Raw genomic sequence first — 254,214 nt, 5'->3', positions numbered from 1 at the left:
TCCCCTGCCCCACCCTGGAATTGCATCGTTATCCTTAAATAAGAATAACAAAACCGGAGGGGGGGGGAGCTTCCTGTGTGCTTTGAAGTCAGGTTGGCTGAAATGCTTTGTTGGCTTTTATTGCCTCTCCTGGTTAGAACTTTGGCCAGGCAATTCATATGCTTTTCTTTATGTGGAATATGTATTTGCCCACTTGTCTCAGGAAGAGTCTGAATGCCTTATTGAGATCATCGCTCTTGTTCAGAGTATACTGCCTCTGAAGAGGGAGGCCCTGCATAGCCATCATGACTTTGGCTTGCATTTGGGTGGAGACGACATGCCAGTGCGGCAAGATATCCCCCTGAGGGGCTGGAGCATCTGCCCGCTTGCATGCAGGAGGTTCCAGGTCCACTCCCTGCCTGGTAGCATCTCCAGGGAGGAGAGGAACAACTTCGGTCTGAAAAACCCTGGAGAGCTGCTGCCAGTCAGAGCAGACCCTACTGAGCTCAAGGGACCAAGGGCCGGACTCTGGCCCAGGCCGCTTCCTGTGTTCCTAAGGTCAGTATGTGGGGAATAACCACATGAGGTCCAGGTTTTGTAGGATTATGAAACTACCCTTCTTGTAATAGGACCCCCAGAATTACTGCATCCATTTAAGTGGACTAAGGGAGGAGAGCCAGTCTTGAGGTAGCAAGAATGACTTGTCCCCTTTGCTAAGCAGGGTCCACCCTGGTTGCATTTGAATGGGAGACTAGAAGTGTGAGCACTGTAAGAGATTCCCTTCAGGGGATGGAGCCGCTCTGGGAAGAGCATCAGAAGGTCCCAAGTCCCCTCCCTGGCGGCAGCATCTCCAAGAGAGGGCTGAGAGAGACTCCTGCCTGCCACCTTGGAGAAGCCGCTGCCAGTCTGTGAAGACAATACTGAGCTAGATGGACCAGTGGTCTGACTCAGTATACGGCAGCTTCCTCTGTTCCTGTGTAAATGCACCTGCTACTCAGGCTTCTGGTTACCCCTGGGACGATCCTGCCCCCAAGACACCTTCACACACACACTTGTGTCCCTTATCCAGGTAATGGAGTGCTGGCAACCCTCGTGCCGAGCAGCCTCGTCACCAGCAATGTGGTGGGAGGGAGGGGCCGGAGGGTCAGGAGCAAGGGTGGAAATGACCCTGCAACAGCCTGAACCTAAATGCGGGGGGGGGCGGAAAATATGCTCAAGCGTCATTTCCTTGTATTCAATACGCAGACACACTAAGATCTCCTTTGGGCTCAGGGGCAGCAGGCCCCATTCCCAGCAGCCAGCCCCTCTGCCCGTCACAACAGGGGGTCAAGGTGGAGCCCTGCTCTGGCCACCTCCAGGGCTCTGGAGCCAGGATGCTTCTTACTGACCCACTGGGGAGAATCCTGCCTGCCTGGTTTCCCTTCCCTGTCTCTCCCCACACTAGCCGGATCCAGTACAAAATGAGCCTCCCCTCGTTTGGCAGAGGACCCGGCTGCAAAAGGGCTGGAGACCTTTTAAAAGCGCAGGCGGATAATTCAGGAAAGGAGCACAGCCTCATCCGCACTAAGCAGGGGGGTGGACTGGATGGCCTCCCAGGTCCCTTCCGACATGCATCCATGTTCTATGACGATCCTGACTATGAGGGCGAAACCAAAGCCACATCATGCGCCCTCCACCCGCTCTTGCACCACTTTCTCTCCGCCGGACACTGATCCTGGACTGGGCACACTGCCAGCCAGCCTGGATCAAGACCGGCTTTGGAGAGGGCAGCTCCGCCTTCTAGACAGATGGCTGGGGCCAAGGGGCACGTTCATCACGGCCCAGAACGAAGCCTCTCCTTCTGGCCACTGGCAAAGGTGTGTGCATCTGGAGGACGGCCGGTGGCTGGCTCCCCATCTCCCCGTCAAGACCCCCACAACGGGGCCACAGAAGGACCCGCAGCGCTTCTGGGCTCTGCTTGCAGGAACATGAAGGCCAAGAAGACGGCCAGAGGGAACCAGCTTAGGAGCCAACAACGCTCAGAGGCATCTCGAGGGGATCCCTCTGCGAGGAGGGAGGGAGACAAGCCCCCCGCTGAGCGCGCCTGCAGATTTCTATGGGTTTTGAAGGCAAGATCCACGGCCGGCCGGCCGGCAGAACACGGCGCGGGGGGCGCGGGGGGGGGGCCTCCCTTCCTCTTATTAAAAGAATGAAAAGCCCCAACATTGATTTTGTCCTTCATTGCCACACAAAGCAACCAAGTAAAGCAGCCGATGGCTCCGAGGATTACCACCGCAGCATAAATCAAAGCAAATGTATTTATCGGAGTGACTTTGTTTGCTGTACGCGTGGGCTGTTTGTTGGGCCATACTGTTATTCTTTTAATTTATGGGTTGCTGCCCGCCCCCCACTCTCCCCCCTTCTTGCTGGGCCTTGTCCACAACTTTTACTCATGCCAGTAAAAATCAGCCTAATGAAATGTCAAGGGCAGCCCCCACCGCCCCTCAAGGGCACCCACTGCTGCACAAAGGCACTCTCGGGCCACGATTCTCAGGCGCACCCTTTGCTGGGGGGGGGGAGGCCTCCTTGTGGCATCAATGGCACCCCGCAGGCCCAAGGGGCAAGCAGGAGGCTCTGTCTGGTCGCCAGGGAGGGGGCATGCGGGGGCCAGAAGCGGCTGGCTTTGGAAGCTGGTGGGGATGGCTAGGAAAGGTCCAGCCACTTTTTTCTCTCGTCTGCCAGTCCCAGCCGATGCTGCCCAGATAAAACACAAAAACAAACCAACCAACAAGCAAGCAAAGCAAGCAACCAACAGACACAGCAGGGACAGGAGTGGCATGATTCCCAAGCCCAAGGGGATCATGAGGCCACTCCCCCGGGGCCCAGCAGTGGGTCAAGGGATGCCCAGGGATGCTGCGCGCCTGCTGCGCGAGCCCCCACCCCGCCCCCGCTCCATTGAGACGGTCCAGGAGGCCGGCCTGGCCCCACGTCCCCCTGAAGTGCTGCAGGGTCCGGCTTCGGAGCTCCCTCCCCAGGCAGGACCCTTGCCTGGCCCCACCCACCTTGCAATGGTCTGCAAAGACGGTGCTGTTCCTTTGGGCTCTTCAACTTGGCTTGGAAGAGCTCCCACCCCCCAGACGGTTGCCTTGCGGCTGCCATTTTCAGGTCTTGATTTCTGCCTTTGCTCTTGTCCTTGAGCTTGGATGTTGATTCCTCCAGGTTTGGGTCCTGCTGCCTGCCTTGTCTTGGCAATGCGTGCCAAGACCGCTTTGGAGAAGGCTTCTGATGGGCAGTGGCCTGAACATATGGACATGAAGCCCACAAAGCCAAGCATGGGGAGCATCTGGCCAGGAGAAGATGCTGGTTGCGGGCTGGGCCCCAAACCACTGGAAGGCCATTGGCACCTTTGAGGGATCCGGGCGCGAGGGGGCACCAGCAAGGCTGCCTTGGGCTGCAGCAGCTCCCCAGGACTTTGAGCTGGTGTCTGCACAGGCATGTGTGCAATTTTCGGCAGAGCTCCCCTGCTCAGTCCGGACATGGATCTACAGAGAGAGGTTTCTCCAGCAGGATCCCACACGAGCCCATCCACAGGAGGTCAACTGCACTGGGGATTCAATCATGTTGGCGGCGGGAGGAGAAGGGCACAAGCAGAAACTTCCCAAGGATTACTGTCGGCTGACTTGGGGATTCCCCCCCTACAGCCTGGTTCTAATCACTGGGAGGCCAGGAGGGGCTTGTCCTAAGCAGCCAGGGGCGTGACGTAGGGAGCTGCCTTCTACTGAGTCAGGCCCTTGGTCCGTCTAGCTCCGTTCTGTCTACACAGACTGGCAGCGGCTCCTCCAAGGTTGCAGGCAGGAGTCATCCCAGCCCCTTAAATGGAGATGCTGCCGCCAGGGAGGGGTTCTTCCCAAGGAGGTGCAGCTGCCTCTGCTTCCCGGCAGCAGCCGGGGTTTCTCCTCTCTCTCCCGCCCCACCTAGGAGCCACACTGCTTGCAGGCTGGCCACTCATCAGGTAGAGCTGTCTGGTTAACCACGCAGCTCTACCTGATGGACGGGCAGCCTGCAGGCAGTGCGGGAGAGAGAGGAGGCTCCTGCGCTGCTGCCGGGATGGAAGCAGAAGCAGCTGCTCCTCCTTGGGTGCCCTCCTGGCCACTACTGTGTGAGGCAGAAGCCACTCAAAGACCCCTGCGGTGGCGGCGGCGGCAGCAGTGGAGCAGCCCCCCTCCTGGCCCCAGCGGAGCGCCCCGGCGTTCAGCCGCGCGGCGCAGTCTGCAGGCGGAGGGACCTTTCCCGGCACAGGATTCCACCAGCTTCACAGGCAGCGGCGGCTCTCGACCAAGCCCACTTCATCGTTTAAATTATTAACAGCGGGATTGCATTGACTGAGAAGCCCCAGGACAGGCAGCTCTGGAAAGAGCTAAACCAACACTCGGACACGCGGCAAGGTATTGATTTGAATGGGCAAACAGAAGGAGCCCAACGTTGTGCTTAGTGATGAGGGGAGCGTTTGCACTGGGTCTCAGAGCAGACCTCCGCCGGTTTGCCTCGCAGGGCACAGCAGCACCGGCGCCGGGCCTGGCTTCCCCCTGGCCCCCAGAGCCCCCCAGCAGGCACCAGGCAGGAACGCCTCTTTGCCCCCACCCCACCCCACCCCGAGACGGAGCCAGGATGCAAGCAGGGAGGTGATCCCCCCCCACCCGGCCATGGTCTCCCCAAGCAGCCTCACCTCCTCCGCCTTGTTACCAAAGTGGCTTCCTCCTTTTGCAATATGGCCTCGGGGGTTCTTTTGGGCACTCCCACTCCGGAGGCTGATGCTCCCCCCCCCCCCGCCCGGCCCCACACATCCACTGTCCTTCCATACAGAGGTGAGCAGGCCCCCACACAGCTAGGCTAGAGGGAAGAAACTATTCAGCAGATTTCCACCAATGCTGACAGAAATGTATTCCTCGCTCTACTGGGAAAAAGATGAAGCCAGGCACCGCTGGCGGAGGGTCCAAAACGAGCCGTTCTTTCCCTCGGCCCCTTTGAGCGCTGCCTGGACCACAGAAGAGGACATTGCCCACAGGGCTGGCCCGAGTGGCTTTGTTGCCCTGCCGAGGAGGCCAAGGCCGTCTCCTGCTCCCCACCCTGGCCTCCTCTCTCACCACAATGCCGAGCAGGATCGTGGCCCTTGGAATGCTGCTGGGGATATTGTGCTGCCAGCAAACTGCTCTGTTTTTTTACTGACGCTTAGCCACGGAGGAGGCCGGATCGGCCTCACGGAGACGCCTGCTTTGCCCGCCTTTCAGAAATGCCTTTCTTGCCCCCTCGCCTTTTCCACAGCGAGCCACGTCAGACCCTTGTTTCATGTCTCCCTCACAGCCACCCTGCAGGGTAGTGGTCAGGACAAAAGAGGGAGAGGCTTTGGCCCCCCAACCAAGCCTTTTGCCTCGTGCTGTTGAAGCTTTGCGATCAGGGCTGCTGCGCTTTTGCAGAGTGGATCCTCGGACAGGCAAGCAGAGCCCTCAGCAATCTGCGGAGGAGGAGCTGAGGCAGTGACCCTGGGAAGAAAACTGGGAGGCTCCAGAGCATGCCCCTCTTTTGTGCCCGCGAAAGCCGACCGCTCCAGCCAGGCACTCGGCAATGCCTCGGCTCCCCACCACCTCAGCAGAGCCGGCCTGTCCCTGGGCGTTCTTTGGCCATGTGTCTTTGGCACACCCCACGGGCCAGGAGCCGGGCTGGCGTTGGTCCCGCTGCTCCACGCAGGAAAGGCCTGGGGATTTACGAGGGGATAATGTGGGGCACAGCACCTATTTACGAGTTGATCATTTGTACAAGCCCCCCTCCGAGTCCCAGAGGTCACCGTGTGAGTAGGAGCTGCCCCTACGCCACTCAAAGGGCCACAAAGCCAAGTATATGAAAGTTAAAAGCATTAATAAAAGTGTGACTTATAAATTACTTCATCTTTGTCACCCTTTTTGAAAGGGGGTGAGTGAGGCCAGGGTAAATTTATTTTTAAGTGCTTCTGGAGACCTTCAGGGGTCAGGCCTGAAAGGCTGCACACGATAAATCATTCCCGGGGTATCTGATAAATGCAAGTGAATCATAACATTAGCCAATATTGATCTATTTATCATTTGCAACTGCTTAAAGCCCAAAAAGGGTTAAGGGGGAAGAAAACTTCAGGGTGGGGGATCAGGACGAAAAATGCTGCCCTTGACAGGGAGAGAGGCGGGTGGCATAGGGCCTCCCCCCCCCACACACACACAGAGCCAAAGAAGCATCTCTGAGCACCAAGAAGCACCAAAGCAAACGAGGAATCAGCCAGAGGTGGCCTCCAGACAGCACTCCCCTCCCCTGGTTCTGGGTCACCCCCAATGGCAGAACAAGCTCCATTTGTGGATCGTGGCCCAGGGTTGCCCACGTGTCAGACGCTGGGCAATGATGACACCAGCGATGAGTCCAAGGGACGGAGACGGCCCGTCACAGGCACTGTCCCACTGGGAGGACCGATTAGCAGCGGGGCTGAGACAGGTACGGGAGCAACCCCTGCCGAGCCTCTGACCTGGCACCGGGGGGGGGGTGCTGTTTGCCCCTTCTACACACACACCGGGGGGGGGGTGGATCTTCTCCCTTCAGCGGAGAGATGAGCACTTCCTCAGCTGGAGCAGCTGCTACCAATTAAAGGCCGTCAATATTGACTATCTGAGGGATTTCTACGCTCAGGAAGCAAATTAGAAACTCAATACCTGAACTATTCCTAAATGCAGTTATCAACTTCGGAGTTTTATCTCTTAAAACCAATGCAGCCTAGAGTTTAATTCTATTAAATTAGGGTTTAGGAATAAGATTTGTGCCAAGAATGTATGCATCACTCGCTTTAAATTGCCAACTCCCAGAACCCCAAATGTGGCCTGGAGGTGCAAGGGGCAGGGCAGGGGCATCTTCCACCACCTGGGGCACCCCCTCCATTTCCAGGTGTGCTAATGCTCTTGTGCCCTTTGTTCTTCAAGCCTCCTTATTTCAGCCCCTGGCGGAGAAGGAAGAGGCCAGCTCCCCTTTCTTTGTCTGGCGGGCACAGTGGAGGGTCCCCTCACGCCTGGCATGTCCAAGGAGCAGAGACGGAAGCAGAAGGTCTCCGGAACTGCCCGCTTTATGCAAGCTGCACAGTGCCAGGGCATCGTGGCGGGCCAGTTTTTCCAACCGGACTGGCAGTCCATGAAAAGCACTTTCCACGGGGCCCAAGCAAGGGCTGAATCGGGCCCGCCGTGTCCTGTGGCCACAGCCTGATCCTGCAAAGCCGGCTCATCAGAGCAGCGCTGGGGAGCCAGCCAGGAGCGTCCCGGCGACTTGCCTCCCACATTCCCTCGCTCAGCAAGCCACCGAGTTGCGCTCAGGCTGGCTTCTCATATGGTCCTCATCTAACATGGCTGGGAAATGAGAAAGAAAACCGCCGAGAACGCAGGTCCCCGGCAAAGGCCGCCCCAAACAGTCTGTTTCAACAAGCAGTTTTGCACCGCAGTTTGGTGCCGTCGATCTGAGATGGTCTGATGGAAACCGGAGGGTTCCAGCCGCATTCTTTTGCATTCGCGCAATGCTGCTGTTCTGGAAAGGAGCCATTCTGACGATCCTCGGAGCTGCATTTCACGGCACTTCAGCAACTTGTGCAGCTTCATTCGGCTGCCATAAAACCCTTTGCAGCACACTGCGTTCTCCCTGTGAAAGGGCGGGGGGGCCTGCTTTCTGAGCGGCATTAGGGGAGCCAGTTCAATATTTTCACTCATGAGGGATCCAAAGCGTTCCAGACTTCTTAATACAGGCGGACCCCGGTATCCGTGGGGCTTCTGTTCTCCCCTACAGCTGCGGATACCGAGGCATTGAGTCAATGGGCCTGAAAGGGGGAAGGTGCCTGGAGGCTCCAGAAACGGAGAAAAGCAGACCTCTGCCCACATCACCCCTTCATGGCCCATCTTTAGAAGGGCTGGGACAGGAGACACTTTGCAGGGAAGGTTCTGGCGGTGCCGTAGCTCAGGGGCTGCAAAGCTCGAGTCCCCATATGCTGCTGGACTACAACTCCCATCACCCCCAGCCACCACAGCCAAAGGCCATGATGGGAGTTGTAGTCCCACAAGGAAACACCAGCCTGCCTTCACTTCCAGCTGCTTTGGAACTGACACTTTGGGTGGCTTTGTTTGTTTGTTTGTTTTTCCTCTCCACGCATTGTTTTTTGGTTTAAACGAAACTTGTTTAAACGAAATATCATTGAGGGCAAAATCAGTGCGGTAAAGTGGAACATAAAGAATATAAAACAAACCCGCATTTCGGGAGGAAAACAAAAGAATGGGAGCCAGTTCAAAGAAGAGGGCAGGCGGGAGCAAGAGCATGACGCCCCAAACAGCCCCAGTGACCTTGCGAGCGATTCGAGCACTGAAAGGTGCCGCCTGGACTTCAGGGACCTTCCAGAGAACAGGCCCGCATGGACGGGGCTTCTGCGTCAGCCCACAGTCCAAGTGCAGGTGATGCTAACAAGCCACTCATTTAAAAAACCAAGAGCCCCATGTGACACTGCTGCCAGAATGGGAATTGCCGACACGGAGCATTTCCCTTGTCTTTACGGACCGGGCCCGGATCTCTGCACACGCGCGGGGGGGGGGGGGCAGCTGGGGCGATCCGTCTGCAGGACTGTCTCCCGGATGGCCCCCGCTTCCTTCACATTTCCAGCGGCTGGGAAATCACCACGTTCCTGAAGACTGGCTCAAGCAAGACAGAATCCCCCCTGCCCTGCCCCGCAGTTGGGCTTCGGTGGTAACTAAACGATGCCAACAGACATCACTGCTCACTGGGCATTTTAAGGAGGTGTTCACTGCAGCCAACTCTGGAATATGTTCGCCATCTCTGCCTTCTTGCTTCCTTTCAGCCCGGATCAGCATGTTGTTGACGCTCGTCCTGAGATTCCTGGTCGGGGAAGAAAACGACTCCGGCCGCGTGCCCTGTGTTTCTAATACTCCACAGTCATCACACAGAGGCCTCTTGTCTATGCTAACAATTCTCACAGCCCCATTACAGTCTTTGGGGCGGGGCGGGGGTGGAGGTGGAGTCTCACTTATACTTTAGCACTAAAACAGAATATTTTGGGGGGGGGGGATGGAGATCCTGACCAGAACTCTGGCCTGGTTTACGTTTCTCTCATATCCTCGTCTCCAAGACAGAAGCCACAGCCGGGGCCTGCACCGTGCTGGGCCAGCTCACTTGGGCTAGAAAGGCATCTCAGCTGCCCGTCCCCAAATCCCACCAGGGCTTGATTTCAGCCACAGCAGCTGCTCCCAGCTGGAGCACAGGTGGAGGAGAAAGAGGATGGGGTCTCTGCATGCTAGCCCCCTGCTTGGCAAAGCACCCTCTGTGCACCGGAGGCTGGCAAGGGGGGGTGGGGGCGTCCAGTTCAGGCAGCCCCCCACCCACCACTTGGCCAACTTTGGAATGAAGTGAGTACTGGTTGCTTGTGGGCAGGCAGCCCGGGAGTGTGTGGTCTCCTGCTCTGTGACGGAAGCATCTCGGCGGGGCACCCCACTGACACTGGCCTGCTGGACTAGATGGGCCCGTGCTGTGACCCAGGAGGATGCTTCTTAGGCCTTTGCTCTGACTACCACAATCACTACTAAGTGGAGCCTCCAAGTCCAGGAGCAATCTACCTCTGAGAATAAGATGCGGGGACTAAGCAGGAGGAGGAGGGCTTTCCTACAAAACTGGGAAGAGGTGTCTGCCTTCAGGGCTGTGAGCTTCCTCGTTCGGCTGCCACTATGGGAAATTGTGGACTTCAGGAGGAATTGCCTGGCTGAAATTGCTGCTGGACAGTGGAACAGCCCGCCTCATGCAGCAGTGGGCTCTCCTTCGCTGGAGGCTTTCACATGGAGACTGGGCAGCTGCTTGTCAGAACTGCTGAAGGAGGTTTCTGCACGAGCAGAGGGCTGGACAGGAAGGCCTCCAGCTCCAAGACGCTCAAGAGCAGACACATCAGGAGCCACAAAGACTGGACGGTGATTAATACGGCCCAGGGTCCTGCTGCGAGTAAATGCCGCAGGAGGAGAGCAAAGGTCAGAGCTCAAGGTCAGGGCTGCGCAAACCCAAGCCGGCAACAGCAGCAGCCTGTCCTGCTCTGTGCCCCTTGGTCCTCTGGCCTTGCCTTCCGCAGCCAGAAATGTAAACTATGGGAAGAGCTCTCTGGCTGGGGTCGGCGCTTTTCCATATTATCAGCTCGTCTACCGTGCAGGGTTGAGGGAAATGCTCTGGTGACGTCCCTGCGTGGTCACCTGGGCCAGAGGGCCACACTGTTATCCGATATGAACCAACACCGCACATCCTGAATTCCCACCAGTGCTGCAGTTGAAGCGGAGGGTGTGGGGAAACGAGTTCACCGCTACTGCTCCTCTGAGGAATCTCTAGGTTTAGAAGACACCGCGTGCTTAAGCCCGTCCGTGTTTCTTCCCACAGGCTCTTCCCCTCCGCGCAGGAAATGCATCGTCCTGGAAGTGGCCCTTGGATTCCAGAGTGAAAGGAGAAAGGCCAGAGCGCGACCTGGACAGACTGCTCCTCTGCCCTGATTGGGCTTGCAAACAGCTGCACCACCCGCACCAAAACAAGGAGGGGCTGTGAAAGAGCTTCTCCAAGAGGCCCGTGGAGAACCCAGACCCTGGAGATCACGAGGAAGGGCTTGGGCACTCCTGCCACGAAAGAATGGTGCCTTGTCTCAGGAAGAGAAGCGACGGTCTTCTCGGCCCCCCAGCCAGCCCTCTGCAGGAGGCTGCGCCCCACACGCCAAGCTAGCTGTGGCCTGTGCTTCGTCCCGCTGGACATCTTCTCCCTCTCAAGCTGGGCCCCTGTCTCAACTTCCCAAAGTCAAGGCAATCTTGGAGATATCAAAACAGCAGCAGAGAAGGGAGACTCTTCCTTCATCTGCCGCCTTCTGCGGGCTTTGAGCGTATGGCAAAATGCAATGTATTCTAGTGTATTTGTTATGTACTAAAACTATTCATTAGCTGCCTTTCCAAGGTCCAAAGCGACCGACACACGTAAATAAAAATGGATTAAACCTATACATTCACAGACGGGAAAACAGTGGAGAAGCTAAGAAGGAACCGGGCATACGAAACGCGAAGCATTCTGGACCCTTCCAAAAAACGGACCAGCTTGGCACCTGGAGAGAGGCAGGACTCTGGCCGCAGCGCAGGCTGCAAGGAAGGGCCCCGATGCCAGTGACAGCCACCCAGCCTTCCTTTAGGTGGGGCGTTAGTTCACCTCGACGGAGCCTTTGGAGATGAGCCACTTGAACCTGGAGGTGCTCTCTGGCCTTGCGGTGCCCCTCCTCAGCACTCCAGAAGCTCCCAGTACCCAAGGAGCCGCAGCAGCAAGGCCTTGAGGTCAAACGGAGAGGAAAAGAGGCTGGCTCTCCAGGAACTCTCTGCAGACTTCTAGTTCTTTGCTTTGGGGCGCCCATTTGCATGCTGCCACTTAAGAGCAGGGGCATGGGGGGGGTGCTTTCTCCCCCAGTCAGAGCTTCTTCACGCCAGGTTTCGGCCATCAAGTCATGGCTTGGCTCCAAAAGGAGGAATGCGGGAAAGTCGCAGGCCAGGAATGAACAGCCTATTAAGAGCTGAAAAGCTGTCATCCCCCCTGAAAAGGCTTGCGTCAGCCACTGAGGCCGTATTTTAAAGCGCCTGTCCGCCAGAAAACTTTAATAACACAGCCTGGCTCTAATGTCTTGCGAGAGGAGAGGCAATTTTGCTTCTTCTATTAACCCAACGTGATTACAATGGCTTATTTCATGGAATATTAAGTTCGAATCCTGCTCCCTGGGAGGACAATAAAAAAGTGGGGAGGGGGGAGCGTGTCTGTGCACACGCGCCTGCCATTGCCCGAAATGGCCGGAAGGACCAGCAGCCCCGCCCGGGCATCCCTCCAGCCCCCGTCCACCTGGAGAGGCTCCTGGTTACAGCAGCTCACAAGGACAAAAGGAAGGAGCCAAGCCCTCCGGATTTCTCTCGGCTCAAGGTGAGCCTCACCAGCAGCGCTTCTGCCTTCCTTCCATCCAGGCCACCTTTCCAATGGGGGGGGGGAGGACAAGAGCAACTCCTGGCGCTGCGGCGCTGCCTTTGGCCACGGGGCAATAAGAAGCCCAAGATGTTGCGCTCAGACTGCAGCTGGGAGGCCGGCCGCTCCCTGCAAACAGAAGCACTGCGGACTGCCCGGAGGCGACAGACCCACTTCCCTCCGACTTGGGGTTGCTCCCAGCGACCAGCCCTGGCTCCCTCCAAGAAGGCCAGAGGTGCACAAGGCCGCTGGCTGGCCTCGGACACCCTCGGGCTGGCCACCAGCCCCGCTCTCTCCCCACTCTGAGCCCGGGAGGGAAACAGTCCCAAAGCGCTGCCGACTCCAACGCTGCCCAGGAACCAACAGGCCTCCTGCAAGAGGCCCTTTGCTTGGGCCGGCGGCAATCCAGCCTACGGGGAGCTGATCCGGACACGGAGCGAAAGCAACGCCAGCTGTGACTCCTGGGCGGCTGGGCTCCCCCTTTTGCCAGCCTGCAGGGGTAGAGGGCTGGGCTCCCCTTCCACCTCCCGGAGTGGCCGCCTAAAAAGCCGCCCGCCCCCCCGCCGGGCTCCAGGCCCACCTGAACAGCACTCAAGAAGCCCACACCCCAAGGACAGCCAAGTCAGCCATCATCCACGCAGCCATGGCTCTGCTCCGCAGGCATCTGCAAAGGCTGCAGTCTGCCCCCTTCCGAAGTCCAAGCAGCAAGTAGGAGCGGGAGCCGGTGGGCTTGTTGTCACTGAGACATTTCCACCCAGCCTCTCTGCGAGGAGGACAATTAAAGTGGTACGGAGGTGGACTAATTGGTAGCAAAAGGCCAAAGTGGGGCTTGAAAACAACCACGTGGTGCAACCACAGAGAAAGGGAAGGAGCAAAAACCCAGCCCTGCTTCCTCCTCCTCCCCCCGCCCCCCCCCCACATGCCACCACCACCGTCGTCGTCTTCTTCTGAGAGCTCCCCTCCTTTAGTAGCTCCCTCTGGGTTACAAAGAGGGTCTGATAAGATGCAGGGAGGCGACATGGCAAAGAAGGGCAACCACCCCGCCCCAGAGAGCAGCCTGCGGCCTCCTCCCAGCCCTGACCTCTTGATAAGAAATGACACCACAGTCGCCTGCCCACTCCCCTCCCCACACATGCAGCGCCACAGGCCCGGTGGGGGGGGGGGAGCAAGCTAAAGCCATGAAGGGGGGGGGCGCTGCTGCCAGAATTGGAGAGTGCCACACATGGGCCAGATGCAGCCCACGAAGGCGCAGGCACGCGCAGGGCCCCTTACGGCAGATCAGTCGGCAAGGACGCGGGTGCAAGTGTGCGTGCGCGGACCAGAGACGGGGTACATATTGCGTCTATTCTCAGGAAATACTTCAAAGGCTAAAAAATGTATTGCACTGTGAAATTAGCTAAAATTATGACAACTGGGAGAAAAAACGATAGGGACAAAATTTGGGTCTGCTGGAAGAATTCTTTGATGTCTGGATTCCAATTTAACCCCCAACTGAGTTCTGAGAATCAAATGAACCGTGTGTCACACCCCAAGTCAGCCTGTCAAGGCGAGGCGGTGCGCCTGCCTCGCTCGGGAGGCACCAGGCCCTCTCCCGCCAGGGCCTCCCTTCCCCGCCACCTCGCAGCCCTGATGGCCCTTTGTTCCTGAAACACAGACGGGCGCCAGAGCCAATAAATATGTATCGCCCTCTTTCCTAGCCAGAGCCCAGATTACATATGCATCGCTCTGTCCCGGATACTCTACGAGATGCAGATTGTGCAAAAAAAGAAAAGACATGCCGGGGTGGGGGGGTGGGGGTGTCCAATCCCAACCACTCCACGAACCAATGCTTTTTATGAGGAAAAATTCTTTTTTACTGAGGCAGACCTGCAGTACAAATTGCAGAGCGTCACCAACCACTCCCGTTTGCCTGTCTGCACGGAAAGACAGAGACACGGTCCCTCCGCTCGGAGTACACAGCCACTCTTCAACCAAAACAGGCATGTGGGTGGCTGACACAAGCGGGACACACACACACACACACACACACGTATTTGCCATCAGGACCTGTGTGCAACTTCCTGTCTAATTGTGCATTTGTGGTGTCAACGTCTCCGAAAGAGGCAACTGCCTGATATCCACATCTTTTTTTCTTTTCTTTTTTTAAACGCACACACACACCCTTGGAAAATGGGATTGCCTTTGAAGTCTGTATATATTTTGTGTGGAAAAATAACTTTATCTTGGTATATGACTATAACGCAAACCGCCCTCCTTATTTTTAGGGCTGTTATAAATGTTTAAACCATTAATAATAAATCTCGGTTGTTTAAAGAATATTTCCAAATATCATAAAATATTTAGTCTCAAGCCCCCTCCCACGCTATAAAGAGAGGTGAGATTTATTGCAAAATGTTTGAGGGATAATCAGCCATTTTGGGGCTAATATATTTTAATATTTATACACCTGACAGAAGCGGAATATAAATGACATGTCCTGATTTCCCAAAGTGTGTGGAATTTTCGCCATTAACGGGAGGAGCTTTGGCTCAGGAGCTGCAAGCCACCTTACAGCCTGGCTGAGGCTGGTAAATCTGACAACCTAGAAGGACAGAGAGAGAGAGAGAATTCTGTGTCTGCTGTTCATTTGAGGGCTGCAGCAGATTGCACCGTAGCGGCTGCTTCTGAGAAGAGGGACAAGGTTCTGGGTTCCATGACAGAAACGTAGCGTCAGTTTTACCAAAACCGAAAGAGGCCGTGGACAATCAATAATCATGCATCCTGTCACAGGCAAAGCCACGAAGTGCACAAGCACTATTGACTTTCTTTCCAAAATGTTTATAATTCTAAGCAAACTAAATAATTATTGTGGCAAGGAACCCAGCTAATTTTTCATGCCTGCAGGCCACACACACACACATTTCCAGAGACCCACAAATGCAGGCAGATGCTTTAGGCACGCACTCAGCCCTGTACAGATAATAAACCCCAAAGAGGACAAAATAAAATCCAAACATGTGACCCAATTGGGATACAACCTTCACTTTGCCAAAATACCAATTTGGATTTCATTTTGTAATGTGTGTATATTCAGGTAATAATCTTCAGGCCTATTTTTACTTAGCACCCAGGAAAAGAAAATATGCTTGTGGATGTCTCTGTGTGTAAATATATGAAGTTATTTTAACCCTCTGCAGCTGTTATAATATCCTTCATTTCTCCAAGTGTCTCCCACTCTTGGTTTTATTTGCTTGCCTGTTTTTAAACGGCTGAAGCCGACGCAGCAGCAGCAGCAGCAGCAGCATCTGAAATGCGCAAAAACCGTTTGATAGCATTCAGCATTTACAACCCCAAGACTGTTCAAGGAGCTGAGCAGAGTGACAGCTGCTTATCAAGCCAATTTTACGTTTCTGAAATGAGTTCCTGCTGCTGAGCCGGAATTTGTAGACAGTTGAGGGGGGACAGGACCCACAGAGACCATGATAAGGCGGCTGCGTCCGCCCCAAACAAGTTACTGAAGACAGGGACGTATTTCCGAGTAGGAGCAATTGTGTAGTGAAGATGCCGAAGGGAGTCAGCCACAGATGTATGCAGTTGGCCACACATGTAAAATGGACACACGTGAACTTCCTCATCCCCTCGGCACCAAATGGATCATGCAGAGGCGTTCTGATGAAGGAGCGGTCTCAATTCTTTTATCGGTTCAACACACAAGCACACCACCATTTGCTTTGCTCTTTAATTACGATCCAAAGCCCTCTATTTTCACAGACTTCTAAAAATGAGTTTGAATTGGATATTGTAGTGATCATCCGCTACAGATATATTTTTAATAAGGATATAAAAGAAAATATACTGAAAGGGAGGAGGTGCGAGGGAAAATCATCACCATGTCGTGTCCTTTTTGAGAAAGGCTCCAATCCTCTCCGGCTAGGTCAGTCCTGCAGAAAGCATTTCCCTCCACACAGGGCTTTCTGTTCTCTCTCAAATTAATACAAAATGTACCATATCCCCAAACAGAGCGAAAATCAACAGAATTGTCCGTTTGTAATCAAACATTTTAAGTGACTGAAGCAAACTGAGTGGTGATGAAAGAGGAAGGGAAACACGGATACAAAGCAAACCAAGCTAACTCTAATGTCTAACGGTGACTTTTAAAACCTGGGGAGGGGATTAGAGGGGTGAATGTAAAAGCGGTTAATCTTAAATTTCTAACCGCCCCCCCCGCCCCTGTGTCAGGGCAAGCATCTGTGGCGTATGAAGCAAAACAACATGAAAATGAGGAGGTGTTGCTGGGGGGGTGGAAGAGGGGGAGGGATCCAAGCGCCTTGCTTTTCTTGAATCCTTCTGAATACATTTCACAATTCATCAGTTTTTGTCTTTCCTGCCACAAGTGAGGACAATCAGACCAGACACCCATTAGATTTTCCATGCAATTTTTTTTTCTTGTTCATGACATGTTGGCAGTGAGGATGGCAATTCTGAAATCTTACCAAATGAGAAAAATGTCAGAAACTGAACTGACAGCTAGTGGTTGCTATGGTGATAGGTGATATTGGAGGGGGGGGGATAAAATAAGGCTCAGTTAATTCAAAAGGAATTGAGTTCACTATTTTTAAGCCATTTGATACAGAGGAAAAAGTTAATCCTGATATGGGGATGCTATCTTGTTCCTGCTAAAAGCTGGAGAAGCCAATTTATGCTGTCCTCAATTAAGAGCAGCTAAATACATGATCTAGAGAGGCTGCAAAACTAACATTTCACACACACACACAAAGCAGCAGCAGCAGCAGCAACAGCAGCTCCCACAGCACTGATGAAGCCGGTGAAAGCGCCAAAGCACCACCGAAGGGCAGATCAAGGGAAGCGCTTGGCCTATCTGCCAGGACACACAGTCTCTCCCCTTCGGAAGATGTGCTTCCTGCCCCAGCCCAGCCCTCCACGCGAACCTCCCTTTTTGGAAGAGGATCAAGGGCAGGAGGGGGGGACCCAGCAGCCCGGAGGGCAACCCAGCCGCAGAGCGAGCGAGAGCAGACAGGGATGCACACAGGCGCTGCCGCTGGAGCCCGCCTCTTCCCTCGCTGGTGTCTGCAAATTTTAGGATGGTGGGTTCTCTTTGGGTTTGTTTTTTTCATTCCCAGAGGAGCGGCTGAGGGAACACAATCACACGAGATCTGGCATCCTCAGGATACTCCCAGCAGCAGCTGAAATGCCATGAGAACACCAGATCTCCTGTTACTTCATCGTTATTAACGGTTCCCTCAGGTATTCGCAAGCCCAGGAAAAAACAAAAACTGCTGAAACACACACACACACACAGAGGTGTAAAGATTCAGCCACTACCAGGCCCCACAACAGACTTTCCAGGCAACCGTCCTCCAAGGAAGCAAATGGATAATGGGAGGGAGGAAACCCCGCGACACATTTCAGAATCTGTCCGTAGCAGCCTCACCTTCAACTAAGTGCCCATTTCGCTCTTTGGGAAAAACCCTGCGTCTCAAAAAGTGCTCCTCCAGATGAATACAAGGGCATCCACTTATTCCTTCAATATTTCCATTCCATTTGAAGCACATATATTGAAAGTAGCTGGCATGCATTTCCTTTTATTCAAAGAAAGGAGGAGTATATTTGCAGTTACAGGTCACCAGAAAAAGTAAGGTTTTTTAAATTTTTATTTTATTTTATTTTATTTATTCATTCATTCTGTATTAACATCACCCGGCTGGCATTTAATTGAAAAAGGGAAAAGAAAAGGAAGGAAGAAGCTGCAAAGCATAAAAAATAAAGTCAGATTTGCCCTCGGAGTTTCCCCGCATCTGTGACTGAACAGACTACGATGCCATCTACTGGGAAAGGGGAGCGAAGGTCTCCCCGGCCAGAGGCACATGCTTCAAAAAGGCTGGGAAATTAAGGGGACGCCTGCCCAGGCGAAGAAGCTTCACCGAAGGTGAATCCCCTGGAGGGCATATCTTGGTTCCTTGGGGAGAGGCTCCGGCTCTGCCCCCCCCCGTCCCCCAGATTTCCCTCTTTAATTCTCCACTACAGACTCGAGTCCCTGCTCCAGACCCTTCCCAGCAGCACATGAAGTACCAAGAGAACAGCTGAGAGGGAAACCACCCCGTGAGGCAGCAGCCGCTGCCACCACCTTCCGCTTCCCGCTTGGGGCTGCTCCTAAAGCACGGTCATCTTCTTCCGGTCATCTTCTTCCCTCCCGAGGAGGAAGCCGTGGAAGCGACGGCACCAGCGCCCAGAGCACATGCGCAGAGGCCTCGTGGCAAAGAAGAGGCGCGGGGGAGCAGCTCTGAGCCCGGGGAAGGGAAGCACGGGCGCCTCCTGCTTCACAGCATCCTATTTATTTGGTTTTAATTTTTACCTCACTTGCACTCCAACCAACGCTAAGCAGCTAAACCGCCATCTCTCTATAAAACACAACCAGCCCAGATGATAACATTCCAAGAAAACCACAGAAACCTCCTCCAATGCTTAGCCACAAGGGTCCTGCAGGCCTCTCCAAGGGGCCTGGGTCCTCCGCAGCGCCCAACCCCCTGCCCGCACCAGCTGATCCTACCAGCAAAAGGGCCAAGCAAGCATGGGCCCGGCTGGGGCCGAGAGGAGACCCCAGAGAACCCCCCCCCCGGGCACCTCTGCCCTCCTTTGGGGGCATGGCATGTGGGTTCTCGAGGACATCCCCTTAGGCACTGGCCTTCACCACAAAGACAGAGAAGGGGGGAAGAGAGATTTCCAAGAGGAAATTTCAGAGACTGTTTTCTATTTGTACTAAGCTTCCCAAGAGCTGGCCTGGCTAGCAAGTGGGTGGAAGAATCCTAGAAGGAAAGGATGCCCAGGATGGAAAGCAGAGCTGGCCTTTGAGGGAGCAGGGGCTGGTGGCCTGTCAAAGATGCGGGAAGGACCCATTCCTTCTCTGGGCTCCTGCTCGTCTTGCTGCTGCGACTGGCCACAATCCACCAGGAATGTTCCTGCAGGTGCCTCAGCGGATCTGAGTGAGGCAGAAGCAACCCAGGATCGGGCTCTCCCAAGCACCCCTCTCCCTGCCCCCCCCTCACTTTATTTTGATGTGGCTAGGGTGGGAATTTTGGGTGGGTGACATCCAGGCATGGTTGCCTTCAGCTCTTCGTTTATTTGCAAGGCGCTTACAAGGGACTAAGCGCTGCACCCGCAATTAAATGGCACAGCTGCCGGCACAAGAAGCAGGCTCACCCTCTAAGGCCTGACATGGCGTCCTGGGCAGGAAGCGTCAGGAGGACGCAAAGGAAGGGTTGGCCCTGTCGCTTATAAAGCACCTCCACAAGCCACCACAGCAAGTCACTCGATGCTTCCTTTCCCACACGGCCTTTGTTGCCGGTAGCCGTAAAAACAAAGTGGAGAAATTGGGGTGGGGGGGAGGAACAACACGAGCAGAGAGAGAGAGAGAGAGAGAGCTGGCAGTTAGCTGAGGGGGAAATGCCAAGTGCGGGGAGAAGCAAAAGGGTGGCAAAAGAAAAGGCAGGCCAGCAGAAGAACAAGAGGAGGCCACCAGCACTGGAGGGGGAGGAGGGGAGCCCGGCCTCTTGGAAGTGCCTTGCCCTCATCCTCCTAGGAAGAGAGAGCATCCTGGAAGCTGCCAGGTCCCGGGGAAGGTGGAGGCCAAGAAATGCAGGGTGGGGAAGGAGGCCACCTCCAAGTATTCGATTACACAGATGAGCTGCGAACCAGCAGGATAAATCACACATTGCCATGAACGCTTCCAGGACAGGGTACGCCATCCCTCCTCTGCGGTCTGAGAGCAATCATAATGACCTACCCTGCAGGAGTGTTGTAAAGAGTACAAAAAGGATTTTACCTTTTGTGCTTTACAAATGCTTATGGAGCCTGAAGGGGAGAATAGAGATGGCCGGGCCTTCCAACAAGGACTGGCTGTGTTTGTTTATCCAGGATCAGTCCCATTGATGGGTTAACCAAAAAGGCTTTCGCTATTTACACCAAACATTAAAAACAAGAGGGCAAAACGCAGCGTGAAACCAGAGTAAATCTGAACACAGATCACCAGGTGAACTGTCAACCACCTAAACCTCTCATGGATTCCTCCTTAGGCTTTTGTTTATTCAGTTATACAGGATCAAAAAGCCACAGGTGCTGAGGTTTCGGTCATCTTTAAAGTTTAATGGATCCCCCGCCAAGCAAGGTGCCCACTTCAGGACTGTCTGTGGGCAGCTCTGGCCTTCTGCACCCGCGCACTTCTGCTGCTCTGGACCGGGCTCTGCCCCCCCGCCCCCCACTCTCAAGGTGCGACACCGACTGCCGCTCTGGCGCCTTGTCAAGTGTCCCTTGCTTTGGAAGGCGCCAGGCCACACAGCCTCCCCCTGCAGGGTCTCCGGCTAGGCGGGCAGGCAGGTGGCTGCCAGGTCCTGAAGTCCTGCTACTTGGACGGCCGCCTGACAGTGCAGCGTGAGAGGGAATCCGTCCCCCTCTTCCTGCACAAAATGGATGAGCTGCACAAGAACCGAGCAGGCTGGAAGCCGTCCGCCTCGGAGACAGGAAGCGGCGATCCTCCAGTGCTCCCTCTGGGAAGTGGGAAACACGGCAGAAGCCTTTTCCCAGGCTGCCCCCCGGATGCTGCAGGGCTGGCGGCAGAAAAATCCCTGGCATGGCTTCTTGCACTGGCTCTGAGCAGACCGGTTCCCTCTCAAAGGAAGCCTTCTGCTGCGCCTGGAGCCAGACGGCCGCAAGACCCGTCCCTGTCTCGGCAGCAGCAAGGCCTGATTTCATTCCCTGAAAGCGCCCCTAGAGATGCCCTCTGGGGAAAGCACCACCAGACAAGAATTTCGGGGACCAGCTTCAACAGTTCACACCTCGGCTTGGGATGAGGGGATAAATGTGCCCCTCTTATTTACCATTGGTATGCTGAGCATAATGAGCACTGAAGGGGCAGGGTAACAATAAAATAATAAAATAAAATAAATAATAATAATTTTTTAAAAAACAGACAAACATCTGCCACACAATACACCAGATATAACTGTAGTCGAGAAGAAAGAAAAACAAGTCAAAATAATCGACATAGCAATACCAGGGGATAGCAGAATAGAAGAAAAAGAAATTTAAAAAATACAAAATACAAAGATCTACAAACTGAAATTGAAAGGCTGTGGCAGAAGAAGACCAAAATAATCCCAGTGGTAATTGGCGCCCTGGGTGCAGTTCCAAAAGACCTTGAAGAGCACCTCAACACCATCGGGGCCACAGAAACCACCATTAGCCAATTACAAAAAGCAACTTTACTGGGAACAGCCTATATTCTGCGACGATATCTATAATAACAGCAACAACATTGATAATAAAATTCAGCCATCCCACGTCTTTGGGAAGGACTCGATGTCTGGATAAAACAAACCAGTCAATAACACCTGTCTGACTGTGTAAACAAGAAATAATAATAATAATAATAATAAAATCAATGAATGAATGAATGAATCGGGGGTTGCAGGAATAGAGAAGTTCCCAGGGAGAGGAAACAAACCGGCACATGTGAACAGAAGGAACACAGGCAGAATCCACACAGATGGAGCCCTGTTGGGTTATGCACATTTTTATTTTTTTTAATTTATTACATTTTATATCCCATGCATGTGCCCCATTCTCTGGCCAGCACAAGACAAAGCGTCCTCAGCCCCATCTCACGAGACCAAGCAACTTCACATCCCCTGAAGTCCTCTAAAGAGCCCCGTATTTGATCTAGACTAAACAGTTTGCCTGAACCACATCTTTGCCGTTTCTATACCACAAATACAGCAGCAAACAATAGTCAATATTTAAGAACGGGCATAGGGGAATATTAACCCAAAATATTTAGACATGTTCAATGTCCTAAACTGAAAATAGAAACAAAACTGTCATGTGAAGGATCGGTGATATTGACCGAGTTTGCTTTGAGCTTCATTTGGCTGCAACACATATACCCCGGATGCCTCCGCTGCATTTCTTTGCAAAGTCACACACAGCAAGCAAAGCGCTCAGCAGAAAGCCCTGAGCTGGCGTCACGTCACTCTTTCCAAAGCAGCAACAATCTCGTCATTTCCAACCAAAAAATTAACCCCCCTTGCAAACTGGGGTGTGTTTCCCTGCCATTCTTTTGGCCGGGCCTCCAAGGAGTTTGCCGAGGAGTCTTTGCACAAGCCTCAGAAAACGCATTTCGGATGGAGGGGTGGGGGGCGGGGGATCCGGGATGAGGCAGGCAGATTCCTCCAGAGACGGTCAGAAAGCACAGCCACTCTTGGGGGCAACGCTGTGGAAGAGGGGGGCTTGTTTGGGGGGACGGGGAGCGGCTACATTATAAATCTGAACGGTTATGCGGTGCCTTCCATAAATCAAGCTTGCTTTTGAATTCCTCCCCCACCCCCCACCCCAACTGGACAAGTGTTAAATGGTACCAGGCTGTCACAGCTGTTACAATACATGAACCACACTTCGGCTGAGATTTCGTTCCACATTTTTGTGGAGCAGTTTCCATAGTGCTGTGATCGGCTCTGCATTCTTTTGCAGCATTTGCTTTCTCCACTTTCCCGCCGGGGCTTCAGTTTTTCAGACAAGCAGAAGGCCAGGCCCAACCACCACCAAGCCAGTTCTGGGCTCCATGCTTTCAGACTTGACCAGGAGGTTTTTCACACCCGGCTTCTAGCCCGCCTCTCCTCCAGAACTGAGGGTGCACATTCACATACTGGCAGCCACATTTACCCCAAAGTCCCTGCAAGCTGTCGGGAGCACTTCACACACAATCCGGGGTTTTCATTGTGTGTTAAGCGTGTAGCCCAATTTATATCCGGGGTAAAAAAAAATCCACTCTTTGTGTCGATTTGGGGGGGCTACTTCAAACTCGCAGTAAGGCCCCACAGAAAACCCTCGGTAAAGCCTGCTGTCTGGCAGAGCTCCAGGAGACGAGTGGATGGCAATGTGGCCACCCCTCCAAAGTTCAACAAGGAGGCCACTTTTGGGCCAGGTTCTCCCAGTGTGGGAGGGTGGCTCATCTCAGGAACAATTTCTCAAGGAGAGGGTGGCCTGTAGGCGTGTGGCCAAAGCAGCCCTCTTGCCGAAGCCCCTTCAAGCACCGGCTAAGCCAAGGGCAAGCCACATCATGCCAGGACCAGGGGAGGAGGTTTCCAGCCCTCAGTAAACCGCTTTGAGGACTTCTGTTGAAGTAGCAGCAGCCGCTGCATGCACAGGAACATCTCCTCCTCCTCTCTGGGGCACGGAGGCTTCGGAGAAGCCGGAAGGACTCCAGTCCAAGGAAGAAGAGGCAGACGCTCCAGAAGCTTCCCTCTGGCCCACCCATAAGCCGGTGGCACCCCTGCTTTGATAAGTCAAGCTTATCTGTTGCTCAGGGTCTCCGGGAGAGCATTAAAAAGGGGCTGCCAAGCTCAGCTCTGGCCAAAGAGTCTGAGGAGGACACAGGTTTGCCTCCAAGCCAAAGCAGAGGCTCCCAAACGCAGCCCCCGCCACCCCCTCCTCTGCTGTGGCACGGGGGGGGGCACACTGGCCGTGTGGGTGCATTTGGTGTAGGGTTCAAGGCCCTCAGAATCAGCCAATTCAAAGCCAGGAGCTTCTATCAGTGCCTTGGCCTTACAATCTTAATCAGAACCAGAGCCATCTTCTCCCTCGCCCCCCCTCCCTCTCCGAGAACAGAAGGCTGCTAGTGAAAGGAATGGAAATCTGGAAAGAATTTGGGGCGGACGGGCCACCCCCCTTTCATCTCCATCAGATGTTGATAATCTAGCACCTTTCAGAAGACAAAAAGGATTGGGGGGTGTGCAGGGCGCGGGGTGGGTGTCTGAAGGGTGATACGGGAGGGGCTATTAAAAACTGATCGATGTATATATTTTTTCCTCTGAAGTATCTGCACATCTGTGAAATAATGTCATTTAGGGGTGGAGGTGGGGAAAGAGCTCTTTTTATATGGCATTCATGATTATAGCCCAATCTGGAGAATTATTCAAATTTCAAATTAAATGCTCCAGAGCCAGCTGTGGCTTCTGCCAGCTGTGCCTCCAACTTCCCTAATTCTGTGAAAAATGGGTGGGGGCCCTTTCCAGGTATCTTGGAAGCACTTTCAGGAAGGATCGTTGCATTGCTAAGGAGCTTTGGATCAGCTGCGTTTTGGGTTTGTCTTGATTACCATCCCAGGGGTTGGGTATGTTTTATCTTACTGTAGAAAAGAGAGAGAGAGTTAGGAATGTATACCCATGGAAAACGCGCCATAAATTATATTGCATTTTATTATCTCAGGGCTTTGAGGGGGGAAAATTGGCTCTTAAGGAAGGTTAAAAAACCTTTAAAGTGAATTCTCCTGTTTGGCTAAAATTACTTTTGATTTAATATGATCCATCTGTAATCAGTACCTGACATCCCTCCTTCTCTTCCCTGCGAACTTTTCTCCCCCCGCCCCCCCGCCAGCTCCGTCTGTCTTCCTGCCCCCAGAAACAGCCAAGGATTGCACTACCAAGCCAAAAACAAACCAACCTGCAAAGGGCAGAAGAAAATGGCCCAGAGAAACTGCCCCCAGGGAGGAGGCTCTCCCCCTCCAAACAGAGGGGCACTTGGAGACCTGGCACCTCCTGTGTTCTCCACGGGAGGAAGAGCAAACCACCCTCAAGCACCAGTGTGGTGGGGCTGCAGCCAAGTGGGGTGCTTTGGCTTTGGCTTCGGCGTCCACAATGCCCCGGCCTCCTGCGGCTGCACACAGCCCGCCTTCCTCAAACCACCACCCTGAACGGGCTGTGTGGCTGCCAGGGACACGGCAGGTTCACACGGATGCAGCCGCTCGCTCGCTCGCCTGGCTCCCTCCTCGGAGGCATTGTTCTCAGGCGCTGGCTTCGCAGGGCCCGATGCGGCAAGGTTAGGAATCATGTTGTCCCTAATGCATGCCGATTTGCACGGAGCCTGCACATATCTTGAAAAGAAGCCGGGGAGAAAAGCAACCCGGGGAACACACCGTGCTATGAAATAAATAACCCCCTGGAAATGGATTTACAGAACGGCAGCGCCTGAAGGGAGAGGATGGATTTTTCAAAAAAGCAGTCAAAATTAGGAGAAAGAGATGGTTCCCCCACCTCAGAGAGACGGACTTTAATAACACTTAAAAGAATGATGCGCATTAATGATCTCAGAAAAGCACTCCTGATGCCTCATCCATCATGCGGAAGAGAAAATGAACCCTTCGACAGCATTAGGAATTATTCCAGATCTTGTCAGTAATTCACACCTTCTCTGCAGCATCCTAACACAAATGTGTGTGTATGAGACACTGACCATTAATCTAAGGGGTCCCCCCCCTTCCTTCCCTCTCTCTCTCCCCCCAGCATGCTGAGAATGTATCAATTGTTTCATGGAGAAATTTCACATATGAAACCCACCCGAAACTCAACCGATAGATGGGCAGAGATATAAACAGAAGAGGTGATTTGTCATATTTAAAACAGCACCGCAGCCGGGGAGTCTCCAGCCAGAAAAAGGAAGCCGCCCTAAACTTGAAGCCTTCCGTCTGGGGGGCTCCTGTCCTTGCTGATGACCCTTCTCTCAGCAGGCCAATTTGTAAAGACAAATCCTGGATTTCTCATCAGAGAACTATTTTTATGAATTACATTTCAGGGTCTGTATTCAAAATGAAATCATAGCTTTTTAAAAATGTTATGTAGAAATGAAGACTGAGAGTAAAAATACTAACCACTGTGCATGGACACTCTAGAATTAAAACGGTCTGTAAACAGATATAAATCAACAAAATCTTTTTGAAATCCACTCCAGCTGATTTCTGGCCATACAACATAAAATCCAAAGCTTGTTGGGTGTGTGTTAGCCTATAAGAAATTAAAACCTGTTTCTCTCCTGCTAGTCAAAGGCACCGAACAAACAGCAAAATGACTGGGGTAAAATGATCAGTTGCTGAGCAAAAGGGACAGCGGTCAGACCAAATGAGGAGAATTTCTCTTGAGAAATAGAAAATCAAGCAGTCACAAAGGACAGGGTAATAACAGATAATGATCCAACCAGGCTCCGAATTCCTGGGTCCCCACCCCCGCTTCAAATATGGTTCATAACCAAAACGGAGGAAGAAACTGCCGTTTCCGCCACAACGCTGCCTTGCCTGCATCCATGGCATGGAGGCACCCTGGACAAGGCTAGCTCTGAAATGGGCTGGAGAGCCTCATCCGGCTTGGTACCAAATTACAGGGACTGTGCAAATGGCTGAAAGATCCGCTTAGTAGCCACAGGCAAGAGACACAAACTGTGGAAGCGAAAACTCTTCCAGGACTGGAACCTGGCTGAGCCCATTAAAGCTCGTGACAAACTCTTTCAGATTAAAAGCTCAATAAAAACAGTAGCGCTGGGGACAGCCTGAGGCCTGTGGGGAGAGGAAAGGGGGCCAGGATGACCCCAGAAGCCCACCCCCACCCCACCCCGCCAAATAACAAGGAGCTGACCCTGCCTTCCCTGCCTTTCTGCAGGCTCATAAAATGAAACCAAATCTCTCTCTCTCTCTCTTTTTTATCCCTACGCAAATAGAGACAATTACAGAATCACACTGATATGCAGATTGAGACCAGGCCTCATTCAATCCCAGTCAGAGGACAAGACAAGACCACAGTAAGAATTCTGAACTGGAAGCATGTGGTTTGCTAGGATGGTTCCACCTGCCCCCCAATTCAGGCAGTGACAGAGAGACTCTAAATCTGGGTTTTCAAACACACACACACACACACACAAAACACCAGATGATCTGGAGGTGTTACTCCAAGTCTAATGAACCCATAAAGAGTATCAAGAAGCATTTGGAGTGGTCCTCCAGTTGAATGAAACGATTTGCTAAGCATGAGAGCCAGATTGCTCAGGACGCAAGGGGTCTCATGAATGCCCTGCAAATGCCAGGACCATGTGCCTGTCTACTGTGCCTTGCTGGGAAATATACACAAGACAGAACCACAGAGCGGACCCTGGAACGGGTTCTCCTTAATCCCCAGCATCTTCAGTGGGATGAGGAGGAGTCTTCCAGAGACTGGGACCTGGGCCGAGAGACTCCCTTCCCAGCCTCAGTCAGGGGCAACCAGGTTTCAGCAACAACACCACAAACTGCGCGCACACACCCCGAATCTATCATGGCTGGGCGGCCTCTGCAAGCAGCACTGCGATAAAGACCCCCGCCTGCTCATCAGACCCCTCCAGGCTTGGCCATCTAATAGGAACAAATTGGCACTGACTGCCCACGCAGCCATGCAGGCCTCCTGATTGGTAGATTGAGACTGATGCCTAAGGATCCCCTTGGGCAGATCAATAGCAACAACCCTCATCCTGCCTTCCTGCTTTATTGGCACACAAGAGCCAGACCCGGGGAAAGCAGGATGCGGCCCATGCACAGCCCCCCAGGTGCACCAAAAGCAGGGGCGGGGAGCCTTGTGCATGCAGAGCGCCAGAAGCAGCAGCAGCATGGGGGGGGGCACAGACCCAGCCGGCCCAGGTAGGCCTCGGTGTGCACCTGTGTGCAAACCAACGGGACGTGTGCAAGAGCCTAGAAACCCACACCAGCCCGCATTCTGCACTGGCTACCTGGCCCAGGAAACAAAACCACCCTTCTCTACCAGAGACGCACCAGAACTGGACCAAGGTCTTAGCCAGCCGCACAAATGTCCCTGTCAGCCTGGGTGCCCGCACATGTTGGGTGGGACGGCCAGCTCCACAAAAGCTTGCTCCCTTGATGTGCAGCCCATCCTTTCAACAACTGCTCCTTCTTCCTTCCCCCTTTTAAAAATAAAAAAATTCCCCAATGCCATAATTTCCCATCTCCAATGAAAAGAAAGAAGTAATGTGAGGGAGGCTCTCTGGGTTTTAAATAAATTAGCATTGGGGTTGGGGCGGGGGGGGGGGTGCTCGATGCATTGCACAAGTTAACATTAGGAAGACAGCCGGGGGGAGAAACAGGAATTGAAATTCTGCGGGAAACATGGGAGTTCGCGCGCGTCACTCGTCGCTCTTCTGGCTGCATTTCCCACTTTGCTTTGATTCCAGTCTGCCCGGAAAAGCTGCTGCCTGCGCCGGGCCTTGCTCACGTTTCAGGGGCTACAAGCAAAACCGCCTGGAGGCGCAGGAGGGCAAACAAGCCGCGTCTGTCTCCCCCTCCGACGGCGGGCGACCCGACCCTGCAACACGCGGCGGCGGCGCCTGGGCCGAGACCCTTTGCAAGGGGCCTCCCCTCGAAACGTGGGCCAGGCCAGCAGCAGCCGTGCGAACGGGCGCCCTGATGAAGAGCATCTTGACGCGCCCGGCGAGGAGAGCCGCGCTGGGTTCGGGTTGCGCTGCAATTCGCCACCCCCGCCCTATTCCGGGACGGGGCGCGCAGGACCGCGGGGGTGTCACATCTCCCGCCCCATCGGGGGATCGCTCTCCTCCACACACAGCCCCCAACTCTGTCTCCAGGAGTGACCACGCTTCTCCGAAGGCAAACTTCCCCTCCACGACAGCTGCAATCGGCGCCACCCCCATTGAAAAAGAAGAGATGCCAAGCCCCGGACGCATCCATCAACGGCCTGGGGGAGACCAGCCTCCCCCCCCCCCCCCGCCCCGCGCGCGCTCACCCACCCAGGAGTGATCATCACATTTAATTTGTTGCATGATTATGACGTCACTGCCTCGCTTCTCTCGCGGGGCCTTCACGCCTCCCTCCCCCCCCCCCCGCAGCCACCTTGACATGCAAACGAGCCAGGCCCGGAGCGGCCCCCACCCCGCTCCGGCCGCCCCAGCCCCGTCCCTGCCGCGGCTTCGCCAGCCAGGCAGCGAAGAGCTCCTCCTGCCCGCCCGCCGTGCGCAGAGAGAGAACCCAGAAGCCGGCTCGGCTCCGCGCGCGGGGAGCAGCAGACACGTGTCAGGCAGCAGGCCGCTCATTTGCATATTCACAGCAGGCCCAGCAGCGCGGCGGGACAGACCCCACGAGGCGGCGGCGGCGGCAGCAGGACACCCCCCCCCCAGCCCGCCCCCCGCCCGCGCAAGACCGGCTCCCGTCGCTTCTTACCTCGGCTGCTGCTTCTGCTGCCGCTGCTCTGAAGAGGAACTCCCGGTGGCTGCTCCTGGGGAAATTTGGAGAGCCATCCTTCGGGGTCTGAGTGGGCTCCGGCTCGCCGCCGCCTCCTGCTGCTGCTCCTCCTGTGTGGTGGCTCCGGGTGTGTGGAATAAATAAACAAATAAGCCCGGGAGAGGCAACTCCATGTCACGGCAGCCGCCCCGGCGGCATCCTGAAGTCGAGGGGTGGGGAGGAGGAGGAGGAGGGCGGGCCGGGGGCTCCCTGCCTTGCCGGAGGAGAGAGCCCCACCGCGCCTTGGCCGCCCTGGGCTCCCCCCCGCTCCGTGTCAGGCCCCCCACGAGGAAGGCGCTGGCTGGCTGGCTGGCCCCACCCAAGCGCGGCTTTCCGCGGGCCCGTCCCTGCTGCCTCCGCGCTCCCACTGCGCCGCCGACGAGGCAGAGGAGCAGGCCCCCTTCCCTGCAGCAGCCTGGAGAGGACCCCGTCCCCGGGGGCACGTGGGGGATGCCTCCTGGCACGTGGGGCGGCCCTTCCTGGCCCCCTGGGAGGCGGGCTGCGTTTCCGCTGCCCTTCGCCCCGGGGCGGTGGAGGCGCCCTGCCCCTGCGTGCCTGCTGCTGGGTCACACCGGCACCTGCCCTCGCCGCCGCCCCCCCATCATCCTGCAAGGCAGGAAGTGCATCTGGGGGGGGGTCCACCAGCACCACCGAGGAAAGCCCACCGCCAGCCCCAGGAGGGTCGCCTCGCTGCAGACCAGCCCGAGGAGGCCTGTGCTGGTGGCTGGCTCCCGCCCCGAGGGCAGCCCGCGGCCCAGCAGCCTCCTTGGCATCAGGCAGCCAACCGGGCGGCAGTGGCACGGAAGGCCGCCGTCGGTTCTGCCAAGGGGGAAGCGCCCGTCTCTCGCGGGACCCAAAGGGCAGGCAGGTCGCTCGTGTGTTTTTGCTTCCCTGGCTGGGCAGGCCAGGCGGCGCCCCCCCCCCCCCGCCCGCCCGCCCCAAGACGACGCTGCTGCTGCTGCTGCTGCTGCTGCTGGGGAGCCGGGAGGACCCCGCGCAACAGGGCGGCCCCGCCGTGGGGTGGGCTGCTGGGCCGGGGCTGGAGCTCAGAGGGGTCGTGGGGCGGAGGGGAGGTAGGTGGGGGAGTTGCAACCAGGTGGCCGCCGCCAGACGGGACAGGACAGGACAGCCCTCCTCGCCGGCAGCGGCGTCGCCTTCCAGGCAGCACAACGGCCTTCGGCTGGAAGGAAACTCTCCGCACACGGAGGAGGACGAGGCCACCGCAGTCACTCTAAGCACCAAGGCACGCAGGGCCATTTCCACTTTCCCGGCTCTGACTGCAATGTGCTCCTGAGCGCGGCGGCTCGTCCCAGGGGTCGCGTATCGGGCCTCCCCGCTCCCGCCGCCTGCCTTCGCGCCCCCCCCCCCCACTTCCTCCTGTAATAGAGGTCACCCAGGCTGAAAAGCAGGACCCCAATGAAAAGCCTCCCCAGCCGCGGTTCGAAGGCGAGCCGCTCAGGGTCAGGCAGTGCCTTGGACGGGCTCATCAAAAATACATAAGCCGGCAGCAGCCGAACGCGCCTCTCTCTCTCTCTCTCTGCATTCATGTGGGGGGGGGCGCGGAAGGCCCCCCACTGCCAGCCGAGGAGGGGGCGCTGCGGTGCTTGCTGGCCGCCTTCTCCTGCGGGGGAGCCCAGACAAGCAGAAGCCGCCTCCCTTGTAGCTCGGGGGGGGGGGCCCCAAACCTTGTGGCTTCGCGCGAGCTGGGCGCGCGCACGAGTGCTGCCCAGGGGCTGTGCTGGTGTGTGGATGTGCTGGGGGGAGGGGGGCAGGGGAGTCCGCCTGGCAGCCCCCCAAGCAGGCAGCCGGGCCGAGTGGGCAGCCCAGCAAAATGGGTGGGGGGTGTTTGTGGAAGGCACGCGCACACGACATTGATTTAAATTATTTCGAGGTGGAAAGAAATCCTGATGAAAAGGCCTCGTCGGCGAGATGACTCCCGCTTTAATTCACCCGGGCCGGGCGGGGAGGGCTTCTGCGCTTTGCGTTCCCCGCGATTTATGCAGGCTGGGGCGGGAGGGAGCCGAGTCGCGCAAATAAAAATAAACTGCTCTGGAAGCACCAGAGAGAGAGACGCTGGGAGATGCGCTGCCCGCCCCCCCGCCCAAATATAGCCTGGAGAGGAGTGACCCTGCTGGGGAGAGAAGCAGCCGCAGAGGTGACCCAATGCTAAGCAGCCTGTTAGAACTAATAAGGTGTGTTCCTCAGCCACTCCACTGACATTAGGGGCACGGTGGAAATCGCTCTCCCGGTTGCAGCCCATCCGCGGCTTGAAATTTACTACTCCTTTGCATTATTAAAGAGACAGCTTGCGTGCGCTCTGGGGGAGAAGGCTGGCCGAGCAGGAATCGCCGGGCAGGGATTCTGTTTGTTCGCGGGCTCGAGCAGTGCTCGCTCGCTGCACTCCTCAGAGGAAGAGGCCACGCAGTAAAGCGCACTGGCTTACGGGCGTGTTGACTATCGGGGCTGGTTTCCGAAACAGAAACCTAATTCCGGAGAATAAGATGCTTTTCTGCTGCAGACGGGAGAGACGGGGGGGGGGGGTGGCGGCAAGTTGGAGAAGGCACCCTGTCCCCTAAAGCAGGAAGACCCTCCGAACGTATCCCGCAGTGGCACCTCTGAGTAAATTTGTTGCCCGCATAGAAGCAGAGCGAGGATCTTCCCGTTGGTTTCCCCTGCCTGCGGGCCGCTGCCTAAGCGTGACCATGGCTCCTTGGCAGAAGAGCAGCATAGACATGTTAAAATAAAATAATAATAATAATAATAATAATAACAATAACAACAATAATCCCAGGGGATAGACGAGTCGACAAGAAACAAGTGGAGAAAAGAACTAAATACAAGGACCCTCAGATTGAAATTGACTGAAAAAGAGAACAATAGGGGTGCCCATAGTTGTGGGTGCCCTTGGTGCAGGACCAAAAGAACCTGGACGCCATCTCGACACCTGGGGCCTCAATAAAATTACCAACACATCAACTACAGAAGGCCACACTACTCAGGACAGCACGAATACTATGTGACAATATCTTTAATTTTTCTTTAGTTATCGTAGACCCTTGGAAAGATCCCAATAATTAAAGTACTAAATCCAGTCAATAACATCTGGCAGACTGTGTGTAAATATAATAATAATAATAATAATTAATAATTAATAAGCAGCTCTTTAAAAGCATGAGAACACCCGGTTCTGTGGCCATAGGGGCCACAGAAATCACCATCAGCCAATTACAAAAAGCAATTTTACTAGGAACAGCCTATATTCTGCGACAATATCTATAACAACAGCAACAACATTGACAATAAAATTCAGCCATCCCAGGTCCTTGGGAAGGACTTGATGTCTGGATAAAACAAACCAGTCAATAACACCTGTCTGACTGTGTAAACAATAATAATAATAATAATAATAGTTGTTAAAATCTGCATAGTGCTTCTCAACTAAAATGTCCTCAAACCCATTTACAAAGCAATAGAAAATAGCCCCCTGTCAATTCCCAAGAGGTAGACCCATATACCCCCTTGTCACCTGTATGACTGTGTAAACAAAAATAATAATAACAAATATACAATCAGCTCTTAAAAAGCATGAGAGCACTCGGTTTCTAATTAAGCAGGGTGAGACTGTAATGTGGGAAGGGGGTCTAGCACATTACAACTTGCCCTCCATGTACCCACAAGGACAATCTGGGGCATCTCTGCTGGTGCCAAGCACTCCATCCTCCCCAGCTTGAGTTGGACCTCAAAGACCCCAAAACAAGCCCGGTTGGTGACAATGTGCAACATCACGTCTGGCAGCTCTGTTGAGGCGTCAGCTCAGGTTCCAGTTTCCCTGCTTTGTGGAGCCTGAACCACAATGAGATAGCCTTAATCTGCTCGGATGGCAGGTTTCTGTGGTTTGTGAAAAGGAAATTCATCATCACAGTGTTGGCAATCCAATACCCTCCCCCAAAGTAACCTTTAGTGCTGATTCTAAAGAGACCATTAATTGAATTGCACTATATTTTGTATATTTCTTAGACAGGTATAGTATATTTTGCACTCTAGTAGAGTCTTACAGTCATCATTGTGATATTCTCCAGGAGTTTTCCCAGAGAACAGGCTTTACCATGGATTTTCTATGAGGCTTGACTGTGAGTTCAAAGTTGCCCCCATCAACGCAAAAAGTGGATTTTTTTACCCCGGATATAAATTGGGCTACAATCTTAACGCACAATGAAAAACCCAAATTGTGTGTGAAGTGCTCCCCGACATCTTGCTGGGACTTTGAGGGAAAATTGGCTGATATGTGAACGCACCCCTCCATTCTGGAGGAGATGTGAACGAAAAGCCAGGCGTGAAAAACTTCCAGTAGGTACAGCAGTGTCTGGGAAGGAACACACAGAATCCGGGAAGTGTCACAGATCTCTGTGGGGGAGAAGGGGCTGGGAAGGATTATTCCGTTCTTCCCAGGAGTCTGTGTGCGCCTTCAAAGACGGTACTGGGGCTTGACAGGGCTCTGTTACTCTTAAAGTCACACACACATGCACCGGTAAAAGCACAGCACTCTGTAGAGGTAGGGAATGGCTCTCACACTGGGAAGGCGTTTGCCCAACTGGCCCCTACTTGAAAAATAGTGAAGATCACTAACCGATCAGGTTTTCCAAAAAGTCTCGGCATATTCCAGACCATTCCAAAAGGGACCATTCCTCTCTCCCCAAGCGGCCCACTGGCAATGATGTGGTCAGCCATGCCCAGCCCAGCGCACTTTCAGGGGCCAAGCCAGACCCCTTGGGCCAAACTGAAGCTCCGCTTGTTGCTGCAGTGATTTCTGGCCTGTTGCTCAGACATGTCTCAATGGCAGCCGTGTGATGTTTCTTTCTGGGTTTGGGTTTGATGTTATGGCTGCTTTTGTTTCAGTTTGTTTTATTGTGTTTGTTTACGTGGCTGTTGTGTGTTAGCCATACTGAGTTTGTCTTTTGACACAGATAGGGTGGGAGGCCTGTAGCTGTAAAGCAGGGTTGCACGGCTTCAGCCCCCACAGCTGGTGCTAGACTACATCTCCCATCATCCCCAGCCACAGCAGCCAATAGTCAGGGATTATGGGAATTGTAGTCCAACATCAGCAGGAGTGCCAAAGTTGAGCAGCCCTGCTTTAAAGCAAGGAAGCAATCTAAATACTGGATTGCAGCAGCATCCACAATGCTGTTGCAATGAATCATGGGATGTACCACTTGGGCCAGATGGCAAAGCGAAAAGGTCTTCTAGGCTCGTGGCGGACAGACCTGCACATCCCTCGTAAATACGCACCTTTCTTTTCCTGCACCCCACAGAAATGCAAGTGACTGTTTAATGTCCATTTACGAGCCATGAAACACAATGTTTAAACAGGCACTCTTGAGACACAATTATGGCTGCGCTAATGAGCTCTCCACACCCTAATAAGGCATCATAACTTCGACACGGAAATAATACTGTGGCTTCCAGGCATCAGCTTGCAAAGAGGGCTGGACACCCTGCTGCCCGAGACTCCTTCACTCACCCCATTGAAGGGAAATCTCCCCTCCCCACCTTTGCGTAACAGGCAGCAGGATTGACCCCTAAAAGTCACAGCAGCCAGGCCAGTCTGCAGCCCCAGCTTTCACCCCTTGCCTCAGGATGATGGGGGCTGTGATACAACACCAGCTGGGGATCCCTAAAACGGTCAGGAGCAGGGCATGGAGGACTGAGCCCTCTCCCAACAACCTGGAGGCTTTCTGGAAGCAGGAATGCAGGAGAACAAATAACTGTGAAAGGGCATCCCCCGCCCAACATTTCGCAGAGGAAAACAGGGACATGCCCATGAATAGCTAGGGGTGTGGCCAGTCAGCCTTGGAGGCGTGACCTACAGTTCACCACAACTAGGAAGCAAGGAATAAAAGTGCCCACAGACCCCATTCTCCCAGGGGACCAAAGAAGATGTGGAAAAAAGATGTGGAGGTGTGGAAAACTTCCCGTAGGTACAACAGTGTCTGGGAAGGAACACACAGAATCCGGGAAGTGTCACAGATCTCTGTGGGGGAGAAGGGGCTGGGAAGGATTATTCCTCTCTTCCCAGGAGTCTGTGTGCGCCTTCAAAGACGGTACTGGGGCTTGACAGGGCTCTGTTACTCTTAAAGTCACACACACATGCACCGGTAAAAGCACAGCACTCTGTAGAGGTAGGGAATGGCTCTCACAGTGCAGACCCCAACGTTTTACGGCTGGAAACAGGGATACACTTGCAGCAGCAGCCAATTCTCCTCCCAGGATGACCGTCCAAAGGCCTCCGCCCACTAGGGGTTCTGTTGCACCAAGGTTTCACATTTTGAGCAAAATGGGGACAAAGCAGGGAGAGTCCGTCATCTACATGGGGCAGCAGATCCCAGGAAACAGGGGGCATGATGTCCCTGAGGAACAGGGGCCTTCACAGCCAGGAGGCAGGCAGACACTCAAGGGCTTCCCAGGGCGTTGGGCCAGAAGGGCCCCTAGAGGGACCAGAGTTTGGTCTGCCAGCCGCCCACCTGCACTGAGCTGGTGTCATGACTGCATTGCCAGAGCAGAGGTGTAAACGTCTCCATTTTGGGGGGGGGGCCCACAGGGCACATGGGAGGAGGGGCCTTGTGGTAGGAAGCATGACTTGCCCCTTGGCTAAGCAGGGCCCACCCTGGTTTGCATTTGAATGGGAGACTGCAGGTGAGAACTGTAAGATCTTCCCCTTAGGGGATGGGGCCCCTTCCTTACCCACAATCACACCCAACTAGTTTTTCTGCAGGCTGGGCTGCAGCATGAGATTGTGGTCCCTTCCCCCCCATATTTTCCTAGCCTGTGAGTCTTTTCATTCTGGATTTTGTTTAAGAAAATGGCCGACAGATTTGTTTTCTGTAAAACAGACATATGTTTTCATTCAAAATACCTCTTGCAAGCAAAGGGGGGGAAAAAACCTTACAAAATAACACAAAGTAGGGAAAACCAGAAACAGGAAATAATACATTCTACTGGGCTGGCTTTGTTGTATAATTCAATTTCTTTAATGAACTTGCAGGTCCCTGAACTCTGGGCCTTTTTTCAAGCACATGGGCTTTGACGACACACATACACACACACACACACACCCCATTCAATTGCAGGGTGTCCAGTTGAACTCCTTCTGTGGCATTTTGAGAAGTATGTGAACATGAGGAGCCTGCTTGGAAACAGCAGTCTCTCTCTCTTTTGCTGACGGCAGAATATTTGATGAGCATTGCCATCCAAAGGGTACGGCTGGCCATTTCAGACTTTTCTTTCACCACCAGTATCCCTGCTGCAGAAGCAAGAAACCCACCGTGGAGGTAGAGAGGGATGCATTGCCCAACGGCATACACCCCTCCTGGGCTGGGAAACTGGCAGCCAGGGCAGACTGGCACGTCAGGAGTCCCATTCACACAACACTGACAACCCAGGAGCAAAGAATTCTGCCTGACAGCCATATCTGGACAATCAGATCCAACTTCAATTTCGCTGATATTTAATTGTGGGGTGGTGGTGTTTAAATTCAATCAGAACAGAATGCAAACAGCACATACATTTAAGACCCGCAGCCCAGTTTTAGCCAATAAAACATTTGCCATCCAACAGCCACTGCAGCTAATAAGAACAACCCAGCCCGGCTTCCCTGCCGGATCTCTCTGCAGATGCTGCTTTCTTCAAGCAGCTGAGCAAATGCTTTGAAGTGAGCCAGAGAGAGTGGGTCTCCCCACAGCACTGGCTGGATTGCAGCCATCTGCAGGCTGTGGCGGCTTGTTTTGGGGTGAGGTGACGGGTTTCATTTCCATTGTGTTCTGGGCTGTGCATTCCACGTTCTCCCCCGCCCCCCTTCCTTCCTTCCTTCCTTCCTTCCTTCCTTCCTAACCAGTCCCACAACACAGCTAGGGCATTTCCCATGTGCAGCCACAAGCATGGGACTCAATCACTGTCAAGGTCCCCACACACTGAAATGGCGCCGTGTGAGCAGGAGCTCCCCCCATGGCATCAGTGGTGGGGACGGTCCACCCAGCATGTCCGAGGAGCCCCCAGGCAGCATCGGGAGGAGGGCTGGAATCGGTGTGTCGGTGATGGCGCCCGGAAGTAGGTCCAGGCAGGGCTTGATGGGGGAAAAGCAAGATGCTTCCTTGGACCGAGTCGGACCCTCGCTTCCTCTAGCTCAGTATTTATTTATTTATTTTTGCATTTTTATACCGCCTTTCGTTAAAATATAGCCCCAAGGCGGTTTACAAAAGTTAAAAACATACAATAAAAACACAATAAAAACAACATGCTAAGAGTATAAAAACAGGCATAAAACAATACAACAAATAAAAACACCCAGAAGCAGCAGTAAAAATGATTATGTAAAAGCCTGGGTAAAAAGCCAAGTCTTTACAAGCTTTCTAAAAGCCATGATGGAGTCCGAGGAACGAATGGCCACTGGGAGAGCATTCCAGAGTATTGTCTACACAGGGGATCTCCAAGGTCTCACGCAGGGCTCTTTCCCAGTCCAGCCTGGAAAAGCTGCCAGGGATTGATCCCGGGACCTTCTGCATGCAAGTCGAGGCTCCACATCTGAGCTACGACCCCACCGTCCCCTCAGGGGAATATCTGGCATGGAGCCACCCATCCAAGCATGAACCAATGCAGGCCCTACTTAGCAAAGGGGAGATCCATGCTCGCTACCACCAGATCCACTTCCCACCCCTCTGAGCTGCCTCCAGGCAGCACTTCAATGAGCAGAGCAGCCAGCCAGGGGTGGGAAGTCTACAAGGCTGGGCAGGCGGTGCCTCGGGTCAATAAGGAGGGCTTGGAAATCCTCCTGGGCTTGAGAGCTGCAGTACTGTCTTTGGCCATCTGCAATGGTAGCGCTGCAGAGCAACAGAGATCAGGCCGCCATTGGCTTCTGTCAGCCTCCTACCTGCCCTGGTGGAGTCAGGGGCCTTCTTGACCTGCCCGAAACCCCAGGCACCTTGCCCACTCAAGAGAGACGCACCACATCCATCTATTGATACAGGGTCATCTCATCAAGGTCTTGTCTCCCTCACGGGACAGGCTGAAGACGCTTTGCAAAGAGCTTCCTTGCAGAAGCCAGACTGAGACGTTTCCTTCCCTCCCCCGCTCTCCCTCCCCCCCTCCCTCCCCCCTTCCACGGTTTGATTAGTGGGACGTGCAAACAGGCCGAAGGACCCCAATGTCGCACAAGCACCAGTATCTGACAGATTCCTATTTATTAATGTAGAAAAGCCCAAATTCATTTCTTGAGCCCGGAGAGTGGAAATTAGTGATGATCAAAAGGCAAGGTGATTAAGCTGGTCTCCCCATGTCACACGCAAAACTCATTTCTGAGTTGTTTTCTCTCCATTCTTTGTTTTTCCCCTACTGTGGCTGCTAGGAAAGGGAAAAGGGTCTTAGTCACACGTCCGTTGCTAACAGTAATAATATATACCGTAGGTGTCTTCTCAGCATGAAGTAACAAGTTATGGTCTCAGCTTCTTTTATTCCACTAGATTGAAGTCCACAGCTAGGAATTGCTAGGAACAGAAGGCGATTCCTACCGGACTCAACTTTTCTGGCTGTGGATGGCGGTTTTTGCTGAGGACTCCACACTGCCCTCAGCTGCCCAGTTCAGTCCGGCCAGCCACAGCAAGCCCCTTTTTGTCTCCCAGCCAGCAGGCGGGGCACATCCTTGCCCTCCTCCTTCTGGGTTACTAGAGGACCCCTCGCTCCCTGTCTGGCTCTTTGGAACAGCCAAGGGTGAGTTGGGCCAGGGGGCTAGAATTTATGGTGGCAGGGGATGATGGGAGTTGTAGTTCAACAGCAGCTGGAGACCCTGGGCTGGGCAGAAGAAGGGAAGGAGGAAGAATGTCCGGGCTGGACAGGCGGGCTCGGTTGGCTGTACCCGTGCGCTGTGCTCCGAAGCAGCTGCACATCTCCTCATTGGGAGACTCCGTCAAGACCCCCCAGGGCAACCACCGTCCTTGCAGTCCCATGCTGCCCCATCTCTGGCCAGCACCTTTTTCATGGTCTCCATCCATTTCCTAAGGCGACCCCAACTGTACACTGCCAGCCAGTGGGGAGTCTTTCCCCCTTTTGCCCCCAATGGCTTTCCAGTCCTTCTGCTAGAGTTTGGCTCATTCCTTGGGGCTGGGGCGGGGAATGGAGGCTCTCTCGGAACCAACTTCCCACCACTACCAAAGCACAAAGGTGAACCTTCTCCCGCCTGGGATGGCAGGCTCACTGCCGCGGGACTCCTTTTTATCGCCTCTTTTTCCTAGCAAATGAAATATCTTCTTGGTGCATTTTGTTTCCCCTTATCAAGTATGTAAAGCAAAGGCAAAAGGACACAGAGCACAAAGAGCCTCTTCTTCCTCTTGGCCATTCTGCTGATTTAGTACGGATAGCACCTGGATAATTTATCTTGAAATATTTCCTTTGCGGGAGGGGGGGCATAATAGAAGAAAAATAATTGGGGGGAGGGCCTTTGGAAACAGAGTTTACTGTCCCAGGGAGCGCAGGCCCAGCAATAATTTACCATTTCCTGCCATCCAAGTCTCCCAGCCTTTCTCCCTCCCTCCCTCCATTAGTGTGTGTGTGTGTCCCTGCCTCTCCCCACATCCACCCTCCATTTCCTGATAACTTCTCATCATGCCTAATATAAAATGGTGGCGCATGGAAAGGAAGGAAGGAAGGAAGAAGGAAGGATGGATGCTTGGGAGGACCGGCAAAGAAGAAAGATGGAGGGAGACAGAGAGAATGTCAGCGCTCCAGCCTGGCATTTGCCTATTTAAATGCAGTCACGCCGCCCTCCCTGGGCTGAGAAATAGATGGCCGCGTATTATGAATTTCTGATCAGACGACTGATAGGTTATGAGAAGGGACATAATCCCGTTGAGGACGCCTCTTCCTTCGCACAAGGGCGAGCATAACTGCCCTTCAGAGACGGCTCTGTGCCTCGCCCTTGGTAACCCCCCCTCCCCTTTTGGTGTGTTTAAGTCCCAGTAAGTCCCTCTTTGGGAGGGCAAATGCGTCCTAGGGACTCCCAGGGCCGGACTCTGTGCCTGGGCCAATCAAATGCTGCGACCAGCAGGGAGAGAGCTGTTGGGTCTCTGGTTTTCAGCCCTCACTGGGCTCTTCTCCTTCTCCCGGCTCAGTTTGCAGCCCCAACACGGTGGCGATCCCAGGAGCAAGTGAAAGCAAGGAAGCCCTCCTCCGCGGAGGCGAGGGCAGCGTCTGCCTTGCCTGAACCCTGCCTGTTTCCAGACCCGCAAAGAGAGAGCGAGAGCCCCCCGCCCGCCCGCCTTCTCTCCCCCAGACCCGCCAGAAGCAACACACCTAATATTTGCATGCCCGCCCAGCAGCAGCAGCAGCTCAGGGGTGACGGCCCACTGGCGCGCCGCCCGCCTCTGCCTGCTGCCCCTGCCTGGACGACGAGCCTTCCCGGCACGAAGGACCGGCCACCGGGTCCGTGCTCGCTCTTCGGGCGGCCCCGGCAGGGCTGTGTGCTGCTCAGCGCCCCTTGCAACTGCCTCCTCAGCTCCCAGCTCGGCGCAGCTTTGGTTCCTGCAAGTCTAGCCCAACGTGCGTGGCTTTCGAGGGAGCGACTTGGAAGCCGCCGCCGCCCCGCGGTGTGCAGTCAAGGATGCGATCAGCGCGGCAGCAAGTCGGAAGTGATGCCTCCTGGCCGCGGAGGAGCCCAGCCCGGCGTCACCAGGAGCAGCGGGCTCGCAGGCCGGGAGGGCGCCCGGCGGAGCACCAGGCCAACCTGTGGAGGCGGCGGCGGCGGCGGCTTCCTCTGGGAACAAAGGCGCAGGCAGAAGCCAGGCGGGCAGGCCGGCTGGAGCGCGCCGCGCCCTTGTGCCGCCGAGCCGGAGTCGAAGAGCGGCCTCCCGCTTGGCAGGAGGCTGGCGGGCTGGTGGGTGGGTGGCCCCTGCCCGCCTGTGACCAGCAGCCCGGAGCAGCCAACAGGGACGAGGAGGGGGTTCCTGCCCGGGCTGCCAGGCGGCTGCTGGGCAACTCTGGGGGAAGCCACTTTGCAAAGGCCCCCCGACTCCGACGCCCCCCCAGCCCAGCCTGCTTGGCGCTGGCAAGTGGGATGGCTCATGGGGGTGGGCTTGTCTGTGGGGCCAAGCCGGCCTCTGTCTCCACGTGTCTTCCGCCCTTGTTGCCAAGCCTAGGAATTCCAGGAGTCGCCTGGATTGCAGAGCAACAGTCTCCTTGATGACTGGCCTCTCCCGCTCCGAACAAGAGGCTTGAGGACAGCTTCACTTAAATTTGATAATTCACATCATTTGTCTAATATGGAAAGACAAAGGTGCATTTCTTTTGGCAGCTTTTTTTTTTTATGTGAAAGGAAACAAACCTTTCCCAAACGATCTTGTACAGCTGCCTTTTTGGCTAGTTCCTCCGGTAGGTTCGTAATCCTGTGTTTGTCAGTTCTAAAATGGTAATGTTTAATCTTATTCACTGACAACATTTTATTTCCCAAATGCCAGCCCAATTCAGGGGGGAAAAAGAAAAAAAAAACCATCCAGATAACGAATAAAGGCCCAGAGCTTCTCCTGCTCAAAACAGTGTACGTTAAAAGGTGCACAGAAAGCTTTTTTTTTTTTTTTTTTTTTTGTAATTGATCATTTAATTTTCAGGATGAAAGCCCCAGTGTGAGAAACACTCAAGCACATTTTTCTGTGTGTCTCTGTGGAAATGCTGCCACCGCACTGCCCAGGGTGGAAACTGCACAGCTTGCCCAAAGGCTTGTAAAGAAGCCACCACACCACACCATATTGGCCAGCGGTTCTGCACAGCCGTGAGCTGCACCTGAAGGGGAGGCAGAGATGACAGCAGCCACAGAACACATCCAGAGGAGCAGGAGCAGGAGGAAGGGGTGTCTGGGGAAAACAGTGGTCACATTCTGCTACATCTGTACCAAAGAGGGAGACCACATTTAGGCTTGCCAAATCTGGCAAAAGCTGTTCTTGGGATTTTCTCTCTCTCTCTCAGTATTTTTTCTTCCTAGTATCAACCCATGAAAATCTCCAGGATGCCTTTCAATTGTCTTCTGGAGAAAGGCGCCAGTTTCCCCAGACTCTAAGCCACTCCCAGAGGGCTACTAGCAACCCTAATCACCTTGCAGAGATGAGCCATTCGCATGAAACTATTTCTAGGGGTTCACAAGAGTGGCACCAGGGGCATAGCTGGGGAAAGGGGGCCTGTGTTCACCCCTCTCTCCAGCGGCCCCTTGGAGTGAGGTTGACAATGAAGAAACTAGGAAAATAGGGAGGTGTGGAGCTGGGGGGGGGGCTGGGTTCTTGGAACCCCTCCGCTGAATTATAGCTACTGAGTGACACAAACACACCCTGCATAATTTTGCTGGCCCTGTATGGGAGGATAAGATGATGAACATGCAGCATGTGCAGAGAGGTGGAGTCGACGTCTGAAAGCCAGCTAGCTGCCTTTGCTGCACTTGGAGTGGAAAAGCAGATGGCATTCTAGGTGTGAGGTACAGGTGGAACAAGGAGCCGTTCCTGGCTACCCACAACACAGGAGCCCCCTTGAATAGCAACATAAGCTTTTGTGATTTTGCTTTGTGGCATGGAGAGCTCAGAAAGACAGAGGAAGAGACAAGCACTGCTCTTTTGCTTCCCAGATCTGGCAGCCAACCTAGATTTTCTGTCCACAGAAGCATCACCTCTAAGAGGTTATATTTCCAGGAAAGCCACATATGAAACCTTCTGCTCACAATTCAGAATATAGACTCCATTGCAATCCTCTCCCCTGAGTGGCCTTATGATTTTTCTCCCCTTTGAATAGTGTGTGGAAATAGAGAGCTTTGCCTTGTCTCACTGTCGCCAACGTAGGAAACTCCCTCGTTTCTAGTTTTGTTTTTGTTTTTGGAAGCTAATGCTTTCTAGATAAAAGGATGCACAAGGGAAAGCAAAAAGGATCCTGCTGCACCAGGTGGCATCTTCTCAGGTGGGTGGGCTACCCCACTCTGCCCAAGAGCTGAACAGCAGCTGCCTTCCAGAATAGTCAGAACGGGACTAAATGGACCATCGTCCTATGGCATGGGCGTAGAGTCCTCTCTTGGGCTGTGTCAAGTACTCCCCTTTAAACCTGAGCAGATCCATTTGGATCAGTGAGCCTTCCCGGGTTCTCTCTCTAGGGAAACAGCTCACATTCCTGCTCGCTGGCTCTCCCTCCGTCGAATAGAATCAGACCTAATGGTCTCCCAGATTCCACTACCAATACAATCTTTGTAGACCTATGCTGAAGCCCATGTGCTGTTAGCACAAGCTCCTTCCCTTTGCAGATGACAGAGAGTGCAGAGTTTATTTTTATTATGTCTAAGTGGGAAGAGGCTGAATTATAACCAACTGACCAGATTTTCTTTCCTTCTGAAAATTCACCATACATGGAACGAGGACCACCCCATTCCATATCACAGGGTGTTTGCTTGACTCCTCCATCTTCAGCACCGCCATGTGAAACTCATTAACAAATATGAATATCAAGCAGTGCAAGCACCTGTATTATTTTAACCACAACACCATCAACTGGACGACCATAAACATAGGACAAGATCTTCAAAAATGTGACTGGAAGACCGTTGAAGAGATGGGGCCATTCCCAGAAGCCCAAACCACTGGAGGGGAAGATTGCCGCAAGGGTTTTCATCTTGGCAGCCTTTGCTTCTCATTACTCTAAATTGTACTTGTCACCGTTCTTTGCCTATTTGCCAGGTTCTGAAGTTCTAACCACCCTGAGCCATTTTGGAAGGGTGGTATACAAATCAAATGAATAATAATAATAAGAAGAAGAAGAAGAAGAAGAAGAAGAAGAAGAAGAAGAAGAAGAAGAAGAACCACTGATTATCCTTAAACTAGCAGGGGAGGAGGGGGGCAGGATCCACAGCTCCATTTTAATATAATTGTCACTATGTACGGATTTTTAATAGCATCTATGAAAAGCTAGAAGTCGCCTTGCAAACTGGAAAATAATGCTCAGTAGAGGAGCCCTTCTCTGACCAACAGACACTGGTCTCTTCCTGACAAAGCGTGGGCAGGTGCAAACAGCAGTTCAGCAGCCCAGCCAACCCTTGCTGGTTCTGCTGGGACTGTACCAGCTTTCATACTTGAGATGTTCAGTGGGATGCACTAAGAATGGGAAGGCCTTTCTTCAGGTGTTTGTGGCAGAGAGCACGGTCAGGCCCCATCCAGATTCTCTTTCCCATCAAATGAAATGCTTCCTGTTCTTGAGGCCTAACGAGCCGAGCCTCCCTCACTGACAGGCCTCTCCAAGGGCCTTCCAAAGAGAGCTGGGGGCTCCCCCCCCCCGCTTTAATATGCATGAGCAGTACATGTGAGTCCTCTTAAATCCGAGTCCCAAACCCTGCCTGTTTAATAAATCTCACCAGCCCTCCACTATTAGACAGGGGATTAAAACTAATCTATCAATCCCAAAACCAAGCATAGAGTGGATTAACATGCAAAACGTACGAGAATATGAAGATGCCTCTAATGCTAAATAACAAACATTTCAATCACAGAAATCATTTTTATCTTCTTGTTTATGCTAAGTAGATACTATTAGACTTAATGTCTGTATTAACACAAGTGGGGGGAAGAAACCGTTTTAAGAAGATCTGGATTCTTGACGAGTGGGGTATCGCCCTCCGGCAGCACAAGCAGCTCCCGCTCTGGATGGAAATGCTCTTCCGTGGTGTTTAGAATAATTGTTTACTCCTTAAGGTCAGCTCCGTGGCGCCTGACCTTTCCCCAGCTTTCTTTAACTCGACGGCGTGCGCCACACACAGCCTTAACGAAGAAAGACAGACCCCATTCAGGAGACCCCGTCTCCAAATTCAGAACAAAGATTTGGATTAAAATATCTGAGCATCAGACAGTCTTAATTGTCAGGTTAGCCACATGACAATTGTGTCCATTTCCTTGTCGAGAGAGAGAGAGAGAGAGAGAGAGAGAAGAGGGTCTTGTGATGAGGGAGAGCAAAATGGCCAAAGAAAGAGGTTCTCCTAACTCACTGACAGAGAATCGGCAGCCTCTGGCTCCAGGATGCTGTGGCGGCAGCTAAAATGCTCCCGAGGGTGGCAGCCTGCCCCACATGGCAGGTCCAACGTGTGCATTTGCATTTGGCCTCCTCCTGTGGAGTTCTGCCCAGTGGCCCCATGTCAGTCATGCTTCGCCCTCAGGGGCTGGCGTGGAGACTGACCCGGTGGCCCAGAAGGATTTTGGGTGCTGCTGCTGTGGAAGAAGGTCTCTTTGCAAAGGAAAGGGAGTCCATTTTGCTGCCTCTGCATTTGGTGGGGGCAGGTGTCTTCATCGGGTTTGGATGCTGCAGTCTGCTCCCTGAGCGCAGGGCTGCTTCAGGACATGGCCGCTGCCTGTCGAGAGGGCAAGTCCCGGGTCCCTTTGCAGTGTCACAGAGGGGGCTGGAGGGAAGGCGCCATTGCAGGCATCCAGAAGAGTCCACCGCCGTCCCTGGAGGAGACCCAGTTTAGCCACTCTGGCTGAGCCACCCAAGTCAGGCATCAGCTCAGAGACTTCGCTTTGGTCCACACAGGTGGTACCGTCCAAGACTTTTCTCTGGGGCTGCGGTCCCCAGGATTCTTTCCCCTGTGCCCACCAGTTATGCTAGGCTCTGAACTAACATGCAAAATATTATTCAGAAAACCCTGGCCTTGTAAAAACCACAGCTTTGCTTTTGTGGATAAATGTCCTAAATATGCACTGGCGCTTTTTGGTGAGGAAGGAAGATCTGCCACCTTCCCCAGGGGTCACCAGAAGTTCCATTTCATGCAGGCTCAAGCACCATCCTTTACCCCCTCTGGCCGGGGTCTCCCTCTCCAGGACTCCCTTCTCCTTGCAGAGCCAAATGAGTCTCTGGAGTGCGAATTGTGTGGAGATCCTCCACCTTGCAGGGGTGCTTTGCAGGCCTGGTGGAAGCCAAGCCTGCACTCTGTGCCTCTGGTCTCCCTGTTTTCCTGGAGCTGAGCTGAGGACAAAGGGTAGTAATGCAAAGGCACCATGTTGCTCAGAGAAAGGAGAAGTGTGTGGAGGTTTATAAGATTAATTTGATCTCCCTGGGCACTGGGTCAAGGCAAGGCAGAATTGTCACTCAACCAACTCTGTGGATAATCTGCCTTTATTACTTGCAATCCCACTAAGTGTCTGCGCTCCCTACCATGGAGTCTAAATCGAACTTATTGGGGGAACCTTACGAGCGGCGCTTGATTGCAGGAGAGAGCGCAAGGTGGCCCTGAAATGTGTCCGTCTCTCACTGCAGAAAAGCCTTCTGTGGACACCGGCAGCTGAGCAAACACCCCAAAAGAAGCCAGGGGAGCGGGCATCAGGCTGCTCTTCACTGCAAGGGGGAAGACGGGCAGGCTGTGGAGAGCGGCGCGATGCAGCCTCCCAGAGCAAGCGGGTTCTTGCTGGCCACGAGCCCCCGCCAGGAGATGGCTCCATTTGGCGAGCCGAGAACGAAGCCCTGCTTGCTCGCAGGCGGAGGCGGAGGCGGAGGCAGCCGCGCAAATCTGCCTCGCGGACCCAGGCAGCCCCACTCTCCCCTCCGCTCCTCCTTTCCTCCCGTGATGGATAATATGGCAGGAGATTTTGCTTGCTTTGATTAATTTCAGAGTATCCTGGAGAAGCTGCTGCATAATCCTTAAAATAGCGTGGAAAGGGATGGGGGGGAGAGAGATGGGTGATGATAAAAGCAGCACGCCGTCATGGAGAAGCAGCTTCTCTGCCGATTGCAGCGCAGCAGCCCCCCAATAAACAGGAATGCCCCCCCCCGCCCCATGCATCAGTTTGAGGAGCACGGAAGAAGATCTCCCTGCTGGGCAGAGGAGGGGGGAGGGAGGAGGAGGAGGAGGGGGAAACCCCCCCCCGCCCCGTTACAGCAGTTTTTAATTTATGCCAACTCCGAATACGGAGGAGGAGGAGGAGGAGGCTGTAATTGACGAGGGCGCCTGTACGGAGGCGAAAGGCGCGTGATGGGCGAGGGAGGCCGGGGAGGATTCCCTTCCTGGCGCGTCGGAATCCTCCCCTGGAGACAGCCAAAGGCACGAGCCTCAACTGCCCTCTCCGGGACACAAGGTCCTCGCCACGAGCCCAGAGCGCGGAAGGGAGGCGGCCCCCTGCAGGCGCCGGCCCCCCGCCTCCTCCTCCTCCTCCCCCCCCCCGGGGAAGAGCGCGGCTCCTCGCCTCCGCACGTGCTCAGAGGGGCCCGGATTCACGGGGCGCCCGCAGGAGCAGAGAACAGAAGCCCGCCTGCGACGAGCGCCGAGGCCAGACCGCGACTCCTCCGTTGCCCGCCGTCGGGCCCTCCAGCCTTTCCCAGGCTGCGGCACGTGCGCGCGGGGCGCGGGGCGGCTGACCTCGGGCGGGGCGGGGCGAGAGGCGGGGCGAGGCGGCGGCGCTTTGTTTTCTGCCCCGCCCGCTGCGCGCGGGCCAGGAAGGGCGGCAGCGCCCACTAGTGGCCTGGCCTTCGCAGCTGCTGCAGCGCCCAGCCTGGAGGAGGAGGAGGGGATGGGCGGGCGGGCGAGCGGAGGGGCCCCCGCCCTTCATTCGGAGCCTCTCAAGGCCGGCCAGGCAAGAGCCAGAGCCCAGCAGTCCCGCGTGGGGTGCCCGGCCCGCGGGTAACTCTGGCCCCTGAAGTGTCTGCACCAGGAAAAGGGCAGCATTCAAAGACGAGGCTGAAGCATACGGAGACAAACCCGACGGAAAGAGCTCAAAAGCAAGCGCGATATATCGCCACAGAAGGTCCAAAGCAGCAGCAACAGAAACACCCATAGAAAAGCCGGGGTCAAAGGTCAAAAGTTCACTCTCGGCCTTTCTACACAGACTGAGGGGCGGGGGGGCGTTCTGGAGTCTGGGGGCAGCCGCGGAGAAGGCCCCGTCAAGACAGCCCAGCCTCCCTTTACAGCGGGTTGGCTGCATATCGGATACTCTGAAGCAGGGGCCTAGCAAGGCTGGAGTGGGCCCAGAGACCGGATTTCAAAATGGGGCCCCAGCCCCTCACAGTCCAGGGCCTCCGCACCCCCCAGGCCCCCAAGGATTGAAGTCTGGTATTTCAAAATGAGTCTGCTGCCTGGCAATACATTTCCCTGAATACACACACTTCACAATATAGAGTGATATACATTGAGTACTATACAGCTGTGCTCCTTTTAATGCCTAGAACAACGCTAATTATTAAAATGGGCCCCTCGCTGCAGATCAGCAAAGGAGACTTTCAGCCACGCAGGGTGAGCCTGTGTCTGTTTTCTCAGAATTCAGTCAAGTTCATTCAGAACAAATTCAGTCAAGTTTGATTCCAGGAGGTTTTCCACACCAGGCTTTTAAAGCCCTTTAACACACTTCTTCTCCTCCTCGGGAATGGAGGTGCTGCATTCACAGGTGGGCCAGATTTACCCTCAAGTCCCTGCGAGTGATTGGAGAGCAGTTCACACACAAGAAAAATGAAATAAAAGCACCACACCTGCTTCACAGTTCTCACTCAGACCTTCTGGGTTGCAAAACAACTTGAACACAAGTGCATTTATAAACAAATGAATAAATAAAATAAATATAATATTGTTTGTTCCAGAAGTTTTTGTAACTTTCTGCCATGAAACAAGCCACTGACAGGCCTTTTTAGATAGCTTTTTAAGCCAGCAAGTTTTCCAAGCTGTTTTAAATTAAATATTCAGAGACTTCTCAGTCTCTCCCCCCCCCCCCACACATATCAAAGGCCTATGGCAAGCAGGTCCCTATATATGGGGGGTGGGGGGTGGGGTGACCACAAAAAGGAGTCCACATTCTACCTGGCAAATGCTGGGCTGGGCGGAGGGTCTGCTGCAGAGAGCTGTGGGGGCCGCCCTGCCTGCCTGCCTCCTTCCTTCCTTCCTTCCATGGGGCCTCCCTGCCAGCCTACTCCAGTTCAGGCTTCACTGAGGCCTACTCGGAGGCCTCCCTGGAAGCCCCGCCCACCTGTCAATCAGCTGAGAGGCCCCAGGGAGAAAAGCAGCTCTTGGCAGCTGGGCTGCTGCCTCCATTGCCGGCCAGGAGGACAAGCCGGAGAGAGGAGGGCGAACAGGGTAAGGGGCTGAGGGGCCCTGGGGCTGGGCAGGGGGCAATGGGGAGCCACGTGAGGTGTCTCGGGGGGTGGGTCCAGGCAGTGGGGCCCCCAGGCAACTGCCTCCCCTTGCCTAATGGTAGTTCCGCCCATGCTCTGAAGCAAAAAGTTGATTTTCCAACCCCGGACATAAACCGGGCTAGGCACCAATATGCGGGGGGGGGGGACACCCAAATTGTGTACGGAGAGCACGCTGATCTGTGTCGCAAGCACTTTGAGGTGAATCTGGCTGGTATGTGTTGCAGAAGTGGCTGGCTGGATCTCCTGGGGCAGACCGTTCTGGAGTCTGGGTGCTGGATCAGGTGCCCCACCTTTTATCCCTCCTGGGGTTGGGGTTAGGGTTAGAGACACCATCAAGAGCCTCACCACTGTTTTTGTGCACCAAAATGTGTGGGAAACTGAGGCAAACAGGAGCAGGGTGGGGTGGGGTGGGGTGGAGAGAGCAAAGCAAAATGCAAAAGGCCCCTCCTGGCTTCCAAGGGGACCCTGCTTTATTTTATCTCTGGGCTTTTCACTCCGCCTTATCACGCAGAGCCACAAGGCAACTTGCTAGACACACAATTAAAAGCAAAAATAAATAACTAAAACAATATCATCATCAATCATCCTCTTTATTACAGTCATAGACCAGGGTGGTATATATACACATCTACTAAACAATAAAGTCACATTCATATCATTATACTACTTATAAAAGAAAAATCATGTAAAGTCAATCAGAACTTGGCTGGTTCTGCTTGCTTGCTAAACAAAAACGCAGCTATATTTAAAGAAATCTAATATTTCTGGTCAGGCAAAAGATAATGAGTGTAAAAGGAATCCAAATGCCCACCGAAAATTAGTTTTAAAAAGTAATGTGTAATGCTAAAACAATAAGAAACCACCATTATTATTTTTAAAAAAACAATAAGAAACCACCATTATTATTTTTTTAAGGGAGAAAACCCAGTAAGAAGCAGCAGCAGCAACTGGTACACGCACGCACGCACAGAGTGTGGAAGGCTAAGAGAGTATACCAAAGGAGCCAGACACACCCGTCTGGGGAGGGAGCTCTATTGCTTGGTCTCCCCCCCCCAACCCAAAAGCCTTTCTCTTTGGTCACCCTCTGCAACTGAACAGATACTAAATTTCTAGAGACAAATTCCATCCAGATTTTTGTTATTGTCCAAATAAAAAAACCTCTCCCTTTCACAGCAAAAGCTCAAAATCTCAGCAATCAAACACGCTTGCTCATCATAGTGTCATGCTGATGACAACATGAAATCTAATAAGCGCCATCCCCAAATAACTTGTTTGGTGTTCCGCTCTCCTGAGAGATCCATAACTTACCTTGGATCTCCAAAACAGAGATAAATGTATGATTCAACTTGTTCTCTGTGGCCCTCTGCCTCTTGATACCTGTCCCAGCATTTTATATGGCCCTGTGTATGCCTCCAGTCTGTCTACGAAGATAAAGTACGTGTGATTAATATCCAGAGGGAGCAAAACAACAGAGCTCACAATTCTGGAGCACCTGAAAGACCGGTCATTGTTGAGATCTCGGCAATGGCAAAGCGTTGCCTGGCTGAGCCAGAAAGGCTGACCTCCGAGTCGGGCCAGCCCTGCTTTGCCCCAGACAGTGGAGGCTGAGAGGCCTTGGGTGTGGGCCAGTCAAATCAGCAACAGGCACTTGATTGCGCAAAGGTGACTGTTTAATGAGGCCCAAACTCTACCACTACAAAGTCGGATGACCAAGTTGAGCGCCAGCTGGGATACCCTACTGGAGAAGAGGAAAGCGCTCAAGTCGCCCACGGGCTGTTCAAAGGTCTCTTTAAGGTGGGGGCTTCTCCTCGGCTACCCCAGCTCTAGCGGGAAGAGAAGACCTGGCAAGGACAGGCCCATCCAAGGCTGGGAAGAGGAGCACAGAGGCGCACCGGCGTTCCTGCCTTCCCCATCCAGTGAGCCCAGCCATGCGCAAGGGCCTCAGGAAGTGCAGAGGAGGCAGCGTTATTCTCCCCACTAGGGCTGCTTCCCCAAAGCGGCATCAAGGGCACAAACGGTTCTCTAAGTGTAGGAAAACAAGTCTATAATTACATAATTATGCAGATCTGCTGCCATTTTTCTTTTATGTTAGCCTTTATATCTTTAAAAAGCAACAGGACAGAGCTGTGCAAGAAAGCAATAACGCACGGGTAATTTAATACCAAATTACAGCCATATTGAAAAGTTTACATGAAGTTGAGAGCAGACAGAGGTCAGGTTTTCAACAGGACTGTCTTTAATTGTGGCCATCAGTTTCTGCAGTCCCAATCTCGGGATCAAAGACAGATGTAATGTGTTTCCTCAACACTGGAGAGTGGAAGCAGGCAGCAGGGCTGGCACCATCTCACACCACAAAGCCATAAACTGGATTCTTTCAAAGGAGCCCAGCTTTGCACCCGGCAGCACACACTCCAATTACAGCGGGGGGGGGGGCGGAGGGTGCAGAAGGCAGCGGCCCCTCCTTGGCCACGGATTCAGAGGCCGCTCTGCCCGGTGCACACTTGCTGCTGTTGCTCTGGGGGGCTGCGTGGCTGCCTTTCAGGACAAGAGGAAGCACCCAGACCCCCAGCGGCTGCCTCCCACTTCTCTAGCCAAGCAGATGTCAGGGATCATCTGCAAGTCGGCCAGAGCTGCTGCAGCGCAGTGTGGCAAATGAAGCCATTTCATCTTGGCCAGCTCTGGGGGTGGCAGAGGTGGAGGAGGAGGAGAGGTGGTCAGTGGAGAGAAGCAGCGGGTGGGGGGGCTCCATCCCGGCCTCTTTTTTGCACAGGCGCAGTGCAGGCAACTGAGCCCGGCATCAGGAGACTGCTAGGGAGGATCCGTCTTTATCACGCTAAATAAAAAACACATTGTGCCTCTTATTAAACCCCGGCTGTAAGTGGTTCCAGGTCCACCCTCTTAAAAGAAGGGAGCACAGGAGAGCCTTTGGGAATTTCGCAGGAGTGACTGGAGATGAGGCACAGGCTGGGAGTCTGCCTGCCTTTCATTTCGCTTCTGAAGCACAGAAGGAATCCCATTTGGAGCCATTAGCTTTCTCTTTAAGTGGCCCTTTCTGCAGCCAAGGCTCTCCTCTCCCTTCACCCCCCCCCCGCCCCCCATTAGCCCTTTTCCTTCTTAGGAAGATTTGTCTTATGGAATTCCATCCCAGTGCCTGGACCCAGAAAGCACATTTTTAAAAAAGGAAAGAGGAAATTCTGGCCTCCAAGTGCCAAAGCTGGCTGTCAGGGAAGTCACAACCCAGCTTGCCTTAACAGTATGTTGCGAAGAGAGGCTTATATTCATTTATTTAATTTATGACATTTATATCCCACTCTTCCTCTAGGCAGCCCAGAGCGGTGTATACGGTTATAGTTGCCCTCACAACAACCCTGTAAGGTAGGTTGGGCTGAGAGAGAAGTGACTGGCCCAGAGTCACCCAGTGAGTTTCATGGCTGGATGGGGATTTGAACTCGGGTGTCCCCGGCCCTAGTCCAACACTCTAACCACTACACCACGCTGGCTCCTTTTGCCATCCTTTGGGCCTGCTGGCAACTCAGCCTGAGGCCCAAGCTGGACATGATATGATGGCAACTCCCCCGGTGTTTTTCTCCCACAAAACGTAGCTGCAGAGCGAGATGAACTGGATCAGGGCCAGGGGAGAAGGGGGATCTGTCTCAGCCCTGATCCAAATCATACACACACCCCTGCAGAGGTGACCCTGTGTTTCCTTCTAGGGGGAGGCCACTTAAATCGGCTCCCGGCTTCCTTCCCCCACTGCACCAAAGCTGGAATCCGAAGTGGGGATGCCCCATCTCTGCTTTTTGAAACAGAAAAGAAGTGGAGGGTTCCAGTCCTGGGATGCGTTGCATTATAGCCCGTGGACATTTTGGTGGCTTCCTTCCCTCCGTGGTCGACTCCATTCCTTCACTGCCCACGATCACACACACACACACACACAGCAGGAATCCCATCCCTTCGACACTTCTGAACAAAACAGATGCAAATCTCTAGAGCGTCTTCTTTGAAAGGGGAATAAAAGCACCCTGATAAAGCTCCAGCTCAAAGGAGGACATTAAGCAGCGAGGAGGCTGGGAAAACCCTCCGCCGATTGTCAAGGGACAAGGAGCCCAGCGGCACACCACACTCCACCGCTGCCCAAAGGGGAGCAGGCCAGATGGCCCCACCACGCCCCCGCAGCCAGCAGAGAGGGAGAGGCGGCTTGCAGGGCCAGGCAGAAGCCGGCCACGTCTCGCTGCCCGCCGCCTGCCACGCGTGTCAGCAGTGGCGCCATGGCTGTGACCACTCCACTCCTGGCAGGAGTCTAGCCTGAATTTTAGCACTGGCCTTTGAAAAAGACCCTTCTCGGCAGGCATTGCCTACAGGGGAGCTCATTTGCTAACTACCCACAGTCAGCAGCAGTCAGCAGCTGAGCCCGCACAGCTCGACCTGACCCATGGCCAGCTTGCAGGCAGCAGGGTTCTCTTTAGCACCAGGGCAGGGCGGGATGGGCGAAGGAGGCACAACTGCCAGGAAGCAGCAGAGGCAGCTGTGCCTCGTTTGCCGCCCCGGCTCCTTAGGACGGGCCGCTGCTGCCCACAGTTGGGAGTGGCGAGTTAGGTGCCGTGGAGGGTTTGGGGGCCGGGGGCCAGTTAACAGGACAGGAACCCAGATCCTGCGTCTTCCAAACCTGGCCCTCTCCTCCTCCCCGCACGCCAGCCAGGCCCTGGGGCCTCTCCTTTTGCCTATAATCTGTGTTTGCAGCAATGTGCTTGAAAGCAGAGTTTTTAAGAAATGTCTCTGCTTAGCACAACTGCTCTGGTTGGGGGTCCCTCCTCTTGCAGCCAAGCAGTTGTGCACAACAGCAGCACGTTCTTGCCATGCGGGTGTGAGCATCTTCCAGCGAGAGGAGGGTTCTAGCAGCCACGCCCAGCCCGGCACTAGCCACCAAGGCGTGTCCTCCGTGCCCAGCAGGATTCCGGGCGGCCTTTCTGCCTGCAGGCCGGCCTCTGGCCCCTCTGGGCAAGCCCCCACTTGTTATGGCTTCAGTCTCCCGGGCTGGACGTGGGCCAACCGGAAAGGGGTCGCTCTTGCACCGGAGGGCGCTGCAGGCGGCTTTTCTCTTCGAAAACGGACTTTGCCTCCCCAATTCAATTCTGGGGCAATATTCATTACTCCTTCTGGAGAACATGAAGCCCCAGCAGCACTGTGTCCACAGTTATTTATTACCTGCCTTGTGGTTTGAACAAATATGATTTTGTTATTCCACACTGTCAAAAGAAAAGGCACATCTGGTTCTGGTTGACAAAATTATGACAAAATTCCCTGTATCCTAAAAAGCTGATTGAAAAGTTTGCAGACAATTCCCGGGCCTGGTTGAGGAGGTGGGGATTGGATTTCAACAAAGGACGTGCCAAATATTTTCTCCTCCACCTCCTGACTGCTTGCTCGGCTTCCAGATCCAACTCCTTTCTGATTAGATACTGCGGCAGCAGCAGCAGCAGCAGCAGCAGGGCAGGTATTCCATTCAGGAGGCATCTGTTTCTCTTTAGCAGTTGGCTCTGCACCCCGTTTTGTTATGTGGCTACAGCCTGTTGAGGCGAGGTTCACTTCACCGGCAAAGAGGAGGTGAGACTGGAGGAGACCATTCAAGCCCCATCCCAGTCCCGGCACATGAGCCAGGCAGGCTCCACCGGCAGGCCTTCCTCCTCCTCCTCCTCCTCTGCCAACCAGGCTTCCTGGTGCCCTCTCCCACCTTCCTTCTTCTCACCTGGTAGTTGCCCAGAATCCTACCCGCCCTTCTTCCTGAGGAGGAGTTGAAGGGGGTGCCCCCACCGGAGGCCTGCCTTTCTCTACCTTCTCAGGCTCGCCTTAACGAAAGGCAATTTGGGGGGTGGCACCGACAGTTGCTGGCTGTGCAAGCTCTTTGTTTGCCTGTTTATTCAAAGACCTGACACCGGGCACCGGGCAACTCATGCAACTATCTACCATCTTAGCAACAGAAGAAGCTGCCTTCTACCGAGTCAGACCCTGGGTCCCTCTAGCTCAGAACTGTCGACACTGACTGGCAGCAGCTTCTCCAAGGTTGCAGGCAGGAGCCTCTCTCAGCCCCGTCTTGGAGATGCTGCTGCCAGGGAGGGGACTTGGAACCTTCCGCATGCAAGCATGGAAAGGCTCTTCCCAGAGCAACCCCATCCCCTAAGGGGAGTATCTTGCAGTGCTCACACATGTAGCCTCCCATTCAAGGGCCATCCAGGGTGGACCCTGCTTAGCAAAGAGCACCACAGCCTCCCAGACCCCTTGGGAGCCCCGTTGGCAGCTCCCAGCATGGCGGCACACCCATGAGGAACTCAACCCACCCTGCAGGAGTGCTTGCCTCACAAACAGAGCACAACATCAAACGTGAGGGGTCTCCTCGGGAGGAGTAAGGACTGTTGGCTCTCAGGCTCCAGGAACAGGGCCCTTTCGGTCCTGGCCCAGCCGCTGGCAACCACCGTGCCGAGCGTTCGGAGCCTGGCGAGTCCTCCTGCAGCCAGCTGGCGCCCATCGCCGCTTCTGCCTGGCCTGGATGATCTTGCCCTGCTCTGCCCCAGTGAGCACCGAACGGGGGCTCTTGCCTTGCTGGAAGGTCCGCTGTCGGGGGGGGGGCTCGGCCCCTCTGCCAGCCCTGCAGACCCACCACCGACAGCTGGGCGTGTGAGCACTTCTGTGTCGGGTGCTCAGGAGTCCTTCCCTCCCTCCCAGGAATGCCTCTCCCCACATGGCTGAAGTGGGCCCTCTCAGCCCTCCTCTGCCCTCACCGGGAAGGTAAGCAGGACGCAGAGAGGAGCGGCCAGGAGTGCGGCTCTGGTGGGGCACAAGAGCCCGACCCGTCCCTCAATATGGAATCCATTCGCCTGTAAGAGGCAGCACTTGGGAGCTCTGCTTCAGACGTGGGCAGGCAGGGTTTCTTTTTATCTCCCAGAAGATTTGTGACCCTCCACCTGGGCGACTGCGGCATGATTTATTCGTGCCTGCTGTGAGGAGCCCTGGCGGTGGCGGCGGCGGCAGCCCCCCTCCCAGCCTGCCCCACTCTCCTGCCCCACCTGCCCGCTAATGAGAGCCAGGCCTGGCCACCTCCTGGGCGGCTACTTCCTCCCAAGCACAGCTGGGCTGCTGCTGCTTTGACCAGAGGGGCTGCCGCCTGTGCCCTGCTGGGCGGGGTGGGTGGGTGGGGGGCAAAAGGGCCCTTGGGGCGGTGGAAGGGCTCAGCTCTCCCCAGCCCGTTCTCTCGCCTCCTGGCTGGATGCACCTGAGCAGGGCGAGAGGGAGCAGGCCCTTGCTGCCCGCCTGGGCTTTGTGGGCGCGGCAGTAGGCCCTTGTTGAGCCTCCGAAGGGGAGCCCTGGGGAAGAGGGCAAGCCGGGAGGAGCCCCCCACTGGCCTCCAGCCAAGGCCTGCTGTAGCTTCTGTGCCAGCTGATGTGGATTGAAGGAGGTTTTCTACCCAAAGTGCCTGCAAATGGCTTTGGCAGGTTCTAGCTCTAGTCATCCTGAACAATTATCAGGGTTTGATGAAGCCAGAGAGAGACAGAATTCTGGAGAGCGGCGGGGTGGAGGGAGATTTCAATTCCACATCACTTGCCGGCCATGTATTTTTATCTATCTTTTTATTTCTCCTAGGCATACCCGTCACTAATCCCATTGCTGGCAGCTCTTGCAAGGGACGGGGAGAAAACGGCCACCGGGATGAGGCACCAGCCCGGCCACTGGGAGGAGGGGATGGGCCGGCCAGAAACTGCAGCCGGGGCGGGGTGGGGGGAGAAGCAGGCCAGGCGGGCCGGCAGAGGCACAGGTGCTCTGCACCCGGCCCAACTAATTTCAAATATTTATCCTCCACTTTCAGGTCGGAACCTAAAGTCTTCATTATTCCCAGAAATTGTTTGAATGAAGACTATAAACACTCACCAGCTCCCAACAATTCTCCCTCTTGATTCCTCAGGAAGTTAGGCATGAAATCTTCAGCCTGCAAGGACATCTCCAGTCATTCGAAAGCTGTGCCGTCCCCTGTCCCCCCAACCATTTCCATGAGCGTTTTGATGGCAGAGTCCACCAGGCAAGAGAAAGCCCCGGCCATATGTGATGCTTTTTCTCTAGCCCACGGTCACCTGGGCGCTTTCCAGATTAGCCACTCAACAGCGGCAAAATGCTTTGGTTTGGGCAAATCGCATTCAAAGCATAAACAACAAAGCGTCCAGCAGGGGGAGCAGTCTTGTGAAAACTAACAACCGGGAATTTAAATACAGCAATCTTTTTACGCCAGACATGCAGTGTTATAGCAATAAATCACAGCGATTAAATCCGAAACAAGGCATCGGAAATGTGAGCGGCACCCTGCTGTCCGTGTAGGGACTGTGGTGACACAATTCAGGGAGCGCGGAAACACACTTTGCAAATACTTCGTGACCCCATTGCAGGGTCTAATCTGGAAAGCACCCTGGAGCCTCCAAGCTGGTTCTGAAGAGCAGGCTACCTGCAAGACAGCAACGCTGTGGGGGCAGGATCCGTCACCCCCTTCCCCACGGGCCAACCATCTGCTCTTAGGCTGACGAGCATCTTCTAGAGAAAGGCACCCCTTTTCAGGCCACAGGTGGGGAGAGACCCCGCCAGCAAACCCCATCAGTGTGTGCTGTGTGATCTGGAGATGCGCTTATGCAGCTCAGCTGCTGGTGTGCTGAGTCACCCCAGCAGGCAAGGCGGGGAATCCCACAGAGGGGCAGCAGGCGCTGGAGGGCCTCTGCTTGGCATCACCCAGCATTACGCGGCAAGCACCAGCAAATCTCAAAAGCCTCCTGCAAAGTTCTTAGGTCTGTGAATGAAAGGAGCTCCTGTAAGTACTAAAGTGGTTAACGATAAAAAGAATTGATTTCCTGCCTGCGGTGAGCTCCCTCGGCTCGGAGGGCTGAACGAAACCAGCGACGGACCCCAGAAACACAGCCCAGCCAGGAGAGAGCAGCAGCAGCAGCAGCAGCAGCATCTGGGGTGTTTCCACTCCCTGGCCATGCAGAGCAATGTCCACTACGTACACACACACACACACACACACCTGTAGGTCTTCCTGGTACGTGCAGCAGTTGTTAAAGGCTTTCCCAGTTCTCCAGAGCCAGGGAAATGGGCATTTCTGGGCATCACAGCCACCAAGGAGAAAAGAGAGATTCTAAAACCTGGCCTGTGCATAAGAAAACCAGAAATCTGCTGGATCAGACACCAGGTGGGTTCCATCTAGTCCAGCATCCCATTTCCAGCTGTGGTCAGCTACCTAGGAAGCAGGAAGTGAAGGCGACAGCACTCCCCGCAGCATAAGGCATTCTGAGGTAGACTGCTTCAGAACATGGAGGCTCCACATAGCCATCATGACAGCCCTTGAGAGGCCCATCTTGGGTAACTGCCTGGGACCCCCAGTTCAGTTGCCTTGAGTTCTATGATGAAAGAAAGACAGGATAGAACGTCAATAAATTCTGGTTCTGAGCAGGTGGTGGGTTTGCAGCAGAACAAGAGAGCTCTGGAACTCATAACCTGAAAAAGTCTTCTGCTCCAGTGGAACTCCCTTCTCTCTTCCTCAGACCGCTCAGACTTCCCCCTTCTGTTTCTGACCGGGGAATGGGTCTGAGACCTCCCAGAAGGCCCAGGGCAGGGTGATGTGGGGACTCGCCTCCCTCAAACAGGACATGCATTCCCCTGCAGGACAGAGCACCAAGGAAACTCACGACAGCTGCAGCCGTGCTGAACTTCCTGGCAGCCGAGTAAGAATGGTGCAGGTTGCACTTTAAGCATGTAAAAGCCGAAAGTGCTTCGGCCAAGACGCTTTTCTACCAGCCTCCGACCTGGAAGGAATTCCAATTGGCAGCTTATTAAAAAAAAAACCCTCTGAAAACAGGTTTCCAGTGGGGAAAAACAGCACATGGCAACGTGAACACTCGCTTGCTGAGACATTCCACAAAAAGCCAGTGAAACGTGCCTGGCAAACTCAAGAAGGAGCAGCCCCTTTTCAGCCAGAGATCCGCCTTCATGGCCTCTGCTTGAGATCACAATTCCACTTGGTCTGCAAGGAGAGAAAAACCACAGAGGCATCTTCCAAGAGCGTGGACGAGGCCTTGTTGGTCAACCCTTTGGAAAAAGCTGCTGAGTCGTCTAGAACAAACACTGAACCTGTGGGATGGCGGCGGGGGGGGGGTGGATTAGGAAGCCATATTGGCCCAACAGAAAAGGATCTAAAAGCCACAGTAATGACACTTTCACTGGGACCCATCAAAATGCCACAAAGCTTTCCAGAGTCTCCCAGAACTAATTTCAAGGCCGCTGCAATTGTCTCTTTGTTCAGTCACCCTCAGAGGGACCTGGAATCTGTTCCACACCTGGAAAGAGTCTAATTGCCTCCAGCCCACCTTGCTGCTTCTGGGCTCCATCTTAAGCCTGCTACAAACTGCAGACCTTGGAGCATCAACATCACACACACACACACACACTTTCCCTCTCGCCCCCTTCCCAACCCATCCTTCCTGCAGAAGAGTCCTTGTGAACTGCGAAGCGTTCTGACGATCCTGTGACATTCCAAGAGATCCAGATGAAAGGATGACCCTCCTCCTCGGGCGGCTTTTGGATCTGGGGAAACCAGGCCCTGTTCTCCCAGGCTGGGCTCTTGTGCTGCTCTTGAACTGGGGGCTATTCAGAGGCCAGGCAACTACAACCAGTGGCCACTTTCCCCTAAACAGCCTAAGCCTTTGGCCCATCTCCAGACTGGGGCTCGGGACTCCCACCCCTCAGCATGAAGACATGGCACCCACATCCCCCCCCCGCACCGCCCTGGGCCATGGCAGGAGGCCAAAGGCACTTCCTGCCGATGCCCCCCCAGCCCCCCAGGGGCTCAGGGCCTGAGCTGGAGAGGGGAGAGGCTTGTGCCAAGGAACCTTTGGTGCCCCTGCAGCGGAGCTTCCCGCGCTGCTCCCAGAGTAGAGCAGCTGGCCGTTCTGGTTGCCCCCGCCTTGCTGTCGTGGGGGGAGGCCGCCTCTGGCCTTCCCAGCCATGTGGCTCTCGCTCACTTTCCCACACTCCTCCCCACACCAGCCAGACATGCCCCGGTTCCAAGTCCACTGCCGAGGTCAAGGAGGGCGCCTGATTCGTTCCAGGTATGCTGCGTTCCTTTCTTTACAGCCTCACTTGCCGCCTGGCTGGGAGAAACCCAAGAAGACAGTGGGCAGCTGCTGAGGGCTGGCGAAGGGGGGGAGCATTGCGGTGGGGGGGGGAGACGGCAGAACCAGGAACAGGCTTCCCCCCCCCATGCCACACGTTGCCCCTCTTCCTGCGAGAGTTATCTTCCCACAAGAAGCCGGCCGTTGGTCATTTGCATTTCGAGTGGTGTACATGGGGCCTCCTTGAACCTAGACTATAAAGTTTGGGGAAATCCTTCGTTTGAGCACAGCCCCCCCCCCGCCCCGTGCGCTTCATTGGGGCTTCTGTGGGGCTGCCTCACATGGGATCCAATGCAAACGTCATCACAGGCTCAGGGGCGCCCCCCTGCCTTCCCAGAGCCATCTCTTTGGCTGCCGCTGGGCCCACCGTGGCCTGCCCCTTCTCTGGCTAGGAGTCCTCCTGCCGAGGCCACTGACTCCACCCATGCACAACTGCAAGCCCTGACCCTGGCCAAGGAGTGAGGCAGCTGGCTTGCCCCCCCGCCCCGCCCCGCCCCCCAGGGAGCAGCAGCTCCTGCAGGCCTCCGCCCCATGGCTGTGTGCAGCAGCACCCAGAGGGAGGCTCTGGGAAGGGGCAGGCAAGAGGGCGGTGAAGGCGGAGCTGCTCCTCGCCGTCCCAGGGGCCTCCCTCTGAAGCCCAGGCATCTGGGCATCAGCGGCGCTCCGTCCCACGCTCTGCAGGCTGCTCCTCTCCTCCTCGGGTGGCAAGCAATGTTGCTGGGTGTTCATGGCATTAATATCTCTCCCATTTCATTTATTTTATTAAGCCCTTTCAAGATTCCCATTACCAGCCTTGCAGCGTAAACAGCAGTCAGGATGCCATCAAGGTTCATATCGGCCGTGTGGGTGGGAATGATGTGACACACACAGCCAAGGAGAGGCAGGGGTGTCGGTGTGCTGCCGGGTGTGTGTGTGTGTGTGTGTGTGTGGTTTAAACAAAGGTCTTGCGCAGATTTACAAAGTGACATTATCTCGAGGAAGAGGTGGAGATTTAATCCCAAGAGCCTCCTCTAAATTCCCTCTAATGCTCTCCTTCCCCGTGTGCTGGTGATAAAAGTACAATACTTTTATCCTAGCGACTTCGGAGCACAACTTTGATTTCTGGAGAGGTCCAAGCCAAGCAAGGGCATTTCCAACAGAGCCACTCAAATTGGGGGGCTTGGAAAAGGTCCCTACACAAAGCGGATCTCTTGGAAATTGTCCTGAGCACAGGAGAGTCTGTGGCAAGGTTACTGAGGGAGCTGACATGTTCAGAGAGCGCTTCGGACCATTCCAAAGAGGGTCCCAGGAAAAGAGCCAGCAGGGCCCATAGTGAGGGCACCAAAAGGCTCAGTGGGGCTGGATGCTTTTCCTCAAGGTTTCAGAACAAGCCGGCATGCGGGGGGGGGGGGGTGGCGTGGCCAAGACTGGCCGCTTGGCTCAGGCATGTTCAGAATCCAAGCACACGGCTTCATGTATTGGCCTCTGGACTCCACTTTCAAGACCCCTAGAGACTCTCACTGCCTCACGACCAGGCACAGAATTGACACACAAACGGCCAGCAGCTCATCCTGGCCATCCCATCCCGTGCCTCCTGGTCCCACAGGGTGCCGCCTCGGATCCCAGCTGTGTGTCTCCAAGAAGCAAAGGGGCCCAGGCCATTCATGCACCCCACTCCAAATGGGATGGGGAGAGGGCTCTTGCCAGACCACCAAGCCTTGGCATTTAGCGACAAGGAGTAAGGTGTGCATCCTTTTTCAGCCTCTCTTAACGGAGGTCGGCATACGGGCCTTTGATGAAGGCTTTGCTGAGATACTTTGGACCATCAATAGAATCTAATTTGCAGACACGCAGGTTCTCCACTCTTGTTTGCCTACATGGGATGTATAAAATCTCTTTTGGAGGTTCCAGGCTGACAGTCACTACAGTGTGCATATTCTGTTTCATGATGGCTAGCCACCCCACCCCCACCCCCCGCAATCAAACCGCAAAAGTGTTGGGAGCCCACTTGTAAACACACCCTGGTCCTTCTTCATGTCCAGGTGGGGACCCCAATCGATGGGCTGTTCGTGGGCAACATCCCGCTGCCAAGTGGTTAAACATCCTCAGGCTAAGAAGCCATGACTGAAGGCGGCTCAGTGCTGCAGACCAGCGGATCCTGATGCCAGGGGCCCACCGGCATCTTCACATGGGCACCTGACGCCCATTGGACATGTCCAGTGCCCCCCAGTTCTGTTTGTGCATAATTTGCCAAGGAGATGAGGGAGAAGAAGCAACCTTTTGGCTCTGAAGACGTCTGCCCGGGCACAGAATGTCTAGGAGAGGTGCCTCGCTGGGCAATGGCGAGGAGGAGTCTCCTTCCTTCCTTTGTTATATCTCCCCTCGCCTTCCTCCAAGAATTGAATTAGAGATAGAAAAGCGGGCGGGGGGGGGGGGCGCCTCTGGTAGGAATATATTTCCTGCGCCTGGATAAGGGAAAAGGACTGGAGGTAATTGCTGGTTCCCCCTCATTGTTCTCAGCTGCCACCCAGAGATTCATGGAGCGGTGGCAAAGATCTCTCTCTCTCCCTCTTCCCCGCTTTCCCTCTAATTCTTTACTCCCCCTTCCAAATCAGCCCACACCTTCCAGTCCCCATCTCTCCCCTTCCTGGTGCTTATTCCACCCTAGTAGGAAAAAACGTAATTTGTCTGTTTTATTTATGATGCAATGAAGGTATGCTGAACACATCAGCCTGGCCTGACACTGGTCAACCTATCTGTCAGCCAAGAAGCGCGGCCCTTCATCATACTCCGAGGAGTGCATAATTTAACCATTTCTCTGCCACTGGGCAACACAAAGCCATTCATCCCCAGAGAGGTTTTTGTTAGTGCACTTCTGATAACATCCCCCCACATCCCCTTTTACTACATCCTGCTATAAAGTGAGGATGTGACACCTTTTCCATCATCCCTTTACATTATTGCAGGCTGCGATATGCAGAATGGATGCCTGTACCAATTCCAATCTGCTAAAATATACGGTGGTTTGTGAAATCCAGATGAAAGCCCCAGCCTAATCGAGCAATAAGGGGCCCCCCACATGAATCAACTCTACCCCCTTCCCAGAAACCAGTCCCCCCCCAAAAAATGAATTCCAGGTGAACTGAGGACCCCGTTCGAGCTGCAGAATTGTCTGCTTACAACTGTACTGCTTCGAGCCTTGCCTCAGGACAGAGAGCAAGGAGTTCCCCCTCCAGCTCTCAAGAAACTGCATTTCATTGCCATCCTAGAGAGGGAGAAAAGCTACAGGAGAAGAAGATGGAGCGGTCCAAGGGACAGCTTTAGCATGAAAGAGAAGAGCCCTTTGCTGAGCACACAAACAGGGCAGCCCCCATAGTAAACTCAGCCATGAATTTCCTCCTCACTCCTCATGCCAATCCAAGCCCATGCAAATCAAGGCATGGCCTTCACTGAAGCCAAGGGCTCTTCCTCCAGCACTGACCCTGCTCAGTTCACATGACATCACCCTCCCATGGCAAGAAGCCCACCTCTCTGCCAGTCTGCCTGGAGACTTGGGGGGCTGGGGGGGGAGCGGCAGAGCCTCTGGGTTCTCAGCATCTTCGGGCACCAGCAGAGTGGTGGTCTCTGTCCTCAGCTTGTGCTTTCTATCGCCAGGGATTCTCATTCCAGGTTCCGGACATAAAGACGTATTTGGGGCTGATGACCATTACATTTTTAAATAAATCTTAAAAATAGCAATCAAAACAATGTTCAGGATTAGGCCCAGAAAAACCTGCCGTCATCCTGTAACACCCTGCAGGGCAACATTTCTCCCAGAACTATGATTTCAAGCCCTAGAAAACATTCAGATTTTTAACCAACTGCCGAAGAAAATTCTTGTACAAGAGGGAGAGAGAAGGAGAGAAAGCGAGCCAGCCGGTGAAATGCAACGTAAAGCACACAGCATGAAAGAGAAACAAAGGAATCAGCACCCCAGGGCAGGTGATGAATGAGCCCGCTTTGCTGCCCCTTATTTATTTTTGATACATTTCAGCATTTGCCTTTAATCTCCCCATGAAAGGAAAGGGGCAAAACAAGGTTAAGAAATGGCACTCTCCATGCAAGGGCCATGAAGGCAGAATTAAACTGGGGGAGCCAAATGGTAGCCGCCGGCCGGCCGAGGGATTTGGAATTTAAGCATGGGGGGGGGCGCATTAGCAGGGAGAGAGAGAGAGACCAAGGGTGGGAACCGGGGCTCAAAGACTCCAAGACCGTCTGTGAGCCAGAAGCAGGCAGCTGAGGAGGCCAGGAGAAACAGACCTCCTCCAGGCCGCCTGTTTGGAAAATGGCTTCCGTGAGAGCCAAAATATCCACAACTGAAAGATGCTTATTATTTCCAAAGCTGGAAATGTAATACACTATAGGGGTTTTTTTCCCCTAGTGGGCCATCATGAATAAAAATGGAATAATAAGAATAATACTGATAGTGTCGAAACAAAAAATACCTCTCCCCTCCAGAATGTAAACGTGTCCATAAATTCAGCTGTACAATTTTTCATACTACAATTTATAAACTCTTCAAAGATTAAAGCTCTTTCCCCCAAAAAATTAAAAATGGCTTTTGTTTTACAAAAAGGAAAATCAGTTGATATGTAATCTGCAATGTGATTTCACAGCTTAATTGCCACATGGAGCAGATTATCCATATGTGAAAACTTCCCACTTCCAGAAAGGTGTTTTGTTTTGTGTGTATATGTGTATATAAATAAAAATATATATAAAACTATATGTGTGTATATATATACAATTAAAAGGCAACTATTGGATTATTGTAGCAACTCACAGGTGTTGAAGAGAATTTAAACAACAGCTAAGTTGTACATTTAGTTTTAACCAGAGTGATGACTGAGATGTTGCATTACTAATCTAGTAATGTACACCACCTATCAGGCACTATAGAAATATGACAAATAAAGAAATAACCTGCCAATGCAGCATTAATTAAGGAAAGAAAGTTCCACTTATGACATTTCAAGTTAAAATAAGCTACTGGTCCTCTCCAAGTCAAAGCTCAAACACAACATAAGCTCTATTGGTGTTTGGGTTTTTTTGTTTTGGGTTGGTGTTTTTTGTGTTTGTTTGTTTGTAATTAGCTCTTTCTAAATAATTATTAGAGCCAAGCATTTGTTTGTACGTTTGGGTATGACTGATCAGTCGGCATTTTCAAAACAAAATGATGCTTAGATGGAATATCCTCTTGCACAGAGGAGGACTGAGCTTTACTGTTTGGAAACTGACAAGAATTCTCGGTGGCTTTCTCCGACGGCGAGTCACTGCCCGGCCTCTGCTGGGGCGCTGCCCTTGGAAAGACTCTGGAAAGACCCTCCTGGTAAAGCGAGGCCTCCATTAGACACGAACATGGGCATGATGGGACTGAACACCGCGCATTTTAGCCCAGTGGTCCGTTCCTTTCTCCCCGCAGAAACATGCACGGAATTCTGCTCTCGAGCGGCAAAGGAGACGATTCGCGGGCTTCGAGTATTGAAAAAGAGCCGAGCCGGTAGTGAATGGAGGAAATGGACGGCAACGCGCTGCTGCTCAAGACGGGCAAAGCACGACTCGCTCAGCAGCACGCGGGAAATCCTCGAAGGGCCCCAGCCCCGAAATGCCCGACGACCTGGAGACCCGGGCGGGGGACCCGGGCTGAGGCGGGCACGTGCGTCGGGGGGTCTCGCTCTAGTCGCGGCCGCTGCGGGCCTTCGACCCCTTGCGACCCCGCCCGCCTGCTGCTCCCGGGGAGGGCCTCGGCCAGGGGGAGCCTCCACCCCGCTCCAGCCACTCTCCTTGGCTCGCCGGCGGCGGCGGCAGCAGCCCGGGAGGCAGAAGCTGCCGCGGCGGCTCTGTTGGCCGGGCTGGCGAGTCGCGCCGTCCGCCTCGCCGGCCAACCAAGGGGGCCTTTCTGGCTTGCCCGGAGCACCCGCCGCCGCCGCCCCAGCAGGGATGCCGGGCCGGCCCGCAGGCTCCTCCAAGCGCCCTCCACAGCCAAAGCCTCCTGCGCGGAGGCGCGACGCAGATGCCGCAGGGCAGCGCTCGGTCTCTCGCTCCCCGACAGGCTTTCAAATCTCCCGCCAGGCTTGTCCCCCCCCCCACCCCCCGCCGCCGACTCCTCTGTAGAAGACTGTCTCGGGGTGTTCCGAATGCTCTGGAGAGCCTGTGCTGCTTATTCAGGGCTGCGCTCAATTTCCGATCGCGCCCCACAACGGTGACCGGGTGGGGGGTGGGGGGAGGAGGGGACAAGCCCTCCCCCTCTCCTGGTACACACACACACCCCGCCCCCCGCCGCCGCCTCTTCCTTCTTAATCACCTGTTCTTCCCTCAGACAGCCGGGCGCACTATAGGGGGATTACGCGGCGCTTTCCTAATTTAATGATTCCTTACACATGCATCTACATGTTCTGCTAACTCCAATTACGCCGGCGGGGCGGGGCGGGGGGGGTGCGCTTTCCCAAGGAGCAGCGCCCTCCCCGGCTCTCTTTGGTGGAGAAAGGCTGCCCCCTGCCGGCCAGCCTCTGCCTCGACTCGGCCGCAGCAGCAGCAGCAGCAGCAGCAGCATCACACCTTTGCAGGCAGAAGCGCGGGGAGGAAATCCCACCCCCACCCCCCACCCCCGAGAAGGCTCGGCTCTGGCGGCTGCGCGCAAGGGCGGGTGAGCCTTTCAGCCTCAGCAGGCGCAGGCAGGCAGGCGCAGAGCTGCTGGGCGGCGCGGGTCGGGAGTCCAGGGAGGCTGCTTGGGAGCCGCCCCCAGCTGGCCTCGAGCTCAGGCCAGGGCAGGCAGGCAGCAGCCTCCCCTCCCCAGAACTGAGGCCCAGCCAGGCAGACCCAGACGGGCCACTCTCGTCTCCTCCTTGGCCCGCCGCCGCCCCCCCCCCCGGGGAGTCCCATCGCAGGGAGGGACCAGGTTGCAGCTGCCGTTGGGGCAATGGCTGCCCTGCCCGAGGGGGGCTTCTGCCCATAAGGCGCCTCCGAGGTCAGCTCTGAAAGGACACGCGGCCAGGTCGCACCCCGGCGAAGCCGGTCTGGATCTGGCCATGGGAAGCCGCCCAGGAGCCCTCCTGCATGGCCACCACCATGGAGGAAAGGCCGGCGAGAGGAGGAGAAAGGCAGGCCTGCCCGCCAGTCACCTCTGGGCGGTGGTGGTGTTTATGCGCACAGGAGGGCGCCACTGTCTGCTAGCCCCGGGTTCTTCACATGATCTCACACGATACTGCCTTGCGGGGAGGGGCGGGGCTACTGCAAGTGCCTGCAAAAGTGCCCTTGGTGGGGACACAGGCCAGGGCCTTCTCAGCTGTGGCCCCCGGACTCGGGAATCACATCCCCCGGAGGCTGCTCTGGCCATTTATTCACTTTTGGTCAGCTGGCAAACACACACACGTGGTGTGGTTTTTGCACGGCGGCTTGCTCTTTTCTTGCAGATGCTCATCATGCTTTCTCTACTGCTCACATATTTCGTTGCACTGGGCTTTATTTTGTTTTTGGCTGTTTCCGTCTGGTTGAACTCCTCCCCCCCCCCCAATGCCATGTGGAGGCACCTTTTTTTGGTGGGGGGGGACATGTAAATGTTTAAATATATCAATAGATAGATTTTTTTCAAAGATGATGATGATGATAAATAATAAACAACTTTATTGGTTAGCCGCCCCATAACAAATTGTCCGCTGGGCGGCTTCGACACAACATTAAAACATCAGATCAAAACACAACACACATTCTAAAGAAAGTGGCGTTTCCATCGGACTTTTGTCTGAACAGGTGGAAGGCAGCAATATCCACTTTCCGCCTCTGACCACTACTCCAGGCAGGGCTATCGGCTGATGTGAATAACGAGGCCTTAATTTTCCCTGCCGCTGCCTGAGAGCAGCACCGCGTCTGCATTCACATCTGGCAAGAGAGAGCCGGAAGGAAGAGACCTTCCCTTTCCACCCGGGCTTCAGGTCCCGCCCAGGTCCAGAGCGGACCCTCTGGCTGGCTCCAGCCGCGGTTCTGGGGCTGCCCGGGGGGGGGGGGGAAGGCCTGCCGAGAGGAGCACCTGCTCTGTGGCTTTCCCCAGCCAGAGGTGTGGAGCATCCGGGTTCCGGGAAGGAGCAGACTTGGGCACGGCTTTCTTCTCTGGGAGAACAGAGGATTTGCTTCCTCCTTCACAACAGACCCCCCCCCCCCTTGGAGACAGTATCAAAGCAGCAGGGGATCTGATGAAGTGCTCCTTTCTTTCTCTCTTTTTTAACATCACTCTTATAAATTGCTCTCCCCATTAATTGTTTCCATGGAAACCACGCATTTGGCTTCTGTGGGTCTCCTGAATTTTTAAAACGGGCTTCTTTAAAATGTGCAGAGAGGGTGGGGGAGGGGCTGCGCTCTAACCTCTTTCTGAAAAGGGCCTGATGCAAGTTTCAGCTAAATGTGCCATCCAGTCCTCCTTCCTCCAGGACTGCCGGACGCCCCACACCTGAAAGAAAGAGCACAGGAAGCCGCGTTCCACAGGACAGGTGCCCGGCCAGCCCCCAGGAGCAATTCCCTGTGCACACACACACACACACACACCCAGCAAAGCCTAGCCGGGAACCCACCATCAATCCCAGCACGGAGCGCGGCAGCCTTGACTAATAACGGGAGCCCGAGTGGGCCCCGAGAAGCCCCCACCCCCCCGCGCTCCCAGCACACCAACTGTGGCTTCCAGAAGCCTCACGTCTCCTCCTCAGCCACATGGGGGTTGGGGTGGGGCGGGGGGCACACAAACATACACTTTCTCCCACTAGTCTTTATTGCCCGGAGAAATATTTGGTTTTTTTGGTTGTTGGAGCTTATTCCCCAACAAGGAAGAAGGGGGGGGGTAGTCCATATGGCAGAACCCAACATGCCAGCCGGTGGTGTGGCTGGGAAGCTGTGAGACTAAAGACCACTTTAGCAGGAGGCAGTGCTCCCCCCACTGCCTGCCCCCCCCCCGCACACACACACTCCTCCAAACCGTGACTCTCTTTGCTGGGGGCATGCTCAGAAATTACAGAGCAAGACTCCCTCCAACCGCCGTTGCTCCCCAGCAACTGATATTCTAAGGTATACTGTTTCTGAACATGGAGGTTCTCTAGAATCACTGTTACGATTTTGCATGCAATAAACCTCTCCCCATCCACCAATCTGTCTAATCCCTTTTAAAGCCATCTGAGTTAGTGGCTATCTCCGTGCCTATCACCGTGTCCCCTGCTAAGTGAGCAAAGAGACACCTTTTTAAAGTGGTGGTTCTCTTTATTGAGCAGGGGGAGAGCAACTGGCCCTCTCCATCCCCAGCACAACATCCCTCCAGTGGCTGTTGCTGGGGTCTATCTTGTGTTTCTTTTAGAGATTGTGAGGCCTTTGGGGACAGGGAGCCATCGTATCTATCTATCTGTCTATGAACAGTATATAAATATTCGTGGTATGCATTTTGAGAAGCATTGCTGAATCTCCTGCTCATAAATTTCACTAAATGACCCTGTGATCTGCTATTCACAGAGAAGGGGAACATCACCCCCTTGGTCCACTTGCTTCCTGCTATGCCAGAGTTTAGAAATATCTCCACCGTGATTCCTGCCCTCCTTTTTAGCCGCCTTTCCCCTCATTTGGGCTCTGCTGCTCCAAGTTTACAAAATCCCAGCAGCCTCTGAGAAGACATGTTGTTTGCTGGCAAGCTCAAGCTTCGAAGAAATAAAGCCAAGTGAGGAACACGATAAAGCAAAGTCCAAATCTTAGACTATCCTTCAAGGTAAAATTAATAATTGATTGGCAAAGCCTAGGCATGAAATGGTCGCTATCAATATTTTAATACTTCGGCTGTTAATTTCGTTCTCCATATCACCGTTCGCGAGCTCCATGCGCACTTTTGAATGCACGACCTGTGCAGCACGCTCAAGACCCAGTTTTCAATTTTTAAAAAGAGATCACCCTTTCTCAGGACCTGGCCAAGACCGGGATTGGTTTACAAAAATAAAAAAATCCAAAGTCTGAAGCTGTGAGGAGGGCTGAGCAAATTCCCTAAGCAGGCCTGGAAGGGAAGATTCAACCTCTGGGGGCAACACACTTCAAGAACAGCCCCTTTCAGACTTGGTGTGGACGGGTGGGGGTCACACACACCCAACCTCCACAAGTTCACAACAAGGTGTGGACAGCACCCCCACCCGCCATGCATACAACCCAAAGTGGAGCAGGCTCTCTCCGTGAGACTGGGGGGGGGGGGAGAGAAGAATTCCTCTTCTCCACACAGAAGAATTCCTCTTCTCCATGCAGGTCCACAGGATGCCTGTCAAGGGCCGCAGCAAAGGAGCTCTGAAGCGGCAAAGCCGGCCCGGGGTCTCTGCCCCCAGCACACCCCCCCCCGGGGTACGACACCGGAGGGGCCCCCTCACTCCCCAAAGGAGTCACAACGTAAGCACAGGCCATCAAGCGACAAAGGCACCATCCACTCCTGGGAAATGCCTGGCACGCCCTCCATGGCTGCAGGAGGAGTCCAAAAGTGTCCCTTCTCTCCCCCAAGGAGGCTCTCCTTCCAAACGCTTCCAAGCAACCCGGAACAGTGACAGGGGATGTGTCGGCTTCTTTGGGTGGTGTTTGTGTACAGGGCCAAGGACACAAGCAGCAAGCAGAGGGGAGGTTGCATTTCCCTGATTAGCGGAAAGAAAAGTGTGTCCTTGACGGTTTTATGTCCTCTTTATTAGTCTAATGAGGCGGCTTCCTGGGCGCCTAATTACCGCAGGAGAGGCCATCATGCCTTCGGCTTTGTCCCGCTGCAGCTTGTGGGGGGAAAGGCTGACTCCAAGGGCCAAGGGGGGGAGCCACCGAGAGGGGCTCGGCTGAGCTGCTCTGGAACTTGGGGGCCGAGTGGGAGGCGGCCATCAGGCCCTCGACTCCAGGGGCAGTGGGGGTGGGAGAGGGGGGGCCCCCTGCCCCCCCGCCCTTCGGCCCCCCGGCCATTCCCAGAGGGGGCTCCCCGGAGCTGGAGATTAACTCGGCCAGGCCAGGCAAGCACTTCGGCCTTCATAGGTTCGCCCAGCGCCTCAGAACCGTGAAAGGGGGACAGAAGAACACAATAAAAACGAGAAGCACATGATGGATGTCCCAGAAAACGCCCGGGCCCTCAGCCCTTTGAAACGGCATCTCTTCATCAGTTGGCCATTTACAGCTTACTAATGAAATTAGATATGGCACAGAGCTGGCTCTTTTTCGGCGGGGGGAGGGGGGCAGGGGGGCGGATCGACTGGACATTTTTCTAGAGTTAAATCAACATATTTTCCATTCTTCATTAGGCAGGGCTGGAAACGGTTCCTCTGCTTCTGATGCAGCGGAGAGACATTGCCACAGCCTTTCCAGACTGTGAATCATCATTGGACAGGTGGGCTGGATCCTCCGTCGGGGGGCAGATGCACACCGAGTGAGCGGGGATTAGCAACTTGCGTGCCGCTGCTCCACTGCTGTCTGGGAGCAGCCTCACCAAGTGTCTCCTTCCAGGCTAAAGCTAGGCCGGGAGGCCATGTGGGAGCAGAAGCAAGAACACAGGAGACATTTATTTCTCTATGTAAAGTGCTTTGAGGAGGACTTTGGTTGAAGAGCAGTATATAAATATCCGGAGTAGGAGCAGGAGACTGACCACCAAGGAGGACGGGAAATTCAGACCTGCCTGGACTGAACCTTCTTAGCAACATAAGAAGCTGCCATATACTGAGTCAGACCATGGATCCATCTTGCTCAGTATTGTCTTCACAGACTGGCAGCGGCTTCTCCGAGGTTGGAGGCAGGAATCTCTCTCAGCCCTGTCTTGGAGGTGCTGGCAGGGAGGGAGCTGGGAACCTTTTCATGCCTTTGTTTGTAGTCAGTCAGTATTATTATTATTTATTTACACAGTCAGACGGGTGTTATTGACTGGTTTGTTTTATCCGGACAGCGAGTCCTTCCCAAGGACCTGGGATGGCTGAATGTGTGCTCCCCATTTTCGGTGCTGTGGGAGAGCAAACCACTAGGTAGGAGGAGGGAGAGGTGGCTGTGTGGAATCCAGGTTGGAGGGAAAGCTGGGCCAGGCAGCGCTCTCTACCCGAGCCAGGCTTTTCCCTGCCCAGCTTTCCCTCCTCCCTTTGCTTCCGTAGCTTCCGGCCTGCAGAACTTTGGCCCTCCAGGGGGCTTTCCAGATTACACGCCACAACCGGGGTCAAACGCTTCGGCTTGGCAGGATTGTATTGAAAACGACAACCTGGATCTCCAACTCACGCAACAGGGAAAGAGAGCTACTTCTCTGCAACGGACTTGCAACAGGTCCGCAAAGAAAAAACCCGGAAGAAGGCATCAGAAACGTGGACGGCACCCTGCTGTCAGCGCAGGGGCTGCGGTGTGACCACGCAGGCAGTGCGGAAGCCCACTGAGCAGCTCCGTAGTGACACTGTGGGAGGGTTCCCTCTGGAAAGCGCCCAGCTGGGGTTTGGGGGGCAGGTCCCATCATGGCCAGCTGCAAGAGCCAGGAGTGAGGGGTGAGGGGCCGAGATTATGAGGCCAACGGCTGCAGGAGGCTGGAGTTGTGCAGCCCTGGTCCACTCAGACTGGCAGCGGCTTTCCAGGGCTGCCCCGGGCAGAGAGGGTCCTCTCTCCTAACCTCCGGCACCCTGGGAGCCACATCAGGCATGGAGAATCCAGCCTCCACTGCCGGCGCTTAGAGGGCTGGTGCTTGACAGATGCCATTCCTCTCAGGTTCTGGGGAAAGGACACGCATGCAGCATGTGCTGAAGCCGGAAGTCTAGCATCACCCAGGGTCATGGCTGATCTCAGCACACCCTACAGCTACTGCTGCTACTACTACTACTACGGATTTTTATATCCTGCTCTTCAACCCAAGTTCTCAAAGCAGTTTACATAGAAAAACAAACAATACCTTCATAAGATGGTCCCCTGTCCCCAAAGGGCTCACAGTCTAAAAAGAAACATAAGGTTGACACCAGAAACAGCCACTGGAGGGATGCTGTGCTGTGGTCGGACAGGGCCAGTTGCTCTCCCCCTGCTAAATATAAGAGAATCGCCACTTTAAAAGGTGCCTCTTTGCTCAGTTAGCAGGGGTTAAGGCTCCTCCGGGTGTAAGGCTCCGGCTGCTGGATCCCCACCATTCTTGCCCAAGAATCCCTGCACAAGCTCCGCTGAAACGAACGGAGGCTGCGCGACAGTGGATCGAGCCCCTGTTAGGAAAAGGAATCCATATATTGAGTGAACCCGTAACGATCCCTATCTCTAATGCAGTCAGGGGCTAATTAATAGCAGGGAATTTGGATAAAAGGGTCTGCTTAATAGGATTCTACTTAGCATCCTGTGTGTACCACAGACACATTTTATAGCACTCTTCCTTCAATCAATAGGCGCGCAGAAGTATGTTTTCCAATAAATATGGTCTTTCTAGAAAACAAAAAGGAATTGCTCAGTATTCTCATTGCTTATTTGTTTTTGAAACAATTCTACCACACTGCAGCATCCTCGGACTATTTATGGCTAAATAATCCTTCACTGCTTTGAAACAATTTGGTTCCAGTGGGCTAACATGTGTGAGGTGATGATGGTTCACAAAACGTATTTTGTATCCAGTTTTATTTTTAATGGAACCAAAACAGCAGAGGGCAACCTAACTGAAGGAAACCAGCTCCAGGGCGCTTCCCAGATTAGACCCTGCAACAGAGTCACTATGGCATATCTGCGTAGTGTGCTTCCGCACTTCCTATGTTGTGACACTGCTGTCCCTACGCTGGAAGCAGGGTGCCGTTCGCATTTCGGATGCCTTGTTTCGGATTTAATCGCTGTGATTTATTGCTATAACATTGTATGTCCGGTGTAAGAAGGTTACTGTATTTTCCAGCTGTTAGTTTTTGCAAGACTGCTCCCCCTGCAGGGTGCTTTCCAGTTACCCCCTCAACAGCAGCAAAATGCTTCGGTTCGGGCAAATCACATTCAAAAAGTAAATAGCAAATGCCCAGCAGGGGAGCAGTCTGGTGAAAACTAACAACTGGAAAATACGCTGGACAAGCAACTTCTTTGCCCCGGACATAAAACATTATAGCAATAAATGGCAGCAATTAAATCTGAAACAAGGCATTTGAAAGGTGAACAGCACCCTGCTGTCAGTGTAGATACTGCAGTGTCACAACACAGGAAGTGTGGAAGCACACTTCGCAGATACGTCGTGACCCCGTTGCTGGGTCTAATCTGGAAGCACCCTGGGCACTTTGCTATTTATGATTTGAGTGTTGATTTGCCTGAACCGAAGCATTTTGCTGCTGTTGAGCAGGTAATCTGGAAAGCGCCCTATGCACCCAGCCAGGGCTAAAGCAGGGAGGTGGTCTCCTTTGGCCCTTGGGAGAAATCTCCACTTAAATGTGGTGTGTGTGTGTTGCAGGTCGGGGTCGGGGGGAGAAGCACTGGAGATAACAAGTTCAGAACAGCAAAATACAGAGGTGGAGAGTCCACTCTGGGATCAAATAAGATGAAACAAAATGATTTTTTAAAAATCTCTCTCTTCATGTCTGTATGGAGACTAACCAGAATCCTTTTGTTCTAGCTTTGCCTGAAGGCACCTTCTGAGCCCAAATAACTGGAGATCTGGGAATAACAGGTGTTTATTGATTGGGGGAATTCCCCCTCCCTCTCCCTCTCCAACAAGAGAAAATGTAGCCATAGTACTGCAAGCAAAAGCCATATGGAACACACATGTATACATTTAGACAGTGCAAAACAGTACAGTGCTAATTGTGTAGGCAGAATGGATGCGGTTAAGAGCTCTGGACAGAATCCTTGGAGGGGTTTTTCTTGGGGCAAGCTCAGTAAAATGGATGTGGTCTGTCCAACTACACTTAAAATACTTTAAAAGCAGGAAAGGCTCAAATGTGGCTGGGTAGTAGTTCAGAGGCAAAAGGTTAGCCTTGTACTAATTTTAGTACACTATTCCTGACCATATTTTTTAAGAATTAAAACTTTTTCAAACAACAGCAAAACTGTTTCTGGAATGGGCATGGAAATTGTGTTGATGTTACAGGTACTGACTAATAGATACCTCTGAGAAGTACACAACACAAGTAGACAATTCTTTTCATTCGTACTGGTTCCTTCCATTTCAGGGAATAAGATGTGGGCCATAAAAATGGTGCCGCTTGGGACTCTACAAAAACCCAGAAGACAGGCTTAGTGTTATGTCGATAAACTGCAACAGAGACACAATAACCAACTGTGCCCCTGGTTAGCAAAAATGGGGGTGCTTCCCAAAGCCTGGGAAATCATCTTCCCTACAAGCCCCTAGAAGACCGAGGGAGGCAGGGAAAGTTGGGACAAAACAAAAAGGTACATCTAAGTCTAGGGCTTAAGAAAAATATGCGGCAAAAAATATGCAACGGGAAAGGAAAAGATAATATATTTTTTATATTAAGGAAAATATGCATCAGGAAGTGATGTGAATGTCAAGGATGGTGAGAACTCTGGAGGAGGACCCCCACCCCAAATGTGAATCGAGCAGCATGTGAACTGGAGGGCATGGTGTGAGGGCATGTGATGCTGCTGCCTTGCTGAAGCTAAGCCCGTCTCGGTCTAGACAGTGTCCGGATGGGAGGCCACCTGGGAACCCTGTGGATGCCACCCGGAGCTCCACCATGGTGGAAAGGCAGGGCAGGCATGCAACAAAATCCATCCATTACGGAATTAGGTGGGGGTGACAGAAAGAAGCATCCGGCACTCTTTTGTTAGAAAACAACACTCTTCTGAAGACCAGAGTTTTTTCAAGGACGGTTGTGGGTCCAAGCCAGCAACAACCTGCAGCTGGAGCAGCCCGTCTCCTTCTGACGCAGGGGTGTGAACTTGGTGGGGGCGGTGGGGCTCAAGCACCCTCTGGGATTTCCCGGAGGGGGCAATGCCAGGCTTCCAGGTGGGGCCGGTGGGGCTCAAGCCTTCCTCTGGATTCCCTGGGGGAGGCAATGCTGCCCCCCCCCCGCACCGGCTGCCAGGTAGCATCAGCAAGCTCTCCTGCTCAAGTTCAGCAGTCAGTGGAACAACCCCGTCAGCCCTGTGTTGTCTTTGTAGCAGCTCAGCAAGTTCTTCGGAGGCACGGCTGCCTTGCAGGGCCCTTTCACTCTAGGATTCTCTGGTTAGAAGTAGAAGAACAAGGAGAAAGGCTGGTGGTGCTGAATGCATGCAGATGCTCTGCCCAGAGCGACCCCATCCCCTAAGGGGAAGATCTTACAGTGCTCACCTGCAGTCTCCCGTTCAAATGCAAACCAGGGTGGGCCCTGCTTAGCCAAGGGGCAAGTCATGCTTCCTACCACAAGGCCCCTCCTCCCATGTGCCCCGGGCCCCTCCCCTGGGACATTTCAAAGATGTGGGGGGCTGTGATGTCACTGCCAAGAAGGAAGCATGAAGAGCAAGGAACAGGTCAGCCCTGAGGAGGGTCGGACCCTGCACCCAGCAGCTTCCAGCAGCCCCTTGACCCTGAACTCTCCACAGAGCTGGCTCTCCGGGGCTCCTCTAAGCACGGCGGGGGGGACTGGAGACTCACCGATCACCTCTAGAAGTTGCAGGCAGTGTTCGCTCCAGCGTGACAGGCAAAAGGCACCCCACCCCACACCGCGTCCTCCTGAAAGCTGCGCTCACCTTCCGTGCAAACCTGAATATTCATATATGGCATTCTCTGCTGCCCCAAGTTACCCATGCTACCTAATGCACACTCCGCATGTGGCCTTTTTAAATGCATTCCCCTTTATTGAGTTATGATTTCCTGCAGTCACTAATAACAAAATTGCGACGGCAGACAGGGGGTTTCCAGGATGCTGTGAACTAGCCGCGTTCTTATGCGAAGACAGAAGAGGCACCCACTGCGTGTGTATAGCAAGCAGGAACCTCTTGACAGAATCCTTCCAAGAGCTAATTAGATTTGTGTTAAAATAAATCTGTCATTAAGACTCAACACTCTGGGAAATGCTGGATCAAAGATGGCTTCTGGCTTGCCTGTGGCTTATTCAGAGCCAAGCTGCACATAGTACGCACGCCTTGCACACACACACCCTCTGCAGGTCTCCACTGCTCGGGCCCCTGCCATGGGTACCGTGCAATCACCACATCGGAAGCGGGCTGCAGAGGGGCTGCTGCAGCAGGAGAGAGACCCCTGGATCCACCCCACCAAAAACTCCATCCTTGGAGAGGGCTAAAGAAGCCCCAGCAAGGAGGGCTTGGAACTTCATCTCTGCTGGTTGTTCAGAAAGAAGTCAGATCTTCTCTCCCTGCTCCTGACTCACTCGGCACTCAGGCTGTTTAACCTAGTCAAGCTATTACAGTGGAATGGATGAAAGGAGCCACAGGGAGCATGACTCATTTCAGGGGCAGTTAGCACCAGCCACTGGCCTTCTTCTTCCTCCTCCTCCTCGCCTCAGCCGCCTGCACTGGAGACTTGAAAGGGGACCTGCTCCTCTCAGCCTGCCAAGTATCTGGGGAAACAGTCTGGTGCTTAGTGTGTCGGCTCATGAAGTCGGGAAGGGGAAGGTCAGCCCTAACCTCAGAACCAAGGGGTCATGGCAAGCACCTGGGGTTGCCATGACCCCTTGGTTCTGTGTGCCCGATCCAGACTTCTCCATGAGGCTTCCTTGCTAGACCAGGTACAGATGCAGGTCTGGATGGGCACCCACATCCAGAGTTGATGGCAGCTGCTGCCTTGGGCCTGGGGGCCTTCCAGCCTAGCTGCTCAACAGCAGCAAAATGCCTCTTTTCAGGCAAGTCGCCTTCGAAATGCAAACAGCAGGGGGAGCAGCAGTCTTGCAGAAACCAACAACCCGAAAAACCCAGCGACTTTTTAACGCCAGATATATGATGTCCTCACTCTATATCACAGCGACTGGATTTGCAACAAGGCATTGAGAATGTGAACGGCCCCCTGCTGTCCACGTAGGGACTGCAGTGTCACGACGCAGGCAGTGTGAAAGCACACTTCCGAGATCCGGCGTGACCCCGTTGCAGGGTCTACTCTGGAAAGCGCCCTGGACTCTTTCCTGGCTTTGGAAGACATGCCTGCTTCTGGCTGGCTTGAAGTGACTGGTGGCACAGACCCCCAGCAGCCCACTCCCCCTTCGGCCCCAGAGGCCGGTCGCCTGGAGCCTGGCCCTTGCTGAGACCAGACGGAGGTGCTTTCCCACCCCGCCCCATGGCTTGGCCGAGGGTCACACACAGCCCCTTGCCTTGCCCCGCTGCTCTTCCCAGCTTGGATCAAGGGATCCTCCCTCGGCTTGCAAATGCCGCTCTCTCCTGAAAGCTGCTCTGAGAAGAGGCATCTGCAGCAAGCCGCAGTCCCTGAGTGGGGTGCCTGGCTGAAGGCCTCTCCTCCTGGCGGGGTGGGGGTGTTGTTGTGCTTCCCTCACAGGACAGGAAGGGGAGGAGAGCTGCTGCACCTGCAGCTGAGGCCTGCATCCATTCTAAGCAGGGATTTGAGCATCCACATCAGTCCATGCCGTGTGTGGATGAAGATGGCCATGAATGGGCATGGACAGAGGAGAGGTTCCAAGCAAACTCAAAGTCCGCATGATTGATTCATTTTTTGGCGGGGTGTGTGTGTGTGTGCGTGTGCCTTTCCACATGTATGACTAATAAGCCATTGTCACCCTGTTTCTGTTTCCATCCGGCAGGCTGCAGATGCAGCGGTCTCAGCAGCATGCTGGCACTTCCACCCATCTCGCGTCTGGTCCTGGGAGCCGGCCAGCCAGCCTCCCTCCTGGTCACGCTATTTCCATTTCAAATACTCCTCAGATGCGAGTCACGGCAAATCCCTGGAGGTCAATGATAAGCAGCAAACATTTGTGGATCAGGAAATGAATGTCTCCATTCCAAAGAGATACCATCTCCCCTTCCCTCTCCCCATTGCCAAGAGAACTTGGATTTCTGGAGGAACAAGCGCTTTTCTGATGACCCAGCAGGCCGAGGGGAACATTAAGCCGCCCGATCAATAGCACCACAAATGGGTCAAAAAGTGAGGGAAGGAGGGAGTGTGCTCATCTTTCAAAGCCCAGGGGGCAGGAGAGGACCACCAGGGGGGCCAGGCACAAGAGCGGGGGGGGGGCACCGCCAAGGGGCTTCTGCTTGGGGTGGATTTGGCCAAAGGGTGGAGCCTTCAGGGCCAAAGTGGGGTGGTGGCCCCTCTCCGTCTCAAGCAAGGAGTCGCGGGTCTTCCCTGCGAGTAACGCGTCCATTCAGGGTGCTGTGCAGATGGCAGCTGTGGATAATAAGAAAGGCGGAAGGACATGCACCAGCAGGAGCAGCTTGTCCGAAGGAGCTGGGGGTGTGGGGGCTCCTCTCTCTCTCTCTCTCCCCCGCCCCACACGCTGCCTGCAGGCTGGTCATTCATCAGAGAGGTTGCCCAGTGACCGGACAAATGGCCAGCCTGCAGCCAGCGTGGCTCTCTCAGACGGCTGTGCACTGCAGGAGGGTTGTCTGAGGGAGGGGCCACCACAGGGCATTTGCGGGCTGTTTGCTCCAAGGTCCCAGGAGTGAGTTGGCAAGCTGGGCCAGAGAGGAGAGCAAGCAGGCCGGTGAGGAGTCTGGGCCCAACTAGCCCCATGGAGGGTGGGGCTGCTCTGGGAAGAAAGAGCCCCCGCCTGCTGGCACGCCGAAAGGGTCCCAAGCCCCCTCCTCGGCAGCATCTCTGAGAGAGGGCTGCTGAGAGAGATGCCTGCCTGCCACCTTGGAGAAGCCGCTGCCAGCCTGGGTCGGCCACCCTGAGCTGGGTGGGCCAAGGGTCTGGCGCTGCAGAAAAGAGCGTCCCGTGTGCCTGCGCTCCTAGCGGTTGGCGGAGCTGGGTGTGCTTAGCTGAGTGCAGAGAAGACCAAGGGAGGGGGTGGGGGGGTCCCATGAGTCACCTTCAAACCTCTGGGCTTGTTCTCAGGGGCTCTGGGGGCTGATCCCAGCCTGCCTCACACCGCTGCTGCCGTGGGTGGGACGTGAGTTCTCCTGCCCCAGAGGGAGGGTGGATAGCGTTCCTCTGTCAGGTGCTGTAGCAAATCCCGGCACCAGCAGAGGGCTGGGCTGGAAGAGCCCCCCCCCACCGCAGTTCCTTCTTCCCAATGCCCACCTTCGGCGAGGATAAGCCTCTGCCAGGACAGCCCAGAGGATCCGGGCAGGCACAGAATGCCTTCCTTTCACACCCGCCGTGGATCCCTCCTGCCACAAACATCTCAAGGCGGTTAACTAACAAAAGCAGCCCCCGACTCAAAACAAGCAGATGCAGAATTCCGTCGAAAATGGCCACTGGCCCTTCTGCTGTCCCGGCAGGCTGCTTCCCCCTCCTTGATGCTCCGAAAAGCAAGGATCCCGGGGGATGAGGATGGGTGGGTCAGTGGGCAACAAAACGGCCCTCTATGGGACCCGGCTTCACACTCACTCCTCACCGCTGTAAGCCCCCCCAGAGAGCAGCGCTGGGCTCTGCCTCCTTCTCCCCTGCCCGGCCTGCCATCCCTTGGGCACAGGCTCACAATGCTCACGGCTAGCAGACCGCACTGATCTCGGCCCATTTTCTGCCATCATCATTCTTTCAGTCTTTTTGGCTTTCTTTCTTTCTTTTTTTTTTTGCCTGCACAGCGATTTATAAATTTTTAAAGCTAATGGTGTAACAAACACAAACAACGATATCAGTGATTTATAGGTGCATTCTGGGATAAATAAATGATGAGAGTGACAGTAAAATCTACACGAAGGGCAGCCCGGGCACCGCAGAAGAGCCTCAACCACAGAGGCCAGCACCCTGCAGAGACCTCCGCGCATTGGCTGCTGCAAGTGAAGGCAACCTGGACATCTGGGCAAGTGACCCCCCCCTGAGAATGCCACGTCTGGGAGGCTTCTTGCTTCCCTGAGCTGGCCAGCAACACCCAGGAGAGCAGCACCTGTTGGTTTGCCCTCCGCCGAAACACAGCGCAGTCTTCTAACCAGCACACCTAGCAGCATCCTCAGCAGACCTACAAGCAAGTCTCCCCTCCTGTTTCTAGCTGGGGCAGCCCGTCGGGTTTCACAGAAAGGGTCCAGCTGGTTGACTGAGTCCATATTCACCCCCCAAGTTGATTCCTTTTCCTTTCATTGGCACCTGAAGAACGTACATGACTGAATGCTGGACTGAGGTGCCATCCTGTCATGGGAACAATCCCTTCATTAAAGGGATGACAGAAATAGTGGTTGGTTCATGAAAGGAGCTTGCACTGGTTAAGTCTACATGCCGCCTTTGGATTCAAAAGAATCGTTCAGGAAGGAAAAGGCACACTGATGCCGTAAGAGAGCCTCCTTCTGCAAAAGGCAGGGCAGCTCCTGGGATGCCCCCACCTTTGCTCCCGGAGGTCTGGGTGGCAGCGGCCAGGACCAAGAGTGCCTCTCCACAGCTTTGGCTACTGCACCAGCTGCAGCACCTTCCTCAACAACCATGATGATGGATATTTATATCCCACTCTTCAACCAAAGTTCTCCAAGCGGTTTACATAGAAAAATAAACCATACATAAATAAGATGGTCCGCTGTCCCCAAAGGGCTCACAATCTAAAAAGAAACATAAGGTTGACACCAGAAACAGCCACTGGAGGGATGCTGTGCTGGGGCTGGATAGAGCCAATTGCTCTCCTCCTGCTAAATAAAGGTAAAGTTGTGCACTGAGAGGAGATTCGGCTGTGGCAGATTCCTCATTTGGATGGTCTGGAATAGAGTCTCTCCTGCTTGGCCTAATTGACAACAGTAACTAACAAGACTAATCGCCCTAATCCCGGACTGAGACCTGCTTTCGGCAACCAGGATTAACTCCTTGCTTGCCGCTTGCTCTCTCCCCTCTGTTGGAAATTAATTCCGCATTGATTATTACTTCTTGTTAAGGATTTAACATATCTGTCGAATGAACGCAATGCCTAACCTCACACCTACTGATATCCTTTAACAACTGGGAACTTAACTCCAAGCAGATTCATTTCTTGATGGACTAAATATAGTGGAAGATCTTATTGTCTACCTGGCTGAATTAATTATTATTTAAACATTATTTAATATGGGATGACTCAATCCTGATTAAGGTCAAAGTATTTATTTGAGGGCTTAATGGATTCCTTTAGGTACTTTAACTCTATGAGTGTTTCGTGGAAAGGAATGTGTTGCTGGAACAAACCCAGACTCACTGGATGCATTAACAGATTAATTAACTTAGTGATGATAGGATTGAGTATTGATTTGTTTCACTTAGAAAACATCCAGAGAATTTTTTCCTGGTTTTATTATGATTTATTCAGGAAAATTAACTGATTAACTACTATACTGGCTGTAGAATTGATTATTTATGTAATCTTATCAGTTATCAGGCTGTTTGTTTTTTACTAGTGATTAACTACAAAGCATTCACATAAGAGGATGTTTTGGCTGGGTAACAAGGCGTGTTCAGACAAGGAGCATTGTAACGAAGGAGTATCTTTGAAGGTGAGAGTCTCAGCTGGGACATCCTGGGAGTATCTCCAAGGTGGGGGCTCAACCAAGGGAAAGGCGGCTGGGAGCAGGTGGGAGGGAGGCCAATCGCCTGCCCTGGTGCTCCTCCTGCAAATGGCCGCCTCTGGCCCCTGCCTGTCCCGTAGGGGGTGCCTGCCTGCCGAGTGGCTGCTGGGCTGACGGGCAGTGGGGACACTTCCTTGCCGAAAAGGCTGGCCCAGCCTCCAGGGTCCCGGCTCTGCTGGGAGGACTTCTCCTTTCCTGGGGTCTCTCTGGCTTCTGCTGGTTGAAGTGAAGCTGGAGGAGGGCAGTATCCTGACTCCTCCGTGGGCTGGGGGCTGCTTCTGCACAGCAGCACAGCTCAGCTGCTTCTCTTGCCTGGGTGCCTGGAAGCCTCCGGATGGCCCAAGTAGCCGCTTGCGGGGAGACTGAGTGAGCCTCCCTCTAGTGGCTGGTAGCCCGGAGCTCCATTTCTCTGGGGTCCCCCGTGGACATCCAGATCAGACTCAGTGCTGTTGCAGAGACATTACTTCTCCTCTATCCGCAATTGAAGCCAACTTTAACAGAGAAACAAGAGTTTGATATTCATTACGAACTAAACATAGGCTACGAAAACAATAAACAGACTAACAGTGGGCTAGGAAGCCCAGCCTGGTTTTGTTTGCCCCTGTGCACCGCCAGGTTCGTGCCCGATTCTGGCGGCACCTCTGGAGCCCCCCTCTTAAACGAGGTTGGGAGAGCAAGCCCTAGTCTCCTAGCCCCGTTTTACTGGTCATCAGCCAGCCTGGCTGCAGCTGGCCAACTGCTGGCCTCCCAGCTGATTTCGGGGAGCAGGGTGGGGGGTATCCCCATAATGCACCACACACTCACATGATGCATTACAGAAGCTCCAGGGGGGCAGGTGACGCGTCCCAGAACCCTGACCCTCCAAGCTACTGGCAGAAGCCGGCAATTGTTGGGGGGGGGGGGCAATCCAGCTGCCCAGCAACAAGCAGAGGATCGTCTGGGGGGGCCGGGGGAGTCAGCTTTTCGAGGTTTCCTCCCCTTGCCCCTTCGAGCCCTTCTCATGGACCTTGAGAAAGGGCTCCGTCTCTTATGCAGAGAGAGGGAGAACCTCTCAGTTTGAATTCAAGTCAGCAAGTGAGGAGCAGGGAGATAAACTGTGACTCCATCCCGAAACCAGTACATAGATTCATCCTAATTGGAGCCGCATGCCCCACAGGGATGTAGCAAGGTTGGTGTGGGCCCAGAGACAAGATATAAAAATGCACACACCCCCGCTCACTAAAGCTCAGCTCATGAAGTAAAGAAATCTTAAATGAGGCTGAATAGTGGTCACAAAAAGTATAGGAGTGTGTGTGTGTGTGTGTGTGTGTGTGTCTATCACACCTATGTGCCACAATAGAACATCATCCTAAATTATTTTTTAAAAGGTTTTGTAAATTGTGGATGATGCAAGTCATTTGATGGTACTAGAGAAAGACATGCTGTTCTGGTAGCTCCAGGTCTTAACACTCGGAGGATGAATACAACTGAAAGAAGCCTGGGCGGGTGCGTGGCTGGGGGAGTCAGTCATGTGACTTGCCTCTGAGGGCCCCCCCAAGGCAGTGGGCCCCCAGACAACTGTCTCCCCTTACCCTATTATAGTTATGCCCCTGGTGCCCCATACAACTAACTGAGACAATCTCTATGAAAAAGTCCCAACAAATGGGGATACAGATTGTTGAGGTGGCCTGGGCCACCTCTTGATTCTAGATTTTAATACTCAGGATCATCAGGAAGATGGAGGAAAATGCCAACTCACGTCCCGGCATTATACTCTGATAGATGGTTACATGCAGGAGAAAACTGTGGCAGAGGCTAAAGGATTTCATGGCAACCGAAAGGACTTTGGCTTTGACATGGGGGTTTTTGACAACAGGTCTAAAACAGAAGACAGGTATAGCTTTGCACTAACCAGAGAGGGCCAGAAAAGGAATGAACTACCTCTTTCTTGGGAAGAAGGGAATCTACAAGCTTTTTTGGAAGGGGTTAGATCTAGAGGACGAAACTGAGAAAGCAAACAATGGCCCGAATTACATACCCTTTAGAAAGGCCTGTCTGGAACATCTAGTGATGAAGGGCACTCCGTTTATTTTTTACTATCTGAGAAAAGAGTATCTCAGAAGCTTTTCAGAAGTGAGAGTCAGCTTGTAAAGGAGACTGGTAACATGCGACTCTTATGACCTTGCACCAGAAGCTACCTACTCACATCTAACAATATCTGAGTATTGTTTTGATCCATCTAATGACAGACGTTGCTGCAGAAGGCAAGAGGTTTGCAAGTTCTCCTTGATGATGAGTCACTACATATCTTTAAGTTGTTTCAATATTGTGCCGTACTACTTGCATTGAAGAGAATACTTGTGTCTATAAGAATTAGCATGGGTCTAATCTTTGGCATAATTGGTTACTTGATAAAGACTCCAAAACAGTTAATACACCGGGTTCCTGCTGTGTGTTGGGTACTGATTGGTGCATGTTTTATGAATTGTACTGTGTAGTGTGTGCCGAATGTCATTAGGAGGAAAACCATTTCCTGTTTCAGGTTCTATGTTGTTGTTTTGATTAGTACTTTTATATGTGACTATTCACGATTATTATTTATAATAATGTTGGGGGTATTGCTGGACCTGGCTCTGCTTTTGGAAGCTTAGATGTAGGTGGGGGATCATGTCTATCAATTGACAGATACATTGGTACAGCATATATAACATTTTTGATTGATTGAGTGATTAAGTGTCATCAAGTCGGTGTCGACTCTTAGTGACCACAGAGATAGATTCTCTCCAGGATGATTGGTCTTCAACTTGGCCTTGAAGGTCTCTCAGTGGTGCCTTCATAATCGAGTCCATCCACCTTGCTGCTGGTCATCCTCTTCTTCTATTTCCTTCAACTTTCCCCAGCATTATGGCCTCTCAAGGGAGCTGGGTCTTCTTCACATAATGTGTCCAAAGTAGGATAGTTTGTGCCTTGAGTGAAAATTCTGGATTGATTTGTTCCATGATCCATTGGTTTGTTTTCCTGGCTGTCCATGGTATCCTCAAAAGTCTTCTCTAGCACCAAAGTTCAAAAGCGTCAGTGCTTTTTCTGTAAAGTGTTGTAAATAAAACTGTTGTAAATAAGTGTTGTAAGTAAATAACTGTTGTAAGTAAGTGTTGTAAATAAAACTTCCACCCATAAAGACTCTCAGTGCAGTGTGGAGGCAGGCATGGCCTCAATGGCCTGGTTTTTGTCCATTTCTCCGTCGATGGTGTTGCTGCAGCATCACAACTGCATGGACTGGGTTGGCTGTCTTTCCCAGAGATGTGCACACCCGGTTTGTGCAGAAGAGTTGCCGAGCAGGAGGCCAAGTGGCTGCCTTGCTTATCCAGGAAGTTGCCTCTTTGCCTCTGTTTGCTTTTGAGACCCTTTCCGGGAGATCAGAGAGCCGGCCCAGCTACCTGAGGGTGATTCTCATCATGTGTATTTAAACCAAAGAGCGCTTTGTTCTTCAGGCCACGTCAAGTCTCTGTGTGGATCAAAACCGTTGCTTTCAGCCGGTGCACTTGCTGGGCTTAGGTTTTAATTTTGTTTTATTTTTAAGCTTGCTGCCTGGAAAGGTTTCTCAGAGACAAACTTTTCCGATAAAAGGCTCTGCCTTTGATCAGGGGTTTGAACAGGGCCATACAGAGGAAGCCTCATTTTCCATACTCAGGATTTGGGCTTGTTTTCCCAGGTCAGTGCTCCCCTTAGCACAGACTGCCCTGTTTGCCCAGCGCCTGCTCCTCTGGATCTGGCAGCCAGAACCCACAGGCATGCCTCCTGCGCGGCTAGCATCCAAACACTTGACGGCAACTCCTCAATTTACAGCAGAGCCCCTTATTATGCTCGCATCTCGGAATCAGAAATATTTTTCCCATCATCGTGTGATTTAAACATCCCTGTTCTGCATTTTCCATTCTGGAGAACTTTATGGAAACAAACAATATTATAAAAACAAATTCAATCTGCAAGGAACACAGTCCAATGAAACCATCCAAGACTTCAAAACAGCACCAAGCCGCGCAAAGGAACATAAACCTTCTCCTAGCAGGGAGTGGAAACCTTGAATTATCCGAAGCAAATTATCCAGCGGGATAGACTTGTTTCGAACAGCTGGTGGAACAGTAGCAAAGACATGACCCTCCAGCCTCTGAGCAGAAGGAATGTCAGAATGGCGGGCAGTGGGGAAGGGGGACAACAAATAAACCTCTGTCCTGAATGCCGACCCACCATCCTCTTGACAGGGATGGGATATCGAGCAGCAGCTTAGCACACACACACCCTGCAAAGCTCTGAGTGGATGGGCAGCATTGTATGAGGAGAGGTAGCCCTGGCACTCTTGGAGCTTTCCCCAGACCGGCAGCTTTACTGCAGCAGGAAGTGCCTAAAGTTACGCTGTTCTGAGCACTGCACCAAAGTGCTACTTTTGGGGGATGCATCTAATGCACAGTAAGTGCAAAACCATCAGGACAAACACTGAATCATGACACATTCTTCGCCTTCACGCCAAATCTGCCTTCCGCTTTTCTCCCTCACCACCACCACCACCACCACCACCACCACCACCACCTCCGACAACTTCTTCAAGCTGAAGACCATGATTCAGAAGCCACTCGGAAGCAGAGGTGCCCTGTCAACAGAGCCGTGAGGTTTAATGCTATTTCTCTCTCTATAAAGTCTTTGGTAATTTGTTTACGACTACCAGATCCTGCCATAGATTTAGCAAATGCAACCCCATTTATGTTAATGCCCTCAGATCATGTTCTGAATAAAAATTAGGCAAATACTCTGTTTTGAAAATATATAGAAGATGAGAACTTGCTGGAAAAATCCCTGCAAATGTGCTATCCTATCAAGCACATTATTTTTTTCCACTTAATAACTTAAGTATACTGTTAGTGAAATTACAACCTGCTTGTGACACAATAAATTTACAACAAAATTCATTCCATAAATTATTCAATTCACTGACTGCAACCAGGGAGAGAAATATCACCATGAGCGAGTGATTAGCATGTGAAAGGAAAGCCATCTCCAGACTGTCACCTCCATTTGAAGCTGCCTGGTGGAGTTTTGTAAAATTACCATTAAGAATACACATTTAAGGCTTTGTAGCCTCCATAAAAGCTCTAACTATTTGATTTACATTAGATTCATTTGTTCTTTCTTCAACTGTCTCCTTCTACACACCATAAACCACTTCAATAAATGCTCCCTCAATCATGGGGTGCATTAAAACAAAAGAATTTGAGTTCCACAGAAGTGATGAATCAGAAACCAGAACTTTAACTTTTCCCTTCACCTTCCTGGCCTCTTTGCTGCCACGCCTGCAAAAAAACTGGAATGGGCTGAAAGGGAGATGGTTTGTGTTGTGCATCTGTGGACAAAAGACAGCTGAGTCACAACAGGGAGATCCTCAAGGAAGGCAGACCCCAGCCCTGCAAGCTCTGAGCCATGGGGACCGTTTGCAGGTGGGAGGAAGGGCTGGCCTGAGTTGTAGGAGCTCAGGTGGGAGGAGAGGGCCAGGGTGTGAGCCAGAGCTTTTGCTGAGGGAGCAGAGGAGGGCTGAGCCTCGGGCACAGGAGCAACTGGAGGAACCCCACCTCCACAGGGCCTTGTGGCAGCAGAGCAGACTAGCCACGCACAGCTAGGGAAGGGCAGCGGGCCCAACACAGGGCAGAGTTCACTCTTCTCCTGCAGCCAGAAGATGCCAGCTCTTTGCCTTGGATGCCCACAGGGGTCGGAGACCTCCCTCTCCCAACTCCAGCGGTCTTCCTAGCAAACAACCCAGAGGAGAAATCCTGACTGCAGGGACCACAGAGCCCCTTGCATGCACTGGACGTGGCCAGCAGGCACATTGGTGTTGGGGACGTGACAGGAAGCCTGGCCCCATTTCTGCCCCCCCATCTCTTGGGGCAAGCAAGTGGACAGCCCTTTGTGCACAAGAGGAGCCCCCAGCCCATAAGCCAAGGAGAAACCAAGGCAAGCGGCAACTACTCTTTCACCACTCCTGGTTGGAAGGACAGACCAACTCCAGGGCTTTGCTTCCCATTACCCCATTTGTGTGTGTGTGTGGGGGGGTAACCTGGGAAGAAATAAAGCAGCCCTTCAGGTTTCCAGCAGCCGCTGGGAGGGAGCCACATCAACAACGGGGGGGGCAGATAAAGAGCCCTTGTTCCATCCTTCCTGGCCCCACCATGGCCAGCAGCTGCATCACCCAAAGAGGGAGGCTGGGGGGGGCCCGGGGGGCGCCACCAGCGAGAGGCTGCCACCCCCTCTCCACAGGGCTGCTGCTGCTTCCAGTTGACGGACAAAATCTTTCGCCTCCTTAAATCTGGAGTTTTGTCAACATTCAGTTATGCTGCCTAATTCCTTCTCAATATCTGTTTTCGTTTGAACGCAACAGCTTACATAATTCATCAGGATAATCAGAAGTATGCAGAAAGCGGGAGCGCTGTAATGGAGAGGCCGCGGCTTCCCCAGCCAAACACCACCCACTTCCAGGGGCTTAGGACTTTCCCAGGCATCGGGTTCCCTGGGCAGCCCCCCCCAGCACTTCCAGAGGGAGGGGCTCGGGAGGGGAGAAGGAGCAGAAGGGCTGGGCGGGCAGCTCTGGCGGTTTGGGGGTATGAAGCCCAGGCAGGCAGCAGGCAGTTGCCCCGGCCAGGCTGAGCACAGGAGGCAGTCCTTCCTCTGGAGTTTCCCCACGAAACCCAGCGCTGGATGCACTTCTTATGATCACTCAGCATCCCTCTTCGTGCAGGCGCTGCACTTAAAATAATGGATTGGGTCCCCTGCCCTCCAACCGCTCCAGCAGCGATGCAAAGAGGGACACCCTCAGGAACACAGGAAGCTGCCTCGTACGGAGTCAGGCCCTTGGTCCATCTAGCTCGGTGCTGCCTGCACTATTTGGCAGCAGCTCTCCTTGGTTACAGGAGGAGCAGGAGAGTTGCTTCCTGCTCTACCTGGAGATGCTGCCAGGGGGTGAACCTGGGACCTTCTGCAGGCAAAGGGGGGGGGGTCTCCCACTGGGCAGTGGCCTCATCGCTACAGGCTGACAGCATTCACATGTAGTCTCCGACCCACCCAAATGCAAACCAAGGTCAATCCTGCTTAGCAAAGAGGGCCATTCATGCTCAGGACCACAGCTCTCCCCCTCACCCCAAGGAGGACTCCTTCAGAGCTTCCCCTTCCAAGCTGCAGGTCGATCATCCTGAGGGGGCTGCCATCACCCCCCCCCGCCCCCGCATTTCAAAGCTAAGATGGTGATGCTTGCTGGGGTGTGTGTGGTAGTAGTGGTGGTGGTGGTGGTGGTGGTGGTGCAAGGGATCTCAGCCACGGATCCCCAGGTGCTTGCTGCTGGACTACAATTCCTATCCCCTCCTGCTAAGATGGCCACAGGGTCCAGGGGTCAGTGAAGGGGGTCCAAGCACCCCTGGGAGGACTCAGGCCTGGGAGGAGCCCCCCACGTCCATCGCAGCCGCCCTACGAGAAGGGCGTCGAGTAGGGCCCTCCTCCAAGAGGCGCCCCAAGGAGAAGCGCACACCTGGCCAGCGGCGGGCCTCCTCCTGCGGAGCTCCAGGCGGGCCAGCCCTCCGGGGCCAGGGCCGAGGAGGAGCAGGAGGAGGAGCCGCCCGCTCGGTGTCCGCTCCGCAGCGCGCACCCAGCAGCCTGTCCGCGGGGCCTGCCGGCGCCTGAATCCCCGCCACCCCGAGGCGGAGCGCGCGCCAGCCAGAGCGCCCTTCGCTTCCCCGCGCCGCGGCGGCGGCGGCAGAGAGAGAGCGAGAGAGCGCGCCGCTCCCAGCCCGGTTCCGCGGGCGGCGGCGCTGGAGAAGTTCCCTTTATTCGGCCGCCCAAATTGAGAGGAGCCGAGCCGGGCTTGGTTTTATCCGGCGCCTCCTTCCTCTGATCATTTATCATGCAAATGAAAAGCTGTAATGGAAAATGTAAAGAAAACAAATTTCGCAATATACTGAAACCTCTCTCCAGCCAGAGATAAGATTGAATATTAGAAGGAAGGGTGCAGAAAATTAGCTGTCTGTACAATAACTGGGAGGGGAAGCTGTTTTATTTAGCCTGGAGGGATTTGGGTCGCAAACCGACTAAATTAAAATCCAGTCTATTAAATCCAGGATCATACTAGAAAATGCCTTCTCCTTGCACTTTTAGATAAATTTTCATTGATCTCATTTTACGCATGATTACATTTTTAATGAGTTGTGCAATATTTCCCAGCTAATTTTAAATCCTCTCTCTCTGTCTCACACCCCCGCCTCGCTCCATACTTACTGCCTGCTGGATTAACATTTCTGATAAATTGTTGGACCAGAAAGAAGGCGCATTACCCAGATGAAATAAATTACTTCCCGTTTTTGCAGTTACGGAGTGATAATGCGAGAATACAAATGTCCAGTGTCTAATTATGCCATCTTCCAATTCGTTTCACAAAACAATCATTTTGTTTTGCTGCACTTTCTGGCCATTATAAATAACCCTGAACCACCCAGAGGATTTTGGCTGGGGAGGGGGAATCCCCAGTCCCACTACTGGCCCCACCTCCCCCTTTCCAAAGTCAGAATCCCTTGGAAGGAGTGAAACACCAATATGCAATCTAATAAAACAAAGTGATAACATCTGCTGAAATAACAGATAAATCAAATAATTATTTTCCAAATGTGCACTTTTGGGCCATAAGCCCATGAGAGTAATTATTTCTCAACATCAAATATGAGCGCAGACATCAAAGTTCAGCAACAGATGCATGGAATTCGGATGCTTGCCCTGCCTGAAGCAGGATTAGACCCAAGCGACACATCCTGCAAATTCATGAGAGAGCGAGCTCTTGTCTTGCACTAGACTTCAGGTGAGGAATGGCCTTTTGTTTTGCTTTGTTTGTTAAACTAGCTCCAGGAAGGACAGCAGCTCATCCCAAGGGGGAGTCCTCAAAACACGGTTCTCCCCCTGAAGGCGGAAGCAGGAGGATCCCGAAGGGCACTGAAAACCTTTGGCAATCGAGGATCTTTCTATCTATTCACCTACTACGTGGCCTTCTCCCTGCGTCAAGTTGCAGATGGGATATGATGAGAGTTCTCATGGGGGCCTGTCTTGTGGTGTCTCTGGCTCTGGCTCTGGCCCTTTAGGGTCTCTGGTCAAGCAGGTTTTGCGGATCTGTAGAGGGCCTCTGACACTAGAGTTGCACTTCAAATACCTACAAGCCCCGTTTGCCCCAGGCAATAGTGGGACAAAATGAAGGCCGGAGGAGGGGCTCACGGCCCAGCTCTTTGAACTGGAGACTTCTGGCCCACACCTCAGCGTGACCTGCTGAATCGGGGTGGGGTGGGCAGCCGCAGGGGCTGGTGGGGTTTTCTGGCTGGGCACATCAGCCAAGCAGACTCCGCTGCCAGCTTCATTATGAAAGAATCATAAGGATTGATTCCTCCTCCTCCGAGTGGATTTCGGCCGTCATGTCCTCATTCCAGAGGAATGTTTGCAATCTCCTCGCAAAGCCATCTGTGTCATCAGCGGATCAGACCCCTTCAGGGCCTGTTCTGTTGTGTTGGTTTAATAAATCCTTTGCACGCTTTAAGCTTCGTGTGGTTCACAAGACAAGGAGAGTTCAAAAGCAAACAAGCGCAGAAGAACAAGCCGGGCTTTAACTCCCGTTTCTCCAGATGCTAAAGCAATATTATCTTTTTGCTCACCCAAAAGGGCTCCCCCTCCTCTCCCGCAGTGGCCCTGCCTGATGCAAGGCAAGAGCCTCAGGGTGCCACTTTCAGGCCTGGACACTCAGCTCAGCCAGCCAAAGTCCGAGGAGAGCAACCAAATGAATGGCTTGCTTTTTTTAGCTTATTTGTATCCTGCCCAAACCCATCTCTGGGCGGTTTGCAATAAAACGACACAGATGAAAACCAAAGTTAAAAGCATTTTTAAACAATGGTAAATTCTATAAGTCTAATTAAAAATTTTAAAATATATATATATATAAAATATGATATATAAAATAAAATCCCTAATTGTTATTAGCTTCCAAAGCGGAAATAAGGCTACACACTCCTGGTTTAGCAGCGGTTAGAGCATCCTATGTTTTCTAGGTGCTGCCCAAAGATTAAAACACAGTCCAGGCCAGGGAGCAATTGCCTCAGCTCTGCACCTCGCTCATAGGAGTCAGACTTGCTTGAAAATCACCCCCCCCCCAGAACTGCACAGGTAAGGATTAATTTCCTTGAGTAGGGGGAAAAAACCCTACTTTTTTAAAAAAGCATGTCACTCTATGTTACGCTGCACACATTTTCTTCTGTTGCATTCAAGCTGATTCAACAGCTAATGATAATAAAACATTATGCAAAAAAGTGGAAATCCAGATGGCACCTGTATTTGTTTTGAAAGCAAAGCACTAAAACGCTGCATCACATGCTCAAAGCATGTGGCCAGGTCGGCAGCTGAGAACGATACTAGCCAGGCAGCTCTGCATGTTGAACTCCTGTTTGCAAACACAGAGGGGCAGAGGCCCAAAGCACCCTCTCCCCAGCACCTTTGGCTTGCAAGTCCCCTCACAGAGGAGATCTGGGGCGGGGAGCTGAATGAAACCATCCCCTCATAGGTTTCTCTTTCCACCCAGCTCCAGCCCCCCCTGCAAGTTTCTCTGTCTCTCTAGCTGCAATGCTTCAACTAGAGCCCTGAACTGAAGGTCTGTGTAAATTTGCAACTTGCTTAAGGTTTCTACTACTAGAAGTAAACTACTTATTTTACAAATATCTTCCTGTCTGTCCCCTATTGTTTACTGTGGCTGAGTAATGGTATTGAAATGTTTTGCATTTCTTTCCTCTCTGTGAGACAAAGCACAAGAGGCGTTCTCTCTGTCTGAAATTTACCTCCAAAGAGCTTTGTGTTGAGATTGCAGGAGGGCATGCAGAGTGCTTAACTGACTTCCCTGGGTTATTGCTGCAAATCTGTTGGCCCAGCTGACCCGACAGGATTTACAATCCCTTCAACTCTACTTCTGTGGGTTAAATACAAAGTCTGGACATAAGAGTAGCAGCTTAGCTGCACAACAAAAGCAGAAAAATGACTCATAAGAAAAGTATAAACAAAATTAAAGTCCCTTGAACTAAACTAGGTACCCCCCTCTACGATAACTGAGTAATAACTGAAAATACCAGAGCAAGGATGAACAGAACAAGGACAGGCTGAAACACAAAAGGTTGGATCACTCTTAAGTACAAACACTGTCTGCAACAGGCAACCTTGCTGACAGTAATCTGTCCCAGGAACAGAGTCTGCTTCATATAGGGCTCAAGATAACCAGCAAGCAATCGGGCTTTCCTGACTCAGCACTTCTATTGCCTCTCCTGTGAGATCTTCCACCTGTGTGTCTCCCACTGAGCCTTTCTCTTGAGACGTCTTCTTAACACAGGTGATATTCCAGCTCCCTCCTGATCAATCTCCTCATCTCTGCCAGCTGTCCAGATTCCCCTGTCTGCTGCTGTTCCAGCTCAGCCTCAGAGTCTGTTCTCACAGCCAAATCCTCCTGCTGTGCTTCTGAGCCGGCTCTCCCAACCAAGTCCTCCTGCTCTTTCTCTGACTCAGAGGTCTGGGCCATGACAATTATCTGGCTGGTCACTTACTTGTGGTGGGACACAGAGCCTCAGCCTGCCCTGATCCCAGCAAGCAGCCATGCCTTTAGACAGGCTTAAAAGCTTATCCAAGTTTGGAAACCTATCCTTTCTGCAACTAAGGTTTTTGATTTGCTCTTCTCTGCATTGACATGTGTAAGTAATTTTTGTGCTTTTGTAAATTTGATGTTGATGTCTCTGCTGCTTAAACTGCTTTGGGAATGTGTTGCTGAAAAGCATGATCTAGACAAGAAATGATTAATTAATGTTCTCTCTGCCATGAATTCCTTCTGACTGCCTTGCTGTGTGAGAGATTCAGATCCATGGCTTACTTTTGCTCTGACTTGCTCTGACTGTCCTTTGCCTTGGCCTCTGTAATTCTGATAGGTGAAATGGGCACATTTGTTCAAGAATGTTTTCATGCTGACTTCAGAGGCAGTCACTGCATGCAAGTTGCAAGGGAGCAAGGCAGGAGAGGGGAGTCCACCCCGCTCTCTATCCCAGTTCTTCTCTGGCAGCTCCCTGTGGAACACACAACAGTATGTTGGACAAGACCTTGGCCTGCCCTGGTCACAGCAAGCAGCCATGCTTTTAGACTGGGCTAAGAGCTTCTAAAAGTTTGAAAACCCAACTTTCTCTGCAAAGGCAAGACAACGTTTGTTCTTTGTTATAAATGATGAGCATACCCCTGTCGTAACTGCTTAAGCAATATCCACTTACTGTTTTAAACATGTGAATTTTTATTGAATTTATTAAAGTCATTGATTGAGAAAACTGACACTTCTGTTGACTTTTGCACTACTTCAGTATAAATGCTCTAGGCTGCAAATTGTGGTTTAAAGGCCATATAACCTGGACTACCCTCACTTTTGTGACCCCCACCCGAGACCTTTAGACTGCCTATGGGCTTGCCAGGAAACAATCTGCTGCTCAGGAGCTCCACTGTCACGTGTGAAGAACACAACTGTGGTGCAGGCAGTAGCGATGTGCATGTTCTGAGCTGAGCTTTTCCCAGCGTTCTCCTCCCAGAATTTTATCACTGTTGGGTTGGTCTTTTCCATCTCTCTTAGTGCCACCAAGTTTGTTTGTTTGTTTGTTATCTATTTATTTAACCTGTGTTTATTTTGCCCAAAACTCATGTCTCTGGGTGGTTTACAACAAGCAAACAAAAAGTTAAAACACATAACAAAAACTTAAAACAGTCATTAAAACAAAATAAATGATATAGTAAATGTTAAAACATTACAACAACTCACATTCTAAAACAACATTTTTAAAACAATGCTAAAACTGTTAAAACAATATTTAATTAAAAGCCTGGGTGAATCGGTGTGTCTTTAAAGACTTTTTACAGGTTGTCAGAGATGGGGAGGTTCTTATTTCAGCAGTGCGCACCTTCCAAAGCTTTGGAACAGCAAGAGTTGCTGCAAGAGTTTTGTCTTGACAGAAGGGCTTCTGCTCCCCATCTCCCCACATACCTCGACTACTCCTAACCACGGAATACTTTCCATTTCACATACCCCCCACCCACCCAATGGAGGGATTCCCCCAGCATCTTGACGCCCAGGCAGCATTAATCCATCCCCTGCTGAGCTTCTGGAGAGCAAGGAATTCATTTGACACCAGCAGGGAGGAAACCGAAGGAAAATTCAAGAAGAAATGAATAAATAGTTGAGCCCAAAACAGAGAATGATGGACGAAGCACCATCTGTGTGCCTGCATACGAGGGAGTCCCTGAAACAGAAAGAAGAGTAATCAGGCAGTAGCCCCCAAATGTCCTTCCAGGTCAGAAAGAAACACTCCCCAATGTCTCCATTTGAAGGCAAGCTGGTGTTTGAAAGGAGGGGGAGGAATGCGGCTAGTTCCAACCAAGTCCACAAGCCCCCACCTCTGCTCCCCCCTCCCATTTTAGGAGGCAAATCATGGCTGTCCCTGTAGCCCTCTGAAGACAGGAGCGAAGGGGACCCGCACAGAAAACTAAGAGGGCATGGCCACCCTTTGCTTGCAGAAGGGTTGGAACCGCTTGCTTAAGGTTTTTGCTGGTTAAAACACCACACACGTGTTGGGGACAAGGGACGAAATCTGTTAGTGTCTACAAATGCTCCCAGTCTAGGACAAGAGGTTTGGAAGGCAGCATTGTGTTCCTACCCAAGGAGCTCTCTCTCTCTCTCTCTCTCTCTCTCTCTCCCTCCCTTGGCTAGAAGGAAAAGACAGAGGCATGCAGTGTGAACCTGCACCTAAAGGAAACCCAAGAGCGGCGGGGAGGGGCTGCTTCCCTCATGGCACGAGTGTAATTCGAAGTGGCTTTGCTGAACATTGACCCTGAGAGCTGGGAGCCCTGTGTGGGAAAGCTCCCGGTATCAGGATCCGGGAGCTGCAGGGACTGGGAAAGGCCCTGGAGGGAGATGGTGCCGGGCCAGGCAGACCTCTGGCCTGGTTCAACCCCTGCCCTGAACCAGGGAAGCTGAACTTCGGAACCAGCTAAAGAGAGACGGTGTCCACCCACCGCAAGGCATGCCAAAGGCAGCCAGGGAGGTGTGAGATATACCCCGGTGGAGACAGAAAGGCTTCATCTGGTAGCACCTGACCAGCTCTTGGCCTGAACGTAATCGGCCCAAGAGCCATCGTGGAAGGAAACATTCGCATCCAAACGTTCAAGGAAGCCAACGTCTGCCCGTTTATTGACAGTCGCCATGGTCTGTTGCACTATTACAACATGGTGGAGGGGGCAGAACTCCCCACCACGTCCCCAGTACACAACCCACTATAATGAACTGAAATGCAGAAGGCAGACGCTTGTGTATGTGTGAAAGGAAGTAGTTTAGGAACATAGGAACACAGGAAGCTGCCATATACTGAGTCAGATCATTGGTCTATCTAGCTTAGTATTGTCTTCGCAGACTGGCAGCGGCTTCTCCAAGGTTGCAGGCAGGAATCTCTCTCAGCCCTATCTTGGAGATGCTGCCAGGGAGGGAACCTGGAACCCAGAGGCTCTTTCCAGAGCGGCTTCATCATCCCCTGCAGGGAATCTCTTCCAGTGCTCACACTTCTAGACTCCCATTCATATGCAACCAGGGCAGACCCTGCTTAGCTAAGAGGCCAAGTCATGCTTGTGACCAGGCCTGCAAGGGGATTCTCACACTCAGGACCCAGTGCCAGGAAGACCTGCACTAACATCAGGGCCAGAAGCTCCCCAAAGGTGTCTCCACTGGATGAGCCCATCGGAGGGGTTTTGTCCCCCTTGCCCTGAGTGGGTGGAAGTTGCCAAAGCTCCCACTCTGGGCTCTTTTCTTAGGAGGAGGAAGCACCAGAGCCCGGAGGTGCCTTTTGGTGCATCTTCTTGCCAATTTGCCAGCGGAGCTGATGGGAACCTAAACGGATGGACAGCATCCCTCTGGACCCCAAAGGCGACTGAGATGCCCCCCTTGACATCAGCCACACTCTCATGTGGAGGCAGGGGCAGGACTCTGCCCCGCTTCTGGACTACAGAGGAGGAGCCATGGAGCTGGGGGGCTGCCCCTCTTTCCACAGGTGGGACGGGGCACACGCCATGCGCTCTGAGGCAGGCATTGCAAAGCAGGCCGCCTGGCTGATCCCTGGCTCCAATTAGGCCCGGCTGCTACCGGGGATCTTCTTCGGTTTGTGTTGCAGCCCTTGCAGCAACAAGCCTAATGGGCTGCAGATGCTGGCAGAGGCTCTGGGGCGCGTGGGAGTCTCCTCCCCCCAGATGCTCCAGCAACACGTGCTTGGGAGCCACAAGGCAGCCCTGGCGGAGGCAGAGTTGCGGGAGGGAGCCCCTCGAGACCTGGAGGCTGCAGGAAAGAGCGCCGGGCTGGCCGGGGCCCAAGGCCATCAAAGGGATCATGGGAAGCGTCCTCTCGTATCCGAGAGCGAGCACCACCGCCGCCAGGGCAGCCCGGAGGAGGGCAAAGGCAGGCCCGGCTCCCGGCTCCCTCGGAGGAGGAGGACCCAGGCAACCCTGCGCATCCCTCATGCAGGCGGCCAGATGTGGCGATTTCCTTCCTTGTTTATGGCAGCTCAAGCCAAACAGAAACGTGACGGGGGGCGGGGTGGGGGGAGCCTCTGTTTTCCCAGCTGCCCAGAGAGCAGACAGTGCCCTGCGAAGAGCTGGACGAGCGCATTCGCCACGTGGTTGGGGCTGCTCAGCATCTGTGCTGCCTGGGACCCCCGCAAGCCAGCAAACCCTCGCGTGGGGGTGGGAGGGAGGGAGGGAGGGAGGGAAGGGTCGAGTCCTCCCTCCGTGCCGCAGAGGAAGCTGTTCGCTCTGCTCTTCCAGACGCGGGTTCTGCCAAGAGGGCGGAGGAGGAGCCCCCGCTCTGCAAGGAAGGAGAGAGTCACAGAGGTGGGGAGAGCTGCCGGGGAGACGGGCCAAGGTGAGCATTCAGGAGCAGGACTCAGGAGGAGGAGGAGGAGGAGGAGGCAGCTTCTTCCCAGCCGCTGGGATGCAAACTCCTCTTCCTTCCACTTAGCCTCCCCGCCGCCACACGGATCAGGCTTCTCTCCTGCAGGAGGTTCCTCCTGTTCTGGGCCGACAGAGGCGTTCCCAGCCTGCTCCTGAGGCCAGAGCGTGTGGCGCCCAGGAGGGGTCCTGCCGCCTCCGGGGACCTCACCTGCTCCCCCCCCCAGCAAAGCCTCTATTCCCCACACCCCCATTAAAGCCTTTGCTGCTCCAGGAATTGATCCTACCCCACACCACGCCTGCCTCATGTGCCAGCCTCTTGCATGGGCATGTGTGTGTACACCATCCCTGGTCACAACGTTGGCATGGAGGAATAAAAATTAAAAAAGCAAACTTTAGGGCAGAGGAAGCTGCCATACACGGAGTCAGACCCTTGGTCTGCCTAGCTCAGTATTGTCTACTACCCAGACTGGCAGCGGCTTCTCCAAGGTTGCAGGCAGGAGTCTCTCTCCCAGCCCTATCTCGTTGGAGATGCTGCCAGGGAGGGAACTAGCAACCTCGATGCTCTTCTCAGAGCGGCAGCTCCATCCCCTGTGGAGGGGAATCTCTTCCAGTGCTCACACAGGCAGTCTCCCATTCAGATGCAAGCCAGGGCAGACCCTGCTTAGCAAAGGGGACAAGGCATGCTCTTGCCAGTTAAAGGCGTCACACACTCCTCTCGTCTCAAGAGCTCCAGCACATCTCATGTCATCAAGGAACTAGTTGTCAACCCACAAAGGTAGAGCATCCAAGGCCAAGCCGAGCGGAGTCCAACGCGGACAGAAGAACAAACAGGCAGGGAGTTCTGTGAGTCTGGCAGGCAGCTGGCCGTGACCTCTGGTGGGCCAAACGGGGTGGGGTGGGGGTGGGGCACATTGCCCTCTCCAAAGACCGCCGGGCAACGCCTCTCATCCAGGGGGCAGGTGGGACGGGAGCCCTGGAGCCTGTCGTGGTCGCTCTCGACCATGCGCTCCATGACAACTTGTGGCTTGGCTTCCTTCCCTGGCCAGCCCAGCTCGGGAGCCCTCCTCAAACAGGGGGCCTAGGACTCTCCCCTGGCCCCCATGCTGGGCCATCATGCCAGGTCACATCCATTCCGTGGGGGTTGCCCCCAATCAACCCCCTCTCCATGTTGCTTCACTCCCAGAGAGATTAACATGGGCGGGGGGGGGGGAGAAGATCTGTGAGTCCACGAGGGCCACTTTAATAAAGCAGCAGCAAGAAAGCCCAAGACCCCCCTTCTGTTTTTTAAATCGGACCCTTTCAGGAGATGGAACTAATTATCGCCATCTGCTGCTCCCTCCTTCCATTTCCTCTCTAGCAGCTCCTTCTTCAAAAACTCGGTAGCTTCCTCCCTTTACATTTGTAAATGCTGTTGACTATGGATAAAATCCATGTTTACTTTGTATTCGGGGCCTGTTTTAATCACCAACAGATGTTCTGCTCCACTCTGCTTTGCTTGGCACTCAACCTCAGAGGGGAATAAAAGAAAAATCTTTATTTTAAATTTAAATTGTAGATTGTTGCAGACTAAATAAAATGCCAAATTGTTATTGGAAACAATGCAGCTGCGGCAATAACTGGAACTGACATTTGCTTTTCATACAATTATAATTTTGTTTTCTGGCAGTGCTTAACGCAAGATGGTTTCCACATTGGGGGAAGGTGGACTCCCCCCTCCCTCCCTCCCTCCTCCGAAATGATTTGCAATGAGGCTGCAGACATTTGAAATTTATTTTTATTTAATACTTTCCTATGAATCTATGAAATACTGGGATTATTATGCTATATATACAGTAGATAGATTTCTGAAGGCATAGCATCCCCCTGCACTTGTATTTCAAGCCACATTATCCTCTTGAACCCATTTGTAAATGCCCCGTATTCCAACAGACCTCTCTATAAATATGCAATGTCTCCATGGGCTGGTTTGGCTGTACAGTCCTTTTTATCTCTGGTTTATTTCATATTTATAGTCATCTTTGATGTCCAACATGCACACCCCTTTCCTCTCGCCTCTGTTTATCCATCACTTGCATCCACTGCCGCTGCCACTGGAGAAGGAGCAACCTTCCCCTCCAAAGTTTTGCCAGCTTGGAGAAGACAGAAGGAAGGCGGCATGCACAGAGCGCAGAGAGGCACCGCCCTGCTGCCGCCACCGCCCTGGTTGCTACCCAACTGCTGCTATTACCTGCTCAAGCGACACCCGGCCATTTCCAGCAGAGGCGACTGGCAATTTTGCTGTCAGCGGCCGGTGACAGGGATCCAGCTGTGCAGGCCCCACTTGCTCCACCATCTCTCCCCTCCCCACACGCTCCAAAGTTTGCTGCAGAAGGCTATTTTCTTTTCAATCCCATTCTTGAACCAAGAGAAAGCTCTTGGTTATCCTTCTCTGACTCCCAGGCAGATAATTGCACAGTGGCTTCTTTCCAGTAATTTTGCAAAGCTCTTACAGCCAATAATTGAGCTCCAAGTGGCAGAACTCGGTCCCATCTGACCAAAGAAAAGTTTGCAATGCAATGCAAATGAAGCACATTCGATGTTTGACATGTGCCAAGAGTGCATGGTTCAAAACCCTGGTGGTTCTTTCTCCACTCCCCCCGCATTAATGGTACTTCCATGCGTCCTCTTTTCTTTCATTCCAAAGAGTAAAGCAACCACCCCAAATTGCAGCGTGACTCTTGAGGGACAAATTTTAAGGGCCTCAAGCCAAGAGTCTCCACTCCAGATTGAGGATTCATGAGGCCTACAGTGGGCAAAATGGCTCCTCATCCCCCCCGCCCCCGCCACTGGCCCCCATCAGTGCCTCATTCCAAACACTGGAGAAAGTCCTTTGGGTGTGTCCCCTCCCACGGGTGTCAAAGCAGGGCTGCAGCCCTGGAAACCCAGACCCCACTGGGGTTGAGAAAGGTCTCCCCAGCAGCTCCCTCACTGCCACCTTGCCAAATCACCTTCCAGTGCAAATGTCAAATCTGCACCGGCCACCTGTCTTTGCGATTAGCATGGGGAAGCACCTCATGTTCACATCAATAGTGTGGCTCAGACCTTGCGCATGGAAGTACTTTGAATGTTTGGTGTGATGAAGAAGCGACGCGCAGAAGTTACTAGGGCAGTGGTGGCTCATCTGGACAAGCCAGAAGGGGGCCAGAGGAGGCAGCCCAGTTTGCTCCTCTCTCTCCCACCACCCCGCCTGAGGAATGGCCAGCCAGCCTGCAGGCAATGCAGCTCCCGGGCAGGGTGGGAGGGAGAGGAGCAACCCAAGCAGCTTCCAGGAAGCAGAGGCTGCTGTGCCTCCTTGGGCATCCGGCTGGCTCGTTAGGACAAAAGCGCTACTGGACTAGAGGAAGTTGCACTGAAACAGAGGACATTGCACACCCGAAGCGGAGAGATTTTGCTGTTTTGACTTACTGCTTGGTGAAGCTTTCCGTGTACCTGAAACATCAGTGTCACACCTCTTTTATGGTCGCTGCACTGGTTGCCTGTTCACTTCCGGGTCCAATTCAAAGTGCTGGGTCTCACCTACAAAAACCCCTTATGGGCTTAGCACCTGTATATCTCCAGGATCACTTCTCTCGGTTGGTTGTATCCCGGCCTGTGAGGTCCTCTCAGCTGGCCCTCCTTAATGTCCCGCGCCCTGGTGTAGTGCGTGGTGCCTGGGCCCGTAGGAGGGCCTTTTCTGTGGCTGCCCCTCTTCTTTGGAACTTTTAAGGCCCTTCTTAAGACCCACCTGTTTCGCCAGACGTTTGCCTTTTAATATTATTTCCTGTTTACACAGTCAGGTGTTATTGACTGGTTTGTTTTATCCAGACATCAAGTCCTTCCCAAGGACCTGGGATGGCTGGATTTTATTATCAGTATTGTTGCTGTTATTATTATCGATATCGTCGCAGAATATAGGCTGTTCCCAGTAAAGTTGCTTTTTGTAATTGGCTGATGGCGATTTCTGTGGCCCCTCTGGTGTTGAGGTGCTCTTCAAGGTCTTTTGGAGCTACACCCAGGGCACCAATTACCACGGGGATTATTTTGGTCTTCTTTTGCCACAGCCTTTCAATTTCAGTTTATAGATCTTTGTGTTTTGTTATCTTTTCTATTTCTTTTTCTTCTGTTCTGCTATCCCCTGGTATTGCTATGTCGATGATGATGATGATGATGATGATGATGATGATGATTACTTTAAATTATTTGTTATTGGTATTGTTGTTGCTCACCACCTAGAGTCTTTGGAGGAGGCGGTATATAAGAAAATTTTAATAAATAAATGAATACCCAGAGAAGCAGTGCTAAGATATCCCTTTGCAGAGAGAGAGAGAGAGAGAGAGATCAAGTATGATAGAATGCAAACCAGCACAGAGAGAACCATAATGACATTTTAGATCACAGGTGAATACTGGTCTGAATTAACGGCTCATTAAGCAGAAATCTTTGCAAGCCTGGCTCTAAAAAGAAAATTGCAAATATTGTCATATATAATTTCCAGTCTGTGGATAAATCTAAAGCGAAGTCAACAATCTGAGCTCTTACGGAGCACCAAGCAAACAGGTGTCTGTTGGCCCCTGACCTGTGACATCAGCCACACAATAAAACCTCCTCTGTTTACAGATCTGGCCATTTGGTCTTGGTCTATGGCATAATACCTGCTTCATAAAATATGGAAACATTTATAACAAATGCCTTATTAAATCCCAGGAGGAACGGAGTCCTACAATGTTAAGTATTCCCTCCAGAAGTCTTGTAAATCACAGGGAAGTTTAACTTGTCCTGGGACAGGTTTGAAAATCTGTTTGTGGTTTCCAGTTCGTTTTAGAACATTCTATCTGGTCAAGCCACAAATAGCAAAAGGATCTCTCGGCATGTCTATGCCAAAAGTTTATTTCAATGTCACTGGTGGGGTGGATTTATACTCCAGGCAAATCTGGTTTCTAAAAGTCAATTAACATTCTAGTTTTTAAATTCCATTTATTCTGTTCTTATCCCACAACCTCTCGAAAGCTAGGAAAGAAGCAGCCAAACTTCCTCTGCTGCCTTTGCAAGGGTTTGTGTGCCCTTTTTCATGCAAAGGCATCACAACAAATGCTTTCCCCTTATATTCTCCTTTTTCAACACTCTGGAATTTTTCAATATCATCAAGAATGTATATGGCTTTGGAGTCTGCCGGGGGTGGGTGGGAGACAGATTAAGTAACCCTCATCCCACTTCTAAATATGCATGCTGATGCATCAGACTCAGCTTGCAACACCAGTGTCACGCTGAACAAGCCCAAAACAGGCAGGCAAGGAGGCAGGGCTGTACTTTAGCCTCAGGACTTGTCTGCTGAGGAAGGGAGGAAGGGAAATGATCTTTCTGCACAGAGGCGTTGCTAGATATTTCAAGGATCTGGGGCTCTACTCCCCCCACCCCAAATAATTACATATGTGTGTTTTTAAAAGTCTCTAATATTGTCTAATAAAGCTAAGAATAAATTGTCTAATATAGTCTGCGTTGTACCATTCCTTCTTTGTTTTTCGTTTCCTGAGTAGTAAACGGTATGATTTTCTGACTGAAAGGGTCCTATTCCAGTCTACTTTAATTCACTGATGCCCAAGATGCCAATAGGTACAGAAATACGGCAGGCAACAGAAGAGGAATCAGTCAAGGCTCTAACCAAACTATGCCAGCAAATCTGGAGAATGACACAGTGGCCAACAGATTGGAAGAGGTCAGTCTACATACCCATACCAAAGAAAGGAGACTTAACAGATTGCGCAAACCATCATACAATATCCTTAATTTCACATGCTAGCAAAATAATGCTCAAGCTCATCCAACGCAGATTAGAGCCCTATGTGGGAAGGGAAATGCCAGATGTTCAAGCTGGTTTCAGAAAAGACTGAGGAACAAGAGACATCATTGCTGATGCACGTTGGATGATTGAGAAAGCCAAAAAATACCGAAAAGACGTCACCATGTGCTTTATTGACTACAGAAAAGCCTTCGATTGCATCAACCATGTCAAGTTGTGGAATATCCTTAGGAAAATGGGTGTCCCAGAGCATCTCATTGTTCTCATTAGAAACCTATACACGGGACAGGAAGCCATAGTCCAGATGGAACATGGAGAAACAGACTGGTTCCAGATTGGCAAAGGAGTAAGACAAGGCTGTCTACTTTCTCCTTATTTATTCAACTTATATGCTGAACATATACTGAGAGAAGCTGGATTGGAAGAAGATGAGTGAGGTTTTAGTCATTCTGTTTTTAATACACCTATTTTACAAAGAATTCCAGGCAGGATGGATGAATATTCCTCCCCACCCCCTTCTTTCTGTCTAGAATGCACCCATTACAGAGAAGGTGGCTTGACCACTGAGGCACAGCCCCTCCTTCGAAGCCACTCAAGTCATCCCTGGTCAGTCTATGCCAGGACTGGCTACTCGGCTTGGCAGAGGAGGGTCTTTCCCATCATCAGCAACCTCACCCTTTTCAACTGGAGAGGCCAGAGATGGAATCTGGGATCTTCTGCACGCAGAACATGGCCCCCATTTCTTCCTGTTAAGAGCCAAGAGGAGACCCTTTTCTCCAACTCCCAGCAGTCAGAAGCCTGGGCTCATCCTAGAAGCCGGGGGCAGCCCAAGACCCACACCCCAAATTCCTTGTGCAGAACAATTGCAACTCATGGGGGGAATTCCCAGTGCCCTGAAGCAGCAGAGCCGAGAAGATGCTGGGTCTCCCAGCATCAGGACCACAGGATGAGGAGTGTGTGGGAGCCCTTCGTGAAAGGTTTCAAGGGACAGAACGCAAAAGTATTTACAGTTATTTAAGCGGTGGGGAGAACAACCACCTTGGATTCGTCATTTCAAAGGCCTCCATTCTGTCACAAAAGGAATACCCTGGCCAATTCATTTCATGGTGTTCCCCCACCCCCACCCCACTCATTTCAATTTTTATAAATCAGTTACTTCAGCATTTATGCCTTCTAACAAGCACTGCATGCCTAATAAAAGACCGGGTCCCTTCAAGCCTTCATTATTGCCTAGAGGTTCATTTCACTTCCAGGACAACTTATGAGAAGCCTGCTATTAATATAATTTAATTGGAGGGAGCAGCATTTATTTTATTTTTTATTTTTTTTGAAAAATAGGTAGTTCTGATGTTCTAGCCTGGCAGCGTTGCTCCCTATTCTGTGTCTCAGCGCCATAAATTAAATCGGCATTCTAATTGTGCCCCTGCGTTGTGGTTCCTGGCAGTACAAGAAGATCTTCTGTGAACACACAAGCCCTGTGAGACCTACAGAGTGATTAATTACTGGTCTGGAAGACATAAATATGCCTCTCAGGAAGGACAATCTGGACTGCTGGAGTTTGGGCCTTTTGCATCTCCATAGGGCTGCTTTCCTTAGCAGATATCATTTTAATTCAAACAAGATCCCAGCTCTTCTCATCTCCAACAGGCCAACTGGTCTCCTCTTCTGGTCATCCCTCGGGTGCATGAAACTCAGACAAACCCGAGCCACACTCAGCACCTGTTTCCTCCACCACCCCAACTCTCAACCATTCACTCCTGTGAAGAGACATCAATGGACGATTCAGCACTATTAATCTAAGAACAAGAAAACAAAAGGCCTGCCAGAAAGAGTGTCACCCCATCCTCACTTTCTGGTCCTCCACACACAATGGCTGAAACCCAGAGCTCTCTTCAGGTGTGCCTCAGGGACGACACATGGCCAACTGTTGTGTTTCTGTTTCCTTTCTTCACCCTGACTCCACACATGCTGCTCACCACATCAGAAACCGCTTTGGAAATGCCCCTCAGTTTCAAAAGTGGTTGACCATGGATGGAGCAGGGAGGGCTGATGTCTAAGGAACACCTCCCCGAAAAAGCCCTGCCTCACTGCTTAGGTACATGAAAGTAAAAAAGGTAAAGTGTGCTGTCAAGCTGATTTCAACTCCTGGCACCCACAGAGCCCTGTGGTTGTATTTGGTAGAATAAAGGAGGGGTTGACCACTGCCTCCTCCCGCACAGTATGAGATGATGCCTTTCAGCATCTTCCTAGATTGCTGCTGCCCGATATAGTACCAGCAGGGATTCAAACCAGCAACTTTCTGCTTGTTAGTCAAGCATTTCCTCGCTGTGCCACTTAAGATACTTTCCCATTTTTTGTGGAGTGGAGTTGCTGCTTGCACTGGAGGTATTTCTCTCTCCCTCTCCCTCTCTCTCAGTATGATGGTTATTTATATACCGCTTTTCAACAAAGGTTCGGGTGGCAGGGGGGTCTTAAAAGGAAAGCATCCTGCTGCTGGGCAAATGAAAGCTCTACTTTCTGGAAAATGTTATGCAGAGTCCCTCATAACTTTCCTGCTTTAAAGGATCATGGCAAAGACAGCATGTCTCCAGCCAGGATGGTAATGAACTTATGGGTGAATTATCCTGCTATCCTAATAATAATGTGCCCCTCTTTGCACCTGCATTCAGAACCAGGAGCATTCAGAACTCAGATGCTTCAATCCCAAGGAGTGCAGTGCCATGAGAAACCAACCTACCAGTTCAGAAGTTTGGGGAAAGGACACAGAGTCAACGTTCCCAATAAGAAAGTTCAGTGAAAATCTGCTGAAGAACAAGCATGCTCTCAAGACGGGGGCAGCATTCTCTCCTCCGCCCCCCAACACAGAAAGTTTCTTCCTCGCTGGCTTGGATAGTGGATGGGATGGAGGCCTGTCATAACAACCCTGATTATAAACTTGGAAGTAGCAGCGATGACCGCAGAAAATGTTGGCTGCACCTAGAGATCCCTGAATGTTTCTCATTCGCCCTCTTCAGACCAGGTCTTCACAGCTCCGGCCCTCCTGCAGATGTTGGGCACTACAACTCCCATCATCCCTGGGCAACTGGCCACTGTGGCTGAGGATGATGGCAGTTGTAATTCAAAAACAGCCCTGCTGCGTTAGACAGATGTCCAGTCTCTGTACAGCGTGCACAGGATTCCTGATCTGCCTGAGCAGTTCTCCACACATTGCATTCAACATGCGTAAAGCAGTGTATGTGATAACATTTTCACACACACAAATCATTTGAAACACAGTTTCTAAAAGACCAACCCCAACCAACCCACTTATCTTCCAGAGTGGAATTCAGCAGAAAGCTAGCCCCGAAATGCAACTGCGGTAGTTGGTTTATACCAGCGCTGAATAACGGTTCATATAAATAGAAGGAGGGGGGAAGATCAAAGGTAATCTTTATTCCTGATGGCCTGTGAGCGAAAGGACATTCCCAGACGTTAGAACTTATTCGATATCTCCCTCCTCAGAAGTGGTTTCCCTCATGTTCCCTTGGGGGGAAATCTGTTTAGCAAATTCCTCAGCAGGCCAGGGGCGGGCGGGCGGGCTGGGCCCGGTCCGTCTGTCTTCCGTCTGCAAAGGGCTGGCTGCCGGGAAGCCGCCAGGTTCACTGGGATGCCCTTCACTGAAGCACAGCTAAGCATGTCAAGAGCCAGGCAGGAAGAGGAGTCACCACAAAGGACAGCAAGTGGATGGCCATTGTGCCGAAAAGCGCCCCCCTGGATTTGCCACGCAAAGGGCAACATTTAATCTGCAAACAGGCAGCCCCTTGATCAATTACGAGCTCCTTATTATTCACATGGGGGGGGAGCCGGGGGGGAGGGGGGAGAGCCTCCCAAATATCAGGGCTGAGTTAAAACCCAGTCGCTGCTGCAGCCGCCTGTATCTGCCGTGATGAGTAAAACAATGGGGATTTGCCATAAATCTGGCCTAAAGCTGCCGATTGTTCTGGTGCTTACAAGCCCGGCTGGTGAATGGCTTGTTTGTTCCTGGGCAGAGAATGCCTCCAGAGGCAGCGCTGCGGGTGGCCCCACAGGCTTGAAAGCCGGGACGGCAAGGGGACTTCCGCGGGAGAGAGGTGCCTTCGCCCCCGCCCGGCTCAGTGGCGCGCCCGGCACATTCTGGGGCGACAGACAGCGCATGCCTGCCGGAGGGAGTGTGGCGCTCTCCTGCTCACGCCCCTTTGCGAGGCCTTTTTCACCAGGGCTATGCCAGCAGGTGAGGTTTGTGGCATCCACGTCTGGGCTGGGAGTTGGGTGCTGCTGCTCCATGGCTGCATCCCAGCTCCCTTAGCATGACTAGCGACATCCGTCCCCCAGAGAACCCCCCAGCCTGGAATATGGCCTGGCGCGATTATTTGGTTCTGTGAATGCATTTGAATTCCATGCCCTTGGGGGGGATGGGGGGGGATTCTCCGCCAGGCTTAAACAGAAACTGGGTCTTTGATGCGCTGCTGTGCTTTGCACACCTTCCCGCCTGGGTGGAACTTGCTTCTTGAACGGTGGCGCTGCACATGAGCGCAGCCACGCTACCTCCTCCCGCCCGGCTCTGGGTGGGAGAATCGCACCTGCACAACACATTCCTCCACAGCGCTCAGGACCTTCTGCTGCTTGTATCTCTCCAAGAACAGCAAGCGGGAAGAGAGCAAGATGCACCGGAGGAGGAATGTGCCACTTAGCTCAGCATCAGCCCTCCTGCAGATGTTGGCCTACAGTTCCCATAACCCCTGACTATTGGCCACTGTGGCTGGGGATTATGGGAGTTGTAGTCCAAAAACAGCTGGTGGGGACTAAGTTGAGCAGGCCTGCTCTAAGGGAACCCAGATCGGGACCCCCAGACAGGTCATTTCCCACTTAGCTCCAAAGCTCACTGGGTGACCTGTGGCCAACCACCAACCTACATCACAGGGTTGTTGTGAGGATAAAATGGCGCACGGGGGGGGCGATGTACCTCACCCTGAACTCCTTATCTGCAGCTAATCTCCAGCTAAAAAACCAATAAATGGGAAAGAAATGTCAGGAGGAAACATGGAAGATATTTTGACTGCGTGTCTTGGTCAATAACCATTTTTACAAGGGCACCTGTGTGAAAAGGCCGTTCTGATGAGACCGCAGAAACCAGCCGCTTCAGCATCCCTCTCTCCATCCAGCTCCTGGCAGGCAGACCAGGGCAGAATCACTGCGGCCTGCCATGCCCTGTTAGCCCTCACGCCCACACACTGCAAAGGGCTCTCCTCTTTTCCACTGTGCTCCTCATCACTCCCCTGCAGGGCCGAACTAGTTCAGACCTTGTCCAAACTGCTTTGGCCCTGAACCAGTGCACGCATCTCAGTTCGTGCACATTCCTGTTCTGCATGTGAAACTCCTCACGGTTGCTCAGTGACAACAGCAATGAACTCTACACATGTTCAGAGGCACCCTCTGCTTTTGCATATGCTCCAGATCTGGCATTAAGAACAGGCTCAGTCCTGGGCTGAAATTAATCCTTGAGCACTGACATCTCCTGCAGCAATCACCGCCTCTCATCAGGGCTTGGGGGCGGTGGGGGTGGGGGGGACGCCGTGCCTAATCATCAGAAAAATCACTAAAATATCCCACTTGCATTAGAACTCACTGCAAGTAAGTCTGTTTTGCCTTCATGTTCTAAAATGGGTAAATAGAAGTAATGATTTCTTCTCATGAAGGAATTTTGGTTTTTAATGCGGTACACTCACAGCACAACAACACACACAACAGTTCTTTAAAGCCCTAAGACAGCCTTTTCTGCCCCCTTGTGGAGAAAAACAAAGAAAACCAAGGACCAGCTCCTGAAAAATAAGTTCCATCGTGCGTCAATGAGCCCCACTTTCCCTCCGCAACCCCATTGGCCCCAAATGGAAGAGGTGGAGGGATCAGTGAATGTGTTCCAGAGGTGGAATATGGACACTCCCTGCCTGGAAAAACCGCTGCAGTGACGGGTCATATGGACGGGCAGAACCTTGTCACGTTAAGAACATAGGAACGTCACAACAGCCCTGCTGGATCAGGCCCAAGGAGGCCCATCTAGTCCAGCATCCTGTTTCACACAGTGGCCCACCAGAAGCCGCTGGAAGCCACAGGCAGGAGTTGAAAGGGGCATGCCCTCCTTCCTGCTCTTACTCCCCTGCAACTAGTACTCAGAGGCATCCTCATCAGGCAGTCTTATACGTTGCGTATAAGTCCACCTGAGGATCACTGCGCTCGCCATTTCAAACCACTGCCTCATTCCGTGACACTTTGCAACACTTTAAGCATTGCAAATCTCGTCGTCTGGAGAACACCAGGCTGCTGGCCATCCCAGAAAGTGCCACTTATCACAGAGAGGGACAGAAATATGAGAGCAGAATATGGACCTCTTGGCTTGAACTCTTGGCCAAGAGAATGTGAAGGTCTCATGGGCAACCAGTCAGCGAGGTTAACAGCTTAGAAAGGGTGGACAGGGCCACCAGCAGGCCCCAAGGTGATCCGCTGAAGGTTGCTGGTGCGGCTCAGAGCCGGGCAGGTCCTGCTTTGCATTCCCCTTGAGCCCAGAGACCCACCAGCCAGCCGCAGCCCAGACAGTACACAAGCTGAGGAAAGGGCAGACCTGGAGCCGCCGGGATGCTGGAGTGGCCGGGATTTGGAGAGTCCCACCACTCTTCTTCCAAGGGACTCCAGATCAAGCCCTCGGACTCCAGCGCCCCAAAGTGCCAGCTGAAGTGCTCAAGACCAACTGGCCATTGCTCCAATTTCATACGGGAGCTGTGAGAGAAGCAAGGGACACAAACACACCCGCCTGCCAGGGCAGAGGTTTTATTGGCTTTACTTGCAATTTTACTTGCTGTTGTTAAACAATCAGGAGTCTGAACATCACGCCAATGTCATGCGATTGCCAAATCAGCCAGTGCTCTAGCAGTAGATCCTCATCTCCCTTCTTCCGGCCCCTAGAGTAGGGCATCTGATGTAGGAGGGGTGTTGCTAGGTACTTAAAAGATCTGAGACCTGGGCCCACAGCCCTCCCCCGCTTTATAATTAAACTCAATCATACCCTCTCTCAAGCATCTCACATGCTTTATAAAGTCTTCAACATGGTAGTGTGGTATAGTGGTTATAGTGTTGGACTAAGTCCAGGAAGACCCGTGTTCGAATCCCCATTCAACCATGAAACTCTCTGGGTGACTCTGGGCCAGTCACGCATCTCTCAGCCTGACCTACCTCACAGGGTTGTTGTGATGATAAACATAAACATGTGCATTGCTCCGGGCTACTTGGAGGAGGAGGAGGATATAAACAAACAAACAAATAATAAATACAGCAGCACCTCTGAAGGTGGGAGCAGCAGAGAACCTGGTGAGGCCAGGCTCTCTCTCTCCCAAGGGCTGCACTTCTTTTCAGGAAGAGGACATGGAGGAGGGAGGGGGCTGAAGAGATTCGGCGCTGGGTCCCTAATGACGCTCCTGGTCTGACATCAGGGTGAGAGTCTGCAATAGTTGCTCCCCCCACCGCCGTCTCTTCTAATCTGTGGTTTTGCAAGGATGTCGTGAAAGCGTGCTTATTTCCAGGAAAATAAGATACGACAATTTCTCTTATTCCATAACCACTTTAATTCATATCTAGCTTATTTTGCTGATTCCTACAAAAACCAATACAGATATAATCAAACTAACTGGAACCTACAGTGATATGTTAGGAGATCATTCACTGGCCCTTAACTATAGGATATGATAGATGTTAACAGCCTGATTCAATGCATGTGAAAAACTAAATCCAGAATCCCATAATGCAATTTTACAGTCATTACTGCAGTTTATTGATCTGTCAGTTTAAAAGTGCCACAGTATCCTTTTGCCTCCTGCACTGCATTAAACATTAAAAAAAAAAATCCCTGCTTTAAATAAAAATCCCATTTTGTGACTCAGGTATACAAAAGTGCAAGCTTCGGCCTTTAGATGTGTCAAGCGAAATAAATCAAAAGTCATAAGGAAAACGTATCAGAAATGTGGGCCATAAACAGAATGGTCCAAAAAAGAAACTTTCCCCCTGCAAATGCCATGAATTATGTTTGATTCATCTTTCTTTATACATCTGCTGCTTTCATACATCTGCTGTACTCATTTAGGATTTTTTTTTTAAAAAGGATTTCCATTCATATGCTGCCGCAATCCCTCCCAAAGGACTGTGCAGCATTAATAAAACAGGTAGATGGACATTCTGCACCAGAGCTGCAACGGAGTTATTTTAATGTTTAACCGAATCTGAGCAGATTGGAAAATGACATGTAACACCTTCAAGAGACGTGCCTGGGAATTCAAGCTGACTGTCTTACAGAGGGCAGAGCCCAGAGAGCTGAGCAGAGAGAGCAGCATCGGGTCCCATCCAGAGGAGTCCGCATTCCCGGGCTCTGCTGCAGCCACCCTATCACTCACTATCATGTGAGTTTGAAGCAAGGCCTTACAAACCAGCTGAAGCAGCCCACGCATATTTTCGGATGCTACCCAACTTTTCTATCTAGCTGGAATTTAGTAAGCCTGATCAAGAGTTTTGTGTAACTTAAAAGTCTGCACATTCCCAAACCAACGTTAAACCTTCTAATATCTCCCCTTACCAATTTTGGATTTGTTTGTCTTCACAACCAGCTGTTTGCAAAAGTGACACACTAAATTGGGTGTTTGTGCAGCTAAGAAGAGAAAAGGGGCTGTGCCGTTGTTTGGACCAGTTTCCTGTAATCGGGTCAGGTTTAAAATACTTCAGTGTATACGTGAAAATATGTAGGAGCGCAGCCAGACGTTGCTGCCCAGAAAAGAGTCCATGCAAGGAGTTATTCTGTGGAACAAGGAAAGAACTAGATGCTTTTAGGAAAGAACTGTATTGCTTGATTGCTACATTTTTGTAGGAACATCATCTCCGCCCCACCCACTACAGCTGCTCATTAAAATCAGCCAGGAAAGTCGTTTGGCACTGTCTTCTCCCTTCTGGTCGTGCAAGAGATCTTCCTCCATGGTGGCCCCAATGAGGTGGCTTCCTTCCTCGGGAGATTGCGTGGACCCCTTCGCCACCCCCAGCCTGCCTACTGAATCCCTGGCTTTTCCAGCAGGCTTTTAATTTATTCTGTTGTGAATTGTATCTGCTGACTTAGTATTCTTGGTTTATTTTATTTTACTTTTCAGCTTTCAAACTTTGTTGTAATCTTACTATGTTTTGTTTGTATGTTTTCAATTCTTTTGGTAAGCTGCCTTGAGCTTTCACATGCCTGGAAAGGCAGGATATAAATTTTCTTAGGTAAATCGATAATAATTGGGTGCACTTATTTGCATATATGTAGATTTCTGTATCCAGTTCCTAGGAAATGTTGGAGGAGGAGGAGATGACAGTGACCATCAAAGCTTGGAGGTGTGTGTGGAGGGGAAGGGGACACAGCAGAGTGATGCCTCTCCAGCTTAACTGAGTCCTTGTGAAGACCACCCTATCCTGTGGCTCAGGGCAAGTTATTGGAATATAACGACACATGGCATACAGTGTGGTGTAGTGGTTAGAGTGCTGGACTAGGACCGGGGAGACCCGAGTTCAAATCCCCATTCAGCCATTTACTTGCTGGGTAACTCTGGGCCAGTCACTTCTCTCTCAGCCTAACCTACTTCACAGGGTTGTTGTGAGGAGAAGCTTAAGTATGTAGTACACCGCTCTGGGCGCCTTGGAGGAAGAGCGGGATATACTATGTAAAATAAATAATTCAACTACGGTCAAATGCTGAGTCTCTGATGAGATTGTGGTTGCTGATGATGCACTTTGCACTTGCAAAGATTTCAGAACCCTGGCCTTAGGAGTCCAAAGCAGTCTTGAGGAACCATGTCAGCAGCTTCCCCATTCCACAAAGCAAGGTCGGAGGCTGCGGGATGCCAACTGCCCCCCTCCAAGCTGGCAGAAACACCCGCTGAATTCTCCTTGCTGGCTGCTTAGAGCAGAGAGGCACCAAACTTCCTCCCTCTGGAAACAGAGGCCCAGAGCCCGACGAGGAGCCGTTCTCCTCCTCCTGGCCAGCCAAGCAGCCTCTCTTTCCCATCACTTCTGCCTTGGCCTGAATATTTCATGAAAGCTGATGTGCGACAAACCCTATTTGCTTTAAAAAGGAATAATCAGGAGGAATCCACTGTGGTAACATGCTAAGAAATGCAGGCGTTCATTGGAGACCAGACAGCGAAGCAATAAAGCAGGAAGGAAAGTGACACAGCAGGGGCAGGCACTCCTCGCACCGAGGTAGCCTTCCCGCCCGCTGGGCAGACATGGGATCTGGGGATGTGAATCAACACTTGTTCTTATTTGTTTTCTCACCTTCTAATACAGCAGCAGCCCCCGTGTGTGTGGCTTTATCTCCAGCACGGTCTTCATAAGCTCCTCTAAAAAGTAAAGCTCACTCTGGCTTGTGAACATGTGGCGGGCGGTCCCAAGGGATGGGCACAGCCCCGCCATCCCACCCTGTGGGCCCAGAAGGGCCCAGTTCCCTCCTTGGGCCACTCCACTTCCAAAGGATCCAAGCAGTGCTGCTGGAGAAGTGGCAAGTGTGTGATGGACCTCGAAGCAGCCCGGAACGCTGTTCTCTGGTTGCCACTCTGTGGTTGACGCCCTGCCTAGTGGTCCACCCAGGAGGTCATTCCAGATGACAAAGGGGCCACATCACACACTGCTGTTTATCCTGCAACAAACCCTAGGAGGGCAGCAATCCGAAAGTCCTCCTGCTGAGCCAGACCCTTGGCTTGTCTAGGTCAGTCTCATCCCGGATTTCAGGCAGGAATCTTTCCCGGCGAGTTATTCGCACTTGGTTCATGCTTTGGGGTAAATGCGAGCGAAGCCACTTTGAATGACACTCGTGGCATTGAGAGAAGCAGCCCCTCCCCTCTGCTCTCGGATTTTGTTTTGAAACAAGTTCACACAGCATGCTCCGTTTTTTCCTTCTAGCCAATGGAGGGGGGGGAGAGCTTCCTAAAGAGCGATATCTGCATTTCTAAAGAGAACATCCCTCTTCTCATGCTAATGATTCTACCAGAGTGATTCTCCCTATTTGCTCAGACTGTTTTCAGAAAATTAGCTTAAAATCAGCATTTTTAAAATCTGGAAATATGTCTAGCTAAGCTAGAATTTGCATCACAAAGCCTGATGTGTGTGTGTGTGTGTGTGTGTGTGTGGAGTGGGTCCAAGAATCTCAAAGGGACTCCAGGGTACGATTGGCTGGTGTCACACACTCTCCTCTGAAGTAGATTCGGGGTAGAAGCCCTGGGTGTCAAGCCTCCTGGCGGGACTGAACCTGGGACCTTCTGCAAGCAAAACAGATTCTCTCCCATGGATCTGAGGCCCCATTCCCAGCCTGATGTCACCAAGCAAGTCTGTGAAGACCTGCAGAGGGAAGGCAGTCCGTAGGGGCAGCCTCTGCCTGTTGGGGCGGATTTCAGAGGGCAGGGCTGATATGCAAGACCTCTGGCTACGCAGAAGCAGACCAGGCCTTCCAGGTGGTCATCATGGCCGCAAGGTAGTTACCAGGGAGGGTCAAGCAGCCTTTCGCAGAGATTGTCCTGGGAAGCATAGTCGGTTGCCCTGTGGTACAAATATGCCGGCCAGATAATTCTCCATTTCTGCAAGCTAAATTGGATTCAAAGTGGGCATAAACAGAGTGATCAACTCAGAATCTCCAGTAAAATGTGACTAAACACCACACAACTGGGATATGTGCACGCATAACTGGGATATGTGCACGCGAAACCCAGAGGCCTCCCTGTCCAAGAAGGGGCATGGCTCACGTGGGCCCCCTGCATTCAGCCCCTGGATTCAGCCCCTCACAAGGACCTCGGGCAGCAGGAGCTGCTGCCAGCCAGGCCTGGCAGTGCGTTGCAAGCTCTGGGGCAGCGAAGGAGGCTGGCTGCGTGCTGCCCTCCCGCCTTGGGGCGGCTCCGTTGCGCTTCCCCGCCTCTCGAGCTCTCTCTGTTTGGGGAGAGTGCTTTGGAGTGGGCCGTGTGGGCTGGCCACGCAAAGGCCCCAGTCGGGCTTTTTAAACGTCTTGCTTATCTGTTCCGACGCCAAAAGGCTGCCAGAGCAGGGTCTGGTGATGCATGGCACTGCTGCTGTCCAGATTTACAGACAAAACCCCGTCACTACTACTAGAAAGCCTTCTGAAAGGCTTCGTTTTGTGTTTTTGTTATGGCATGGTGTCCGGATTTTGGAACATTCTGGATTTCAGATGTCCGGATAAGGGATACTCAACCTGTATTAATTTCCCCAGATTCCCAGCTTTCATTTATTAATTTAAAGCTGGAGATCCATTTTAGGATTAAGATAGGGTGACTTCAAATCCCCTTTATTTCCTATGGTGGAAATATACAAAATCAGTAAAAGCTTTTTTAAAAATCATTAAATATCAACCAAGTGCCCCACTGCCTTGAAATTTGGGTGGTAGGTGGCAATAGCAATAGCACTTACATTTATATACCGCTCTATAGCCGGAGCTCTCTAAGCGGTTTACAATGATTTAGCATATTGCCCCCAACATTCTGGGTACTCATTTTACCGACCTTGGAAGGATGGAAGGCTGAGTCAACCTTGAGCCCCTGGTCAGGATCAAACTTGCAACCTTCTGGTTACAGGGCAGCAGTTTTACCACTGCGCCACCAGGGGCTCTGGCACCCTTGGGGACCTACTCACCAGCCAAATTTGGTGCCTCTAGGAAACCTTTATTAGTAGGAGACAGATTTGGACACAAAACAAATCAGGGGTGATTTGATTTGGGCACAGCACAAATCGAAAAAATCAGTTTGTGCACATCCCTAGTATAGAGACCTGCAGCGCTATTCCCAACACACTTAAGCTCAGTAAGAAAACAACATAAAATCAAAGGACACCCACCCAAATGAAGGATCACATCCCACCTGTTGATATTTGAGTTTGTTTGTTTGTTTGTTTGTTTGTTTGTTTGTTTGTTTGTTTTAAGCAAGCCCCTAATGCCTTGAGCCTGCTGAGAAAGAAGGAAAACTATGCAGGCAGAACTGTGCCCAGCTGCTCAGCAAGCCGTTAAATTTGCTCCTGCCTTCCAGGGTTCTGCCCACAGAGCATCAAGGTGCTACTGGGGCAACTGACAAACGCTGGCGTCTCCTGACTGGATTCTGTTAAAACTGTACTGCTATATATACAATTAAAGAATGCTAGACATATGAGGCTGCCTGTAGTTATGTCCTGGCTTTTCTGCAACAATTCCCTGCTCCTTTACAGCTCCATCACAAAATGGCTCACAACAGGCCTACGGAAAAGCTTTTCCCACTGTGGCTTTATATCCTTCTTCCCAGGTAGCAAAACCCAACCTTTCCAGTTTTCTACTCCCTGGTCCTCAGCAGGTGCTTTTCAGGGTGGGCCCTGAACCAAACAGCACCCCAGGTGAGGTGTATCTTCAGGCACCCCTTCATTCATTCAGCCTCTTAATGCCCTTTACAAAAAACCCAAAAACCTTTCATGGATGATTCACTACCTGCATGCCTGATTTAGCCTGTCACAGAACAACTGCATGCAAGGAACAGTAAATCTGTATTTATTCGTGCCACACATAAGCAGGTAAACAAAAAATGTGTTTCCTTTAGGAAAGCTTTTTGAATTCCAAGAACAATTTAAATGTCTGGGGTGTGTGTTCACCCCTTGCGCTCCTGGAGGCTGTGCCTGCTTCTGGTGCTCTTCACCTGGGAGCTTTTCACACAAGGCTTTTAAAGCCCTTTAGCTTGCATCTGCTCTGGACTGGAGGGGGTGCATTCACATATCGGCTAGGTGGACCCTGAAGTCCCTGCGAGTTATCGGGGAGCAGTTCACACACAATTCGAGTTTTTCATTGTGCCTTAGAGTATAGCCCAATTTATATCCGGGGTAAAAAAATCCACAATTTGTGTTGGTTTTCTGGGACAACTTCGAGTTTGCAGTAAAGCCTCCCCGTAAACCCTCAGTAAATCCTGCTGTGCGTGAAAGCCCCTGGCCTCACTGTAGATCATGAGATCCAGCACAAATGTCAAGGATTAAAGAGGCACCATACCAAGAGGATCACTCTGTGGTCCTCAGCTCTGCAGGTGGACCATGATCAGAAAGAAAGAAAACAGGGCAACACACACACACACACACACACACACACACACACACACACACACACCCCTCATTCTGGAACAAAACCAGGATATTTTCTATACAACGCTTTGGACAAACACACCCCTTTCCACCAACAGGTGCCTAAGGCAAAAATCCGAGAACAGCCCAGATTATCTCCTCGATTGGCAAAGGGAGGAGGAGGAGCATTCCCAGAAGAGTTTGGGATGTCCACTCTCCCCCCAGCAAACCCAACTCTGAGAAAGCTTTCCTGAAATGCTTCCTGATTACAAATAGTAACATTTCTGAAGAAGTACATTATGAAGCACAGAATTGTACTTAAAGGGTTACACGTTTTCTTTACAAAGCCTGAGTCCAGCTTCAACACGATTTCACTACATTTCCTTCCCCATTTGAGAGGCATTAATGTGTATGAAGAGACACCCGATGTTTGACGAACACGGAATTTTAAAGCTGAGGTTCCGGGATGCTGCATCAATTTAATCTGCCCATGACCTTCCTGAGCGTCCCTACCTGCCATAAATTTGAATTAATTGTATCATTTTATTTAAGTTCCCAACTTGCTGTGGTGTATTAGCATATTAAAATTAACTCTGCAGGCTGTAAGCAGTTTGCCTTAATAAACTAACTTACCAGGACAAATTTGATAAAATTATAGTACCCCCTTGTGGTGTTACCTTCATACCCCAATAGGACATTGGGTAATATTATATTTTAAAATCTTCTTCCACCAGGCTCAGTGGATAACTAATTAACCTTTTCTAAAATCCAATAAGAGCAAGGGGAAATTAAAAGGACTATCGCCAGAGTTGGAAAACGGATGAGAAGGATGACATTTTCCTGAAAATTGAGAAAGTAATCTGCAGAAGAAGCCCGGTGCGTGTATATATCAATAGTCAGGCATTAAAAAAAATTCAAGGGTGGGAGGAAGATGGCATGTCACCAGAGCTGGCTTTGCCAAGTGACAAGCAGCCACACATCAGTTGCCAATGCAAATTTTCCTCAGCCAGTTCCTTCCTTCCTTCCTTCCTTTCTCCCAGACTGCTCCAACACAGAAAACGCCCAGAGACAAAACATCCGCAAGAAAATGGTCTGGGTGTAAAGAGAAACAAGGGAACTCCCCCCCACCCCCCTCCGAGAAAAAGGCATCACCAGCCCATGGTCCATTCACTTGGCTTGCTCCCCTGAGAATTGGGTTCCAGTTCTGGCTGTTGTGCTGCAGTTTGACAGGTGAGGCTGTCATTGTCTTTGAGCTGCTCAATTTATGACCCTTTGCTTACTGTTAACACAGAATGGAGGCATTTATCATGCAAAGAAGCATTCCCACAATGCAAGCCATGATTGCAAAGTACCTGTGAGCATGAGTCTCTCTGTGGCATGTGTGGATAAAATGACCCCCATGTGCTGTGGCCATGGCATGCCCAACTTCTTAGCTGAATCTACTAGCAAATTAAAGTCCATTCCTTCTTCTCAGAGAGCTTTACTTAAATCAGGAGGCTTTCCGGATTGACCCTTACCACAGTGTCACTATGGATCTGCTCAGTGTGCTTCCTGTGTTGTGACACCACAGTCCCTGCGTGGACCCCAAAGTGCCATCCACACTTCCGAAGCTGCCCAACAAAGAATTCTGGGAAAGATAGCTAAAGTAAGCCAAAGAAATCCAGAAAAGAATTTCCCTCCTCTTTGTATTTATTTAGTATTTTAAAAACAACCACCGTTCAGTGTGCCAATATAATAAATGAGTCCTCACAGACCACAGCGCTTTCCAGATTACACGCTAAACAGCAGTCAAATGCTTCGGCTTGGCAAGATCGTATTGAAAACAATCCCCAGAATCTCAGACTCCTACAACAGGAAAATATTATTTTTCTGCAACAGACTTGCAACTTGGTAGCACTAAATCGCAAAGAGAAAATCCGGAATAAGGCATCAGAAATGTGAGCGGCACCCTGCTGTCAATGCAGGGCCTGCGGTGTCACAACACAGGCCGTACGGAAGCACACTTTGCAGATCCATTGTGTCCCTGTGGTAGGGTCCATCTGGAAAGCGCCCAAGGAAATACAGAACTGCTTCAAACTGCGTGTTTGTCTCTCATTGTGGGCTTCCAGTCACAAGTTACACCATGCATTTCTTTTGGAATCCTCTTCAGTGGCATTCCAATTTTCATTCATTCCAATTTTCAATTCATTTCATTTTCAAGCATTCCAATTTTCAACACTCTGCAATGGCATACATTTTCAACACAATGGTGTGCATGGCTTACAATAAACGATCAGAAACACAACTTTGCTGTAATTTTTAAAACTGGTTGGCAAAAGTAACCTTACGCGGTTTTCTCTTCTATTAATAATTTCTTGTTCTTGTAAAAGCAAACAAGGCAACAGCTGTTTTTCCCATTTTTGTTTGGAGTTCTGTTAGCTACCTCTGTATTCTCTCATACATGACTAATAGGAAAGATATAAGACTAATAGGAAACATCACTGCAACTTCACTTATGTTTGGTTTCAGTTAACAGATGGTCTTTAAACGATCCAACATAAAAGCACACGTTTTTATAAAAACTGACCCCCAAACTGCTTCATAAAGTAAAGGGTTTTTTTTAGATCTTTAAAAACTTTAAAGAAGTTACAGTATAAAAGAGGCCCTAGAGAACAAAGAACACTTATAATTTCCAACTTAAAATATCAGAGACAAAAGATTTAACAATATGATAAGTATCAGAAATCACACACAATTCCCACGGCTGCTATATAAAAAGAGGCCAGTCTCCTGGCCAAAATCTTTCCGACTCAAATTTTAAGTGCTACCATAAAATCACAGCAAACAGGTCTGAGAGAGCTCTTTGCCGTGGCTGATCCCCACGGCAGACAAGCCCAGACCCCCACTTTCCATATGTTGGTGGTGAAGCGTGTTCAGGGGTCCTTACAGCCTCCTCCTTCTGGGGCAGCTGGGGGGGGTGCACTCCGGTCCTCCAAGGCTGCCACGCAACCACTGGCCACCTCCTTGCTCTGGCAACCACCAAACAGACCTCGTTTCCCCCCAAACATGGCAACTGCTGTGCGATGCAGCAGTCATCGCCTGGTGTGTCCTCGTGTTAATGGCAGGCAACAAATGCCAGTCCTGCACGCTCCGTTATGTTCTCCAAGAAACGTGATCTCGTTAACGGGAAGAGTCCCTCAGCTCACAGGCTTTGTTTGGACGAAGGCTGCTTCCAATTGAAGATGATCAGTGCAGAACCAGCCTCTCCTGTCCTTGCAGCTGAAATGTTTAAGACCGAAACCAGTTGCTCACGGGCCGTTGCACCAAACCTCAGTGCTGCTCTGTGGAACTTCTTGGAGCCAGTGGTCGTGCATGAGCCTAAGCAGTGCAGGCTCACCACAACCCGAGGCTGTCATCCTCCCAGGGCTGTGTTGGCTGTGAAAGGCAACACCCAGTGCCTGCCTTTGCACTCTTCACAGCCTGGAGTGTGGTCTCCACTGCGACTCCAGGGCCAATTGCGACATACTTCCACATGTACAAGCTGGTGGTTTCAGCCACACCAGCCACTGAGGCTGTTCTCATGCCTAGTTACCCCAGGCAGGTTACCCCCAGCAGTTCGTGTCGTTTGGAGCGCTGGGAGGAGAGGGCTCCCGGCTGCTCCAGAAGAGGGTAGCCCGACCCCTAGACCTGATGGTTTACCGAGGTTAAATGAACCTATGAGACTGAAATTTGGTGCAACAGCATCTATGGTTCGTTTAGCCTCGGCAGGCAACCGTGTGAACGACCCCTTCTGGGTCAAAAGGCTTCCACCCGGCCTGCCACCATTTCTGGCACTGAGCCCGCGGGGGGTGGGAGGGGGGTGGGCAGGGGGCAGGAGAAGGAGCGGCTGGGCCGAGCACAGCAGCTGCCCTAATGGGAGCAGCCTCCCTGCTTGTGGCACAGGGGGCCCTGGGATGCGGGAGGGGGGAGCCCTCCTGCTCCCCCTGCTTGCCTTTGCCGCTGCTCGTGTGGGCATGCGGTGTGGTGGAGGCAAAGACAGCTGCCACTCGTCTGCCGGGGAAGGCCTTCCCACACTCTTCGAGCGGCAGCCGGGGGTTGTGTGCACGACCTGACTGCGTCGAGACATTTCCTTTGCTTTCCTTATTAGTCCATTGTTCTGTATCTTCTTCTTCCTCCTCCTCCTCCTCCTTCTTCTTTTAAAGTTAAAAACAAAAGCCTAGCACATTTTTGCCCTGCCATTCCTTTGCCATTCCTTTTTGGAGGCTCAGCTCTCCTTGGTGGAGCCACTGAGCAAGTCACAGCTGTTTCCAAAATGTCCTTGAAGGAGGAAGTCAGTGAAGGAATCCGTGTCTGGAAAACGAGACAGACCCACTTCGTGCTGTACTGGAAGGACAACTAAGACAACAATATTGAGCCAGGGCATTTTCTCACTGATGACATTGGCCCATTACATTGCAATTGGATTTTGCTTTTAAACAAAAAACATGTATATATATTTTTAAACGCTTCTTTTATGCCCTAACCGGCTTAAACCTCAACTAACCTATGACTCACTCGCTTGCATTAACAAATCGCTCCAGGCGTATCATTTCTTCCCCACCCCCTGCACAAAGCAAGCACCACTGGTGCTGGTGTTTGTTACAAATGAACATTTCCCCCACCTGCCACGACTACTGCAGAGAAGCCGAAATTATTATCTACCTGAGAGAGTCTCTCAAAATGTACAACGGACACCCACATCACAAATCAGAAGAATGACTCCTTGATATAAACATGAGGATTTTATATTCTCCTAAATCAGAATTATCTGCGTTTTCCTAAGAAAGGATACGATAGTTTCTCCCACCCAATTCCAAAAAGTGTCATGCAAATAAAATAAAAATTAAGAGCAGAGGAATAAATAATGCTGGCAACTAATAGAAAGCGGAAAGTACATTTGTATCACTCAGAGCATCTGCTGCTCCAGATGCATCAGCAGCATTTGCCTCTCAGACATCCATCATCACGGGGAGAAGTGGAGCTGCAGCCGGAGCCCAGCCGAGCTACAAGCTGGAAAGACCAACACACACATTTTAAGAAGGTTATAGAACAAAAGAACTCATTTTATCACTTGGCTTTACCGCTTGAGAAAATGGCTCCTGGTGCGCCGAACTGCATGATAAATGTGCCTCCTCCAGATCTTTATTGCCCTTGTAAATCACACGACTGACAGCAGTTAATAAGAAAGCTTTTGAGTGGTTTTGAAGTTTTGCTTTGTACAGATAAAGCCCCATATTAAAGAATTTGCTAGTCCTCAAGGTGCAGGGAAGTTATTGCAGGGAAGCCGGTTTGTTAACGGGGCGTTTTCTTTTACCCCCTTATAAGTGGGCGGGGAGGGAGGAAAGATGTGTCAGGAACACAACCTGACTTCAGTAGATCAACATTTTAATTTGCCTTTCATATCAGAGCATGGCGCCTCCTCCATCTTATATAGCCATTGGTCTGCATTTCTAATCTTTGGGGTCAGAGAAAGAGCCCCAGATCCCAGCAAGTGGAACAGAAAGGGCCAGGATTCATGCCCGTAGCCAGCTGGTGGCATGATGTGTACCTGCCACACCAAAAAATTCTCTTTCCTCCCCAGCCTCACGGACTGTTTTCACTGAACATTTTATAACCTGCCTCCCCTGACTTCTGCAATCCTCCCCCACCCACCCCCGCAAAAAAAAGAAGAAACAGCTTTGAGGCTGGTTACAGGCCTGCCAGGATTTCTGCAGCGACCACCCATTGGTCAATTCTGTGCTATATCTTTTGGAACCCGATCCAAGGCTGGAAGGATTCTAAACACCAGCAGAGACCAGAGGGGATTATGCCAGCTGCCAGCTCACCATGGGATGGGAGAACAAAACTGTGAAATCTACAGAAAGGAGAGATCACAGAAGACAGTTACCATAAGAGGACAATCCACATTCTGGGTTTATATTGCACATCTGCCTTCCCCTGCAGTTGCCACCTCATCCTGGGCAACCCAGAAGGCAAAGAGCACCTACACACACACACACACACACGATTCAGAGGTGCTCGTGTGTAGCTGAGCCTTGTGAGGGGGTAATAAGGCAGCCGGTGGAACAGCCACCTGCAGCGACATTGTAGAACTGGAAAAGGTGCAGAAGAGGGCAACCAAGATGATCAGGGGCCTGGAGCACCTTCCTTATGAGGCAAGGCTACAACACCTGGGGCTTTTTAGTTTAGAAAAAAGACAACTGCAGGGAGACATGAAAGAGGTCTATAAAATCATGCATGATGTGGAGAAAGTGGAGAGAGAGAAATTCTTCTCCCTCTCACATCACACTAGAACCAGGGGTCAGCCCATGAAACCGATTGCCAGGAAATCTAGGACCAGCAAATGGAAGTACTTTTCCACACAACACATAATCCACTTGTGGAATTATCTGCCACGAGATGTGGTGACAGCCAACAACCTGGATGGCTTTAAGAGGGGTCTAGATAACTTCAGGGAGGAGAGGTCTACCAATGGCTACTAGTCAGAGGGCTATAGGCCACCTCCAGCCTCAGAGGCAGGATGCCTCTGAGTCCCAGTTGCAGGGGAGTAACAGCAGTAAGAGAGAGGGCAGGCCCTCAACTCCTGCCTGTAGGCTTCCAGCAGCATCTGGGGGACCACTGTGTGAAACAGGATGCTGGACTAGATGGGCTTCCTTGGGCCTGATCCAGCAGGGTTGTTCTTATGTCCACATTGTGCTGAGGTCTCCACGGCCTGCTTGCACAACTGGCCCAGAAGGCCCAGCGCTCGCTAAGTGATATGGCTCCATTTGCTTCCATTTGCTCACACACAGCAGCAGCCACTGGAGGAGCAAGGCGTGGGCCCGAGGACCTCTCAATCTGCCTTTCTTGCTCTGCTCCAGTGGGATCCAGTGGGGGTTTGCCAGTGGAAACTTGCTCCGCATTCACAAGGCCTTCCCACACAAAGGGCCAGCCTTGGAGCCAAGAACCACCATTACTCTGTCTTGGGGCTTCTCAGGAGCAGGGCCTCCTCCTGTCCCTTTCAAGCCAACTTTGGGCCTCTGCTTCTTTCCCGGACAAGTAATGCAAATCCCCTTGAATGCAGAAGAAAAAGAAATCTGCTGATGATTCACCCACTTGACTTTCCAAAGTCCCACCACTCTGGTGAGCTGCAAGGTGTTCTCTGGGCTCTATCAGTGAGTAGAATCACAGGAACACAGGAAGCTGCCTTCTACCAAGTCAGACCCTTGGTCCATCTAGCTCAGTCTTGTCTACACAGACTGGCAGCGGCTTCTCTGAGGCTGCAGGTAGGAGTCTCTCTCAGCCCTATCTGGAGATGCTGCCAAGGAGGGAACCTGGAACCTTCTGCATGCAAAGAGGCAGATGCTCCTCCCAGAGTCACTCCATCCCCTGAGGGGAATCTCTTACAGTACTGACACATGTAGCCTCCCATTCAAATGCAAACCAAGGCAGACCCGGCTTAGCCAAGCAGGGGCTCCCTGGACCCTCAGAGAACCGCTTGCCGGATTGTGCCTAGGGATTGGTGTTTGCTGCTCTACAGTGAAATCACATCAGATGTCAATCTAATCACCTCATTAGCTGGCTTTTATTGAGCTTCAGAGCTCACGAGGTCCTTTTGCGATGCTTTGATTAGGCGACATGGAGACAGCCTTTGCCGTCTGCATCTCCTCACTGACTGATTAGTCCAGCGGTCCTCTTAATCTGCTCCGTTTAAAGGGGCTTGGGCTGAAATCCATCCGAGCATGCTCCGCTGACTCCTCTGGGGCAGAATGTCAGGACGCAACATCATCCGCAATCTCACCTAGCAAATGAAACTTCCCCTTTGCCAAGCTGGAGAGTGATGTGAATGAGAAGACGCAGCAGGCCCTGAAGTGCCCCTCCCCTCCCTTGGCAGGTTTGCAATGTCTCCTTACCACTATTTTTTAGTCAAATTAACTATCTTCCTTTTTAACGGACTGCTGCTTAATTATCCAATTAAAGACAAACATCCCAGTTGTCTCTAAGCAGATGACATTTCAGGGGGCCTAATGAAGGTAATCGCTCCTCCCATGTAATTAACACAGACTAATCTTGTGCTCAGAAACTCATTCCAAGCACAAGAACCCACCACGCTTAGCATCAGCACCAAACGCCCTGCAGAGGAAGACCGTGCTCATTGGTCTGATTTAAAATCCGCATTCGAAATCTGGAATTAACGAATTAATCGATTCATGTCCCGATTAGTTTGACGAATGCCTCTGGCTGCATTTCTTGCCAGAAACGCTGAGGTAAGAGCCAGAGCGAGAAGCAGGGTGCAGCAGTGGTGGCGGCATCGTTGCCGTCTCCGGATGGCAAAGGGCAGCACGGCTTACGGGAGAACCTGCCAATTGCTCTGAAGTGTGTGTCTTTTCGGCCCCTTGGTTATTGCCTGACATGATTTAACAACTGCAATTCCTTATTTAACGATGTCAAAGGTTTTTAGGAAATTGACTGTATTTCACCAACAATATATTTCTTCTTGATTACCAAGTGGTTAAAATGATTTTAAACCAAGACAGCAAAATAAAGCAGTAATAAAATCAATAGAAGGTGCTTAGAACATTCCTTCTATTAGGTAATGGCATTTAAAATATCCGTAGCTTGTAATGGCACTTAGGATATGCCCAAAAATCAATGAGCTAAATTACTTATTGAACTAGTTAATTTGGACATTGAGTTTTATATGTATATTGATAAAACAAGTTCCAAAGGCAGCCTGGGTGGGTCCCATTGCACGGTCAAATGTCTCCCTCTGCTGGAAAGAGGCACAAATCCCACCCAGGAGAAAATAAAACATCCCATGAAGTAAGCTCTGGAAACGCCACGAGATTTGCAACGGTTAAAGTGTTGCAAAGTGCAGCGGAATTAGGCAGTGGTTTGAAACTGCGGGCTCAGCGGCTTTGATGCAGTTTTCTATGCAACCTGACAGGGTTTGGGCCAGCTGTATTGCCTGCCACTGCAGAGGATTTTCCAGGCAGGAGGTGTCCATATTCCACCTGGATCACATTCACTTCCCCCCTCCTCCATTTCCAGCCAATAGGGTCGTGGAAGGGGTGGGGAACCGCAGATATGATGAACTCTTTTAAAATAAAATTTCTCAGTGCTTTTGTGCAAAGGTGAAACCACTTTCTCCTTTGTGCAAGCAGAAGCACCGGACACGTGGGGCATGAGACCAATGGAATCAAAAGGCAAGGATGAAAGCAGAAATGAAACAGAGTGGAAATACATTGGATATATTTGTAAAAAGAACAAGAATCGGCTTTACATATCAGATTCCAGAGACAAATGTGACTGAAACTTAGGGCTGAATGAAGAAATGAAAAACCAAGACAAATATATTGTGTGGCTTTATATATCAACAGATCCTCGCTCTGCCAAATGAACCAGCAAATCCACAGCATGAATGTGTTAAAAAAAAAAAAAGTCTTAATGAAAAACATGAGCGATCAAAAGCTGAAAGCAGATAAGAAATGAATTGCACCCTTGCACCCTTGTGAGTTGCATCCTTGCATGAGAACTTGCATTGGGGGGGGGATTTAAATTACATGAGTGGCAACATTATTTCAGGAATGGGCGGAAAGGGGCTTTGAAAACCCAGCAAATCCAAGTGAACCATCCAGACCACACTGTGCTGCAACGCATCAAACATGGGGCAAGCCTCCATACAACGGAAAAACACAGCACTTTCCTGCAACAGTTTTACATCGTTATAGAGCCAAAACACATCAGTGAAACCTGAATCAAGGCATCGGAAATATGGATGGCAGCCTGGCGACAGCACAGCATCTGCAATGTTACAACATGAGAAATGCGGAGGGCGCTTAACGGACATGTAGCGAAACTGCTGCGGTGTGTAATCTGGGAAACACCCGAGGCCCCTGGCTCTTTGCACTCCAGCACAGTATTCACCGCAGACGAGTTCAGCACAGGCCACAGGACTCTGCTGAAGGGCTTCTTTCCAAGATATGGAGCTGCCTTGACCTGAGTGAGGCAATGGCCCATCTTTTCCTTCCAGTTGGTCTGCTCTGGCTGGCAGCAGCGCTCTGGCAGCTCAGGTGTAGAGCGACTCCCCACCATAGCCTTCCTCCTAGCAGAAGATGCCAGGGGCTGGCTTTGGACATTTCTGCAGGCGACGCAGAGCCTCTTCTTCCATGAGAGCTCGTTCGGGTGAAACTTGTAAAGGCTTACAGCGTTGTTGTTGTTGTTTTGAGTTACGTTAACATTTATTATGAGGAAAGTCCAGAGGCAAATACCGGCCTGGTTCCGAGATGCTGCTCACAGATCCTTCCTGAAACGTTCATATGCATGGCCAGCAATGGCACAGGTTCAGTTCAGACACAGGTGCCAAATCCCTAAGACGGCTTCGGCAATATGTCCAAGTGGTGGGAGCTTTTCCAGAAACATTTGTGTGCCCTGAAATACCCAAGAAAAATGTTTTGAGGTCTTTAAAAATTGGTTGCTCTTAATCAGAAAGTGTCTTGTTGAGCTGTCTTCTGTATTTTTTTTAAAAAACACCCCACGGAAAGCCAACAATCATGTTTTAAGTGTCCTGGGAGTTTTCCGACATCCTTCACTGCGATGGTATTTGCGTAGGGACTCTGGAGTGATGAGCTGAGGTCCCGTCAGTTTGGCAGGTTTGCTCTGTCTCTTACATGGAATAATCTCTGACCAGAAATCCAGTTCACCAAAGGTCAGCTCCTTCCCTTGGAGACTGAAATCGATCCCAATAAGTCCTCATATTGCAGTGTTTCAGGGGGGAAAGTAGCACAGGCCAAAGGTCCTCCCTTTTACCTGACGGTGGATAAATTCACATGGAATCTTGCCATACCATTTCTCAAAAAGTATATGGTAAGAAATGTCTTTAAAATAGTCCTGGAGTGTGGGGATGTGAGAAACCACCTCTCCTGGAAGAACAAGAACAGAGTCGCTCAGGAGAGATCTGACATCATCTATTGGCAATCTTCCACCACACACCTCCTTGTTACGAACAGCAGGCCTGGGGGCTGTGTTGTCCACACGCCCCTACACCATATCCAGTCCGAAGAGCTCTGGAGACTTTGAATGCTCGCTCTTTGTGATGTTTCAGCCCTCTTCCGATTTTTTTCCTTAGCTACCTAAGATTTCCCAAATACAGCTCAGTAGATCTCAGGGGTTCCTCCTCCTTGGGCTCCCTCCTCTCCCAAGACTTGCTGTAGACAGTCGCTTTTTTGCCCAAAGAAAGTTCATTGTGTGCTATTTGTTTTGAGCAGCCTGCCAGCTGGTTTCAATAGTAGAAACCAGCCTATTGGTGGTAGCCCTTTCCATGGCTACCCTTTCCATAGGCAATGTGTTGGATGCCAAAGCGGCTTTATTTTCAATGCAGGCCTGTGCACCTGTCACGTAAAAACTTTCGAACACACACAGGGAAGTGTCAGCTTCTGCAGCCCACCCTGTTAAGGACTGTCTCATTTTGAGTCTCTTGTTCATATTTGCATCCTGTGATCTACACTGGCCGCTTGTGAATCCCCAGGTACAACCTTGACCTACACCTAGATAACCTTGGATGTGCTGACTCAAGAGGCTGTCCCTTCCTCCACGCCACAGTGCAGCCCTGGATTGTCACTCTCATTATCAAAGAGAAGGCAGAGGCGGCAGCAGGACCCTCCCTGGAAAAACAACTTGGGAATGGCAGACGCAAGTTCCTCCATCAGAAAGGAGTCTGAATTCAGGGCACACCACTGACTGCACGTGTCCCTGCCCGCCTCACTCTCTCCTCCTCTCTGCTTTCAAGGAGGGAGATGCAAGACGACAGCCTTTATGGAGGATGAATCATAAAGGATAGTTTTTCCCATGAGATGCTGTTCATGAAGAAAAGCTTCAGGACTGCAACACGGGATCCACAATCAAGAGATCGAGTCCTAATTTATTCCCAGTCTTGAATACCGTAAACGCAAATGGATTGACTTGGGCGTCTTCCTCTCAGCTAAATCTTTTTCACTGTATTTCAAGAGAACGTCTAATTACCAGGCACTTGTAAATTACTGAAAGACCCTCTGCCAGAAAATGCACTGGTACTCTCCCCCCCCCCCCCGGAACATTGACACGACTTAAGTGATTTGACCTTCCTTCCTCAAAGGCATCACTAATCTGAGGACTGTCAAAGGACGATGAGTGAGATACAACACAGAGTTAGACGTGGGGAATCTGGGTTCAACTCTCACCTCTGCCACTCACTCACTGTGGGACTTTTGGGCTATTCAAATGCTCCATATGAAATTTGCCACACAGGAAGAGCTGTTACCCTTTCATAAAGTAAAGATTCTATACAAATAAGATGAATTCTTGGCAACTGCCAAGCATCGCACTAGAATCCTTCCTCGGCTTCTTTGATTCCAAACTACTTTGGTCTTCTGAACTATTTGCTTTTATTCACACTACATTCTGCTCCACTAGTAAATTCTCCGACCCACAGCCTGCCCCAGCCCCACCACTGGCACCCAGCAGAGAGGGGTCCGGTGGCTTGGGGCAGAACCCAGCAGACAGTTCCTTCAAGCTCTAACTCTAGCCATAATAGCTGGGGGGTTAGGGGTGCAGAAGGAGAAAATGAGTCAGACGAAGGGTGGATTGGAGCAAGCTCTGCTCAGTCCAGAAGAAAAGGATATTCAACTCGGAGATCAGCTTTATACTAGATTTCAGGAACACGAGAAGCTCTCTCTCTCTCGTACTGTGGCTGTTCTTCAGGAAATGCTGGACTCTTCGGAAGATAGTTTAATTAATAAAAGGGGCCATTGAGAGAGAATTAAAATTACAAAAAAGGGAAGCAACAGAGGAACCTGCCTTATATCAGGTCAGACCATTGGTCCAGGCAGTGCTTGCACACGTAGAGGCTGTTCACACACCCGTGCAAAACTGGGCTAGCAAAGCCCAGCCTGGTTTTGCACACACACGTGATCGGCCGGAATCGGGCTGAACCCGGCAGCACCACGGGGGCAAACCCACCTGCATAGCCTCCCTTCAAAGGCAGGTGAGGAGATCGAGCACTGTCCTAACCCTGTTTTCTCAATTGTTTTGAGGCAACTGCATTGTTAATTTGCATATTAATTTGCATAATATGCAAATCAGGCCACTTGGATTTGGGAAGCTTGAATATGGCAATTCTACATTTAATCAATCAATTAATCAATCTAAACCGCTTAGGGAACTTGGGTGTTTGAAGGGGTGTGTGTGTGTGTGTATTTATTTCCCACCACCCACAACGGCCTCTACCACTATATATAGATAAATATGTGTGTGTGTGTGTGTATACATATAAAATTAAAATAGTGGTAGTGGCTGTTGTGGATGGTGGGAAATCCTGCGGGGGGGGGCACATCTGACCCGACTCCCCCCGCGCGCCGCCCAAGATGGCGCCGTCCGCCTCGCCCTCCTCTTTGGAGCCTCCGACCGCCCAAGATGGCGGCTCCGTGCGAGGGGCATAGAGACAGAAGAGTCCTAGAGCGGCACATAGACCCTGCTGATGGGTCCTTTCTAGGCGCCACCAGCACTCGCTTCTCTTCCGTGTTTGGAGAGCCTATCCCCCCCAGCTGGGAAAAGCAGGGGCGCCTCTCTTGGAAGGGCAGCCATCAGTCGTGACGCAGCAACCACCGCCCTGACACCCTCCGCGGCCTTCTATGGGCAGAAGAAGTTACTTCCGCTCTGGGAGGGAGAGACCCGAACCCGCTTCCCGTGAGCACGCCCGGAAGTTCCCTGTCATGGTTAGGAGAGCCCTTCCCAAGATGGCGCCCGCTCCCCGCGGTGTACAGTGCCCCCCTCCACGATCTGCCTTCCCAAGATGGCGGCGGCGGCCGGCACGCTGCAGAGGCTCCTCCCCCTCCGTCTGCCGCCGCTGCGCATGCCGGGAGGCGGCGAGGATTTTGCGGCAGCAGCAGCAGCAGGACCGGAGGCGGCCGGACGGACGGAGAGAGGCAGACCCGGGAAGGAGGAGCCGCCGCTGCCGCCGCCGCGATGCCGGAGCTGGCGGTGGAGCGCGTGGTGGTGCACCCGCTGGTGCTGCTCAGCGTCGTCGACCACTTCAACCGGTGAGGGGGCGAGTCGCGCGGGCGCTCTGCACATGCTCGCGGGAGCCGCCGCCGCCGCCCCCCAGTCGCCTCCTGGAGTCTCGGCCTCCTAGTCCTGCAGCCGCTCCGCGCCCCACCCCGCAGAACCTCGCCCCCCCGGAGGAAAAGTGAAGCGCGGAGGGCGGGGCTGGCGCTCCACCGGCCCCTCCGCCTCCTCCTGCTCCTCCGCCCCGGCCCCTGCTGCGTCATGGCGGCGGCGGCGGCGGGGCGCCTCGGAAGGGCCCAACGCGGGGAGGAGCTGCTGCTGCTCTGGCTGCTGCTGCTGCTGCACTGCCTCTGGCAGGAGCAGCTGGCAGGGTGGGAAGGAGGGCGGCCCCCTGCCTCGGCCCCCCACCCCACCCCCTGCAATTGGCCCGATCCAGGCAGCAGCAGCAGCGCTTGAGGCTGGTCTCCCTCCCCCCTCCCTCCCCCCAGGCCCCAAAGGGCCACCAAGGGGGGTACCAGGCGGGGGGGGCAGTTGCCACCTGTCCTCCAAGGAACGTTTGGGAAGCCTCTCGGGGTGGGGGTGGACATAAGGAACTGCTTGCCCACAGGGGAGCCAGACTGGCCCCTTGGCACGGTGGGGTGGCTGCTGTTGGCCAGGAGGGGAGCCGTGCTTGCCCACAGGGAGCAGCACAGCCCTTGTGATGCATAAAGAGGAGGCGGCACGGATAACATTAGAGAGCAAAAGGAGGAAAAGACCTGTCAGTACCTTGTTGGTAGAGGCCTCTGTCTTGCTTCAACAGCAGTTCTACAATTCTCTCCTCGGTATTGGCCAACAGAGTGGAGAGTGGGGGGGGGGCGGTTTGATTAAAACTGATCATTCAGACCAAACAGGTGTTGGGTATCTAATGATTCTCTTCCTCTCGATGTTGTACTTTGGATTTTAGGATAGGAAAAGTTGGGAATCAGAAGCGAGTGGTTGGGGTCCTCTTGGGCTCATGGCAGAAGAAGACACTGGATGTGTCCAACAGCTTTGCAGGTAAGGTGGAGCCAGAGAGGCCAGCAAGTAACCTGCGGTGCAAGGTTTCCAAGTTTGTGCCACCTTGTCTGAGGCTGCAGGTACCTGTTGGGCTCCTTCTCGCCGACTCATAACTTGGCAAGATGGCCGCCTTCTTCCTCTGCAGGGTGGGCACTTGTGCCACAAAATAAGGAACTAGCTTCTCACGTTTGCCCACAGTCCCCTTTGATGAAGATGACAAAGATGACTCTGTATGGTTTCTGGACCACGACTACCTGGAGAACATGTATGGGATGTTCAAGAAAGTCAACGGTAAGCCGAACCTGGCTGGCGAGAGAAGCAAGCCTTGCTTAGACCCACCGCTGTGAAAGTCTTGTGGAGCTTTTGGTAACTGGGTTTACTGGGTTAAAGCTCTTCCCAGGTTTAGTCGTTAAGGAAATCCACCAATGAAAAGGGACTGATAGGCTTGCATTGTCCTCTGGGAGGAGAACAGCCCTCCTTGATTCACCTTTGCAGTGGCATCTCACACAGCAGACACGTTGCTTTAGTGCTCCACCTGCGATTCAGAGAGAGAATAAGGCCTTTGTCTTCTGTTGCTCGCCTGTAGTGTGTAGTCCAGATTCCTTGCCCAAGGGGGCACCCCTCTTGCGTGCACTGCCGCTTTAAATGCTCGCCCTCCCGTGAGCCCCATTGAAGCCGCTTCATGTGCTCTGACTCTGCTCTGCGCTCTCTCTCCCTCCCTCCAGCCAGAGAGAGGATCGTGGGATGGTACCACACTGGACCCAAGCTGCACAAGAACGACATTGCGATCAACGAGCTCATGAAGAGATACTGCTCAAACTCGGTAAGGGATGCGGTCAGAGCTGGGTTTGAAATCCCCACGTTAGCCGTAGCAGGAATGGGAAAGGGCAGGGTGACCTTCTGAGCTGCAGGCCTCTTGCCTGCTTGGAAGTGTGGCTGGCTTGCGGGTCTGTGGCTGAAAGTTATTGTCTTCACTTATGGAGGTGTCTCAAGTTGGCGATATGTTGGTGGGCTCCCTCTGTTTCCTTATTCCCCCCCCCCCCAAAAAAGTGTGAGATAGCAGCACGTGGCATAGTTAGTCAGAGGAGGACTTCTCTCCCAGGTCTCCTTGGCCTTCGAGGAGAAGCTCAGCACGGACTTCTTTCCAAACAGGTGCTGGTAATTATTGACGTGAAGCCCAAGGACCTGGGCTTGCCCACAGAAGCCTACATCTCTGTTGAAGAAGTGCACGATGTGAGTCTCACTGGTTCACGCGGATTGGGTTGCCTCTTCCCTTCTACAGTTCGGCGCTCTCCCCCGCCCACCCCCCACTTGGGGCTGCCAGAACAGCAGCTTCCGTCTGAGACTGAGCTGATCATGCCGGCCCTTCCTTCCTTGCGGCCTGCGCAGCGATTGTGTGCCCAGAAGGGCCGCTTGGCTGGAAAGAAGAAGGGCTGCCCCGCATGTAACGGGAGGGCTCCGCTTGCATCTTGGCCACACCTCCCCAGGCACTGTGACGCAGCAGCTCCACCATGGGCGAATGGTGCCAGCAAAGAATGGGCCCCCCATTTCGCTGGCGCTGCTGTTTAATGCCCAGGGAAGGTGCTCTTAAGGTGCAACAGCCTTTCACTTTCTAGGGCTGGTTCTGTCCTCGTTTTGGGGGCTGAGCAGGTTTGCAGCACCTCCGGCCAGCCTTGGCCTGTTGCGAGGTTCGCGCTGCTGCTGGCCCTGCAGCTCCCAGGGTTTGAGATTCCTGCTCTCTCAGATGCACACAACACATTTCCTGCTCAGAAGCAGAATGATGATGGCCCTCGATGCCGCTTCTCCAGCCCTGACTGGTTGTTGCCTGCTCTTGTCTCCCACAGGATGGGACGCCAACTTCCAAGACCTTTGAACACGTGACCAGTGAAATTGGAGCTGAGGAAGCCGAGGAAGTCGGGGTGGAGCACTTGCTACGGTAACGGCTCTCTGGCTTGCTGCTGCTGGGCTGCAGCACTTGTTCTTCTGAAAGATAATGTGAGGGCCGTCACCCTTGCCTTTGTGCAGATGAAGAATGAACACGAGATGTCCGTGATTCCCACCAAGCCACCCACGGACTCCTTGGCGGAGGCGTCGGGCACGGCCCAGCCCAATCTTTCAGGGTGTCCCTTCTCCTTTGGCCTCGCCTGCCAGCTGCCCCTTGCTTAAGCCTAGAATGCAGAGGCACCGTGCCCCATGTCAGGGACCTCAGTCCTCCACACGGAAGTGGGGCCTCCCTCTGGTGGAGGTGTGAGCTCCCTTGCCTGACTCCTCTCAAGTACCTTGGTGGTTAGGAAGCTGCCATATACTGAGTCAGACCCTTGGTCCATCTAGCTCAGTGTTGTCTTCACAGACCGGCAGTGGCTTCTCCGGGGTTGCAGGCAGGAATCTCTCTCAGCCCTATCTTGGAGATGCTGCCAGGGAGGGAACTTGGAACCCAGATGCTCTTCCCAGAGCGGCTCCATCCCCTCAGGGGAATATCTTGCAGTGCTCACACTTCTAGTCTCCCTTTCATATGCAGCCAGGGCAGACCCTGCTTAGCTAAGGGGACAAGTCATGCTTGCTACCAGGCCTGTAAGGGGATTCTCACACTTCAGGACCCAGTGCCAGGAACAGTGCTGGTCATGAGAAAGGGCTCAAACCAGAGTGGACCCTGCTTAGCTAAGGGGAAAGGTCATGCTCTCCTCTCCTATATTAGAAAGAGAACATGTAGGAAAAGTCCTCTTTCCTCCCAGCCAAGCCCTCTTGTGACTCCTTCCCTCTCCCTTCCAGTGATATTAAGGACACCACCGTTGGCACTCTCTCCCAGCGCATCACCAACCAGGTACACGGCTTGAAGGGACTGAACTCCAAGCTCCTAGACATTCAGAGCTACTTGGAGAAAGTGGCTGTGGGCAAGTTGCCCATCAACCACCAGATCATCTACCAGCTGCAGGATGTGTTCAACCTGCTGCCGGACGTCAACTTGCAAGAATTTGTCAAGGCCTTTTACTTGAAGACCAACGACCAGATGGTGGTGGTCTACTTAGCTTCCCTCATCCGCTCTGTGGTTGCCCTCCACAACCTGATTAACAACAAGATTGCCAACAGAGATGCGGAGAAGAAGGAGGGGCAGGAGAAAGAGGAGAGCAAGAAGGAGAGGAAAGACGAGAAAGAGAAAGACAAGGAGAAGGCGGATGCCAAGAAGGACGAGAAAAAGGAGAAGAAGTAGAATTGGGGGTGGGGGGGCGGCATTAAAACCTTGTAAGTCAAACTGGTGCTGCTGTAACAAGGTTTTTTCTTACTGGTAGAGGCCGGGAGGCGGCTGGAGGAGCTGTGTGTAGGCCTGGATAGAAAGAGAAATGAGGAGAGGATCTCCAGGTGCAAAGGGTTCATTTGTACCACATGAGGCAGGCAGAACCCCTACTGGGAAGCTCTGGCGGCCCCCTTCTTGGCCCGTAAGGGAGCAGAGTTGCTGCACTCCAGAAAGCTCCCTCTAGCCCAAAAGTCTTGGTCTTGCTTACTCAAAACATTCAGAAACAAGCGTGTGCCTGTGTGCTTATTGAAAAGAAAGCCGTCCAACCTATGGTATTAACCCAAACCGAAGACAACTCAGTTTAAGACGATCCCCTTGAGAAGTAGTGGTTAGATACAAATTATACTTGCATTGACTTGAAAGAAACAGGACTCTGAATTTAAGACCTCCTGATTTCTAATATCAAAAAAACTTGGGGGAACCCTTATCTTGGATTCAGGTAGTTACAGTCCAAGCCAGGCGAGGGGGCCTGGGGACTCTCAGAAGGGGCAGCTCCAGCGTGGTGCTTCTGCCCTCCTTGTGGTTGCTGCTTCTAGCAGGAGACAGGCGGTTGCCCCACACACCTGCCCCAGGGGAGGGGACAGCTGCCCTTTCCTCCCAAATCCCTCTCTCTGCTGCAGCAAAGTACGCTGCTCTTTTGAGGTCAGGCTCTTGGCCAGGGCGGAAGCATTAACGGTGCTCACCCGCCAGGTGGTGCCGTTTGCTCTCTTACACACACAGCGCTGCTTAAAAAATGGGGCTGCAAAAGTGAACAGCTTTCTCCTGTCTGCAAAGTGTGTGTGTGTGGCCTGCCTGTCACTATGGTGCTTTGCAGGGTGTGGGGACAACAGTTAAAATCACAATCCAAAGATGGCAAAGCATACAGCAGTCAGTACCACCCCACTTGTTTGAAAGGGCTCCTTCGTCCAGTGTGCTGCAGCCGATGTCGGCCCTCAGACTTGGGCGGGGGGGGGCTGCTCTGAGAGTGCCCACTTAGCCGCCAGCCTTGGCCTGAAGGGTGGTGGTGATGGAGCCGTCCGTTAGCTCTCAAAGGCCTGTACAGGAGGAACCCTCTGCCTCAGGTATTCTGGTTCCAGGCCAGCAAGGGCTTGGAAGAGGAGCGTCAGTGCCTGGACAGTCATTAAGCACCTCCAGAATCTGTGTGTGGTCTTCAAGGGCAGCACTATGCAGAGGACATGACAGTAGCCTTAAGTAGGAGGGTCCCATAAGGACCACATCCCTCTTCCTTCTCCAGGAAGGGGCACAGTTAATGAATTGGCTAAAGCGGTTACAATGTGCTTTGACCTGAGCAGTCGGAAGCAGAACGTGACCCAGCTCAGGCTCGGCATTGCCCCTGCTTTGGAGACTGCCTGCCATGAGTAACTCTCCTGTCTGGGTTACGCGTCAGGGTATTTACCATCATCCACCCCACTGGCATATCCGCTCAGTCAATGAAGGACAGAACCACCACGCTTGGCTCAGCTGAAGGGCAGAACTGAGAGCTGGTGGTTGTTGGCATTCTAATGTCCAGCTCCTCTGTAGCCTCAGATGACTCTTCTAAGCACTTCCATGTAGAAGTTAAATGCCCGGGAGACAATCTGGACCCCGGGGAGCCCCCATGAGACAGCTTCCTGCCTGAAGAAGAGTCCCCCAGCACTGCCTTCTGGTAGAAACATGCCACAGCTGCCAACCGGCACCCCAGACTCCCCCAGAAGGAAGCCGTGATTGACACCCACCGAGAAGTCCCGCTTTGGGGGCCGTCAGTGAAATGGATGGCGACACCCATCCCAGAGCAGCAAGAGGGTTGCTCTCCGCTGCCACCAGGCCAGGGGCAACCAGCTGAGGGCCCGGCGCTGGGCTGCAAAGCAGAAACCTGCTGGCAAGGACAGGTGGCATCCCTCTTAAGTGGCTCATGCAAGATGCAGCGGGAAGCCAGAAGAGCTTCTCCCTCAAGCAGGATGGCGGGTCAGGCAGCCCAAAGCTTGTCGGGGGGAAACAGCAGCCGCCTTGGCGCCCTCGAAAGCCCTGCTGCAGACGGGCAGCACACAACGGTACCTGCAGGTGGAGGGGCCACTGGATTGGGGTGGGGGTTGCCGCTGCCTGAAATGACCTAGAACCCTGCGGGCTGAGGAGGGTGCCCAAGCCAAAGGGGACGAGCTGGACAGGTGAGGAGCCAAGGTGGGGTCATAGCTACACTTCAGTTCCATGCAAGATGAGGATCGGACCCCCGCAAAGGTGCAGCTGGTGAGGAGAGGCCGCCGGCAGCCACTAGCGAAGGAAGAGGGTCCCTGTCACCCGAGAGGTGACATCTGGGTCCCAGGAGTCTGCTCTGAGAGGTGGCGTTAAAGGTCTGCCGGTTACCTGTGCAGGTGTCAGGAAAAGAGGAGGGGTGGGGTACAGCAGAGCTCAGTTCTCTACTGGGCAGTCCTGGGCATGTCTGTTTCCCGGCTGAAGGCTTGTCTTGCGGCTCAGCACGGAGGCCCTGCTGGGAAGCTCCCCATGGCCGACACTCCTCCGAGAGAGCAGCAGCCTCGCTTAGGGGTCTGGCCCGCAGAGGGACCGGTGACACCCAGCAGCAGCCGCCTCAGCCACACACACAGACGCTTGAATGAACACTGCCCCATTCTTTCTGCCCCACCACAGCCGGGCTGGAGGAGCACACACAAATGGCCGGGGAGACGGCCACGCTCCCAGTTGTCGCCCAGGACACAGAGCGGCCCTCCTCTGGTCGGGGGGGGGGGGAGACTTCTCAAGCCAAGGCAGCCGCCTTGCCAGGGGAGGGAGGGAGGGAGGGAGGGAGGGAGGGAGGGAGAGCAGCCGCAACGTGGGCCCTGGCTTGGCTTCCCCGAGAAGAACAGAGCTGCCCGCTCTTCCTGCGCACGGAGCCAGCTGCTGCCTCCTCGGGGCCAAACTAAACATGTTGCTCTGCTCCGGCGGCCCCCGGACCCTCCTCTCCGCTCTGCCCACAGCACAGGGCTGCTCTCAGGAACAGCGGGGGGGGGGAGGCAAGCCCTTCCCACCACAGGCCCCAACACCCCTCCCTCCCCTCCCTCGCTCTGCTACCAGACCTTTGCAGCCCCCCTCCCCGGGCTCCAAAGCCTCGAGAAGCCCAAGCCCAGGCTCTCCTCCTCCTGCTCCTGGCCGTGTGCCGGCAGCCCTCTTCACCGCTCACTCTGGCCCTACTGGGGGCGGGGTGGGGTGGGGTGGGAGGGTGGAGGTAGCTGTGGCAGGGCTCCAGCAGGCAGGAGAAAGCCACCGCCGCCGCCGCCGCCACCTCCGGGCAGACCCTGGCCAAGAGGCGCCCGTGTGCCGTCGCTCCCTTGGCCCCAGGCTATGGCAGGCCATGGGGTGGCTCTGAGGAGCCCCTTCCTGCACACAAGCGCATGGCTCTGGGTCCCTGGCTCACCTCCTGGAGTGGCGCTCTGCAAGGCCCCTGGGCAGGAGCCGGTGACAGGGGGAAGAGGGGGTCGCTTGGCGGCTCGCTTTTGCTCCAGGGCCCAGCATGGGGAAGGCCTGGGACCTCCAACAGCTTCGGGGGCAGCAGCAGAGGCCCCACCACCACCACCAGGAGGACAGGGTGGCAAAGGCCTGAGACGGTAGCCGGGCTTGGACCACTCCAAGCCACAGGAAGGGAAGGCCCCGTTTTCTTTGTACTCTTCTCGTCTGCAACTAAACGTACTGTGCCGGCTTTCTGACCACAGAGCTGCTTTTTTATAGGCATTTTGCAAAGCGTGATTCTGTCGCCACAGTCCCAAGAGAGAGGAGACACTGCTCCTTTGGCCACCCCTTAGGCTGACGCTGCACCCATGTGGCTGACCCAGAGTCCCTGGCACAGGGCACCCCACCCACCCCCAGCCACTACAAGAATGGCAGGTACACAAGTGCCCCCCGAGCCCCCCAGGAGAGCAAGAGGCAGAGCCTGCCGTCACCACCAGGCACCCCAAGCATGGAGACAGACACAAAACCCACAAGCAGCTGCGGATTCTTTATTGCACAAGAAACTGGCATCACTGAGGCAGGATGGCGTGGTACAAAACTCTCCAGGATCCTCACCCAAAGCTATTGCAATCCTTTGTATCCACAGACATTTATATACAGATCTCTTTCTATATATATTTATGTACACAGTGACACACACAAACACACAGTCACGCACGCACCCCTTGGGGGCTTGAGGCAGCCCCCTCCCCAGGCACAGGACGGACACACACACACAAGCATTCAGCCCCACACTTCCACACAGCTCCCGGCGCAGGCCTGCCAGCCACACACCCCAAGACTCAAGAGTCAGGCCCGAAACCATCGCCGGAAGTCTTCCTTGGCCAGGCGATGCTTCCAGCGTGCCTCCCTCCCTGCGCACACCAGGCCAGAGTCCTGCGCTTTGGCTAAGGGGCTTTGTCGGCATTCAAGGAGAGGCCTGCTGCATCTGGCAGAAGCAGGCCCCACTGAAGGCGACCGCAAGACAAGGGGGGGGCAGTCAGGCTTGCTGGGGGCCCTGGGCAAAGGCCTCTGGCCTCTTCGCTTGCAGGGTGGGGAGGGGTGTGCGGGCGTATTATCCGTTGCTGGGTTTGACAGCCCAGGGCCCAAGAGCACGGCCCCTTCTCTGTACAGCACGGGGAGGGCCCTGGGCCCGAGGGACCTCCCGCTCACCTCTGGGGTCTGGAGGGGAGCCGGGGGGGGCAGCCAAGGCCCAGCAGGAGGGGTCTGCAGAGCCCCCAGGTTTGCTCCGCTCAGGGAGGGGGAGCAATCTCTGCTAAGGGGTGGGGGGACAGAGGGGAGTTTGCCCTCCACTTCTGCTGGGAGTCTGGCAGTTCCCCAGGCTAGCTGGAGCACCAGCTGGCAACACACCCCCTGAGTGCTGGGAGGAAGAGGAAGAGGAAGAGGGCAGGGGAGACGCCCCCCCCCCCCCCCCGTGGCCAAGTGCTTTGTGGTGGAGAGGACCAGGCTCAAGGGATCTGCTCTGCTGGAGGGCGGGCAGGTGGGGGGCTGGCTTGCTCCAAAAGCCGGAGCAGGCAGGGGGGCAGCAGGAGCCCCCACTCCAGCTCAGCAGAATGTGCCGGGGGGGCAGGGGGAGGAAAAGGAGGGCTTTCTGCAGCAGCCCCCCCCAGCTCCTCTCCACCAAGCCCAGCAAAAGAGACTCCGCCTGCCCCCCCCCCGCACCAGCCCGGAAGGGCCCCTCGGGGGCTGGGGCCACTACTCCTGCCCGAAGCCCTCCGTCTCCTCGATGGCGTAGAGGAGCTTCTCCTTCAACTGCTCGTAGCTCTTGTAGGGAGGCAGGTCCAGGCGGTTGAAGCTGCAGAGGGGAGAGGCGGCCGGTCAGCTCATGGGGCCGGCGGGAGGGGGGCAGCACTCCCGCCCCGCCCCCCCAGCAGCAGGGCAACTCACCAGGTGTGGCTCCGGGGCAGCCAGGTCTCCTTGCCCACCTTATCAATGCAGAACTTCTGGGGCCCGTTGCTGCCTGCCAGGGAGAAGCACAAGCCCCGCTTGAGCCCAGGGATGGCCTGGCCGGCAGGAGACAGCCCTGGAGACGGGCCCCGGGGCTGGCAGGGAGGGCTCCAAGGGCACCTCGAGGGCCAAGGCGACAGGGCTCTCTCCCGGGCACACCAGCCCACGGTCGGCTCGGCTGCGGAGCTCCGCCTGTGGCCCCAGGGCCAAACCAGTGCCCTGCCCAAACACCAGCGGGAAGCAGCCAGGAGGCGGGCCTGACCCTGCGGCCAACTCCCAGAGCCCAGAGGAGCAGGGTCCAGGGCTCCTTCCGGCCAGCCGAGAGGCAGGCACCCCCGAGTGGCCAGCTGCTGGGGCGGGAAGGCGGGGCAGAGGGCAACTCTGGCCAGCCACGGCAGGAGGCGGCGCTCGACGGGCCCCCTGGGCCTGACCCGGCAGGGCTCTGCCACGTCCCCAGCTCCAAGCCGGGATGCCTCCACTCCACCCAGAGAGGGCCAAGCATTCCTGGGGAGCTGCCTGCCGATGAGGGAGCCAGACCCTGGGGCCAAGGAGGCCCGCCCAGCCCAGCCTCCTGTTGCCCACAGTGAGCGGCCCACAGGCCAGAGCTGAGAAGGGCAGGCCCCCCCTCCTGCCTCCGAGGCCGGAGGGGGCCCACAGCCACCAGACTAGTAGCCGCCGCCGACAGGCCTGCCCTCCAGAACCTGCCATCCAGCTCCCAGCGGTCCACTCGGACCGGCAGTGGGGTGGAGAGCCCGTCTGGCGGTAACCAAGAGGGAAGGCCCCTTTGGCCAAGCAGGGCCCACCTTGGTTTGCACTTGGATGGGAGACTGCATGCGAGGGCTTCAGGACATTCCCCAGGGGAAGAGCATCTGCTGGCAGGCAGGAGGCCCCCGGTTCAAGCCCTTCCGTCTCCGGAGACTCCTGCCTGGAAGGCCGAGGAGCCAAGAGCAGGCTGGAGGGAGCCAGGGTCGGACTCTGTCCCCCCGCCCAGGGCTCCAAACCTGGGACCGTCCGTGCGCAAAGCAGGGGCTCCCCCCCTTGCCGGCCCGGAGCCCAGCCCGCCCTCTGACCCTCCGCCAGGCAGCTGGGCACACCAGTACCGATGAGCTCGGCAAATCCTCCCACGGGCAGCCGGCAAGTCCCAGTCACAAACTGCAGGAGTCGGATTCTCTTCTCGTTGTCCATCTCCTTCACCACCTGTAACCAATGAGGTTGGGGGGGTCAGGCTAGGCTCCTCCCCGTGGTCCCCCCCCAGCACTGGGGCCCGCTTCTATTTGTAAGCTGGATGGACCCTTTGAGCTGGGAGCCCAGGGCCCCAATGGGGTGAGATGACTGGTATCTTGGTGGCACAGGCAATGCTCTCTGCACGCACTCAGAGGCGCTGCCTTCCTCAGCCCAGCTGTAACAGCAGAAGCCCCCACAGCCCACCATCTCCACGGGGGCTAATCGCCCTCCCCACAGGCAAGCCAGCTTGCCGGGGGGGGGCAGGCTCACCTGCCAGAACCACTGGATCTGCTTGCTGTTCTTGGTGTAGTGGCGGTAGATGGTGTTCTTCTGCCAGTCAGTCATGTCGATCTCTTGCATGCCACACAACATCAGCTGGGGGGAGGAAGCGGGGCGTGAATCACCGGGGAAGGCCCCAGAGCGGAGCCCAGGCGGCAGACACACACACACACACACCCCGCCCGAGGATGGCTGGGAGGGGCAGCCAGCTCAAGCCTTCTGAAGCATCTCTGTCTCTGGCCCCCAGGTCCTGTTGGACTACAATTCCCATCACCCCCAGCCACCATGGAGAGCTGGTCAGCATGGTCAAAAATGGCCCAGTCTGCTCTCAACAGTTTGTCAGTCAACAGTTGGCTAGCAGGGCTGGGCTGGTGGTTGCCAGCAGGACTGGTCCCCTTAGCTAAGCAGGGTCCACCCTGGCTGCATTTGAATGGGAGACTGGAAGAGATTCCGCTTCTTAGGAGAGGATGGAGCCACTCTGGGAAGAGCAGAAGGTTCCCCTCCCCTCCCTGGCAGCATCTCCAAGATGGGGCTGAGACTGAGAGAGACTCCTGCCTGCCACCTTGGAGAAGCCGCTGCCAGTCTGTGTAGACAATCCTGAGTGAGATGGACCAATGGCCTGACTCAGTGTATGGCCGCTTCCCATGTTCCTAATTAAATGCTCACCACGTCCTCAACAAATCCGGGAGTGGTGGTGGTGGTGGTGGTGGTGGGAGATGGCCCTCACTCAGCTTCTCTCTCTCTCTCACTCTCACTCACGAATTAACTGGAATCCGTGTCCCTTACAGCTGCCTCCATCTGCACATGGCCACTGCCACAGCTCTGAAGCCCCCTCAGAAGAGGCAGGTTCTGCCTCTTAAGCTTTTCCTTTTTCGCCCCGAGGAGAAGTTCTCCTGCTTCCAAGACTGCCCCCTTTCTGGAGGGGCCACGATTCGTGACCAAGTGGCTGAGAGGCAGCCCCTGCACCACCTGGCAGCCCTGACTTGGCTGCAGCTTGCGCGCGACTGGCACCCAGCTGGCACAGCCCACGGCAGGGAGGGCACTGCTGCCGCCACCACCACACGGCCCGGGCTCACCTCTAGCTCCTTCTCGTCAAAGTATCGCAGCCACTCCAGAGGTGCCACCTCGTTGAAGCCGTCCAGGAAGGCCTTGGTCTGCTCCTCCACACCCCGCGTGAACCGCCAGTCTGTCAGCAGCCTAGGGGGGCAGACGGGCCTCGTGAGGGAACCTGGGCGCCCCAAGAAGAACGGCTTGATCCTTGGGCAGGGGGGCTTGGGCCGAGTCTGCCCCCAGAAGGGAAGGAGGAGAGCCCTCGAGGTGCCCTGGAGGCAGAGTTCAGAAGGCCCAGCGCACTCCACACCCGAAAGGCAGTTCACACGGCCGCCGCCATTTCCAGTCGTGTGTGAGAGAGGAGGTGTGCAGCAGGCACCACCTTGGCCAGCTCTCGAACCCAGCACTTCCACCGTCCTGGCCAGCTCCTCTCTCTCAGGCCCCACCCAGCTTTCGGTCATGCGGACTCTTTAGGTCTTGACTTCAGGTGACGAGTGGAATGGCGTGGCCTTCTGGGCCGTCCCGGGGCACCGGCGTTCACGGGGACCCGGCCTCCACCTGCCCTGGGCCTTGCCAAGAACATCCCCTGTGCAGACCCCTGACTTCAACAGGGCCCTCCTGCTCCGTATCCCAAATGCTTCACCCTCCAGCCGCTTCCCTCCTCAGCAAGGCTGGCCCTTGGTGCTCCCACCTCACGGAGGAGGAGGAGCAGCAGCAGCAGAGGCACCCAAGGCGACCCCGCCGGCCTCCACCTTGTGCCCTGCCCACGGGGCCACGTCTGCTTCTACAGCGGCCAGCCCGGCCGGGCGAACTGGGGAGTGGTCCACAGGACGGAAGGCCCTCTGGACCCTGCGCTCCCCCCCCGCACCCCAGACAGGCGCTCACATGATGTACTCATCCTTGTTCTCCTCGGTGACCCGGATGCTCTCCCCGCCCTCCTTCAGCTCGTGGGTGGACACTTTGCCCAGGATTTCCATGTCCTGGATGAAGTAGAGCTCCAGGCCACACTCCTCAAGGCTGTTCTCTCTGCAGAGGCCGACAGAGCAGAGGAGAGGAGAGGAGAGGAGAGGAGAGGAGAGGGCCTTGGGACACCCAGAGAGAGTCCAGCCTCCGTCTCCACCCAGACACACTGGAAGGGCCACGGGCCACTTTGGGCCTCTCCCTGGCTGTTCTGTGGCGAGATTTCCTGGGGCCCCAGAGGACCAAATGCCGGCCTTCTCGCCACTCCCTCAGCCCTCCCCTGAGCCGTTGGCAACTGGATGCTCTCGGAAGACTCCCCAGCCCCCATCTGCCCCTCCTCGTAATTGCGACATCTAGATGTGGGCAATACATCTGTGGGTATGTTTTACTTCACTTCTTCCGCCACGTGGTCTTTGGAATGCCCCACCACTGAGCCCAAACTACACTCAGCCTCTTCACACTATGGCCTTTGGGACAGTGGAGACCAACGGGGGTGGGGAGGCTGCGGTGCCCCATGGCAGGGGCTGCAAGAGGGCTCCAGGTAACCTCTTGAGGCTCGGTTCAGATGCCACGGGGGTCCCTGGGCTCAGACCGAAGTGGAGACCCGAAGGGGGACAGGGCAGGCCACGGGGCGGGGAAGCACCAGAGGGGGCCACTGACTTGATCCAGACGATGGAGTTGTAGAACTCGGGGTCGATGGACTCCAGGTCCTTGAGGGTGGGCCGCTTGTTCAGCATGCGCTTGTAGAAAGGCAGCGTGAAGCCCGTGTCGATGAACTTGCCGTGGTACAAAGCCTGAGGAGCAGAGAGAGACCCCCCCCAAAAAAAAACCCACACATCCATCACGTCCCCCTCTAGAGCAAACCCTGAGTGGGGCCAGAGGGGCTCAGGACCAGATGCCAGGAAAAGGTCCTCCCACCCCCGAGAAAGAAAGCACATGACTGCGCCGCCTGGGGCCAGAAGGAGCAAGGGGGGCCCTCGTCCCACCCCACCCCCAAGGCAGGACCCCAGGCTGGCCCTTGTGTGGCGGGGTGTGTGTGTGTGTTTCCAAACACCCCCCTCTGGGCAAGCCACTCCCAGAGCAACGTTTGTTTAAGCAGAGCTGCGTGGCCACAGGCTTGCCTTCCGGGAGCCAAGAATAACGCAGACGCTGGCTGGTGTGTGTCTGGAGAAGCCCAGCCTGGTGGTGGTGAGTAATAGTCTGGGGTTTGGGCAGAAGGGGGCGGGGGGGAGGAGGAGGAGGAGGAGGAGGGCAGAGCAATCCTGGGGTCAGGCCCAGAGAGGCCAACGTCGAGGGAAGGGGTGGCCTCTGCCCCGCCAAGCACTTCAGGGCTCCGCTGGAAAGCCATTCCCGGGGCCGGGGTGGCCAGATGGGGCGGCAGGTGGAGCCCCTTCCCGGTGGAGCCTCGCCAGGCCAGGGCAGCAGACCAGAGACACACACCTCCCTTTCAGGAGGCGGATCGCAGGAGAACAACATCTCCCCACCCACCCCTTTCCCCAGGAACGGTTCATGAAATACTTCCGCACACAAACACAACCCCCACCCGTTCCTGGACGCTCCTCTTCAAGCCCAGGTCTGGCCCACATGCCCATTTGGCCAAAGATGAATTTACTTCTTTAAAAAAACCAAAAACCCTACAGATTCTGGTTGGACTTTGCCCCCAAACTCCGTTTTCTTCTCCAGGCTTTGAAAAGAAAAAAGAAAACGAATTTCTCTCTTCTGCCTTCAAAACGTCTGTTTCAAAGGAGCAAAGCAGTCCGAGCTCTGCGGTCTGCTCCTTGGGGACATGCAGGGAGAGCCCCGCCGGGATTTCCAGCCGCTGCCCCTCGGGACCCAGAAGGGACCCAGAAGGTCTCTCCAACAGCCTGGCCTTCCAAAGTGGACCTGAGCCCAACATGGTGTGGGGCAGGAGCAGGGGGGCGGGCGGAGGGGGGAGGTTTCACAGACGCCCATGGAAAGAGCAGGGGGGTTGTTTTCCCAGCAGTCTGAGGGGCAGGAATGCGTCTCTGACGCCAAGGAGACCTGTCCCCACCCCACTTTTAGACGGAAAGCCAGAAGCAGGGGCTGTGTTGGGCCAGGCAATGCGGCAACATCACTGGGCGCCCTGCGGGGTCAGCCAGACCCAAAATAAAATGGCACCAGAGCAGGTGAGGATGGCCCTCCACACGCCGGAGAGAAACAGCCAGGTGGCAGAGGAGGAGTTGCCTCTCCAGGGGTCCCCAGGGCGAACACGCAACGGACCGTTCCTGGATGTGGCCAAGAGAGTGCCCAGCCCCCCTAAGCTCCGCATCGCCCCCCGGAGCCGGGGGGAGCCAGGTCCCTCCGTGGGGCTGCCGCCCCCTCACCCCCGCCCAGTGCCCCGGAGGGGAGAGGCGGCCTGGGACTCGCTCACCATGGCGATGAACCTGCCAATGAAGCGGAAGTAGGTGAGGTGGTCGGGGTTGATGGAGGAGGCCGGGTTGATCTGCAGGCAGTAGTTGTTCTTGCCGGCGTATTCAAAGAGGCAGTACATGGGGTTGAGCACCTCGTGGGAGAGGAGGAAGAACCACTCCCTGGGGGGGGGAGAGCAGGGGCTCAGCAGGAGGCCCGGCCAGCGGCCCCCCCGGCCCCCCCCCCCGGGGCACCCGGCCCCCACTGTCAGCTGCTGTCCGGTGGCCCCCGGCGGGCTCTGCTGCCCTCCCGCCGACACACCCCATCGCCACCGTCGCTGCAGAGAGGCCCGGCAGCCCGTCCGTGGTTCTACCCTGTGGTAGAACAGCATAAGACGTAACCTACCATAGGGTAAAACCACTGGCAGGCCACCGAGAGACGCCGTCGGAGCGGGAGAGGCTGCCGCCAAGCGCTGGGCTGCCCGCGAAGCAGCTCCTCGGCCGGAGGCTGCCGAGAGAGGAGGGAGCGCCCTCCCACCCCCACCCCCCAGCCTTCAGCCTGCTTTTCCCAAGGGGGGGCACCCCTGGCAAGCCCCCCCCCCGCCCCACTGCTCCCTGCCGACTCACCGGGCGATGCCGCCGTAGTCCAGGCCCTCCTCCCCGCGCATGATGATGTACAGCCGGCGCCTCAGGTCGTAGGGCTTCATGTTCATGATCTGAGGGGAGAGGAGCAGCAGCAGCAGCAGCGCTGGCACACTCAGCCCGGCGCGGGCAAGCTGGGCCCGCCGGCCACCCAGCCCCCTTCCCCGGGCGGCCCAGGCCTCACCTGCTGGAAGGAGTCCTCAAAGAGCGTTTGCCGCGAGACGCTGATCTTGACGTGGCTGGGCAGCGCGTTGGACTGCGGAGGAAGCACAGCCGGTCAGGGCCCTAAAGCAGCCCCGGCGGGTACAGCCGGGCCCCCGGCCCCCTTCCCACCAGAGCCCCCGAGGGCGGGGGGGGCAGCTCCCCGCTCCCCCTCCGGTTGCAAACACGACTCACGTGGCAGAGGAAGCGGAACTGGTGGAACTTCCAGCGGAAACTCCGGTCGTAGGCCCCAGGAGAGCCGCCGTGCTTACTCCTGCAACGGCAAACCCGCGCTGAGCCAGCTGGGCCAAAGCAGCCGGGCCACCCCCAAGCCCCCCCCCTGCCCCCAGCAGTCTGACCACGGGGGAAGCCGCTGGGCCGCCTGCTCCATCCAGGGGGGAATCCGCTGCCGTGGGCTCCTTCCAAGGGACAGCTGGGGGTGGGTGGGGGGTTCCTCACCCCACAGCAGAAACAGGGAGGAAGCCCCTCAGAGTGCCCACCCCCCACCCCGGCTCCCATCAAGCCCATTTCCTCTGGAGGGAGCCTCCTCCTTCCTCCTCCTCCTCCCCTCCTGGGATTCCAGCCTGTGTCCAGGGCTTCTTGAGCCGGTTAGGGTTAGGGTTAGGGTTAGGGTTAGGGTTAGGGTTAGGGTTAGGGTTAGGGTTAGGGTTAGGGTTAGGGTTAGGGTTAGGGTTAGGGTTAGGGTGGGGGTTGGAGTCCAGCAGCCCCGCCTGGGGAGCCCCGCCTGTCCTTGGAGGCCCACCGGGCGGCCTCCGGAAGCTCCCACGAGGCACGGCAAGCCCCACCCGGCTGGCAAACAAGGGCTAGAGGTGGCCTCACCCTGACTCGAACCCAGGACGGGGGTCCTTGAAGGTGGTGGTGCGGGTCTGGTGGTCCACGAAGTAGCGCACGCGCTCGCTGGTGTACTTCATCTCCCAGCCGGGGGGCAGGGCCGGCTCCTGGATCATCCTGGCGGGGAAAGGAGACGGCGGTGGAGGGGCAGCTCCCCAGCCCCTCTTCCCCCCCCCCCACCAGGCAGGCTCCCATGCAGCCTTGCCCGGGGGGGGGGATCGAGGGACACAATCCCGGGGCCATCACAACCGCCCCCCCCCCCGGGACTCAGGGAGCCGGTCCGGGGAGAAGCCTCTCCGGGAGAAGGCTGCGGCTCCTTGCAGCGGCCAGCCCTACCCCTGTGTGCGGGGGTCCTCCCATTGCGTGGTGCGGGTGTTGTGGTTGACGTAGTAGACGCGGCCGTTGTCCTGCCTCTTTTCTGGAGGGAGGGAAGGAGAGGCCGCGTTTGAGAGGCTTCCTCTTGCTGGCCAGGCTGGTCCCCGGCACTCTCACAGGCTGAGCGGAGGGCGGCACGCCTGGGGGGGCAGAGCCACACACACACCGCCCGCCTCCCTGCAGCGTGGCCCAAGCCCCCTAGGGCCCGGCCCCCAGCTTGACACCCCGGACCAGGCAGCCTCCTCCAGCTCCGCACTCAGCAAGGGCCTCACTCCCAGAGGCTCCGCTTCCTGGTTCGGAGAGGGGAGCCGGAGATCCCTCCCCTGGAGCAAGCGGGGTGCCCCCCCAGGGCCAGCCCCCCCCCGGCCCCTCTCCTGACTCCAGTGTCAGCCCCACACAGCAAGCAAGCAAGCAAGCAAGGCAGCCGCCGGCCTGCGGGGCCCCCCGAATCTGCCTTTGGTGCCCCCCGTCTCCTCCTCCCCAAGGCAGCTGGCTCCCTTCCTCTGCCCCCCGGAGCAAAAGCCCCCTCACCTGTCAGGCCAAGCAAGGCTCCTGCTGCCCTGGCGGAACTGGGCTGCAGGCGGGATCGGTGCTGCCTGCTTCCTCCCTTCCAGAGCCCTCCTCCCCTCTGCCTGCCCCCCGCCACCTGCGCTGCTGCTGTCACTGGGGTGCCCCGCCCCGCCCCAGAGGGGCTCTCCCTTCCGGGGGGCTGGACCTCCACCAGCTCTGCCTCCACCCCCGCCCGCCGGCTGTCCAGTGGCATTAGCACAGATGGGCATCAGCGGTTCCAGCTGGCCCCTGCAGCCCCGCAGGGCTTCCGACAAGCTCCCCCGGGTCACAAAGGGGGGTCACCAAGCGCGAGGCTGGCGGCTCCCTCGCCCTCCATCTCTCTCTCCCCCCCCCCCGCTGGCCCTGGGCACTTCCAGGGACCTCCCCAGCTCCAGGCTCCCTGCCACAGACGGGCGGTTCTCCTCCCTGCCCACCAAGAGGCCTCCTGCCCAGCCCAGCATCCTCCCTTCTCCCCTTGACAGGAGCAGGGCAGCCCAGGGCCTTCTGGGAGGACCGGGGGCTCCTGCCTGCCTGCCTGCCCCCTCCCTCACCCCCTCCCTCACTCGGGCTCAAGCACAGCGGGCAGCAGAAGAGAGCGACACGGAAGGGGGCGAGAGAGACCCCTCTGCCGCCCCCCGCCCGGCATCCCTGGGCTCAGGGGACAGGAGCGCGCCCAGGACCGACCCCCGGAACCCCAGACCCAGGCCGGTCTTGCAGCTGGCCCCGTGCGCTGCCCAGAGGCGGCAAAGAGAGGCGACTTACCCCAGCCGGGAGGAAGCGGGCCGAGGGGGTCGTTGTCAGACGGGGCGCCCGAAGACTAGAGGGACAGAGACAGAAACCGCAGGTCGGTCAAGGGGGCCAGCCTGCCTGCCTGCCTGCCCGCCCCACGGCATCCCGCCTTTCCCTGGCCGCCGCTGGGAGGGCAGCGCACCCGCCGGGGGCCGGGAGAGGACCAGCAGCTGCTGCTGCTGCTGCTGCTGCCCCCGTGCTGGCTGGCTGGCCGGCTGGCCGAGGCAACTGAGAGTCCCGCCACCGTCCCGCCTCCTTCTCCAAGAACCACACGCAGGGAGGGGGGAACCGCGCAGGCCTTTCCAATGAAATCATCCCCACAAGCCCCGTCCACGCCCAGCGCTTCCTGGCTTGGGCTGCCGGCCGCCTCCTCCCCCCCCGCCCCCCTTCACAGTGGGCCGTGAAGCCCGGCGGCTGCGAGGTGCTCGCGGACTGAGGGCACATTCATGCTGCACAGACAGGCCCCGGCCCCGGCCCCCCACCGGCCCCGGTCCTGCACAAAGCACCTTTATCCGACGCCAGGCAGCCGAGGCTCAGGCGGGCCGGGCCAGGCCGGGGGACCCGCTCAGCCCTGGCGGGCCGGCCGGCCGGCCGGGCTGTTTGGATTAGCTCCCCCGCCGGCCTCTGGGGAGGGCAGGCCAGACGCCACGGCCCAAGGCTCCCCGTCAAAGCCTCGCCGGGCTTCGGGGTCTCTTTGGGGAAGCCGCTCGGAGAAGCAGCGGGAGGGGGGCTTCTCATAACCAAGTCCACCCACAGGGGAACGTGGCCACCATCTCCTGGGGCTACTGCACCGTGTGAAGCGCACCCACACCCCACACACCACCCCCCAGGGAGAATGCCACGTCTCTGCTGACGCCAGAACTGCCAGGACTCCGGGGCTTGGGGGAGGGCAGTGGGCCTGGGGGGACACACACACAGACAGAAGCCACCTCAGCCAGGTGGGGGTGAAGGCCCTGCGGCAGCCGTGGGGCAGACCTTTGGGCCGGCAGCCGTGGGGCTGCCAGGGCCTTGTGCCTCCTCCTGCTCAGTTGGAGGGGATCGGGGCCCCAGCAGCGGGGAGCCAGCACCCTGAGGGCAGGCCGGAGGGCTCTCCCCCCACGCCTCTGCCCAGTGAGCAGGAGGGAGTGGGGAGGGCCACCGTCTCCTCTGGCTGCAGCCCCCACAGATGGGCGCCTCCTGCTCGTGGGGATCAGGAAGGCACCCATGCGCCCCGTCACTGACACGCCACGGACACCCCCACACCCACACCCACCCCGCCCCACCCACTCTCATCCAGATTAAAAGTGGCGGCTCGTCACATTAAACCAGGTTCACGGGGCTTCTTTTGAAAGAGCATTAGACAGAATGTTCTGCATGAGAGCAGAGTTTCTAAGGTTTGAGGACCATGGATTGGAAATGGATCAGTGACGTATCTGTGGAAAACAGGAGCAGGAGCAGGAGCAGGAGGAGGAGACGGACATATTTGTGACGCGCACGTGTGTGTGTGTGTGTGTTTGTTTAAGAGGTACACTGGCTGTAACAGGGTGCCCTTCAAGGGGTCCCTGGTGAAGGCAGCCGAGGGGGACTCCTGCTGGGGGCAGGAGAAAAGCAAGCCCAGGGGGTGGGCGAGTTGAAGAGGGGCCCTGTCCACACCCTGCCCATCCAACCCCAAAAGGACCCCAAAAGGACCCGGTTTTCCTGCGGGAACCGGCACAGGAGCAGCCAGGCCCCGCTTCCCATCACATCCGCCTAGGAAGCTGCCTTACAGGGTTGGGCTGTCGGTTCCTCTGGCTCAGTATCGTCCACACTGACTGGCAGCAGCTCCCCCAGGGCTCCCAGCAGGGCTCTTTCCCAGCCCCACCTGGAGATGCAGAGCCTTCTGCCACTGAGTTGCAGGCCTTCTTCGCCCCTGGCTGGGGGAGGAGATGGATCGTGGTGGTGGTGGTGGTGTTGGGGGGTGGGGGGGGCCTCCTCTTCTGCCTCCACTGGATCCGCTCCACACACACCCCGGACACAGAAGGCCCAGCTGTGCCACCGTTCCAGCACTCGCCGGAAGACCCCGCTGAGGCCGGGTGGAGGGAGATTCACGGCCCGAGCCGGGAAGTGCGGCTCGGAGGCACCCCGGGAAGCCAGAGCCCCGGAAGGCGCGTCTCTCTCCTGGGGCCTCCCCTTGCAGCGTGGAAAGGGGCCTGGGGCCCCCAGCGGGCGGGCAGGCAGCGGGGCCCCTCCTCACCTGGTAGAGGAAGCGCTGGGTGAACTGCTGCATGGCGCCCTGGAGCTGGCTGCGCTGGCTCTGCCACTGCTCGTAGTTGCGCACGTACTCGGCCGTGGGGCGCTGCCACGTGGTGGTGCGGGTGTTGTGGTCCACGTAGTAGTGCCGGCCACGGGGGTCCAGCCGCCTCTCCCAGCTGCAGGGGCGGGGGGAGAGGCCTGGTGAGCGCGGGGGGGGCAGCCTCTCCCTCCCTCCCTCCCCCCCCCACTTTGCCCTGCAGATTTCCCGGCCAGAGAGGCTTCCGAGGGCAGAGCCAGCCCCCTCCCCTGCGCAGGCCTTCGCTCTCCAGAACGGTCCCAGACGGGCTGCAATGGGGGGCAGCGGGGATTCCCGGGGAGAGGGAAGGCGGCCCCTCCCGGCCCCCCATAGCTGGCCTCTGCCGCCAAGCCCTTCCTGCCAGGGGACAGCAGGGCCCGGCCTCCCCCAGCCGCCTCCCGGGCAGCTTGGCTCTGGTGGGGGCCCCTGGTCCTCCTGCTGCGCCCTCTGCCCCCTCCCTGGAGGGCACAGCCTCCTCCCTCCTCCTCCTCCTCCCCCCCCCAGGCCAGGCCCAGCAGAGCCCGCCCCTCGCCCTCCACCAGGGTCCCTTGGGGGCCGCCACTCTTTCTTGCCCGCTCCCGGGTCAACTCTCTCTTTCCTGGGTTGCCGCCCAGGAGAAGCAGCAGCCTGGAGGGGGTGGTGTGTGTGCCCTCAAGGGTCCCCCACGGAGAGGGGCCCGGCCCGGCTGCCTGCCCTGCCTCCTCTGGCCTCCGCTCCCCCCCCCGGCAACTGCAACGCTTCCTTGCCCCTCCAACACCGCCCCCCCACCCCGTGCCTGGGGTGGGGCCCTGGGCCTCCCATTGCTGCACAGCCTCACGCCCATCAGGCCCTCCACCCACAGGGAATGCGGGGGGGGGGCCCTCTCCGGGCACCTACCCTGGCGGCAGCGGCCTCTCCCAGGTGGTGGTCTTGGTGTTGTGGTCCACGTAGTAGACCCTCCCGTTCGGCAGCTCCCGCCGTTCCCACCTGAAGGAGAAAGACAGAGGCGTGGCACGGTGGCTAAAGGGCCAACTGCAGGGTGTGCACGTGTTACTTCTCCTTCCGGCAGGCACGTTGGTTCTCCCCTGGTGCATTCATCCCAACAGCCCTGTGAGGTAGGCACAGTGGCCGGCTCAAACTGCCCCACGGGGCTTCTTGGATGAGCAGAGGTTTGAGCCCCTCAGGCCTGAACCTCCGTGCTCCTCTGCTGCCCTCAGCCATGTCTCAACAAGCCAACGGGACTCATCAAGGGGGGCACGGCCCAACCTCACCAGCAAACCTTGGCCCACGTGGCTTGAGCAAGCCACAGGGAGGGCAATGCTCCCCGCTTGCAAGCTTACAACCTCATGAGGTCTAGAAACATGCTCCGTTTTCAGTCTCCGGAAACAGAGAGGCTGAACTCTGTGCCATAGCTGGAAAGAAGACAATGCAGATGGCACACACAGCCTCCCCAGCCCCACTCCAGGAGGGCCACAGGGGGCCCGCCGATGCCAGCAGCAACGCCTCTCAGGCCACCACGCTCCAGGCCAGGACCCGCCCCAGGAAGGCAACCGTCCCGCCTGCCCGCCCGCCTGCCGGCCGGCCGCCCACCTCCGCCCCAGCTGCAGCCACCAGGGGCGGCTGGGGGCCAAACGGCGGCGCGGAGGCCAGCTCGCCATCCAAGCAAGACGCCCGGCCTTATGTAAGGAACCGCAGCCGGGCCTGCTGCTGCCAGGGAGCATAATGCGCCTCTTTGTGTGCACGAGACGAGGCGCAAACTGGTGTGCAGGCTGCCGTGTTAATGAGGGCCGCTGTCCCGACACAGCAGCCCTGCTGATAGGAACCAGATGCAGCACGGGGCGGCGGCGGGGGGGGGGGCGGTGGAGGTGGCTGCTCTGCCCTCAGCCCAGGAGGGGGGCGCGACGAGTGGGGGGGGTGCTGCTGCTGCTGCTGCTGAGCCCAGCCCCACACAGCCGCCCACCCCTGCCCCGCCCCGCCCGGCTCGTGGGCCCAAGCTCCCGGCCCCAGCGGGGCTGCGTCTGGAAGGGCTCAGCCCCAACTCCTCCCCACAGCCGCCGAGCGGCTCCGCACTCCAGCTGCATCTAAGAGGCCTTTGTGCTTTGCCACGTGGAGAGCAGATGTGCCGGGCAGAGAGAGCAGCCGCCCCACAGCCCAGCACGGGCCCTGCCTCCGCAGAAGCAGGTCGGTGCCCCGGCGGGCGGGGAGGGGGCAGCACCACAAAGCCAGGCCTGGACCCTGCTCGGCTGGAAGCGGGCCGGGGAAGCCCCACAGGGCTGGCCCCCAAATGGGCCCTGGCCCCTCAGCAAGGGGGGAGGCGGAGCAGCCGGGCCTGGGCTGCCCTCCAGAGCGGGGAGGAGGGGGCAGCACCACAGTTGCTGGGGCCTGGGCCTCCCGAGGACACCTGGCTATCGGGGTCCTCGCCGCGAGAGCCCCTGTCCGGCTGGCAAGCAGGACGAAGCCGGCAGGCGGCCACCTACCCGGGGGGCAGCGTCTCCGGAGCCTGCGTTGCCGGCTGGGAAGGCGGCCCTCCTGGCCCCCCCACCGGGGCCGACTCCTCCGCCTCAGCAGGGTCTTGGGGCGGCCCACCGTTGACCGTGGCGCCTGGAGCGGCGTTGGGGGGCACAGCCGGGTCCTCTTCGGCATCGGCGCGGTCTCCGCCCACTGCAACGAGAGAGTCAGGGCGGTCAGGGCAGGCGGCCCCGGAGCTCCCTGGCCCCAAGAGGCCCGCCCACACCTTCCCCAGGGGGGGCAGCACTGGACAGGGGGTGATAGGAGCTGTAGTCTGGCAACACCTGGGGACCAACGTGGATGCCAAGCTCCTGTGGGGGGGGGGAGCAGGAAACCAAGCGAGGTGGAGCCCCTCCCCACTGAGCAGCAGGCCCTGCCGCCCACCTGTGCCATCCGTGGGGCTGATCTGGCTCTTCCCCAGCGGCTGAGGCCGGGCTCTGGGGCTGGGGCTCTGCTCCCCGTTGGCTGGGCTCAGCCGGGCTCCTCCGGCAGCGGCGTGTCTGTGGCTCCTGCAGAAGAAGCAGGCGCGATCTCAGAGAAGCGGCACCCCTCTGCCAACCCCCGCTTCAGCTCGGGGGTGGGGGGGAAGGGGGGCAGACCCAGACCATGCCCCAAAGCACAACTCCGCCACACTCCCTCTGCGCCGAGAGAGGAGGGATCCTGCTGCTTGAAGCCTGATTCGCACGTGACGGGTGACGGGTGAGCCAAGAGGCAGGCACGGGTGACGCCGCGCACAGCGCCAGCACTCCTCTTCTCCTCTGCGCTCTGCGCTCCCAGGGCACATGGACGCAGGCACAGCCCTGCACACCAATGCACGTGCCTGTGCACAGATCTCTGCACACTCATACAGGAGAATGGCTGGATGGGGCTGGATACGGTCACACCAGGGGCATCTCTCTGTGGGCTCCGCGTGAGGGAGGAGCCAAGGGGGGGCCTGTGGAACTCCTCCCCACCTGCAAGGCCTGCTCACGCCTGTCTGGCTTCAGGCCGCAGCCAGGATAGGCCGGCTCTCCAGACGCTACATTCGACACCAGAGTGTGGATTCTGGCCCCCCCCCGGGGGGTGGGGGGGGCTGTGTGCAAACTCACAGAGCGGAGGGACACCAGAGCCGCCCGCTGGGCCCACATGTCCGTCTCCAGCCTCCCAGGAGTGCCCCGCTCGGAAAGAAACTCATGGCTCACGTCATGTCCACTTCGCTCTGCCCCTGGAGCCGCTGCCCAGAGCAGCTGAGCAGCAGTTTTGGCAGAGAGTCTGTGCAGACATCAGTGGGGCCGAGGGGAAGGAAGCCACGGCCGGCCCTCCTCCTCGGGGGAGAAGCAGGTTCCGCGCCTCCGGGGGCGTCCTCAGAAACCCAAACAGGCCGTTTCCGGTGGGCTGCCGAGGCCCAAATTAGCCGCCCTGCCAAGGCCCCTTCCGACAGGGCTCCTCACTTGGCATCGTCTTTTAATAGCGGAGTGGAAACCAACCCAAGGCGGAGCCGGCCGAGACGAGGCACTTAAAATAGGAGCAGAGAAAAGGGGTCAGGCGGCACCAGGGGGAAGAGCAGAGCAGGGGAGCGGGCAGCTGAGGGGGCATTTCCCGGGCAGGCGGGCTTGGCAGAGGAAGGCCAGACCTCCTGTCTCAAGGCCCGGAAGGGGCCTCAGCCCCCCACAGGCCCCCTGCCTGGGTGCACACAGAAAGCCCCGGAGAGCCTGCCTGGAGAGAAGCCGCCCGATTCGGAGGCAAGGGGCAGCTGGACGAGCCACAGCCCAAGGCCCTGGGGCTTCTCTCTGTGCAGGGCAGGGATGGAAGGCGGGACAGAAGCTGAAGCAGCGCGTTGTCGGACCGGGGGGAGCGCTCCCTTCCTCCTTCCCTCAAGCAAGCAAGCAAGCCCCCCAGCAGAGCATGGAACTCACAGCCCTCCTCCCGCTACTGGTACTCTGAGCTAGACTGCATCTGGATGTGGAGGCTCTACTTAGCCTTCCTGACAAAGAGCCTCTAAATTTCACTAGCCCTGCGTGAGGCCGTCACTACCCCCACCACCAGCAACACGGCAGCCCTGGGCACGAGTGTAGAGGCCCACTGGAACCGGGAGGCAGAGGGGTGCTGTGGGGACAGAATCATCTGGAGGAGCGGGGGGGGGGATGTTTGATGAAGGAGAGTGAGTCTCCCACCCCCAGGCAAACACTTAGGGGGCAGGAACAGGCAGTGCAGACCCCCACCTCTGCCACACACTCCCTGGGCAACCTTGGGAAAGTCCCCAATTTCTCCGTGTGAAAATGGGGGGCCCAGGAAGGCAAATGCAGATGGGCCAGCAGCACCTTGCCAAGCGGAACACAAACGCCACCTTGCTGAGGCGGCAGGCAGCTGTTGCGACCCTGACCCCGGCCGGGGAGGGCAGGGCGCTGGCCTTGAGACACGGGGCCGAGAAATTCCTCGGGTCTGGGAGAGAAGAGGGGCCACGGCGGGGAAGCCGTCTGCCGGCCCCCGGCTGCTGCTATCTAGCCAGGCTGAGCTTCCGGGAGAGACCCCCACCCCACCCGCAAGAGCCAAGGCCTCCTCCTCGGAGGGAGCCTCCCTCATCAACACCTCCGGTCACGAGGAGACGCTGACTCTCAACAGTCAGGCTGAGGCCGTGGTCAGAATCCAGCTTCCCTTGCTGGAAGGCATCTGGGGGCTTTCAGTGACCCTGCACATCTGCAGCCGGTGGGGCCAGAGGGAGAAACACACTGCAGGGGGCACGAAAAGCACTCCAGCACCGGGCAGGATGAGACCCAGCCCCATCGCGGCAGGGCGGGGGGGGGGAAGCAGCAGCAGCAGCAGGAGCTGGAGTGACGCTGGGGAGCAGAGGCGCCCTCCCTGCCGCCCTGCTCGGGAGCCTTTCTGCCCGCCGGAAGACCTCTGCAGCTGCTCTCGGGACCTGCCGGCTTGCTCCAGAGCTGGCCCTGGGAGGCCCCCTGCTCCCCCAAGGGCCACAGCTGGCAGGCCACGCTGCAGAGGGCCCGGGCAGGCCGCAGGGGAGCCCCGGAGCCTGCTTCCCTTGTGGGGAGGAGAGCAGCCTTCCTGGCCGGCCGGCCGGCCACTGCCACACGCCACTCAGAAACAGAGGCGGCGTGAAGCTCAGGGCCGCCAGCAGCTGCTGCTGCGGCCAGGAGGGGAGAGGGGAGGGGAGGGGAGGCCGGCTGGGCCGCCTCTGCTGGGCTCTCTGGGCAGCAGCAAGCGCCTGGGGGGCTGCCTCTGCTCCCCACAGCCCAAGGAGGGGGCTGGAAAGAGCAACGCTCCTCTGCTAATGCCCAGCTACAAGTCTATGGTGTGGCCAGCTCTGGCCACCGTATCTTAAGGAGGACGCTGCAGAGCGGGGAAAGGTGCAGAAGAAGGGGGCAGCCCAGAGGATCGGGGGCCTGGAGCACCTTCCTTCCTCAGGCCAGGCGACAGCCTCTGGGGCTCCTTGCCTTGCAAAAGAGGCGACTGAGGGGAGACATGCTCAAGGGGTCCAACATTATGCACGGAGTAGAGAACGTGGATTTTTTCCTCCCTCTCTCACAACACTCGAACCAGGAGTCATCCCACGAAACTGAAGGCTGGGAAACTGAGGACCAACGAAAGGAAGTCCTTTTCCACACAGTGCATAACTAATCTATGGAATTCTCGGCCACGGGATGTGGCGATGGCCACCAGGCTGGATGGCTTCAAAAGGGGCTTTCCAGCAGGAGAGGGGGCATGCACAAACCTCTTGCCTGTGGGCTCCCCAGAGGCATCTGGCGGGCCACCGTGTGAGCGGGGGTGGGGGGTGCCCAGGGAGGCCGCCTGGGTTGCTCCTCTCTCTCCCGCCCGGCCCAAGAGCTGCACTGCCGGCAGACTCACCATTCATCAGGTAGAGCTGCATGGTTAACTACACAGCTTTACCTGATGGACAGCCAGCCTGCAGGGCAGGGGAGAGAGAGGGGAGCCACCTGAGCTGCTACCGAGAAGCAGAGGCAGTTGCACCTCCTTGGGCACCCCTCTGGCTCGTTAGGACAAGCTGCTACTAGCTGCCGGTGACCCCCTCAACCCCTGCCCCCCACCCCTCACAGGAACAAGCACTGCCCAGCATTCCCATCTCTTGCTCACCCCCACCCGCAGTACACACACACACACACACACACACACGTACATAGAGCAGCCTGGACAGTATCAATCTTGCAAGGCAGACCCCCCCCTCCCCACATGCCCCTTCTTGGCTCAGTCCTGGCTGTTCCCCCCACCCCACCCCCACCCCCCAGGTTCCTCCTGCCCGCTTTCAGCCGGCTCTCCCCCCGCCCTGCCCGCTGCTTGCCACCACCTCCGTGAATCGCTCCCCTTACCTGGACCGGCCGCCAAAGCAGTTGCTGCTGGTAGCCGGACACCTGTTCTCTGGGGATGCCGTCACGCCAGCGGGGTCCCTTCCGGCAACCTGTGGCCCTGAAGGAGCAAGGAAGCGAGAGACGGGTCAGAGGGCAGACTCTGGCAGGCAGCAGCCAACCGCCTCCGGGAGCTTGTGGGGGGCTGGGCTGGACGGGGCAGCTGGGGCCAGGTGCCCCTCGGCACGCAGCCCTTGGCAACCCGAAGGGACCAGGCAGGGCCGAGGGAGAAGCTGCCCCCAGACGCAGAGCGCCACCGAGTACGACGGTCCGAGGAGAGCGGCAGAGGCCGGCAGCGAAGGGGGCCTCTCTTCTCTCCCCCCCCCACCCCTGCAGCCCCTCTCCCCGAGGGGGCGGGTTCCTGGATCCCTTTGGGAATGGGGGAGGGCTACGCCCAATCCAAGGCCCCAGCCCTCGGTCCGGCGGGGCGCTGAGGCCCAAAGAGCAGCAGCCAGGGAAGGGAGAAGGGAGGGCCACGGGCCACAGCTGGACCTGGGCGGCTTGCACGGCCCTCGCCGGCCTCGTGGGGTCCACCTCCTCAGAACAAGGCCTTCTCCCCCCACCCCACCCCACTGGTGCCGAGTGCCCACGGCCAAGCCAGCCAGCTGAAGGCCTGACCTGCTCCGGGCCTCAAGCCTAGAACCGGTTCTCATGCTCAGAGCTCGACCCACGGTCAAGAGGGTCTCTGAGAATGTAGAGAGTGCTTCCCCTTCACTGCCACTGGGTGAGGGCAAAGGGCTTCCAGCACAGGCCTCCCCAGAGCCAAACCCTGCCGCCTTTCGTTCTGGAAACATCGCGCCCTTCCTGGCCGCAACAGGGGCTCCTTCCTCCCAGGAACACAGTCCCGCTAAGGGCCCGTCCGGGACCCCGGGGCGCCAGCAGGGCCCCTCAAGCAAGGAGGGCAGCCAGCCCCACCCGGTCCCATCCCGTCCGCCCCCCGCGATGCAGGGCACTCACCCTCAGCCACAACGCTGCCATTAGGCAGGCTTCCCAGATCAACACCAGGCCCGTCCAGGAAAATCGTCAGCTCCCCACCGGAGACAAGACCGCCTTTGTTCTCCGTCTGCAGGTTCAAGGTCAGCTGCTTGTTCTCCACTGGGAGGTGGCAGAAGGAAAGCCATTACCCAAGAGTGCCCCTTGGCGAGAGGGTGGGTGGGTGGGTGGGTGGGTGGGTGCCTCCCACCTCCCAGTGACCCCCTCCGTCCGCTCTGGACCACCTTCCCCACCAGGCACCAAGGCAGAACCCCTGGCTTCATCCCTCCCGCTGCAGCTGAGCTCTGAAGCACACGAGGTTGCAACGCAGAGGGCTTGGGAGCACGTGCAGAGTGCCTGGCTCCTCCCCCATGGTCCGAGCCCATGTCTCTGTGGCGGCGGAGCAGAGCTCCTTCCCAGCAAGCCTTGGCTTTCTTTCAGAAATTAAGGGGTCGGGAGTGGTGGGTCCTAAGGAACTGGGGTGGGGTGGGTGCCGCCAAAGGAGGCCCAAACGCTCCCTTTGCTCCTCTCTCTCCTGCCCTGCCCTGCCTGCAGGCTGGCTCTCATCCCCGCTGGGGAGGGGCAGGAGAGAGAGGAGCACATGGGGCTCCGGGAAGGACATGCGGCTGGGCCTCCCTTGACCCCACCCACCCCGGCCCACGGGGACAGGCGGCTCCTGGCGGGAGTGCCGGTGTCCCAGGCTGGAAGCCCAGCTCAGCGCCAGAAGCGCCTCGTCAAGCTGCCAGGAACGAAAATAAAGCGAAGAATTAATAGTGATAAGCGCATCTCCCAGTCCCCAAGCAATCCGCCACGTCTCGGAGGGCCGAGACCTCCATGAGGCCCTCCCCCCATCCTCCCCCTACATGATCCGCTCATGTCCGGAGCAGGACATGGGTCGGGGCGAGAGGAAAGGCCAGAACGGGCTCAGCAAAGTGGCCAGAGGCCAGCCCCAAGAGGGCCTGGGCCCCACCCACAGGGCCAAAGGGAACCTCCCCTGCCAACCCCACAGGCAGGACGAGCAGGAGACGCTCTGCGCCAGGCAGAATGGGCCCCAGCCCAGCCGGCCAGACCCACGGACCTGGCTGGCCTCGGCCTCCTTCCCACCAGCTGTGCAGGGACCTCCAGCCCAACCACCCTCCGCAGTGGGGAGCGCTGCAAGGCACCGTGGGGGAGGGTGGCTTCCTGGCCTGGGAGTGGCTGGGCCAGATGGCCCCAGGCGGCTTCGCTTCAGGCCGCCTTCTCCCCCCCTGCCCACTCACGAAGCCCCCCTCCCTTGGGAAGGCCTCCAGGCAACAGGACCCAGGAAGCCGCCGCCGCTGCCGCCTCCTCCCAAGCCAGACCCTCGGTGCATCTAGCTCAGGACTGTCTGCTCTGGCTGGCAGCGGCTCTTGGGGCATTCAGGCAGGAGTCTTTCCCAGCCCGGCCCGGAGATGCTGCCGCCAGGAATTCAGATCTGGGACCTCCTACATGCAACGCAGATGCTCTTCCAGTGAGCCATCCCCGCATAGGAAGCTGCCTTCTGCCGGTTTGTCTGCACCGACTGGCAGCTGCTCTCCAAGGTCCCGGGCAGGCGTCTTTCCCAGCCCGGCCTGGAGGGACCAGGAGTTAAAATCCGGGACCTCCTGCGTGCAAGCAGATGCTCTTCCGCTAAGCTACGGCCCCCTCCCCGGGCAAGGGGGGGGGAGATCTAGCAGCGCTCACACGTAGTCCCCCATCCCAATGCAAACCAGGGTTACCCCTACTTAGCAAAGGGGACCATTCATGCCGGCTTCGTGCCACACTCCGGCTCTCCACCCCAAAGGGGCCAGTGTGCCTCCAGCAAGGGATGGCGAAGCCCGCGAGCCCCAAGATGCCCGCGGGAAGCCGCTCCCCGCAGGAGAGAGAGAGCTGGGGAGCCTCCTTCCTCCCCTCCCCTTCCTGCGGCCGCCTCCAGCCCACCTTGGCTCCTGCCGCGGGAGGCACCACAGACCCTCTTTGTCTCCTTGCAAGACAAGGTGCCTGTGTCTCCAGGCAGGCCGCGGCACACACACGGCCGCCCGCCCTCCGCTTGGCTTGGGAAAACAAACACTCGTGGGCCCCTTTGCCGCCGCCAGGCCCGAGACGCGCAAAAGGGACCTGGCTGTTGGGGCGGGCGAGGGTCCCTCTGCGGCCGCACACAAAGCTGGCTTGTGTGTCAGCAAGCAGGCCTGTGGTGATTTGGGGAAGGGGCCGGCCCGGCCCTGAAGACGGCCTCCGTGCGCTGCCTCCACTGCCTGGCTGCTCGGAGCACCACCGGGGCTCCCACCGAGCGGGAATTCCCACGCAGGCCGCCCCGGGCAGGCCCTGCAGCAAGGAAGGGAGGAAGGGCTCCCGCAGCCTCCGTGGCGGACGTGCCTGGAGGGAAGCAGCCACCACTGCGCATCCCACGGAGGCGAGGAGGACCTTGGCCGGAGAGGCAGCAGCCCATCCCCGGCAGGGGCAGGGGGAGGTCTGCAGCCAGGCAGCCCCTCGGGACCAGGTCACAGCGACGAGGCCAAGCAGGGAAGGTGGCCCCGCTGGGTGTGAGCGCATCTCTCCGCATCCTGTCCGGCAGACAGAAGGGGGAGAGATGCCAGAGCCCCCTGCCTTTGCTCCAGAAAAGGGCAACCCCTTGCCCGACAGGAAGCAGGTGGACGCTGCAGAGAGGCAGAGCACGGCCTGCGACAGCCAAGGGCACCCCAAGTTCGACTCCCTGCGGTTCTGGCTGCCCCCTTCTGCTTCCTCCCCAGGCCCACAGCACCCTTTCTGAGACAGGGGTGCCTTTGCACGGCTTTGGCTAGTGCGCCAGCTTTCTTGAGAAGGCCGATCTGGCCACAGTTACCCACTCTTTAGTCACGTCATGGCTTGATTACCGTAATGCACTCTACGTGGGGCTGCCCTTGAAGAATATTCAGAAACAGCAGCTAGGGCAGAATGAGGCGGCTAGGATGTTATCCGGAGCTGCCCGCTGGGACCACATCACGGCCATTTTGAAAGAGCTGCATTGGCTGCCAGTTTGTTTCTGGGTCCAATTCAAGGTGCTGGTTTTGACCTTTAAAGCCCTAAACAGTTTGGGCCCTGGAGACCTGGGGGACTGCCTGCTCCCAAGGGCTGCTGCCTGCTCGGCAGTGTCATCGGTAGGGGCTCTGCTCCGGGTGCCGACAATGAGAGAAGCCTGCATGTCGTGCACTCAGAACAGGGCCTTCTCCGTCATGGCCCCCAGACTTTGGAAGGTTCTCCAGGTGGGCATCCGCTCCTCAGTCTCCATCACCGTTTTCAGTGAAATCTTGGCTTTTTACCCAGACGTTTATATAAATGTTTTTGTTGCTGCTGCTGCTTTGTATTTTATGGTTCTATCGTGCATGTTTTTCAAAACTTTTATGCGATCTGCGCACAAGGTTCTCTCTGGAGACCAGAGAGCAGCTGCAGAGAAGGGCGAGGGGGCTCCCTGATGGAGGAGCTGTTGAGGGGCCGGGATGGTCCCGTCACACACCCTCCCCACCGAAGGAATGGGGGGGCCAGGGAGAGAGGGGGGGCCATCAGGAAGCTGCCTGTGCTGCTCTTGCTGGGGAGGGAGGACAATCCAGGCCCCGCCGCCGAGGCTGGCCAAGGCAAAGCTGGCAGGCACTGGCCTTCCTTGGCCCAGCCGGGAGGCTGCTTCTTCTGCTGGCCTGCCTTCCAGGGAGGGCACGGGGACTCCTGCAGCCCCAGGAGGAGAAGGGGCCAAAGCCGGACGCAGGAGCCAGGCTGGACGAGGCAGGCCAGCAGTGGCAGGGGAGGGGGGAGTCCCCCCTCATGTTGTTTCCGTGCCTCCCTTTGGGGGCCAGCAGCCACCCCTTTGGGGAGAGGGAGGACATCGGGGCTGGCTTCCCAAAGGGATTATTTGTGGCGGCTCCTCCAGCAGGCCTGCCTGGAGTTTGGCAGGATGGGAGGCCAAGTCACACCCTTCTGCAGGAGCCATAAAACACGGCGGGGGAGGGAGGGAGGGGGAGTCTCCCCAAACAAGAACCTTTTGATGCATGCCGGGCGGAGCGGGAGGGCGGGGGACCTTGCACAGTCCAAGGGGGCAGGCTTCAGGCCCTCCTTTGAGCACCCAAAGGGAGCAGGCAGAGCGGGGAGGGGTCCGCGTCCAGAGAGAGTGTCCCTATGTGCCCCCCCTCCCCGTGCTGGCTACAGCCACAGCTCAGACCCAGCAGCCTTGGCAGAGGCGGGGCACCAAAGGGGTCTGCTCCCACCGCAGGGACGGCAAGCGGGGGCCTGCCGCTGCCGCTGCCGCCAAGGAGGTGATGAGCGGCTGGCAGGGGGAGCTGCCCGGGAAGGCGGCTCCAGCCCAGGCGGGAGCCGGCTGGCTGTTCTGGTGCCCAGCAGGGGCCGCCTGGCCAGGGCTCCGGGTGGAAGGGCCAAGCAGCCCGGCCAGGCTGGGAGGGGACCCTCTCTGGCAACCTGCCCCTCCTCGGCAGGGGGGCTGGAAGCAGCACCAAGGAGACACCCACCGAGAGCCCCACAGCCAGCCGGACACGCCCCACCCGAGAGGTGCAGGGGCCCCTCGATTCCCGCCCCGGCCTCCGCCCCGTTCAAGGCAGCGGGGAAGAAGCGGGGACCCCCCTGCCCTCCAGCACAGGCTGGGCTTGGACCCAAGCAAGGGAGAGGTCAACTCCTGGGGGTCTTGGGGGGGACAAAGACGCCCCCTGCAACCAAGGCCACGCCTGCCGGGGGGAAAGCCTCCACTCAGCGAGTCGGAGGAAGGAGACCACAAGCCACGGTTCCCAAACGGAAGCCACGGGGCTGGTCTCACGTGGGAGGTCCGGGCCCAAGAGCAAGGGCCCGGCATGCCCGAGGGAGCAGCCGCCGTGGCCTCCTCAGCACCCCCTTGCTGCACAGCCCCTGAGGCGGGGCCATGGATCCATCAGGCCCAGGGGAGGGGGGCAAGATCCCCAGGCAAGAAGCAGCCCCGGCCCCCTCTCCTTTCAGCTCCTGGGGGGCCTGCCAGGCAAAGGGGCGGCCACAAAGGCGGGGGGGCGCCTCTTCGGACACGGGCCAGTCGATGAGGGGCATGCAGGGGCTGCTCCCCCCGGCCAGCCAGGACCACCCCGCTCCTTCCCAGGCCGTGCCAGCCAGGGGAGCAGCCACAGCACCAAGCCCCCCAGAGCAGAGCAGCAGCCCAAAGAAGCCTCCCGTTGGCCCGGCCAGCGCCAGGGAAAATTCCACCCTTCCCGGCACCCAGCGGAGCCTTTTCCATTGGCTTCCCCAATTGCTCCGTGCCTCATGAAAGGGCCCTTTGTGTCCCCGCAAGGAGAGGGAGAAGGAGCAGGAGGGCGGCTCAGGTGGGGAAGGGAGCCCTTGGGCCCGCAGCTCCCCTGGAGAGGACAGCCCCGGCCAGGTGGGCTCTCGGACCGCAAGACAAGGCCGGCGGCAGAGCAGGAGGACCAAGCCACAGCCCCGCCGCGTCAGGCCCAAGGAGCTGGCCCGGCCACCTGCTCCCCACAAGGCCGCTGGGAAGCAGCCCACAGGCAAGCGCGGAGAGGGCAGTGGGGAAGCCGGCTGCCGAGGACCCCCTGCCAGACGGGCTCCAGGCCCCCCCAGCTCCCCTCCCTCCCCCCCCCGGCCGGCACACCTGGGGGGGGGGCATAGAACAAGACCTTCCAGTCAGCGGCTGCGGGACCCAGCCCAGAGAGGAGGCTGCTGCTCCCCCGGCAGGCCTGGCCCCTCTCAATACGAGGTCTGTGCTCCCGGCGCGCAGGAGAGAGAGCCTGCCTGGCCCTGCCCGCCGCCCCCTGAATGGAGGGCTTTATGTGCTGCAGCCGCCGCTGCCGCCCCCCCAGGCCACTCCAGCGACCACACGTGGCAGCCGAGAGCCAAGGGCTCCTTGTGGCCGGGAGGGCGGCTTCGGCAGGCCCCAGCAGCCCTGGGCGCCCAACAGGCCGCCCGGCCTCCCACAAGGGGGCCTTGTGCCTCCGGAGGAACAGGCAGCTCCTGCATCCCCAAGGGCAGGCCTCCAACGGGGGTGGGGGGCGGGGGGTGGGGGGGGTGCCGCAGCCGGTACCTGGCTCCCTGCTCTGCTTCAGCACGTCCGGCAGGCTGACCGATGCCATGCCCAGCAGCTCGTTCCGCAGGGCGTGGCAGCTCCACATCTTCACCTCCAGCTGGCTCTGGGCAGCGACGTTCCTGCGGGGGGGGCACCAAAGGGGGGGGTGAGGCTGCGGCAGCTAGACCACCCCCGCAACAGGGAGCAAAACGGAGGCTCCGCACAGCTGAGCGGCACTTCTGAGAAAGGGTTGGGGTCCCAAGGCCCGAGTGCAGAGCGCGAAGGGCTCCCGAGGCCACCATTCCATCGCCCAGCCTTGTGTCGCTTCTGCACTGCAAGCCCTTTGCTGGCAGGGACCTGTCCTCTCATCCCTTGGAAAGCGTCCCACACAGTGACAAAACGGAAGACGCTGCTTCCTGACACGTGCTGCCCAACCAGCCAGGGCCGCCCTGGGGAGGGAGAGTGCGAGCGCTCGGCTGCAGAAGCCCCAGAGCGGACAGCCACCCTCCCCGCGACACCTTCCCTCTCCTGAAGGCCCCCCCTTTGCTGGCTTGAGCAGCGCGGGGGGGGGGGGAGTTTGCAGGGCAGCCCCAGGGGGTGCGTGAGTGCGTGCCCCTGCCCCAGGGGTGCGGCTGCCCAGAGCCCCCGGTCCTTACAAGGTGAGGCTTTCGTTCCAGAGCAGCTCGGAGCTCCCCATCCGCTTGCCCGTCTTCTTGGTCTCGCTGGGCAGCCCATCTGCTGCCACCTCCACGAAGGAGGTGATCCGGGTCTGGCGGCCCCCCTGGGCCTTGGGCTTTGCCGACACCACTGGAGGGAGGAAGAAGCAGAGGCTGAGGGGGCCGCTGGGCCAGGCCAAAGGAAGCCCCCCCCTGCGTGCCCTGGGAGGCAGAGCCCTGCCTGGCCTGGCCTGGCCTCTCCCACCCCGCGACCGTCCTGGCATCCCCACTGGGTATTCACCATCCAGCCACACCATCCAGCTGCCTCTTGGGGGCGAGAACGAGACCAGGGGCTCCTGGCTGCTCTCAAGGGCTCCCTGCTCTCGGCACCTCCAGCCAGCCGGAGACCTCTCGGGTGGGGGGCGGGCGGGGGGGGGGGTCCGAAGCTTCAGCCAGCAGGCAGGAGGACCAGCAACGCCCGCAAGACGCAGCCTTGGGAGCCCCCTGGTGGCACAAGCAGCACACTGCCTCCGCCCCCCCCCCCCGCCAAGCCCGGCTGGATTGGCTTCAAGGCTCCCAGGACCAGACAGACGTTCTGCCTCTTAGGAGGAGGCCGGGGGGGGGGGCTACCCACGTGGGTCCCCCAGGCCACCCGCCACCCACCACCCACACTAAGCAGCCAATGCCGGGGAGAGGGGCTGTGTGCTCCCCTCCGGCCATCCTGGCAAGCGCCACAAAGCCAACTGGGACTAGCATGGCCACCTGCCAGCAACAGGACGAGACAAAGGCAGTTCACTGGCCAGTGGGGATTTTCTTCAGGCAGGGAAGCTCATGCAAAATAAAAATTTAAAAAGGGCCCTCCCTCAGGGGCAGCAAAGAGGTGGGGAATGGGTGCAATTTCCCGCTCTTCCTCCAAGGAGCCCAGAGCGGTGTACTACAGACTTCAGTTTCTCCTCACAACAACCCTGTGAAGTAGGCGAGGCTGAGAGAGAAGTGACTGGCCCAGAGTCACATCCAGCAAGTAAATGGCTGAATGGGGATTTGAACTCGGGTCTCCCCGGTCCTAGTCCAGTACTCTAACCACTACACCACGCTGACCACAGCACACAGCAAGGCAGGCCAGGTACCCACCAGTGCCCCAAAGGATGGCTGCAAAGCAAGCTTTCAAGGCATACAGGACTCTTCTCCAGATGGAGATGCTTAGCCAATCAGAGAAGAACGGAGCCAAGCTGCCCTTCCTTCGCTCAGTGCCCACTCGGAGATACGGCATGAACTCCTCTCTGTCTCCTCAGCACACACGTCACAGTTTTTGTAGGCTTGGAGTAATATATTTTTTAAGTTCCTTGCAACTTAAAAGCATGCATCCAGCCTTCGGGACATTTGTTGAACCCATAAAAGGGAGTTTTGTAGGTCCAATGGGGTCCTGATATTCCAAGCAGAGTAGCTGACGGCTCCAGTGATTTTCAGCTCACTACAGCCAGCCGCCATCTGAGACCGGCTGACCAAACCCACAGTTTGAGAGGAGGTGGGTACCGAAGCACACCGGGCCCTTCCCCGCTTACTTCAGGCCACGGGAGCATCAGGGGACAAACTCCTCCAGTGGGGAACCGGCCTGTACTCCCTCCAGCCAGATGCCTGCCCCCCACCTCGCCCCCGGGGCCAGCTGCTCTTCTGCAAAAAGCCCAGTGAAGTGACTGAGGCTCACACAGGTCACCCAAAGGAAGAGGGGCAGCCCGGAGAGGGCCACTGCGACCCCAGCCCCAAGCCCCAGAGGGACGACTCACCTTTCACAGTAAGCGGAGATTTCTCCCCATGCAGCCCTGCAGAGGCCATTTCATCCTCAGGAGCCTGCAAAAGACAGAGACATGACTAATGGCTTTGGAGGGCGGGTTCCTATGCACTCTAGGGCTAGACCAGGGCTCCACAACCTCAGCACTCCGGCAGAAGTTGAACTACATCTCCCATCATCCCTACTGGCCACTGTGACTAGGAATGATGGGAATTGTGGCCCCAGAACAGCAGGAGGGCCAAAGCTGCACAGCCCCGTGCTAGAGAGGAACAGCTGGGACCACGGGGCGGACAGAGAAACGCCCTCCCAAAGATGCTCTTTCATTTGCTACACGGCAAGTTCTGGGTTACCACGACAAGCAGACGGCAACAAGGGCATGGTCAGACCCAGGACTTGGCTCCCGGCGGCTTCACTAAACCTACCCCTACAGCTCAGCACAGAAAGCATTTTGCTCTTTGCCACAAGCCTCCCAAATAACAACTGCCTGCGGCCTTGGATATCTTGCACCCTCCAAGCCCAACGCTTATCCAGAGGCGGGGTTGCGAGTCCTGGAGAGGGCAGAACTCTGCAAGGGCAACCCACAGAGCCTCCGCTGAAGCAACCCCTGAGTAGAAAGGAAGCCGTCTTGCAAGCCCCGGGGGTCGGGGTGGGGCGGGGAGAGAATTCCCCTTGCTGAGCAAGATGGGCTTAAGAAAGGGAAGAGCTTCCGGGCAGCAGGGAAGGGCTGAGGCACCAGCAGGCCTCCAGCAAATACTGACCGAGAGCAGCAGAGAGGAAGCAGGGAGAAGCAGGTTTTGATACACACACACACTCCCCTCCCTCTTCACATGTGAGCTATGAGTGGTTAGAAGCCAAGCCGCACGGTGGAGGTTTTGTCTGTAAGTCTGTGACTGACAGGTGTGCCAGTGAGGTGAGCAGAAGCAGCAGGGCAGGGCTGGGCTTCCTCAGCCACCTCCTGCCACCACCCAAGAGGGCTCTGGTTGACTTGCACAGGCTACGGGTTTCCAACAGCAACCAGAGCTGGCATGAAACACAACACACACAAGCGCTCACACACACCCCCGAGTCTGACAGACACACAACCTGCCTGAGAGAGAACCAAACTGATCCAGTTAATCAGCAACGTCTCCCACTCCCACATGTTTTATAGAGGCAGGCCAATTCAGTTCCTGGTAGCCCCAGGCACCCTTCTCAACAGAGCCCGGGTTTAGCAGGAGGAAAGCAGTACATTGGGTGGGTGGGTTGAGATCAGTTTCACCTTGGGCTCGGCTGCATCCAAAGGAGAGCCCTGCCGACAGCCCTTCTGGCAAAGCAGGCAGGCTTCACATGAGTCGTCCAAAAGTCCACTGCCAGGCAGAGCTACAAAGTTCACATCTGCCAATCTTTGTGCAACCGAGAGCTAGCCAAGTTCTCTTCCAGGACTTGAAACCATTTCTTGAAAAAGCCCATGACTCCCAAGTTTCTTTGAGGCAGTTAGTCCTCCTTTAAAGAGGGACCACCTTCCCCACACCCACCCGTGCAACAACAGGAAAGGTGTCACATCTTTTGCCCTTCATTCAAACAGGATCACGTTGCTGTGCCTCTGTGTGAGTACCTGTAGCAAGCAGCCACTTCAACAAGTGAACTGCAGCGGCTTTTGCTTCTTTCTTTAAACCAAGCCTGTCCTAATCTTTGTACACCCATTTGGTAAGCATATGAAGAGCAGCTTCATAAGAGCAGAAAGAACAAGCCCCACATTCTAAGAAATAGAAATACAAGTAGGGTGGCAGAGGCTTCTGCTTTGTCACAGCAAAGCAAAGCAGTGGGATGGCTTCCCTTCAGTAGTCAGCTGCCCGGAGGAAGGAAAAAGAGCACCTGAGGGCTCCACACAGACCTCATCCCCCTTTCCAGCCAGAGCTAACAGAGCATAAAGGCTGGAGAGCACACTGCATATGAACTCTGGAAGCTTCTACTTGCACAGAATATAAGCAGCCGGGCCCTGGGCTGTGTAGGTCACAGGAGATGCATTTCTCTGAAGAGATCTGGCTTCTGACAGAGAAGACCCTCTATCAGCAGCAAGAAGCCAAAATGGAGCCTCCATGTTCAGAGGCAGCCTACCACTGAATACTGTTTCCAGGAAGCAACAATGGAAGGGGGCTTCATGCTCTATTTGTGGGCTTCCTGGAGGCATCCGAGTGGCTACTGTGGGCAGCAGGACCCGTGCTCTGATCCAAGACAGCTCTTTGGACATTCACTGGTTCCCGGAAGTGACTCACTGTGAAACTAAGCCTAAGTCTGCATAACTTAGCACAGACTTAGGCAAAGTGCACAGCCTTCCCATTTCTTCCGGCCTGCCTCCTCCTCTTCCTCTGCTGCCTCCCTTGTACCAGTGTTCTCCTCCCGAGCCCTTCAGGGAGAGACCTGTCCTCTCGTTCTTGGCAAAGCTCCATCCGTGCACAGATTGTGCAGCACTGCAACGACGAGACCAGACATCCATCTGGGCCTTGCACACCTTGGAGGCTGCTGCCTCCTCTTTCCCTTCGGGGTGCCACTTTCCAGGCAGCAGAAACATAGGAAGCTGCCATATACTGAGCCAGACCATCAGTCCATCTAGCTCAGTATTGTCTACCCAGACTGGCAGCGGCTTCTCTAAGGTTGCAGGCAGGAGTCTCTCCCAGCCCTATCTTGGAGATGCTGCCAGGGATGGAATGTGAAATGTTCTGCTCTTCCCAGAGTGGCTCCATCCCTTAAGGGGAATCTCTTACAGTGCTCACACATCAAGTCTCCCATTCATATGCAAACTGGGGTGGACCTGCTTAGCTAGCGGGGCAAGTCATGCTTGCTACCACCAGACCGGCTCTCCTCTCCGTTTCCCAAAGCCCAGGAGCAGCTTCCCTCCTCTTGAGGAGGTGCCCTCAGGCTTCAGCAAGGGAAGAATGTGCTCTGCAGCCCCATGCAAGGAGGAAGGTGGCGAGCAGAGCTGCTGGGCTTCAAAGCAGGGGAGGATTTCACCCCACGGATATTGCACTGCTGCTGCCCCCTCCCCCCCCCGGGTTTGCCAACATTTTATTGCCAGAATGAGGGACACACATTTGTGGGGGCTGGTGGGGGGGGCTGGGAGGTGTATGCAGTGGTAATCCAGAGCCCGAGTCTCCTTGACGTCCATGGCATTGAATGACAGGCTAGTGAATAAGTGAGGGTCAAATGCTGCCCCTCTAGGGACCCACGTTCCGTCCCTGAAGTGAGCGACACCCTGCCTCCTGGGGGGCTGTTGGCAACCCCCAGCCTCCCCACCCCCCCGGGAGGAGCTGCTTCTCTGAGGAGGTCTGCACCCCCCCCGGAGGACTTCTCGCTCTGCGGCCCCCTCGGGGCGCTGCTGCCTAGGCTGGGCTTGGGAGCGCCCAGAGCGGAGGCCGCCTCCCGGCGCCCAGCAGCAGCCACGGAGAGGAGGAGGCGGCGGCGGCGGCGGCGGCGGCGGCGGCAGCTGCACCCCCCGCAGCACTGACAGGCAGAAGGAAGGAAGGAAGGAAGCGCCCCCGGCGCGCCTCGCTTTTCCCTGGAGAAGGGAAACGACAGGCCGAGCACCCCCGAGGAAGAGGAGAAGGAAGCCGCGACCATGGCAACCGCGGCGGGGGTGGGGGGGGGGACACACACCGCCGGGGAGGGTGAGGACTTACCGGCGACGGTTCAGCTTTTTCCCACTTCCGCCTCCTGTAGTCATTGGTCACGTGAACTCCGAGCGGTCACGTGACAGGCACCTCGGCCGTGCCGGGGCCGGAACCCAGCAGGGACCATAGAGCTTGGTCGGCTAGAGAGGAGCGGCGGCGGCTGAGGCGCCTGCTGTCTCCGCCGCACAGAGATTGTGTCTCTATAGGCCGCCCTTCAGCCGCACAGTTCCCCAAGTTCCGGTTTGTACGCAGAGAGAAAGAAATGTCCCGGATGATGATAATGAAGACACCCCCCCGCCCCCCGTCTCAAAAGGAAACAGAGGAAAAGCGCTGTGCTGGGGGTGCCGAGGGAGAGAGGGACTCCTCGCCCTGTTTCCTTAGCTGAAACCATGTTTTAGGCGGCTGTCATTTATTTATTTACTATCATGTTGTTGTTGTTAATCTTAATAAAAGTAAATAATAATATTATCAGCATTACTATGGAAGGCAACAGTATCACCACTGGAGCGCCTCCCTTCTGTTTATCTATCTATCTAACATATTTCTTAGGTCTCTGGGCGGTTTACAACAAAGCAAACAGCAACAGAAAACAGTTAAAACGTTAATTAAAACAAATGGCCACGGAAGAATCAAAACATTAGCTTAAAACAAAATAAGTGATACAGAAAAAAAAGTTAAAACATCACAGCATCACAACAATTTAAAATTTCACAACAGTGTTTTTCTAACTCGGGTCTCGTTTCGCATCCAAACAATGGATTTATGTATTGCTTAATGGCATGGGCCGGCGTGTTTCTAAATGTTTTAAAAATAGCCCAGCTCTCCACATTATCAAACTCTTCTGCCTCTGGTGCTGCTGCCTCCTGTTCTCGGGGGCGGGGGGCGCCCAGGCGGCAGCTGCCCCCTTCCCGCCCCCTCCTCCATCTTTCCCCCACTTTACATCAATGGGGCAGGCAAGTAGGCGATGCGAAAGGAAAACACACTACAGCTCCCAGCATCCCTCGCGCAGATTTCCCAGGGGCTGTCCGACGGCCCCGCCTACTTCCCCGCACACCCCGCTCTGCAACTCCCGGCATGCTGTGCGCGGGGGGGGTTTAAGAACTACGCTTCCCAGGGTGCGCCGCGAGCGAGAGTCGTGGGGGCAAGATGGCTCCCGTGGAGCATGTCGTCGCTGATGCTGGCGCTTTCCTTCGGGGAGCCCCGCTGCAGGTAAGGGGGGAGGCCGGGGGCCCAATGGGGAGCCCACGAGCGGGACCTGTAGGAAACTGCATGCATGAGAGGTAGGATGCTCTTGAAGCTGGAGGCTCCACTGAAGCGGCACAGCCAGCAGGAGCGGGTTGGAGACGTCCCATCCCACCCCACTGGGGTGCATCGCAGGGTGGTGGACCTGCAGGAATTCTCCCCCACCACCCGTCTCTGGCCCATCTCCAGACCTTTGGCCATATGCGAAGCAGGATTCATCTATGGAACTCACTGCCACAAGAGAGCCAGTGCAGTGTAGCAGTTAGAGTGTTGGACTAGGACTGGGGGGAGGCCTGAGTTCAAATCTCCATTCAAACATGATTCTCTCTTAGCCCAACCCTACCTCGCAAGGTTGTTTTGAGGGTAGACATAACCCTGTACGCTGCTCTGGGCTGCTTGGGGGAAGAACGGGATGTGGCGTTGGAGGCCCTTAGAAGCCTTAGATGGCTTTAGAAGCAGATCTTGGAGGAGAAACCCATCTGTGGCTTCCTAGTTTTGATGGAGCCTTCATGTCTAGAGGTAGTCCGGCTCAGAATCCCATTTCTAGCTGCAGGGAAGACCATCGACTTCATCCCCTCCCTGCTTGTGGGCTTCTTGGTGGTCTCTGGTTGCCCCCGGTGAGAAGCCGGGTGCTGGCCTCAAGGGGCTTCTGCTTTGATCCAGCCAGGTGGTGGCGGCGGCTGCTGCTGCTTCTCATGTGCTCTTGAAGCCCCTGCCCCAAGAAGCCCCTGGCCTGCCTCAAGGGGAGGAGGGGCCCACAGCCCTTCAGCGTGGGGAGGAGCTCCTAGGAGCTCCCGCTTTTGGCACTCCCTACTCGGTCAACTACGGGTTGACCGAGCACCTGCAGTGGGCTGGCTTTGGCACCTGAAGCCACTTGTGGCCGTGGGGAGAGGGAGGTGTGTGTAGGGCAGGCAGTGGGGTCCTGCCCGGCCCCCGGAGATGGTGGGCAGCCCTGCTCTTTCCGATGGACCCCCCAAGCCCCTACGCTCCCTTCAGATTCCTGGCCTCCTTGCAGCCACCCCCTCTGGTGTGCCTTCCCCACTGGCAGGAGATCGGCAGGAATATCTACACGATCCGCGAGGTGGTGACGGAGATCCGCGACAAGGAGACCAGGCGGCGCCTGGCCGTGCTGCCCTACCCGCTCCACTTCAAGCAGCCCTTCCCGGAGTACGTCCGGCTTGGTAAGCAGCCCCGGCTTCTGTGGGGCCTGCTGGCTCCCAAATCCCGAGAGACCCGACCTGCTCCTTCCTTCCTTCCTTCCCTGGCTCCCTCTGTCTGGGAGGCTGGAGTCCAGTGACAGGAAAAGGTCGCCAAGGTGGGATCAGGAGCTGGTGCCCCTGGGGTGTCTTCCGCCTCGTTAGGCGTGGATCACAGTTTCCCGTATCCACGGTTGGCTCTTAGGGACCCAGTTGCATTATCCGCAGGTTGACAAATCAGCAAAATTTGCCGGGAGGGAGATGACTCCCAATGTCATTTCTGGCCACCGTTTTCTAGCAGATAGCCAGTTTGTGGCTCCTTAAAAAAAGGGGGAGGGCAAATATTCACCTACATTTGACCATAGTTGGGGGTGGCGGGGGGCTTTGCTGGAGACCTGGAGAACAAGATATTGTCCTTTTCTTCTCCTATTCCTGCCCCCTTTGCTTAATTAGCCCTTTGTTGTTGTTGGAAATCAAACTCCCCGATTCCCACTGTTTTGTTATCTGCTTCCGTATTGACGCCTGCAGGCAAGAACGGAACTCCCACGAGGGCCACCTGTCTTTCGAAAGTGCTTTTTCTCGCAGATGTGCTCCCTAGCATTGCTTCTCCACACAGAGATGGAGCCATGCAACCTGCTTTTGTTTTTAGTGACGGAGTTTTCCAAGAAAACTGGGGACTATCCCAGCCTTTCAGCCACAGATATCCAAGTCCTGGCTCTGACCTACCAACTGGAAGCAGAGAACGTGGGTGTGGCTCACCTGAAGAAAGAGCCAGAACAAAAGGTAGCTTGACTGTGTTTTATTTCTAAACGTGCCGATTGCCTCTCACTGTCGCCCTCGAGTTCTCTCTCTTGCGCTCTCCAGTCTGCCAGCTACTGAGCCTTGGATTTCTGTCTCTCCCCATCCCGGATCCTTACAGGTGAAACTCAGCTCGACGAACCAGCACCCTGAGGCCCCTGTGCATGTGGCCGGCTTCCACCTCCCTTCCAAGGTAACTGTTGGCCGCTACCAAATGTGGCCTGGCTGTGCTCCCCCAAGAAGACCTCCCTCCATCATCTTCTGGCAACTGACATGGTTTTTCTGCACTTCCGAACCTAGAGCAAGCACCCAGGAGGCCAAGAGTGCCCCTCAGCCGTGGAGAGCAGAGAACACCCAGACCCGGGAGGCCCCGAAGACAGCTCACAGTTTGGCTCCTTCCTGTTCTGGAGGACTCCTCTGCCCAGCATCGAGGAGGACCTGCAGGACCTGCTGGTGAGAGCTTTTTCGCGACACGGCACGGGTGACACGCGGTGCCTCAGCGGGTGCTGTGGGTCCTGGGTGCTCTCTCAGCCGGTCTCTCCCTTGCAGAAAGCCGATGCTGTCCTTGTTGAGCCTGAGGCCCCCAAAGGCCAGGAAAGTGACGAGGAGGAGGAGGAGGAGGAGGGGGGGTGGATCACGCCCAGCAATATCAAGCAGATCCAGCAGGACCTGGCCCAGGGTGACGAGCCTGCTGGCGTGCAGGTTGGCTGCGTGACCACCGACTTCGCCATGCAGGCAAGTGTGGGCCACCGGAATGAAGCCAGGTGCTCCCCTGGGTGGGTGGGTGGGTGAAGAGATGGCGGTGGCTGCCGGGCAGGGCCTCCTGCTCCTTCCCTGGGGCTCCAGCCAGGCTTTCCTCTCCCGTGCAGAACGTCCTGCTGCAGATGGGACTGCATGTCTTGGCCGTGAACGGGCTGCTGATCCGCCATGCCCGCAGCTACATCCTGCACTGCCACGGCTGCTTCCGGTACATAATTAATTGATTGATTGACATGTTTTTGTACCGCCCCAAACGTGCGTCTCCGGCTGGCTGGGATGGCTGTCATGCCTTGGCTGGGGCCCAGGTGCTGGTGTGCAGACAAGAGCAAGCGCCCTCCTTTGCCCACGCTGGCCCTTGGCCCATCTGAGCCCTGACCCGGCTTCTCTGCGCTCCTCCAGGACCTCGTCGGAAATGACGCGGCTCTTCTGCCCCCACTGCGGGAACAAGACGCTGAAGAAGGTGGCGGTGACAGTGGCCGGTGACGGCAGCCTCCAGATGCATTTTTCCCGCAACCCCAAGGTCTTGAGCCCCCGCGGACTCCGGGTGAGGAGAGCCCGTGGCCAGGTTTGGCTGCTGCTCACAAGTATTTCGGCCTTGGCTTTTGCAAGGGGTCTCAAGGCAGCTCACAAAAAGAAATATAAAGATGCTGTAAGAACAGCAGCTAATGGCATTGTTAGCAAAATGGGCCGTTCAGGTGGGTCAGTCATCCTGAGTCGAGGTGGGCTTTGGCTGGAGCTTGAAGGATGGCAGGAGAGGTGCCAGGCCCGCGTGCCTCAGGCCTGCCGTTTGGGTGACCCCATAGAGAAGGCCCTGTGTCTAGGTAGGAGCCCTCCACTAAGCCCAGGAGATGGGGCACCCAGAGACGAGGCTCATCGGGCGTATGAGAGGAGACAGGCCTTCTGTGCAAGTCAGCTTGGGGGGCAGAAGCTCCGGTACCTCCCCTGCATGGGTAAGAGGGTTTCTGGCCCTGGCAGATCATGTGGGGCAAACTAATCCTGGCCGGGGGGCGCTCCAGTCCTTGGAGAATGAAAGTCGGGGTGGGGGTGCCTTTCCCTTCTGCTGGTGCTGAATGGAGGTTCCTGAAAACTGGGGTGCCCAAAGCAAGCCCCAGCCGGGGGGGAAGAGGCCTTGTTCCTGACGTGCCTCTCTGGGCGTCTCTCCCCACAGTACTCCCTCCCTGCTCCCCAAGGCGGCAAGCATGCCAGCAACCCTCACCTGACCGAAGACCAGCACTTCCCCCAGCAACGGCTCTCCCGCAAGGCCAGGCAGAAGACCAACGTCTTCGACCCAGATTACGCTGCGGGAGTGTCTCCGTTCGTGGAAAACGACATCTACAGCCGGGCAGCCAGCCTGCAGATCCGGGATGCGGCGCTGGGCGCAGGCAGGAGGCGCCTGAACCCCAACACGGCCACCAAGAAGTTTGTGAGAAAGAGGTGAAGTGGGGCTGGCAGCCCCCCGTGGCCAGCAGCTGTCCGGGCTGTGAACGGAGACAGGACCCGGAGGGCAGTGGGCAGCATCTCTGCGGAAGCAAGGCCGGGGGTGGCTGGGTGGTCTGGAAAAGGAACACTTGCCCGGGGCAGCATGTGGCACGTACGGAAGCTCTTTTCCGTGCAGAGAGACTGGACAGATGGGGTGTTCTAATAAACCAGTGATTTTTTAACTCTGTGACTTCAGCAAAGTGGAAGAAGTTTTGGTGCCCTCGGGTGCAGAGAGGGAGACCAGCCGTGTCTGAGCCGTGTGGATTTGGGCCGGGAATATGCCCCACTCCCAGCTACATTTCCCCTTGGGTTTGCTGGCACATTTGCTAATCATTGTGAAAACAACCCTGCCCTCGTTTTAGGGGTTAAGAACACTCCCTTTCTCCCGCCTCGTGGTGTGCTGCTGGGGCTGGCAAAGAAGGTTTCTGCTTCAGCATGGCCAGCTTGAGTCCAAGTTTGGCCACACGCTTCTCGAGCTGCACAGCACTCTTCCTCGGAGGTGGGCATTCCAAGCCCCCCCCCCCAAAGTGCTTCTTGACCCCAAAACACTTGGCTTCACTGAATTATAATCTGCAGGCTTGTGCACCTTCCTCTTTGATTTTTACCCAGACCACCAGCAGGGGAACTCCAGAACACTGGAGCAAGGGCTGAAACAACGCCGCCTCCAGTCTCTGGGGCTTGGCCATGCAGGCCCGCCTGCCCTTTCCCCTGCTCAGCCCCTCCCTGCTTTGTAGCTCTTGTCTGCTTCTCTCCAACAAAAGAGCCACTTTGTTTAAGCCTGGCCCCGGGCGGTCTTTGCTGTATCCTGAACACACTACCCAGGCAGCCCCCTCTCACTACAGCCAGAAGCACAATCTGCTGGCAGGTGCTGTGTTTGAGTAGCTCTATTTGCCGTGTCAACAGGCTGCCCTTCCCTGCCTCTCTTAATCTGGTCCCTGCCCTGCTCCTGGGCACGCCCTTGCGCCTGGCAGAGAGCTGCCTCCACCCCAAAGCATCTGAAATGCTCCTGGGAGGGAATCTGGCCTGGAGTTCTGTGGCTGCAAACTCCGGCTCGACATACTCGACCTCCATGGCTTATTCTGAATCTGACATGTAAATAGCAAAGCCCTGTCAAAAGTGACCCGAGTTTAATGAGAGGGGGGATGTGGGGACCCACGGCGGTGTGTTTTGGCAGTAAAGGCAGTCAACTCGCAACGTGTCTTTGTCCAGCTCCTTTCATACCGCCAGTGGTCAGGGAATGGGCGCTGAGTGCCAAGAAACAGCCGGGGACAATGCCTTCCGGTATGGGCAGTGTTCCACCATGAGAACCCGCTGGGGAGAATTCTGCTAGCATAATACTTCCAGGAGGTCACGAGACATGACCGTTCATACAGCTAGCTGTCATGCCCTAAGGGGTTCCTAGCCTTGGGCCTGCAAATGTTGGACTACAACTCCCATCATCCACAGCCACAATGGCCAAAGGATGATGGGAGTTGTCTAAAATCTAGGGAGCCAAGGTTGGGAATCCCCACCCTAAGAAGCTCCCAGTGTCACTCTGCTGTCACATGCTGGCGGCATCAGCTGCCCCCTGAGCTCACTGAGTTGCAGAGGAACCACCGCTAGCTGGTCTAGGGCTAGCCTGAGGCATCTGCCTGAACCGGGGCTGCAGGATCCCTGGCCATGGAGCAACCGGGGTCCCCAGCTTCGGCATTCTCGCTCCTTTGGGCAGGCTAGGCCCGCCTGGCACTGGAGTCCTGGTTTCTGGCGCAGAAGCACACTGCTGAAATCTAGAGGCCTCCTGGCATGGCTGTGGGGCCTGCTTGGAGCCCAATTAGTGTGTTTATCTACCTTGTTTATTACTGGACTGTAGCATCATAGGGGGCTCTGGGGACGAGGACACACACACACACCCCTCGGCAAATGGTTTCTCTCTCTCTCTCTGGTTGCTGGCAGTGGTTGGTATCCAAAGCAATGCTTCCCAGCAGTCCATCTGTCCCTTGGTAGGAGCTGGAGCAGAAAGGCGTTGTTTACCTCCTTCGCCTTCTCCCCACCTATGCCATGTTCTCAGTGGGGCAAGAACAGCTGCTTCTGCGTCCTTCCAACTCCTCCCGCCAAAGACACAGCCATGCCTCTGAGCTGTGTGAAGAAGTCCACTGAGTGAGAGAGCAGGGGACACTCCAGGCAAGCTGCAAAATCATGTGTGATGAAGTCAGCCGGGCCTCATGTTTCAAGGAAGATAGATGCACAGAAACAAGGCCGCGCTGTGGAACATTGAAGAGGAGTGACCACCTGTGTTGGGGATCAGTGTGCCCAAATATGCATGCATGCACTTTTATTTGTTTGTGTACTTACAATCTACAAATCATTAAAACACTGGCATGATTAAAACAATTTAAAAATACAAATAAAGACCCTAAAACCTGAAGTTTTAAACTATAAGCTTGGCTAAACAGGTCCTTCTTAAAAACATTCAGAGAAGGGGAAACTCCAGTTCCATTAGGAAGCACATTCCAGGTCTTGGGGCAACTCTGGAAAAGGCCTGGTTTCGAGTCGCCACCAACTGAGCCTGTGGCAACCACAGCCGGACCTCCACAGACGATCTTCACAGGTGGGGGGGGGAGGTGATGAAGAAGAAGAAGGCATTCTCTTCAATACCTTGGAGCCAAGCCGCTGAGGGCTTTACAAGTAATGACCAGTACTTTGTATTTCTCCCAGAAACATATTGGCAGCCAGTGTAGTTCTTTTTAAAGGGGCTTCATATGATCTCTTCTCTTAGGGCAACCTTGGAGACCAATCTGGCTGCTGCATTCTGTCCATTATTCCAAGTCTGGACCAGGGCACCAACAGGATTGCTGGCAGAAACAACCTTAAAGCCTTCCAAGCCTTCTTGGAATCCAATAGCCTTTGAGGGCAGACGGTCCTAGTAGGTCCTTCACCCCTGCGGAGGAGGGTTGAGGCTGCGAGTCCAGCCTTGACCAGATAGTGGTCCGTCCATGACAGGAGTCCCCAGGAGTCATCACAGGAGTCCCCAGCCACAGAACACCTTCCTGCTCAGAGCAAAAAACCAAATCGAGAGTGTGACCAGCAACATGTGTTGGTCCTGAGACCACTTGGGATAGGCCCATAGTGGTCATGGCTGCCATGAACTCCTGCAGCTGAGCTGATCCTGACAAGCTGGTTCCAAAGTGAACATTAAAGTCCCCCAGAACTAGCAGTCTAGGAGACTCCAACGCCAACTCTGCAACCAAGTCAGTCAGTTCTGCTGGGGACTCTGCTGGGCAGCGGGATGAACAGTACAACGACAGAAGTCCCAGTCTATCTTTGGTCTCCAGACGTAGGAACACACACTCGGTCTAGGCCAGTTCCCTGACAGGAACCCTGGTAAGGGAGATACAAGCCTTATGTACCACAACTGCCACTCCTCCTCCCTGCCCACGTCCTCTCACCTGCTCCACAACAGAGTATCCTGCCGGGAGAAGCTGGGCCCAAACTGGACCACTAGCCTCCCCCATCCAGGCCTCTGTCATACATACCAGGTCAGCTCCATCACCCACAATCATATGACGGATGATTTCAGCTGTATTTTGAACTGACCTGGCATTACAAAGAAGCTAGGTGAGCTTTTGTGGGAGAAGCTGGAAGGGGTCACAGCTATGACATTTCTGATCTCCCCTCCCCTATAACGGCCTGCTGCCCCACCAACACCACATCTTTCCCACCACCACTGGAATCACCCCAGGGACAGCCTTGCTTCCAGGTACACCCAGACACCTACCTGCATAAAACCCAGCAAATAAACCGAGAGGTTTTTCCAAGCAACTGCATAACTTGCCCCAGCCCTCTGTCCCACCCCAGAGGCCAGGCACTGGTTGCCAACCCCTCCTCCCAGTAGCAGACCGAGGTGAACAAGTGTGTTGCAGCTGGCCAGAAGACAGGACGCGGCCACAGGCTAATGGCCAAGCACCGCAGGAAGAAGCGAAGGGAACTCCCTTCGCCAGCAGCTCTTGCAACTGTCCTTGGCTGCCCAGAGTCGGGAAACCAACGGATAAGATGGAGAACGTGGCCCTCAGCACTGCTGCTCGCGACTCAATCTTCTCTCCTTTGCAAGCAGCAGGTGCCCGCTCCATCCCTGGCACCTCCAGTGGCCGCTGTTGGGTTGGGAAAAGCTTTTGGCTGGGAGCTTGGAGGGCTGTTGCCAGACAGAGAAGACGTCAATGGGCTAGACGCTGCTGCCCAGGGATATCGCGGCAGCTCATGTGGCCAGAGACTGCCTGGTCCTAAGCACAAGCCTCGTCCTTGGTGCACGTGAAGGTGGCTGGCAGCGGCCGTGAGCCCAACTGGCCCTTCAATGGCACAGAATGGAGCGTCCGTTGAAGGCCGGCTCTTCTCCTCGCTGTGCTACATTCGTCGTCTTCATGCACCCACTTGGCAACGAGTTGCATTGCTTCCAGAGCGATTTGCTCTCGCATCAGTCTCTTCAAAGCGAAGTGGGGCATGAAATGTGTTCTTCACGTGGTTCTTACATAAGTGCCTAACCTGCTGCTCAGAAGGATGTCCTGATTTTCCTCCCAGCTCAGATAGCTAGAACGACTTTAGGGTCTACATTGTTGGGTGTGACTGTGGGCTCTCTTGCACGCACAGAATAACCACAATGCGCGGGAAGTGCAAACCCCCCCCCCCCGGATCTTCAGGCTGAAACTGTTGCTGGTTTTGAAAAGGAAAGGGCCCCTCCTGGCTGGGGGGAAGGAGAGCTGCTGGAATGTCACAAAGCCGGGGGCAGGGGGGCTTGCAAGGAGCCCGTGGCGGCAGCTCCGGGAAAGGCCGCGGTTGGGTCACCAGGGCAAGTCCAAACGGCAGGTTCCCAGCCTCTTGCTTGGGCACTAAACCAGCATGGCTGCATCCGAACAGCTGGCACTTTTTGGTGGGCTCACTGCGGGGCCCTGCTGGAGCCTCCATGAGGCTGGTCCCCAGCTGCGCATGCTGCAGGCAGCCAGCGGCCAAGGGGAAGCAGCAAGGAACCAAGCCTCTAGCCTGGGACTGACTTCTGTGCCTCGGCATGCCTGCCTTGCTCTGGCATCCGAGAGCCCCCCCTTTGCCCCCATCATCAGAGCAGGCTGCCACAAGCCAACACCTGCTTCTTGCCAGCGCCTGCACCCAGGCAGGGCTGACACCGTGGCTGCTTCGCTCCTGGTAAGCAGCAAAGCCGCGAAGAAAACCTGGCCTGGACTTAGGCTTCCTTGAGGCCGGGCTGCTGGAACGGAGCGGAGGGCTGTGCTCTGGATTGACCGAGCAGAGGAAAGGGGCCACCCCAGCGCCTGTGACCAAATGACTGGAGCAGCCACATCTGGAATGCCATGTATGATGGGCGTCACCCCCTCTCAGGAACTGGTAGAGCTGGAGAAGGTGCGGGAAAGGGCAACCCACCTGCTCGGGAGGCGACAGCACCTTGAAGAAAGGTGGCAAGAGTTTGGGCAGCGGGGTGGGGCTGAAGAGAGACTGGACAGACAGAGGTTATGAAACCAGGCCTGCTGAGAAGGAGACAAGAGCTTTCTCCTTCCCATAATACTAGAACTCAGGCTCAATTGAATTGGTTAGCAGGACAGACAAGAGATGCTTCTCGCAGCCCAGAATTCATCTGTGGAACTGACTGCCACAAGATGCTGCGACCTCTCCACGCCACTAGTTTGTTTGGCTTTCAGAGCGGGGAGGAGGCGGCGAGCTCTCTCAGTGGCTACTAGGCGCGATGGCTAAACCGAGGAGCCTCTGCTCCACGTTCCGAGGGAGGCAGTCCGCCTCTGAAAATACCCGCTGCGGGTGGGCTGCCTGCCTGGGAAAGGAGCGGCCGGGAATCGACGGCCCCGCGCCGGCACTTGGCGGGGCGGGCCCTCCGGGGCCAGGCGGGGCGGGCTGCTGCCGCCGCCTTCGGTGGACGCCCTGCCTGGGCGGAGCCCTATAAGAAAGAGACACTGCGCGGGGTCCGGCTTCGGCTCCTTCGGCGGCGGCAGCAGCAGCAGCAGCAGGAAAACCACCATGGCCGGTGAGTGCCGGGGGGGTGGGGGGTGGACCCCTGCCTCCGCCATCCCTCCCAGAGCCCCCGAGTCACCGGGCGGCAGCAGCAGCATTAGCAGCCCCGGGCCGGAGTCAGCGCCCACCCCCCGCCCCGCCCCGCCTGCCTCCCACCCCTGGGCGCGGGGAGTGCGGGCGGCGGCTGAGCGCGGACTTGGAGCCCCTGGGGAGTGCGGGCGGCGGGCGGCCTCCTGCTCCTCCCGGGGCGGGGGCTCCCGGCCCGGCCCTGCGTGACCAGCCAGGCCTCTCCCGCCGCAGGAGCAGCCCCCGCGCGCAGCGCGCTGATCGTCCTGGCGCACCCGGAGCGGAGCTCCTTCAACTTCGCCATGCAGGAGGCGGCGGCCGAGGCGCTGCGCAAAGCCGGCTGGCGCGTCGCCCTCTCCGACCTCTACGCGCAGAAGTTCGACGCCGTCCTGTCCCGCGCCGATGTCACTGGTAGGCAGCAGCAGCAGCAGCAGCGGCCGCTCCCCCGCCCGGCCCCGGCCCCTCCGCCCGGTCTCGGCCTGCCGCTGCCCGGGGCCGCTCGGCTGCCCGCCCGCCCGCTACCGCCTCTCGCTCTGCCTCACCCGCAGGCGCCCCGAAGGACCCCGACCGCTTCAACTATGTGGCGGAGGCCGGGCTGGCCTGGAAGGAAGGCCGCCTCCGCAGCGACATCGTGGCCGAGCAGAAGAAGCTGGAGGCCGCCGACCTGGTCATCTTCCAGGTAGGGGTCCCGAGCGGGCCGGGGGCTTCGGGCGGCCACGGCTCGGATGCCCTTCGGCTGAAGCGGGCCTGTAAGTCGGGCAGGGCCAGCTCTGGAGGGCAGCAGTTCACACACCTGTGAGCCTAGCCAAGACGCCCGTAGAGCCCGCGGGGGGGGGCGGGTCACGCGAGGGCCGGGCCGGGCCGGGCAACCGGGAACACGCACAGCTGCATCGCCAGCGTGGAGGGCTGGGACCGGGGAGGAACCCAGTTCAAATCCCCCTTCAGCCGTGAGCCTTGCTGGATGTGACTCTGGGCCAGCCACGTCTCTCTCGGCCTAACCGACTTCACAGGGTGGTTGTTGTGAGAAAGAAACCGAAGGCTGTAGTACACCGCTCTGGGCTCCTTGGAGGAAGAGCGGGATAGAAAATGTGGAGGAGGACACAGAGAGCTGATGGGGTCCAGGGCCGCGCCCCACACCTGCCCCAGCCCCGCCTCCACCCCAGGACTGGCATCCAAGTCACTAAAGCCCCGCCCCCAAGCTGGCCGTGGGAGCCAACTGGCTCTGTGGCACCCAGGCTGGGGAGAGGGCAGGCAGCTGCACCCTGGAGAGAAGGGAGGATCCTCTTGTGGGCGAAGGAGGCCGGCAGCTGGAGCCCAGTCGAGGAGCAACTGGGCACCGCTTGGCTGCAGGCGCCCCATCTTCAGGCAAGGTGTCAATGCCACGTGTGTGTTTGCTTCTCTTCCAGTTTCCCGTCCAGTGGTTTGGGGTACCAGCCATCCTGAAAGGGTGGTTTGAGCGGGTCCTCACTTCCGGCTTTGCCTACTCCTACAGTGCCATGTATGAGCAGGGGCCCTTCCAGGTGGGTATGGGGAGGGGAGGGGAGGGAGGGCCTTAAATGGGGCTGCTCTGGCCCAGGCGGGCAGTCTGCAGGTGGGGCATCTGAACCCTAGCGGCTCCTGTTTCAGCAGGCCCCTGCCCTTGGGCGGAAGAGCAGTGCTGGTGCTCAGAAATGCACCCAGGGCCTGTTGCCTGGTGCCAGCCTTCATCTGCAAAGCCTTCCTGCCCCAAAGTGAGCAGGGAAGGCTGGACACAAAGAACAGACTGCCAGGGGGTGGGGGGTGGGGTGGAGAAATCCACAGAGCAGTGGGGTGCCCTCTGCCCAAGAGCTACCCCTCTTTGGGGACTGTGCACCTGTTGCTGGCTCTGCCTGTGGGCATCGTAGCCTCTCCACTGCTGCCTGGTGCGCACGACTCGGCTTTGGTTTCCTACAGAAAAAGAAGGCGCTGCTCTCCTTCACCACTGGTGGGATGGGGTCCATGTACACCCCTGAAGGCATCAACGGAGACATCAATATCCTCCTGTGGCCAATACAGGTAAGGAAGCAGAACTGGGTGTCAAAGCCTGAGAAATGCTGCTGGGCCCACAGAGTAGCTCATCTATGTCATTTACTTGGCAACAAGTATTTAAGGATAGGGTACAAGCTTCCAGGATACACAGAACCCCTCCAGCTGCATTTTCTGGAGCACAGCTTGGGCAAAGAATCCTGTGTAAGCCAAAGTGTTACAACTTTTTAAAGGCAGTTGGCCAAATGAAGAGCATTTTGAGCTAACGGCACGTTCATATTTTCTTCTGAAACTGTAGCACAGCCCACAGTTCAAGGCTTTGGGGAGGTTTGGTTTGGTTTTAACCTAACATGCTGGTAAATTTGATGGTCGTAGTTTAGGGTTAGGGTCACTACTGCGACACCCTAGCAGGACCAGTATGTAGCTCTTTATGATGAGCCAAGGCTACCCCTCCAAAGTGGTACCAACACCTGTTTGCAAATGCTCTCTCCCCACACAGAGCGGCACCCTCCATTTCTGCGGCTTCCAAGTCCTGGAGCCACAGATTGCCTTCAGTATCGGCCACACACCACCAGATGCCCGCTCCCAAATTTTGGAGGGATGGAAAAAGAGACTGGCCACCATCTGGGAGGAGAAGCCCCTCCGCTTTGTCCCAAACAGTAGCTTTGACATGAGCTTTGCTGGGGGCTTTGTCCTGAAGAAGGAAGTCCAAGAGCAGCAGAAGGAGAAGAAATACGGGTTGGCGGTGGGTCAGCACCTGGGCAAGCCCCTCCCGCCTGACAGCCAAGTCAAAGCCCAGCAGGCATAGTCCCTCTGGGGCACTGCAGGCTTGGCTTGCGGGGGGGGGGGGGCCTTCCCTGGCCGGCTGCTCAGCAGGACTTGGCCCTCCTCCTTGGGGTTGGGTCACACACTACTGTCTCCCCTCCTTCTTGTGGGTCCTCCTCCAAGGACCCGGATTCAGTGGAGTCTGGCTCAGCACGGGGCCTGTCTGCGCAAGGGGCAGTGCTGCTAGCCGTGCTCTCCGCTGATGTCCCTCCTTGCCCCGGCTTTTCAGCACAACTCTCTCTGTCCTGTCGGGTCCTCCACTCTGGCAAGTTGGCCAGCATTTGAGGCTAGTAGAAAAAGCAGAGGGCCACACTCCCAACCATATGTTGGTGTGGGGCAGGGCTGCTCCACTCTGGCCCTCTTGAAGCGGTTGGACTGCAACTCCCTTCATCCCTCTTGCCTCGGGGGCTGGGGATGATGGGAGTTGTAGTCCCAACAGCAGCTGGAGGGCCACAGTTGGGCAGCCTTGCAGTGGGATAAGCCCCAGCCTTAAGCCCTCTTACCTCAGTAACGGAAAATGGGTAAGGAACCTCTTTCATTCCACCTCGGAGAAATCCGTGGGCTTTCATGGGTTCTAAGGAACACACAAAATAGATGGGAAAGAAAAGGGTTTTAAAAATACTGACTGTGGCAACTGTCTTGATGCAAACAGCCGAATTGGAAATAAAGGCACTCAGAAGCACAGGTCACCTTGTGTCTAGCCTCTGTTGCCCTATTTCATGTGGGGTGTTGGTCGTACCGTTGGCAGTCTGTGAGGGGGGCTTCCCCCCATGCCTAGGCCACCCCTCCCATGCACGGCCGGCCTGTGTACAGATCAGATGGGCCAGTTCCAAGTCTGCTCCTCCACGCCACATCGCCAGGAAGGTTACCCAAACCCAATGCCGCCCCCCCACCCCCGCTGCCTCTGGCCAGGAGTGACCGGTTGCTCCCGGCTGTCCTTTGGGGCATTTGTCCAGAGGGGACCAAGTGCTTGGGCCTCCTCCAGGCTAAGAAAGCACAGCCTCCGGCGACATCACTTGGACCACGGGACACGTGAGCACCGGCTGCCTGCACCTTGGCGAGGGGGAGGGGCTTCTTGTGCAGAACAGGCCAGTGGCTTGGACTAGAGGCTCTGTGCCCAGCCTCTGCTTGCCCAGGGCATTACCTGGGCAAGCAGTTTTGACCCACACACGCTTGGCAGAATGTGTGGGGGGTTTCTTTAATAAATAGAAGCAGAGCGGAAAAAGTGGCACCACCACCATGAACGGGAATGTGGGAAGTCCCTCCTGTTTACAGATGGGCAATGCAAGCCAAGCAAGCAAAAAAGAATCCCCCTCCCCAGCTCCAAGACGGCATCCCCTGAAGGGCCCCTCCCCACCATTCATGGAGTGGGAACACCCAGGCTTCCCTAATGTTCCTCCAGTGGGCAAGTCAGCTGGCCCCCAGAGCTACTGCCCAGACCCCAAGCCTAGCTGGATTTGCTTATGGAACAGGGGCACAGGCTTGGCAGACCCACTGAAGCCCTGGAGCAGCTTGTTTGGGGCCAGCTGCCTTCAGGAACCACATCAAGGGCTCAGGGAAAATAGACATGGCCCTCTTGGGATCTGAGCACAACCTTACTAGAATCCAGGCCTGCAGCCCCCATGATGTAAAAGGGCTCCAACCACCACTTTTAAAAGACTCTGGCGGGGGGTGGGGAGGAGAGAGGCTAGCTCCTGATTCACTCTCAGCCTCCTGACCCCAAGTCTAGCCATTGGGACGCCCAGCGACGGTTCTTGCCCTCGAAAGAAAGGGGCACAAGCAGTTGCACACGGCAAAATGAAAACTTTCAAAGTTTTATTCTTGACTGCAGCTGTGTACAGAAATATAGTTGCCAGTATACAAATGTTCCAATAGAAGCAAAATATCTTTTTTTCTTTTTAATATTCAACGAGTTATCACAGGGTAGCTAAAAACAAATGCAAATGAGTCCCCCCCCCGCCCACCCTTAATCCACCCAATAGAATAAACCAAAAACTGGTCATCAGTGCTCTGAGAAACTCCACCGACACAAGCCAGGGACACACAACACAAGGGGCCATCGGAGGCGACATTCACATTGCAGGGTTGTGGAAAGGGCTGCTCAGCGGCTGCTCTGTGCCCTGCTCTCAACTCTCACAGCAACAGGGCAGAGAAACCAGGCGGGGGAGGCACGCACGCACACACACACACGAGCGTAGAGTAGCACCGACCAAGATCAACAGAGGTAGAGGGCTCTGGTTTCAGGCCGATCCAAGCTTATGCATCTGACAGCACACAGAGCTGCAGGGGAAACCCATCTCTTGGGAGGAGGGCAAAATGGCCGCTGCGGGCCAGAGAGATACAGGGAGAGTCTTGGTCTCGCCGCTGGTCCTGGAACTCCCAGACATCCAGGGACTGTTGAGCATGTGACAGGCCAGGCCAGGCCCTACCTTGGCCAAACAGAACGCTGCGACAAATACCTAGACTGGATTCCCGCGGCCAGATTCCCACACTGATGGTGACTGTGATGCAAGGAAGCAACCCTTGCACCACCCAAACAGGCATGTGTGAGCGGTGGTGGTGGTGGTGGTGGGGGGGCTTGAGGCCAAGCTGTTCATTGCCAAAAAGGGAAAGCCCGAGGTGGTGACCCCGCTGCCTGGCCTAGCCCCTCTGATCTAACGTGGCCTGGGATGGGATGTGCCAGCCATGGCAGGAGGATGCAAAACTCCTTTGCTGGCCCTGCCTGTCTGGGGGTGGGGGGTTGAGAGAGGGTTGCCTTTCCATGGGCTCCTCTCGCTCAGGTCTTGCCTTTTGTGCAGCTCAGAGGGACCTGCTGCCTTAAAGGCCTTTATAGTTCTACAGGAAGTCAGTTCCCAGCACTGCTCCATTCCCAGGGGGTGCAGCAGACCTAACTGGGAGGAAAGGAAGCTCCTCCTGCCGTTGGAGCCTCTTGCTGGGTCCTGCCCCTCCCGCCATTCGCTGATCGAACTGCGCAGGCACAAAGCCAAGTCTTCTCTGTCTCTCCCCATTGCAGCCAGTCTGAGGGAGCTAGCTTTGGACTGATGCAATACAGGAGGATGAAGGGACACGGGACAGGTGTGTGTGTGTGTGTCAGAACACAGAAGAAGCAGCGGCGAGATATGCTTCCCTGGGCAATGGAGGCTCTGCTGCCACAGAAGAGCCTCCAAGGGGGCCTTTGCAGGCTCCTCCCCTCTTGTTGCTCCCTGCTGGCTCCTCCCAAACCGTTAGGAAAGATACAGCGCCAGCCCTCAACAGCCACTGAGCAGGCCCTTCCTTCCAAAGACATACTTTTTGTAACCAGATCACATGTTCAAAATGTTGCACATTTAAATACTGACCTAAAATGGGCCAAGAAGAGTAAGAGATTAAAAAGAGAACGGACGTCACTGTTTCACACGGAATAGCAACAGCAGCCAGAGCCCTTATTACAACCAAAAGGCGGGTTTCTGCTGGAGTGGTTTGGGGAGAAGGAGCACGGTGGATGGGGGCAGAAGTCTTGGTTCAAGAAAGAATTGGTCCCTGGTGACTCGGCACGGTCCCACCAAGGTCCTGCCACCAAAGTGACCCGGACCCAGCAGCGTGCCGGTCGAGCTGCCCGCCCTCGCCCGCCGGACACCCTTCAGCCTCTTCCAGAAGCCCCTCCCAGCCTGCCTCGGGCACAGCCACAGACCCCTCCCATCTCTCTGCTCAGGAGCACAGCCTTCTCTGTGTCCCTGCAGCCAGAGGAGCAAGGCAGACGCTCCTCTCCTCTCAAGGATGATCAACAATGCCATGGACATTGTGAAATGGGGAAAGCAGGTTCCAATCGTGAATTATTTTAGTGTTGTCATAAATTACCAAGTTAGCAATTAAATACTAGACATTAACAATGAGTAAAAGCTGAGTGACTCGTGCTAGAAGGAACCCGAAAGCTCAAGAACGCGTCCTGAGTAGTGGGCCCCCCCCCCGCCCGGGTCACCCTGCAGCGAAGCGGCCCCCACAGCCAATCCGTACAGATGCCGGCTGATGGAATGGCCAGAGATGATCACACGATGGATGTTGCAAACAAGGAGGCCTTCATCAAGACTTCACAGCAGGGGCGGCTTGTCCTACCCAGCTGGGGGCGGGACACCAAAGGAGGCCGCTTGGGTAGCTCCACTCTCCCCTGTGCTGCCTGCAGGCTGGCCATTCATCAGGCAGAGCTGCGAGGTTAACGGAACAGCTCTACCAGACAAGCAGGCAGTGCAGCACTTGGGTAGGGTAAGGGGAGAGAAGAGCCATCCAAGCTGCCTCATTCAGGATCAGCTGCTACTGCTGCACACCAACCCCTCCCCTCCCCTCCATAACTGGATGCCATATTGTGGGGAAACAGATGATAAGCTCACACATTTGCCACAAAAATCTGTGGCAAAAATAATGTGTGTGTGTGTGTGTGTGTGTATATATATATATATATATTTCATATTTATGCCAATGTACTCACTCAGTACAAATAGCAAAATAGTTTACCATTTCCTAAATACAAAATAGAGCTTTCCAAAAAAATGAAACACACATTAGATATAAACCATCCAAAACCTGAACGATTGAAAACGTTATTCAAAATTAAGTGACCCAGAGCAGGTCTCTTTCTGAAAAGTTCCCTTCATATCGGCCAAAACAGCCTGTACTACTGAAAACATAACTCAACGCCTCTCCAGGAGAGACAGACAGACAGAACGCGCCACCGACTGCACGCATCAGAGACGGGCTGGCATGGAACAGGACAACAGTTAGGACAAAAACCCCAAAGCACGACTCTACGTAGCTCAAGGTGGCACACAAGTTAGAAAAAACACAGAGGGGGAGCCTAGAAAACCATTTACAGGCTAAATTCTTCTCTACACAAAAGTAACAAAAACTGAAACCAAAACACATACTAAAAAACACGTCCCCAAGGTCAGCGAGAGCCACACACGAAAGCCGCTGGGTGACAGACGCCACAAGCAGCACTGGATGTGCAGGAGAAACAGGCAAGAGAAGCACAAATCCAGATGGAAGGCTGTGGCATGAGTGCCCTGGAGAACGCCTGGCCCTGGGTTTGTCCTCCGGGTGCCAGGACTGCACCTGCCCTTGATGCTGAACTGGGCAAAAATTCTGCAGGAGAGCACGTCCTTCCTCACATGAGGCGAGGGGCCCACAGAGGTGCTGCCCAAGGCCTGGGAGGGCTGCCCTTTCCCCGCCCAAATCTGGGTTTGAACTTCGGACTCTGCCCCAGCACCACTCAGCAAAAGGGCTTCGGGAGCAGAAATCAACTCTCCTCCCTGCAGACCATGGAGGCATCGATCAACTTGGCCCTTCCATCCCACAGCAACCAACATTTTAACTTCCCAGAAAACCAGCTGGGGGTTCCTACTGGCAGGGGGAAGTATACGTGAAGCCAGAGAAAGGGGGTTAAAGAGGAAGGCGATTCAGCTGACACCCCAATGCTGGTGGTCAAGCTGAGCCTCAAGGGGAGTCAATTCCTCAACCCAGCCACGGCCCCCTCCTGAAAGGAAAGAGGGGCAGAGCTCGGGGCTGAGGAGCATCCCCCTCTTGAGCGGCCCTACTGGGCGGCCCCCAGCCTCTCCCAAGTTGTACTTGTCTTCTTGGAAAGGAAGCCCCATATTCTCCAGGAGGACCCTCTGCCTGCTGGCCCACTTCTAGGAGTATGGATGAAGCCAGCAAAGGCTTCCATTCAGCTGTAAGGACCGGTTCCCACTTGTGTGTTCACTGCTCAACTGCAAGGTCAGGCAGGCACATGCAGGTGGGAAACCCATCACGACAGACTGCAGGCTGAACACACACACGCTCGTCGCCTCAAGCAATGTCCTCCCGATGAAAACCACTGACATCTTCAGCTGCAAGCCAAGCGATAAATGCCCTCAAGCAACGAGCCTGTGAGAGAGTCAGGCATATGAGGAACCCAACCATTTCGGGACACAGGAGATCCCCAGGTGCTTCACAGCCTGTCCCAAGGGTTGTGAAGGAGCCAGGAAGCAGGCAGGGTGGGGCAAGGGAAGAGGACACAGTTCCGTGGCCTTTCTTGCCTTGTCTAGCTGCAGTGGGTAAGGAAGCAGCAACGCTCCACATCCCCACAGCAGGGCTAGAGACGGGGAACCATCCAGCCCAGGCCTGGGCAACACAAAGGCCTCTCTCAGCGCCAATAAATCTCTCTCTCCTGCTCAGCAGCCGTTTGCCAGGTTCGGCACAGGTGCTCTTCCAAAGCAAGGGGGAAGGCTATGTTTTCCCTTGGATCCAGGCCATCTTTTGAACAGAGGAAAGTTAAACTCCAGAATCACAAGAGCTAAAGGAATCTTGCAAGTCCATTTTTCTACCTCAGGATTTCTGAAGCAAAAGGGAGGAAGAGAGAGAAAGAGAGAAAAGACACAAAGTTAGGGGAAACAGGGAGCGCCAGCCTTCTTTCCCAATGCTCTTGAATTCAACAGCACCCAATACTGAGTCTTTCCCTCCGTGCTGAATCCAACAATGCTAACCCCTGCTAACTTGGCAAAGAGGCACTTTTTAACGTGGTGGTTCTCTTTTATTTAGCAGGGGGAGAGTAACTGGCTCTATCCACCCCCAGCACAGGACCGCCAGTGACTGTTGCTGTGTCTCTCTTATGTTTCTTTTCTTTCTGGACAGGGATCCATCTTATTTATTTATTTTATTATTTCTCTGTGTAAACCGCCCTGAGCCATTTTTGGAAGGGCAGTATAGAAATCAAATGAATGAATAAAATACACACGGGCAACTGCCTCACACCAGACAGAATCCCCACCCACCCATGCTCTCCGTTTGGCCACATCAGTAGCCCCTGCAGCAGCCGAGAGCCTGGCAAAACTCATCATGCCAAGCCCCTGGGGGGTGCGGTTGACTTCAAACATGGTTCCAGCACATGTCGTCTAAGAAAGTTCTCTCAGAAGCGCACAGAGGGTAGGCCGCCTTGGCTCTCCAGTTGTTGCTGAACCTCACCTTCCTTCATCCTCAGCCACAATAACCTGCAGCTGCGGATGACGGGAGAGGTGCTTCAAGAACAACTGGAGAGCCAAGGCTGCCTCCCGCACCCAGCTATAGGAAGAGGTCTCCCCGGGAAGCGTTTTGGAGTCAACGGTTTCAGGCTCAGGCTGGGGATGCAGGCAAGGCCAGCACCTCAACCATTCCAGTTTGGATTCTGAGCACTACCCTCCCATGGCAGCCGACAGCACAAGCAACAGAGCTCAACACTGAATGAATGATGCTGCTAAGCGGCTACTGCTCCCACAGAACTAAGTCAGGAGCCCAAAGAACCAGGAAAGGCCATCCAAGAATCAAGCTGAATCGGGATGAGCTCTCAGAGTTGGTCACTCATTCTAATCTTAATTCAAGGGAGAAACAGGATGGAGACTTCTGTACACTCAGCGATTTCACTAAAAAAAATCCCTGCCATCCATGGCAGAAGAACAGCGAGACCAGCCCCACCTAGCGTCCGACCCAAATCTCCAAGTCACCTGGCCAGTTAGAAGGAGCCCGCCATGTTACTGCTCCCCTGGCTCTGGAGAGACACCAGCAGCTCATCAATCTTCTTCATATTCTGATTGGTGCTCAGCTGAGGGCTCTCTGACATCTGCTGGGACAGGAGAGTCGTGACTGACGGCTGTGCCTCCACCTGCGGCTGACTTATCGCAATCATCTGATCGGACATTGTCGCTGGCCCAGATGGGAGGAGTTGGTCTGTTGAGAGAGAGAAGATTCATGTGAGAACAGAAACACCTTTTCAGGCAGCAACGGAGGCCCTCCTCCCGATCCCACTATCCCCGCCTTCAGAAGTGAGGCGGTGAGCATGAAAGAGGAGGTCTTTTCTGTGGGGGCACTGCAACCTGGGAACGCCCTGCCTGCCCCTCTGTGGGTGGTGAAAACCTGCCGCCTCAGCAGAGGCGCTACCCCAGGGTTAAAGGGGTATTAAGCAGCAACTGCTGCTGGACAGGACTGTGCTTTGTGTTTGTGTCTTACAGGAATTTGACTTAATATTGCTTTCTGTTTTCTTTGGGGAGTCTGAGTGGACTGAAAAAGCAAGGGAGAAGTCCCGTCCCCCCCCAGCAGCTGCCCCTCCATCCGCCACTCAGCCCTACTCTGTCCCTTCTCTCTCCTCATGAGATGTGCCACGTGCTACGGGGTGTGTGGCCTACATGCCCAATACAGAGATCCCTACAGGCACTCCACACTTACTGTCCTGCATGCTGAAGAGGAAGATCCCAGAGGTCTGCCGAGATGAAGCCGAGGAGTTCTGCAGCTGGTTCATGGCGCCGCCAGGAGCACTGTGGAACAGAGCAGCCTGCTGCTGCTGCTGCTGCTGCTGCTGCTGCTGGGGGGGTGACGCGGCCCCCTGCATGCCCGCCATGCTGCTCTGCGGGGAGTAGAGGGAGGGCTGCTGCAAGTCTTGCTGGCTCATGCTGCTCTGCAAGGCAGACATGGAAGCCGATGAGATGAAGAGGGTGATGGGCTGCTCCTGAGAGCTGGGGGGTCCTTGGACCAAGGGGTGGAACAAGGCGGGCTGCTGCGGCTCCGCTTGGGTGGACCCTGGGCTCTGGCTCTGGAACTGCATGGGCTGCTGCTCCTGGCTCATGGGCGCCATGCTGGCCGGCGGGTGGAAAAGGGACTGGCTCTGCTGCTGCTGCTCCTGGCTAGCCATTGGGCCGGGGCTGGGGTTGAACATCAGGTTCTGCTTCTGAGGGGTCATTGAGCCCATTGTGCTCTGACTGCCGAACCTCAGATTTTGCTGCTGCTGCTGCTGCTGCTGCTGCTCTTGAGAGGGGGTGCTGGTCTGAAGAGCCACCATGGAGTGCGAGGACTGAAACATGGCTCCTTGCTGGCTAGGGGGCACGCCAGAGGGAGGGAGGGAGCCCAGCGAGACCTGCGGCTGGAACATGCCCTGCTGCTGGGGCTGCTCTTGGGTCAGCATCGGGCTCTGGAGGTGTGAGAGTGGAGGCTGCTGCTGGAAGGAGGGCGGAGGCGGCGGCTGCTGCTGCTGCTGCTCAGCACTGGCAGGTGCTTGCAACGAGGACATGGAATTCTGGGCAGTGAAGAAGGGCATCTGCTCTTCCTGGGTGACTGAGCCACTCATGGAATTCTGGGGAAGAAAGAGGTTGCCCTGCGGCTGGTCCTGCACAACTGAGCTGCTCTGCAGGACTCCCAGGGTGCTCTGGGAGTGGAACATGGGAGGAGGCTGCAGCTGCTCCGAGGAAGAGGCGGCACTCTGGCCATGGAAGAGGGCACTTGGCGTCTCCTGGGAGACGTTCTGGGCCTCTCCAAGGGGGCTCTGCGAGTGGAAAAGCTGGGCCTGCGAGTGAGGCCCCTGCTGCAAGAAGCTTCCAGCCTGGAGGGACATCATCTCCCCGCCCTGCTGGAAGAGGGCCCCGCCCTGCTGCTGCTGCTGCTGCTGCGCTCCCCTGCCTTGGACGGCCATCAGGTTCTCCGAGGAAGGGAACAGGCTGACCTGCGGCTGGCTCTCCCCGCTGTGCTGCATGGGGACCAGGCCTTGAAAGACGCTGTTCTGCATCTGCTCCGCCTGGTCTGACACCTCTTCGCCTTCAGCTGGGCCCGGAGACTGGAACATGGCAGAGCCGCTGGTGGGCCCCTGCTGCTGCTGGGGCGGAGTAGTCGCTTCACTGCCAGGAACCCCAGGGGAAGAGAACAGCTCGCACTGCATCTGCATGTCTTCGCTTGTCGACAGCCTGCCCATCATGTGTGAGGCGGCTTGCTGATACACTGGGGGCTGCTGGAGATTTCCATTTCCCGAAGAGGAGGAGGAGAACAATTCCGATTGCATCTGACTGGCTGCCTGGCAGAGGCCTTGCTGCATCTCCATTACCATCGCTGCAGAGGTCTCCATGGCTTGCTGCTGCTGCTGCTGCTGCTGCTGGCTGGACAAAGCATCTTCCGGCTGTGGATGGCCATTCTCCGTTCTGGCAGAGAGAAGCTCCTCAGCCCGCGAGTGGACTGGCTCTGAGGGGGAAAACAGCCCCGGGCTAACTCCGTTCTGGATTTGGCTGACTTGTTGGAAGATCTCCGCATTCAGCTGCTCTTGAACATCCTCATTATCGGATCCAGAAAACAAGACGGAGTTCAGCTGCTGCCGAACTTCCATCACCTGCTGAACCAAGTCAACGTTTCCGCTGCTGCTGGCAGTGCTGGACTGAAAGCTCCCTGCTTGGAGCTGCTGGATCGTGTTCTGCAGCTGGTTCACTCCACTGGCTGAGGAGAACATGTTGGAGGAGATCTGCTGCTGCAGTGCCTGTGCTGACTCCTGAAGCGGTGACTGCTGTTGGGAAGCCTCCGTCAACTGGGACAGAGTCATGACCCCTGCGTCCGGCTGCAGCACCTCTCTGGGCTGGGACTCTCTCGAGGGAAACTGGGCCGCCTGCTGCAACAAGGTGTCGCTGTTCTGCAGCTGGCTGGGAGCAGAGACAGCTGGGAAGCTGCCAGGCTGTGCCATGTCCTGTGTCTGGAGGGCCGGCATAACCTCTGGAGAATACACCTCTGGCTGGAGCTGCTGCTGCTGCTTTTCGCCCTCTGACGCTAAATGAGAAGTGGAAGAGGAGAAAGTGCCACTTCCCAAGAGACTGGACATGTTGGTCTCCAATGCTGCTTGAGATGACCCAATGACATTGGCTGCCTAAAGGGAAACACACAGTAAGAAGAGGAAGTAAGAAATGAGGATACCCGCGTATGGTGACTCAATGTGTTTACAAACCTCCCCAGCGCAAGACAGAAAGTGTGAAAGAGCCTGCTTGTGCCTCTCCTGAAGGAGCCACAGGGAGCTACGAAAACCTCCTGCTAAAAGGCAGACTTACAGACCAGTGGAAAAAAAGAAGAAAATAGAGTGTGCCTGTTTGACTAATCTGCTCACTTGGGGCTTTAGCCAAAGAAAATTGCCAGTAGTCAGACCAAGTCCCATTGCAATAAGTGGGACTCACTAACTTGTCACATGGATTCAGTGGTGCTCACTCATGACCAGCTTTGTTTGAATACAACTTCATAGCCTGGAGAATGTGGGTAACAGCACTGATGCTTAGTGCGATGTGGAAGACAGTGTGTTGACAGGCAGCATGTGGAGAGTAACATTGCTATGGCATTCTGAAGAAAAGCAGACACAGGCCTTTTCTTAATGCAAAGGAAGCTGCAAGATAGGCCTGCTGAGCCGATCTCCTAGGGCAGGGGCTCCCAACCAGTGGTACTCCAGATGTTGATCAACTACAACCCACCCACCCTGCTACAATTTATTGTGGCTGTGGGTGATGGGAGTTGTAGTGCAGCAACATCTGGAGGACCACCGGATGGGAACCCCTGCTCTAGGGCAAGGGCAAGCACAGGCATACTTCAGACCACGCCAAAAGCTCTGCCTGGAACACAATGGCAGCTCTTTCACACTCCAGTGCCAAGGAAACAGGTACCTCTTGGGACTTGGCTTTAGTCCAGGGCAGTCTTGCTATTTATACGGTTGCATATCAAATGAACGCCTGAGAGCACAGAAGCCTGAGTGTGAACAGCATCCGGGGGAGTCAGTACCATTTACCTTAAATACCGGAGGAGACCTTTTCTCGGCCGCGAGTTCCATGGGAGCAGCCTCTTCACTCTTAATCATACTGTTTGGCCTGAGTGGAGTTATCAAGGCACTGGGAAGAATATTTACCTTGTCCAGATTGCAGCCACTGGCATTCACTGCAACAGATTAATAGACAGAGAGTTAGTTACCAGAGGTGGTGGGGGGCCTTTGGGGAGCCACCTTAACTCTCCCAAGAATGGTTACACACATTTAAACATGTAACATGCCTTGAAGGGAACAGTACCCAATTTACCAGATGTTTCTACAGCATTTGACAGGCTGTGTGTTAACAGTGGCAGGGAAAGCAACAAGTCTTGTGACACTGGCAGAGATGTGCTAGAGACCAACACATCTATTGGGGCAGAAGCTTTCGTGGACTATGGCCCCCATAAGTCAGTCTTCAAACTGCCACAAGGCTCTGCTTTATGCCAAAGAAAAAGCAGCCTCTGTGCTTTCAGCTTTCTTGCCCATACGGTTTTAAAGCTCTGAAAATTCAAACAGCATCTATTTGCAAGCCGCTAAGTTTCCCACACTCTATAACAAATCATTAAAATCGTGCCTGAGAAAACTTCCACTTTTCAAATTCCTTCATATGTTAAGGGTTGCAAGTTAACAGGCAGCAAAGGTAACAATAGAACCAGTAGATGTTTTCAAATAATCCTATGAAGAAAATGTGCAAAAAAGATTAAAGCTGGAGTTAGGAGCACCAACAACTGGTGGCCAAGCATGGACTGCCAGGAGCCAGAATCAGCAGCATCAGCATGTCCTGGGGGCTTACAAGGAAAGATGGCAACAGGTGAACTGCAAGAACATGGGAGTTATGCAAGGAAAAAAGAGAAGGGGTGCAATGGGAGCCAGAAGACAGTTCCACGTGAACATTTGTCATCAGCATTCTGAACCAAGGAAGCTTCTGAGGAACTTGGGCTGGGCGAGAAAACTGGACAGATGCCCACACTGGACAGAGAACCACCCAGAGGCACAGTCCAGCACACTCAGCGCATATTGCTCCACATTCCACTCAAAAGGTACTCTGAAAGCACAGGGGGGAGGTGCAGAGTTGTGCCTGCTGACCCTGCTCCTGGCATCAGCACATGCACCGGCCATGCTCCCCAATGTCCACATGTTCCTCTGCTGAACATGCACAGGTACCCTTTCAGTGTCCCCTCTAACAGGGATTCCCAGATGTGGTTGACTACAACTCCCAGAATCGCCAGCTGCAATGGCTTTTGTTTGAGGATTCTGGGAGTTGTAGTCAACCACATCTGGGAATCCCTGTTAGAGGGGACACTGTACCCTTTCAGACCTTTCACCCAGCATGCAGAGATCAGGGGGCCAGAGCGAGCAAGCACAGCTTTAATCCTCAATCCAAGTGTCAGAAGGAGGACCCTTCTGAATAGGGCTTCCGTCACACAGCCGAATGGATCAAAGGGGGCCAGGCCCAGATATTGGCTCTCAAGAAAAGAGGAGCATGTTCTAGCCATCCTGAAAATATCCAAAATGCAAACCTTGAAGCCAATCATTTTCAACTGCAGCCCTGCTCTCCTGAGTAGTTTCTGAAATGCAACTGGCTTCAGCACACTGTAATCAGTGTGGAGCCAGTGTGGTGTAGTGGCTAGAGTGCTGGACTAGGACCAGGGAGACCCGAGTTCAAATCCCCATTCAGCCATGATACTAGCTGGGTGACTCTGGGCCAGTCACTTCTCTCTCAGCCTAACCTACTTCACAGGGTTGTTGTGAAAGAGAAACTCAAGTATGTAGTACACTGCTCTGGGCTCCTTGGAGGAAGAGCGGAATATACATGTAAAAATAAAATAATAAATGAACAAACAAACAAACAAACATTTTAACAGGCAATGGCCCAGACCAAGAAAGGCAATCACTTCAGAAAAGCCAGTCATGGCCGGTACTACAAAAAACACATGACCCAGAACACAAAGCCCCAGAGCCCACATGCAGAGCAGGGTGCTTTCAACAGGGCAACTCTGACACCATTCTTTCCCATGAAATGCCTTAACAAGTTATTTGGAGGAACTTCCAGTTTAAGCCAACAGTACTGGGAGCATTTTGTCATACCAAAAACAAGAAGCAGGGATGTGGACACAAGGGTTCACCATTCTCACACAAAGAAACCTGAATTTCTGCTAGGCACATCAGTGTCAACATCGCCTCTCTGCTTCACCTTCAACACTGCCCCATCAAGCACAGAAAGAGGGCTCTGAGCCATTTTGAGATGTTCAATCCATATCAAAAAATGAAGGTTTGTATCACAGCAAAGATTAACTTCAAGAGTGAGCTTCAACGTACACCCACTTTTGCTGTGAAAAGGATTCTCAACAGTCTGTTAACAATAGAATCATAAGGCAGTTTTATGAAGCTGAAAAGGCCTTTAGAAAGCTGATATAAGAACTCAATAGATTAACACCCCTAAGAGTTAAAATACCTTTGATTGCTTCATCAAAAGAGCAGGGCTGTGTTGGGCTGGATATTTCTTGCTTCACATTCACGCTCAGAGTACCAGCTGTCAATGCAAAAGACATCACTGACTTTCAAAACAGATGTAAAGCAAAAAAAGTTCCCACACAAGATGAAAAAGCACATTCAGACATGTCCCCCCACCCTCACTGTTCAGGGGAGGGGGAAATCTACAAGCACCACTAGCTATAGATTTCCAAATAAAATGCAAATGATTGCCATGACCAAGGTTTCCCTTTAGACAGAACATACGCCTGCTTTTCACAAAGTGCTGCAGGCCAAAATGCATCCTCTCATATACACGCTTCGAGCTTCAAAAGGTGAGCTACGGTCTCTCGAGCACGGTCAGTTTGCCTCTTTTGGACAGGGAATTTCCAAGAGGATGCCTTTGCCATGCAGCAGTCAGGTCAATGAGGGAACAAGCGGCTGCCCACCCAACTGCCCTGCTCTCTTCCTCAGCCTCTTCTAGAGACTCCAAAAGTAAAGCCTTGAAAGGCAGTGCAGAAATAGCGGTCAAGGCCCCTTCCTAGAGATCCATGCAGTACATACATGTGTCTGGAGTGTACGTAAATGGCTGGATGTCATGTGATCTCCCGGCATTGGTCATCACATAGATTCCCACAGAAACAGGTGCTGTTATCTGCTGGTCGTGATATGGCGGCACCTTCACAATTAGATGATTCTGTGTCCAAAGAAAATTCTGCTGGGGTTTACAAAGCCTTACAACCTTGATTCTTCAACTGACTCTAATACTACAAGATAGATTCACAACAGGCAGCTGTCATCATGTGTAGAAGACTCATTCAGGTGCACTGAATGTGCAAGGAGGGGGTTCTTGTATCTGTACACTGTATTTTCATAGCAATTGTCATGTTAAAATGTGAAGTGCCTCAACGTGTGGGGGGCTGTCTGAAATCTTTAATTTTAGAATACAGAAGCATGTCATCTTTGCTCAGGGCAAGATACCAACATTAAATCGGAAAGAACAGATGCTAATGACTCATGGAAGGAGCTCCCTGAGTTTCAGAAGATGCACCACAATTGCAACTCAATATGGAGGGAAATGAGAGGAGAAGCAGCAAAGCACTGCATCAGAAATGAAAGCAACTCATTTGCAGGCAGTCTGCAAACAGAAAGAGGCCACATTTGTCAGATACTATCTATGTCAAATTATCCACCCAAGCCTATTAGTTCAATCTATTTGGCCACGTGATTGTCAGACAAAAAGTTTCAGTTAACTTAAATGAAGAACAAACAGGTTTATTTAATTTAGGAGTAAAACACTGGTAGCTTATCTAAGCTGGTTTTTGTTGTGAGATCTTTCCTTTCAAACAAAATTGTAACAGAAGCAAGTTCTCAATACTTTTAGGAACAATTAGAGAATTTTATTCCAGCTACAAACAGAAAAGTTGTTACAATTAAGACACCAAAGCACCCTAAAAGGCACGTACCTGATGAAACAGCTCCATGTCGATTTCTGCTTCTGCCTTCCAAGAGTTTTCATCTGTTTGGAAGCAGAGAAAAGCATTACCACACATGCTAAGTTTAGCTTATTAGCTGCCAGCAATAGTAATAATAAACAAACATTATTTGTTAGCCACCTCATAACAAATTGTTCTCTGGGCAGCTCACAACCCTAAAACATACAAGAACACATTACACATTAAATCATGATACACACAAAAAAGAGATAGTCATAGGAACCAGCTTTCTCTTGGGCTGCAACAGCAGCTGCAACAGGAGAGAAAATATCCAGGGTACACTGGGGATGTGTTTTAGTTTGGGGTTCAATGCATTTTGAATGGACTCCCTTCCCTCAAGCCCACCAACACAATTAATGTCACAGAAAGGCTGAAGAACTGATCTACTCAAAATGTATTGGGCCCAAGAGTCAAGCACATGCCTAGGATGCCTTTGGGGTTTCCTCTCCACTTCCACACAGGTGCCCTCCAGTGTTCCCTGTAAGAGGAAATCCCATATTGTTGACTACAGCTCCCAGAATCCCTAGCGGTAAAGGGCTTTGGCTGAGGATGTTGGGAGTTGTAGTCAACAACATCTGGGATTTTCTGTTAGAGGGAACACTGGTGCCCTCCCGCCTCCCTTGGTGCCCACAGGGGCTGGCTTCTGAAGTTCAGCTCTGCTTCTCTACTGGTCTCCCCTGGCTCAGCACTGCTTGTGCTACTCACCAGACACATTCTCTTGGAAGATCACTTTTGTTCCCTTCAGAAAATTTTTGCCAATCAGAAAGACTTCCTCTTCTCCCTTCACTGAACAGCTGTGGAGGCTTTTCTTCAGGATTTCTGGTACACCTGCTGGTTGAGCTACAAAATGCGGCACAGAGAGAAGAGGAGCTTTAACTGGAAGCACACAGAACAACTGCAACAGCCCCAAGAATTCACCACATGGAACAAGTTGGCCCTATCCAACTCCAGCACAGTACTTCCAGTGACTGTTGTGTGTCTATCTAATATTTATTTTTAGCTTGTGAGCCCTTTGGGGACAGGGATCCATTTTATTTATGCATTGTTTCACTATGTAAACCACTTTGGAAACTTTTGTTGAAAAGTGGTATAAGTATTTGCTGTTAAACTAACATGGAATACAGGAAAACAGAACATGGCATCAAGCTAGTAGTGAACACTTGTTCTACAGAACTACCTGGCCTCAAGCTAAAAGTCACCAGTTTCTTTTGCAGACAACACATTCTTCTCCAGGAGCCCCAGGATGCATGGCTAAGTCACAAGCAGTCAGATTATTCTATAAAGGTCTTGCTTAACACTGGCTTGAGTCTCTGTACAAGTCAAATGAAGTTATTTACCCTAGCCTGATAGCCAAAAGAAGAGAGTCCCAGCAGCTCCAGGCAACAAGTTAGTTCCTCCAATCTCTGCAAGGAAGGAAGAGCCCCTCATTTGCTCCCAGGGCTGGCCTGATGACACTCTCAGCCCCAGTGCGGCTGCAATACTGGTAGGGATGCTGTTTAACCACAATGCACTCCAGGATCTCTGACAATGGTGCAGAGGATGCTGTGGCACCACCTGGCGTGCACATATCCCATACTTTAGTACAGTGGTGCATCCCACCTACTTTTTTTCTACACCAAGCTTGAACACACAGTAGTTAAAACATTCCTATTGTCATGATCAGAACTGAGTTTGCTTTTGGGCTGACCACTCACGACAGTATTAGACCTCTGGTCATCCATGTTATGTCATTCATGCCACTGAAAACAGATCAATAATAGACACTTTTGCTTCATATAGGAAGATGTTATGAAAGTAGTTTCGCTGTGTGAAAAATTGTATTAATATTATTAAAAGGCAGCATGTGTAAGATAGAAAATTATCAATATTTTAACACTCATTCACAGTGATGCTTTCAAATGTTTATCAAGACACTCTTAGCTCTATAATTATATCTCTGGTTTACTTGGGTTATTTATTCTATTTAGTTTTTAAAACAGAAACCCTTTAACAGTGAGCCTGAAGAATTAGGAGACTGAAAGCCACAGCGGTGCAGGCCTCAGCGCTCGACTTTGCACTTACTGCACAAAATGGGTGAGGACGGCATCTGCAGAGTCAGAGTGGAGCCATCCTTCCGCAGGATGTTCACACGGAACACCAGTCTGGCCCGAGTGCTTTTCTTCTTGGAGCCAGCAATGCCAATCCGAGCTTCAACGTCTGCATTCCTCAGCTTCAGTATGCCCACACAGTCCACCCTAGCAACACAAGATCAAAGTTACCTACCATCCCAACTGACTTTCAAGCAGGACACTTAATTCTTCTCCGTAGACAGAAAGCAGGAAGTGTTAGACTTCCAGAGCCAGAAGGATCCAAACAGAGTCACAGCTGCACACACCTCAGATGACAGAAGCGGCTACAAAAGGCCACATTGCCTCAGACTGCAACAACTATAGTCAAGGAGCTTGTGTTGTCCAGATGATACACATCAGGCTTGAATTGGGAAGGGAGGTGTTAAAATCCCTGCTCACACACAGTCAGTATGCTAGCTTGGCCTCAGCCAGACTTCCCCATCAATACAAGGAAGAAACAGCGGCTTATGCCACAAGTGGTAAGGGGGCAGCAGTCCATCATCACCTGGCATGTTAATGCCCATTTTATCGAGCATGATTAGTCTAAACCATGGAGGAGGCAAATCCAGAAGGCAACTTGGCAGAAGCTATTGGTCTTTCACCCCATATGGCTCTAAGCAGCAACTCCTGAGCACCAGAACTCAGTGCTATCAAACTGATGAACAGCAGGGGGCTCTGAAAATGTTGGACACCATCAGATTTGGCAGGACAGGAATGCAGTTTGAAAAAGGAGAAGAAAGGTTTACCAAGCAGGCAGCCACTTGCAATTGGTAGTGAAATAAGAGGCTACATCTGGGACCAGAAAGTCTTTAAGGTAAGGCCAACAACCAGCAGTCTGCAGTTTGTTCTGACTGATATTTCCAGAGACCATTTTTCTCATCTCTGGAAATTATCACTGATTCCCTGCAAACCTCATTTACTAAGAGCAGCAAAAACCTTAACACTGCCTACACAAATATTCTGGGAGGCTATAGTCTCTCTCATTTCAACATGCCAGAGAGCAAAATGTGTGTGTGTGCGCGCACACGTGCAGATACACAGACAGAAGTCAAGAAAAAGACAGAAAAAGCAGAAGATGGCAGCAGCACTTCAGGTCCATTTGAGCCTTCAGTAGTTCAATTCAGGGAACAGATCAGATTTTCTGGGAGCACGCAAAAGAGGGCAAGTGATCTGGTCAACCCAATTATGCTGGTTGTTTGGAGTGCTCATCACTAGAGCAACCAGCCACTCTCTTCCAGAACTGCTTTGCATCTCTCCATGGCTTAAAGTAAACAAAAATCCATCAGCACCAAGCAAAGCCAATGAAGCAGGCACTGTCACTGCCAAATAATGTGCTGGATCTCAATGCTTTTCTCCAGCATCTAGGATAGGTATTCTGCACCCTTCTCCACTTAACTCCTGCCTGATAAGACATGCAAGGGTTCCGTATGGGGACAGCTTGTGCATCTCACCATGCTGGGAGGAGGGAGAAAGTGGCAGAATTCCTACTTGAGCTGTTAGAGAGGATGGCGAAAGCAGAGGCACTTCTGCTTCCATTCCCCATACACCTGCAAAGATCCAAAGCTCCTCTTTGAGGCTAATATGAAAGCAGAACGGGCAAAGTTTCTGATATCAGCTAAGAATCAAAATAAACAGGAGTTCAGTGTGTAGGCTGATTTCAGAGCCCCCACCCATGATCAAAGCAGGAGCCTGCAGTTCTTTCAGTAAGGTGAGTTTCACACACATCCTGATGTGGGTCTCTATTCCTCCCCTTCACAGACGGGCAACAAAATTCATGAGATCACACCCAATTCAAAACTACCCACTTGGACCCACAGCTGAGAAGAGGCCTGAACAGAGGTCTTGGTTCAACACCTGTTTGTTTGTTTATTTAGTTAGTTAGAGTTATATGTCGCCCTACTCCCATAGGACTCAAGCAATAACATACACAGGAACACAATTCTATAAAATTCATCTTACACAGTGTCATAAGCCCAACCCCATACAGTTCATCCCTTCACAAGTCAACAGTTCCTTTTAAATAACAAGGCTGATCTTGCTTGGGGATGGATACAAAACCCCAGATCAATAGCCAAGATCTACTGAGTAATAAGTCATCCACAGCTTCCAGAAGCTGATGTTCTCATAGCGTTCTGCATGGCAGTCCTAGTTTAGAAGAGCTTTGTGCTTGCTGAAAGGCTGCATTGTTCAATGCATCAGAAGAAGGACCATTTCAGAGCCAACATTGTGAGAGGACCTCATCATACAGTACTTTGCTAGCTTCAGATAGCAGCCTCGTTAAAGTGCCTTTTGGCAAAGCATAGCTGATGTCTGTATGTCTAAGCTTGCCACAACCGATAAGTCCAGAGCCAGCTGGATCCTGCTCACCAGCAGCTTCTAAAGAGTCCCATTAATCAGGAAGGCACATTTTTGCCCTCCACTTCCATCATCTTATAGCTATCAGAACAGAAGCCCATCATCCAAACACACAGGGAAAGACTCTGCTTTTCCCAGAAGATGCTCCACTTTGACAAAAAAGAAAAGAAAAAAGGAAAATCTAGTGAAGTTATTTGTTTTAAAAAATACTTTTTGAAGCTTTCCTTATGCAAGCCTGCCTTAAGAAGGGAAAGAACTATGAGAGATGGAAGAGAATGACTGACAAAGAAATGTCTTTTTAATCACAAAGTTAACTTGGTTACAACTGGAACACAGCCAGCCAGGGAGTTTTTGCATCCTGAACACTGGCAAGGAGTTGGAGAGTCGTTTGCATATACAGACTGACAGCACATATAGAGGGGCTGCCCAATGTTCCCTCTAAGGCGTGTGCATGCACTCACACATGTTTTGATGTCCGCTCATTCAATTTGAGATCCTGCTCAGGTTGAATCAGAGAGCAGAGCTGATCTGGTGGTAGCAGCAAGCATGACTTGTCCCCTTATCTAAGCAGGGTCTGCCCTGGTTGCATAGGAATGTGAGACTAGAAGTGTGAGCACTGTCAGATATTCCCCGCAGGGGATGGAGCTGCAGCTCTGGGAAGAGCAGAAGGTTCCTAGTTCTCTCTCCGGCTTCTCCAAGTTAGGGCTGAGAGAGATTCCTACCTGCAGCCTTGGAGAAGCTGCCGCTGCCTAGACAATTCGGAGCTAGATGGACCTATGGTCTGACTCAGTATATGGCAGCTTCCTGTGTTCCTGAAAGCCCCACTCTGAATTCACATGCACACACTGCCTTGATACTTCCGCCCAGAACAAAACTCATTCCACACACAGATGAAAAAAAAAATAATTAAAGAGAACACTGGGGCTGCCCCACACACTTCAACAGTGGTGGCAGCTATACATATTGACATGGGGTGCATCGAGCACTCCCAGACACTGCAGTGGACGGGCAGCACCTGCTCACATGCCAGGCTGGCTCCAGTCCAAACATATTCACAACACACACACACACACACACACCCCTACCCCTCAGATTAACTCCCTTCTCTGTGCCTTGGCTGAGAAGGGATTTTCAGCTGGATTTCTGAGCGGGATGTCTGCAGCAGTTCCATACATGGTACACTGAGAAACAGGAACTTACGCCAGGGTCATGCTGTTGCTTGGATCCAGGCCCACCTCGATGACTGTGGTGCCCTCAATGTCTACCTCTTTGCAAGGCGTGGTGTTTCGGCCGGTAACCCTGCAGGCCTGGTAGAATCCATGCGGCTTCACCCGACCAGAATCGTTCCCCACAAAGATCTGCAGAGTCACAGGCTCGTTGTGACCTTCCAGCTGGAATCATAGAGCAGGGAAGTAAGAGTTAGTGGACTGGGACAGGCAGCACACTCCACCACAAGAAGAGTCTGAAGACCAGAATACTGATGGGGGCTAAAGCCTAATGCTTGGCAGACAGTTTCCCCCTTTCCAGCAAGAACAGGTGAGCTCTTCAGATACTACAGCTAATAACAAGCAACTTTTTAGACACCCCATAACAAATTGTTCTCTGAAAACAATTACCGTATTTTATGGACTATAAGACTCACTTTTTTCCTCGAAAAATATCCGCCAAAATTCAGGTGCGTCTTATATGTTCTAACAGTTTAATATGTTAAAACTCTGAAAAACTGGATTAAAATTAAGGTGCGTCTTATAGTCCGTAGCGTCCTATAGTCCGTAAAATACGGTATGTAATACCTCAGTTAAGTTTCCCTGAAGAGCAAAAATGAACCAGACCCAGTATTCTTGTTTGTGTGTATGATCAAATATATAATTTATTCTCAAATTGAAATTATATAATTCCAGTTTTCTTGAACTTTAATTTTGCACCCAGAGTCCTTTAGGAAATGGGCATATTTTCAACAGCCAAACTTGGAGATGACCTGACTTTTTAGAACAATTAGTCATTAAACTATCTGTTAACTGAGTCATTAACCCCTGCCAACTCATCACAGAGGCATCCTTTAAAGTGGTGATTTTCTTCTATTTTCAGGGGCGGGGGAAAACAACTGTCCCAATCCAGTGCCTGCTCTCCTGCAGTGGCTGTTGCTGGTGTCTACCTTATGTTAGAGTGTGAGCCCTTTTGGGACAGGGAACCCTCTTGTTTGTTTTTCCCGTGTAAACCACTTTGAGAACTTTTATTAAAAAGCAGGATATTCACAGTAGTACAGTCATGAGTAAGCAGGAACTCCCAACACAAAATAGGCCCAAAACAATTTCAGATGTTAATATATTACAGTACATAGTTTCTAAACTGTATGCACATCTGAGCCATTTATTATTTACAATACTCCTAAGCAACACAGTTTTTGTGTGAAGTTCAGTATTTCCTAGGGGGAAAGAGTCACGTAAGCATGTGAAGATGTGCCTTCTGCCGAGTCAGACCACGGGTTCATCTAGCTTAGTGTTGGCTACTTGGATTGGCAACGGCTTTCCAGGGTCTTCCTATCACCTGCTGCCTGATCACTATGCAGCAAGCTGTTTTATAGTTTCAACTCATCTCCCCCCACCCCCTAAACATTAATCTGCGCCACATTTTGTTCAGTGATGCCCGCAACACTCAAAAGTGTTCTAAGATGACAGCAGCAACTTTCCCCTGCAACTGGATCAGAAACATGTGGCATTCTCCTAGGTGCATTACTGGGTTACCAAGTGGCCACTCAGAAGGCTTCCCACCTAAAACATGAGCGACGTTTTCTCATTCCGGCTCCACTGTGCCAGTGTGGGCAGAGGGCCCCCTTCAGCCTGGTCTTCCTCATACCTCTTCTGAGACACTGGGATCCATGCACACTGTGCAGCTCGCCTGGCTTCTGACACAACAGCCTCACAGACAGTGCTCTGTGCATTCATTTAAGTGGTCAAAGCCAAGAGCAGCGATTGGTCTATATTTAACACATCCTCCCCTCGGTAAGAAAGGCTCCCCTGTGCTACACCAAGAAACATCCAGTTCTCTGCTCTCCAAACAACAAAATAGCCACATCCCTGAGAAATATGGAAGGAGCTGTATACACAAATCCTAATTTAGTGCCATTTAAAACTCAGAATGAAAACATCAATAGTGGAAAACACCACATGGCTCTAGGCAACCGTTTGCACTGCAGGGAAGCCCATGAAAGCTTGGCGGAGAGAAATATTTGTCATTCTGCCTCCTAGGAGCCAGCCTCAGCCGTGGGAAGGGGCAGGATTCTCCTTTCCCCCAAGCCACAGCGCCCCTCTGGTCCTGCCACCTACCCCGCTGGCATACCTTCACAGTGGGGAATCCTTGTTGTGTTCTGTCCTTCACTGAGCCCCGGCTGCCCTCTGTCAGGTAGCGAGCTCTGTGCTGGGTCTCTGGCTGCACCACTATCTTCAGCTCTTTGCCCTCACTTTTGCCAGGGTACTGCCCACACAGCATCGGGCTCTTCTTCCCTCCAGCTGATTTTGGGGCTTCTGATGTCCTGAGGAGTCAAAGCAGAACAGTGAACGCATGTCATCAGAAGCGCTCTTTCAAAAATGAACAGACCTTGGGGGCAGGTCATGCAGCACAGACCTGAGCCATCTCTAGCTAGCCTCCAACTACGGCCAGGGAGGAAGCAGAATTCCTTGCACCCTCCCCATCACAGGCATTAAGTCATTCCGTACCTAAGAAACATAACCCCTTTTAAACATCACTTCCTGCATACATCCAGTCAGCTGACAAGAAATGGCAGCCATTTTGAACAAGTGACAATTACCACATACTAGCCAAAACTTCCCTAGTTACCACCCAACACACTAATCATGTGAATACATCAGACTAAGCAGAAGCCTCACTTTATATGGAAAATGTTAAATCCTTTGTCCTTCAAGTATAACATCAGCTACCAATTTCAAAATGGATGCAGTTCAGTCACAACAGAATGAATGGATTTTAAATCCATTATAATATAACATCTCTTTCATGACTCTGTGTTTGATTGTGGCAGAACTGCTTGTACTAGGCATGCCTGGGTGCTATTTTAGAGCAAAATTTCTTCCTGTTCTAAAGGAGATTACATCTGTTTCATCATTTACTCCTTTTCTCTTGTGTGTTGTGGACACAATCATTCTGATTTCAGTGGGGCCAAGTTAAGTAAATACTTGACTCTCTCAAATATGTTAAAATGTGTTTAACTTTGATGAACTGTGCCTTCACTTTTTCTCATTAAAGCACATAAAATTACCCCTGGAAGGAAAAAGACTGTATCTCCACCTCTCCAGGTTGAAAACCCTAAAATATTAAATATAGAAAAATCATGTTTCACTACAGATGTAGTGAGAGGTACTCATGGAGTGACCCAACTGAGCAATTGTCCATTTAACAGCTCAAGAAAGGGGCTTCTGCCCTTTACACGAGTCAGCTAGTCCAAACTCCATCTAGCTTCTGATGTACATTCTGTATAGCATCCAAGGCGAAGAGAGAGATGTCCATGCTAAAGAAAAGGCAGCTCCATGCCAGCTTTGCTGATCCTGACCTCGCAGCAGTTCAAGTTTACAGACACTACATGGTGACGGATCAGACTCGTTTGTTTGTTTTAAGAACAGGCTCTCTCAGCTGTTTGTCTGCTTTATTGGGCCACAAAGCTCAGCTTCTTACCAGCAGCACTGCCTGAAAACTAAATGATCAGTTCCATAACTGAAACCTATATGAAGAAGCCCGCCAAAGTACTTTTTTTTGCCTCTCCTATAGAGACTGACACATCTGACCTGACAGTGGGGATGATTGATAAGAGATGAATGGGGCCAACCCGTATTTCCCAACAATTGTGATTGTAAGGAAGACAAAAAGTTATCTGTCAAGCAGATTTAATAACCTGAGTACATAAGGGCTTACCCAAGAGGGCTCCAACTTCAAGATCAGGAGCACCCTTTCAACAATCCCTACCCCTACAATCCACTTACCAGCTTGCACTTGCCCCTATCAATTGACATGGTTGTGCAAGAGAGCCAGCGTGGCATAGTGGTTAGAGTGCTGGACTAGGACCAGGGAGACCCGAGTTCAAATCCCCACTCAGCCATGATACTAGCTGGGTGACTCTGGGCCAGTCACTTCGCTCTCAGCCTAACCTACTTCACAGGGTTGTTGTGAAAGAGAAATTCAAGTATGTAGTACACCACTCTGGGCTCCTTGGAGGAAGAGCGGGATATAAATGTGAAATAATAATAATAATCTGCATGTCTGACCAGACCGCAGGTTTGTCTGTAGAAAAAGGGTCCCTGTCTTTCTTCCTGAATTCCTGGATACACTACAGCATCAAGTCAGGAGTTCAGGAAGCCCTAAACCAGCTCTCATGATGAAGCATTGAAGAAGGTTGCCTAAATTCAGAATGGGTCTAAATCAAAACTCTGGAATCAAAAAACACAAGAGGGAATAAAGACTATCCAGAACAGCCACCAACAGCAGAGAGATTTCATGGGCATTTCCAGTATTAGAGCCCCTTTGGAGAGGCCTTGCTAGAAGATCTCCTCAGGAAAGACAGAAAATGCTACTACTGTCTGAAACCCCAGATGTACAAGGGCACAAGTCTGGCCTTCATAGTGTTCAGGGAGGCTGTATTTCTGCTTTCACCCACAGAGCACGTGCGACTTGCTTGGTATGCCATAAAACCTGCATTCATCATGTCCGTTCTGCCTAAAGGTCTACAGAAATGCTAAACCCTGCTCACCATCAGTACACCATCTAGCTAGTTCTACCTGAACTGCATTTGTGTGTTCATGAAGATAAGTCACGTTTCAATCTGCCCTCCAGGCTCTACACAGAGCATGCAATACTGCTCTGCAACCAGATACTGCTGTGTTTTGCATGCTTCCAAAATGGATAAAATCCTATAATGGAAAGCCTCAGTTTCTGAAGTCCTGGCATCACTTGACAAGTAAATACTCTACATCTAGCTATGACTTAATCAAGACAGCAGCTGTACAAAAGACTGCTTTAGAAAAGATGATTAGTCAGTTCTTGCATTTTAGAATGGCTGTTAAGAAAAGAAACCTTTCCAATCTCATGAGAAATCCTGTTTTCTGTAAAGGCAAGCAATATGTCTAGGGCACAGAAGTCCAGCTTCTCAGGTGATACTGCCAACTCAGTCACAGGATTTTAATCATGTCTCCCCTTCAATTTTATGCTTTCAGCATGTTCACCCTTGATAACTTTGCATGACTTAATCACAGACAGGAATCTCGCCCCCCACTCCCGTCCCTTGAGAAGCTGACAGAGGCCCTTTAAGAGATTCTTTATGTTTTTTTTAAACGAACTCTACAAACATTCTGCATAAGGATGCTGAAAGCCCACTTGGCAAACCAACTGCCTCTCTGCTACCTCCTCCTTTCCCCTCCTGCCTCCCCTCAGTGTTCTGGAATCCCAAGTGTGAATGATACACACTCCACTAAAGGCTCTACTACTTAACTTCAGTCCCAGTGGGCGAGACCAATACTCTAAAACCTGGCATCATGCTTCCAGTAGCCAGAGCTGGATGCCTTCAATACAGCATGGTGGATCCCTTGTTTTTGTGATGACTGCATTTGAAGCAAGTTATTAATGACAGGTCTCCACTTGAAGAGCAATCCATTGCAACTCAACTGGCTAGCTGCAGTCAAGGTTGCTGGCCCCAATGTCCATCACCCTCTTGATTTAACTTGTCTTTAGACACAGGCTCAAATCTCGACTCAGCCATGAAGCTCACTGGGCAGTCCTTGGGCAACCTACTTCACATGGATGCTGTGAGGTACTTGGGCTATATCATAAACCCAGAGTCCTTCCGACAGAGTGGGAAAGAAATCTGGGGTTTGAAAGAAAAAATCCCACCATATTTGGGCAACCATTTTACTGCTCAGTGTTACCCAAAACCAGAGTAATTTAAGACATTTAGAGGCTCCTCACGTCTGCCAGAAAAACAGACTCAACTTTCTGATTTTGAATAAGAGTTTGGCAACAGCTGTCAATTCTGGAAGCTGTCAATGGAAGACTGTGGGTCCTATTGAAAGGAAAGGGAACACCCAATCATATTGGAAACGGTTCTTTGGCAGCATCAAGAAAATAACTCTGGACAGTTTCTTATAATCTGCTTTTGCAAAGTAATGTGTTAAATATGTGTCTGGAACAACATGGGTAACACAAAGGGAAGGTGCTTCTCCTTAGAGATGGGAAGCTCTTTTTCCCCATCAGGCAGTTCAATGCACTAATCCAAGCATGAATACAAGAACATATCACAAACACAAAGAATGCAAAATAAACCCACTGTTCTGATGAGCCACAAGAATAACCTATACCATAAACAAGTGGACAAGGCTTGGATCCAATTATCCTCCTGTGTGAGTGGATGGCACTTTAGCTTGAGTGAGGGGAGTGGTGTCACTGACGTTTCAGGCCATCCACAGCTCTACTCACACAAACCCTGAAAAGCCACTATGAGGGTCCTTGCCCCTCCCAAACCCATTTTTAAGGGGGTGGAGGACAGCAGATGTTGGGAGGGGGAGTCAGTAACACACACATATAAACACAGCCCATGTGAGTAGAAGCATCTCTGCTCATGAGGAAAGATCTTTGGATCCAAGCCAATATTTCTAAATTGGGATGCACTTCAGTGAAGAGCGTGAAGTGGAAGAGATGAGAAACCACCACCCAGACACAACCACAGACAACACACACACACACACACACACACACACACACAACCGAGAAGCACACGGCAACACAGGATTAGAGATTTATTTCTGAGAAATCAAATACAGAACTGAAGTGACATGGAACATAAATTTGGTTCAGCACATCTTAACATTTTTAGTGTTAATATAACAAGATCAAAACCAGCTGTCTTTAATTGATGGAGAAAGTGAAACAGTAGTGGGCGAAGTGCAGACTTAGATCCTCACAAATAGCTTTGTATGGCACTGTTGAGGAAGACATGGAGGAGCCAATCTCAGCTGCAGGGATTATGCTCTTAACATGGTTTTATTGAAAGGGCCTCCTATTAGGGCAGAGCTAGAAAGCTGTCCCAGGATTGGTTAGTTCAATGGTTGCTCAGATTGGCCTAGAATATACAACACCACAAATGTGTCATGTCTTAGCATAGGAAACCATTGAACTTAGTTCCACGTATCAGCTCTCCTGTATTTCTCTGTGAGAACCTGAGCTGAATGAACACTAAAGAGAAGTCAAGGCAATTGTTTTGGCTTTTTAAAACAACATATTCTGATAGAACTTAAAAGGCAGATACCAACCCATTTCCTGCTTTGGAGTTGCTTTTGCTGTCCGTGCTGAGCTGAGAAAGGACATAGTGAGGCGCTTTGGCACTGTCAGCATCAAAGATATCCATGGTTGATTCTTCACAATCTCGCCGCTTGATCCCCGGCCTTTGTTTTGGATTTCGCTTACGGGATTTACGCGGCACCTCAGTGTTATCATTGTAGGAACTGGTGCTCATGTTACTGAAGTTGGAGGGGGACTCCTCCATCCACATACTGCAGCTCTGCTCAGACTCCAATCCGCATCCCTCATCTTGGCAGGACATCCGGCTGTTGTCCAGCAAATCCTCTGGTGGCGGCGAGATGTACAGGACCGTATGCCTCTTCGGGGTGGCCTGTTGCTGCTGGACTGTGTTATTGGTTAACTGCTTGTCACTTACCCCTCGGTTACTTACCCCCATGGCTGAGGAGCAGCTCTCCACTTGCATAGCTTTGCTGTCAGTGACTGAGGTAGAGTAAATGGTGGGGCTGGAAGAGGTGGTAAAGGAGCTGCAAGCACCGCCCATGGAGGAAGAGGAGGGAGCTGAAGAAGCATCTGCGGTGTACAATTCAGAAGTAAATACAGGGTACATGATTCCAACTGTGCTGGCTATAGCAGTCCCTTTGAAACAATGTGATTTGTGAACTGATTTTTCTTTCCCCCGAATAAGTATTTTGGAATTTGGCTTGCTTTGGAATTTAAACACTTCAAGCAATACATGGCTTAAGCAATACAGAAGTATCTGGAAAGTGTCCAAATGGTACTTCCATTTTTATGCATGAGGCAATCAGATTTTTTCAAAAATATTTTTAAAGTCATAAAAAGGCAGCAAGCAAACAAGGGCGCTTTTATTGCCTCCGCTGGACTAAGCGGGTTCAAGCAATTTTATCTAAAGGGATAGAAACCCAATGCAAGATGGACACTTGTAGGCCACATTCAATGCCAATCATTCCGTATTTTGTTTTGTTTTTTGCACTTTTTAATGGTGGGACTGTGCTTAGCCACAAAGTATTAAAATAAGTTTCTAACCTATGAAGCAGAGAACTACAGGTCATTTTTAATGCAGACACTCCCTGCTTCAGAGGCAAATCCTGGAATAAAAATATAAGAAAATAAATGAGAAGAGCTGCTGATTATTCCAGATATCAATTATTAAATGAGAAATGAAATATAAGATTAACTTAACTGTAGCAAAATGGAACTGGTACCAATCATTATTTATGGCTTTTTTAAAAATGTATCAGCCAAGATCTGAAATCAGAGCATGCTGGGCCCAGAAAGGCAAGACCCAGAAGAGGTAGAATGAAGTCACCTCCCTGGAAATTTGACCCCTTAAAAAGGAGAAGGGTTAAAACAGCATATCAAGGCGGAAGAGCCTCAGCAGAAGGGACATCATTTGGAATCAGGGCTAAATCGCTCTACTCTGTTGAGTTGACTGGGCTGACTTATCAAGCCATGTGTTTGAATGTGACCATAATGGTTACAAAGGCTTCTTCAAAGCAGCACAATTCTCTGATGCACAAGGTGATTCGCCATTTGCTAAACTTTCACTCCACAGTAGCCCTCCTGAAGACCAAGAAACTGCTCTGAACTAAACAGAGTGTGGACTGAAACTCTCTGCATGTGTCTCAGTACACTAAAGTAAATCAAGAACCAAAAATGGCATCAAGAGTTTAACTGGAGGCTTCAATTTATCCTGGAATAATCTGCAAACTAGGAGGTGTTCTTTCATTACATACTGAAGCTAATGCCCACTGAGGAGAGCAAACAAGATGATAACACTTTCAAGAGCTACAAGGAAGGCAGGCTTCTGATGATGAGTCACTACACTGGGGTGGAATAAGTCTTGTAGTATAAAAGCTTAATTCTTTATTCTGGCTGCTGAAGATCACTGCAGGGTTTGTTTTTAAATGGCATTTAATGAGAATGTATGCTTTTCTCAAAATACAACAAAATATTGTCAGCAAAACTTTATGGTAAGCGAAACTGTTTGCTTTAGTAAGCCCAACCAATATTGACCAACAACAAAATAGAGCAAACTTCTGCTTAGCTTCAGCTACAGAGGTTGCAGGTGAAAGTTTGTCAGTTCGGTCCCAGTGCATTGCTCCCTCAAAGTCACTCTTGACCCTGACCCCATTCACCAATCTCTTCTCTGGAATAATCTGGAGCCAATGAGTGATACCAGTTCCATTTTCCAGTTTGCTCCTTGGCAAATGCAGAGGCTGAAATTGGAAGATTCAGTCACTCAGAACTGCATTTAAATTTTAAAAAAAAACCAAAACATTTTTCAAATCCTTTTTATATCATGCATTAATGCAGTGCTTTCCTGAGAAAGATATAAAAATTTGCTCATTTCAGTGACTTTATTCAGTTGCTGATTTGCAGCCACTTTTGAGTTAAAGCAGATTGCCACTGGGCATGGCTTTTAAACTGGCTATTGTTAAAACAGCACTAGTTGCCACTTGGCTATTAAACATTCACCCACCCAGAAATACAAGTATGCAGCTTGCATAGTTTATGGTGTATTACATGCACTGTGGAAAGTATAAAGCATGCAGGAATAATGCTGCAAACTTGCATTGCTGCAGGCAATGCTTCCCACCCCACCCTAGCAGTTCCCCCACCACCAAAGGAAACTCCATGCAGAAGATGACCATCTTTGGATTTCTGCCCATGACAAAGATGATCGTGAAATTGATAGACAAGCAGGAAGGTTGCCTCATCTTTGATGCAAGGTGCCAAGAGCTCATCCGCTGAGCTTGGGTGTCAGAGACCAGCCTGCTCCTCTGGCACACATTTCCTTCAGTGTTAGGTCTGGCAAAGCAGCACCCATGTGCCTGCCTACGAGGGAAGAGTTTGCAGACCAGCCCACACTGGGGCAGGGATAATGCCCTGTGCAGAGGCCGTTTAAAATCCTACCAAGAAAACCAATGATGGGTTCATTTTATTGAACAAAAATATTAGCACCAAGCTAAATAGCTAGAACCCATTATAACCTCCTCCAGAGGGAGGGCCCTCCAATTAATATTGTTTTATGGACAATTTGAAAAGAGTGGTGGTTCTGCTCCTCCAGAGACCATCAGGGCCCTACTTTTCAATTACCAGCCCTGTGCATCAGTCATGCAGATGGCAACCAAGATCAATGAGGGTGCATGAAACAACTGCCTGGTTTACTTAACAGTCACAGCTATGCCAAGTTATAAACCAGAGGCTTTAAAGGAAAAGAGCAGCAAGTTTAATCATCACACCACTTAAGAGAAACCAATTATATGATCTTACACAGAGGATAAGCTAGGGCTGACATCCCTACTACTACATTTGAACTTCTTACTTTTAAAGCTGAGCAAGGTTCCTCAGAAGATCAATGCATCTCATTACTGAGACAAACACTAATTTTTCACATAATGTAAATACAATTTGGATGCAGTGTGAGCTAATTAGGATGTGAAGAATTTAAAATGTAATGGTAGGTCCTTGGCTGATGATGGCACTCAGAAGCGGCCTCAGCCAAACTTAAAAATACTATCTCGAGTTACCCCGAATAAGAAAGGTCAAAGTGCAACTGGTGTTTCCCTCAAGCCACCAGCCATTAAGAGGAGTTGGGCATAACTCAGAGGCAACTGGCTGGATTTAGGAAGGTGGTCACCCTTTACCATCCCACTGAACAACCTTCAGCTAGGCAGCAGACACAGAATCCTTCCCATTTTCCAGACACTTCCCTTTGACTTCTAGGACCAGAGAGAGACACAGGCCAATAAGCACAAACTCAAAGTTAGGGGAGGGTTGGATATTTTTACTGCATTTTGTGAAATACAGGATTACATACTAACAAGGATCAGGTACATCTTCAAGCCATTTTAGAATTACAATCACATGCCAATCACATGTTTTATAACAGCATCCAGGGGCAGACCAACAACACTGCAATGCATAGTTATCTGTGCAAGTTGTTTTATAATTAACTCATCCAAGATCCAAATAGGAGAGATCCCATTGGAAGCTAAAAGCCCTTTGAACAATACCTTCCAGCATTCCAAGCTGAAAGAGAAGACATCATTCAAGAATGCACAGCAAGCTCCTGTGCCCTTACTGGCACCCTCCAGATTAGTAAATCGGTGTCAGTTATCTGGTGTGCAAATGGAAGAGCTCAAAGCAAACCAGCATAAGTCAGTGCAAGGTGAAGACTGCCCCTGTTCCTGAGAGTTCACCTCCATTAGCCAGGATATTTGCTGCCTTCCAGCTGGACTAGTTACCAGCAGCTTTTAACCTAAATGCCCATTTTGTTTTGATGGCAGTGAAGTGAAGAGCCTCTCCTCTGTGAAAGAATCTGGATCTGAGAAGCTGGCCTAATCAGAGAGGTTAGGAGCTGCTCAAGTTACCATCTATGACAACTTTACAATCTTAGAAGACTAAAACTATAAGCTGTTCAGGCCTTTCAGAGCTTTTTCAGTCCCTTATCAGCTCACAGCTAGGCACAAAGGGATCTGCTATCTTTAAGTCATTTCTTGTCCTGAGATATTCTTGGGCACTCTCTCCAGGCAAGTCCTTCAGGGCAACAAAGCTTTTCAAACGGAAAAAGTGTCAGTGTGGTGATGAGAAAGTAACTAGCAGCTGCCCAGCATTGCAAGTCACCTCCCAAAGCGGAGAACAAACGCAAAGGCCTGGAATGGCTTTCATATTTCTAACCATTTGTAGGGTGAGCCGCTACTACGCGCCTGCGGCCAATGGAAGAGCTCCCCAGAACTCCCTAGCACGCTTGCCGCGCTGTCTGCAACTTGCTGTTCAGGAGGAAACAGAATGAAAAAGATGAAAGTTCAGCAACAAAAGGTGAACCCCTGGGACTGATTCTAGTAGACCCAATTCCCAGAGCCTAACTCGATTTCAGTGCTGATTATAAGCCTTGCACTTTCTATGCTTGACAATACCAGTTTCCAGTATTGCTCAAATCTTTTTGTCAGCAGATTTTGCTGGACCAGTGAACAGAGGGATAGTTTCAAAGTCAGACGTGAGCCCTTGTGTCGTCAGAGGCAGAAGTATGAACCAGGACATACAAAGTGGCTGCAAACCTGCTTTTGACACCTTACATGCCAAGTGTGGCTTTCTATTTTTCTTCAGCTTCATTTATTGATGTAAAGTCAAAAGCTTTAAGAGTTTAACTTCAATCAGTCAATTCACTATTTAGAACAAAAATAAATAAAATAATAAAATAAAAGAGACTTATGAAAAAGTCTGAAAACGAGACCGACCTATACCCTGGGTGAGATTGGATGGGTTAAGTGTCTCTGGCACTATTTGTCTTCACTACTGACAGACACTGTCACACAACCCACCACACGATGCCTGTCTCTGAATGGCGGAGCTAGAATGCAAGTTAAGTGTATTAATAGAGAAAACAACTAGCATCCCAGCAAATATCATTAAGCAATCCAATTTACTTTAAAAGTTCAAGGCAGATTCAAAGTAGGCTGGTTACTTACATTACAATCCCCAACATTTCAAATTTCCCCTTACATTCGCATGCCAAAATGAGTAGCATTTAAACAGAATAAGGAAAGGATTCAGTCTGTTCTGAGAGACTGGAAATCCATTGCTAAATACTCATATTTACAGATGCACAAGTGGTTATTTCTTACCTGGAACGGCCGACTCATGTTCACCAATTCAGACTAGGAGGTCTGCCACTCTAGAGTGACAGATGCAACCAACCAGCAAGCTGGAAATTAGGGCCCTCATGAAGATCTCTTTCCTCCTCCATTTCTTTCCAGATACAAAGCAGGTAAACAGTGCTGCAATGCCCTAACTGACAAGTCATAACACTTCAGCAGATTGGAAACGTCTCATCTTAGGCCCAATCCCTTCCAAACTGCTAATCCCAGCTTAATTTTATACCAGACACATGCACACCAGGCTGCCATTTACTGAAGTTGCAAAGGGATGCACCCATTTTTGTAATAGCCACGTTTATCGTAAGTACTAGCAAAAAAACTTCTCAATGGAAAGACAGGCTGACAGCTAACAGACCATACAAAACAGCAACTTCTAGAACAACAAATGTTTGTTTCAGAAGCCTACAGGAATGGGAGAAGCTCTATGGGACAAGAAAGGAGGTGCTAGCAGACCACAGGTCTTTCACCACTTGAAGCTAAGCAGGTCTTGGTGTGGCTAGTGCCTGGATGGGAGACCCATGTATGCTACCTTTGGGCCATAGCTCAGTGGCAGAGAACCTGCATTGAGTGCAGAAAGTCCCAGGTTCACTCCATGGCAGCATCTCCAGGTAGGGCTGGGAAAGCACCACACACATGGTGCCTGAGGTCTCGTTAGCCAGGCCAAAAGAGATGGAACAAATTCCAATCCCTGTAAAGAGAATCCATGGCAGAGAAGGCAAACCTCTGCTCTTCTAGATGGAAATGAGGTCAGAATGGCTGAGATCTAAAATGCCTCTTGTCATCAATTTTTGAAAAACTACTTGCCCCTAATGTGACAGAAGCTGCCATTTCTTATTTTAAGAACTGTTGCAAAAGCAGGCCAACTGATTATGAAACAAATTCACATCCTCACTAAAGGTAAAGTTTTACTGTTGAGTTGGTGTCAACTCCTGGTGACCACAGAGCCACGTGGTTTTCTTTGGTAGAATATGGGAAAGGTTTACCATTGCCATCTCCCATGCAGTATGAGATGATGCCTTTCAGCACCTTCCTATATCGCTGCTGCCCGATATAGATGTTTCCCATAGTCTGGGAAACATGCTAGCAGGGATTTGAACTGGCAACCTCTTGCTCCCTAAGCAAGTTATTTCCCCACTACATCCTCACTACCAACTCAGAATATGCCACAGACAAAAACTAAATTAAAGCAGCACCTATTGTTGCATTTTCATCTCGAAGCATGACATAAAGTGATGAGAAGCAAGATACCTCTGGCCTACTGAAAACGATGGTCTCTCTTTAAAGAGGAATGTGCAAGCTGTGTTTAAGAGATTTGTTGCAGTGCCATAAAATTTTACATCAAACAGTGAAATATGCATGTGTGGCAACTTTGAGGCAGGTCCTTCCTCAGATAGAGTTTTCTGCAGCATAGCTTCTCCCTTCTCACCTCTTTGGCACAGCAGTTCACATTGCTGGAACACTGCTGAGAAATGGGCAGGCGACAGAGCACTGGTACCTTCTGGTAAGAAGTACTTAGCAGCAGACTGGAGAGCCAGTTTCTTCCACACAGTCATTCCTGTTACTGTCAATGCCTAACAGCTCCAAAAACCAGGCACCTCTTCCTCTTCCCAGCTCAGCTGCATATATGCCATGAAGGCTGAGAAAGTAGCCGAGGGCTATTTGGATTGCTAGTTGGTTGATTTCCAAAAGAGTCACCTCATGTTTGGATTGATGAATATGAAATACGCCTTTTCTGTTAAAATAATCAAATGTGCTCTTGAAAGACCAATTACTAAAACTCAGTTTTAAAATTATGTAGTCTGATTTGCACATTGGAAGCCAAACAGTAATAGCAGAACTAGCAGTCTGTTCCTTCAGGCCCTCATACCTGAAATCAGCCAATCCCGTTCCTCCAGAAATCTGAAGTTAACCGCAGCAAATCTTTATTTAACCCATTTATGTGTCCCAGAACCTCAAATCAAAGCACTGAAAGAAAGACCTGGAGCAATCTGATTTGCAGCCAGATACTGTGTCGCCCTGTGGCTAAGGAAGCAGAGAACAAGTGAAGATTAAGTCTTCAATGAGGAAAATATTGTTCACCAGCCCTCACCGCAGAATGTCATTGCTGGCACCAGCAAAGGCAACTGTGTCAGGCAGCTGAAGTCAGAGATGGAGCCAACACACCAGAAGATGCCTTGGTTCTGTGTGAAGGAGCTGCAATCCACTTTCAGGAGGATTGCCTACAGTGACACTTTGGGATTCCTAGCATTACCAACACAAAAAGTGTTGTCTGTTCAGGATAAATTAAACGCAGAGAAAATGAATTTATGCTACATAGTGAGATGTGTTTTTAGGATATACAAGAATATGCTCCTGCAGCTCTGAATTGCCCAAGGTCACCTTCCACTTCCAGCCACTTGATGCTGCAACCAACTGGATGCGTTCCTTGCTTACCTGCCTGCCAGGACTAGAAGGAGTGAAGAGCGAGTCTTGGGTCCCTTTTAAACATGATAAGCCCATCAGTACTACTCCCCTTAGTAGAAGGGAAAATATCCTCAAGGAGATCTTTTGGGCAGAAGACCGGGCCAGGCACTACAGATGTACTGTATAGAGAGTAAATCTCTCTGTCTATCTGAAGCAGCTGAAGGTTTATTACGGAGGCTGGCCGGCACTCCCCTCTTCATCCATAAGCTTCACTAGCTAAGCAAGTTGTTTCTTCAGAGTGAGCGGGGGTGTTACATGGCCCAACCTATTCAGAAATCGGACCTCCTCCATATCAAGCAGAAAAATCAGCATCTCCAGTAGAAGGATGGTGTGCCTAGTACTCCAATAAGATCAGTGAAGACCTTCTTGAATACCGGATTTCCTATGGATCCTACTACATCTTAATTTATTCCCCCACACTGTGCCTTTTAATCTGCCCACAGGACAGGGGGAGAAGAGAGCAGAAGCAATCCTCTGGTCCAAAGTTTCATTTAGGGTTTGAAATTATCCTACGTCTAGGAAGAAGGATCCTTTTGGGGTCCTTGGCATTGGGCCAAGTTCATCAACAGCCCTCCAAATCCAGCATGGGAGCCAGCATGGTGTAGTGGTTAGAGTGCTGGACTAGGACCGGGGAGACTCGAGTTCAAATCCCCATTCAGCCATTTACTTGCTGGGTAACTCTGGGCCAGTCACTTCTCTCTCAGCCTAACCTACTTCACAGGGTTGTTGTAGAAGAGAAACTCAAGTATGTAGTACACCGCTCTGGGCTCCTTGGAGGAAGAGCGGGATATAAATGTAAAATAATAATAATGATGATGATGATGCAGAAGGTCCCAAATTCAATTCCTGCGAGCATTTCCAGATAGGGATGGATAAGACTCCTGCCTGAAACCTTGGAAAAGCTGCTACCGGTCAATATAGATAATACTAAGTTAAATGGGCCAAGAGTCTGACTTGGTCTAAGGCAGCTTTTTATGTTCCAGGTAGGCTCCTGAGAAGGGAGAGATGAATCATCATACTACCATCCCTATGATGAGTAACCAGTCCACTATGATTCAATGTATGCCTCCATCTAGCATCTACTCTGGACTTTCTGAAGGGCCTGTTCCCCAATGATCTCCTCATCCCTGCACATGCTACAATTCCCTTCAGTGCCTTTTAAGTCTTTGGGCTTTGCAAAATCACTTCAAGCCAGATTGAACTGAAAATCTGGGCAAACAAGTGTATTATTATCTTGATAGTTTCGTCTAACTCTCCAAACATGCAGCCCTACTAATTTGTACTAATTATTCTTCGCTGTACATTCGTAGTTATGGCTGAAATCTGCAGGCAGTGTGACTGGCTTGAGTTGCACACACCTGGAAGTAGATCCTACCATGCCTAGACGCAATAATTGCTGCCAGACAAAAGAACCATTTTTAAAACAGACCAAGGTTAATCTCTCAATACTTTGTCCTCACAGTTATAGGGGAAAGGACTAAGATGAGAACATGAAGTTCATACCATGACTTCAGAAACAGACTATATAGATGCAAGATAGCACAATTCAAGGTAATTATTTGAAGCTAGATAGCTTTTTAAAATAAGAAACTTTAGGCCATATTCTTATGCAGGAAAAGAGTTACTAGCAGGATATTATGAAAGCAATTCAAAGACATCCCTTTAATGACAATCCTTATTCAACACTCTTGTAGCACATGCTGTTTCCTTTTGATTTTCTTTCACATGAACTCTGTGTGTTCAGTTTTTGAAAGGAAGTGGATTGACTGTCAGACAACTAAAGCCTAGAAGCAACAGACATTAGTTCTCCTTATCAAATCCTTCAAATGCTTGAAAATAATCTCAAAAGTATTAAAAATCAACAGTTAATGTCTATCTGTGGATTTAAGGTGCTGTTTTCAGAATATGTTGCAGTTGGTACTCTCTTTAAATTAGCTTTGAAGTACAGAAACAAACTAAATTAATATTTTTAAATGATGCTATATTAGATCTAATGGCCAATCTTCCATAATACACACACAATTAAATCCACAGAATTCATTAGGAAAAGTTTTCAGATATATCAACATTGAGCAGTGCTGCAAAGTTTCAATGCCAGCTTCAAGCGCTGTGCTTTCTAGCTAAACGGCTTGCATTGTTCTGGGGAAGGTATCCATATGCATTTGATGCACTGTTTATTCCAGCTCCTCTCCAGCAGCAACATTTGGGGTGAAAACTCTCTCTTCATGGACACTTGGTGCTTGGTCACAAAAGCTACACGCTAGTCAGTCATGGCCAACAAAAAGACAACTCAACATAACTACAATGCCACAAGAACAGCCCTGCTGGATCAGGCCCAAGGAGGCCCAGCATCCTGTTTCCCACAGTGGTCCACCAGATGCCTCTGAGAAGCCCATAGGCAAGAGGTGAGGGCATGCCCTCTCTCCTGCTGCTGTTCCTAGCCAGTGCTGATGAGAGCTCTGGTGACAATTGCCCAACTCAGGTTTGTCCCTTAGTATCAGAAGCTGCCCTCTCTTCTCTTCCCACCCCCAATTTTTTTAAAGGACCAAAAGAAACATTTATGAAAGCCTATAATATGAATAGATCTCATCAAGAAGTCTCAAAGACAACCTCACTGACTTGGGATTGGGGTTAATTTGTTTCAATTCAACACACACCTAATTTTAAAAAGCAGGTGGCAGTGATTAAGGGACCAATCAGTGAATAATGTGGCTCAGCTCCAAATACCAACTTCATCAAGCCATGCTGGGGTAGGGGTGGAGGACTACAATTTGCCTTCACACAGCATAACAGAAACCGTGAGCCCTAAAGCACCACTGAAAATTCTGTTTTCTGCCCTAGCTCACTAACCAGCCACTTCTGGCATATTCAACTCAGTTCTTGATGGGCAGCTTCCACATCCAAAAAGAGTACATATAAGGAACTGAGAATCACCAGTGGGGCATAAGGTGACGTGCGGAAGGAAATATCACTGACCTCTAGTCTCTCTAACTCAAAATTGTGTTTCCAAGACTACAAACTTTTTCAGCACTGCTCATGTTGGTCATAATATTGAGACACATTAAGAACTTAATTTGATCCACGGGAAGTACTTACCAGCAGCAACTACACCCGGAGGGGGCGAACCTGCCTCACCACCACTTGTTTGACTCATGGATGCTACTGAGAGCTCTCTGGAAGGTGGTAACTGCAACTCCTTTGGGAGAAGGTCATAGACAGATTCTAAAGAGAAAAGAAAACAGAGACAGATGCTTAAGACAGGAACTCTAAATTTAAGAAGTGCCGCCCTATTATGCCAGCAATATAGCACACCATGTCAGGAATGCTGGAGATCTCCAGTCTCTGAAAGAAACAGAATCAGGCTGACAGAAGACAGGTGCTGTCAGTATTCCTCAAGCTTGTAAAAACCAAAAAATTTAAAAAAAAATTGTACTCTTCTACATTACAAATAAGAGGTCAGAGGCATTGAGGAGTCTGGCACAAAACTTCAGGAGTGAGACTCTTCAGAGTCTTAGTACAGGAGGCCCTCTTTACTCGCAGGGGTTTCTTTTCCAGCCAATTAGCGTGAATATGGAAACTGCGAATAAAGAAACCTAACCCCAATCAGTGTTCTCTCTAACTTTTTTCCATCTGTGTGTGGAATGAATTTTGTTCTGGGCAGCAGTATCAAGGTAGTGTGCGCGCATATGCATTCAGAGTGGAGCCTTCCCGATTCAGCCTGAGTGGGATCTAAAATTTACTGAGCAGACATCAAAGAACTTGTGAGCGCACACACATGCGCATGCCTTAGGGGAACACTGACCCCAATGGGAATCCATCGGTTAGGTTTCTTACTCTTTAAAAAATGTCCAAAAAAAGCAGGAAGGAAGCAGACATTAGGGTAGAAAAGCATAGCACCTTGTTCTCCTGATCTCCAGGAATGCCCCACAAATCCTCTTAAATTTAAAAATTGGGTTGGGTTTTCCCCCAACCAAAAAAGCCCACAAAATGGCTCTTTACTTCAAAATGGAAGCAGGAAATGACATCAGAAGTCATTTCTGGCCACTCAGGAACCGCAGATAGGAAAAAATTGCCTATATTTCATGCTGCAGATAAAGAATGGGTCTCCAAGACCCATTTGCAGATACATTATTTTTAATACTGTGAGGGCATGGAATACTGTGCTGCCACTTCCTAAACCATGGTTAACTGTTGCATCTGCACCAATCCTAAAAGGATTTACAATTGTGTCTTGCAATAAAACAAAATGCCAACAAAACAAATCCATTTTAATCTACCTGGAAAAGCTAGTTGAAACATGGTAAGGTAGACAAAAAAAGCATTTTTAAAATTAAAACTATCTTTGATTTCAATTGGATTTAAAATTTGTATTTACATGTCAACTATAGGCAATGGTTTAAAAATTGTTTCAAGATGAAATTAAATGTAACACAAACTTGTTAAAGCTTATACTGCTCTCAAACTTAATACTTGACCTCATAGCAGCATCACTGAATTAAAGATGGTCTCTAATGTAAAAGAATGAACCAAGGGAAGATCTCTGACATATCATCCCCAGCACAGTACTTTCAGTAACTGTTGCTGGTGTCTATCTTATGTTTCTTTTAGATTGTGAGCCTTTGGGGACAAGGATCCATATTATTTATTTTTTCTCTGTGTAAACCACCCTGAGCCATTTTTGGAAGGCGGTATAGAAATCAAATAAATAATAAGGTCAGGAACTGCATTTATTACTGTGGGTGTTTTATTAGACCAGCAATCATCACTGATGCCAAGATCCAGAAAATGTCATGCTGTATCACCAAAAGCATCCACTGAGCTTGCCTGGGTGATCCTATGAAATTATTTTACGCCCTCCAATGACCCGATCACTACAACGTTCACCTTTCTCAAATCAGGGCCAGCTCCAAAGGGTGAGAAGGTGAAGAATCTGCCAGAGCCCCAAGATCAAAAGAAGCACTGCTCCATCAGTGCCATTATTCTCCGTTTAAATACAGCATCCATGATGGCACAAAGAAGGAAAAGAGAATCCTGGGTTCGTACTCTGCCTCTTCTTCCATGTTAAAGGGGTCCCCCTGAGGGCATTTTGCTCAAAGGCTACCCAAATCCTTGAATCAAACTTTCTAGATTTAGGAGTATTTAGGACTACAACCAAACAGAATGGAAACAGTTTCTACCCAGTAAGCACCAGCCCTCACTTCCAGCATGTTCTGAGTACCCGAAGAGCAATTATAAGCCTGCTTACTCATAAGTAAGTAAGTGAGTGAGTTCAACTGGACTTATTTCCTATTGAGTGTATTTTAAAGTAAATGATTTTGCTTAGTCCTTGACACCTGAGAGTCAAACAGAAATCCATTTGTTTCACAATGGTTCCCTTTGTCTCTAGGAAGACATAATTCTCAGCTGAACTACATGAAGAAGCTTTTTTAAAACTATATTTCTAAAACACCTTTCATTCAAAACCCCCAAGGCAGTTTGCAACACACACAAAATCATAAAAACATGATAAAACATTCAATAAAAACCACAGCAGCCACACACACAAAATCAGCAATTGTTGTTAATAGTACCGAGTCAAGTCAAGTCAATTCCTTTATTAAAAAAACCAGGGAGCCAGAAGTATCAACCAAAAGGGAAAAAACAGACAAGTTTTTATGAATACGCTCCTGGGCAGTAGATATAAAGGAAGAAAACTGCAATCCACACTCCCTCAGCTGCAGAAGCAATGACATTTGGTGTTGTCTGATGGGCGGAAGAATCTACATGTGGCTAGCTTCAAGCACAGAAGAGAGAGAGCAAAAACTGAAAGAGCCCGTGTAGATTATCTCTAAAGACCAGCTGAGATTGTTCAGTTCTGTGTTGTCAACACCTACCAGTAGAATAGCTGTAAGGTGAGTATTGTGGGGTATGCACCAGAAATAGAAGTCTATGGCCAAGCTGCAGAGAATCCTAGAGTCTGTGCTTCCCTGTTTAGAGCGGTCGCACTTCACTACCATATTGTCCACGGCTGCTTGCACAGTCCAGGCTGCTGGGAGTGGTAGAAAAGAAGCCAGGGCTTTTCATACTGCTAACAACTCAAAACAGTTTTGAGGAACATCTTCTCAGAGACTTCCAAGGGCTGCTGACAGACCTAGCCCACTTCTGGGCTAGTTTTAAGGCGTTGGTCTTTACCTTTAAAGCTCTACACGGCTTGGGGCTGGGGTACCTGTCAGACTGCATTCGCCCATATGAACCTGCCAGGGCCCCATTCATCGTCTCAGGCCCAGCTCATGGCCCTGCCACTAATAGAGATCTAGTTGGCAGCGACTAGAAACAGAGCCTTTTCGGTTGTGGCCCCTCGGCTTTGGAACGCCCTCCCTGAAGAGCTTCACCTCAGTGTTTTTAAAAAAACAACTGAAATCACATCTTTTTAAAGAGGCTTTTTAATGCCCCTTCTCTGGTTATATCTGATTAGTTCTTAGTTTTTATAATTCTCAATTTTTAGCTTTAAAATTTTTTAATCTGCAATGTAATACTGATTGTGGTGTTTAACCTGATTTTTAACTTGTTCACTTAATTTGGTTAATTTTATTGTTTTTATTGTATATTGTAACTATTTTATTGTTGTGAGCCACCCTGAGCAGTAGTGTATTGGAGGGACGGGGTATAAATATTTTAAATAAATAATAATAGACAACTGCACCCAACCTAACAGAGATGCATCTATTGTAACTAATGTCTGGAGAAGAAAGATGGAATGCTATCTTGTACAACAGATTGTGTGTTTGTTGCCACCACAGAAGGAACACAGACACATTTGGATTGTAAAGCAGACTGGTGATTGAACTACCAGAGTGACCATAACTGAAATGGACATATCCAGAGCTGCACACGGCATACAAAAGTTTGAAGTGCTACCATGCAGTCAGCAGTTTGTTGGATGCAAAATTTATTTAGAGTGGGTTATTACAGAGCTTTGCTAGTGTAGTGGCTACAAGACAGAGAAGTGAATCAGGACTTCTCCACTTAGAGTCTTTCCTTTACAAGGAACTCACTTGGTAGGCTGAGAGAAGCCGCTCCCACTCAGCCTCAGTTTCCCAGCTGCAGTACAGGGACAACAATACGAAGGGATACAGGGCCAGCCATAGCCTTTGAACTGCAATCAGCATTGTATCAAGAAGATGCTCTCCTTAACCCACCTCCCGCAAGGCACACACCCAAGGTGAAACATTTCTCTGTGACAAGAAGCATTTAGGGTTCACTAAGGTAAAGGTAAAGTGTGCCGTCAAGTCGGTTTCGACGCCTGGCGCCCACAGAGCCCTATAGTTTTCTTTGGTACAGTACAGGAGGGGTTTACCATTGCCTCCTCCTGCACAGTATGAGATGATGCCTTTCAGCATCTTCCTATATCGCTGTTGCCCAATATAGTGTAGTACCAGCAAGGATTTTAACTCGCAACCTTCTGCTTGTTAGTCAAGCATTTCCCCGCTGTGCCATTAGGCGGCCCCTTAGGACCCTAAAATATTCCCTGAGTTGGTCCTGTGTAGGTACAGAATCCATCATGTGTGGACCATGAAGGAAAATTCTATTTTAAATCTGTCCTTTTCTCCATGTCAACTGAAAGTCAACCCACCCCCCAAACTAAACTGATCTCCTTAAGAGAAAGCTCAGTGACAACATATTTTGGATAACAGCCCTTCAGTTTACCGTTTGAATGAACATTTTGCAGCATGCAGAAAGCAGGCTTGAAGCCAAATTTTTAACACAAAGACATATTTACACACAGCATGTAATGGCAGAAAAGAGTCACCAAGCAAGTATGCCAAGCAGATCTTCCAATTTAAGTAATCCAAGCACAAGTAAGGTGAATGACTAAGTGCCTGGGCCCTACTGGGAATAAGAAGCCTGGAAAAAGAACCACGGCACTGCTGTAGCAGGTTTGTCTGGCCTTACATGACAGAGCTCTTGCCAGTAGGGAGAACAGCACAGCTGCAGTTGGGGAGGACAACTGTGGGCAGAAGAAGAGCAGCAGAGTAGTGCACAGGCAGGTTCGGCTTTAAAAGCTATTTGCAAGGTTGCATTATATACCGAATAAAACATAACCATAACTGCTCAGCTGGGCCTGAATAATTATGTTGAAATCTGAAGCATTACAGTCAAGTCATATTGTGCACTAAGAAAAACAACTTGTATCAAAGCTGAAAAGCTTCAGGCTTTTCTCCCTACCCAAGAGCCTCTAGAACTCACCTGAGAAGCAGCCTAGTCAATGGAGCTTTTTTTGTAGGTAGTGAAGCACCTGGAGCCCAGTTGGCATATACAGTGCAGTAAAAGTAAGTAAAGTGTGCCGTCGAGTCAGTGTCAACTCCTGGCGACCACAGAGCCCTGTGGTTTTGCTTTGGTAGAATACAGGAGGGGTTTACCATTGCCATCTCCTGCACAATATGAGATGATGCCTTTCAGCATCTTGCTATATCGCTGCTGCCCAATATAGGTGTTTCATATTCTAGGGAACATACCAGCGGGGGATTCGAACCAGCAACCTTATGCTTGCTAGGCAAGTCATTTCCCACTGCGCCATTAGGTGGCTCACAATACTGTTATTTGATCCTTTGGGGAAAGAGGTCTCTGTATACTACATCACTAACTTGCCTAGGCAGCAAGAGGTTGCTGGTTCGAATCCCCACTAGTACGTTTCCCAGACTATGGGAAACACCTATATCAGCAGCAGCGATATAGGAAGATGCTGAAAGGCACCATCTCATACTGCGTAGGAGATGGCAATGGTAAACTCCTCCTGTATCCTACCAAAGACAACCACAGGGCTCTGTGCTCGCCAGGAGTCAACATCAACTCTACAGCACAACAACAGTGGGCTTCAAGTAATTTTAAGACCAAGATTTTAAAGAAGGAATTTGTGCAACACCAAAAATTTCTTTCTACAAAGTGTGGCTATAACCACTAATTTAGGTGGCTTCTGTGTGTGTATTAGGCATTTCATTTTCAATGGGCAAGATCTTATCGGTGGCTGATCTTCGCTTAAGAATGCTAGAGGCAATAGTTTTGGAACTTTTATTCTGCCAACAGTATCAGCCATAGGGCAGCATTCTTGCCTGGTTAGAAACACTTCAGGCTTGGGTCTCAGTATGACTGGCAGCTCCACTGGAACACATACCAGCTGCATGCCTCGAGTGCATTAGCCTTCTAAAAGACTGTAACAGCCAAGAATAACTGGCAGAGTTCTACGTATGATCTAGCATCTCAGTATTATACTGTTGCGGCTGAATTACAGCAACTTTATTTTTCTATGTAAACAGCTTTGCAAACTTTTGTTGAAAAGCAGTATATAAATAGTAGTACAGTAGTACCACTAGGTCACCTTAAGTGGCACAGTGGGGAAATGCTTGACTAACAAGCAGAAGGTTGCCTGTTCGAATCCCCACTGGTACTATATCGGGCAGCAGTGATATAGGAAGACGCTGAAAGGCATCATCTCATACTCTGTGGGAGGCGGCAATGGTAAACCCCTCCTGTATTGTACCAAAGAAAACCACAGGGCTCTGTGGGCGCCAGGAGTCAAAATCAACTTGATGGCACACTTTACCTAGTACCACTAGATGAGTTAAAATAAGTACAATATCCAGCATACCCATAACTTTGAGAAACAGGACTTTGTTCTGTGAATGGATAACACCAAAGCCTCCAACTACCAAGCAGTACCACTGAATATGAAATGTGTGAATACCTTGCCTCCATAATACTGTAGCTTTTAATCCTGCTAGGAGGACACCTGTTTTTGATAGATCTGAAAGGGAGAAATGCTTTATTTTCACTTGGTGCACTTTACTACTTTCATTTTCCTTCACTTTCTTGTCTTTCACTTTCTTCACCTAATTCTTTGGCATATTTTGGATTCTGCAAAAATAGTACAGCCGGAGTTAGTTAATTAATTAATTAATTAAAGCAGATGTGCAAGTGCCATGCTTGGCATAATTCTAGCAGAGAGACCAATGAAACAGGAGTCCCAGCAGGGAAATGATGCAAGGAAGACTTGCATTCCAGCTTGGTTAAGAGTGGCATGAGAAACTTGGCTGCTCTACACATTGGGGGCAAAGCCACAGCTGTGGTGCGGGGGCTGTTTTAGATATCCGTGGCTGAATAGACCAGTTTAAAAAAACTATGTATGATTTGGACAAGAATGACAAGGATCAGTCAAAGGGCAGAAATTAAATTTTAGTGTGGGATATTTGAGGAGCTTGAACTGGTTCAGCATATGACAGGGAGGGTTAACAGGCAGTCCTCTTAGACACTGAAAGCACTTATTACTGAGGCCCTTTTCTCTGCTGCTCAGAATTGGTCTCCTGCCACACATGCCTTTTCACGTGCCTGGTATGTATTTGGCTGGAACACTACCACAGACTCCAGTGTTAGTTTTGCTTTGCTTTGTTCCCAGTGACACTCTTGGTTAAACACTCTGGTATCTGTAAAAAGCTAAAGCACACAATAGTGTGTTTATAGTCAGCAGTTGTCTTCCTGCCTTAAGCACAGAAAGAAAAATGGAGTGTTGTTGAAATCGGTGTCTTACAGCTTGCACTTAATGGCTTGAAAACAATTTGGTTTAATGTCCACTCACAAAAGCAGTTGGCACAGAGAGCATCCATGCAGGCAGCAAATCGACATTGGCTTTCTTGTTTTCCATCAGTAGGGAGGGACTGGGGCTTCCCTGTGCCTCCTCATTCCCTAGTTGCGTTTGTTCAGGCTGTATGAGTTTTATATTTAAACATGTGTTCCTCAAGCTACACTGTAAGAAGCAAGAACACTCTTTTGAAGAAGAATGTGCTTGCAAGTGGAAGAGAGGGCTGCCGAATAGTGGGAACTGGGAGAAGCACGGGGGGGGGGGTGTCCCAAGAAATGCGTAGTGGACATTTTGGCAGAGTCTTGGGCTTTGGGGGAGGAAGCAGCTTGCGGTCATGATGAAAGAGCAGCACAAGGTGGCCCTCCAGATAATATACTTTTTCGTTCAATGCTGTGACTAGTTTATTAGTTTGAAATGATTTTTTTAATTATATGTACATTACTGATAAATAGTGGAATACATGTATATATTTTTAACAAAAGGTGAATGTGTACATTTTGTTCCAGCATGCAAACATGTATATATTTGTATCAAGGTATATCTTTGGGGTGATTTTTATCAAAGAAGCAAAGATTCGGTGTTGGCCTTGCCAAGAGCTTACATGCATTTAATAGGATTTGAGAGTCTCCCTCACTCTCCCCTATCCTGGTCTGGTCTGGCTTCCATGATGTCTCAAACTGCTTTTGAATGTTCGGTTTGCTCTGCATTACAGAAGCAGAAGCCCACAGTCCTGTAAAACACATGCAGCCAATTGTGCAATTCTGTGGGTTCTGCCACTTGTGTTTCCAGGCTGGTGGCTATCTAGCTTGGTCTGCTGTTCACAGATTAAGGATGTGCACAGAACCGCGGCTGGGAGGTTCGGAAGCGGTGGGGGGAGGGTGCATTTACCCCTCCCGCCGCTTTCCCCCAGCCAGTATAATTTCTTTGTAAAAGCCTTCAGCGGCAGCATCCCTCCCTGCTGCCCTGTTACCCTCCTCAGCCGGAAGTACAGGGCGCGTGTGTGCCCGTCTGACGTGCACGCGCACACCCAGTACTTCCGGCCGAGGAGGGCAACGGGGCAGCAGGGAGGGATGCTGCCGCCCCAAAGGTTTTTACAAAGAAATTACACTGGCAGAGAAAAGGAGGCGGGAGAGGTAAGTGCACCCTCCCCTTGCCCTTAAAGCGCCATCCCCAGGGCTTTCAAACTTCAAACCGGCCACGAGGTTCAAACCTTTTCGGAGGCCCATAAAAGGGCTTCCGAACAGGTTTGTGCACATCCCTATCACAGACTAAAGGATATTTTGAACAGGTTAACTAGTTGATGTATATTTGGTCATGATCCATACCGATGAGTTTCTCTTACGTTTTTCAGGCAAATAAAAATAGCAATAAAATAAATAGAAAAGGGGCAGGCAGAAGAGGCAGGGAGATCTGGCCTGCAATTCACTTTGCGAAGAAGCAAGGAATTGGCAGGCCAAGACTCAGCTCCCCAACTCTGGTCATTGTCACAAATGCTCTTCTCCAAATCCTTTCCTTGCTTTCAGCTTGCCAGCTGGAGGGCCAAATAGCAACTCTCAGGGGATCTCCAGTTGCCGTTTCTATGCCAGAGTCCAGAAGAGAGTACAAAGCCAACCACCACAGCCCAGTCCAAGGACCCCCTTTCCTTCTGGGAATGCCAATGGACCAGACTGCCCTTCACAACCATGAGCTGCAGAGAGGCCAAGATTCTCAGAGAGCCCAAATCCTTGCCAGATTTCATAATCTGTGTTCCTCAGCACAGGTGCCTATAAATAGTACTCACTATTACTCAAGTCTTCAACAGGTTACAGTTGATAGTAAACACAGCCAACATTAGCAAGTCCATCAATGTCACTGAATTTAGCTTTCCTACCATGCCAGGAGTTTGGGCTGGCTTTTGATGTCCTGGTATAGGGTGGCACATGTCTATGTGTGGATCATAATATTTACCTTGAACACTATATATAAAAACGATTGTTGTTGCTAGTCCCTTTGGAATGGGGAGAACTACAAATCTGAGAAATAAATGTTGAAACATATCGTCAAATCAGGCCCAAATATTTGGACAACATTTTTATTTATTATTTGCTAACAATTACTGCGTGAAAGTGCTTGAGCATTCCACATAGAAGCATAGTTTGTATACTCTTACTTAAATGCATTTAAGGCAGTTCTTTATTAATTTAACTTCTAAGGTTATAAAATCCTAACTCAAAAACCTGCCAACATCCAAGTCTACTTATTTCCAAAGTATACTAGTTCTTCCTCAGTCAAAATGGTTAGCTTTGGCAAGCCTAGCTTGCTATAAAGTCACATTGGCTGGAGATAAACATACTTTTGCCATTATATGCCTTCCGAGTGATTTTGAAAAAGTCCCCCCTAGAAGTAATTCTCACTCCCATTCCATTTTATAGTCAGACTATCAAGCTAATACTCTTTCATTTCTGTGGTACAACAAAAAATGAATCACCTCCATAAATACAGATAGAACGAAGTAGAAAAAGATTACCACAGACTCCTACAAATACTAAACAGGAAGATTCTGTCTAAAGTTCCCACAGTTCAGTCAGGAATATGGGTTTTCCCTTTTTAAAAATTGTGTCCAAATTCTTCAGCTATAAATAACAGTCAAGAACAAGTCTCCAAAATCACCACAGCAGAATCAACTGTTGTGATATGATGGAGCTGGTCTTAAATTTCAAAACAAGTTTAGTATACACCATGATTTGGCCTGCAACATGGGATGTTCTCATCTCAAGAGGTCACATATTAAACATAGCAGTCTTGACATATACCACATCAGCTTTACTGGTTCTCCAAGATACTACAACCTTCTTTTAGGCAAAAATTCTATTCAGGATTTAGGTGTTTTTTGTTTTTTTTAACTGGAGCAATTAATGCAACGATACTGATGTCCTCCCCCATGCAACTACTGTTTCATTTCATGCCCCTTTGTCAAGGGAGTTGGCAAAGTCTTTCCTGTCAAAAATATTTCTGAGGACAGTCTGTGAAATACATTATCAGACATCTACAAATCCGCTTGCCAGTGGCAAGTGACCCAAGCCCTCTCGTGAGCAGGACACCCAGCTCCACAAAGAGGTCTCATTTCCATTTTCCACTTATGTTTTTGAGCTCATAAGAAATGGCAGGGATCCTTTCTGAGCAGCAGGCAAGTGCTCTCACAGTTGCTTAACCATCTCCATCTTCCAGTGCAAAGGAGAGAAGACTTGCTTCTCTCCTAAGCCTTCTGCATGTATGCCAGAAAAGGATCTGAGGGAACAGAGGGGGAGTGGTGATGACCATAAAAAGTGGCCAGCAGTTAATGAGCAAAGCCTAAACTTGTGGATCCTTGCATATTATTATACTTGCTTGCATACTAATACATTAGTGAGCTTTAGGGAACTGCAGAAAGTTCAGCCCCGCTACTCGGGTTAGAGTTGATGCAGACAAGCTAAACAACACTGATAAGCTAAAACCATTCAACTTTCCTTAAATATTTCCTTATCCTGTTCCCTATCCCAAAACATTTTGCAAGAGAAATCCAACTAACACAGAGCATGAAATCTTTCAGGAATAAGCTAAATCTTGCCAAAATGGCAAAAGTAAGACCTCTAGACATTTCTGTTGAAAATATCCTCAACCTATCTCATAAGCAACTTATAACATATGGGGACAGCACTCACGCCAGTTAGTCAATATGACAAATGCATCAAATACTGTGAAGTGAACTATGAAACCAAATAAGATCAAGAAGATCTAACAGCTTGTCACCACATTCATCTCTCACCACTCTCTTTCAGGCTTCCACTCTTATAATTAAGAGAACATTTAAAGACACCAGCCTGGAAGCTACAAATTATAAACTACTGAATACAAGAGCCAACAGACTTGGGCTTTTATGATCACTGCAGGCATCCACAGCCCCTGCGAGCTATGCTGTGTATTCAAAGGCATGAACACGTCACAACTTCTCTGAAATTGTTAAGAGTATTTGCAACAGCTTAAGTGTGACCAGTGACCAGATTATTCTGATTCTGTTGAGTTTGCAAAATTAGGCTATTTGCAGCAATGAGGGAGCTTGCCAACAACTTCACCTGATCAGACACCAGCCATCTTCTTTTCTAATTTGGCCTGTAAGGTGACTTCAAGATGTGACCATTGCAACAGAGTATTGGACAGACTCTGCAGAATATTTGGATTGAGGCTACATGAGTAATTGCAATAATAATCTAGACTAATTCAGATCCCTATGTATCATTAGTGTTTTCCTAACTAAAAATATTCTAATCTACAGACACTGAAATTAAGCTACTACCAGTTTTAACACAAAGGAAAAATTGGGTTTGTTGTATTCTATCTAAATTGCCTAATGAACAAGTATAAAATCTAACACAATACCTGCAACTCACGTGGTTAACTTTCTACTGTTACAGCCAAGCTGGATACATTCCAATTACAGCAATTTCATTTCCTGGCTTACTGCCACCTCTCTTTGACCCTTATCAGAAGCTTGCACCCTCTGGCTATAATAAGTACAAAGATTTGCTACAAAAAACAAAGTTGTATTGTCAAGCACACTAATAATTTTATATAAATTACATTCATAGTTTGCTGCAACTTTCAGACCCCACCCCTGGCACTGGAAGAATTCCTAGATATTTCAATATTAGTTTCTTTGGTTTTGAGTTTATTCTACATTTACAGTAAGTGCAGATAGATACAGATACTATTGTAGCAGCTGATGCAAAGAAATCTTCCCTCACCCTAATGAAAATTCAGGTTCCAGAAAGAAAAAGGCTGTAGCTTAGTGTTTTATATAGTCTTATTTTTGAAAGTCACCTTGAGCTGCAAACCTTAATGGGTATATCAATCAGCTAAAGTTTTAGTTGATGAATTGGTGTAGGCAATTTTTAACTTGTCTACAGCTACTTTAGTTCTGGTGTGTTACTACAACAAAGAATGAAAAGAATATTAAAAATAGTCTCTCCTTCTAGGCAATGAAGAATAATTTCTCTTTATTAAATTGTAAGTTAACTCAAAAATGGTTTGGTTCAGGTAATATATAAGTATTTAAATGCAAGGAATTAATAGACAAAAATTATTTATCCATCTGCTTTCTAAACAATTTAGTGGATCAACACTAAAAAAGCAGTCCTAAAAACAGATTTCAAATCTGTCCCTCTAGACTCTCTCAAGTAATTGAACTATTTGCTTCCAGGGCTGATAATTCACCTTTAATGACAAAGTTTAGGCTATTTTATCTTGAAGGCCGTGCTCTGCAAACTTTTGAAGAATCCATTATGATTTTAAATATTCACTTAAACAATCTTTAAGAACTGCATGACAAATACCTTACATGCAACCAATATTTTGAGTTAGGTTTACTTAGTGCATTCCATTTGGGCAATATCTGCCATCATTCATTCAAAACAGTTTGTAAAAGCAAACACATTTTAAGATTAAGTCTATTTGCTTGGTTACAACAGCCAAGGGTTCCTAGTCTATAATAACCCATATCACAGGTCTCAAACAAAAAACAACACATTTATCTATGGGTATTCAGAAGAAGCTTTAGCAAAGGTTAGGAATTGCTAGTAAGTATCTTGAAAATATGCCACCTTCAAAGAATATTCCATAACAAAGGAGACCAAATGTGGCTTTCAAAGGGCATGCCCAAAGCAGATAGCTGAAGCCTATGGAGATAAAGCAAGCAAACACTACTAATCCACTCACAAGAGTAACATTGATACAGGATACGAGATGCACATTATAAAATAATGGCAAACTAGTAAAAACAAAACCACTTGCAGTTGGAGAACAGTACGTTTCTGAATCCAGCCAAACTTTCTGAACATTTGTGATCTTATAGGCCTACTACAGTGAGACTTGAAAGTTCATGATTCAGGATTGCAGTCTTTGGAACGGCTGATAATGAACAGTTCAACTCTGATCAAATTTGTAACTGCACACAAACTTACTGGCAATTGTACCACTTTAGAGTTCTGTGTCCCTGGGGGAAGGTGGGACAGGGGGGAGAAGAGGAGCACAGACTAATATTTACCACCATCATGTCCAAAACTAGTTTTTCCACAAGGAAGCCTTGCCTGAAACAACATCTGAGCACTTCCAACTTGCTCAGACTTATTTTCCATATTTTAGCAACAAAAGTTTTTTTAAGTGCTTTACATTTTGAGGTCTTCCCCACCCAACATCAAATACTTTCAGTTTGTTGTTACAAAGAAAAGCTTCTACATGATGCCCACAGCCTTATTCAACATGCAAAATCACTCCTGTCCACTCAGATGAGATATTTCAAAGCCATCTCTGGATTAAAAAGAAGCTGACCAGTTCATTTCACCTTAAGAGTCTCTCAAATTTACAAGATTAGAAGAAGTTCAACCATAGCTCCTGTTCCTAGCTCTAGATGGCAGAAGAAATTCTATGGTGCTGAGTATGCCAGGAGGATAACCTCCATTCAAAGCCTTGTTGTGCCTCATTTCCCTTCAATGTAAAAGTAAATTTGTTAACTCACACAGTTGCCCCATTAAATAACAGCAGAGATTATTATAACTTCTGATTTCTCACACTCAAAGTTGATATTTTATTCATCTTGTGGTAACATGAATGAATTGTTCCCTTTGCTAAGAAGGTTCTGCCCTGGTTTGCATTTGAATGGGAGGCCACGTATGTGAGTACTGTAAGATATTCTCCTTAGGGGATGGGGCTGTGCTGGGAAGAGCACCTGAATGTTTCCATGCAAAAGATTCCAAATTCCCTTCTGGCAACTTCAAGATAGGGCTGGGAGAGACTCCTACCTGTAACCTTGGAGAAGCTGCTGCCAGTCTGTGTAGTAGACAATACTGAGCTAGATGGACCAATGGCCTGACTCAGTATAAGGCAGCTTTCTATGTTCTAACTATATAGACTGGGAAGCAGTGTTCCCTCTAAGGTGTGTGCACGTGTGCGCGCTCACAGATCTTTTGATGTCCACTCAGTTAATTTTAGATCCCGCTCAGGTTGAATCAGGAAGGTCCCACTCTGAATATACATGTGCATACACTGCCTTGATACTGCCGCCCAGAACAAAATTCATTCCACATACAGATAAAAAAAGTTAGCAAGAACACTGCTGTGAAGGGAGAAGCTCACACCAGTCTCAACTCTCCATATTCTTTCTGATGGCCCCCTGCACATTTTAAGAACTACAAGCCTGTCATATCATGAGAGGAGAAGAAAAAAGGGGGAGTCAAATCACATGTTGAACATCCACAATATTCAAAAAGAAACCATTATAACTGCAGAACCTATATGCATATATGTAGGCCATTGGGGAAATGCTTGACTAACAAGCAGAAGGTTCCCGGTTCAAATCCCTGCTAGTACTATACTGGGCAGCAGCGATATAGGAAGATGCTGAAAGGCATCATCTCATACTGCGCAGGAGGAGGCAATGGCAAACCCCTCCTACCAAAGACAACCACAGGGCTCTGAGGGCGCCAGGAGTCGAAATCAACTTGACGTCAATCAACTTTACCTTTAGGCCATCATTTGCCCTGACTCCATGTTTTAACCACATGAGTTTCTTTTCATCTTTAGGACCAATTCAGACATTAAAGTCTTCAGAAGCAATAATTATTTGGATAAATATAGTGTAAACTAAACATGGGTCTGACTCATGACAAACCTATGTGTGATAAGAAAGACATTCTAAAGCTCTGTATTTCACAAGACTGCTAGAGAGTTTGTCCTATGTTACTGGTTCGCTCAATCAGGTTTTCCTTGGGCGCACACTTGGGGAAATAGTTTCTGCGTTTGGGCGGGGTGGGGATAGTGTTAGTTGAATTGATCCTCTCGTTTCTGAAATTTTCAAGAGCTTGTTTTGAGAAAACTGTAATCATTCTACATTTTAAAAACCCCAAGATCTAGTAATAGGTGCTCAATTTTAATAGACTCTCTTTGTTTTCATACTGTGTTAGACCTCCTACTGAATATTTGTTTTTAATTGCAGCAGGAAATGACTTGATTAGCAAGCATGAGGTTGCCAGTTCAAATCCCCGCTAGTAGGTTTCCCATACTATGGGAAACACCTATATTGGACAGCAGCGATATAGGAAGATACTAAAAGGCACCGTCTCATACTGCGCGCAGAAGATGGCAATGGTAAACCCCTCTTGTATTCTACCAAAGACAACCACAAGGCTCTGTGGTCGCCAGGAGTCGACACAACTCGATGGCACACTTTACCACATGTTGCTCAGGACAAGTACTTTCCTTAAGTACTATGCAATACACAATACATGTTGCCTTTTATTTCTCCAAAAGCCTGAACTGGCTGGGGGAGGAGGAGGATGCAGTGTGAGAACGTTGGCAAAGGCAGGTTTTTGTTTTGTTTTTTAAGCATAAAGTAACTGCCCAACACTGAATGCCATTTATGGAACAAAACGTTATTAAGATGCAATATAGCTGGCCTCATTTCAATACTTGTTCGGATTCTGCGCCCCGCCTAAGCACACAGCCTCCTGAAGATCAGTCAAGGGCATCCCAGGCACCACCTACCACGAAAACGGTATTCTTTAATGGCATTCTTTAAAATCCGTGTACTTATTTATTTACTTCTTTTATCCAATCTGACCCCGCTCTGCCTTCAAGGAGCTTAGGCCGACATTCAGGGTTCTCCCTGCGCCCTCCGCTTAGCCCACCGTGCCAGCCACTCCCTGGGGGTGAAGACGGGCTCCTAACCACCGGGAAGGGAGGGACTCCGCCACTCCCGAACTTCCTCGCGCCACGAGGCGGCGGCGGCGGGCCTCTGACCGCGTACAGAGCGCCGTTGCCCCAGCAACCAGGAAAGGGGCTCCCTCCCGGGCCCAACGGAGGCGCGCCAGCTCCCAGGCCCCGGATGGACCGCCTGAGGGGGCGGGGAGGCTCGCAAGCCCCTCCCCGCGCTCGGGAGGAAAGCGGTCGCCGGCGCCGGAGAAGCGGCGCGCCTCTGAGCGCGTGCAGAGCGCGATTTCTCGCCTGCCCCGACCCCATGAGGGCGACTTCCCGGGGGGAGCTGGACGGCTGAGCGGGCGCCCCTCGGGGGGCGGCGAGGCGAGGGGGCTTCAGGAGCCCCTCCCCCACCGCGGCCTCCTCCTTTCTCCCCCGCCCGCCCAGGGCAGGAAACCTGTCGGGACTCAGGGCGGGGGCGGGGGCGGCCCGGAGGGGCCGTTTTCCTTCGCCGCGGCCGGCCTCGCTCTCTCCCTCCCGACCCCGACCGGCACTCACCCTTGGAGTAGAGGGACTTCGGGGACTCGAGGTCGAGGTCGGCGCTGAGGAGAGAGATGAAGTCCGAGGGCATCGCAGCTCCGCGGCCCGGCCTGGGGCGGGCAGGCGGGCGGGCGGCGGCGCGGCTGAGGGGGGCCTCAGGCAGGCAGAAGGACGGACTGAGCGGCGGAGACGAGGAGGCGGGGGAGCCGGCGGGGGGTCGGGCTTCTTGCCGCCGCCGCTCCTGACAGGAATCCTGTGTGGCTGCTGTTGCTACCGCCCAGCGGGACCGCCCCCCTCTGAGGGCACTGCGCATGCGCCGCCTGGCGGGCCGGGGAACGGGGGAGCCACGAAGCCGATTTGGGCGCATGCGCCGGCTCTTTAGCTCTTGCGAATGGTGGAGGGGCTTAGCGGCGCCTCTCGAGCCTTGGAGTTGAGCGCATGCGCCATTCCGCAAACAGCGGGAGGTGGCGGCGGGGGCGGCTGCGAAGGCCGCACGAGAACGAGGTTCTGCGCCTGCGTTTCATCGCCGCGGCCAACATCCTTGCTTTTTCGCGAGCGTCCCACCACGCATGTGCGGCTTTGCCTAGCCGACCGTAAGCGAGGCGAGGAGAGGTGAAGCGAGACCTAACGCGCGCTTCGGTGTGTGCGTTCCGCGCATGCGCCTCCTGCTGACGTTAATGAAGTGGGGGCGGGAGAACGGCTGCCTACGCATGCTGTACGCCATCGCAGCGGAGGGAGGTGGCTGGAAGAGCTTCCTCTGAGAGGCGGGAGTTGCCGGGAAGAGCCAGGCCAAACGTTGAATTTTTCGTAAGAGGAAAGAATGGTTCTCTTTGGGGTGCTGCTCTTTGGTGTAGTTACTGTCGGTTTTTTTAAAAAAAGTTGTTGGTGGTTCTGAGAAGCTTTACCTGAGAAGTAGCATAGAAGAAATGTATTGGACAAAAGCTGGAAAAGGTGCGTGGGGGGCCCTCTGCCCGGGAGGGGAGGGGAAGAGGCCCGGCTGCCCTCCCCCCTCGGGGTGCAGACAGGCCTGGCGGGCACCAGGCGGCCGGCTCCAGCCCACGAGGAAGGCCACTGGTGGGGGGGGCACCACCACTGCTGCTCCTCCCCCCTTCGCTGGGCCAGGGCTGTGATGGAGCCACCATCACGCTGCTCTCAGCCGAAGCCGCCCCCTTGGGGAGCAGGTGCCGCTGGGGAAGGAGGCCTCTCCCGCTCCCCGGGATCGCCTCCCCGTCTGCCAAGGAAGCCGGTCCGCAGAGGCACACACACACTTCCCCACAACACCCAGGCATTGCAGCTTTTCGGCTTGTTTCCAAGAGTCCCCTGGGCATGGGTGCCGATGCCTGCGAGGCCCCAGGCCAGGCCTAGTAGGTTGCCAACCCTACTTAGCCCGCTGGGAGGCTGTGGAAGTAAAATAGCGGGGGGAGAACCGAATTCTCCCCTTTGAGCTCGCTGGATCTTTGCCACCTCTGACTGAAGCCGTTCCTGAAGAGAGAGAGAGAGAGACACACACCCCCAATTTTTAACAGCGTCAAGGCACTGAGGCCTCTAGGCTTGCTTTCAAGAGTCACCCGGACACGGGGGCCCATTCCTGGAGACCCCAGGCCAATGCTGGAGGAGGGGCAGCAGCACTGAGCTAGAGGGGCTGATGGCTGCTTTGTTCACTTCGAGGAAGGAAGGGTTGTGAGGCTCCGGCTGGCTCTCCTCTTCCAGATCTCAGGAGCTCGGAACGATGAAACTTGCACATGACATGCAATACTCCAAGGGAACATGGAGGCTGGGTCAGAAGGAGGGGAAGGGAGGAGAGCATTTAAGATAGAGGTGGGGGCTCTGGGGCAGCTCAAGAGCCTCCACAGGCCACCGACTGTGAAAGAAAACCTACAGTGCCCAGGCCTCTGAGGGAGGAGAGCTGCCTGGACAACAAGGAAGGGGCCAGTCATCCTGGGAGGGGGGAGAACCTAGAGCTTTATCCCCCATTCCATTAATGGTCCCTTCTCCAGTTAGCTCAGTGTGTTAAAATCTGGGTCCCTCTGGCTACATTGAACATAAGAACCTTAGAAGAGCCCATCTGGATCAAGCCCAAGGAAGCCTCTCTAGCCCAGCATCCTGTTTCCCACAGTGACCCACCAGATGCCTCTGGGGAGCCCACAGGCAAGAGAAGAAGGCGTGCCTTCCCTAGTTGCTCCCCTACAGCTGGTATTCGCTTGGTTTATAGCCTGGGTTCTAGCAGAAGGAAGAAGAATGCCAAGGAGCTGATCCAAAAGGGAGGGGCTGTAAACAGTCATCCACAGAGTAGGTGGCAGGATAACCATTAACCCTGCATGCTGAAATTACAGGTGTGATTCCCTCCCCGCCACCCCATCATTGTGGAGTGTGAAATAGTGATCAGAATTGGGTTAACTCTGGTATACAGGAATTATCGGTATACAGGTCCAATCCATCCTAGTGAGACTATGATAGTTGATCAGACACATCTCATTTCCTAGGAAAACTGATGGGGTCTTAGTGTTAATGGTGTCCTCCCCGTTACTTGTTGTGTATGAATCCCATCCCATGAGGCAACTGCCTTTCATCCTGTGCTGTTCTGGCGTGTTTACATGGTGGGGATTGGGAGGGAGGAAGTTGCAGCTTCTCTGGTCCTCACAAACTATGACTTCAGCCATGCCAGCCCTCGTTTGTCCCAACCGCAGACAGTGGGTGTCTACAGGGCCAGAGAAACCACACACTCTGCATGGCTGAGTCACATCTTTCCAGCACATGAGAAAGAGGCACCTCCTTTTCCTCACTTCCTGCATTTTTATTTAGCCCAAGAATACAGGAAATGTGTCTGTGTGTGGTGGTGAGAACCAGGCCCTTGGTTTTCAAGTACCATCCACAATTTGGAAGCTTCAGCTTATCCAGCTGTGGATATTCTTGTCTTCTGGGTTGGTTGGTTGGTTGGTTGGTTGTGCCATCGAGTCGGTGTCGACTCCTGGCGACCACAGAGCCATGTGGTTTTCCTGGTAGCATACAGGAGGGGTTGACCATTGCCTCCTCCTGCGCAGTATGAGATGATGCCTTTCAGCACCTTCCTATATCGCTGCTGCCTGATATAGGAGTTCCCCATATTCTGGAAAACACACCAGCAGGGATTCGACCCAACAGCCTCCTGCTTTCTAGGCAGGTTACTTCCCCACTATGCCACTAGGTACAGGTCCTGGAATCCAGCTCTCCCTCACCAAATTCTTGGCCTCAGCTACATCCTACAACCAGGCGTCTCCTGCATTCCCATTAGGCACTGTGGGAAAAATGTTTCTTTTTATCAGTTCTGGATTATTTGCCATTATTCATTTTCTGCAAAGGTTCCCATCAGCGTAGGAGATCAGAAAAACAATAGGTCTTAATCCGTTCTTTTTATACCATTAATCATTTTAGGCTTATTTGTATCCTTTCTAAAAGAAAGAAATCCAATCTTCCCCATCTCTCTTTATCTGGGAGGCTTTTCATTTCCACTGCCTTTTCTCAACCCCCTCCTCCTTTTGGTACACCGAGGTTGCATTTCTTTATTGCGTTCCCTGACCTCCATGGTCACTTGTTCTGAAGCTTAGACAAAAATAGGTTAATTTGTATTTGCAGCTTCTAGGGAAGCAACAAAATGTTACAGGACTGGCAATAAAAACTGTGATATTTAGCAACATTCTTATAAAGACTGCATGGAAAGTCCCACTGTTACGGGCCCTTAAATCTTAGCAATGGGATTCCTTAATATGGTTATGGGTTAGTTTCAGTGGAGCACACTTGTGAGGAGGAGGAGGTCTGGGCTGTTAGACAACACCTTTTCTTTTCATGAAGGGCCCCAAATTATTCTACGTGGTTTGGGACTGTAAATGTTTTTTTCAAACACATGATAGTCCTGTTCATATAATTATTAGCAAGTATCTTTAAGATAAAATAGAGGCAGCCTGAAAAACACATGTGTGAAGCTGCCTTATCCCGAGTCTTGCCTGCTCTGGCTGGCAGCAGGTGTCTCGGGCTTGAGGCAAAAGAAGGCATCTTTCCCAGCCCTAGCTGAGGAGGCCACCACCAGGGATGGAACCGGGACCTTTTGCGTGCCAAGCAGGGGCTCCTCTGCTGAGCTCTCGGCCCTCCCCTTGTCGGCCTTACTACAGAAATAGCATATCCAGAATACGTGGCATGCAGGGGCTCAGTGAGATGGACAGTAAACAGCTTAAGCCAGTTGTTCCACTCTATGAATACCTGAAATACAAAGCCTCCCACCCTGGAAGACCATTCATGTCATTGTCTGTGCTCTGAATCTTTTAATAATCAAGCACCCACAATATTAATGCTCTTCTACAGCATCAGGAAAACCATGAAACTAAACCCAGCAGAAAAGCACGCCAGGGGGCAGGGAGTATGAACAGGTGCTTCCCCTACGTGAGTCTCGGTCATCATCACAAGCTTGAGTGCAGTCGCTGATTATTTTCTGATGACCATTTGGAAAAAGAAGTTGGGAAATAATGAGATTCTGTCAACAGCCCCTATGAGCCCAGGTCACCTCCGCGCTTCCGCACTCGTTGCTCAGCTTGACAGGCACTTGGCTGTGTGGTGTTTCCCTCCTAGCAGCGCCTTTAGACAGGGGGAAACGGTGGTCTTGTGAAGCCAAAGTAAACTATGCCTGTGCACTGAGCCACTGAACTGCTGCTATGGTTCTGGGTTGAAGAAGGCTACATCTAAGAAGGCTTGCCACCTCAGTGACCATATTTCTATATTTCAGGGCTTGACAGAAAGAGCTGCGCGTCCATCCTTGGCGAGAAGCGCCTAAGAGCAGCATTCCACGCAAAGATGCAGGCTTTGCATTTGCCCAAAGTGTTCCTTCCTCCTTGCTACTCCTCTCCCTCACCCACCAGCCCAGTCTGCATTTCTAACCACCAATCTTACAAACAGAAGAAGAGCGTTTGAGGATCAGACCAAAGGACTGTCAAGTCACAGTGGCCATTCAGATGCCTCCAGGAAGCCAGGGCATGAAGGTAAGAGCCCTCTCCTATTGTTTCCTCCCTGCAACTGTATTCAGAGGCATACTGTATTTGAACATGGAAGTTCCATTTAGCTGTCACAACTTATAGTCATCGATAAATTGTCTCCTCCATTAATTTGTCAAAATCCCATTTTGAAGTCATTTGAGCAAGGGTCATCAGCTCATCATGTGCCCGTGAATGCCATACATTAATTATCTTAACATGACGAGGCTAAATCAATGTGCCAACAGGATGCTTGAAGTGGGTAGCTTCAAACTAAACCACAGGCTGAAGTCGTCGAATTGCCCAGATGAACAGCCTCTGCTTTGCGTGCAGAAGGCTCCAGGTTTGCTCCCGGGCAGCATCTCCTGGTAGGGTGGGGACATGCTCCTGCCTGAAACCTTGGAGAGCTGCTGCCAGTCAGTTGACAATATTGAGCTAGATGGACCAAGGGTCTGACTCAGTATAGGGCAGCTTCCTGTGTTCCTATGCATACCATTAGGCATCCTCAAGCTGGGATTCCCAACCTTGAGTCCCCAGCTGTTGGACTACAACTCCCATCATCCCCAACCACAGTGGCCAGAGGCTGGGTATGATGGGAGTTGTAGTCCAACAACATCTGGGCACTCAAGGTTAGGTCCTAGAGCAATGTTCTTCTTACAGCTCTCCCCAAAGGGTGTTTTATTGATGCAGATCTTCAAACGTTCCGGTGCACCTTACAACCAGCTCCCTGCCACCAGCAGCCACATTCTTTTCAGGTCTTGTTTGGTGCTTCTTATACCTTGGTTGAGACTTCCTGGTTCCAAGGCATGAAGAATAAAACGCAAAAGGCATGAAGCAAATAATCCTCTGGCCAAATCTCCTCCCCACTGACCCGATGAAGTGCCTGCCCAAGAGTAGGGCTGCACAGGACAAGCAAGCAAGGGCCCCACAGAGCAAGGAAGGTACAATCCTGGAAGACCATGAGGATGCCATGAGGCATGTGCAGAGATCCTTGGCCCCCTCACTTCTATTCAAAACTTGACTGCCAAAATAATCTACCTCTCCCATCACTCAGACCATGTGACCCCTCTCTTTAGAGCCCTTTATTTGGTTTCCTTTCTTGTGCATCTGGCACAAGCCCCTTTAAAGCCCTACCCTGTCTTTGGGGCCTGTCTGGTATCATATCCCTGCTCTACCTGGGCTTCCATCCTTTCCTCCAACACCCCCACCTTTAGGTCTCTTGCCCTTGATCACCATCCATTCTTTTTATATCTCTGTGCAGCTATGCATGCTCCAAGAGTTGTGTCCCAACATCCTGTCAAGATTGCAAAGGATTCTGGGCAATTACAGTTTTGGGATCAACACACTTCATTACTTCCCTCCCTGAAAAACAGTCGTGACCAAATGACAGAAAGTTCACGGAGTAGCCAGGCTGGGTCTCCCTGTTCCAACTCTAACCCTTGCATCACCTTGAACATATGCAGCCACACCCTCGGTCTGTCTAGCCCAGTATCATTAACATTGACTCCCAGGGTTTCTGGTGGGCGCTTTCTCACCCCTGCCTGGGAGATGCTGCCAAGGGCTGAACCTGGAACCTTCTCTGTACAGAGCTGGTGGTCTACTTACATATTACTTGTTTTTGAGCCTGGCGTTATTTATCTAACTTGTTTTTTTAACCTGAGCATCAACAGGTAAACCCACCATTCTGTCTGCCAGGCCACACTGGCTCTCAGGGAATCTCTCCTTTTCCATAAATATTGTGTGAATTCTCACATTTCTGTCTCTAGGGCTATTCATGGCCATGTCTGGCGAAGACAAGATTCACACTGACCTGATCTTTTTATATGGAAAAGTGTTGAGAACTCCAAGACAGATTATTAGTAGTTGCACCTATTTATCATCCAAAAGTCCAAGAAAGGTGCTGAAACACGTGCCCCACTCTCCAGTAAGTAAATGCTGAACATGAACACACACAAGAGCTTCAAGGCATTGCCTTTATTTCAAACAGCTTTGGAGAGAATTGAGCAAAAGTTTTAAGGGAGCAATGCATTATTCAGGAAGCCCAAATACAGCTTTTTATATCCTTGGGCATATTTTGATAATGGAAGATAGAGCACCAGAGCACTTAAATTATTGCATAAAATTGTGTTACTATAATTTTATTATTAGTTACTATAATTTCATTATTACCCACATAATATTGTAGCAATTATTATGGAATATTTAAAAAGATTATTAGATTTTATCTAATCTAGATTAAAAATAAATCAAGAGAAAATATTTTTTATCTAAACAGTTGTCCTAACTTGGTCTCTCACATTCATTAATTGGTTTATTTGCATGCTGCTTTTCCAAGTAGATTATGACCAAAGTAGCTGACAAATAAAGAATTTAGAAGTACCTGAGATCATTTTTGCATCACACTCATCCTCATGCTATGCAATGATACAAATCTCTGTTTCAAAGGGGACTTATTAAATAAATAATTTTGACATTCCACACAGCCCATATCAGTTGCACAGGGAGCAGTGGGTGTGATTTAAGAATAGCTTCCATAGAGTGGGCAGAGCTAAATATTTATTTAACTGCCCAACTGGATACCCTGAATTCTGAAGGCTTAGATCATGACACTATCTTCCAGTCAGTCATCACCACCATATCCCAACACCGTTGGTTTGCCCTCAGATTGCTCACAGCTCAGTCTTACCAAGTTGCATCACTAACATTTCATGTTAGGAGCTTGAATTATGAGTTAAAATATAAATGGGCCCTAATTTAAATTTCCAAGTTTCATGTCCTCCCAGTTTTAGCCAAATTGTCGTCATCACACAATTCTTCTAAAAAGTGTCGCTATGGGCACTGCCCCCCACCCCGCGCAACTCAAACCAAGATTATCTAATTAATGTTCAGTCTTCAATTGGTATGTGTGTTAGTCACTCCACTGTAGAAAGCATCACCCCTCCTCTAAAAGAAACAAATGCTAAACAATAGCTGGACTTAAAGTTCAAAAATCCCCACAGAGCAGCGAAACTCTATGAAACATCCAGTTTTGCAGAAGCCCAATGGGGAAAGGCAAGCACTCTCTCTCTCCCCCTGGTTATCATTGGTTTCTTTGGGGTGGGAGAATCACGCTCAGGAAGGAATAGGGTGGGCTGAACCAGGGCCGCCATCGCTGCCAAGCTCTCTCTCTACAGATGCTGCTGCTTCTTTCTTGGCTGGGGAGGGGGGCAGCTAGTATTATTATTAATTAATTAATGATAATAATAATAGAGAGAGACTGCTTTTCAGCAACAAAGCATTCAAAGTGGTTTACATAGACAAAGGAAGAAGATGGTTCCCTGTCCCCAAAGGGACCCTCTAAAACCAAAGATGATGGACACCAGCAAGACCCCCTGGGCTGGAGAGATGCTGCACTGGTGTGGGACTGGGACGGTTGATCTCCACTGCGGAACCTAAGAGCAGCACCCCTCACTCCCCCGCCCCATCACACAGTTTGCCCAGTACTCTCTGGTACTCCTCAGGGACTGGACTGGGACTTGGCATGTTAGCCTGGGTAGTGCACAACCCGAAGCTCAGGGAATGTCTGATAGGGCAGGTGGGGGTGTGTGTGTGTAAGTAGAAGTTGATCCAAGCCAACAATGTTGCTGGAACTCTTTGGGTTTTAAGGGGAACAAGGCATCTGGTGGATCATGTCATCCTCCCGCTTCCTGTGGCCACCCCAGCCGCCGGCCCAAGGCTGGTCTTTAGAGGAATCCCTTAACGAGCCTCGCCCAAGCCCAAGCCGGGTCGGGTCTGAGCGGGCGAAGCTCCTGCGCGAGGCTTCCAGGCTACTGGGCGCAGAGAAGGGCGAGCGGGCAGTTCTCTACAGGGCCACGCAAGGGGCGGGCGGGGGTCAGCCGCCCGCCCCCCCCCCCCCGCTGAAGCCCCGGACTCGCAAGCCCCGCGGCGCGCGGACAGTCTCCGGGCGGGGTGGCGTGTAGCGGGGGGAGAAGAAGGTGCCCGCGTCGCGCCCTCCCCCTGGGAAGCGCCTCGCGGAGGGAGCAGGCGGCCGGACAGACCTCCGGCTGGGTCCTGCTGCTGCCCGCTTACCTGGGGCGGCGGCGGCGGCGGCGGGTCTCCCTCCGACGGCGCGCCAGGACCAGGCGTGCAGCGGCGCGGGGCACAGGGCGCCCTCGTCGGCCAGCGTGGAGCGCATGGCAGCCGGCGGGGCGGCCAAGTCGTGCCAGAAGCGCCCGGGGAGCTCCAGCTTGCTTGCTTGCTTGCCCGAGGACGGACGGAGG

At 53.1% G+C, this 254,214-nt stretch overlaps 5 protein-coding genes and 1 long non-coding RNA gene across 12 annotated transcripts; 4 read left to right on the top strand and 2 right to left on the bottom strand.

Moving 5' to 3' along the window:
• Positions 1–132,875: 132,875 nt before the first annotated feature.
• PSMD7 (proteasome 26S subunit, non-ATPase 7) lies at positions 132,876–137,308 on the top strand. Its single transcript, XM_053271188.1, has 7 exons — positions 132,876–133,068; positions 133,977–134,068; positions 134,267–134,359; positions 134,794–134,891; positions 135,221–135,301; positions 135,913–136,004; positions 136,838–137,308. Exons 1-7 carry the CDS (start codon positions 132,995–132,997, stop codon positions 137,274–137,276), a joined length of 969 nt encoding a protein of 322 aa, XP_053127163.1. The 5' UTR covers positions 132,876–132,994; the 3' UTR covers positions 137,277–137,308.
• Positions 137,309–141,305: 3,997 nt separating this feature from the next.
• Positions 141,306–174,429, bottom strand: WWP2 (WW domain containing E3 ubiquitin protein ligase 2). Of its 2 annotated transcripts, none has more exons than XM_053271186.1 (24): positions 174,302–174,429; positions 170,641–170,704; positions 168,857–169,007; positions 168,219–168,340; positions 162,164–162,301; positions 161,171–161,267; positions 157,233–157,357; positions 156,818–157,001; positions 155,238–155,327; positions 154,287–154,461; positions 152,048–152,102; positions 150,698–150,779; positions 150,350–150,478; positions 149,705–149,783; positions 149,493–149,564; positions 149,294–149,382; positions 148,690–148,849; positions 146,958–147,091; positions 146,223–146,363; positions 145,364–145,484; positions 144,279–144,383; positions 143,879–143,981; positions 142,725–142,797; positions 141,306–142,632 (listed from the first exon to the last, which is right to left on the bottom strand). In XM_053271186.1, exons 2-24 carry the CDS (start codon positions 170,687–170,689, stop codon positions 142,533–142,535), a joined length of 2,574 nt encoding a protein of 857 aa, XP_053127161.1. In that variant the 5' UTR covers positions 170,690–170,704; positions 174,302–174,429; the 3' UTR covers positions 141,306–142,532. The 2 variants fall into 2 exon arrangements, with proteins under 2 accessions (XP_053127161.1, XP_053127162.1); XM_053271187.1 differs by having other exon boundaries at positions 143,885–143,981; positions 174,302–174,427.
• Positions 174,430–175,360: 931 nt separating this feature from the next.
• Positions 175,361–179,953, top strand: NOB1 (NIN1 (RPN12) binding protein 1 homolog). Its single transcript, XM_053271576.1, has 9 exons — positions 175,361–175,501; positions 176,583–176,715; positions 177,380–177,513; positions 177,650–177,721; positions 177,829–177,981; positions 178,078–178,263; positions 178,398–178,495; positions 178,687–178,831; positions 179,456–179,953. The coding sequence occupies exons 1-9, from the start codon at positions 175,439–175,441 to the stop codon at positions 179,723–179,725; spliced, it is 1,254 nt and encodes a 417-aa protein (XP_053127551.1). The 5' UTR covers positions 175,361–175,438; the 3' UTR covers positions 179,726–179,953.
• Positions 179,954–185,655: 5,702 nt separating this feature from the next.
• NQO1 (NAD(P)H quinone dehydrogenase 1) lies at positions 185,656–189,348 on the top strand. Its single transcript, XM_053270542.1, has 6 exons — positions 185,656–185,782; positions 186,070–186,246; positions 186,384–186,514; positions 187,242–187,355; positions 187,768–187,869; positions 188,339–189,348. The coding sequence occupies exons 1-6, from the start codon at positions 185,776–185,778 to the stop codon at positions 188,645–188,647; spliced, it is 840 nt and encodes a 279-aa protein (XP_053126517.1). The 5' UTR covers positions 185,656–185,775; the 3' UTR covers positions 188,648–189,348.
• A 1,114-nt stretch (positions 189,349–190,462) lies between these two features.
• Positions 190,463–245,530, bottom strand: NFAT5 (nuclear factor of activated T cells 5). Of its 6 annotated transcripts, none has more exons than XM_053270537.1 (14): positions 244,977–245,530; positions 228,200–228,325; positions 216,971–217,529; positions 212,001–212,193; positions 209,862–210,052; positions 206,260–206,432; positions 204,904–205,038; positions 204,169–204,221; positions 203,267–203,399; positions 202,686–202,763; positions 200,333–200,361; positions 196,870–199,315; positions 196,152–196,374; positions 190,463–195,009 (listed from the first exon to the last, which is right to left on the bottom strand). In XM_053270537.1, exons 1-13 carry the CDS (start codon positions 245,323–245,325, stop codon positions 196,160–196,162), a joined length of 4,680 nt encoding a protein of 1,559 aa, XP_053126512.1. In that variant the 5' UTR covers positions 245,326–245,530; the 3' UTR covers positions 190,463–195,009; positions 196,152–196,159. The 6 variants fall into 6 exon arrangements, with proteins under 6 accessions (XP_053126512.1, XP_053126511.1, XP_053126513.1 ...); XM_053270536.1 differs by having other exon boundaries at positions 200,216–200,361; positions 244,977–245,529; XM_053270538.1 differs by lacking the exon at positions 244,977–245,530 and adding an exon at positions 244,326–244,604 and having other exon boundaries at positions 200,216–200,361.
• Positions 245,531–245,576: 46 nt separating this feature from the next.
• On the top strand, positions 245,577–252,227 carry LOC128334180 (uncharacterized). The gene is made up of 3 exons (XR_008311207.1): positions 245,577–245,765; positions 249,712–249,964; positions 251,722–252,227. It is a non-coding gene; the product is annotated as an uncharacterized LOC128334180 (long non-coding RNA).
• Positions 252,228–254,214: the final 1,987 nt, after the last annotated feature.

Source organism: Hemicordylus capensis, chromosome 9 (genome assembly GCF_027244095.1).
Source record: "Hemicordylus capensis ecotype Gifberg chromosome 9, rHemCap1.1.pri, whole genome shotgun sequence".
Classification (NCBI taxonomy): domain Eukaryota; kingdom Metazoa; phylum Chordata; class Lepidosauria; order Squamata; family Cordylidae; genus Hemicordylus; species Hemicordylus capensis.
This window is presented reverse-complemented; position numbering and strand designations above follow the sequence as displayed.

Bases quoted from the DNA above. Each gene is read 5' to 3' on its own strand.
- PSMD7 (XM_053271188.1), top strand. From the start codon at position 132,995: ATGCCGGAGCTGGCGGTGGAGCGCGTGGTGGTGCACCCGCTGGTGCTG. The intron at 134,360-134,793 runs GTAAGCCGAACC...CCCTCCCTCCAG, and splicing joins GATGTTCAAGAAAGTCAACG to CCAGAGAGAGGATCGTGGGA. The intron at 134,892-135,220 runs GTAAGGGATGCG...CTTTCCAAACAG, and splicing joins AGAGATACTGCTCAAACTCG to GTGCTGGTAATTATTGACGT.
- WWP2 (XM_053271186.1), bottom strand. From the start codon at position 170,689: ATGGCCTCTGCAGGGCTGCATGGGGAGAAATCTCCGCTTACTGTGAAA. The intron at 161,268-162,163 runs GTGAGTGCCCTG...TTGCTCCTTCAG, and splicing joins TGGCAGCGTTGTGGCTGAGG to GGCCACAGGTTGCCGGAAGG. The intron at 149,383-149,492 runs GTGAGGCCTGGG...CTCTCCCCTCAG, and splicing joins TTGAGGACTCCTTCCAGCAG to ATCATGAACATGAAGCCCTA.
- NOB1 (XM_053271576.1), top strand. From the start codon at position 175,439: ATGGCTCCCGTGGAGCATGTCGTCGCTGATGCTGGCGCTTTCCTTCGG. The intron at 178,264-178,397 runs GCAAGTGTGGGC...TCTCCCGTGCAG, and splicing joins CCACCGACTTCGCCATGCAG to AACGTCCTGCTGCAGATGGG. The intron at 178,832-179,455 runs GTGAGGAGAGCC...CTCTCCCCACAG, and splicing joins TGAGCCCCCGCGGACTCCGG to TACTCCCTCCCTGCTCCCCA.
- NQO1 (XM_053270542.1), top strand. The intron at 186,247-186,383 runs GTAGGCAGCAGC...CCTCACCCGCAG, and splicing joins GTCCCGCGCCGATGTCACTG to GCGCCCCGAAGGACCCCGAC. The intron at 186,515-187,241 runs GTAGGGGTCCCG...CTTCTCTTCCAG, and splicing joins CCGACCTGGTCATCTTCCAG to TTTCCCGTCCAGTGGTTTGG.
- NFAT5 (XM_053270536.1), bottom strand. From the start codon at position 245,325: ATGCGCCCAAATCGGCTTCGTGGCTCCCCCGTTCCCCGGCCCGCCAGG. The intron at 205,039-206,259 runs GTAAGTGCAAAG...CGCATTTTGTAG, and splicing joins GTCCTCACCCATTTTGTGCA to CTCAACCAGCAGGTGTACCA. The intron at 200,362-202,685 runs GTATTTTAACTC...AATCTGTTGCAG, and splicing joins TTTTGATGAAGCAATCAAAG to TGAATGCCAGTGGCTGCAAT.